This window comes from Rana temporaria, chromosome 5 (genome assembly GCF_905171775.1).
Source record: "Rana temporaria chromosome 5, aRanTem1.1, whole genome shotgun sequence".
NCBI lineage: Eukaryota > Metazoa > Chordata > Amphibia > Anura > Ranidae > Rana > Rana temporaria.
In genome coordinates this window covers 337,389,030-337,677,387 of record NC_053493.1, presented here as the reverse complement: position 1 = coordinate 337,677,387, position 288,358 = coordinate 337,389,030, and the positions used below count along the sequence as shown (strand labels likewise).

The 288,358-nt window shown below is 40.5% G+C and overlaps 1 protein-coding gene across 6 annotated transcripts; it reads left to right on the top strand.

Annotated features, from left to right (window-relative positions):
* The first annotated feature begins 146,060 nt into the window (after positions 1-146,060).
* EYA1 (EYA transcriptional coactivator and phosphatase 1) lies at positions 146,061-271,848 on the top strand. Of its 6 annotated transcripts, XM_040354397.1 has the most exons (19): positions 146,061-147,037; positions 152,499-152,556; positions 154,476-154,603; positions 158,710-158,796; positions 177,634-177,711; positions 180,980-181,046; positions 182,774-182,919; positions 185,025-185,162; positions 195,737-195,819; positions 196,327-196,510; positions 205,375-205,517; positions 205,863-205,946; positions 223,331-223,420; positions 257,103-257,161; positions 258,937-259,097; positions 262,587-262,701; positions 264,291-264,412; positions 267,761-267,861; positions 270,735-271,848. In XM_040354397.1, the coding sequence occupies exons 3-19, from the start codon at positions 154,480-154,482 to the stop codon at positions 270,813-270,815; spliced, it is 1,863 nt and encodes a 620-aa protein (XP_040210331.1). In that variant the 5' UTR covers positions 146,061-147,037; positions 152,499-152,556; positions 154,476-154,479; the 3' UTR covers positions 270,816-271,848. The 6 variants fall into 6 exon arrangements, with proteins under 6 accessions (XP_040210331.1, XP_040210332.1, XP_040210333.1 ...); XM_040354398.1 differs by lacking the exon at positions 146,061-147,037 and having other exon boundaries at positions 152,154-152,556; positions 182,777-182,919; XM_040354399.1 differs by lacking the exon at positions 146,061-147,037 and having other exon boundaries at positions 152,156-152,556; positions 185,040-185,162.
* Positions 271,849-288,358: the final 16,510 nt, after the last annotated feature.

The window sequence follows — 288,358 nt, the reverse complement described above, 5'->3', positions numbered from 1 at the left end:
CAAACCACACATGTGAGGTGTCGTCGCGTGCGTTAGAGCGTGTGGAACAATTCTAGCACTAGACCTCCTCTGTAACTCTAAACTGGTAACCTGAAAATGTTTTCAAAGTGTCGCCTATGGAGATTTTTAAAGCATGACATGTTGGGTATCTATTTACTCGGCGTAACATCATCTTTCATATTTTACAAAAAATTGGACTAACTTTACTATTTTGTTATTTTTTAATTCAAGAAACCTTTTTTTTTTTTTTTAAAAAGGCGTTTGAAAAATTATTGTAATAACTGCCATTTTATTCCCTAGGGTGTCTGCTAAAAAAAAAATACATAATATTTGTGGGTTCTGAGTAATTTTCTAGCAAAAGAATGATGATTTGTACATGTAGGAGAGAAGTGCCAGAATAGGCTCGGTATGGAGGTGGGTATAAAAGCCCTGTATTGAAGGGGTTAAATCACATTGCTATTTGCCTAGCTTACTTGTTTGTAGCTTAAATACTGAAATTTGCACCTAAAAATGTAATTTAGTCATTTTTGTGAAATGCCAGTAAAAACGTGACTGCACCAGTAAATTTCGGGTGTCGTGCCAGTAAATTTCAATCTGGTAGGTTGGCAACACTAGTGGGTGCCACAGCTGGCGTGACATCCAAATAAAGTAAGAACTTATGTGACTGCTAAAAAAATTTGGTCATTAGTGGCCCTACAGCTACACTTGACCTACTACAGACCATCCCATAATCATACTGACCCAGCGGAGGTCAAGTAGGAGGACCTATGATTGCCTTCAGAGAGCTGGAGGGAGAGTCTGGAGTCCAGAACCTGTAAAGTTGCCCTTGTGTTGCACTGAGTGAATAGCAGAAACATGCAGGGTTAATAAAAAGGAGCCTCCTGCCTCAAGTGACACAGAAGCCCTGTTAGAGAATCAAAGGCATGGTTTCTTGCGGAGACCTTGTTGCTTAAGAAGAGGAGGCAGGGACGCAAAAAGGTTAATAAGTGCCTCCTGCTGTACTAAAATCTGATCCCTCACACAGGTAGTGTGAGGAGCTGAGTAAAATGGTGGAGGGATAAGATTTGACAGTGTAATCAGTTCCTGCCCGTAGGACGCAGGGGGCTGTGTCTCACTGACAGAATTCGAGGAAGGAGATGCTGCAGGCATCCAAGGTCCAATCACATGTGATTGCAGTGCTCTCCGATTTCTAAAATGGGGCAGGCAGTGTCCATTAAAAGAGGCAGATGCTGTATTAGAGGCATGGCTGTGTTGGGAAGAGCTCAGGGAAAGCGAGTAGAGTGAGGGACCAGCAGAGAAGGAGTGAAGCTAGTGCACCCAGCACCAGTAACTCTAGAGGGGGTCCTGTGTCTGGCTGTAATAGTAGTGTCCCTGGAAGGGCTGGGGCTCAGTCTGAATGAAGGGTAAATGTGCATAATGGCTCCGGAAGAGAGTGACCTGGAATCAGGGGTTGGGTCAACAGGTGTAGAAGCAGAAAGGGCAGTCTCAATATTAAAGTGGATGTAAACCCTCACATATATCCAGTGAAGTGAACAGCCTCAAAAGATACACAGAGATGAAACAAATCTTTCTCCATACGTTTTAAATGTATATCTGTTGTCTTCAACGTGCTATATTCTTTACAAGGTGCACATCTAGTTAGAGATTTTCTCTTCCTGTTCCACACTGGGAGTGGATTCTGCGAATGCAGATGATTGGTGGAAAGGTACACACCCCCACTCCACATAGGAAAAGGAAGGAATGAATGTGCAGAGCTGTGCTGTGACAAGACAAGCTCTCTGCCAATCTATTTATAGCAACCTCCCATGACACAAATTTCAGGCTGATTTTATCTCAGTTGCCGGAGAACTTGTCAGAAGGTATCATGCTGATAACAGAAGAACGGAGCAGTAGAAACATACAAGACTTAGGGCCAGATTCACAGTGAGAGTACGCCGGCGTATCTACTGATACACCGGCGTACTTTCAAATTTGCCGCGTTGTATCTTTAGTTTGAATCCTCAAACCAAGATACGACGGCTTCTGGCTTCGATCCGACAGGCGTACGGCTTCGTACGCCTTCGGATCGTAGGTGCAATACTTCGGCGCCCGGTGGGTGGAGTTTGCGTCGTTTTCTGCGTCGGGTATGCTAATTAGCTTTTTACGTCGATTTACGAAGGTACGCGCGGCCGTCGCTAGTCGGCTTTTCCCAGCGTATAGTTAAAGCTGCTATTTCGTGGCGTATAGATAGACTTGCCATGTTAAAGTATGGCCGTCGTTCCCGCGTCGAATTTTGAATTTCTTTTTTTTGCGTAAGTCGTCCGTGAATAGGAAAGGACGTAACTGACGTCTAAGTTCAGAAAATGACGTCGGTGCGAAGTCATTTCGCGCAAAGCACGGCGGGAAATTTCGAAACGGAGCATGCGCATTTCAATCGGCACGGGGACGCGCTTCATTTAAATGAATCACGCCCCCTACCCGCCCAATTTGAAATACACTACACCGCCGTAACTTACGGCGCAAAATCTTCCTGGATTCGACTTAGAGCCAGGTAAGATACAGCGGCGTAGCGTATCTCTGATACGCTGCGCCAGGGCAATTCTTTGTGAATCTGGCCCTTAGTGCTTTGGAGAGAGATAAGAAAACACTAGAGAAAGATGTGCCCAGGTAAAATTTAATGAATCAGGTTTACATCCACTTTAAGAATAGGAAGGAGTCAGTGAGCCTGACCTCTGGATAAAAGATCTGTGTCCATGATGATAAATGAACGCTGGAGAAGGACAAATCTTGTGTTATCTAAATCTCCTTAGAGCAGTTTGACGTTCCCCAGTGTAGCCTTTTCCTAGAGTTCAGGCTCCACCCAGTCACCTCAGCCCTTTGTAGCCAATCCTAAATGGAACCACTTAACTTCCCCTTTAGGTTCACACCCACAGTGATGCCATGCTTCTGGCAGTCAAGGCTCTATTTCCCTAAAGGAGGTTTAAGGGGCCTTCATTCTATGTGCCCTAGCAGTAACTGGCTGTGACAAACTTCCAAAGAGCTTGAAGCCATGAAAAAGGACAGTGTCCATCCAAATCTAAGCTCTGAGCAACAACTAGCTTTGAAAGCGCTGAGAAACCTTCCAGATATCACCATTAAGGCTTCTGACAAAGGGGGAAATGTGGTTTTGATGAATAACAACAACTATGAGAGAATGTGTCTTAAAATCTTAAACAACAAACAGTGCTATCTCAAAATTTCGTCAGCCCAGGCTGATGGCTTTAACAAACAATTCTATGACCTCGTCGATGATTTTTTTCATCGAGGGGTCATAATCAAAGACCTATGGGACTTCGTAAGGGTACAACATCCCAGACAACCCACCTTTTATGCCCTGCCTAAGGTCCACAAGAGTCTTGTGGACCCTCCAGGGAGACCCATAATCTCGGGTAACGGCTCAATTTCTGAAGGTGTCAGTGAAGTCATCGACCAATATCTGAGACCACACGTTCTCAATCTACCATCCTACACAAAAGATACCATACATCTTCTACAGATGCTTGAAGATATGACGATACCGACGGACGCCCTTCTGGTCTCCGTCGATGTTGAGACCCTGTACAACAGCATTCCCCATCAACTTGGGTTGAGGGCTGTTGAACAGGTTCTCAAGCAGCGGCCAACCACCGACTGGAAGTTTAACACTTTCATCCTTACTATGTTGGAATTTATTTTGTATCATAACACCTTTCTCTTCCAGGGCTCCCACTACCTCCAGGTACAGGGTGTGGCTATGGGAACGTGCTGTGCACCTTCCTATGCCAACCTGTACCTGGGGGAGTGGGAGCGGGATTTCCTCCTGGGAGAGAATGCGTCGATGTGCGCTGCCCATATTTTGATTTGGCAGCGTTACATAGACGACATATTTATTATTTGGGATGGACCGGAAAGTGACCTTAAGGAACTCCTGAGACTTATGAATATCAACAGATTTAATTTGTTTTTCACAATGTCTCACGACCAATCGGAAATTAGTTTCTTGGACATCAATATCAAAAAAGACCTTGATGGTAAAATATACTCGACTCTCTTTAGGAAAGAGACTGCCGGTAATACCATATTACACGCTGGTAGCTTCCATCCCGAACCTCTCAAGAGGTCAATACCTTTTAGCCAATTCCTTAGAATCAGGAGAAACTGTTCTTTGGAGGGTGACTTCCATGAACAATGTAATGCACTCTCTCTCCGTTTATCCTCTAGGGGGTATACAAAAACTTGTCTCCGGAAGGCGTTTAACAGAGTCAAAGCCATAGATAGACGCGAGCTGATTTTTAAAACCAAATCACAGAATGTTAGGTCAGAAGAAAACAACTCAAGGATTGTCTTAGGGTTCTCAAATGAACACACGAGAATCAGAAGGATAATAACAACATTTTGGCCCATACTTACGGAGGATCCTATCCTCCAAAATCTACTCTTGGATAGACCTCAACTTACTTTCAGACGTGCGGACTCACTGGGGACCATGTTGGTCCGGAGTGAGTACAAGGGCAATTCTATCAAAGACCCTTGCAAGACACATGGGACTTTCCCGTGTGGACATTGCGCACAATGTAAAGTTATTGGTAGAAGGACCACACTGGCATTGCCTAATGGGGAGACTTTTGTGCTAAAACATTTTGCCAACTGTACCACACGTGGGGTAGTCTACCTCATGCAGTGCCAGTGTGGTTCCTTCTACGTTGGCAAGACCAAACAACCCTTCCATAAAAGAGTGGAGAAACACATGCATTCTATGAGAATCGGCAATCTGTACCTGCCTCTTGGGAGACACGTGGCTAAAAAACATGGGTATCATATGCCCAAAATCAACTTTACTGTCCTTGACAGAATACATATCCCCTTACGTGGGGGGGATTGGAATAAGGTACTACTCCTTTCTCTCTTTCCCTACCTCCTCTCTCCCCCCCCCCCCTGTACTATTTGGGGTATCAGGGATCTAAGTTGAGATTTGTAATAAGTAGGATTTTTTTTTTTAATTATTGTATGATTTGACTTTGTAACTGTATAGATCAAAATTTATTTTTTGACTTACACATGACATGTAATCTTTGATTGTAAACCTGTGATTAGATGTTGACGATGTGTTTGCAGCGTATAATGTGGTTTGCCATCTGGGAGATATGTGTGACAGGTACCACTTCCTGGCCGGTCTCTGCTGGGTGTCTTTCTTGGTGTCTGTGATGCTCCTACCCCTCCTAGTAAAGGAGGGCTCCTCCATCCACTGCCGGGGGAGAGCAGCACCTAGGTGCCTTGCCCCGAAGGCGTTTCACGCCCTGGGGGTACTCTCTTACCCGGCAGTGGTGACTTTAATTCATTTTTTAACTGGCAGGCTTTTTGTCTGCCAGTTCCTACACATTAGGGCATAGCAAACATCTCTGCCCCTTTTTCTAGGAGTTCCTGTAGGAACATGGGTTCTTTTTCCCCCTCCTTCCTTCGGTAAGGAATCATGTGGAAATATGCCGGCCCCTTTCCCACTCATCCCACATATGCAGCTGTTCCTTTATTTATTTACTTTGTTATTTTCCATTAATATAATTTGATTTTGACCTATTCAACCTCCTCTTCCCCCCTGTCATATGGCGTCCTGAACTGCAATTTTTTATTGTCCTCGTTGGGCATTTTTTAATCCCACAGGTTGCTCTGCCTCTCTTGGTGGGCGGCGGTATATATATATATATATATATATATATATTTTTTTTTTTCCTCCTGTGCGGATACTGTTATGGCTCCCTTTGTTGGTCGGGACTTGGCGACTGGGCGCCCATGGTCGCGTCGCTATGACGCGCCCAATGGGCGGTGCCAGCAAGTGCCGTTTGTTCAGTTGTAGTCGACTGGGCGCCCATGGTCGCGTCGCTATGACGCGCCCAATAGTCGGTGCCAGCAAGTGCCGTTTGTTCAGTTGTAGTCATGTGACATCCTGCGCACCCGATTGGTTGCGCTGCTGTCACATGATTCTTGGGATGTCTGATGGCATTGGACGACCCTGGTCACATGCTGTATGACGCGCCGGATGCGCGACATCAGCTGCCTGGCCATGGCGCTGCGCTCTTCAATTGGCTGCAGCTTAGTCACCTGACGCTGGTGTCAGCAGTGGACGTGCTGCTTGCACGCTTTACACAGCTGACTTGGGGATAGGAGATGCTTAGTTTTAGGGGGGGTTATTTGATATGCGTCCATCGCCCTTCCCACAAGCAATTACATTATTCAATCTAAGGACAGCTGCCTTATTGATGGAGTGAGTGGATTATTTACACCTGAGGCCTATCATCCTAAAAGTAAGTATAAAAGGGAGTCAGGGGGGTTCTGTCAGCAATCATTTCCCTCCCATCTCCTGCTGGAGTGGGAGGCTATTTTGATCTCAGGTCTTTTCTTATCTGTTATCCACGATTGGAGTGCCTGTTCATCTCTATTGAGCTTATCTATTAGGAGTGGTGAGTAAATTTCAAGGAGACTTTCATCTCACTCTTGGTTTTTATTCACTGAGTGTAGAATCTAATATCTTCCTTCTATACATCTATTTAAATTTCTCCCCAGCCGTGGCACCCTATATATATATTTTTTCCTGGCTGCTGACTTTCTTGTGGATTTTTATGTTATCCCACCCCCAATGGTTCTGGAGCCCTCTTTTGGAGTGGGGGATCGTCATGGGCATTGAATGCGTCACCTGGTCTGACCGCCCTGGTCTTGGTGCACACACAAGCTCCCTGGGGATGATCTAGGCGCTCCGTGTTTGGAAGAGGGTGAGTCCTTTTCCTTTTACATATTGAGCCTCCCATCTCTTCACCATATTGTCCACATGCTGCAATGTCAATGTCTGGCCACAGGTGTGTTTTTTCTCTCTTTATATGTATATTTTTTCATCTTTTCAGAAAAAATCTTTACTGCTTTCCCTGAAGAAGGATGTATTACTAAGACATTTGAAACGCGTCTGAGAAACGACCATCCATGCCCCTAGCTTTGTCCTGGGGTATGCGGTGATCCTTTAGCAGTACATTTTTCCAATCTAGAAAAAAAAAATTTTATCTTTTAAAAAATGTTGTCATTATGAAGTATTTATGTTTTGAATAATTGTATTAAAATTCTATATATTTGTATGACCTAGTTGTCACAATTATTTTTTGGTTGCCCTAAAAATCCCACCTCGTTTAGAGGTATTCATTTTTTTCACTGGCTGTGATTGTGGAAAACACAATTTCTCTAATGTAAACGGGTTCTTACAGATTATTAAACTGCAACAAATTACATTTTTGTTTTCGTGTTTGGATACACTTTCATTTCACGCTCATTATTCCTAATTTACCAAAATATCAACATTTTACCCAAATCTGCCAATTTTTGCTGAAATTTCAGGAAAATAAAGACTGCAACAGCTGTGTATAGCAATCAATTAGCTCCTAACTTTTATTTTCAAATCTTAACTGAACAAATTGAATATAGAAGCTAACTAGTTGCCATGAGCAACTGCTCTAGATTGTGTGTGCTCCAGTTTTTGGAACCCCCCATCCCCAAAGAAAAATCTGTAATCCCTGACCATGACAGTATTTTCAGAAATTTGCATACCTGATATCACATAACTAGAAATCTCAACTGGCTCTATAAAAACTGATTACCGAAAAAGGAGAAAAGGAGTCGCTCACCATAACTCCACATTACTAAACACGACACAAGGTTTAAAAAGAGTTTAGCAGGGAGATGTAAAGCGTGTCACTGGTTGGTTGCATCAGCTGAACTGTTGTAATACAGCAGTAGGACATTAATTCCCAATTTATCATAGAGTGTTGCTTAGCAGCTTAAACTTCTCAAATACTAAATGCTTTACTATTAAATCACATGTTGTTAAATAGCTATGTCTATATCCAAAAAGTCTAAATGCAACATGAGCTGGTGTTGCTGTGTATGTAAGACATCAAATACCCTAGCCGGAAAAGCTGTGGATTAGCTACAGATAAATTTAAAAGCACACCACTCCTAGTGTTAAGGCCCCATTGCTGTGTTATTTGGTTTAAGTTTGGCTACATGACCCATGTGTCAGACATCATGTATTAATGAGCATTTTTTATATTACTTTTACACTGTATGAACATCACAGCTGGATTTTGGTACATGTGCATTATTCTGTGACACAGCGATACTTGAGTAAAAGTTGGTCAGTGACACCCTAGTTTGGCAGCAGCACCAATAGGTCAAAATAGACTAAAATCACTGGGAGGTGCCTGTCTAAAAACACACACATATATATATATATATATATATATACTGTATATACCTGTATACAGTGGGGGAAATAATTTTTTGATCCCCTGCAAATTTTGTAAGTTTGCCCACTCACAAAGAAATGAAGGGTCTATCATTTTTATCATAGGTGTATTTTAAATGATAGAGATAGAAAAAAAAAAAAAACACATGATACAAATGTTATAAATTGAGTTGCAGTTCAGTGAGTAAAAAAATTATATGATCCCCAAGCAAAACACGACTTGGTACTTGGTGAAAAAACCCTTATTGGCAAGCACAGAGGTAAGACGTTTCTTGTAGTTAGTGATTAGGTTTGTACACAGTTCAGGAGCGAATTTGGACCCCCCCTTTTTTTTTTACAGATCTTGGCTATCGCTTGGCAACTCAACGTTTCAGCTCCCTTCATAAATTACCTATAGGATTAAGGTCTGGAGACTGGGTAAAGCACGCCATGACCTTAATGTGTTTCTTTTTGAGCCACTCCTTTGTTGCCTTGACGGTATGTTTTGGGTCATTGTCATGCTGAAAGACCCATTCGTGACCCATCTTCAATGTTCTGGCTGAGGGAAGAAGGTTCTCGCGCAAGATTTTACAATACATGGCCCTATCCATTGTCCTCTCAATGCAGCAAAGTTGGTCTGTACTTTAAGCAGAGAAACAAACCCACAGCATAATGTTTCCACCTGTGTGCTTGACTGTAGGGATGGTGTTCTTAGGGTCATAGTCAGCATTTTTCTTCCTCTAAACATGTCCCCCTCCTCAAGAAGGCACATGTACAGTCATGCCAGTGAACATCTAAATGATTCAGAGAAGGATTGAGAGAAAGTGCTGTGGTCAGATTAGACCAAAATTGAGCTCTTTGGCATAGACTCGACTCGCCATGTTTGGAGGAAGAAAAATATAGACTTTGACTCTAAGAACACCATCACTACAGTCAAACATGGAGGTGGAAACATGATGCTTTGGGGCTGTTTCTCTGCTAAAGGTACACTCCGACTTTGCCACACTGTGGGGCCAATGGACGTGGGCAATGTATTGTAAAATCTTGGATGAGAACCTTCTTCCTTCAGCCAGAGCACTGACGATGGGTTGTGAATGGATCTTCCAGCATGACAATGACCCAAAAAATACCGCCAAGGCAAAAAGGGAGTGGCTCAAGAAGAAGCACATTAAGATCATGGAGTGGCCCAGTCAGTCTCCAAACATATTCTTATAGAAAATGTATGAAGGGAGCTGAAACTTCGAGTTGCCAAGAGAAAGCTAAGAAACCTAAAGGATTTAGAAAAGACCTGTAAAGAAGAGTGGACCAAAATCCCTCCTAAAATGTCCAAACCTGGTCACCAACTACAAGAAACGTCTTACCTCTGTGATTGCCAACAAGGGTTTCTCTACCAAGTACTAAGTCATGTTTTGCTTGGGAGAGACTGCGGAGAGTTGTGTCAAATCATTGCAGAGCCATGAGGACGGGCAGGATTTGCAAGTCGGTCTTGCTGGAATCAGTAGTCCATCATCAAATATCCTTTTTAATTAATGTCCACAGCCACAAGAAGGGGTACTGCAGGCCCCCGGGCCTACCAAGGATCATCAGTTGAAACTACTACTAGGACTTATTCAGAGTGAGGCCTGGTCAGCTCAAGATGGTGGGACAGGAGTACTAATGCTGTTACAGGAAAGTGATGTGCAGGAGGAGAAGTGCCCTGGAGGTAAAAGTCTGCAGGGAGAGTGCAGAGGTGGGAAATGTTCTGAAGCTGTCAAGATTAGAGTCCGCGTTTTTTGTCCTAACTGAGGAAGTGTAAAGTAATAAGTCAACCGCTATAACATTTCCTAAAGTAATGAGTGAACCGCTATAACATTTTCAATGTAAAGCATGAACCGCTATAACATTTTCAATGTAAAGCATGAACCGCTATAACTTCTCAAATACTAATTCATTCTATGGGCATCCCATATCCCTTCCCCAACCAAGTTAATTCCCCAAATAACAAAACAGAGCAAAAGATTTTTTATCGTCTACGAGGTGTGACGTATGGATGTCTGGCAGCAGGGTGAATATGCGTGGATATAATAATTCGTAGCAACACATGGCTACATGTTTTTCTGTATTTTTGGTTTATATTCTGTCTCTATCATTTAAAATACACCTATGATAAAAATTGTAGACCCTTCATTTCTTTGTAAGTGGGCAAACTTACAAAATCTGCAGGGGGTCAAATAATAATTTTCCCCATGGTATATAAATATATGAGTGAGTGAGTGAGTGAGAAACTTATATAGCGCAACACATGCAAACTGAATCGCCTCTGGGCGCTTGGTATGCATTCCCTGAGCCCTCAGAAGAGATGGGTCTTGATCTTTCTCCTGAAGGCCAGGTGGTTTACCTCCAATCGGATGGTGGTTGGTAGAGCGTTCCATAGTCTGGGTCCTTGGACCGCAAATCTTCGTTCTCCTTTGGACTTGTATCTGGCTTTGGGTATCTGGAGTAGATTTTGGTTGGTGGATCGCAGAATGCGATTGGTGTTGTGAGCTTTTAGTTTCTCGCATTGATATTGGGGGGCATTTTCCAGAATACACTTATGCGTTAGACAGAGAGCTTTGAAAGTGATTCTGTCTTTTACGGGCAACCAATGAAGGGATCTCAACGAAGGTGAGATTGATTCCCATGTTTTTTTCCCAGTCACAAGTCGAGTGGCCGTATTTTGAATGACTTGCAGACGAGTGATTTGGTATTTTGGGAGTCCAAGATAGAGGGCATTTGCATAGTCAAGTCTGGAGTTGATAAGTGTCCCTACCACGACTGCTATGTTTTTTTTTTGGGATAAAGGGAGTGAGTCTGCGTAGAAGGCACAGCAGATGGTGTGATCCGCTGACTACTGACCCTATTTGTGCATCCATTGTCATGTAGGTTTCGAAGATGACTCAGAGACTTTTGACTTTGATGACTATATATATAGGCCCAGATTCTCGTACATCGGCGCATCCTTATGCGGTCGTAGCGCATCCAAGATGCGCTACGCCTTCCTAACTTAGAGAGGTAAGCTCCGTATTCCCGAAGCACCGGCGTTCAAATTTGCGCCGGCGTAGTGCAAATTCGTGGGCGTATGTGGGCGTAAGTGAAAGTAGGAAGGAAGTGGGCGTGATACATTTAAATGAACCGTGACCTTATGCAAATGATGGTCTGAACGGACGGCGCATGCGCCGTCATGTGACCGGGTGTCCCCCGCCCCTATGCGCATGCGCACAACGCGATTGGCGAGTTGCTCCAAACAAGTGCATAAATACGCCCAGACATGCGCCCATCATGTGCAAAAGTACACCTGTTAGTTTACTGTTGGTGGTGAGCTTACTTTTGCAGTGCTTTGCCATGTCTGCTGAGCGTACAAGGAGAAGGAAAAAGAATTTCTCTCATGATGAGAGGGCCATCATTCTCGCAGGCATGGAGAGGCACTATGACCGCCTCCATGGGTCCAGGAGTAAAACCACAAGCAAGGGGCGAAGGGATGAGATCATGCAGAGGATAACGGATCAAGTGAATGCTGTGGGCAATGAGGCGAGGAGGCCCCATCATATAGGCAAAAAAATTAATGATCTTAGGAGGAGGGTCAAGGACAAGATGGCCCTCATGGCGAGGCATGCCAGGGGCACTGGTGGGGGACCTGCCTCAAGGATCCGTCTGACACCAGATGAGGAGGTAGTTGCCCGGTGCCTTACCAGGGTTCAAGTTGAGGGAATGCCGGGCTATGATTCTGTTCATCCGCCCTTGAGGACAGGTAAGTGTTTATTTCAACTATCTGGTGTGTAGCATGTGTGTGGGGGGAGGTAGGGAATATGTGACAAGTTTGTGGGTCCACCAACATGTGAATGTTTTGTGTCATCCACAGGTGTCCAGGATGAAGCTGGCCCATCTCGTGCCCCTGCCCGTCCCACACCATCCCCTGATGATGATGTCCCTGCCCGTCCCACACCATCCCCTGATGCTGATGTCCCTGCCCGTCCCACACCATCTTCATCTGATGAAGATGCCCCTGACCCCCAGGGAAGGCAAGCGGCATTGGTGGAGGAGAGTGGTGGCCACGCCTCCATTGAGGAGGTTCTGCAGGATGTGGAGCATTTGGGGGAGGAGGTGTCACTGTCCCTTTTCATGGAGGATTTGGGAAGCTTGGCTGGTCCATCCCGGACCTCAAGCCCACGATCCTCCATATCCTCGGACTCCATCTCCAACCCAGCCACTCCCTCTGTCTCCATCCCCAACCCACCCCCTCCATCTAATCCCTCATCCTATGCCAGGCCTGAAGCCTCTCGTGGACCAAGGAGGTCAACGCCGAGAACCAGGGGGGTACCCGAGTTGCTGTCTGTGACCCTGACCACTGCGCAGGAAGACCAGACCCGTCTTATGGGTGCGATGGGCCAGGACTTCACTCGAGTGGCTGACAGCCTAGGGGAGAGGGGACATGTCACCGATGTGATTCAGGACATTGCAGGCAACACCACTGCAATTATCACATGTTTGCGGGATCTCGAAACCACCACAGCAAGCCTGGTGAAAGAGGTGCAGACCCTAAATGAGTCCGTCCAGGGGCACACAGCTGCCATTGTTGGTGTTCAAACCGAGACCAATAACCTCCTGAGGAGGATAGCGGTGGCATTAGAGGGCAGACCTCCAGCCCCGGTGGATGCTCCTCTGCCTGATGCAACCCCCCCCCCCCTCAACCAGGCAGTTGAGGAGCCGGGGCCGGGGCCGTGGCCGAAGGCAGGCCAATTAGTTTTTCGTGATGATTATTGCTCTGGTAAAGAGTTTTTTTATTTATTTTTCTAAGTATTGCTCGGGTAAAGAGTTTTTTTATTTATTTTTCTAAGTATTGCTCTGGTAAAGAGTTTTTTAAGTTAGTGTTGACAAATGCACACGGTGAGGCGTGCAGAATAGTGTGACTGGTGTGAGAATGGGGGGGGGGGTTGACACTCCTGCCAGCAAAGGGGTGTCACCCTCTGCCGTGTGAAAGGTGTATGAATGTACAGTAACATAATTGGAGCCTTGGCGCGGCGTTACTGCTCCCTAAAACAATGTGGTTTGATTGGGTCTAATCCAATTCGATGTGCATGTGGGGGGTGTGTGCTAGGGACCACAGTGGTGTGCACGTGTGCATTCACATTGTGCCATTTTTCATGTGTGTGTTTAACATTCAAAGAGACGTTCAACGAGGCATCTCCTGATTGCTGATCCCTCAGCAGACGGGGTACCCTCAGGCAGGGGGGGATTGTCGGGTTGGGGGCTCAGGTCATCACGTAGTTCAACCTCCAGGCCCTTTCTCACTGCGAAGTTGTGCAGAATGCAACATGCCCCGATGATCTGGCACACAAAGTCTGGGGAATACAACAGGGTCCCCCCAGACTTATCCAGGCATCTGAAACGGGACTTCATTTGGCCAAAGGTTCGTTCCACCACTGCACGGGTACTTATGTGTGCAGCATTGTAGTTTTCCTCTCCTGGGGTTTGTGGGTTCCGGAATGGGGTCATTAGATGAGGTCCAAGTGCATATGCCGAGTCACCTGGAAGAGAAAAGACAGGAGGAGGTTAGTCATGCATGTGTCCCTCGTAATGTCTGCGTCATGGGGGGGACAGTCATACCTGACACCCATGTCAATCACCAACCAGCCAGCTGTCCCCATACACGTTCTGGTCAAACTCCATTGGGATGTCGCTTTGGCGGTAGATGAAGCTGTCATGACAGGATCCGGGGTGTTTGGCACGGACGTGCCATATGAGGCCATGGGCATCCACGATAACCTGGACATTGATAGAATGCCAGTGCTTCCGATTGCGGAATAGGTGCTCTGTGTCACGGGGGGGCTGTAGTGCCACATGGGTGCAATCAATTGCCCCGATGGTGCGTGGGAATCCTGCAATTCTGACAAAATCTGCCCTTGCCTTATTCCGCTGGACCTCCTGGGTGGACATGTGTCTCAGGATTGCGGGTACAACCTGGTGCACACATCTGCTCATGCTGGTTTGTGACATCCCAGCCACACCTCCACTTGTGCGCTGAAAAGATCCAGTGGCCAGGAAGTGGAGTGTTGCCAGGACCTTGATCAGTGGCTGCACTGCATGTGAGCGGTGTGTTGGGCTTGTAAGGTCATCCTGCAGGATTGTGGTTATTTCCTGGATGGCTTGAGTATTAAATCTGAAGAGGCGATACACCTCTGCTTCCCCGATGGCCAAGACGTCTAATGGCGTTCGGTAAAAACGCTGCCGTGCCCTCCTCCTTCTCCTTCTCATTCGAAGCGCCTGGGCGCACACTAGTTGTGCTATGACCATGCCTGCCCCTGGCATGTTGGCATACAGAAGTCTTGTCCTGCAAGTGTGGTTGCTGAGCTCGTCCGTAAGGGTGCTGCTAAAGCTGCTCTCCAGCTGACCTGCACACGTCTGGTGCAAAGTTGCCCCTGCTTTTATGAGGGGCAAGTTTACACCGGACGAACAGCTTACGCGCACCGCTCGTAGCCTGCGTCGGGCGGTCGTACGTTCGGGAATCTCCGTATATCCCTCATTTGCATATTTGATTATGAAATCAATGGGAGCGCTGGGCGTTCTCGGCGTAAATGTGCGCCTACGCTACGCCGGCGCAAAAACGTTGCGCCGATCGAAACAAGACTAATTTCTGGCGTACCTGGTTCTGTGGGTACGGCGCACCGATACGACGGCGCATCTGTTCAATTGCGCCGCGCAGATCAAGGTGCCCCGGCGTAACGCCTTTGAGAATCTGGGCCTTTGTGTATATATATTTGTTTTTTATTTGTTTTAACATTAGAATAGGCATGTTGGAAAACATTTGTTGATCAGTGGCTGCAGGACCTGATCAGTGTATTCTGACAGCAAAGAGTCCCACTGTAAAAATACAATATCCCAACAGGGAGAATTCCTCCACCCACCTCCCTTGTGTGTGAATCTGTTCACTCTTTTTCCTTCAGGCCATTGGCCAAAAAGAAACAAAATGCATACCATCTATGGCTAGATTCAGTATCGACTAATATTACCAAACACCATAGACACACTATACTGGAAACAGAGAAACATAGATACTGAAAAAGAGAAAAAGACAGTCGGTAATTCATAAAGAATGTCCACAACATTGTGCCTCCACATAACTTTTCCGCTCTCCATATTACTTTTCCGCTCTCCACATTAATTTTCTGCTCTCCTTCCCCTATATATATCCACAGGAGCTTTTGCATGGTACCCTTCTGCCCTTTGAAAGAGTTGCCTTTGCTGAGAGACCCTGGAAGTAAAATTCAAGACCATTAATGGTAAGCCTGCACGCCTCTTTTATTTTGTCTCCTTTTGGACGATTTAGGCAATGCTTTCAAAGTTGTGTCTGGCCTGGACCATAGCTACAGACGCTCGCATGATCAGCTGGGGGACACACTGTGTCAGGTCTCAGTTAAAGGAAGATAGGCATTTCACGTAGTGGTAGTCATCTCAAATATGCTAGAATTTGAGCAGCATATCTAGCAGTGACAGCCTTAATGTCTCAAATCAACAACAAGCCAGTGCGTCTCTGTATGGACAGAGCTGCAGTATCATATAGCCAACGTGAGGAAGCAACACATAGCAGATCCTTGCTGGGAGAGGTGGAACCCATTTTGCTATCTGCAGAAAGAAAGGGCAGTCTAGATCTAAGGGCAGTCTACCCCAAAACACCGAAGTTGTTCGCCTGTTGCAGAATTTTTAAGACAGCAACTAATGGTCCCTGCATTCCAGGATATTCAATTGGATTGTGACTCTTCCAGAAATTGATCTTTCTGCTACAGCGGACAACTCCAAACTACCAAGGTCTATCTCACATCTGCCTCATCACTAGGTGGAGGGAGTAGATGCTCTTCTGTAGTCCAAGGATGTGCAACCTGGCTTATGACTCCCCCCCATCCCCCAGCCTCTTATTCTGGTTCCTCTCAAGATTCATTATGGAAACATTAAGAGCAGTAGTTGTCCTACCATATTAACTGTGCTGCCCATGGTTTTCTCTGGTAGTACATCTGAGTGTCCATACCCCAGTCAAGATTTCACTCATACCCTGTCTTTTATCCCAATGGAAGTTAGTTCATCTGAACCCTCACAGACTAAATCTTCACATATGGTGTTTGAGAGGCAGAGGTTCCAGTATCCAGGCTGTTCTTTGGAAGTTATCTCGACTTTTCTGGAAATCCTCAACTAATAAGGTGTACACTTGAAACAAGTCTGAAACAAGTTCAAGGAATTTGTGACTGGTAAGGACTTTAAACCTGCCCTAGCAACCCCCCCGCCCTTCTCATCTTATAAACATTCTTTAGGCAGATTTATATCTAGGCTTGGTCTAAGCTCCCTAGAGATATAAATTGTGGCAAATGCAGCTACAGCAAATAAACATTAGACCAAAGATTCTGCTGTGGCTCAATATTTCAAAGCTTTTATAGAAGATACATCTGCCTGGTAAACAAGCTTTTCCAGCCTGGGATCTATCTATTACTTTGGCATTATCAAATCAGCTGAGTATGCTTCTCTATGGAATCTAACCCAGAAGTTTGCTTTCCTGAAAATAGTGGGATTAGGCAGAAGAGCATCAGAATTGCAAGCCTTAGGGGTAGAAGATGAATACATCTCTTTCTACCTTCGTACAGTTCAGTGGTTCGTCCCCAGAGTTCATCCTCCAATCTTGCTGAACTTTGGACTATTCCAACCTTTTTGGACCCTGATTCAGACTCTCTCTATAAACTAGACATTGCCAATGTTCTAAGGTGCTATCCTCAGGCTTTAGCACCATTTAGAGGCTCACGAGAACAGTTGATCTGGAAGGTGTATAGGGCCAGGGGGTTGTTTCCCCTTCTTTGGTAAGGGTGCATTTCATCAGATTGGCTCCGCTTCAGAAACAGCTATAACATGGACTCTATTAAAACCATCTTCAAAGTGGCAACATGGACGTCCCAGCACACATTTACGAGACGCTACATTATGGATCCGGGAGCCACCTACTTCTGTTGAGTTCAGGAGAAAGACAATCAAGTTTGTTCTTGCTTTTCCAAATCAACCTTTTTTTCCCCCAGAAAACTTTTTTTTCTAAGCATAATCCCACCCGGTTCAGCTAGTTATTTGTCAGAGGTATCCTGCTATGGAGGCATCAGGAAAACAGAAAATTGTACCATACTCACGTCATTTTATTTTCCTGGTGCCTATCCATGGCAGAATACATTCCCGCCTTTGCTATTCTATATTATGGATATTATGGATATATCTATATTATGGAGCATGCTGGGGGTATCTTGAACCATTATTTTTATACTATTTACTGATCCAGAGGGAGGAGCTTAAGGCAGAGCTTGTCACAGGTATGCTGCCATGGATAGGCACCAGGAAAAGAAAATTACGGTAAGTATGGTACAATTTTCTGTTTTTTTGCCTTAATGCATTCTCTGAATAAAGGTAAAACAATGTCCGATACTAGTTTCCCCCCACCCCTAAACACTAAACACTTACTTAAAGTGGATGTAAACCCACTGTCATATATTTTAAATCATTAACATAAATTCAATCTATAAGGCTATTAATGCCTCCTGCATGTATCCTTATATGTAATAACTCACCCCCTCAGCTGCCGGGACCCCAGGAAAATCAACAAATCTGTGGGCGTTTTTTTATTCTGCACTTAGTGGGCGGAGTCATGACACCAGAGGACTCATCCACTCACCACTACACTGCCCTGGCCACCCAGCATTGCAAGGATGAGCCTCGTGCCTGGTGACACTACCTTGCATGTGCAGTAGTGACAGAGTGCATTCTGTGAAGAAGCAGAGCGCGCTCATGTTACTCCTGTACATGTGCAGAAGAAAGCTTACTCCTCCACCCCCTCCGTGTCTTCCACGTCCCCACTGTCTACTCTAACTAGATGCATTAGAGTGCCATTCAAATTGAGTGGAACCTCAACACACCACATTAGCATTGTCGCTATACAAATAGACCGTTAGGGTACAGTATGTATAGAACAGCATAACAAGAGGAAGTATTAAAATGTTTCATAAAAGTTTGCCTCTATTAATCTATCCATTGAATTCTGTGCTTCTATTTTTTGGAGTTCCATAACATGAACCTTTTGCCCTGTACACACGACCAGTTTTCCTGACATGCCAAAACCTGACGTTTTTCCCAACGTGATTCCTCTCAATCCTGCCTTGCATACACACGTTCAGTCAAAAAAACGCTCAACCAAAGCGCTGTGACGTCCAACACGTACAACGGCACTATAAAGGGGACGTTGCATTCAAATGGTGCCACCCTTTGGGCTGCTTTTGCTGATCCTCGTGTTAGTAAAAGTTTTGTGAGGGTCGATTCGCGCTTTTCAGTCTTTGTACAGTCCGTTACAGCGTGACGAATGTGATATCTCTATTACGAACGCTAGTTTTATCAGATCGAGCACTCCCGTCTCATACTTGATTCCTCGGAAAAGCATATACACGAGTGGTTTTCGCAATGAGAAAAAGACTGACTGGAAACACAACGGGAAAATGGAGCAGGTTCGATTTTTTTTGCGGGCAGTCTTCTCGTCAGGAAAACTGCTATGGAGCATACACACGACCGGTTTTGCAGACCAATCTAAAAAATGGCAGTCGGGGAAAACCAGTCGTGTGTACGAGGCATTTCCAAATGACTAAATAAATCAAACTGAAACAATTACTTCTTTGAAATGTATTTCCACTTTTGTCACCTTTGAGAAAACCCCACTATATGTTTGGTATGTGTTCCCATTCACACAGCATACCTAAATATAAATATATATATCTATATATATATATATATATATATATATATATCTATATATATATATATCTATATATATCTATATATATCTATATATATCTATATATATATATATATATATCTATATCTATATATATATATATATATATATATATATATATATATATATATATATATATATATATATATATATATATATCTCTTACCTTTTAGGCCTCGCACACATGACCGAACATGTCCGCTAAAACTGGTCCGCGGACCAGTTTCCGCGGACATGTTCGGTCGTGTGTATGGCCGACCGGACAATTTTCCGGCCTAGCGGACAGGTTTCCAGCGGACAAAAGTTTCTTAGCATGCTAAGAAACTTGTCCGCTGGAAGCCTGTCCGTCGGACATGTCCGATGGTCAGTACGACTCATCGGACATGTCCGCTGGCCCGAGAACCCGCGCATGGCGCCAAAGTAATTCGACGCATGCGTGGAAGCATTGAACTTCCGGGTTTGCGGACGTGGCAGCGTCAACGTCACCGCCACGTCACCGCGCTGTCTGTCCGCGGGAATTTTGGTTTGATGGTGTGTACAACCATCAGACCAAAATCTCTGAGCGGACATGTCCGATGAAAACGGTCCGCGGACCGTTTTCATCGGACATGTTCGCTCGTCTGTAAAAGGGCTCAGATGTTTCACAGAAGGCCTCGTGGCTTGACCTCAAGCATTTCTGAACAATGTTAGTCAGGCTGTTCCAATAGAAAAGCATAAAACAGGCTGAGTCGCATCTCATTAAAAAACAATGCAAAAAGGCCATCTTATAAAGCTTTAACCCTTTGTTAGGACAGACAATGTTCAAAGCTAGTTTACAAGTGATAATGAGACCTGCCAGGACAGTAAAGACAGGGTTAAATATGGCAAACACAGCTCTTTTGCAATGGGACACAGATGGCAAAAACAATTCTGACAGGGGTTATAACCCTCCCTAAAGCCTCGTACACACGATCAGTCCATCAGATGAGAACGGTCTGAAGGACCGCTGTCATCGGTTAACCGATGAACCTGACTGATGGTCCGTTGCGCCCACACACCATCGGTTAAATAACCGATCGTGTCAGAATGCGGTGACGTAAAACACGACGTGCTGAAAAAAATGAAGTTCAATGCTTCCAAGCATGTGTCGACTTGATTCTGAGCATGCGTGGATTTTTAACCGATGGTCGTGCCTACTAACGATCGGTTTTGACCTATCGGTTAGGAATCCATCAGTTACATTTAAGGCAAGTTGGCTTTTTTTTAACCGATGGTTAAATAACCTATGGGGCCCACACACGATCGGTTTTGACCGATGAAAACGGTCCATCAGACCGTTGTCCTCTGTTGAACCTATCGTGTGTACGAGGCCTTACTCTATCTAAAATGGAAAAATGAGGGCTATGTTGTAAAGGTTATTCATGATCCCACAGCATCCAGTCATATACATAGCATTCAGTAAGCATATACATACTTTAATGGTTACTCATGGAATATATAGAATGGAGTTAAATCTGACAAGTGTGAGAGCTTTCATATGAATAGGACTTTCAACACTCAGTAAAAATGAATGATTTAGAAAAAGCTTGAAGGCTGCAAGTTAATAGTATAGGCTATATTTGTAAAAATGTTAGTCCTACCTAAAGGTCATGCAGAGAAATAAATAGCTACTAATAATGGAATGGATGTTAAACCTAATGCTCTGCAATTATTCTAAATTAATGTATTGTACCCATAATTAACACAGATATCATGCAACACGTTTGGTGATGACTACCATGTTTCTCCTAGCAAATATGTATTTGTTTATTTTGTATTATAAATACTGAATAATTAATAATAACTTAATCACTTCCGGCCCAGCTCACGCCTATATACGACAGCACTTTGAAGAGGGATATCTTTGTTATTGCAGCTGCCATAACCCAGGTATCCTCTTCTTCAGTGAGTGGTCCGGTTTCAGATAAAAGTGGTCTCTGCGGCGGATTCGCCGCAAGATCACTTTTATCGGAGGCAATCGGGTCCTCTTCTGTGCTTGTTTTTTTTTTACCACGCCCCATCCCGACGAGCTCGCGTGCAGAAGCAAACGCATACGTGAGCAACGCCCGCATATAAAAACGGTATTCAAACCACACATGTGACGTATCGCCACAATTGTTAGAGCAACAGCAATACTTCTAGCCCTAGACCTTCTCTGTAACTCAAAGCATGCAACCTGTAGAATTTTTTAAACGTTGCCTATAGAGATTGAAGCATGACATTTTTGGTATCAATTTACTCGGTGTAACATTATCTTTCACAATATAAAAAAATTGGGCTAACTTTACTGTTATCTTATTTTTTCATCCAAAACGTGTATTTTTTCCCCAAAAAGTGCGCTTGTAAGGGAGCTGCACAAATACGGTGTGACAGAAAGTATTGCAACAAACGCCATTTTATTCTCTAGGGCAGGGATCCTCAAACTACGGCCCTCCAGCTATTGCGGAACTACACATCCCATGAGGCATTGTAAACCTCTAACATTCACAGATATGACTAGGCATGATGGAAATTGTAGTTCCTGAACAACTGGAGGGCTGTAGTTTGAAGATCCCTGCTCTAGGGTGTTAAAAAAAAATTATAATGTTAAGTAATTTTCCAGCAAAAAAAATGTTTTTAATTTGTAAACAAAAAATCTCAGAAAGAGGCTCAGTCCTTAAGTGGTTAAGTATCTATGTCATATAAAACTGAATATGCAAGTGTGCCAATAACGATATTGAAAATGTTTGTTACCATTACAGTAACCCTTTCACTTCTAGAGCTGTTTTTACTTTTTTTTCCCCACATGTTTAAAAAAGTATTTTAGGCCTGAAGATTAGTTAAAACACCCAAATATTATATATTTTTTGAAAGCGGTCATGCTCTAAAATAAAACAATTATAGTTCCAATTGTTTTATGTCACATGGTATTAGTGCAATAAAATGCAAACATTTTGTAAAATACACAATTTTTTTAACAACTTGCCTACTGGGCACTTAAACCCCCTTCCAGCCCAGACCAATTTTTAGCTTTTAGCGCTGTCGCACTTTGAATGACAATCTGCATGGTCATGCAAAGCTGTACCCAAATGAGTTTTTATCCTTTTTTTAATACAAATAGAGCTTTCTTTTGGTGGTATTTATTCACCACTGGGGTTTTTATTTTTGAATCTCTTTGGTGAGTGGCCTCTTTGGATCTCTAAACACCACTAAGCGCTACACTAATTCAAGGACAATTTTGAGAACCCTATTCAGCAAACCATCCAGTATAAGGGCTGTGCTGGCTCATGTGCTTCAGGGTATACTTATGGAGCTTTATAGCCCCTGTGTCTGCCCCACAGATGTTTGGTGCCTCCAATGTCTCGCCATGTGCCAAAAGTATGATACCTTACCTATGGGTCTTGAAAAAGCTATGCAATGCAGTGAAACACGTCAACCCTTGGAGGATTGAGCTATCTGCGAACCTCAACTTATTCTGTATAAGTATATTTAGGTGTTGGCATGTGTTGGCATGTTTATGTATCATACTTTGGCATCTTTTTGATGTTTTACTCTTTTGTGTGTATTTTTTACTATTCCCTGATATTTTAAACTGTAAAGAATAAAGGCATATTTTATACTATTATGGTCTCTGTCTCGCGTCATCCTATTAAAGTCCATCACTAGCAGGGCCCATCCCTGCAACCTCCCCTTTCTTTCTATTCAATGAGTATACAAGTGTAAACAGGGTAATTAGAAAGAATACGTTTCTGCGTAGTTAGCAGAATGGGGGTAAGGCTTGCCACACACATCCATGTTTGTTTGGCCAAAACTTTTGCGCCCTGCTCCTTCAATTTTCAGAATGCAGGTCGTTAAGTGGAAGGGGGCCAACAGGGCCACCAGTAGCTTGAATTTTGCCCAGTTCATCAGTAACTAGCTGAAATGTTTGCTTTGTGCATAGTCAGCATTAGCCAAGTTATATACCAAAGATTTTCGGCTACAGTAGTGGAAAAGAGGTCCAAAGGACACTTGGGTCACTCAGCCTACAGGCCCCCTCTGTATTTAAAATATTACTTTTAGGTGCCATAAAAATTACTGTTCTGTACAGCAGTACTGACCTTACACCAATAATGCCAGACAAGAAGAAAAAGGCCCATGACATCTTGTGACTGGGCAGATGATTGCTGAATTCAAGATATGTATAAAGTGTTTTTTTTATATATATAAATAAATATATGTGGGGGGATAGAAGGTGGGGGGCAATGGAAAACCTGGAGTTGGACTTTAAGACCTCATAACAACAAACTACAAATATGCAGCAACATCTACTACCCTTCAATTGTACAAAATCTGACAATTCTATCCCACATTGCCTTTAATAGCATTTCATTATCTATAGATTCACATGGAGATTAGTCTTTGTGTAATTATAGGAGATCTTGTTGAATATGTCATGTTTTCCCCAATATTAGGGTAAAACACATTGGTACAAAGCCATGAGTAGAGTATTTTATTCTCTTTTATTTGGCAAAGGAATCTGGTATTAACTTGCTGCAAAAATAAATGCAATCGACATACTATTTATAGAATACCACTTGAATGCCTACATCCAACTTGCTTTTATAAAAACTAATCAAATTCTGGAAAAGAAAAAAAAAAGAAAAAAACAATACAAGCTTGTGTTAGTGTTTAGTTCCTTTAAGTGATCACACATGATCTACTGGAAATTAACACTGTACCTTGCAATACGGATTCTTGGGTTCAGTATGACATTTTTCTTTATTCACCGCAGCAGTCACGATATGAGTTTCCAAATATTTAGACGCATTCCTAGGAAACCTCTCAATATTCTGCACTAACATGGTGTTTATATATCGAGGTTATTTTAAACCACATAATTCACTATGTTTAAAAATGCATCCAAAGTCAGTGCCTGTGGCTTCTAAAACAGAAAAAAACAAGCTTCTTAAATATTTGTGGAGATATTAAAGTAGCAACCTACACTATATATATATATATATTATATATATATATATATATATATATATATACACACACACTGCATATAGTAAATATTATATTTTGAGATTAGAAATTTTTGGTGAAAATCACAGAATTGTTGTGAAATTTTACCATTTTGGCCAAATTCATTGGAACCAATGGGGAAGGGCAAAATTAAGATGTTTTTTTTTATGCTTTTAAAGAGCGTGATTAATATTAAATTACCCCTGGGGGGGGGGGGTAACAGAAGCTGATTACCACTACCTTTTTTTAGTGCCCCTCAATAGTCTTATTATTTTAATATTTTTGTTCCATACAAAGAAAAAACAGGGTAAAAACATTTTAAAAATTGAGGCAGAATCCAAATAGTAAATAAACACACAATAAAAAAATAAAGAAATAAATACATAAATGAATCAGTTTTCGTGCCTATCAATAGTTTAATTTTTTTATTTTTCCCGCAGGTCACATTTTTTTAAGAAAATTAGACAAAAGTAAAAAACAATCATGTGCACACACATACAAAGAACACTAAATGACATAACTTAAATATATTACCTTATATATACCCCCCCCCCCCAAAAAAAAAAATCGAAATTGAAAAAGTGTAAGGGCCAGATTCACATAGAGATACGACGGTGTATCTCCTGATACACCGTCGTATCTCTGAGCTGTGCCGGTCGTATCTATGCGACTGATTCATATAATCAGTTACGCATAGATATCCCTAAGATCCGACAGGTGTAACTGTGTTACACCGTCGGATCTTAACTGCAATTTTAAAATGGCCACTGCGGGCGTTCTCATTGATTTACGCAGAGAATATGTAAATCAGCGAGATACGCCAATTCACAAACGTACGCGGGCCCGACGCAGTCACTTTACGCCGTTTACGTAAGGGTTTTCCCGGCGTATAGTTATCACTGCTTCTATGAGGTGCAGCCAATGTTAAGTATGGCCGTCGTTCCCGCGTCAATTTTTTTTTTTTTACGTTGTTTGCGTACGTCGATTCACAAAAGCGATGGATGTAAGTTACGCTCACGCCGAAACCAATGACGTCCTAGCGACGTCATTGGGAGCAATGCACACCGGGAAAATTCGCAGACGGCGCATGCACATTTAAATCGGTGCTGGGACGCGCCTGATTTAAATACTATACAAAACAGATTATAGCGCACACATGCAAAAATGACATTTATCCTGCAAGGCTAGTTAAAAACACCTGAACATATTCAAAAATACGGGGGTTTGGTCACACTATATAGTCATATAGTGCTAAGCCCACTTACTGCGACAAAGTACCCCAAATTAGTGGGTCCTACCCTAGTAATAGAATGAAAGAACCTGGGTCTCAACCATGGGAGATATACTCCTCTATGTGGGAGAACTGAAGGGTTTCTTCCTATACACTGGTGGCCACTAATGTGAGGTAATGAAGAGGGGGAGGGGTGCTCCAGCCAAGAGACCTGGTCAGGGTCTATACAAAATACAAAAAGATACTTGGTGGGCACACCCTAAAAATGCTATACATCTAAGCTGGTGCTGCTATAAGACCAAATACAGTACAAAACAGATTATAGCGCACACATGCAAAAATGACATTTATCCTGCAAGGCTAGTTAAAAACACCTGAACATATTCAAAAATACGGGGGTTTGGTCACACTATATAGTCATATAGTGCTAAGCCCACTTACTGCGACAAAGTACCCCGAATTAGTGGGTCCTACCCTAGTAATAGAATGAAAGAACCTGGGTCTCAACCATGGGAGATATACTCCTCTATGTGGGAGAACTGAAGGGTTTCTTCCTATACACTGGTGGCCACTAATGTGAGGTAATGAAGAGGGGGAGGGGTGCTCCAGCCAAGAGACCTGGTCAGGGTCTATACAAAATACAAAAAGATACTTGGTGGGCACACCCTAAAAATGCTATACATCTAAGCTGGTGCTGCTATAAGACCAAATACAGTACAAAACAGATTATAGCGCACACATGCAAAAATGACATTTATCCTGCAAGGCTAGTTAAAAACACCTGAACATATTCAAAAATACGGGGGTTTGGTCACACTATATAGTCATATAGTGCTAAGCCCACTTACTGCGACAAAGTACCCCAAATTAGTGGGTCCTACCCTAGTAATAGAATGAAAGAACCTGGGTCTCAACCATGGGAGATATACTCCTCTATGTGGGAGAACTGAAGGGTTTCTTCCTATACACTGGTGGCCACTAATGTGAGGTAATGAAGAGGGGGAGGGGTGCTCCAGCCAAGAGACCTGGTCAGGGTCTATACAAAATACAAAAAGATACTTGGTGGGCACACCCTAAAAATGCTATACATCTAAGCTGGTGCTGCTATAAGACCAAATACAGTACAAAACAGATTATAGCGCACACATGCAAAAATGACATTTATCCTGCAAGGCTAGTTAAAAACACCTGAACATATTCAAAAATACGGGGGTTTGGTCACACTATATAGTCATATAGTGCTAAGCCCACTTACTGCGACAAAGTACCCCAAATTAGTGGGTCCTACCCTAGTAATAGAATGAAAGAACCTGGGTCTCAACCATGGGAGATATACTCCTCTATGTGGGAGAACTGAAGGGTTTCTTCCTATACACTGGTGGCCACTAATGTGAGGTAATGAAGAGGGGGAGGGGTGCTCCAGCCAAGAGACCTGGTCAGGGTCTATACAAAATACAAAAAGATACTTGGTGGGCACACCCTAAAAATGCTATACATCTAAGCTGGTGCTGCTATAAGACCAAATACAGTACAAAACAGATTATAGCGCACACATGCAAAAATGACATTTATCCTGCAAGGCTAGTTAAAAACACCTGAACATATTCAAAAATACGGGGGTTTGGTCACACTATATAGTCATATAGTGCTAAGCCCACTTACTGCGACAAAGTACCCCAAATTAGTGGGTCCTACCCTAGTAATAGAATGAAAGAACCTGGGTCTCAACCATGGGAGATATACTCCTCTATGTGGGAGAACTGAAGGGTTTCTTCCTATACACTGGTGGCCACTAATGTGAGGTAATGAAGAGGGGGAGGGGTGCTCCAGCCAAGAGACCTGGTCAGGGTCTATACAAAATACAAAAAGATACTTGGTGGGCACACCCTAAAAATGCTATACATCTAAGCTGGTGCTGCTATAAGACCAAATACAGTACAAAACAGATTATAGCGCACACATGCAAAAATGACATTTATCCTGCAAGGCTAGTTAAAAACACCTGAACATATTCAAAAATACGGGGGTTTGGTCACTTTTTTGTCATTTTTGCATGTGTGCGCTATAATCTGTTTTGTACTGTATTTGGTCTTATAGCAGCACCAGCTTAGATGTATAGCATTTTTAGGGTGTGCCCACCAAGTATCTTTTTGTATTTTGTATAGACCCTGACCAGGTCTCTTGGCTGGAGCACCCCTCCCCCTCTTCATTACCTCACATTAGTGGCCACCAGTGTATAGGAAGAAACCCTTCAGTTCTCCCACATAGAGGAGTATATCTCCCATGGTTGAGACCCAGGTTCTTTCATTCTATTACTAGGGTAGGACCCACTAATTTGGGGTACTTTGTCGCAGTAAGTGGGCTGAGCACTATATGACTATATAGTGTGACCAAACCCCCGTATTTTTGAATATGTTCAGGTGTTTTTAACTAGCCTTGCAGGATAAATGTCATTTTTGCATGTGTGCGCTATAATCTGTTTTGTACTGTATTTGGTCTTATAGCAGCACCAGCTTAGATGTATAGCATTTTTAGGGTGTGCCCACCAAGTATCTTTTTGTATTTTGTATAGACCCTGACCAGGTCTCTTGGCTGGAGCACCCCTCCCCCTCTTCATTACCTCACATTAGTGGCCACCAGTGTATAGGAAGAAACCCTTCAGTTCTCCCACATAGAGGAGTATATCTCCCATGGTTGAGACCCAGGTTCTTTCATTCTATTACTAGGGTAGGACCCACTAATTTGGGGTACTTTGTCGCAGTAAGTGGGCTTAGCACTATATGACTATATAGTGTGACCAAACCCCCGTATTTTTGAATATGTTCAGGTGTTTTTAACTAGCCTTGCAGGATAAATGTCATTTTTGCATGTGTGCGCTATAATCTGTTTTGTACTGTATTTGGTCTTATAGCAGCACCAGCTTAGATGTATAGCATTTTTAGGGTGTGCCCACCAAGTATCTTTTTGTATTTTGATTTAAATACTACACTTCCCCTAGCCGCGGAATTTGAATTCCGCCTGGGGATTTACGATCCGCCGCCGCAAGTTTTGAGAATTACCCACTTGCCTCAAAAACTTGCGGTGGCGGATCTTAAATCACATAGGTTACGCGGATCTAAAGATCCGCTAACCTATGTGAATCTGGCCCCAAATCTTAGTTTTTTTTTTTTTTATGGAGCAGATTTAACCTAAGCAGGCAAATGAGCAAAATTGAGTTCCTACTTGAGCGAAATTTTGCAAACCATGGAATCATCGATTTTACCAATCCCTATACATATATCGTTTTTTATTTTAATTTCTTGCAATAGAGTATTTTAGGATTTTGGATTGTCTGTGGACCATTAAGTATAGTGATTGTATTATGCAGTGTTGTTCCTCCTTGCTACTGTGCAGCATGGCTTGTTGTGTAGAATTTAGCAGATAGCACTGGGATGTCTGTGTATTGAGGATTTGCCTTTAGCAGCACAAAGGGCAATGATCTCCTTCTCTTCCTCCACACCCCTCCTCTTCTGCCTCCAACATCTTGTACTGGTTATAGGTGGGGGGCTACAAGACCTTAACCCTGTTACAACTTGAACTTTTTTTTTTTTTTTAGTAGGTTTAACTTTACAACTTCATAAGGGATATACAAATTACCTTTCCAACATCTCTAAAAAAATATGTAATGTAAGACTGACTTGTACAGCACAAATCATGTAAAGTGTTACTATTTACCAACAGTTAATGCATACATACATTCTTCTCAGTGAATTGTTTCATTAAAGAGAGAGAGAAAACATCAACTGGAGACAAATTATTTTTGTTTTTAGTTTGAAAGAAATTGAAATCCTGATCGATTTTTTTTTTTAATCCAGTACCATTTATAAAGCTGTCAGACTTCCTCGTGCTATTTCCTTTCGATTCTGTATTAATGTAAAAATAACTTGCTACAGTGTATTTATACAAGAGAAATACAAAGAAACATGAAATACATTTAGTTACATTTTAGATGATTTAGAAATGTGAACATTTGTGTTCCCTTCATATTTCTGGAGAATAGAGGAACATATGTCCAGGGACAGGCTCTGAGCCCACCATCTGCTCCTGTCTAGGCTGTGCTCCTAGGTAGATCCTGGGGACATGAGCACACTCATTTTCCAATTAACGGCTATTACAAATCATTTCTATTGACACTTGTTTATTTGGGATCAATTGTATGTTATTCTAGAGCCTCAGCAATAGGACAGAGTACATTGTGGCACTACAAATCCCAGCATATCATGCTACATGTTAACAGTCCATGACTTTGTATATAAAGTTTGTAGCCTCCTAAGAACCTACCTGTGCTCTGACAGCTGAATACATAGCTGTGTGTTCCTAAACACCTACTGTACCTGTATCTTGGAGATAGGAGGATCTCTGCCTGCTTGTAAGCACATACCTACCTGTTCTTTGGCAGCTGATTATTCAAGCACTGCTATCTGCTTCTAAATACCTACTTACCTGTGCCTTGGCAAAAGGATTGCTGCCTACATGCTCCGGTCCTAAGTATCTGAGCCCGGCCATCTGATTATAAAAGGATCACTGTCTGTACCCACCGGTGAACCTACCTGTGCCCTGTTAGCTTATAATACAATGATCCAGTGGCATCACTAGGGTTGGTGTCACCCGGTGCGGTAAAACATGGTGTCACCCCCCCTCTGTTTAGGCTGCCCAGCACCAAGCAGGCAGCGCACAGGCTTGGGGCGCACCCCAAACCAGCCCCGGTAAATGATAGTATAGGGCAGTATAGTTGCAGGTTAGGGTAGTATAGAGTGGTATAGTGGCAGGTTGGTGTAGTGGGGTGGTATAGGACAGGTTAAGGTGGTATAGGGCATGTTGGGGTGATATAGGGTAGTTTGGGGTGGTATAGGGCAAGTTAGGGTTGCATAGGGCAGGTTGGGGTGGTATAGGCCAAGTTAGGGTGGTACAGGGCAGGTTGGGGTGGTATAGTGCAAATTAGGGTGGCATAGGGCAAGTTGGGATGGCATTGGAAAGGTTGAGGTGGTACAGGGCAAGTTAGCATTGGGCAGGTTAAGGGGGTATAGGGCAAGTTATGGTGGCATAGGGCAGATTGGGGTGGTACAGGGCAAGTTAGGGTGGCACAGGGCAAGTTGAGGTGGCATGGGAAAGTTTTGAGTGGTACAGGGCAGGCTGGGGTGGTACAGGGCAGGCTGTGGTGGTACAGGGCAGGCTAGGGTGGTAAAGGGCAGGCTGGGGTGGTACAAGGCTGTTTGGGGGGGTACAGGGCAGGCTGGGGTGGTATAGGGCTGTTTGGGGTGGTACAGGGCAGGCTGGGGTGGTACAGGGCAGGCTGGGGGGGTACAGGGCATGCTGGGGTGGTATAGGGCTGTTTAGGGTGGTACAGGGCAGGCTGGGGTGGTACAGGGCAGGCTGGGGTGATACAGGGCAGGCTGGGTGGTACAGGGCAGGCTGGGGTGGCACAGAGCAGGCTGGGGTGGTACAGGGCAGGCTGGGCTTATCCGCTAAAAAAAAAAAAACGGGATGGTTTAGCAACACCTCTGCAATGATCGCTGCTTACAGGCTCCCACCCACTTGCGACCTATTGGCTTATTATATAAATATCATTGTCTGTACCTACCTGCGCCCTGTTAGCTTATTATATAGGGATCACGTCCTGTACCCATTATTGCCTACCTGTGGCTTGCCAGCTGATAAAATAAGGATCACTGAGTACCTACCTACCCCCTATTAGCTTGTTAGAAAAGGTTTACTACCTGTGCCAATCTGAGTACCTAACTATGCCTTGTCAGTTGATTATATAAGGGTCACTGAGTACCTACCTATGCATATTTGCTTATTATATAAGGATCAATACCTTCACCTGAGTACCTAGTTTTGCTCTGTCAGGTGATTATATAAGGGTCGCTGCTTGCAGACTCCTACTTATCTGTGTCCTATCAGGTGATTATATAAGGATCACTACCTGTACCTACCTACCTGTGCTTTGTTAACTGATTATATAAGGATCGCTAAGAACCTACTTATGCCCTATTAGCTTATTATAAAAGGTTTATACCTGTTCCAATCTGAGTACCTAACTATGACTTGTCAGCTGATTATTTAAGGGTCACCGAGTACCTACCTATGCCCTGTTTGCTTATTATATGAGGATCAATACCTTCACCTATCGGAGTACCTATCTTTGCCCTGTCAGGTGATTATATAAGGATCGCTGCTTGCTGACTCCTGATTACCTGTTTCCTATCAGGTGATTATATAAGGATCAATACCTGTACCTACAAAACTGTGCTTTGTTAACTGATCACTGAGTACCTACCTATGCTCTATTAGCTTATTACATAAAGATCACTACCTGTACCTATCTGAGTACCTACCTGTGCCATATCAGCTGATTATATAAGGTTGCTTTCTGCAGACTACCTGTGTCCTGTCCGATGATTATATAAGGATCACTGCCTGTACCCACCTGAGTACCTAAGTTATGGAAGCTGTTTAAGGATTGCTGAGTGTGCCCATCTTAGTGCCTGTGCCCTGTCAATTGATTATGTAGGGGATCCCTGCCTCTTCCCAACTGAGCACCTACCTATGCCTTGTCAGCTGACCTGCCTGTATTTGCAGAGCTGAGTGATTGCTGCCCTTTGTTCCTAGAAAAATAGACAGATAGAAGTGCAGGGAGAAGAATTATGCCACGGCAATATCCAGTATGTGATGGTATCCAGTATGTGATGGTTTCCAGTATGATCCCTTTACTGGTGATCTGGTGGGTTATCCTGTGTCTGGCTTTCTCTGCTTCCTCCTGTGCTCTGATGGGCTCTGTTCTGTCCATGTGATTCCACCTCTAGGAGCTCAGTGAGATCACAGGGATCCTCTCCTATTCCTGACACCTGATCAGAGCCATTCAATGCTGCCTGTTTCTATGATCAGGTCGTGTTGTGTGCTCAGTGTAGCTGATACAGCCACTCAACTGCTAGGTCATCCAGAGAGCTGTCATTATACAATGAGGATATATCTTCCCTGGGGAGAAATATTGGGGATGGTTTCCTTCTGAAACTGCTATTTGCCTGGTTGTTATGCTGAACTTCTGGCTTCAAGACTGAAGCCTCGTAAACACGACTGAGGAACTCGACGGGTGAAACACATCGTTTTGCTCGTCGAGTTCCTTGTTGAGGCTGTTGAGGAACTCGGCAAGCCAATTTTCTCCATTCCCGTCGAGGAAAAAGAGAACATGCTCTCTTTTTGGCTCGTCGAGTTCCTTGACAGTTTCCTCATCGAAACATGTACACACGACCGGTTTCCTCGGCAAAAAAAAAAAAAAAACAGCAGGTTTCTTGATGGTTTTTGCTGAGAAACTCGGTCGTGTGTACGAGGCCTAAGGCTGGCCATACATTATACAATTTTCTTGTACAATTTTCCTTTAGGCTAACCAAAACCATATAATATGAGGTCATACCCAGGGCCGGATTCCAGACAAGGCCAACAAGGCCAGGCCTCGGGGCGGCAGTGGGTGCAGGGGCAGCACTACTTTGATATCGGGAGTTTCCCCCTGTCATGCGAATGGTGAGAGGAGAAAAAACAGAGGGAAGAGGAGGTGAGATAGTTCTTGTCAGCAGCAACCCCCCTCCCGGTTCTCAATGTCATTTTGTCATTTTCGGCAGCAGCACCCCCGCCACATACCCCCCCCCCGACCCCCCGTGTCCTGCCGAAAAAGTTCCCCGGCGGATAATGTCCCCCCTGTACTGTGCAGGCGGGGGCGGCATTGAAGGACCTGGCCTTGGGGCGGCAAAGGGAGTAAATCCGGGCCTGGTCATACCTAAACAATTTTAGTATGCAACACTAAATTTGTATGCAATCAGGCAGTCCCTTACACTACATAGTTGAATCCAAAAGAAATGTAATAAGAAAAATGTATGGCCAGCTTAAAGTGATTGTAAACCCTTACAAACCACTTTTTACTGCAGATAAGCCCATAATAATGCTTACCTGTAGCTACGGTAGATATCTCCTAAACCTGCACAGTTTAGGTGATGTCCCCTGTATCAACATGTGCTGACATCATCGACACATGCGCACTGAAGCAATGGCTTGTTTGTGTCGTTGCTTCAGCTGACGTGCCATTACCAGTGGCTCCTGCGCATGTGCATGGGAGTGACACCATCACGGCTCTGGCCAATCACAGCACCGAAGCCCTTGATACCCATAAATACATTTCCAGGAGACATGTCGCCGGGCAGAACAGTGCGGGGGCTTCGATCTGCTATGCATACTAGCTCATTATGCCTTTGTCTTGCAGGTTGTTTTTTTTTGGTGGGTTTACAAATACTTTAAAGCTGGCTATACACTGGTAGATTTTCAAATCAATGTTCATATGACTGAATAAAAATACTTTCCTTTGTCCAAGAATTTTTTTCCATGCTGTTCCTTTGTATTTTATCCTCACTGCAGTACAAAACAAATGTTGTTTTGACCCCCGCTAACAATTAGAAAATCAAACAAATGTTGTATAGTAAAATAGTTACATGGTTACTCTGGTTGAAAAAAGTCCTTCCATTGTTAAAGTTTGTAGTAGTGGTGGAACTATAAGGGTTACAAAGGTTGCACTTGTGACCAGTCCCTGCCGTTCTGCCACTGTTGGGGGTACCCAAAGGGATTGATCTGGCTCTGAGCTGAGAGCATCTCTCTCATACAGCTCAGAGCCTTCACTGACAGTTCCCCCTCCCTCATTCTCCTCACGCCCCTCTCCTCCTGTGTGCACCTGTAGGAAGTGTGAAAGACAGGAGTTGAATGGACAAATTCAGCTGCTTAGCTTCACAGTTCCCACAGGGTTCTGTGAGAATGTCCATGGACACCCTCCCAGAACTGGAAGCCCAGAGCTTGGATGGAAGAGGGGGGTCAGGGAAGGCCCCTTATGTTTTTTTTGCACCCGGCCCTGAAGGTTCTAGTTACACCTCTGGCTTGTAGGAGGAGTTTTCATTCTGCTATGACTGTCCTATGAGGTTGCAGTCTGTCTGAACAGTGCTGATTGGCCCGGTGCAGTTCATGTACCCTTCCCTAGGAAAAAAAATACAAGTTCTAGCAATACACACCAAACTGAGCATGTGCAGAGTGCCTTCTAGGGCTCTGTTTTATCAGCAGATGAATTGGGGACAGTACAATTAGGGGAGGTTTAGAGAAGACAGGATCAAACAGCTTTTTACACAATACAGAGGATTAACCCCTTAGGTTTCATGGTCAGTATAACAAGCATGTTTTACTGCATATACAGACTGTAGTCGCTGATCAAATGCAAAATTCTCAACATTCTTGTTCGAGATAAATCAATCAGGAACGACCATAGATGAATCAAAATTCAGCTGGTCCCTGTTAACATTATTGTCTTCCTATAAAAGCACTCATAGGGGTTGATTTACTAAAGGCAAATAGACTGTGCACTTTGCAAAGTCCAATTGCAATCTGGAAGTGCAGTTTCTCCAGAGCTTAGTAAATGAGGTAAAGCATCACTTTGCCCAGAGTACCCAATCACATGCAAAAATCCAAACCATTAAATACACACCTATGGTTGCATTTAAACTCTCAGAAAACCAAGGGCAAACATAGCGCTTATAATAATACATATAATAGTGATATGTGAAGTGTATATTTGTGACAAAAATTACTTCTCACTATTTATAAAGAACATATATCAGTTCATAGAAACATTCAGTGTTCCAATCTTTAAAATGTTGTTACTCTTGCAAGAAAGATGATGTAGCTGTAGCATACAGAGTGATTTAGCACACACGACACCCAGGAATGTGCATCGAACCCCAGGCGAAGGGGAATGGTTACTCTTAGGCCCCATACTCACGACCAAACATGTCTGCTGAAACTGGTCCGCGGACCAGTTTCAGCGGACATGTTCGTTCGTGTGTAGGCAGTAACGGACAGGATTCCAGCAAACATTCGTCGGCCAGACCGTTTTCCAACGAACAACTGTTTCCTGGTCTTGCTTTAAAACAGTCTGCTGGAATCGTGTCCGTCAGACATGTTCGGTCGTCTGTACACAAAAGCAGCGTACAAAAACCCCGCGCATGCTCAGTCCAAATGAGGAGACGGGAGCGCTCGTTCAGGTAAAACTCGCGTTTGTTTGGGATATGGCACATTCGTCATTAGAAACCTTTTATTCTAGCAAGAGAACAATGTCTTAAAAAGGCGCACTAAACCACAGTTTCTTGCCTCGTTTTATTAATTCTTCTCTTGCTATAATAACCCCGTTCTCTTGCTGATGCAATTTCAATAGAGTTGTCCCATACTGAAATGTCAATTTCTTGCTTGTGATGTAATCTTTTAATAATGTTTTCTATGCCAGACGTGTGTTTTGGTTGGTGGTCCTCCATAATTTATTGTAGTCATTTTTGTAAAGGAATGTGCATCTTTTTAATTTTTTATGTTGTTTCTAGTTATGTCACCATTTTTTTTTTTTTTTTTTACATGTTTTTTTTTGTTTATTTTTTTTGTTTTTTTTTTGTGTTTCATTTGAGAATATTGAACCATATTGGCACACCAAATGTCCCCCCCCCCCCCCAAGGAGTGTGTCCTTTGTAAATGACACATTGTATATTTATTAAAGGTTTGCTGCCTAATAATCCCCACAGTATAACAAACAATAGACATGTTTTCAAATGAAAGCAAAAAGCCTTTTATTTTGGCAAATGTCATCCCAAAAATTAAACAGAACGGCAGCACTAGAATCGATAGCAAACTATATGCAAACTGGCATTTCCAACATGGTGAAGGAGAAACTTCCAAGCCTCAGGAGCCAAACACAAAAATATGAAGCAGCAGCACAGAAACAAAGGAACCCAAACTGTGGTAGTCCAAACAAGATGTCCTTTATGTGGAAGGAAATGGAAGGCAGAAAATCAACGTTTCCTCCTCTTTCCAACCTTCCCTCCAGGCAGCCTTCCAGCGGATCTAACACGGGGTCTTGCAGGTGGGGTCGATGTGGCAGCAGGAGGATGGTGTTCCGCAAGCCGGGCCGGGTCACATAGCCCAGTGTCTGGGGTCAGCAGGCCCTTCTGCATCCACCAAAGGACCTGGTTCATCAGGGCCTTTGCCAGTCTTCTCTGGTCCTCCTCCCCTTCATTCAAATCATGTGCCAAGGAGGCACTGAAGGCCTCTGTGGGGTTGAGGGGGGCCCTCATGATGGCGCTTGCCTCCTGTATCATGCGGAGGCTTGCCTCCTCCACAGGCCTCAACTGCCTCCTTCGGCCTGATGGCCTCACCTGGGGGGGAGAAGACTGGCTGGTGGTGGTTCTCCTGGCCGGGGGGACCTGCTGCAGGCCACTGGGCCCAGCCTCCTCCTGGCTGCCACTGACCCCGGCCTCCTCCTGGCTGCCACTGACCCCGGCCTCCTCCTGGCTGCCACTGACCCCGGCCTCCTCCTGGCTGACAGACACCTGAGGATCTGCCACCTCCTGGCTGATCTCTTCTTCCTGTGTGGGAAAAAAATGACATTTTTTACAATTTCGCTAAATAAAACCACACTCATTTTCATGTTTTTCGTTTAGTATTTTCTGTTCATTATTACTTGAATACACTCTACTTCTGACCCCTGCAGTTGTCATCCCTGACACCTATTTGTCTGTACACCTTTTTTTTTGCTTTTTCCCAGCTTGGCTTTTCTTTTACAATATCAAATCATTAATCCACCAAGAATTATTTACGCCAGAAATATAGAGGAAACTACTATACCTCCTCATCGAAGGGTGGCAGATCTGCATCTCTGTCAGCCAGGCCCTCTTCCTCCGACTCTGCAGGGCTGTGGTCATCTGGGGAATGTCCGCTGGAAGGTAGCATGGAGGAAAGGTTGGAAGAAAGACTCGACATCGTTTTCCTGCCTTCCATTTCGTCCCGCAAAAAAGCCATCTGTTTGTAATACCACAGTTTGGGTTCCTTTGCTTGTGTTGCTGCTGCTCCCGATTTTTTGCTTTTATTAGCTTTGTATGCTCTCCTGTATGTGCTTCTGAGGTTGGCAAGTTTATCCTTCACCATGTTGGCAGTGCATCCTGGCACCCATGTTTGCATATAGTTTGCTAGCTCTTCTAGTGCTGCCGCTCGTACATCTTTATTACAATATAAAGAGTGCTTGGAATTCCACAGGATGGGCGTGTCCTGATATTTTTGGAGTAAGGCCTCTATAGCTTCCTTGGTTTGTAGTTGGTCCATTTCCCTTTTAGAAAAATGATATTTCTTTTTGAGTCTAGATTCGCAAAACATAAACCAAAGAAAAATAAATATTCAAAAGGATCAGCGTTGACCTTGATATAATATGTGTCTTCAAATTTATTACCTATATCTAATTACAAACACAGTCTCTCTTGTTGTAAAAATGATTGTCAGCTCGGCCGCATTGGTTGTACCAAACATTGATTTGCTAGATGCAGAGCCATTGTTAACATTGCAGTAAATATTTTTAATATAGAAAAATAAACAATGCTTACAAATGACAGTATTCATCTAGGCACTCTTTCATGTGTAAATCTCATGCCCCTGACAATGGATGAGATAAAAGACACTTCCTAATGACCTCTGTACAACCAACACTTGATCAATACTTTGCCTGATCTGAATACACCATTCAAAAACTTGTCAATGAGGTACAGCATTGTTCATATCTCTATTTTGTGAGTTGTCCAAAAGCATTTGGATACCAAAATAACATTGTGGTACCCCATAGACAGAATAGCTTAAAAAGGGTGCAACCAACAGCCCAAACCCCCATCCCATGTGTCTACATTTTCCAGGCCTCTGCTGATCCCATTTTTAATTTCCTTACCTTCCTGTCTCTCGCTCCTCGTTTCTCACGCTCGCCTAATTACCGCGTAAGATGCGTAATCACGGCGTGCACCTTTTAAACACTCCGCGTATTTATTAAACCCCGCCCTCGTCACCTTTGCTAGGCCCCTAATCAATGAGTTTAGGAAATATGGCGTTAACTGTGTATGTTCTGGATGCGCTCGAAGATTCTCCGCGTAACCTACGTAAACACGTTGTTTGCATTCTATACACTCCGCGTATGTATTAAACGCCGCCCTCTTCTCCGCCCATGGCGTAACAAATCATCTTTTCCCCGCCCATAATCTCTGTGGGAAAGGAAAGATGGCAATGTCACACGAGCGGGCACGATGCTCTCATGCCACAAGTGAAGGGACAGAGGCAGGGACGTCCCGATCAAGGCCAAGAAGATACAAAGCCACTAATATGCGGTTCCAGGAAATGGTGGAGTTAGTTTACATCATGCGAAAGAAGGACTATGATGGTGAATTAGGGCCATACAAGACCCCTAACCGCCGAAAGGCACATATTATGGACAAGGTGGCGAGGAGAATGCAGAGGATGTTTGGGATCACCAGGTCCAAGGAACAGCTGAGGAAACGCTGGTCAGACTTAAAATTGAGGGAGCCACATCAGATGAAGAAAATACTTAAAATTCTGCGTAAAAGTAAGTAAATATATATTGGGGTTGGGGGGGGGGGGTGGGTGATTGTCTGCAATAATGTGTTGCCATGTATATTTCACCATCTGCCTCCTTGGCCTGCTTGTAATTTTAAAAACATGTTGTCATTTATTTTTTAGGACATAAATAACTACATATTTACAAATAGTGTTCTTAGTAAACCACGTAACATCACATAGTTTCTCAGAAAGGCTCGGTTATTCCAGGAACAACACACCTGGACATGACTCACTGGCCAAAAACTTTGTTGGTAAACATTGTGTAAAAGCTAGTTCTAAAAAAATAAAATAGGAGAATGGGAAAGGCAAACAGGATTCATTCTAAAAACAGTGGTAATAAAGCAAATGTTTTCACAGCTGCAATGCAGAGCACCTGTGTCTCCCCAAAACAAAAATGTGTTTTGGTAGGGTCTCCCAGAAATACTGTTTAGGGGGGACATCCATGTGTGTCACTTTGCTAAAAAGGGGCAGGATCAGAGCTTGCCATAGAAGTAATTCCAAAATGTAGGTTTGGTGAAATATAAAAGTCACTAAATGAAAGCCTCTTCTAAGCAATGTGTGCGATTTATGCTCTCCAATATCTGTGTGCTGATGAGTCTACATTTTTTTGGGGTTATTTAAGGGGAAAGAAGTCGCCAGCATTTGGAGGAGGCAGAGAGGGCCAGACAAGGCCAAAATCTTCCATCTCAACATATGGAGGAGGAGGAGGATGTGGAAGGAGAAGAGGATGTGGAAGGAGAAGAGGATGTGGAAGGAGAAGAGGATGTGGAAGGAGAGGAGGAAGGAAGAAAGGAGGAAGGAAGAGAGGAGGAAGAAGTAATTTTGGACTTAGAATTTATAGCAGATGAAGGGCAAGTGGCGGAAGAACAATTTGGCGAATTGAAAGAAGGTGGATTGATGGATGAAGGAGGAGTCGAAGATGATGGGGAAGTGGTGGAAGAAGGAGGAGTGATAGAAGATGATGGGGAGGTGGTGGAAGAAGGAGGAGTGATAGAAGATGTCGAAGAGGTGGAAAGGAGAAGCCCATCAGGTCAGTGTCACCCTAGCTTGATTAAAAAAAACATATGTAGATAGGCCTCATCGAAAAATAATTTTCGAAATGACCATTTTTTTTATTTTTTTAGGGGAGGAGGATGGTGTGCCAATATTTTCACGTGCAAGTGCTGCTATAATTATTCAGCAGGTAATGGAGTGCAGCACTGAAATGCACAATATGCGTGAAAGGATGGTTGTCATGGAAGAGAATTTAACAAATGTCCTTTTGGAATGCTGCACGGAAATGGACAATATGCGGCAAAGAATGATGGTCATCGAATCTAATTTTAAAAATATTATTGACATGATGGGCCGTGTCAAAGACTGAAACACCCCCCGCCCATCCCCCGCCCCCACAAACATTTTTACTGTTTTAATAATGAATACGCCAAAATTTGAAGATACACACACAGTGTGCCAACATGTGCTATCTGCCATCACAGAATATCTAGTGTCTGTGCTTTGTGGGTCCAACCCCCTCCTCCATCCTCAAGTAGTTGAGAGGAAGGGTTTGCTCCCACAAAACACAGACATTGATCACCCATGATGTCAGATAGCACATGTGGCCATTTGTCTGTTGAACCAATGACATTTGGCGAGTTTGCACTGAATGTGTGTATCTTCAAATTTTGGCGTGTTCCAGTGTGAAAGCACACCATGACTGACTGCTGTTGTGAGTTTTTATATTTTTATAATTGTATTTTTTTACTTTTTGACCATGTTGAACATTTTTGGATACTATAAAGTTTAGACCATAAAGAATAAACACCTAAAAAATATTAAAAAGATATATATATAGAATTATAAATCTCTCTAATCACTGAATTTAGTGAAGTCGAGATTTGACTCCTAAATCTCCACAACAAATATTCGTATTGAAAAACACACCAAAAAAAAAAAAAATTTTAACAAAATTTTGGTTTTTGTGCATAAAAAATATGCCGAGAATAAAAAATACTAAGGCGGTAAACACCCCACCCAAAATATTCTATATATATATATATATATATATGTAAACAATAAATCTAACTATATTTGATAAACAAAAATGTGAACTTGTTAAAAAATGTATAATCTGCATAATATTTTTTGTTTAATTACCTGAAAAAAAAAAAAAAAAAATTGTAGACTCCTAAGTACAAAAGCAGGGAGTAATGAAAAAAATCTAAAATAATTTTTGGGGTCATGAACAAGCAAAAATTAAAAAACTTGACCTCCAAAATTTAAAATGGAGTTGCTTCTTATTTCTAGACTCAATACCCTGTTTGTAGATGAGTGAATACTGTGCAAAATGTGGTTATTTACTAAAAGTGGAGAAATCAATTATGCAGTAAAATTGCAGAAGTTACTTAGAGAACCAGGAAGACAGATAAAAAGAGAAAAAGCATTAATGACAAACAACTGTATAAAGTCCAATGGTCTAATTATTTATTATTTGTGAGAATATTCCTTTCTTTGGGGGCCGAATTAGAAAGAAATATGATCTGGCATAGCAATGGCCCCCAGACCCATGAAGTACTCAACATATTTGTCGCGTACCTCACGAGCTGATTGGGGGGCCAAGCCAGCGCGACCAGTGTCCAGCCCGGGAAGGGGATCTGAGGGTAGTCTTGCCTCAGAACCGATGTCGGGTAGGTACGTCTGGGAGTGCCTGCGTAAAAAGTTGTGCAAAATGCAGCAGGCAAATACAACGGTGTCCAATTTATATTCCGCCAGATGTATCGATGTCCTGAACAGGCGGAACCGGTTGGTGAGTATCCCAAAGGCATTCTCGACTACCCTCCGAGCCCTGGCCAACCGAAAATTAAACACACTCCTCTCTGAGGTGAGGGTCCTCTGGGGAAAAGGCCGCATGAGGTGAGGACCAAGCCCGAAAGCCTCGTCCGCTAGGAACACAAACGGAAGTCCTTCCACATTATCTTCATCTGGTGGCAATGCCAGACCACCAGCTTGGAGACGATCATAGAAATCAGTCCGTGCGAACACTCCCCCATCAGACATCCGGCCATTCTTCCCCACGTCCACATATAGAAACTCATACTGTGCCGACACCACCGCCATCAACACAATACTATGATAACCCTTGTAATTATAATAGTAGGACCCCGAGTGGGGTGGGGGCACAATGCGGACGTGTTTCCCATCTATTGCTCCACCGCAGTTTGGAAAATCCCACCGCTGGGCAAATTGGGAAGCCACAGACTGCCATTCCTGTGGTGTGGAGGGTAGCTGTGGGGACAAACAAAAAAAGAGATTTAGTACTTTGTAACAAAAACATCCTACAAGCATCCTTGTGACACTTCACAGTATTAAAATTGCATTACAAAAATGTGCATGGAGAATTTGGGAAATGAAATATATAGGGCCACTTCATTAAGAGACTCCACAGCCCTCTGATGGGGACAATAAAAGTTTGAAGGGGGGGGGGACACAAAAACCAAAAAGTCCTTTTTTTAAAAATGGCAAGGTGGGTTTGTCACTAGGATAGCATGCTGGACAGGTTAATATTGGGTAAGGGACAAATATGCAGGTAGGCCAAGAATAAAACATGTAAAGCTTATATCAACATGCATAGGGAGAAAAGGGAACGTTAGTTAAACACACAGCATATCTGGGAAATGAAAAATAAAGTTAGTTAGCAAAATTATTACAGCCATGAAACTTACCTTAATATACTCCTCATGCAGAACTTTGATGATGGCAGCACACGTGTCCGGTATGATGACCCCAAGCGCCTGCGGAGAGATGCCTGTCGAGAACTTGAGGTCCTGCAGGCTCCTCCCAGTCGCCAGGTACCGCAACGTGGCAATAAGCCTCTGCTCGGCCGTGATGGCTTGGCGCATCACAGTGTCCTGCCTCGTGATATAGGGGGACAGAAGATCCAGCAGACTGTTGAATACGGGGTCCGTCATGCGGAGAAAATTCCTAAAGTCATTAGGATTATTCTCCTGGATTTCCCTAAGCAGAGGCATATGTGAGAACTGGTCACGCTGGCGCAACCAATTCTTGGTCCAGAAACGCCTCCGCCCCCTGTTTCTGGCCAAAGTACTGGAATAATGAACATATCCAGCAGCCATCCCATAAACAGCACCAACTCGCGAAAATTGACGCTGCTGCTCCATCATGGCTTCAAACCGGCCGGCTGGTCAGTCAAGAACACACTCAAACAGAAAGCACTCGCAAATCCAGCACTACCTGCGACGAACGCGTGACAAACAGATACGAGCGCACAGGATGCAACTGCAAAAGCAGAAACAACCTGCTAGCCTATAGCCGAATGACAACTACGATCCCGCAAGCACACGCACTGAACCCGTGAATACACGCTGTCAAAGCCTGGAGACCGAGAAGCGCGAATCAGCTCTAACCAAACCTTCACTAACACGAGCAAACCCGTAACTAGCAAAAGAGGAACAGAGGGCGGCGCCATTAAGTTTGGTCTTCCCCTTTATAGTGACGTCGTACGTGGTTTACGTGCACGCGTTCCGGTACGACGGGAATTTGGTCCGCTGGTGTGTACAAGCCAGCGGAACAAAACAAAAATCAGCCTTGTACGCCGGAAACTGTCCGGCAGACAGTTTTCAGCGCACGGATCCGGTCGTGAGTACAAGGCCTTACACACCATCAAACCAAAATCCCCGCGTACAGTATACACGGTGACGTGGCCGCGCCGTCGCCGATGACGCGGCGACGTGCGCGACCCTGGAAGGTCAATGCTTCCACGCATGCGCCGAATCACTTTGACGCATGCGAGGGCTTTCGGCCGAGCGGACATGTCCGGTAAGTCATACAGACAACCGAACATGTCCGACGGACAGGCTTCCAGCGGACATGTTTCTTAGCATGCTAAGAAACATTTGTCCGCTGGAAACCTGTCCTATTGTCCGGTCGGACGAACAGACGACCGAACATGTCCGCTGAAACTGGTCTGCGGACCAGTTTCAGCAGACATGTTTGGTCGTGTGTACGAGGCCTAGCCCCGTATTGTGGACACACACGCCAACGGCGGTGGGTCAACCAGGCAAAAGACGGTCCTCACGGGCACAATCTCCAGACGAAACTCCTGTAGGGGGAATGCTGTACACCTGCGTCCATGTCAAAGAAGCTAGTGATGGTACGGGGTATAAACCATAATAGAGAGGGTCTCAGCAAGACAAGGTTGTTGGTATCCAGAAACCAGCATAGATCATGGAGAAAAACAAAAAAGACCTAAACATAGTGCAGATAAATCGGGTTTATAAATCGATAAAAAGGGTTTGGTTTAAAAAAAATATATATTTGAATAAAAAACAGTAAAAGGAACGTACAAGCACCATATAAGGTGCATGTATATAGTGATCACAAAAATCGAGCAAGGCGTAGCGTATAAAAAGCTTAGCAGGCTATGTACTCAACATGTTTCGTACATCGACTGGGGCAGTTGACTTATAGAAGTATGTACTGTTCAGTAGTGACTATACTGCTTCAAAACCAGGTCCTAACCACTGTTTCTTATAGAAGGTCTTCCACTAAAGCAGACATTCTTTATTTAAAAATATTGATGCATTAGCCTGTTTTAAGTGGGCATTATCTGTAAAAACAGATGTAATATAGTGTTTATTACATATTGTATTATATTACTATGGCCTTGCATATAAATACATTTTCTTGGCCCACCTCATGTTCAGCCCCTGAACCCACAGGTCCACCTTTTTCTTGAGCAATAAAAGAGTAGCATCTTCCCCAAGAACTGTTCCCTTTTTTTGGTCCTTGCTCCAGGCCACCTGTCCTTTGGTCATGAAAGCAATAAAACAAGGTTGCAGCATAGAATTTTGAGAGTATTCAAGGTCCAAGGTCAACGTGGAGGTGTCTTGGGCCGCTTGGTCAAGAGATCAAGAGTTTTTTTATAAAATACATATGAAGAGCTATATCACAACAAGATTGAAAAGGATTCTATTCTTTGATATTTTAGTCCCCAAAGCCTCAGGGGCTTTCAGGCTTATGTTGGACTTGAAAAAATGTAACGTCTTCATCGATGCAAATTTTTTTTTAAGATGGAGTCTCTAATAGCAATGATGGTAGTGGTCCAGTAGGGAGACTGGTTGACGTTGGTCACTTGGCTGATGCCTATCTGTGCATACTGATATGGCCAGGTCATCAAAAATATCTTCGGTTTGTGGTGGCAGGCCATCATTATCAGTTCAAATGTCTGCCCTTTCGAAATTGCATGACACCAAGGGTCTTTCCAAAAATCCTCCTTTCTGTAATAGCATGTATTCGCTCATCAGAAATAACAGTTTTTCATTATTTAGACGACAAATATCATAAGCCTTTCATATAGGGCAAATTTATGTGCCCAACCGCACGATAGCCAACATGGTTTGTTGTATTGTAAAGATCACAAAGACATCAACTATGTCTGCAAGGGATTGCATGGTCCTCTTAGGCCCCATACACACGATAGAATTTATCCGCGAATACGGTCCAGCGGACCGTTTCCACGGATAAATCCTCTCGAGGATTTCAGCAGATTTTAATGCGATGGAGTGTACTCACCATTGCATTGAAATCCGTGCCGAAATCCTCTGGCGATGACGTGTCGCGCCGTCGCCGCGATTATGACGCGGCGACGTGCGCGACGCTGTCATATAAGGAATTCCACGCATGCGTCGAATCATTACGACGCATGCGGGGGATCCCTTCAGACGGATGGATCCGGTGAGTCTGTACAGACCAGCGGATCCATCCGTTGGGATGGACTCCAGCAGATGGATATGTTGTGCATGTCAGCAAATATTCGATCTGCTGGAATTCATCCCAGGGGAGATATATCCGCGGAAAAAGATCCGCTGGCATGTACACACCATAGGATCTATCCGCTGAAACCCATTTGCTGGGATTTATCTGCGGATGGATTCTATGGTGTGTACGGGGCCTCAGGGATGTTCATGACAACCAACGCAATTGTGCCCTGGGCCAGATGGTACATGAGAGCTATTCAAGTAGTCTTTACGAATCAATGGGACGGAGTATTCTTGGAACAAATATTTGTCTGCCTTCACAAATTTTCCAGGATCTGCAATGGTGGACATTGCTAGCTAACCTCTCTCTGAGCATGTTACTCAGCACTGGGGACTGGATTATTCTTCTGTCAGATGCCAGTTTCCAGGGCTGGGGGACTTACTGCCTGGCACAACAAATGCAAGGCCGATAGGGTGCTCTGGAGAAAATTCTATTTTTTTGGAAATAAAGGCAATCTATCATGTGCTGTTAGCATTTCAGGACCTTATCCAAAGATATCATGTAAAAATACTCCTAAAAAATAAAGCAGCCTAAGCACAGCAAGGAGGCACCAGGAGACTTCCCTTCTTACAGTTTTCAACCAAGATATTCCAGTGGGCATCAATACACTTGAAAGTCTTAAAGTGGAAGTAAAGTCCACTTTTTAACTTGTACCTGCAGGTAAGCCTATAATAAAGCTTACCTGTAGGTACAGTAAATATCTCCTAAACTTGCACTGTTTAGGAGATATTCACACAGCATATAGTCGGTGACCTCACCGGGGCATGCGTTCTGAAGGCATGGGAAACCCATGCCATTCCATCAGAGCTTTGTGCCGGAGTTTGTGTGCACATGTGTGGGAGTGATGTCATTGCAGCCCCAGCTATTCATAGGGCCAGAGTTTGTGATCCCAAAAAGAAGAGTGAGTAAAGATGGAAGCCGGGAGCCGTGAAAGCTCTTTGCTGCAGGTCTCCGTTTCCAGGTAAGTCTGGCATAATGTGCTAGTATGCAGTAAATACTAGTACATTATGACTTAAACCTGCAGGGGGGCCCACATTTAGTATTTTTCTGTTTTTTTTGCTACTGCTTTAACAGAGATCTACTTGCCGGGGGAGCAAAACCTGTTTCCCAGCACCAATAAGTGGGCACTCAACAAGAAATATTTGAAACCAATTTTTGCCTAGTGGGGGCACCAACTATCAATCTAATGATGACTTGATTGAATACCCAACTACGGTACCTATGTTTGCAGCGAGATACAAGTTCCAGGAACCAGTGGTTCAGAATGCGTTCACAATTTCTTGAAGTTTAATGTTAATTTACATCTTTCCTCCTGTTCCATTGATTTTGAGATCTTCTGAAGATTCAAGCAGTATGCAGCAGTATAAGCCTTACTAGCCAATAGCAATGATTCCCACTTCTCATAGAGATGGCAATGGTACCTCTAATAGTACTTCCAGTCAAGCTGGATTTTCTACAAGGTCAGTGGCAACATCCAAACCCAACCAGGCTACGTTTGATGGCGTGACTATTAAATCAGCTAGCATAGAAGTTTACGGATTCTCGACAGCCGTGGTAAATACCTTGTTACCTTGGAAAACCTGCATTCGATCAGTGCATGCAGCCAATAGGCTGCAGCACTGATCAATGTATTTTGTTGGTCAGACACAGCGGGGGGGAATTTTCCCATCCACCTTGAATGTGTGGAAGGGTAAAATGGTTCGGCCATGTATGGTCAGCTTAAATCTGAGCCTATCATTTTCGGACTTTGCCATGGGATTGTGCCTTATGACACATGAGCATGAAATATGTATAAAATTATTTGTCTCAACATGCCAAATAATTTAAGATATGAGCCTAGTGTCTAGATGGTTTTTGAATTATCTTCTCGGGATATCTTTCATTCAACCTTACCATTTCCAACAGACAATGGGTGCTATACCTAGGTTGTAGCATGTGGTATGTTCAACCATGTGTTTTAGAATAAAACCGATGTGTTGAAAAACCCTATTGTTTTTTTGTTTTTTTTAATGGCTTTATAGAAATTCAGAGGGAAGATTTAAATGGTAACCTTCTGTGGAGAAGCAATTCAAAAAACAATTTGAAACAAACACAGTATGTTTTTTTAACACAAGGGTCACCCATATATTGCAGAAAAGAAGATTACACCTAGTAAAAAATATTATACATGGGGCTAACATATTTTTTTTTCCCATACAAAATATGTCTTTCCCAGAAGGTTCCAGATAATGATTTTACAACACACATCCTGTGTATTATAATAAAATATGTTATTAACACAACATTATTTACCCCAGTCATTTCCCAGTTGCCCATCATAATATACTGCTATGCTAACACATATATTCTTACCTCAAGAGGGCAAGTCTTAATCCCTTATATAATATGACCAACATTTCCACACTAAACATGATCATATATTAACTGTACTGTACAACACCCCCACAGCATTCCACAACAGGACATAATATATTGCTATTCTATCAAATACATAGTTCAAGTACATCCCAAAAGACTGGTCCGTGCTTCCCTTTCATAAAATATATCTCTTGAAGCTTATGTATGTCAGCATTTTGCTCCTGTAGATAACTCTATAAAATAGACAAAATGGAAGCATTTTATTGAAATAGCTACATATTTGTTTAATGAATATTTAACAGCATATCTTGTTAAAGCGATCACTAAAAATTTCTGTACGTTTCCAAACAGAAAATTATACAATTAGTATTGTTTAGACTTGCTGCCTAATCCAGGGTTTATCTGCATCTGTCAATCTTCTATGACACTCTGATTTCATTCACATGAAAGATAAATACCCCCCTCCTCTGATGCTTTCTTTTTAGTGCTGGAGGCATTAAGCAGTGATAGTCAAAAATGTGGTTTAGGTACACAAAGCCACAGGTTTTCATTGTGCACCATAACAACCTTCCAGCCTCCAGTATCCTAACAACCAATGATATCATCAGGAGGACGTGGGATGCCTGCACAGCATCCTTGTTTGCCCCTCTCGTTCAGCAGTGAAGGTCATATTAGCATAGTAAGGGAAAGAAACTAAAGCCCCGTACACACGACCGGTTTTCCTGCCAGGAGAACTGCCAAGAGAGCTTTTGGCCGTGAAAACCGGACATGTGTATGCTTCCTCACAGTTTTCCCGTCAGGAAAACTGCCAGGAATTCCGGCGGGAAACTAGAGAACCTGCTCTCTATTTTCCCGTCGGGATTCCCGTTTTTTTCCGCCAGATCTACTTGCCTATGGGAAAAACTGCGAGGCAGTGCCGATGGAGCATACACACAGCCGGGATTCCCAGCCAAAGCTCCATGGCAACTTTCCTGACGGGTTCTCGGCTTTCCCCCCCGGTTTACCGCCAAGAAAACCAAGCATGGGCTTTAGGGAGAAGGGAAACACTGGAATAAGAGACAGTACCAGTGTGCAAAGGTGTGTTTATTTTGGAAAAAGAAATCACCTCTAATGTTGGGTGTCCAACATGTGCAGATGTGGCTCCATTATGTAAGATTATTTTCTTAGTTTTTTACATTTTAGAACGGGGTGCCTTGAGATTGTGCAGGATTGTAAAGGGTGCCATGACTAAAAAAAGATTGAAAAACACTGCTCTACACTAATACGCACTTGCTAGGTTGGTGTAGCTAACCATAGAAGCTTATGGAGGGTTTTTCAGAACTCTGAGGACCTTCTTTATTGCAAATTGTTAGAAGGTGCCTAGACAATCTATCTTCCTTAGAACCAGCAGGTTAGGATTCAACAACACAGCAATCTACAACGTTGTAAATTGTACTAATTGTTAGCATGGGTGATATGTCACATTTCTAAAACAGTGTGTAAATAATCAATCTGCGCAATCCGATATTATCAATGAAATGTATTTTAAAAGTTGCTAACCAACACCCATAAGTGATTAAAACCTTAGTAAGCTAATATATATAAAACAGAATGATGTAGTGCAACTTACAAAAGATACCCCCATATAATAAAAGTAAAGAAAATGTGTAAAAAATATATATGTACTGAAAATAGTCCAATGAATATCTAAAAATATCAAAGGAAAAGAAAATTATATCCACTCCAATATCCACTGCCAATACTATAGCCATGAATTGCGTGTCTGTCATATACAATCACAGGATCCTTAGACGCAGAGATGATCATGGAATAATGCCATATACACAAAAACCTTGTTCTATACGTGCGTTACGTCCAAACCTCAGAAGAACCTGGAAGAAACGCCAGGGGAACATGTCAGCCCCCTCAGCAGTGAACAGGTGCTGCTGAGGGGGCTTTGTTCTAAGGTAAGTATTTCTCAGTAGGGGCTCCATCTCTGCATCTAAGGATTCTGTGATTGTATAGGACAGACACGCGATTCATGGTTAGCACTGCCTATAGTGTAATTTGTGTAAGTGCAATACTATACCTTTTTCAAAATAAATGTGAAGTTTTAACCACTTAAAGGGTCACTAAAGGAAAGGTTTTTTTTTGCTGAAATTACTGTTTACAGGGTATAGAGACATAAAAGTTAATTGATTCCTTTTAAAAATGATTAAAAATAGATAAAAATCAATCATATAATGTGCCTCTAGTTTCACTTTCGGTTTTAAACTGGTTTCATGTTTCTGTGAAGTAAAGAGACCCACAGAACAAAAACAAACAAATCCAGGGCAGTGTTTTGTTTTTAAAGTGAATCTGATTGGTTCTGTTAAGTTTTAGACACACAGTAATGACAGCTTAGACCACAGTGAAAAGCTCCCAGTACTGTGTTTATAAGGAGCCAGACAAGCAGGAAGTGTGGAGATCACAGCAGAATTACAGCTACTTCAAAGCAAAAATGAACAATGAGGACATGAAACCAGTACTGCAGTAAGGTAAAGGAAGCTATTTAGCTTAAAAAATGTTTTCCTTTAGTGATCCTTTAAGACCCGGACCAATATGCAGGTAAAGAACCAGGCCCCTTTTTGCGATTCGTCACTGTGTTGCTTTAACTGACAATTGCGCGGTCGTGCAACGTGGCTCCCAAACAAAATTGGCGTCCTTTTTTTCCCACAAATAGAGCTTTTTATTTTTTGCGCTATAAACAAAAATAGAGCGACAATTTTGAAAAAACTTTTTGCTATAATAAATATCCCCCAGAAATATATAAAAAAACTATTTTTTTCCTCAGTTTAGGCCGATACATATTGTTCTACCTATTTTTGGTAAAAAAAAATCGCAATAATCGTTTATCGATTGGTTTGCGAAAAATTTATAGCGTTTATAAAATAGGGGATAGTTTTATTGCAATTTTATTAATAATTTTTTTTTTACTACTAATGGCGGCGATAAGCAATTTTTTTCGTGGCTGCGACATTATGACGGACACATTTGACAATTTTGACACATTTTTGGGACCATTGTCATTTTCACAGCAAAAAGTGTTATAAAAAATGCATTGTTTACTGTGAAAATGACAATTGCAGTTTGGGAGTTAACCCTTAGGAGGCGCTGAAGGGGTTAAGTGGGACCTCATATGTGTTTCTAACTGTAGGGGGGCGGGCTGGACATGTGACGTCATTGATCGCCTTTCCACATATCAGGGAACAGACGATCAATGACAGCACCACTGTTTACACACACCTCTCCCCGTTCTTCAGCTCCTGTGACCGATCGCAGGACTCCGGCGGCGATCGGGTCCGTGGGTCCCACGGTCACGGAGATTCGGACTGGTTTGCGTGTGCGACCCACGGCTGGGCATTTAACAATCACGTACATGTACGTGATTGTGCCGAGCCGTGCCATTCTGCCGACGCATATCGGCATTAGGCGGTCCCTAAGTGGTTAAACGGAGAGCACTAGATCTGTGTGCTTTTTCTTCCTGCATGTATGCTGTGGGGATTGGAAATCTAATAATCCATCCATCCAAGTAAGAGGCATTTGACGCAGCAGCAGTTTGTCTTCATCCCCAGAGAAGGAAAAACATGTGGTGGGACCTACTGGTAATGCAGGGGTCATGACAGTGAGGTGAGAGGCTAATCTACAAGGTTGAAGGATTCACACTTTGCATTACATGTCACATTGGTGACTAGAGTGGATTCAAATTGGATAGCGTTTTATTTTTCTTGTTATTTTTGGATATACATTGGACTATTTTTTGTACATATATATTTTTTTCACAATTGTTTATCGTTTCCTTCTTTGATATTTTTCTCTATACATTGGATTATATATATACAATTTATTTATTTTTAGATTTTTTTTTACACAATCTTAACACAATTGTTTGCACTTTTATTATATTGTGGTAATTTTGTGTAAGTTGCGCTACATCATCATGTTGTATAGGATATGTCAAATTTAACACTCCTATTAGAATAAAATATTCTCTTTGCAAAGTTTATAATTATCTCCTCTGGTACTGTGATGGCACATTAAATCTAATATATAATGTGGCAATGGGCAATCCATTTCTTAAATCAATAAAATAGTTTCACAGTACCAGATTGAATGGCCATCATTCATGTCATTACCTATTAGACAACCACTACAGTTATCAACCATTTTCCATTAATGATGTCAGCTGAGTAGTTTGACTGATACATTTACTGCTATGCTTGGCATAAAGATTATTCTTCTCACATCCTAAAGGAAACTTGTCCCAAGAAAAATACAGAGACTGCAAATGCAGATTTAGACAATGTCTGTTTTACAGACATAATGACATCAATAGCTAAATCACTGGCCTGAACATGTAAATAAATATGTTTTGATTTTGCTGCCCCATGAACGCATTGAAGTCATGTGAAATCTCTGCAACAAGGACCAAGAAGGCTATGGACTTTCAAAACATCCCTATTTTATTGAAAACTAAACAAAGGTTTTTTTTTTGTTTTTAAAGTGAATAAAAAATTATATACACACTTGCGCCAACTGTGAAAAATTCCTCTAAGAATACTGTGATTTTTGCAGCTGCTGTTACAAACCTATTGGCTAACAATAATATATGATCCACTAGAGTAGTACTCTGTGAAAAAACAGCGCTTGCTTCGATAATCAGCAACAATACAGTACTTCTATAAATGACAACAATGTGATGTGTTCAAATAATCCAAATGTGCTTAATTGTACACACAGTTATTGATCAAAAAAGTGAACAAAGCTTATTCCATTTGAATCCAGACAGACTTAAAAGTAAAATTCCATTCCAGAATAGATACTATATTTATTGGCGTATAACCAGTGGCGGCTGGTGCTCAAAATTTTTTGGGGGGGGGCGCAAAAAAAAAATTGCAGCCTCACTGTGCCCATCAAATGCAGCCACTGTGCCATCAATTGTCACCACTGTGCCATGCCATCAAACACAGCCACTGTGGCATCAATTGTCACCACTGTGCCATGCCATCAAACGCAGCCACTGTGCCATGCCATCAAACGCAGCCACTGTGCCATCAATTGTCACCACTGTGCCATGCCATCAAACGCAACCACTGTGCCATCAATTGTCACCACTGTGCCATGCCATCAAACGCAGCCACTGTTCCATCAATTATCACCACTGTGCCATGCCATCAAATGCAGTCACTATGCCATCAATTCGCAACACTGTGCCATGTCATCAAAACGCAGTCACTGTGCCATGCCATCAAACGCAGCCACTGTGCCATGCCATCAAACACAATCACTGTGCCATGCCATTAAACAGCCACTGTGCCATCAATTGTCACCACTGTGCCATGACATCAAACACAGCCACTGTGCCCCTCAATTGTCGCCACTGTGCCAATTGTCACCACTGTGCCCTTTAATTGTCACCACTGTGCCCATTGTTGCCACTGTGCGTGTCACTGTGCCCTTTAATTGTTACCACTGTGCCCATTGTCACCACTGTGCCCTTTGTCACCACTGTGCTCATTGTTGCCACTGTTCATGTCACTGTGCCCTTTAATTGATGCCACTGTGCCCTTTGTTGCCACTGTGCCCTTTGTCACCACTGTACCCATTGATGCCATGCCACTGTGCCCTTTGTCGCCTCTGTGCCCATTGTCGCCGCTGTGCCCTGTAAAATGCACTTACCTTTCTGCTTGTCCTCTCCCGCCCTCGATGACGCTTCAGCCAATCAGGTTACCGATAACCAGAATCGGTGAACCTGATTGGCTGAGACGGCTGTCAGTCTTATCCAAGGAACGCACCCCCCGTATGTTCCGAGGATAAGACATCCGGGAGCCGAGGGCTGTACTCGGAAAGCCTATCAGAGCCGCTGGCTCTGATAGGCACTTTCGCACAGCCAACCAGCTGCCGTTATTCAGGTGGTCGGCGCTCAATGTTGGGCCACCTGAAAATTACTACAGAAGGGGGGGGCGGCGCCCTGGCGCCCCCTATGGACGGGCCGCCACTGCATATAACACTCACTTTTTTCACCCTGCATATCGTTTGCAAATGGTGTGTGCCTGTTATACACCGATACTGCAATTTGGGCTGCCTCCGAGAGAACGTGGGAGGGGGGCGGGACAAGCGCCATCAGATTACATACAGCGAGAATCTCCTGTTTACTCAGCAGCCTCTGTAATAGGAAGTCCCGTCGCCTGGGCCTGCATTGGACCACTGTTCTGTCTATCATAGAAGCCGGGCGGGACTTTGCATTAAAGAGGCCGCCGAGTAAACAGGAGTTGTATGTAATCTGATGGCGCTCATCCTGCCGCCCTCCATGAGATGGGCAATGATCAGGCTGCATTCATGCCAATGGGAATGCTGCAGATGGGCATTGATTAAGCTGCATTGATGGGCAATGGTGAGGCTGCAGCTGGGCACTGATCAAACTGCATTGATGGGCAATTGTGAAGCTGCAGATGGGCATTGATCAGGCTGCATTGATGGGAACTGACCTTTATTTTGCTTCAAAGTTCTTTATTACATTTTATTTTCCTGAAAGGAAGGTGCGTGTTATACACCTGTGTGTGTAATATGCCGATAAATACGGTATATCCAGGGATGGACTGGCCATTGGGAGTACAGGGAATTTCCCGGTGGGCCGATGGCTCAGTGGGCCGGCTTCAGTGACAGCGGACCGCTGCCCCTGTCCGCTCCTCTGTCTCTCCCTTCCCGCAGCGTTTACCTGGGGGAACAGAGAAGCATGGGGGAGGGGACAGATAGCTGACTCAACAGCTATGGCCTGGGAGTTTCTCACTTCTGCCTAATCTTGTCCCATAAAAGGGGGGGGGGGGCACCAAACTGATTCTTTGCCCCAGGTGAAATAATGTCTAGCTTCCCCACTGGTACTGCCTATAAGAGTACCAGTATCTAATAAAGTAGAACGGCTAGTGGCTAGTGAAGGGGGGGGGGTGCGGGACTTGTTCGGCCGCCATGGGAGAGACCTGTCAAAGTGGGCCAGTCTGGATGAAGTCCAGGGCCAAATTTTTGTCCCAGTCCAGCCCTGGGTATATCTATTCATACAACTGTGCCATAAAGCACAGACGGGAGAGTGACACCACATTCTCTTAGACTTAACCACTTGGCGTCCAAACTATAACCGAAACACGGCTACAGTGTGGGCTTAAAGGGTCACTAAAGGAATTTTTTTTTTTAGCTAAATAGCTTCCTTTACCTTGCTGCAGTCCTGGTTTCATGTCCTCATTGTTCGTTTTTGCTTTCATGTTGCTGTAAATCCTCTCTGTTCTGGACACTTCCTGGTTGCCTGTTTCCTGATAACCACAGTACTGGGAGATTTCTCACGGTGGTCACTAATCAAGGAGGTGTGAGTAAAACGAAACTGGATTGGTGCTGAGGAGTTTTAGACAAAGTATCACTGCTCTCTATTGGCTGACTTCCCTCTAGTGGCTCTCTGTACATCAGAGAACCAGCAAACAACAGCAAAAACGAAACTACACTGCAGGCACATTATATGATTGTTTTTTTATCTATTTTTAATCATTTTTAAAAGGAATCAGTTAACTATTATGTCTCTATGCCCTGTAAACAGTTATTTCAGCAAAATTTTTTTTTTCCTTTAGTGACCCTTTAAAATGCCAGGAGGGCGTACATGGAAGTCCTTGGGACTCGACTGATCACTAATCGAGGTAAAGGGCCAATCACAGCGGGCCCTTTATCACATGATCAGCTGTCAGCCAATGACAGCTAATCACGGATGTAAACAGAAGCCGGCTATCAGTTTTTTATCCCCTCGCGCTGAAGGTGTGAAAAAAAACGAAGAAGGCCTTTAATTGGCTTTTGTTAGAAGGACATTAGTCCCCTTAGTGCCCATCAGTGCTGCTAATATGTGCCCTCCAGTGCTGCTAATCAGTGCCCACCAGTGCCATCTATCAGTGTTTATTGGTACTGCTAATCAGTGCTGCCAATCGGTGCCCATCACTGCCTCATCATCAGTGTCACTTATCAGTGTTGCCTATCAGTGTCCTATCAGTGTCCATCAGTTCCTACCTATCAGTGCCCATCGGTGCCACATATTAGTGCCACCTCATGCAGCCTATCAGTGCCCATCAGTGCCACTTATCAGTGCCCTTCAATGCCACCTATCAGTGCCCATCAGTGCCACTCATCAGTGCAGCCTCATCAGTGCCTCCTGATCAATGCCCACCAGTGCCGTCTCATCAATGCCCATCAGTGCCACCTATCAGTGCTGCCTCTTTTATGCCCATCAGTGCAACCTATCAGTGCCCATCAGTGCAACCTATCAGTGCCCATCAGTGCCACCTCATTAGTGCCCATCAGTGTTTATTATAGCAAAAAGTATAAAATATGGGGCCAGATCCTCAAAAGGGATACGCAGGCGTAACTGCTGTTACGCCGTCGTATCCCTGTTTCTAACTATGGAACTGATCCACAGAATCAGTTTTCCATAGTTAGGCAGAAGATCCGGCATGTGTAAGGGACTTACACTGCCGGATCCTAGGATGCAGTACCGCATCCGCCGCTGGGGGCATTTTGTGTCGAAATGCCGCCTCGGGTATGCAAATTAGCACTTACGGAGATCCACGAAGCTTTTAGCTTCGTTTTTTCTCCGTAAGTTTTAGTTTGCAAACGCAAAATTAGGGCTGCTTTTACAAAGTGTAAACTGTTTACACCTTGTAAAAACAGACCTTTCTGTCCAGCGACGCGATTTTTTTTTTGTTTTGAATTTTTTTTCGCGCCGTATCTTTTTTTTTTCCCGACGCAACTTTATTGACCCGTCGCAATCCACAAAGCTCGGCGTAACGTAATTTTGCGCTATGCACGTCGGGAAAATGACGTCACGAGCATGCGCAGTACGGCCGGCGCGGGAGCGCGCCTAATTTAAATGGGAATCGCCCCCATGAAAAGAGGAACGCCTTGCGCCGGCGGAATTTAAGTTACACAGCCAAAAATTAATAGGTAAGTGCTTTGTGGATCGGGCACTTAGGTAGAAATTTTAAGGCAGTGTAACTTAAATGGGAAAAATTAAGTTACGCCGGATCTTTGTGGATTACCCCCATGGTGTTTTTTTTCTAAATTGCCACTTTTTTGTTTATAGCGCAAAAAAAAAAAAAAAAAAAGCAGAGTGATCAAATAGCACCAACAGAAAGCTCTATTTGTGGGGAAATCAATTTTGTTTGGGTACAACATTGCACGACCGCTCAATTGTCAGTTAAAGCGACGCAGTGTCGTATCCAAAAAAAAGGAAGGGGGCAAATCCTTCCGGGGCTGAATTGGTAAACAATACAGTGGTGTCACCCTCCTTCCTGCAGCTTGCTGATTGGATAATGAAGAAGAAGCAACACGTTTATAAGTCTTCAACTGTGCACGCTCTGTTCTTTTTCCCTGTCAGCATTCTGTAGACTTTGATTGCCCCCTGTTGTTGCCACTTCTCCCAGTCTGAGTGCCGCTCTGTAGAGGAAAACAGTGGCTAATATCAGGACAAACTTAGGTACTTATGCAAATTAAATGTAAAAAGAAGGCATGTAACTGTACAGCTGCATTTTCCGATGATTCGATGCACCTGATATGGAGAACTTTTCCTAAGCCCCCAAGCCGGCCATGAGGACAGGTAAGTGTGTTTTAACTCCTATCTGGTGTGTAGCATGTTTGGGGGGGCAAGGGAACATGTGACAAGTGTGTGGGTCCACCAACATGTGAATGTTTTGTGTCATCCACAGGTATGCAGGAGGGAGCGGGGCCATCCGATGGCTGGGGGAGGAGCCACGCATGATGGCGCCGGTTAGCAGCTGAGCGCTGAGACTCTCGCTCCCCGACTCCATCATCGAGCAGATGGAGCTGATTAATGACTGAATGAGACCCAGACTCAGACTCAGACCTTTATAGTATTTTTAAACCTGCAGAAAGGTTCAGGTTGGGAAGGGGACATCAATTTCAGATTGTTGAAATAGCAGATTTTTTTAATTTTTGCTTTGGCAATAATTTATTTCCGTTCCATCTTTGCACCATAATATGCCTATTTTTATTCATTCTCTAAAATTGGATAATAATGATGAATCTGATGATGATGATGATTCTGGTTAAAATTAGATGTGCTTTGGAGTTTTAGCATTAACCTGATAGGTATGATGTCTAAAGTTCATTATGATTTTCTACAAAAGCAGCAGGTGAGAAAGCACCAAATTTTACAGTCAGTTAGAAGGTAACTTGCCACTTATTCTATACAAGATCCAGTCCTGCAACCCCTCCATGTTCTGACCTGCAGGTTTCATCCAGGTTGAATGGTGCCCATCCAGGCAGCCCAACTCTTTTTTTTTTTTTGTGACCTAGGGTGTCATACTGGCTTGGGTACACGGGTACACAGGAGAATGCTTTAGAAAACTGACAATTTTCTGCAGCATAGAGGACTGGCCACCTCTAATGCAAGGATGAATAGAAGGAAAAGACTGCTTATAATGTGATTTACCATAAGATGACTAGAAGAAAGGTATGTATAAAAATGTAATGGGGGTTTGGCAAAAATGGTAGTCCTGGGCTGAAAAAATGTCTGTTGAACAAAGATTTGTTGCTATATTCTGCTTTGGCTGAAAATATAGAGAAAGAGAAGGGTAACATTTTGGGGGTAAATACAAGAAATTGCAGCACAGAAACAGAAATACTGGTAAGTATATAGGCCCAAATTTACAAAGCACTTACGCCGACGTATAACACGTTACGCCGACGTAAGTGCCAATGTGCGCCGGCAAATGTGTGCGGCAGACCAACGAACCAACATGCGTCTAAAAACAGGATACACCCCACCGACGTAGCTTGCACAGGCCGGCGTAGGGTGGGCGCATATATGGGCTGGGCGCATGGTGCTGCTCCCATTGATTAGCCATTCAAACATGCAAATGAGGGAAATACGCAGATTCACGCATGTGCGTGTGCCCGGCGCATGCTACGCGAGATGCGTGTAAGTTGTATGTCCGGCGTAAAGTTATTCCCCATAAATGAGGTGCAACCCGGCAACAGACATGCACAGGTCTTTACCAGGGAACACAAGCCGGCGTATTTTGCGTTGGTCGTGTGTCTGGCTGGGCGTACGTTATGTTCACGGCGTACGTGGTGACACGGCGTAGCTTAGGCATTTGTGCCGGCGTGGTTGTGAGCAGGCGCAGGGGGGTGCTGTGCATGCGTCCACGTCACGGCGCATGCGCAGTTCGTACTACGTACCTGTCTGGCGCTCGGCCCATCATTTGCATGGGGTCACGCCCACTTCCACCTACGCCGGCGTGCGCCTTCGAAACCCAAGCCGCGCTGGTGCAGCGTTAGGAGCACTGGCTTGCTGAATGCAATGCTTGCCTCTCCGCGCTACGTTGGCGTGCCGTACGGTGTGTGCTCTTTGTGAATCTGGGCCATAATTCATATCATATTTTTTCCTTCTTTGACTGATGTTCTCTATTTAATGTGGATTACCATCAGAATGCAGTGAAAACAACTGGTCATTTACAATAACCTTATAACAAGTCAATGTGCATGAAGCCCATAATATTCAAAATATTGCAATCCATGTGAGTGGTATAGCAAAACCAATAAAGCATTCACAAAAATTTAATCAGAGCCTTGTTATATTCATTTAGAAAATGTTCCAAAACAGCATGAAAAAATATTTTTCATTAGTCCAACTTTTTATTTTATTTCTTTGGCAATTCAGATTCCCCTTAAAGCTGTAATTTTGCTTTTTTTGACAGTAATTTGACCAACTCTTGTCACAAAATCTGGATCAAAACATGTAACTATTGCCAATCTGATTTCAAAATATAAAATAATTCATTGTACAACAAATAAAATATATTTCAGCATGGGCTGAAATGTCTGTTTGTAATTCACAACAATGTATGGTGATGATATTACAGCAAATGTTACCATATTTTTGATGATATTCTATACTGTAAATGTTTATAAGGATGCAATTTTGAACGAGGTAAATAAACATATGCATTATCTGGTATACATGCTGTAACATATTATCTACAATAGCATGTTTTGGATTTCCAAAAAAAGCATTGGATATCATTACTAAATACTAATATGTTATTTATTATTTATTGAATGGGGCTTAGCCTTGCCTTTCTGGATCCCTGTGTTCGATTTCCACTAATATCTTAACTAAACAGTATTTGAATAATCTCTCTGTGACAGTTTGGGGCAGATACATGTACCTCCGCGCATTTTTCCGTCCGGCGTAGCGCATCTCAGATACACTACGCCGCCGTAACTTTCAGCAAATTTTCCGTATCCTGAAAGAATTTGCGCCGTACGTTACGGCGGCGTAGTGTAAATGTGTCGGCGTAAGGGCGCGCAATTCAAATAGCTAAGTTGTGGGCGTGTTTTATGTTAATACGTCTTGATCCGACGTAAATGACGTTTTTTCTGAACGGCGCATGCGCCGTCCGTGGGGGTATCCCAGTGCGCATGCTCCAAATTAACCCGCAACAAGCCAATGCTTTCGACGTGAACGTCATTCTACGATAAGCCCTATTCACGAACGTTTTACGCAAACTACGCACACAATTCAACGCTGGCCCGACGTTTTTTTTTGTGACTGCGACATTATGCGACATTATGGCGGACACTTCGGACAATTTTAACACATTTTTGGGACCATTGTCATTTTCAAAGCAAAACATGCATTTAAAATGCATTGTTTACTGTGAAAATGACAATTGCAGTTTGGGAGTTAACCACAAGGGGGCGCTGATGGGGTTATGTGTGACCTCATGTGTGTTTAAAACTGTAGGGGGGTGTGGCTGTAGGTGTGATGTCATCGATTGTGTATCCCTATAAAAGGCCACCGCCACAGTGAAGAACAGGGAAGCTGTGTTTACACACAGCTCTCCCCGTTCTTCAGCTCCGGGGACCGATCGCGGGTCTCAAGCAGTGATCGGGTATACGGTTGCTGCGGTCCCGGTCGCCGAGCTTCGGACCGGGTCGCGGGTGCGCGCCCACGGCTGGGTACTAGTAGGGGACGTACCTGTACGTGCATGTGCCCAGCCATGCCATTCTGCCGACGTAAATGTGCAGGAGGCGGTCCTTAAGTGGTTAAGCTAGTGCATTGTTGGTTCACTTACCTTTTCCTTCCATTTCCCTTCTAAATGTTTTTTTTCTTTGTTTGAATTTCTCACTTCCTGTTTCTCCTCAGTAAGCTTTCCACCATCATCTGAGCGGTGGAAAGTCATTTAGAACAGCTCACTGAACAGCTTCCTGAGGAGGAACAGGAAGTGAGAAATTCAGGGAAAAAAACATTTAGAAGGGAAATCGAAGGAAAAGGTAAGTGAACCAACAATGCACTAGCTTAAAGTAACCCATTTAGAAAATAAAAAACGAACCTTTACAACCCCTTTAACCCCTTCAGCACCCCCTACAGGTTAACCCCTTCACTGCCAGTGTAATTTTTACAGTAAACAGTGCATTTTTATAGCACTGGTCGCTGTAAAAATGACAATGGTCCCAAAATGGTGTCAAAAGTGTTCGATGTGTCCGTCACAATAAAAATCGCTGAGCGCCGCCATTACTAGTAAAAAATATATAATAATAAAAATGCCATAAACCAATCCCCTATTTTGTAGATGCTACAACTTTTGCGCAAATCAATCAATAAACGCTTATTGCAATGTTCTACCAAAAATATATAGGTCTATATGTATAGACCTAAACTGAGGAAAACAATATTTTTTTTTATATTTTTGGGGGATATTTATTATAGCAAAAAGTTTAAAATATTGCATTTTTTTCAAAATTGGCGCTCTATTTTTGTTTATAGCGCAAAAAATAAAAACCCCAGAGGTGATCAAATACCACCAAAAGAAAGCTCTATTTGTGGGGAAAAAGGGACATCAATTTTGTTTGGGAGCCATGTTGCACAACCGCACAATTGTCAGTTAAAGTGACGCAGTGTCGAATTGCAAAAAGTGGCCTGGGCTTTGGCCAGCCTAATGGTCCGGTGCTTAAGTAGTTAAATATATATGGTTGCAGAGGGAAGTGTGCCCTGCTCCGATCACTGCAATATAAAACTAGTAAAGGTAACAGAAGATATAAATATTTCTAGTTCATGCAGGAGTTTGCTTCACTTCTGATGGCTGAGAGCTATCACATGGTCAAAGTAAAGGCTAATTTTATGATGTTGGTAACAGAGTACCGAAGGTTATCAGGTCTTGCTATTGCATTGCAACAAGTATATATTTATACTTCTGTATGGCAACTGTTTTGTGCCTCCTTTGCTCTACATCAATTGATTTTTCAGCTTAGGTATAACACTAAAACATTTATAACATCAGATTGTGTAGCAACATATGGATTACTAAGGTTAGGTGAGGCTAAAAGAGTAATTTTCTTCACTGTTACTCCAATCTGCAAGCAGCTCACTTGTAAGTGAATGGAGCCAGGGTGGGTGAACTGTAAGTACACATTATATGATTTCATCAACAAAAAAGCACAAGCTTTGTAGGGACAGCAACAATGTAGACCCAGCCAGATTGCACAGATAATGTGGAAGTCTAAAACATATTATACATAGAGATATGTTACTAACATTCAGTAATATTATGCAGAGGTTTCCATGTGTCCTCCTTGGCAGCCCTGCTATCCTAGGCCATGGATTATTTTGATCATACAGAAAATCAGTCCTGACTAGCAGTTAAGAATAGGGATTTAAAATTCAATTATGTCACCAGCGCTAGAAAAATACAGATAAAGCAGCTATATATCAGCACTTCTTAGGGTATACAAATATATGTTTTATATACTATACAGTGCTGATCTGTTAAACTAAGAATAAATAAAGTGAAAATAAAAAAAATCAATAAGTAAGCAATCCACAAACTTGTGCATACACATCTAAAAACACCAAATAAAGTGTCCACGTGCAAACAAAAAGTCTCTTAAATATTTCACAATGTTATGCACTGTGCCATAAAAGTGCTGCTTAAGCTGTGCTCTTCAAAAGTGCTGTTGTGATTTTTAATAAAGTGAGATGGCTTTGCACTATGGCGGATCTTCCTTGTACTGGGAAAATATACACAACATTTGTTGGAGAGTATGTAAGCAGCTTGAATAGGCTGCAATGTAAGAAGGAGAGACATGACTGGCTTTATCATGAAATAAATGTATTATTTTAGAGACATAATAGTGACAAATATTTTTGAGTGCAGCAACACAGGACTAGTCCTCAAAGTATGGGACACAGAGCTGGATTTACTCTGCAGAAAACATTACACATTTTACAGAAACATTGTGTGTGGTGCATTTACAGTGTTGGAGCACTAGAATAGGTCAGAAGAGGCCACATGAGCTGGTAATGGTGGCTGACACTGATAATGATGACAGAAGTAAGAAAAGTGGCAAGCATTGAAAATGTGGGGAGGCCAGGAGGTGTGGCAGAAGCTGGTAGTGGTGGCAGGCCAGGAGGCCAGGAGAATTGACAAGAACTGGTAATGGCAGCAGGAGCTTGTAATGATTGCAGTCCAACAGAGGTGTCAGGAGTTGGTAATGATGGCAGGCCAGGAGAGATGTCCAGAACTGATGTGGCAGTAGTTGGTAATGGTGGAAGGCCAGCAAAGGTAGCAGACATTGGTACTGATTGCAAGTCAGGAGAATTGGTGGGAGCTTGTTTAGTTGGCAGCATCAAGCCAGGAGTAGTGGCAGGAGCCGCTAATGGTGGCAATCAGAAGTGGCAGGAGTTTGGAATAGTGGCAGTCCGGAAATTGCGGCAGGAGATGGTAATGGTGGTACACCAGGAGAGGTGACAGGAAATGGTAATGATTGAAGTACAGCAGAGATGGTAGCAACAGGTAAAGTGCCTGCATCAGCATTGGCCCTAAGCAATTGCCAATAGCAGCCTGACCTGCCCACTGTGGTTGGAAAAATAACCTCAATTTGTCTGGCAGAGATGGTCTTCTGGACAAAAAGACAGCCATAAATCCATAAAAGTGGCTAACACCACCAGCTGGAATGGAAAAAGCTGTAAAGCCAGCAGTTTTTTTCCAAGCTGAAGATGCTGAATAGGGGGTGATTGAAGAATATGTTTTCCACTCTAGCAGCTGCAGAAGAGACACCCGACTTGACAAATTTCTCTCTTGCTGATACTGCTGGAGATTGTTGAGTGGGATAAAGAGACTTATGTCAAGGTTCAAGCAGTAGATGTTTGAAAAAAAGCCCAAGGCCCAGTCTGCAGAGCTACTTGAACCAGCCCTGCGAATAGCTGTGGGCTATTGGGCAGAGCCTTTCATTGGAATAGAGAAGTTGTTTCCTCCGGTCCTCTTTAAGATCTATTTTAATCACGGATAATAGGCCTAACTGGTGTGTGCCTAACTTTTATTTTATCTATGAAGATGAAGCAGCATGATGCAAAATAAAAAAAAAAAATTCTATATCAACAGATTGTCAGGAGCAAGTGAATGTTTTATGCTTTGTGCATATCAAAATGGAAAAAAAGCCTTATCAACATAAAATTTAAATCTAGAAAGTCCCAAAAGAAACAAGAAAAAAAAAAGAAACAAATACCCCAAACTAATAACCCTGAAGCAAAAGTCCTCTTTATTAAAGGGAAACTTCAGCAAAAAGGCAATTTAACTTAAAAAGGCCATATTAAGATAAAATAAAAACTTTTATTTTCCTTGTAAAAAAAAATCCCCGAAATAATAAACAAAACAAATGGAATGGAAAAAAGATATTTAGCCTAATATAAAGGTCTTAACAGCATAAAATAAAAACCATGAACCCCCAGAAGAAACAAAATCCCAAAATACTACCTCTGCAATAAAAACTCTATGTTTTTCTAAAGGGAAACCTTACAGCAAGAAGAAAAAAGACAAAGAACCCAAAGCTTATCCCTAGTAAAAAATGCCTTAACACTTTTTGTATTTAAAATGTATAAAATACTTTGCAGATTTTAGAATGCAATGTCATTTTTCTGAAATTACATAGATGTCATCTACTGGTTTCTTTGCTTAATAGTGTTGTATTTTTTTTTTATTTTCTTAGACTGTAACGTTAATTAGAGAATTTTCCCATTGTGCATTCTTTAGATCTGAGAGACATGTCGTGGTTACAATGAAATAATCAGCGTAAACCAATTCAGTAAATCTGGCTGTTATAATGCAGAACTAAATTCTTGAACTGACATATTCAGTTTCAAGCAGCCGTGAATAAAAGTAGTATCTGTGAAAAATCTATTTTTGGAATCACAGCAGTTTTGTAGCAAGGCCCTTAGCAGCTAAAAACAAACTGCTCCTGAAGTTTATTTTCTTTTACTTGGTTTTCAAGACCATTGTTCCGCTTGAGGTGCCATGTTTGTTGGTTTTGGATCCAAGTCTGATCTTCCTTAAGGCTAAGCTATTCTTTACCTCTAGTGAAACTATGCATTTAAAGACTGTGTAACAGTTTACTCTCTGCGTCAGCTTAGTGTGTGACTTCCTGGATTGAAGGGAAAATATCAGGGGAGTGACGCTAAACGCACTTCGTCACCTCACTATACACATAAAAAATGTTGGAAGGGGAGTCGGAACTAGCTTATGTCTGAAAGTAACTAAGTAAGCATGCATATACATTTCTGTTGCTACCAGAAGTGTATCCAAAAACAAAAGTGTAATATATTGCAGTTTATCAGTCCTTTGATATGCTAGCTGCATTTGTTTTCCTTTTTTATTTGTCTTCTTTTATTTTCACATTTTGTTCCTGTCAGGTACAATGCTCACTCATTATACTTCAAGATTTCTGAGCCTCACTTGTGAACATTTTTTATCCACGATGCCTATAGCTACAGAGAAGAATGAGAGTTTGTTTTAAAGTGCTTTTACTGCTTGTTCAAAATATATACATATTTTAATGTTCATAGTCTGGGCATAGGTTCACTTTAACGCCTGGTACACACTACTATTTTTTTTTCCGATGGGTGGAATGACAAAAAAACTGTCAGTTCTGGTCAGAGCCACTGTACTAATGAGCTGACATTAGTACATCGATCTCCCCTGCTGACGCCCCCCCCACGCGAAAAACACACGGCTGCTTTTCCAGCATGCTTGTCCCACAGAATCCGGCCAAGTGAATCTGTTGGACTGGCTTCCATGCATACGGGTCAAATGTCGCCCGACATGTATGGGGCTTTAGACAACAAAAGGTGTTCTTTAAAGGATAACTGGAATTTGAACAAAGCACATATATCTGCATGTTTTACTTACCTCTCTTTAAAGCTCTACATGCTATTTCTCTGTGGTCAGAATACAGCTCTGCATGTTCCTTAATTTCTCTGCCTATGTGGGGGGGGGGGGTCCCTTTCCTCCAATCAGCTCTCACACACTGTATTGCCACGTACACATGATCGGAATTTCCGACAGGAAAAGTTTGATGTGAGCTTTTGGTCAGAAATTCCGACCACGTGTAGACTCCATCTGACTTTTTCTGTCTGAATTTTCAACAGCAAAAATTTGAGAGCTGGTTTGTGTGACCATGTGTATGCAACACAAGTTTGAGCCAGCATTCCGTCAGAACAAAATTCAAGGTTTTCTTATTGGAATTTCCGATCGTGTGTACGTGGCATTAGTGCAGTCTCTTTGCCCCTTCTCTGTAATATAGACAGATGCAGAATGGTTTTTAAAAATTGTCTGCCCTTTTGCAGAAAGGTAGGGTAGAGAAGACTGCAGATAAACAAGTAAAACTAGGATGATTTGTTTAATCTCTGTGTATTACCTGATGCTGTTCACTTCACTGGGTATATGTGAGGGTTTACAATCACTTTAAATTAAGGCAAACAACAATCAAATTTTCAGCTACTATAGTATTAGGTTTAATCCAGTTATTAAATCCTGTAAATTTAGATAATAAAAACTAAAGGTTGTATTTTTCTCCGTATTTTGCCAGAAATCAGATGATTTCAGTAATATTTCAAATTTTTGGTCAGAAAGACGTGAATTATTAATGTTTCTGGCAAATATTGCATCCAAAACCAACATTAAGACATTGGTTAGCAGGTATTCTTTAGGTACCAAGCTGACTGGAAAGGAAAGAGTGTGGGGGGTAAAAAGGGGAAGAGTAAGGGGAGGGGTGAGTGTGTGAAATGGGAGGGCAGTCAAGGGATGAACAGGGGAGGAGATTAAGGGGAAGAAAAGGGGAAGAAAGTGATGGTAAGTAAAGGGCGAAAAATGGGATTGGGGAAATTAGTTAGTGGGAGAAGGGGCAGGGAAATCAAGGGCTGAAGAGGGAGGGGAGTAAGGGATATGGAGGAAGTGAGGGAAGGAGAATGAGGAGAAGTGGGGGGGTGGAAGTAAGGGGGTTTGTGCTTAACCACTTAAGCCCCGGACCAATATGCAGCTAAATGGCCAAAGGTGTTTTTACAATTTGGCACTGCGCTGTTTTAACTGGTAATTGCGCAGTTGTGCAACATGGCTCCCAAACAAAATTGGCATCCTTTTTTTCCCCACAAATAGAGCTTTCTTTTGGTGGTATTTGATCACCTCTCCGTGTTTATTTTTTGTGCTATAAACAAAAATAGAGCGACAGTTTTTAAAAAAATGCAATATTTCTATAATAAATATCCCCCAAAAATATATAAAAAAGCTTTTTTTTCCCTCAGTTTAGGCCGATACATATTCTTCTACATATTTTTGGTAAAAAAAATCGCAATAAGCGTTTATCGGTTGGTTTGCGCAAAATTGATATTACAAAATAGGGGATAGTTTTATTGCATTTTTATTAATTTTCTTTTTTTACTATTAATGGCGGCGATCAGCGATTTTTTTCGTGACTGCGACATTATGGCGGACTCTGCAGACAATTTTGACACATTTTTGGGACCATTGTCATTTTCACAGCAAAAAATGCATTTAAATTGCATTGTTTATTGTGAAAATGACAGTTGCAGTTTGGGAGTTAACCACAGGGGGCGCTGAAGGAGTTTACAACTGTAGGGGGGTGTGGCTGTAGGTCTGATGTCATTGATCGTGTCTCCCTATAAAAGGGATGACACGATCGATGCAGCCGCCACAGTGAAGCACGGGGAAGCCGTGTTTACATACGGCTCTCCCCGTTCTTCAGCTCCGGGGAGCGATCACGAGGGTGCGGCTAGAAACGAATAGCCGCCCCCTCATCTCGGATCGCTCCCCGACTATTTCTGACCGCTGCATGTACCGGGGGGGTCCCGATCGGACCCCCGACTCGCGGAAAGACAGTGACGTACATGTACGCCCATCTGCCTGTACGTGCCATTCTGTGGACGTATATGTACATGCGGAGGTCGTTAAGCAGTTAAAGGGTAACTTTTGTTGGGAAAAAATATCAAATAAAAAATATTAATATACAGTAGCGTATACAATTGCATCACAAGTTATAATGTAATTGAATGTTATTAAAAATGACCTTTCATTTTCAATCTGCAGCATTGTTACATACTGTAAAATGCAATATGGTAATGCATTCGGTACACAGGTGGCGTATAAAACGCCCCCAGATATGTAATTTCCTGCTTAGGTGATTGACTTACTGATTTTCCCAGAAGTCTACACTGAGGCACAAGTCATATTTTGGGCATCCCCTGCAGCAAAAAAATTAAGTTTTGGTCAGATTCTCTCAAAGGGAAATCACATCTAAATGGATACAGAACTTGCCACTTTCCTCATTAGAGCCCTGCAAGTGCAGCAGCTGATTAATAATTATATAACCACTCCCATACAGATTCACTATGCACATGGATACAGACAAACAGTGTTTTCTTTGGAATAACAATAAGTCGGAATCTGCAACAAAGTTTCTTAAAATCCCTGCCATGTTCTCAACAAAAGTGAAGTTGCTCTTTAAATTTACGCTGGAAACTGCATGTTGAGCTTTGTACAAAACAGGCTTTTCTAGCAAAACTATTATGGATACACAGTTTAATGGAGGATAAAGCTCCACATGCTGGCTGAAAATAAAAATACAAAAAATATTTCCTAAAAAGCATTATATATGAAGGAAGTATATACAAAATCAATATGCACTTTGTTTAAACAACCAGACAGCTGCAGTCAGACATCTATGGCCCCACGTCAAAACATGGAACATGGATTTATCACAATCTTGAGCAACACCTGTCCTGCTAAAGAAAACAACAAGCTGCAAATAAGCAGTTAGGAAAGATAGGTATTACCCATTTTTCTGTTTTTCAGACTATTTTGGAACAGTGGTATAGGAAAATACAGTAAAATGACTTTTTTCTTTATCTACCATCTTATCCAGCATACTAGCGTCAGCTACAGTATGCCTTTTTTTTTGCGCTGTACTTACCGTTTAATCGTCCAGTTTCGTTTCAGACTCCGGCGGGGAAATAGGCGTTCCTATGAAGAGGGGAACATGATTGACATCCGGCTATGGCGCGTCACGTGTTCCGAAAATAGCCGAAATAGGACTCGGATATATACGGCGCCTGCGCAGTCAGCTCCTAGCCTGTGCGCAGGCGCCGTATAGCACCGTGAAGAGCGGAGTCCTACTCCGGCTATTTTCGGAACGTTTGACGCGCCATAGCCGGACGTAAATCATGTTCCCCTCTTCATAGGAACGCCTACTCCCCGCGGGAGTCTGAAACAAAACTGAAGGATTGAACAGTAAGTACAGCGCAAAAAAAAAAAGGCATACTGTAGCTGACGCTAGTATGCTGGATAAGATGGTACATAGTTGTTTTTTAGGGTGAACCTCCGCTTTAAAATAGCCTTGTTTTAAGGACATTGGGCCAGATTCACAGAGAATTATGTTACTCCGCGGCGGCATAACGTATCCCATTTACGTTACACCGCCGCAGGTTTACAGCGTAAGTGCCCGATTCACAAAGCTCTTACCTGTAAACTTGCGGCGGTGTAACGTAAATGCGCTCGGCGCAAGCCCGCCTAATTCAAATGGGGCGGGCACCATTTAAATTAGGCGCGTTCCCGCGCCGAACGTTCTGCGCATGCTCCGTTAGGAAATTTCCCGACGTGCATTGCGTGAAATTACGGCGCCCTGACGTTTTTTTTAAATGCGACGTGCGTTACATCGTTTCGTATTCCCGGACGTCTTACGCAAAAAAAAAAATCGAAATTCGACGCGGGAACGACGGCCATACTTTAACATGGCTGATCTAAAGATAAGCCATGTTAAAGCAGGTGTAACTTTGCGAAGGGTAAAAACGACTAGCGACGACGTACGGGATTGCGAAGAACGTGCGGATCTTCGTGGTTTGCCGTAACTAGTCATTTGCATATTCTACGCCGACCGCAATGGCCTTGCCACCTAGTGGCCGGTATAGAATTGCATCCTTAAGATCCGACAGTGTAAGTCAATTACACCTGTCGGATCTTAGGGCTAGCTATGCGTAACTGATTCTATGAATCAGCCGCAAAGTTAGGACGGGCGGATCACAGAGATACGACGGTGTATCAGGAGATACGCCGTCGTATCTCTTCTGTGAATCTGGCCCATTATTCTTAGTCACATGGACACATATTTTTCCCATGCAAGTGGTATATTTTTTTAGATGCTTGGTCTAAATAATAAATTGTTAATTGCTTGTTTTGATATAGGCGTACTCATCTTTGTTGTCTTCGTGATTTTTAGTTGTTATAAGGTATTACGTTTTGACAAATGTAATGTAGAAAAAAAGAACCTTAGTAGCTAACCCTATTTATGGGGATTTATATATATATAACACTGAACTATTATAAAATATATATTGGTAAACAGCGGTGTATGAGTAGATCGTTGCTTTATTCTTGTATTCTTTGTATCTGATATACAGTGAAATAACTCAATGGCTTATTTGTTTTATATTAATTTAGTTTTTCAGTAGCTGCCTAAACATTCTTAAGCCCCGTACACACTGGCAGAATGTCTGGAGACATTTGCTGATTAAAAAAAAAATGGCCGACATTCTTCCCTTGTGTATGTCGGTCTGTCCGAACAGCCGACTTCTGTGAGACGTGCATGTTGGAAAACCAGCAGTCAACCGACTCCCGTTCAGCGTTCTCAGCCAATGGCAGAGCACACTGATCAGATTGTTCTGGCGGGGGGTGTCCCTTTGTCAGAGATCATCAGGTCAGCAGGGAGAGATCGCTGCACTAACCTTGCATGGTTAGTACAGTGGCTCTGACTGGAGCTGTCAGGTTTTGTAGTGTATACCCGGCTTTAGGACTTACACAATGAGCTGCATAAAACTATAGTTGTTTTTTTTGTTCTTTCCAAACAAAAAAGGTTATTCTACCACAAGCATTGGATTGTTACCAAATCTTCATCTTTATCAGGCAAGGAAGCAATTTTTGCTTTGGCAATCATAAAATATTGATGGTTTTTGACTTTTGTTTGGCATAAACATCAAATCCTTTAGATCTGGAGTTCTATTTGGTTTGAGTTGAAAATTTTTGTTTGCCAATAGGAATGAACTGCTGGTTTGAATTTTGGCTGTTTGGGAGATTTGGTTAATGGCCTAATTTAAAATGTGTTTGGCCGAGCCAAACCTACAGCTAAAGTGGGGAATGAAATATTTAGCAATGGTATTACCGTTGCTGGTAAATTTAACAGCTTCCTGCTTGGGGCTACTGGTTTTTAGGGAGTCGGCAGCTGCTGATGTCATAACAACAACTGACGCATCCCTACCCGACTATTCAGCTGTCAGCCAGTGATTCCCATCTGAAAGGTGAATGTAAACAAAAGGGCAAGGATAGTCTAAAATACCTGTAGTCTAAAAGAAACTAAAAGTAGGCAGGGGTTACCACCAAATTCCATGGGCCCTTAAGGTCTTGTATGGATTTTAAAGGAGACCCCATGCACATAAACAAAAATGGCACTGGACCCCCCAAATTCCATAGCAGACCCATGGGATAATATATCAATTTTAATAGGGAACAGTCAGACAAAAAAAAAGGAAGAAAGCATCCTCCATGCACATGCAGCCTGGCTGAACAATAAAGAGAGGGATACGTGTGCCCCCCTCCTGTACCATAACAGGCCACAAGTCCTCAACATGAGATGGTACCTTGCCAGGGGGTTACCAGAAGAACCATGACCGAATGCTGATGAGGTCAATGGCCTCCCCATAACCCTGACCTGGTGGTTGTGGGGATCTGCCTGTTGGGGGCCTATTGGATTCTGGAAACCCTCCTAAACATAAGGGGCCCCTTAGATACCGGCCTAGCCTACGTGAGTAAGAGGTACATAGTAAAATAATGTAAACATTAAATAAAAACACATACCTTTTAACAAGTCCTTTAAACAAAATTGCCCCATGCTATAAATCATCAATTACTTTATCCAGTTGTGGACATTTATCTCAACCATGATGAATGATGCCTACTGGCCTACGGAAATAAAAAATCCCACCAACCACCAACACAATCTGTTCCTGATCGCCATAAATGACAGCTCTCATTCCCTGCTGTAGAAAGAGATGTAGAAAAATCCATGACCATATTTGGTCAATGATGTCCTAAGAATCCTGTCATTGACGAAATATGGTCTTGTACATATTCAGTCAATTATGCTACCTGGATATCCCCCCCTTCTTTTTTTTACACTCAGTAGTAGGGATTAGAAGCTGTGATTTGTGGTTGGCGATTGGTGGGTTTTTTCTTTTTCGGCAGGTCAGCAGGCGATTCTCATAATTGATGTGGATCCACATCACTGAACACAGTGATTGATGATGTTTTTACATCATGGGACGATTTTGTGGTTTCTTAATTTTTAACCTCTTGCCAGCTAAGTGATGCATATACAAGATGGCTTGGGGGGTGGACCTTAACGCCAACACACTGAACATATGCATTTAAGATGAACAAAGTTTCTGTGCTGAACACGTGCTTACTTTGCACTCCAGGCATAGTATCCAAGAAATGAAAACAACTCCTAGTCTCTGTTTATGATCAGAAACTGGTGGGAGAGTCTCCTGAGCATATGACCACTGTGACAAACAATCACAGTGACCACATGATCAGGAAGACCATCCTGCCTACCTGTCTTAGAACCCACTTAAAGGGCCACCAGGAGGGGGCAGGAAGTGGTTCACCCCTAGGCGCTGACGGTACGCAAATGTGCGGCCTTTCGGCAGGTGGGCCTTGGCACTGTGACATATTTGCTTACCAATTAGCAGACATAGCTGTGCCAAGAGCATGCACCTTGTCATAATTTTTTTATATACTTTCACCAGTACAGTACAGCATCATCATATACCTGGTGGGGCAGTGATCAGGGTCACTGACTGGTGACAGTATGTAAAAAAATTGAAATTACAATTTTGTTGATACTGTGACCAGAGCAATACAGTGTTACTATAGTAATATTGTACTACGCTCGGGAGGTTCTCAAGTTGTTGTTTTTTACACACTATGATTGCTAATAACAGCTGAATTCAACAATTGTTTTCTGAATAAAATCTATTCATTCAGTGTTTGCTATTGTGGTTGGCTGTTATTGACTACAGCTAATCATATGATACAGATGTGCTGTGATTGGCCCTGTCTGTACCATGTGATCACTGTGACCAATCACAGAGATCAACAGAATAGTACACAATGAATTACATAAATTGAAGCCAATCATCGTGTACAATGGTCACATGATATGTTTGTCACAGCAAACACATGGTACCGGCAGAAAATTCTAAGGAGGACTTCATTTGACATCCACCCAGAATGGCTAATGTTCCGCTTGGCTGTCATTTTACTATAGGCCAGGTGGGAAGGTGTTAACACTCGGCCTCTACTGACTTTGATATGGTTTGGAGTCAGCACCTGAACTTTTGTTAAGTTCAAAAACTTACCCCAAATCTGAACCATGGGTGTTTGACTCAGCACTAGTTACCGATGCAGAGACATAGCAAGATAATTACGTCAGTGTACACGTCTGTGGTAGAAAAAAAGAGCTGCCCTGGCTTTAATTCATGCGATATGATTTCACTTACAGCTATTCCATCTCTGCATACCCTGTTTTCTTAAACAGGATAGCAATGGCCTAACAAAGAAAAAAAAGGAATACAATTATAAATAAAACACATCACAAATAAATGTTGCAGAATCAAAACATAAAAAATAGTAGTGGAGGGTAAAAAAATGGCTGAAGCTGGACCAGCGTTTGGCTCTTGACATTATCAAAGCTCATGTTTTTTGCCCTTTTTTAAAAAATAAATGCTACAAAAAATCCTACAACCACAATGTAGCAAATGAAAATATAAGGAGGACTATGACAATATAATCAGAGTCTATAGAGAGTCATTTAAATAGTCCATACAATATCCATTATTAAAAAAGGAATGGAGAAGCATGTACAGTATGTCGAGTAATATAATCCAGGATCACACAGCACACCAACTTTGGCATCATAATCAGGATCTTGGGAAAAAAGTCCAGCTGACATAGAAATGAAAGCACAGCTATTGGGAGGGAGAGTGTTAGCGATTTCAAAGTTTTAGTTCACAATAAAACACAAAACTGGCGCCAGCGTTTTTGAGAATTTTTTTTGCGTTTTTCGGTGTTTTGCGTCCTTTAGTGTTTTTTTCCGCCGAAAAACTGCAATTTAAACGCAAATTTCGGGCGTTCAGAAAAAAGCCAATAAACTCCAAAGCTCATTAACACAAAAAAACGCCCATGTGTGCATGGGCACATAGGCTAACATAGAGTTCAGTTTATGGGCTTTAAAAAAAAAAAAGCCAAAACGCCAATAAAATACAGTTTATCAGCTTCAGTGTGCATGGAGCGTTTTCATCGGACCTAACCGATCATGTGTAGGCCCTATCGGTTATTTATCCATAGGTTAAAAAAAAGCAATCTTGTTTTAAATTTAACCGATGGTTACCTAACCGATAGAAAAAAAACGATCGTTTGTAGGCACGTCCATTGGTTAAAAATCCACGCATGCTCAGATTCAAGTTGACGCATGCATTGAACTTCATTTTTTTCAGCACGTCGTTGTGTTTTACGTCACCGCGTTCTGACACGATCGTTTTTTTAACTGATGGTGTGTAGGCACGACTGACCATCAGTCAGCTTCATTAACCGATTAAAACGGTCCATCAGACCGTTTTCATCGGATGGACCGATTGTGTGTACAGGGCATTACACTTAAAATAAAGATAACAGCAGAATTTAAGTTCTTCCTCCAAGGCTCCAGGGTAAAGGCAGAGCGAAGCTGTGATCCAGGTCTTTAAACCGGCAAGATGTCAGGGAAAAGGCAAGAATGTAGTGAAGGAGTGGGCACTTACTCGAATGGGGAGCTACAGGAAGTCAGTCAGGGAACACACATGGGTGTCATGGTCTGGTCAGGCAGTGTCCCTTTCCCAAGCTTTGAAATAAGTTGCCTAAACAGCCCATTTCAGTTCCTTGACTGTCTTCCAGCAGCTCCCTTTGAGTAAGTGCTGACTCCAGTGTGCCACTACTGGCTTTAACTGTGACAGCTGTACTTCAATTTCTGACCTTTCTAACTTGTTTACATTGATACTAAAGTCTTTTTTTTTAAATAACAAACATGTCATACTTACCTGCTCTGTGTAATGGTTTTGCATAGAGCAAGCCAATGGCTCCCCATTGTTGTCTCATGCATTGAGGAGGGGAGTCCCGGGCAGTGGTTGTAATTTGTAAACCACCGATGTTCAAAACAAAAAACCTGCAAGGCAATGGCATAATGTGCTAGTATGCATCAAAATAGTCACCTTAGAACGAAGCCCTCCAGCACTGTAAAGTCACCACTGAGAGGACTGACATGTTCCCTCTGTCTGTCTTCCGCGTTTGTGAGCTCAGGCTAAGTGATTGGCCAGAGCCACGATGACATCACTCCCGTGCATGCGTGTGGGAGCCACCATTGTAAGCCATACCTTAAGAAGCGGAATTGAAAAATCTAGTTGAGTTGGCGCCAGCCTAATAAATTCTTATAGTGTGAGTGTGCTTACCAAATACATACTCTAAAATAACCATAAATATGGAAAAATTAATGAATATAAATAAAAAGTAATGAAAAATTAAATAAAATTAAACACAACAAGTGCACGTGAATTGTGCTATAAATAAAAACAGTCCACGTGCAACTGTGTTCTATTTAAAGAAGTGCTGGAGTTTGCATAGTAAAAAGTGCTTTGTGTCAAATTCAACGCTGTTGACGTGTTCCACACAATGACCCCTCCTGCTGTGCTCTTATGTGGCCCACACTCACCAGATCCTCCAGTCCCTCTTGGGGTGAAACACTTTCACAGTGTATCCCCTGTGCGGCACTCTGGCAATTTCTCGTCCCCCTGCGTTGCTGCTGAGGTTTCCAATGTTAGCTCATATACAAAAGAGAGGAATCCCAATAGTGTGATACCATTTAACAAACGTTTTGCCTTTATTGATAAAACTAGGTACTCACATTTTAGGCAGTTTAAACAAGCGATATAAACGATCATTTTGCGGAAGTGTGTAGTGACAGCCGTCTGTTTGCTCGACCGGTTTCGTCATCTGACGTCATCTGGAGCGCCCAGACCGTCACTTTCACTTCCTATTTATCCTAACATTGCGTCCTGAGCTCCGGCCGCCATTTTCCGTGTGATTTTGAGGACCGAAGCCCGATTACATGGATGCCTATGGACGGCGGCCATCTTTGGTAGGATTTTGCAGACCGAAGACTGGTATAGTCACCGCCGTCATTTTCTATGACATTTTGAAGACTGTGGCCACAGCCTTCTTGTGAATAAGTTTTATTATAGCCTTACGAGTGGGACGCAATGTGATTGCATACCTTCAGAGCGCTTGTGCCTATGATGTCACCAGCTGCATGCACTCTGAATATCTCCTAAAAAAAGTTTAGGAGATATTCACAGTACCTACAGGTAAGCCCTCATATAGGCTTACCTGTAGGTACAGGTGGCAGTTCAGAGTTTACTACCACTTCAAGATAAAAAACCTTCTGACTTTAGAACCTCTTTGAAAGAATGTTGGCCTCTCAGTTATTTTAATCTGTACCACAGACCAACAATAAAACAGATCTTCTACTTATGGTTCTATTAGTATGTGGTCTTTCTTTATTTCTGCAGCATGTTTTCTTCCATGACTGGAGGATATAAGTAAGCATTACCAGAACTCACCCGTTGTTTTATATAGCAGCTACAGAATAGAGATTCTCTCTGGCGTGTTCAAATGTTCTCCTGAACCCATATGGCCCAACCCCCCAGGAAGATGTCGCCTGTAATGACCTGTAATCTGTATCCCTCTGTGCAAGAAATGGCTTGTTTAACCCACTGGAGACACCCACTTTTTATTTGGTTCTTTGTTTTTGTTTTTTTGTTTTTTGCTTTTAGGTAATGGGCTATGGACAGTTTTATTGCATTCATAAGATTCTTCCATGTTGCTGCCTTTTGGCTATTTTCACCTCAGCTAACCTTTTAGTCCTTTTAGTTGTCTTCTTGACAGGCTGCCATTAAATCATACACATTTAAATTTTTATTGATCCCATGTACAAGATTATTTTAAAATTCAACACTGGATGAATTCTTTGATCTCTATAATATGTGCTAATTATTATTTCCTGTTCTCTTTCATTGGGTTCCTTGAGTGAGACGTTCAACTCCTTTGAAACTTTAGTGTCCACCATTTCTATTATGCTATCAATGCCCTTCACATTGTCAGAAGATCCCATGGGATGCAGCTGAGACCAAATCGAAAAGCTGTTTTACATCAAAGAACCACATGCAGATAACACCAAGAGCATTCCTTGTAGCCATAATTGCCTATGAGCAGCCAGAGTCTGAGATAGTGGCCGTTTCTTGCAAGGAACCCATTTTTTTTTTCATAGGGACAAAGTTGAATTTAGGCCTAGATTTTTTAAAGATATGTGGCTCTTGCTGCTGGTGGCAGATTAAAGAGGAAGTAAACCCTGGTGGGTTTTACTTCCTCTGTGTTTCCCTGCAAAGGTAAAGCATAATAGACTACTATGCATCAAATAGTAGCTAATTATGTGTCACTTACCTGAAACCGAAGCCTGCGATATCCCTAATTTCCTCGCTGGCAGCGAGCATCCATTCTTCACCCCTCTTCCTTTCGGGGCCATAAACTCGGGCTCTGTGACTGTCCGGAGTTGCGTGACGTCACTCCCGCACATGCGCGTGAGAGCCGCCAGTCACGGCATAACCCCAGCTTGAAACGGCACAGCGTTCCCTTTCAAGAATGCGCATGCATGGAAAACATTGGCGCATGCGCAGAAGATGGCATTGTTCAGGAACATTGCTTCCTAATCACGTTGTACATTCATCCCTGCCTGCACAGAGACAGAGCATAGGGAGACAGGCTAAACAGGAGGACTTAAAGAATCTTCATTCCTAGTAGCAAGCAAGGACAGATTCTGACTGGCTGCAGGCTGCGGCCTTGTTGAGAGCTGATCCCAGAGGAGGAGGAAAAGAGGAGAAGAATGAGGAAAAGGGTGCATTGGCAGGTCCAAAATAAACAGCTGCTATGTGCTCTTGAGTAGGAGAAGGAAAATGAGGAAATAGCACAATAACAGTCTCAAGATAAATGTGTCAGGGCCTGGACTTCAACCTGGGACCTCTACTGTGTATGCCAGTGACTCTGAGCTAAGCAACCTGAGATGCTGGACAGCACCCTGTCTGATCCATTGGACAACCCTGCCTTGTGCTTTGACTTCTGCTGAACCTTGAACTCTTTGCCCCCACATGAACTTTCCAATTTAGACCATGTCTCTGCACTTCCTGTTTGCATGATTATTGTGCTCACTTCAGCCAGTGTCTCATTATTATCGACTCATGGCTTATTCCTCGACTACGCTTCTGCCTGATACCAACCTGCAACTTCTTTGGCTTGTTTACTTACTACACTTCTGTTTGATCATTACCTGCTTATCTGCTACTGGACCCTGTCTTGCTCAACTTCTGGGGACAGTGACCTGGTACTAACACACAGAAAAATCCATCTCCACCATCAGGAGCTCTGGTGAACACCAGGTAGTACTTAAACTCTGCACCTCAGATAAGCCCACGCCAGGGTGACTGTCTGTGTACCTATCCTGCTGGTCGATGGTAGTCCCGCTACTGCTATAGTAACTGGTATTCAAGCCTGACCCCTGATTGTGACAAAATAGTTGCTGTGAGCCCTTGAGGAGGAAAAGGTTGCATTAGCAGGCCCAAAATACATGACGGTAATGCTCCCTTGAGGAGGAAGAGGAGAACAAAAGGGCCAGGACCTTTCCACCAGATTATATGGGAAGGGATGCAAAACAAAAAACGAATAAAAAGAACAAATTAAAATCGCTATTATGGTCCCATGAGTAGGAGGAAAAAGCAGTGGGTCCAGCAAAAATGGCTGCTATGGGCCATTGAGGAGGAGGATTGCATGCCTGTTGCTGCCAACCTGTCTCATGCAACAACACATTTTTTAGGGAATAATTGAAGGTATAGGGATGTTAGAAAGTTTGGGTAATATGGGGTTTTGGTTTTGAAGTGTTTTATTGATTATAAAATGTGGTACTGCAAAAAAACGAAACTCACAAAGCCTATTAACTGTTGTGCCACTGGCCATGTTATATGAAGTTGAGGGCTTAATTTTTTGTAAAGATAAACTTTAATTTTTATTTTAGATCCGTCATGATTGCTGCTTTCACGGGGCAATTCAGGTTTAATGTCGCTGGGTTAAAGGGGTTGTAAAGGATTTTTTTTCCCCTTAATAGCTTCCTTTACCTTAGTGCAGTCCTCATTCACGTACCTCATCCTTCGATTTTGCTTTTAAATGTCCTTATTTCTTCTGAGAAATCCTCACTTCCTGTTCTGTCTCTAACTACACATCGTAATGTGAGGCTTTCTCCCTGGTGTGGAGAAAGCCTCTTGAGGGGGGAGGGGGTGAGCAGGCAAGTCAGGACGCTCTCTACTTTGCAGATAGAGAAAGGAGCTGTGTGTTAGTGTGGGGGTCCTGACACTCCTGCTCGCACCCTCCCCCCTCAAGAGGCTTTCTCCATACCAGGGAGAAAGCCTTGCATTATGATGTGTAGTTACAGACAGAAGAAAATGAAGTGAGGATTTCTCAGAAGAAATAAGGACATTTAAAAGCAAAATGGAAGGATGAGGTAAGTGAAGGAGGACTGCACTAAGGAAAGGAAGCTGTTTAGGGGGAAAAAATCCTTTACAACCCCTTTAAAAAAGTCAGGTGTCACAGCCTTAACTTCTGCTGCTGTATTTAAGCCAAGCAGTGTAACATTTTTAAAAATATATTACACAAAATAGTCAATGCCAGAATATGGTGTTGCTGGAACTGTCTGTGAAAATTGTACTGTTACATAGCACCACATACAACTTAAAGAAATCTCACAAGCATTTAATTTAAAGGGTTGCTGTTTTTCCAATATTGTGAGAATAAAAAGGAGGACTCGTACAGTACTTTAAAACATTGTTTTGCATTGGTACATGTTACTGATGCCGGTACCCAGATACCCATGCCCTTCATTTGACAATCTCCTACAGATTAGCCTTGATAACTGCCAGAATTTGATTTTCAAGATTCACCCCTAGGCTTCAATGGGGTTCAGATTTAACAGGAAAGGGGAATTACCGCTCCAGGTGGGTATGCTGGACAATCAATAGCTTCTCAGGAAACCAGGAGTGCCGGCAATTCACAAGGCAAAACATAGAGGCTAGAAGAATGGACAGCCGCACTTCCAAAAAATGCTTAGGTTGTCTTTATTATAAAATGGGTGGAAAACGCACTACAAAATACAGAAAAAAAGAGGAGATAACAGCCTACGTGTATCACACTATAATCAGTGCTTAGTCATGGCCATGACTAAGCACTGATTATAGTGTGAAATGCGTAGGATTTTATCTTCTCTTTTTTGCTTCATTTTGTAGTGCATTTTCCACCAATTTTATAATAAAGACAACCTAAGGTTTTTTTTGGAAGTGCGGCTGTCCAATTTTCTAGCCTCTACGGATTCAGATTTAAGTTTCCAATTTTTAGCCATTACAGTGGGTTTGACGCATGCCCCTCAAACTGACCCCAGACATATTCACTTATCGATATACAATTCTTTATTGTACACAGAACCATTCACAGCAGTTCCCAACCCAAGGGATATTATGGACCCTGCCACATTCAAGAAAGTGCACAAATTGTGGCCAAATTTATTTACAAATATTTTTCAGATTTATAGATTTATTTTAAGCCAAACTCCAGCTTGGGTAAAGAAAAAAATATTTTCTTTCCCAGTGGGGGTTTAAAATAAAAATAAATAGCTTTGGCTGCTATACCTGATCTCTAGCACTCTAGCATTCTTCATGGACCAACAGCTCTGTCTTCCAGTTACTGATAGTATTTCAGATTGAACGACCCCCAGAATTATCTAAACCCCTTTCTGTAAGCCCAGGGTGTCAAGTGTCCACACTTTACCCTGGACCCACAAGAGAAATTCTGCATAGAATACCTTTGCTCTCTGCAGTATTTAGGATCTGCCGCTACAAAAGGAAGAAGAGGATCTAGATAAACTTAACAGGGAACAAGGTATCTCTTTCTTTCTTTCTTCCTTTCTTTCTTTCTTTCTTTCTTTCTTTCTTTCTTTCTTTCTTTCTTTCTTTCTTTCTTTCTTTCTTTCTTTCTTTCTTTCTTTCTTTCTTTCTTTCTTTCTTTCTTTCTTTCTTTCTTTGTCAAGGAGGTGCAGGAGTGATTCTCTTGGGGGGGTAGACAGGGGAGAGAAGAACATGATCCCTCAACTGACCTTCAAAGTTAGATAGAAGAACTAGAGCACTCAGGGTAAACATGGGGAGAACCAACAACCATACAATGAGCCCCCAAGTAGACAATCTACGTATAAGGCCAACTTCTATGATTTTACGGCATGCACATTTTTAATGGTTTGCCTTAATGCCTCACACGTAAATGCGCAACATAACGTGTAATATAGTGCATGTTTTAATGTATGGTATCAAACCTCACAGATCTGAATGGGACCTAAATCAGCAAAGGCCAAAATATTAAGAAAATATGACAAATAAAGCAGGTAATATAGCATATAGATACTGCTGCACACTGTATTCAATCCAATGTAAGGTGAATGAAAAACTGGCTTCAGCTCAGATCTCCACTCATTGTTCATACCCCTCTGACATGTTTCACCCACATTTTTACTTCTATGATTAAGCCCAATGTGGGTGAAACATGCCAGAGGGGCATAATCAGTGGGCTGCGGGTCTGAGCTGAAGCCAAGTTTTCATTCACCTTACATTGGAGTTGAATACAGTGTGCGGCATCTGCATGCTCTATTACATTTTGCAGTGAGATGTGCTCTATTTCTGTCAGCACCTGAATTACTAAAGGCAAATAAACTGTGTGCTTTGCAAAGTGCAGTTGCACGCTGCAAGAGCAGTTGCTCCAGAGCTTAGTAAATGAGCAGAAGCTCTGCTGACTTTAATCACCCAATCATGTGCAAGCAAAAATTATTTTTTATTTTTTTTGCAGGTGATTGGGTATTCTTTACAAATAGAATCTTTACCTCATTTACTAAGCTCAGGAGCAACTGCACTTGACAAAGTGCACAGTGTATTTACCTTTAGTAAATCAACCTCATTGTGTCTTAAAACTCAACTTCTAAAACTCTTAAAACTAAAGTTTTATTTTGTTATTGATATAATGGTGAAGGGTTAGAGCCTCTGCCAATATTTTTATTTTTGTGGCTATACTAGAGATATTTTCCCATCACAAATCTCTTTAGCAAAGATGAAAAAAACATTGTTAGCAGAGTGTGGAAGGGTTAGAACTTCTGACAAGGTTCCAATTGATGCCCATGCCTTCCTGTCCTGATGACAACCGTAACCTAATTTCTTGTCCTGGTGGGGTCATAGATGAAATAAAAAAACCTGACAGAATATGTGAACTCGTCCCTACTCTATCCACAACTTAAAAAATGTCTTAAATTAGGCTTCAAAGTCTTTTTCAGTGGGGGGCCTGTAGGCTCCTTGAAGCCCACCTCATCTCAACTTTGTTGTTTTGCATGTTTGCTACTGCAAATCACTTTTCCTTTTTGCTTCTTTGATGTAGCTACATTTGTTCTCAGATATTTCTTTTTTGGCAGATGTCAACTGACAAAGGCACAAAAAGTAAAACATTGGGGTTGTGTACTTGAAATAAATGCTTTAAAGTGTTGACCTTTATCAAAAGGCTATGGTTTAGTAATTATTACAAATGAGGTCCATCACTGTGCAGCAAAAATTAGCAGGCATGTTTACACTGAGCACGTCTCAACGTTTTTGAACTCAGCCATTGGTATTGTAAGCTCATTAACATTTTTGGAGTTTGTCCTTTGTTTAGCATTTGCTTACTATGTAACACAGATGACTAGGCTTTTCTTGTTTCTCTTCATATAATTGAATATGCAAAAAAAATGTGTAACCGGTAGAACTAATCTGAAGGCAGACACCAGCGTCTTTCAAAAGCCGGCAGGCTCCACAAATTAATTTATCCAAATAACCAATCCCTTACAGACCAACCATGGAGGGACACCCAAATGGTGTAACCAGGCAAAACTTCCTTTTGAAGTCTGGAATGTTTTGACTGACTTAAAACAGGCAGCTGGAATGAAAGGATAATATTCAGTGACCCATGGGATTCTGTTTTGCCATTTTCAAATATGAACTGAAACACAGATAAATTGCATGTTATAATTATAAATACCTTTGCAATCAGGAAAGACACCAGACACAAAAAGGCACAAAACAGAAGTTATGTTTATTTGTTTGACATAAACTGAAGCATTCATCTGTGTTTTATATGTGGGCAAAAGAAACACAGTATGTTTTATTCTCGAAAGTTAAAAAGTATTTAAGCCATAAGTGGCTAAATGCACAATCTGGATTCACAATGTGATATGTGTTGCCCCTATTAGTTTATTATCAGTTTTAAAGATAATGTGAGGCCATATAGGTGTATAGGCTAAAGAGAACATTAAACAAAGCAGGCATTTATTTTTAAATCTGTTCTGCATTTGCAGAATTATCACCATCAAGGGCAATTTTTGTACTGGTCTAAAAAAAAATCCTAGTTGGTTGGCTGTAATAAAGAGCCAATGACTTCAGTACTTTTGAGTCACTGGCCTGAAATAAATTTGCAGTCACAGCCAGAAAATTAATATTCTTAGGAGGAGGTCAGCAATGGCAGCCCCCATATTTTTGTCAGTACTGACCTTTAAGGCCACGTACACACGGTCATTCCAAACCGATGAGAATGGTCCGACGGGCCATTTCCATCGGTTCACCGCTGATGTGCGTACACACCATCGTTCCAAAAACCGATTGGGTCAGAACGCGGTGACGTCAAACACACAACGTGCTGAATAAAACGAAGTTCAATGATTCCAAGCATGCGTCAAATTGATTCTGAGCATGCGCAGGTTTTGAACCGATGCTTTCTGTACTAAACATCGGTTTGGACCGATCGGGCAGCGGTCCATCGGTTCGATTTTGAAGCATGTTTTAACATTTTGGACCGAAGGAAAACAGACCGATGGGCTATACACGCGGTCGGTTTGGACCGATGAAACTGAACCTCGGTCCATTCTCATCGGTTTTGTCCGACCATGTGTACGCGGCCTGACTCTTTTGCTGCGTACACATGATAGGTTAGTCTGATGAAAACGGTCTGATGGACCGTTTTCATCAAACTTAACCGATTGCATGTGGGCCCCATCGGTTATTTATTCATAGGTTAAAAAAATAGGAACTTGTTTTAAAATTATCTGATGGATAAAAAACCTATAGAAAAAAAACGATCGTACCGTCCATCGGTTAAAAATCCACGCATGCTCAGAATCAAGTCAACGCATGCTCGGAAGCATTTTAACTTCATTTTTTTCTGCACGTCGTTGTGTTTTACTTCACCGCGTTCTGACACGATCGTTTTTTTAACTGATGGTGTGTAGGCACGACTGGTCATCAGTCAGCTTCATCGGATAACTGATGGAAAAATCCATCAGACCGTTTTCATCAGACTAACCTATCGTGTGTACAGGGCATAAGACAATCCTTAAAATTGTGGTAATTAAAAGGTTAACACAAGCACATAGACATGAAACCCAGGGTGGTTTCCAGGATCCTTTTGCCTGAACTTTAGGAGCAGCAAAATTACCCACAGGATACTTTATCAAATAAATATACCTGGACAGTACGGATAAGCTTGTATAACACTGTAAATTTGCTGTGAAAATTTCCAAATTGGGACCAATTAGCCATTTTCCCTCCCTGTTGTCATGTGACTCGTAAGGATCCTCTCCTATTCCTGACACCTGATCAGAGCCATTCAATGCTGCCTGTTTCTATGATCAGGTTGGGTTGTGTGCTCAGTGTAGCTGATACAGCCGCTCTACTTCTAGGTCATCCAGAGAGCTGTCATTATACAATCCAGATATATCTTTCCTGGGAGAAATATTGGGGATGGCCTCCTTCTGAAGCTGCTAGTTGCTTGATTGTTATGCTGATCTTCTGGCTTCAAGACTGACCATAGGTCAAACCTAAACACTTTTAGTATGCAACACTAAATTTGTATGCAATCAGGCAGTCCCTTGCACTACATAGTTGAAGGGACAGTATCTTACAAAAGTGAGTACACCCTGCGGCGACTTCTTGGCTTTCACTGCCGCCCCCCGCACTGTAATGTACTAATTTTCGCCGTCCGCCGCCGCCACTGGAGGTCCGCGGCCGGCGGAGCAAATGTCTCCGCCGGCAGCCATTTTCTAGAAGACCTCAGACTAGTCATAAACGAGAAGGGAGCCTGCCGAGTGGCTACAATAGAAATTGAGCTGCGGCACCGCCCACCCCCTGCCCCTGGTCTGTCTGTCATGTTGTGGAAAGGGGTGGCGGGTGGGCGGTACCGCCGCTCAATTTCTATTGTAGCCACTCGGCAGACAAAGACAGAGTCATGTACTATACTGTATGTTACTAATGATTTACATACAGCTGCCTATAAACACGCACATATCCTTTCTTAGGGTGACATGTCTTCAGGATGTTGTGGATTCAGTTCAAACACATTTTTCCAGCAGGTATTACATGATCTACAGTGCTGAGTAAGTGCAGGGAAGGTATCTGTAATTTCTACTATGGACGATGTTCTTTATAGTTGAAGATGGTGAGTGGTGACAATTTGAAATTAATCAGATAAAGACATATTCAGGGCTATATTGGCTGGAAAAAAAGATTATATGGTATAAAAAAAAAAAAGAAAACAGCCAGCCTAGAAAAAAAAAGAATATTTATCTATTTAACACTATTCTACATAAAGGGTTCATTCACATATAGTGTGATAATTGCCATTTCTCTGCACTGGATGGATACACGGTAGTCACTGCTAGGCAGGGCTGGATTTCCCACAAGGACAGTGCCCCCCGCACTGTAATGTAATGTTATGTTGTGGAAAGGGGTGGAGCGTGGGCGGTACCGCCGCTTAATTTCTATTGTAGCCACTCGGCAGTCTTCCTTCTTGTTTATAACTCATCTGTGGTCTTTGGAAAATGGTTGCCTCGAATTTGTTCCCCCTCAGCCTTCAGTAATGGACACTGCTGCTGGAATATAGAAGGGCTCTAATGGGGGGTGTGACACCTGAGATGTAAGGAAGCACTCCGCTGGCTGGGGACAGTGACACCTTTGATGTAAGGAAGCACTCCGCTGGGGACAGTGACACCTGAGATGTAAGGAAGCACTCCGCTGGCTGGGGACAGTGACACCTGAGATGTAAGAAAGCACTCCGCTGGCTGGGGACAGTGACACCTGAGATGTAAGGAAGCACTCCGTTGGCTGGGGATATTGACACCTGAGATGTAAGGAAGCACTCTGCTGGCTGGGGACAGTGACACCTGAGATGTAAAGAAGCACTCCGCTGGCTGGGGACATTGACACCTGAGATGTAAGGAAGCACTCCGCTGGCTGGGGACAGTGACACCTGAGATGTAAGGATGCACTCCGCTGGCTAGGGACATTGACACCTGAGATGTAAGGAAGCACTCCGCTGGGGACATTGACACCTAAGATTTAAGAAAACACTCCGCTGTGGACAGACACCTGAGATGTAAGAAAATGTAAGGAAACACTCCGCTGGGGACAGTGACATGTAAGGAGAAGAGACCCTCTGTGAGCGGCCGGCATCTCCCCAAGGCCAGGAGCGGGGGTCTGAGACTGTGACGTCACCACCACCACCAGAAAAAGAAGAAGCAGCCAGCAGGGATTACACACTAGCAGGTATGATTGATGACCATGATTGATCATCATGTTGTGCATGTGTGTGTGCCACTGTGCCACGCCCAAGCAGAAGCAAGCAGCCAGTTAAATGTTATAGTGCTAAAAATGAATGTGAGCTCTCTCGCATATGGGTTAGTTCTTGTGGGCGCGCTCCCGTGATACAGTCGGTGGCTATAGCCGCGGACTGTATTACTTGGCCCCTGTGTGTGTGTGTGTGTGTGTGTGTGGGAGGGGGGGCGGCATTGAAGGACCCGGCCTTGGGGCGGCACAGGGAGTAAATCCAGGCCTGGCAACCAGGTGAGTGGCCTACCGTCAAGCATGGTGGTGGAAGTGTCATGGTTTAGGGTTGCACGAGTGCTGCCGGCACTGGGGAGCTACAGTTTATTGAGGGAACCACGGATGCCAACTGTGACATACTGAAGCAGAACGTGACCCCCTCCCTTCAGAGACTGGGCCGCAGGGCAGGATTCCAACATAATAATGACCCCAAACACACCTCCAAGACGACCACTGCCTTGCTAAAGAAGCTAAGGATAAAGGCAATGGACTGGCCAAGCATGTCTCTAGACCTAAACCCTATTGAGCATCTGTGGGGCATCCTCAAATGGAAGGTGGCGGAGCACAAAGTCTCTAACATCCACCAGCTCCCTGATGTCATCATGGAGGAAGACTCCATTGGCAACCTGTGAAGCTTTGATGAACTCCATGTCCAAGAGGGTTTAGGCAGTGCTGGAAAATAATGTGGCCACACAAAATATTGACACTTTGGGCCCAATTTGGACATTTTCACTTACAGGTGTACTCATTTTTGTTGCCAGCGGTTTAGACATTAATGGCTGTGTGTTGAGTTATTTTGAGGGGACAGCAAATTTACACTGTTATACAAGCTGTACACTCACTACTTTACATTGTAGCAAAGTGTCATGTGTTCAGTGTTGTCACATGAAAAGATATAATAAAATATAACAAAAATGTGAAGGGTGTACTCACTTTTGTGAGATACTGTATATACATACCTATTTTCAGGCCACTACGGCCCAGTCATATGATTTATGGATGTCAGCGAGCAGCAACTGCAGGAGAAAGAAGAGAGAGCTTGACATGGGCTGGTAATGCCTGGGAGCGGTGACATCATCCATAGGCCCATCCGTTGTCAGCGCTCCCTCTTCTACCCTGCAGTAGGGATGAGCTTCGAGTCGAACTCATGTTCGACTCGAACATTGCCTGTTCGCCTGTTCGGCGAACAACGAACAATTTGGGGTGTTTGCGGCAAATTGGAAAAGCCGCGGAACACCCTGTTAAAGTCTATGGGAGAAATCTAAAGTGCTAATATGCAAGTTATTGTCCTAAAAAGTGTTTGGGGACCTGGGTCCTGCCCCAGGGGACATGTATCAATGCAAAAAAAAGTTTTAAAAATGGCAGTTTTTCGGGAGCAGTGAATTTAATAATGCTTAAAGGGAAACAATAAAAGTGAAACATTCCTTTAAATTTCGTACCTGGGGGGGGGGGTGTAAAGTAAGCATGTGAAATAGAGCACGTTTCCAGTACTTAGAACTGTCACTGCACAAAGTGTAATTTCTGAAGGAAAAAAAGTCATTTAAAACCGGACTTGCGGCTATAATGAATTGTCGGCTCCCAGCAATTCAGAGAGAACTCATTCATAAAAAATAAAAAAAAGCGTGGGGGTCCCCCCAAATTCAATTACCAGGCCCTTCAGGTCTGGTATAGATATTAAGGGGAACCTCGCCATCAATTTAAAAAAAATGACATGGGGTTCCCCCCAAATATCCATTCCAGACCCTTCACGTCTGGTGTGGATTTTAAGGGGAACTCCACCCCAAATTAAAAAAAATGCCATGGAGTTCCCCCAAAAATCCACACCAGACCCCCTATCCAAGCACGTAACCTGGCCGGCCGCAGAAAAGAGGGGGGGACAGAGAGTGCCCCCCCCATCCTGAACCGTACCAGGCCACTTGCCCTCAACATGGGGAGGATGTCCCCATGTTGATGGGGACAAGGGCCTCATCCCCACAAACCTTGCCCGGTGGTTGTGGGGTCTGTGGGCGGGGGGGCTTAGCAGAATCTGGAAGACCCCTTTAACAAAGGGGACCCCCAGATCCTGCCCCCCCCCCTATGTCCCCCCTCTTTTCTGCAGGTGGCCAGGTTACGTGCTGGGATAAGGGGTCTGGTGTGGATTTTGGGGGGAACTCCACGCCATTTTTTTTTTATTTGGGGTGGAGTTTCCCTTAAAATCCACACCAGACCTGAAGGGTCTGGAATGGATATTTGGGGGGAACCCCATGTAATTTTTTTTTAATTGACGGCAGGGTTCCCCTTAATATCCATACCAGACCTGAAGGGCCTGGTAATTGAATTTGGGGGGACCCCACGCTTTATTTATTTATTTTTTTATGAATGAATTCTCTCTGAATTGCCGGGAGCCGACAATTCATTATAGCCGCAAGTCAGTTTTAAATGACTTTTTTTCTTTCAGAAATGACACTTTATGCGGAGACAATTCTAAGTATGGGAAACATGCGCTATTTCACATGCTTACTTTACACCCCCCCCCAGGTACGAAGTTTTAAGGAATATTTCACTTTTATTGGTTCACTTTAAGCATTATTAAATTCACTGCTCCCGAAAAAACAACATTTTTTTAAAAAAAAAAATTGCATTGATACATGTCCCCTGGGGCAGGACCCAGGTCCCCAAACACTTTTTAGGACAATAACTTGCATATTAGCCTTTAAAATTAGCACTTTGGATTTCAAATGTTCGAGTCCCATAGACTTTAACGGGGTTCTAAAGTTCACACGAACATTTGGTGTGTTCGCAGGTTCTGGTGCGAACCAACAGGGGCGTGTTCGGCTCATCCCTACCCTGCAGCTATCGCTGGCTGACATAGGGGAGCTGGATTATGTGACTGAATCAGAGGGGGCTGAAAATAGGTAAGAATATACTGTATATCTTTTTTTACATGGGTTAGTCAGCATTGGTGTGGAGGGAGTATTTTTGAGATTAGTTAGGTATAGCCTAGACATAAGGGACCAGATTCAGAAAGACTGGCGTATTTTTAGGCGGGCGTAGCGCATCTCATATACGCTACGCCGCCGTAACTTAGAGAGGCGAGTACCGTATTCAGAAAGAACTTGCGCCCTAAGTTACGGCGGCGTAGCGTAAATGGGCAGGCGTAAGCCCGCCTAATTTAAATTATCAAGGCAGTGGGCGTGTTGTATTACAATGAGCCGTGACCCCATGTAAATGAGGGGCCGAACGAACGGCGCATGCACGCGCATGCTCAGAATCACGTCGCAAATACTCCCTAAGATACGTTGGCTCAATGCTTTGTCGACGTGAATGTAACCTACGCCCATCCCCATTCACGTACGACTTACGCAAACAACGTAAAATACGACGCTGTTCCGACGTTTCCGACATCCATACCTTAACATGACTTACCCCTGCTTTATGAGGGGTAAACTTACGCCGGACATACGCCTTACGTAAATGGCGTAGCTAAATACGACAGGCGCAAGTACGTTTCTGAATCAGCGTATCTTGCTCATTTGCATATTCGACCCGTAAATCAACGGAAGCGCCCCTAGCGGCCAGCGTAAATATGCACCTAAGATACAACGGCGTAAGAGACTTACGTCAGTCGTATCTTGGACAAATTCTGGCGTATCTGATTCTTTAAATCAGGCGCATAGATACGACGCCTCACATTCGGACTTACAACAATCTGGAGATATGCCATCGTAAGTCCTTTCTGAATCTGGCCCTAGATGGTGTATACCTACACAAATTAAAAAAATGTTCTGTACCTCACTGCAATACATGCACATTTCCCTATGTTTTATCAATTAAAAAATGCTGAAATTACAGAAAAATACCAAGTTTTCTTTGTACTCCAGAATAACCCACCATGTTTTGGAGATGAGGAAATGGCAAGTTGTACATGAGTCTATATCAGAAGCAAGCCTCCTAGGATAACAATTATGCTTCAAATTTACAGTACAGTGAGAGAGCGGTGTCACCTTAAGAGAGGAAGTGTGTTACTGGCAGGATCGCCATGTCAAAATAAATGAAAAAAAAGCTTGGGAAAACTAAAAATTAATGCAGCCACCACCTCTATAGCCTCGTACACCAGTTTTCTCGGCAAAAACCAGCAAGAAAACTACTTCTTGCCGAGATTCCTGTTCGTGTGTACGAGGCTTTCAGGTTTCTCGTCAGAAAATCTGGCCAGTTCTCTTTTTACTTGTTGAGATTCTTGTCGGCCTGTTTCCCGACGAGAACCCAGAGAGTGTGTAAACCCACGCATGCTCGAAATGACTTTGATGCATGCGCGGTAGCTTCCACGGCATAGGTAGGGTGAAGCAAGATGGCGGCGACGGCATCGAATGTGACGAGCGCATGCTCGTCGTACATGATGACGTCACCCCGTTCTTTCCTTTCAAGAGAACCGTGGTTCTTTTCAAACGAAAGTCTGTACACTCGGGCGACAAAGGGTTTCTTGCCAAGAATCTTGACAGGGAAAACAACGGGCTTTTCCTGATGAGATTCTCGGTCGTGTGTACGAGGCCATAGACTGGTAAGCTGTAATATATTCATTTTGTGTTCTTTGGGTTTGGAAAATAGTTATCCAGACACAACAGATTTTTTGTGAATGTCCATGGCGACCTTTCATGTATATGCAGAGTACAATGGGATTTGTTACTCTATGGCAATCTTGGGGAATTCAGCAGGAAACTGTTGTACACAATAAACCGAAAAAAGCTTTAATCAAATAAATAATTATCCTTCTTCACATGGGGTAATTGTTTTCCTTTGAATTGCATCACTGCAGCCCTAATGTATATTATAGCCTGTTATCTGTAAAGATTTACCTTTGTTTAAGGCGTCATTAGTAATGTCTTCTAATATAATTAGCACAATCTAATCAGAGAGTCCCTGAGAACTCATCTGGAGCTTGGACGTTGTTTTATGCTAAGTGTCTTCTATTGCATTACACAACAGTAGCGAGTCGCAAGCTGCTACAGATGTTTATGTGAAATGTAATTAACATGCTGCCAGTTTGGGTACTATATAGATACAATCAATGATTATTTGATTACAAACAAAAATGCTTTTTTTGATGGCATGCACTCTTACTACAGAGCCTGCGTCAAGCTTAATTGACTCTGCACTTGTGCTTACTAAATGATGTGTTTATATGGCCTCATTTTAAATGAACTAAGTACATCTTACATTATAGAGTTGTTAAAGGACAATGATTAAAAAAAAAAAAAAAAAAGGTTAGTGATTAGTGGTGCTATCACAGAAAAACAAACATCAGGACAGAAACAAAGCATTCTTGGGCAAAGAAGGAAAAAAATCACATCATTCAAGAAAAACCCACCAAAAGTAGGTAACTTAACCACTTAAGCCCCGGGCCATTATGCAGCTTAAAGAACAGGCCACTTTTTGCGATTCGGGACTGCGTCTGCCTGGGACGTGGCTCCCAAACAAAATTGGCGTCCTTTTTTTCCCACAAATAGGGCTTTCTTTTGGTGGTATTTGATCACATCTGCGGTTTTTATTTTTTGCGCTATAAACAAAAATAGAGTGACAATTTTTAAAAAAAATTCAATATTTTTTATTTTGCTATAATAAATATCCCCAAAAAATATAAAAAACATTTTTTTCCCTCAGTTTAGGCCGATACATATTCTTCTACATATTTTTGGTAAACAAAATCGCAATAAGCGTTTATTGATTGGTTCGCGTAAAATTTTTAAGAATCTACCAACTAGGGGACACTTTAATTGCATTTTTATTAATAATAAAAAATTTTCTAGTAATGGCGGCAATCAGCAAGTGTTATCGTGACTGCGACATTATGGCGGACACATCGGACACTTTTGACGATATTTTGAGACCATTGTCATTTTGACAGCGAACAGTGCTATAAAAATGCACTTGTCACTTTAAAAATGACACTGGCAGTGAAAGGATTAACCAGGAGGGGGCGCTGTAGGGGTTATGTGTGCCCTAATGTGTGATTCTTACTGTGGGGGGGCGTGGCTGGATGTGTGACGTCACTGATCGTAGTTCCCTATGAGAGGGAACAGACGATCAGTGACAGGCTCACTAGGAAGCATGAGGAGAGGTTTGTTTACCTTTCCCCGTTCTTCCTCTCTGTGACCTGATCGCGGGACACCAGCGGCGATCGGGTCCACTGTCCACTGTCCACAAACCTCTCCTCATGTAGACCCATACAGCCTACCTGACAGCCCCCCCCCCCCCTCACGTGGCTCCCTACAGCCTACCTGACAGACCCCCCTCATGTGGCCCAATACAGACTACCTGACAGACCCCCCTCCCTGAATTACAAACATTTTAAATGTTTTAATTATTTTTCCAATTTAAAAAATAAAAGTTTAACAATTAAAAAAAAAATGTAATGATTTTTACAAAAAAAATTACAACGCTGTTGGGGAGGGCTTGGATGAAATATCAGGGGTCTAAACAGACCCCTGACATCTCATCTTTTAGAAAGATAAAATAATTTGGTGAGAAATTCTTTAGTTACCTTCTCTGTAGTCTCAGCTGCACTGAAGATGAATGAACAGGAGACAAAGGCTCCGGTTCATTCATAAACGGAAGCATAGTAAACAGATTTACTATGCTCAGTTATCAATGGACAAAGGAGCGATAGGAGTGAGAGGGGGAGAAACCGGCTTTTAGCTGCTGCAAGGAAAGACCCAGACAGAGTGCATTGTTCTGTAATTATTCTCCCGTCGCACCGCACCAATCCTCCTGCTGTCCACGCCCCCTGTGTGCCCGAGTCTTGCCATCTATTATAGAATAAGGTCAATGTCAGTTTATCTATGTGTTCTCAAAATGTTAAAGTTAAATAATTGAGCTAAATGGCTGTAAAAAAAAGTATGCTGATTGCTGAACTTCAATTTGACATTTAAATGGTAAATCCACCCAAATGTGAAACAGTAGCATTAGGGTGCATCTACATAATATAAAATATTTGCAAAATTCTAATAGGGGAATAGTATTCTCTTTGTAATGGCATTGGCATGCCTGTAAAATCAAGACACTAGCAGACTTTTCATTGATCCCTTAATGATAACAAGTTATTTTGGCTCTGTGGTAGAAAAATAGCACCACATGTTCATGCTCATTCCAGAATACTTCACGTTCTGTATAAGGTTTTAGTGCTGACACATATTTTTCTTTCCAAAACATAGAGTACATTTACCAATAAGTTATATTTTTGTCTCATCCATCCACAGAAAATTGTTCCATTAGTTCTGTGAAATACCAAAGTACTAACCACTAAGGCTCATGTCAATGGATGTTGTTTTCCTTCATTTGACGTGAGTTTGGAATACACTTCAAACACAGGTCAGCAAAATCCCCCAACATTTCATATTCCTGATATGTGCCTGCTGTACCATGTACTTGTATGAGAAAGTCTCATATTCTCTTCGTATTGCTTCCTTTGTGTGAAATCCCTGGTGTTCTTGCTAGTCCCTTTGCTTTCCTATTAAAAACTGATCACACTAAGCAGGAGAGCACACCATGGTCAGTTCTCTAGTTATGCAGGGAGCTCTCCTCCAATAATCAGACTTGTCCTGACCCCCTCCACTGCTGCACAGCCATTTACTGAATAGCTCAGTGTACTGCTACTTCTTCTCCCCCAGCTCTAATGCAGCTGAGAGGGTATGTGATCACTAATAGAAAAGGGAAAACTTTTTAGTGATTTTTTATATATCTATAGAAATTGTTTTGCCTTTCGTTGCTATTTTAAACTGAATAGTTTGTTTTACAAGGTGATTGTTTACAACTAGAGTTGAGCGGACACCTGGATGTTCGGGTTCGACGGGTTCGGCCGAACTTTGGAAAAAAATCCAGGTTCGGGACCCGAACTTGACCCGAACTTAACCGTGAACCCGAACCCCATTGAAGTCAATGGGGACCCGGACTTTTGACTACTAAAATGTCTCTAAAAAACGAATGGAAAGGTCTATAGGGCTGCAAATAGCAGCAACATTTCGGGAAGAGCATGGCAAGTACTCTGCAAATAAATGTGGATCGGGAAATAACTTAAAATAACATAAAAAATAAAATCTTGACCTAGGAGGATGAGGTCCATATGGAGTAGGTGGTTGAGGGTTAGGGTTAGGAGGTTAGGGTGGGGGTTAGGGTTAGGGTTAGGGTTGGCTAGAGGGCTGCAAATGGCAGCAAAATGTCGGGAAGAGCATGGCAAGTATTCTGCAAATAAATGTGGATCGGGAAATAACTTAAAATAACATAAAACATTTAAATAAAAATAACATAAAAAAAATAAATAAAATAATCTTGACCTAGGAGGACGAGGTCCATATGGAGTAGGAGGTTGAGGTGGCGGTGGATGTGGCGGTGTAGGTGGAAGCGGCAGTGGAGGAGGACGTGGTAGCCAACACAGCAGGTTTTGGTTTTTAATTGATTTATTTTTTTAAATTGTGTACACCCCAAAAGAGTGAGAAAGATCTCACAGGAACCTACTCAGTGCTGCTGTAATATGCAGAGTATCTCACAGGAACCTACTCAGTGCTGCTGTAATATGCAGAGTATCTCACAGGAACCTATGCAGTGCTGCTGTAATATGCAGAGTATCTCACAGGAACCTACTCAGTGCTGCTGTAATATGCAGAGTATTTCACAGGAACCTACTCAGTGCTGCTGTAATATGCAGAGTATCTCACAGGAACCTACTCAGTACTGCTGTAATATGCAGAGTATCTCACAGGAACCTATGCAGTGCTGGTGCAATATGCAGAGTATCTCCTATATAATTCTCTCCCTATCAGAACAAGCAGGAACCTTGCCCTAAACGGTCTAATGCAGAGTATCTCACAGGAACAGATGCAGTGCTGGTGCAATATGCAGAGTATCTCCTATATAATTCTCTCCCTATCAGAACAAGCAGGAACCTTGCCCTAAACTGTCTAATGCAGAGTATCTCACAGGAACAGATGCAGTGCTGGTGCAATATGCAGAGTATCTCCTATATAATTCTCTCCCTATCAGAACAAGCAGGAACCTTGCCCTAAACTGCCTAATGCAGAGTATCTCACAGGAACAGATGCAGTGCTGGTGCAATATGCAGAGTATCTCCTATATAATTCTCTCCCTATCAGACCAAGCAGGAACCTTGCCCTAAACTGTCTAATGCAGACTAGCTCACAGGGACAGATGCAGTGCTGGTGTAGATTTCTGAAGCAGGATAGTCCTATCTCAATCTCTCCCTCAGATCAGCAGCAGCCTTTCCCCAGCCTAGCTAAAGCAGAGTGACAAGCTGTGCTGTGTGCCTCTAGCTTATATAGAGGCTGGGTCACATGCTGGGTCACATGCTGCACTGGCCAATCACAGCCATGCCATTAGTAGGCATGGCTGTGATGGCTTCTTAGTCACAGTGGTAAAACAAATGGAGATTGGCTGCCCTGCAGTCCGCTGTAACATTCCCGAACACCGGACCCAAACCCGAACTTTCAGCAAAATGTCCAGGTTCGGGTCCGGGTACAAAAAAAATAAAGTCCGTACCGAACCCGAACTTTACAGTTCGGGTACGCTCAACCCTATTTACAACCACTTTAACATAGCAGTGCACATGGCAGTTTATAAGCTGCCTTTGAACTCCTTTGCTTTGTGTTGTACTTCTCAGGTGCAGTTTGTCCTATTAAGGTGCATTTGAACTGCAGGCAAAGCAAGTAAAATGCATCCATTCCTTCTTGAATGCTGCTTCTTCCATTTAAAGGCAGTTTTATGCATTTTAATAGAAAATTAAGTATTTGACTAGAATGCCTTTCGACATTGGATCCTTCAGCAAACTTGGCTTTTTTTATATTTTTTCTTTGGACACCAAAGGTTACCATTGTATTCAAATACAGACCATACCTGTTTTCTTGTGGTAAGACATAGCTTCAAATTCTTAGCTGTCATCCTAGGGCTTTGGTCCTATGAGGCTGGAGGGCGAACGTCTGCTTATCTGGTTATCAACGTATATTGATTGGTTTGCGCAAAAGTTATAGCGTCTACAAAATAGGGGATAGATTTGTGGCATTTTTATTATTATTATTATTATTATTATTATTATTAGATTATTACTAGTAATGGCAGTAATCTGCGATTTTTATTGGGACTGCGATATTGCGGTGGACAAATTGGACACTTTTGACCCATTTGGGACCATTGACATTTATACAGCGTCAGTGCTATAAAAATGCACTGATTACTGTATACATGTCACTGTCAGGGAAGGGGTTAACACTAGGGGGCGATCAAGGGGTTAAATGTGTTCCCTAGGTGTGTTCTAACTGTAGGGGGGGTGAGACTGTCTAGGAGGAGAGATAGATCGGTGTTCAAACTTTGTATGAACACACGATCTGTCTCTACTCCCCTGAAAGAATCAGGATTTGTGTGTTTACACTCACAGATCCCAGTTCTCGCTCTATCACAAACGATCGCGGGTGCTTGGCGGTCATGGCGGGCACTCGCATCGGCTCAGGGATTATGCAACGTCGAGTTGCCCAGCCGAGCCAACCTGCCGCAGTAAAACTGTGGCGGCTGGTCGGCAAGTGGTTAATCTCTATTTTGTTATTGATGATTATTATGATTATTATGATTATTATTATTATTGATGTTATTGGTGATGGGTTAGAGCTTCTGACAATTTTTGTTTGTTGAGTTTTGTGGCTCTACTAGAGACATTTTCCCATAATTTCTTGCTAGCTTAAAGTGGAGCTTCACCCTATAACACATTTCTAACACTGCATCCAGCCCAGTTGTGCATATAAAATAACACTGACCTTTTTTTTTTTTTTTTCGTAGATATCGTGTAGCCGTGGAATTCACCGCGGCTTCCGGGTAGGTTATCCCGTGGGAGTGGGCGTTCCTAAAGACATGCCAATTGATTGACATGCTAAACGACGGCGCACACGGCGCATCACGACCTCCCGAGGGAAGCTCAGGTCGGCTCTATTCGCACAGGATAACCTATTCGCGGGATAACCTACCCGGAAGCCGCAGTGAATTCCACGGCTACACGCTATCTACGAAAAAAAGGTCAGTGTTATTTTATATGCACAACTGGGCTGGATGCAGTGTTTGAAATTTTTTATAGGGTGAACCTCCACTTTAATTAACGAGGTAAAGACTCACTTTGCAAAGAATACCCAATCACATACAAGGAAAATAAAAAAATGTTTTTGCTTGCACATGATTGGATGATGGAAGTCAGTAGAGCTCTCACTCATTTTCTAAGATCTGGAGCAACTGCTCTTGCACAGTGCAACTGCACTTTGCAAAGTGCACAGTATATTTGCCTTTAGTAAATCAACCCCATATGCTCCATCAAAAGTACTTTTAGGGAGTCATGAAAACTGCATTGCTGGTGCAATGGAATTACAGCTTTACCACATTGATTCTGCTAAGCAGAACACTGAATTTTGAATAACCAAATACCATACAGTTTTAGTAAATCTGAGGTAAAAATAAAATGTAAATAAAAAATGTAACTGATGTTCTAAAAAAAAATCACATATTTGTATTGGCAGTCAGTAACTTCACAACCCTACAGCTAAAATATGTCTATTCACTATTCATAAAAATATGATACATTTACAGAAACACATTGTAACTATCTGAAGTCATGTAAATGTCACTTTGACTTCTGGTTTTTAAAATATTTTTAGAAAGATTCAAAATATCTTTACAGTAGACAATTTAAATAAAAAGCTTGCCTTCCAATAAATGATACCCTGTTCTACCTGTTCCTTTGAGCATATTGCTCACCAGGTATTTAATCCTATGTCTCCAGACGCAATTTAGGACGCTGAACAAGCAGCACCACATAGCGCTAACAAGGAGGTACATACAAAGTACTTTTTTTTTAGAAATGTCTATCCTAAGGCACTGAAGCAAATATGAAAATTATGTATAAATGACTACAATGTTAATGAATCAAAATTGCACCTATCCTATAAAAAAAAAAAAAAAATGTAAAGGAAAACTCTAGTCAGTAAATTTCTAATATATACGTTACAGTCTTCAAAGTTTGAAAAACGATCCCACCAGCCATAGATTTTTTTTAAATAAGTACAGCATTCTCTGGCAGTCCATATTTGAAAGATGGGGTGCTGATCATGTGATCGCTGTGATTGACTGTTGCAGTGGTAACATATCACGAGCCCCACCCACTGTCTCCCAAACATATACGGTGACCAGGAGATGCCAGAGATAGCTGGATTTCTGTGCTGAGGACACACAGTGAGTACACTCTCAGTGCAGAACAGTGAAGCCATTGAACGCTTATTTGCATACAGCCATCGTTAGAGCCCACCTGCAGTGCAGATGCTTAATGTATGTTACTCTGGTTGGAAGAGGTTTAAAAAAGGCTTTCCCATAAGGCCTGCAGGGGTTAGCGGCAGGAAGGCTGTATGGGTTGACACCAGTGGCGTCCCATCCATATGGAGCGCAGGAGCTTGACCCCCCCCTGATCCATACATCTGGCCCCCTAAACTACATGTGGTGTGCCGGACCCATGGATTCCAATGTTTTTTTTTTTCATAAGCACGAAATTACCGCCAGAGGCTCTAATAGGCTGCAAAAAAAGGCTCAGGGCGCAGAGTCCACCCAGTTGTGTGACAATAGTGAATTAATATTTGCTATTGTCTTCATGATTTTCCTCCTGGCCAATCAGGAAGCGATTCCTGAGACCCGTCCCCCGATTGGCAGAGAGGAGATGCAATCCTATTAGCCACTGAGGAGGAGAGGGGAGGAGACGCAGGGGAAGCCACCCTAAAGCACCAGGAGTAAAAGACGCCTCCCAGAGGAAGCGCTGCCCGTGACCTAGATGGGGTAAGTGTGTGGCTGGTGACCGATCGACCAGGTGGCGGCAGGTGGATTGTTTGCCCCCCCAAAAAATATACCACCAGCTGTCACTAGTTGACACTATCCCCTAATATCAACGAATATGCGATCAATGTATTAAAATAAATGCCATCCTTGCCTGTCCACATAGTAAACTAGACTGTTGGCTCTCAAGATCACAGGTGTTTTCACGTGGGAGGGACATCAGCTACCCACTGCCTCACAATGCCTCCTAAACCAATGGGTACACAGGCTGTCCATCACTGAAACAAATTGTCCCAGGCTTCCTGTGTTGGTGGGGGATGGATTGGCTCTGCAAAGAAGCCCCTGTGAGCAGAGGCGTATCTAGGGTATGGTAGCCATGGCAAGTGCCATGGGCACCATGGGGAGGGGGGCAGCAAAAAGCCACCTCCCTGCATTAAAAAAACCCACCCGTCCTCCAGCGGCCGCCTCCGCAGTAATGTAGCTCCCGACGCCGTGCCCGCCCTGCTGAAGCAGGGCACCGGCACAGCAATTGCTAATATTTCTTCTTCTGCCTGGAGGGGGGAGTGACAGGGGCAACCAAGATGGCCGATGACTGGCCAGACCGGATTCACGTAGGGTAGTCTAACAGTGGTGGAGCCGGAGCCTAATGCTTCGCCTACCCTCCTCTGCGCGGCATTATCTTATCCCCAGAGCGGGGATTGGGACGTGATATAGTGCTCAATATGGATTAAATAAATTATAAATATGCATAGCCATAGATATCATTAATAAAGTGTAATAAAAAGTGATTTGTGCAATAAGCTCATTAAACAGTCCACATTAGCCTGTGCACCCCCACCATCCCTTTAATATAAACCACTGTAATGTCACCCATTTTGCAGTCCTTTTAATGGGGTGAAAGTAACCTGTGCAGCATAGGTATCAGTTTACTGTCACCATGTTTAAAGGACAGCAATATGGGTGGCATTGCATTGGCTGTTATTAGTCTAGGTTCACACTACCCAATGCACTGAAAAGCAATCTGCAGGTGGGTCGATTTTTTATAGTGTCAGACATTTTGGAGGCGATCCTGCAATATCCTCAATGCCTGCGTGTTTTTTTATTTTTTGGAAAATGCCAGTTTATAATGGGGATAATGCACCACCATTGCAAGCCAAGAGTTTTTTGCTCACAGTTGCAGTGTATCCCTATTGACTTGAATGGCCGATTCTGACAGGCAATGCCGCCTGTCAACTCAACATGCTGCAATAAATTTGCTGCAGCATGTGATAATCCTCCTCCAGTTGTATTTTGGGTTTTAGGTGGGAGGCCAGGGGTGAGATGAAACTTCAGCTCTGCCTGTGTGAATAAGGCTTAGGGGCTTGTTCACACCATGAATCGCACAGGATTCTTTCATTTGAATGGGCTGAAATTGCCCTGTACCACAGCAAAAGTAGTGCATGCTAGTTTATAAGACGCAACGCAACCAAGTCCCATGATACCAATGCGCCATGCGATCTGGTGCAGGCTAGCTTACCGCGTTTTTGATCTGCATTTGAGGTGTCATTGAAGTGGAACTTTGGGTAGTAGTAGTACATAAAAAATGGGTGAACAGGCAGGATTTTTAATGTAGAAGAGACATGCTATGGGGTTGGTTTATTAAAGGCAAATGGACTGTGCACTCTGCTAGTGCAGTTGCTCCATAGCTTAGTATATGAGGTAAAGCTTCACTTTTCAAAGAATACCCAATCACGTGTAAGGAAAATAAAAAACATAATTTTTGTTTGCACATGATTGAATGATGAAAGTCAGAAGAGCTTCTGATCATTTACTAAGCTCTAGCAACTTCTCTTGCAGAGTACAACTGCACTTTTTTAAAGTGCAGTCTATTTGCCTTTATTATTATTATTATTATACAGGATATATATATCGCAAACAGTTTGCGCAGCGCTTAAGTAAATCAACCCCTTTGTCTCTTCTGCATTAAAATTAAAGTGTTACTAAACCTAAAAACTTTTTTCACCTTAATGTATTGTGTGCATTAAGGTAAAAAAAAATAGTTTAGTTTCTCTGGCCCCCCCCCCCCCATTTCTGTGTAAAGGGGAAGAAAGGGGTGATGGCTGCATCTTTTCTCCCCTCTTTTCTTCTTTACACAGCACTTGAGCAGCAGCAGGGAGGAGCCATTGGCTATTGCTGCTGTCAATCAGATGCAGTGAGGAGAAAGTTGGGGCAGGCCTTAGTCCCGCTGTGTAAGTCTATGGAGCGCGGCTCCATAGCCACACAAGTCGGGAGCACGCAGACTACGCTCCCCTCATAGCCAGCGGCTGGCTATGGTAGTCTCTAAGAAGAAGAGGAGCCAAGATCGCCGCCGGGGCCCCCAAAAGAGGGGATCTGTGCCACTTGTTTTAGTTTAGTAACACTTACTTAACACTTAGACAGACAGAATATTGTAATGATTCTGTTTAAAAACAAGTAAATACCTATTAAATTCCTTCATCTAGTTCTAGTTTCTGTTTTCTCATTCACTTCCTGGTTTGCATTGCTCGTTCATGTAAGAACTACATTTCCCAGTATGCATTGCGGTACGCCCAGTAATTCACACCTCCTTGAAGTCTCTAACACGTAGAGAGCCACACAGATGTAGTTCCCAGGAGGGGGCGAGCACGTTACTGGCCACCGCAGTAAAGCCTCCCTTCACGGTGGTCAGTAAAATCAGACAAGCAGGAAGTGAACAAAACAGAGAAGAAATAGAGCAACTTCTGAGCAAAAACGAACAATGAGGAAGTGAAAAGAGGAATGTCTGCAGGTAAAGGATGCTTATTATGAAAAAAATTATTTTCCTTTACAACCCCTTTAAGTTACCTGAACAGTAAGCCATGCGCACACAGCTCACTGTAGGAATTTGACAATACAGAAGCCAACTGCTGGAATGACTTCATCCCCGCCCAGCCAATGAAAGCATTTGATACTCATAAGCTGCTCAAAGATGTCAGCAGTTGGCAAGGAGATCAAGGGCGTCACATCACTGGAACCGAGGTAAGTATAGGTCTACTTTAAGTTTGCATTGACATCCGCTCTGCAGATCACAATAGGAGTGTGTTTTGAATGCGGTGCAGGAAACACACATGGAATGTAGGTTTCCCTCACCAAGTTCTGGTGTGAACTGGCCCTTAAAGAGGCCCTTCGAAGACAAGTAGATAACTATGCATTTTGTGCTTTGCAAACTCCTGACCCCTGCGTTCTGTAGTGTACATATTCCTAACCTCTGCACACTTATGAGCCCTACGCCTCTATACAGGTAATATTGAATTATGCTTCCAGCTCAACTTTCAGGAAGAAACAAGGACATTTGTTGGCAAGATCAGCAGGTATTTTCTGTACTTGCTGAACATACATACTTCTTACACTTTCACTGTGTACATGAAATACTTCTGATCCCTGCACCCTGTGTTTAGGCTGAAATGTTATGTCCCTTACACTGTTTTACTACAATTCTGCATAAAGGTATATGTGATGGAAACTTTTACATATTTTAAAAATGATTCTTGGTTCTGAGTTTTTCCTATACACTGACCTTCCATCCTCTACCCCCTGCCATTTTTACTGCACCCCCACATCAGACAGGCTAGATCCAGCCCTGTGTAGCAGCCACAACAGGTCTAAAAGTCATAGGAAGGTGTCTTCTTAAAAAAATACAGCTAAAGAAGGTAGAGCTTGAATGGACCAGAGGCACAACAGTTTGTTGTCTGTGAGCACTTTATTGCACTTCAATGTCTTAAATGTTTTTGTTTTTTTAAATGGTTTTCATTATAGGCAAGTCTGTTAGTGTAGGTGAATGTGTAGTGTTTTGGTGCACAATAGTTGCCGCACAGCAATGTGGCAGCATGGTGCAAACAAAAGGCAGCCCTGAGAACAGATGGTGAGCAACAAGTGAATGGTGCACTTTGAGCCCTATCAACATAAAATAAAAACCAATATACCATTAAAAGAAATGAAAACCCAAATACTCCAATGCTTAACCTCCACAACAAAAGGTCACTTAAATTAAAAAAAAATAAGACTTTTCAGTAAAATAAATACATAAATGCAGTTTGCCATAAATGGGATATAAGTTAAAAGAGACCACTGCCCTCAAATCAACCACAAATGAAAATTAACCACTTTAGCCCGGAAGAATTTACCCCCTTCCTGACCAGAGCACTTTTTGCGATACGGCACTGCATTGCTTTAACTGACAATTGCACAACGTGGCACCCAAACAAACTTGACGTCCTTTTTGTTCCCACAAATAGAGATTTCTTTTGGTGGTATTTGATCAACTCTGCAGTTTTTATTCTTTTTAAAAGAGCAATTTTGAAAAAAAAGCAATATTTTTACCACCATTTATTCTTTTTTTAATTCCTTAGTTTAGGCCGTTGTGTATTCCTCTACATATTTTTGGTAAAAAAAAATCACAATACGCGTATATTGATTGGTTTGCGCAAAAGTTATAGCATCTACAAAATAGGGGATAGATTTATGTCAGTTTTTAATTTTTTATTAGTAATGGCGGCGATCTGTGTTTTTTTTATCATGACTGGGACATTATGGCGGGCACATCGGACACTTTTGACACTATTTTGGGACCATTGTCATTTATACAGTGATCAGTGCAATAAAAATGCACTGATTACTGTGTAAATGGCACTGGCAGGGAAGGGGTTAAATACTAGGGGGTGATGAAGGGGTTAAGTGTGTCCTAGGGAGTGATTCTAACTGTGGGGGGATGGGCTACAAGTGACATGATAGAGATCACTGCTCCCGATGACAGAGAGCAGTAGATCCCTGTCATTTCACTAGGCAGAACAGGGAAATGCCTTGTTTATAAAGGCATCTACCTGTTCTGCAGCTCCATGATATAATCGCAGGACACCAGCAGACACTGGTGCACACGCCCACTAAGCCGCGATTTAAAGGGGACGTACTTGTACGGCCATTTGCGCAGCCGTGCCATTGTGCCAACGTATATCGTCGAGCGCTGGTCGGCAAGCGGTTAAAGACAAGAGAGCTCTCAATAATAATAGTACAAAATGTTGAAAAGTCAGCAAAAGGGGATCATTGACCAAAGAGCTATCAACCAGAGGTAAAGCACACTGGGGTTGATTTACTATAACAGGAAAATCTTATGCGGCTGTGCATGGTAGCCAATCAGCTTCTAACTTCAGCTTGTTCAGTTAAGCTTTGACCAAAAAACTGGAAGCTAATTGGTTTTTATGCAGATTTGCATAAAATCGCACTGCTGTTGGTCATTCCTTTCTAACCTCTCCATACAGCAGCTTCCAGAACATTGACACTACAGCTGTTCTGTGTCCCCCTTTTATAGTGAGGAAATGGCAAATCTAAAAGCCCCCTTATTTCCCCTTTTAAGTCTGCTGGCCACGGGTCACATGCCAAGCAGTGGATTAAGGTTTTTTAAAACATTTGTTGGGGAATTTCAAAAATGTAGGATTTACCATGAATCCATGGCAGCAAATACAAATTTCATTCCTACCCTGCACGACCACAGTCCTTTTAACCTTGCTGCTTTATGAGCCTCTATATTGTTTACAGGGACAGAATGGCAGCTGGGAAGCTATGATCATAAAAACAACTATAAGGATATATTGGTTGCAGAATTTGATTGAAAAATGTCTCAGATGGGCTTTTGGTCCTCCTGGACTTCTGACTGAAGCTAAGCAAGTTTCCCGAAAGGCATTGTGGCATAATTTAACATTGGAATTGCAGTGATTTAAATAATCATTTAAAGTAGATGATAGGATGTCAACTAAACAGTACATGAGAACTTTACTTCCTCACGTACTAGATGCAGCAAAGAGTCTGATTCCCAAACAATGGAAGGACCCTATGAGCCCGACAGAGAAGAGCTGGTTTTGCAGAATCAATGATATATATTATGCTGAACAGCTCAGGTATATGGGAGAGGAAGGAGAAGGCGGATTTAAATGAAAATGGCAGGACTGGGCTAATTTTAAACTTGCACCAAGGTATATAGACAGGATGATAGTATGATATGATAAAGTGTAGGAAGATTAATGGGCAAAGAGCGATTCAATAGGAGACAGATTTCCGGAGATAGGGGAGGGTGGGAAGGAGGGGATAAGGGTTGGGGGTGGCTTGAGGGTGGGACGAGGGTTTGTTCGGCTAGGGGAAACTAATGTATCTATTTATGTATTTAAGTATTTTTTTCCTTTCTCTTCTTTTGTATATTTACTGACATATATTTAATAAAAGGAAAAAAAAAAAAAAAAAAAGGGGAAGAAAATGAAATGGATAGATAAATACATTTTCCAACCATGATGCGAACTAAGGAGACTGCGAAATGAACGCAAATTGATTGAATATCCTGATAGTTCTCTGAGGCGGAAAAAAAAAAAAAAAAAAAAAAAAACATTTGTTGGGGAATTTCAAAAATGTAGGATTTACCATGAATCCATGGCAGCAAATACAAATTTCATTCCTACCCTGCACGACCACAGTCCTTTTAACCTTGCTGCTTTATGAGCCTCTATATTGTTTACAGGGACAGAATGGCAGCTGGGAAGCTATGATCATAAAAACAACTATAAGGATATATTGGTTGCAGAATTTGATTGAAAAATGTCTCAGATGGGCTTTTGGTCCTCCTGGACTTCTGACTGAAGCTAAGCAAGTTTCCCGAAAGGCATTGTGGCATAATTTAACATTGGAATTGCAGTGATTTAAATAATCATTTAAAGTAGATGATAGGAGCTATGTTGCTATTAACCACCGTGAGAGTCACTGTTATTTTTTAATATATCTAGTGATGAGTTCAGAGTCATTTAATAAACTAGACAAGAAGATCCTTTGCACCAAGCCCTGCAATACACGTGGCCCACCATGAGACTTCCAAGCAATATAAGCTGAAATGTTGAACATTTAAGGAAGGTCATATCTCATCCCCCTGGGAGTCAATAAAGTCAACTGACCCCTGGTCTTGAAGGGAAGAGTTTCTTTTCAAAGTCAATATAACCATTGCAGGCAAAACATAAAATTTAAAAGGATGAGACTTTAAAATGTAGTCCAATACACAACACTTACCGCTTCAGAACAGTTATGAGCTTCAATATATACAGGTAACCAAGTCCAAAAATGTTATCCATCATACTGTAATTATTTTTGTGAACATAGAGGGTTTTCTATTTTTAGATTCATACCTCTTTTTCTAAAAAAAATTAAAATATGTATGTTATGCATCATGCTTCAAGTAACCATATTATTTATCCACTACAGCTCTCAAGCCTCGTACACACAACCGAGGAACTCGACGGGCGAAACACATCGTTTTCCTCGTCGAGTTCCTTGTTTGGCTGTCGAGGAACTCGACAAGCCAATTTTCTCCATTCCCATCAAGGAAATAGAGAACATGCTCTCTTTTTGGCTCGTCGAGTTTCTCGACAGTTTCCTCGACGAAAATGTACACACGACCGGTTTCCTCGGCAAAAAAATATCTCCCAGCAAGTTTCTTGCTGGTTTTTGCCGAGAAACTCGGTCGTGTGTACGAGGCCTCACACTTGCTAACCCCATATGGACTGAAACTATTTTTACATTTCAGCCATAGAGTTATTCATTTGCCAAAAACATTGCCATTACCTAGCAAAGTGTTGACTAGTCTTGTGATTATGTGCATACACCTCAATCATTGTAGTCGTATTACCCATAAGGCAACAAAAGTAATATAGGGTGGTGGGGTGGAGAAAAAAAAATTCTGATATTGTGTTCCAATCAACAAAGCAATAGCCTGAGTTGGCTTTTAAATGCTGACTTTTTTTCCATAATAACTGTGATTCTTGATTTGCAAATACTGCAATACATGGTCAAGAGGGCCAACTATGTCAATGTGATCCCTCCAAGAGTGATATATGCAAACCAAGAATCCCTGTCTTATGCAAAAGTTTAGAAGACATATGTAAGGGTGTAGTGCAGTGTGCAGTGTAAGTAGTGTAAAGTAGTAACGTAGTAATAAAACCTTTAGCTTAACACATTGAACACAATAAAATAAATAGCCCCAGTAAGCTATTTGTTAAAATTCATACCAAAGCACTGTCAATGCTGCTGGCTTCTCCTCTCTTAGTGCTGATTGCCTGTACTTATGGTCTTCACACGACAGAACTAACGGTGCACAGTGCAGTCGCAGTCTGTTAACCTGGAGAAAGGAAGAGCAGAGGGGGTGGGTTGTATCTTCCTGGAGCTGAAATTTTGCTGTTAAATAGACAGACACCAATTATTCCAGCTATTTATTGTTTAGAAAGTTCCGTAGATGTTTTTACACAGCAGAGGCATGACTACCTGAATGTGTCTTGATAACATTATCTTATATTCCCATGTAAATCAACACTAGGAACAAGGAGAGAAGAGTTTGTGCAGTGCTTTCTGTGAAACTTCTAATGGTAGCTTTTTTCGGCCACGAAAAAGTGCAAAAGTGTGGAATACACCGATTCTCAACTTTTACAAAGTGAAAAATCGGGGGCACGGTGCCCTGGTGAATGAGGAATTGACTGCGATACTAACCGACACACATGATAAGTTCTTACGTACCTGGCAGTCCTGACCAGATTACTTCCCATCATCACAACCGCCTACGCACTTCCTGGAACTGTAATCTAATACAATGTATTGACATACCTATAGTGAGCCTCCAGAACAGAGACGGTCTCCTCCTTCCCTCCAAACCCCCTCTTTCCTTTTCCCCTCTTTTTTTCCCCTCTCTTCTTTCCCTCTTCTTTTCCTTTTCTCTTACCTTTCCATCTGTCTCTTCCAGGGACGGACTGACAACTCGTGGAGCCCCCGTGCAATAGGTGATTATGGGGGCCCTGGGCAATAGGAGATTATGGGGCCCCCAGCAATTGGAGATTATGGGGCCACACAGTATATACACAGACACACAATATACACACACAGTATAGACACACAGTACACACACACTGAAAAGGTACTGGAGAGGTGGGGCAGCTATAATCTTGGGATTTTTTTTAAAAAGACACAGATTTTTACATACTGTCCCTGGTTTTACAGAGGCTGGCAACCCTGATGGGGCCCCCTAGTGGCATGGGGCCCTTCGGGCAGTGCCTGAGTTCCCAAATGGTCAGTCCGCCCCTGGTCTCTTCTGAACCTCTCCGCTGTCTTTATGCCCATAAGTAAGAGTGGTACCTCTTTTTGGTCCCACAGTGGACTGCACTGTTTTCTCTAGATCTAGGTCCCCCACTTGAAGGCATTTTTCAGAAACAATGGCAATCGCAAATCCAATGTTGCTTGGATTGACTGTCTTTCATCCCTACATCATTGTTTAATGATGTTAATCATGTTCATTGATTAATATCTGTGGAGAGAAACTTCTCTTGATTTTGTTCACATTCTCGCATAGTATTTTTGGCTTTGTAATTGTCAATTTTTCTTAACATTTCTAACATTTCTAATAGTGAAATAAACTTCTAATGGTGGCACAGATTACAGAGATGTCTGCTGCTCCTCTTCCATTATGCAATCATATGCTGCAGTAACATAATCTTTTTTCTTATAGTCACCTTTCAGATGAATTAGAGAAGCTGGGTTGGAAAAATCTATTAAGTCTATTAATCTGTGCATATAGACTCTAGAGCACAGGTGTCAAACACAAGGCCCGTGGGCCGAATCCGGCCCTCCAGACCATTTCATGTGGCCCTCACACTTCTCCTGCAGCTGCAGGAGAGCTCCAGCCCTCCTCTAGTCCTTCTCCAGACCCTTACTTTCTCTTTTCAAGCAATGTATCCAGCTTCTTCCCAGCAGCAGCATAAGTATAGGGGGTGCACTGTGGTGTAAGGGAGGGTGGGGGACTCAACTTCTGATGGTGGGGTGGGTCTTGACATCTAATGTAAGGGGAGGGGATGTGCTGGACATCTAATCTTACAGATACAACCGGCCCTTTTGAGGACAATCATAATGCTCATGCGGTCCACGATGAAATTGAGTTTGAAACCACTGCTCTAGAGCAGGGCCGTTTGAAGGAAATTGGGGCCCCAAGCAAAATGGGGGCCCCCAAGCACCCCCCCCCCCCCGCATGCAAAGCCTACGTTAGCGCTACACAATTTTTTTACACCCATGTCCCCCCCCCCCCCCAGTCCCTATGTTTTTCTATTCTCACCTCCCCTTCTTCCCTGTAGGCTGCCGCTGTAGTATGGCCAAGCTCCTCTTCCTCCTATCAGTCCGGTGTTCTATAATTATGGGTTCCCAGTCCCCTATCAGATAGTGCCCAGGCCGGGCCGGGTACCGCGCACTGCAGGAGATTCAATTTCCTGTGTTCCCGGCCGGACTGAAAGGAAGTGAGCACTCAGTGTGCACTTCCTGTCAGTCCGGCCGGGAACAGGAAACAAAATCTCCTGTACCACGCGCGGTACCCGGCCGGACTGACAGGACTCCAGGAAGAAGGAAGAGGAGCTTGGCCACGCTACAGCCTGGGAAGGGGAAGTTGGGGGCCCCAGGCCAGCTCGGGCCCCAAGCAATTGTTTGTTTTGCCTGTCCTGTAGCAATGGGCCTGCTCTAGAGGATGCTTAGAAGCTATAAATATATATGCAGTATATGGAGCATAGAACTAAGATTGTGAGATTATGATTTCTGCCTATAATTCTGCTTCAGAGGGAACATACAGTGTCGTGGAAGAAATACCTGATCAAGCTTTTCTGGAACTGCTAGTTGCTTAACTTCCATGTTTATTTTTATAGCATCTAGAGTGAATATCCCATAATAAAAATGTAACACAGGAGTTTCAACTTACTTACTAAATAGTGGAGCTAGAGGATAAGAATGACAATCTGGTGGCTAGCCTTTTTAGAAGTTAGTCATTATTGGCAGCACATGCATTTCTCCCACTATGGATAAAACCGATAACTAATGGTTAGAGATCTCCATACAGTATATGTCATCTAAATATTCATTTTTTTAAATAAATGAAAGCATGCTAATACTAACATATACATTAGATTGCCAGAAAAATATATAACTTCTACCATCAATACTTTCAGTACCTAGTCTGAGCTAAGTGCCTGTGTACACACCAAACTAGACTGATTCTAAAGGTTTATTAATGGGTCCCACGTGACACAGCTATCAATATTATAGTATCACATATACAATACATTGTGCTTCCATTAAAAAATCCAGTTTCAAAATCCTGACCTACACAAATATATTCATTCTTTTCACTATGAGCAAGTCTGTAAACAATAATTTGCCTATAATAGAATGCTGTAATATATCCAAACTGCAATTCTTATTTCTAGATATTCCAGTTAGCTAAAACGTGCTTGGTAAGCTGCATGAGTGAAGCACAAGTCTTCATTGATCTGTTAGGTCTTTTATCTCCTAGGAATTCATTAAATAATGCATACACCCTTGTGAATTAACCTTCTTCAGGATGGTGTGTTCAAACCATTAGCCAAATATAGAAACAGCAGTATCTTTCAACCGCTCAAAACCCATTGTCTTTCATTTAATTAAATTATCCCATTATGAAACATCTATAATGAGATTAAAATTAATTATTTATTAGGCACTTATTTGCACTATGGGGCTTATTAATTATTCATAGAGGTGCTAAACATTTTAATCCATCACCTTTCCTTTTAAAAAGTGCAATTTATTAAATGCATTACACTAAGTATGGGTCTACATACAGTATACCTCCAATGAAAAGGTCAATGCAAAGGATTCTTATTCACCAGTTTATCAGCCTGAAGTGCACTAGTAAATGTTAGCATGGATTTAAAATGTACACGCAGATAGATACAATTAAAGACACACTCCAGTATAGATTAAAAACTGGAATTTGAGAGGCATACAAGGAGTATATCTTACCTGTTTAGTGCTTCAGATTTTCACCAGGCATAAATGTAGTGTGCAACTGCACTGCACCTCCTTGTGTCACTAATCTGATGATTCTACAATGTGCCTGCTTTTGATAATGAAACGCCCACCTCAGGCTTCTTCCTGTCTCTTACATACAGAAGGTCTAATGTGAAAATAATATCAGTACAATAAAGTGTCTTACATCCACCAATCCAATACAAGCCTTGCCTTTCAAATGTGATGACACACACCACTGGTTTCAGGGTGCACATTTTTATTGCCATTCTAGAGATCCTGTGAGGTGCGCTCTAAAATCTGGATATACACAAAACACAGATTAGGATTATCTATGAAGTGAAACATATGGGATCTAAAACTATTCTCTAAACATTTCCCCCAAAGACGTCTATGTGGACGAAATGCGTAGGGGTGGAGCTATGGTACTGACGTCATTATGCATGGGTGCAAGGATGGGAAGCATGCTGTATTGTACTAACGATTGAAAACATTCCCTTTGTGAGTACATATTGATTTAATAAATAAGCAGTTTTTAGCAGAGCTATTTATGTGGTAGCTTGACCTACTGACTATTGTGTTGAACCCTATTTCAAGTGCGTTTAGACCTCTTCATTTTTTTTCTAAAATTCTGGTAAGCGGATAGGTTTGTATTTGGTGGCAGAGGATGAGCAACACAAAGATTACCAACACTTGTAGTCCATGTTTTACCTTAGTTCAGTCCTCCTTCACTTACCTCATTCTTTGATTTTGCTTTTAAATGTCCTTATTTCTTCTGAGAAATCCTCACTTCCTGTTCTTCTGTCTGTAACTCAACACAGTACATGCTAGGCTTTCTCCCTGGTGTGGAGTGTAGTGCTCACCCCCTCCCTTGGACTACAGGAGATTACCTAAGCTAATTTTATTTTCTCTAACTTTTAGTCTTTAGCAAATCAACAACTATGAAACATTTTGCACTCTAGGTTGTGTTTACTATGATAACTCAGCCATAAGCAAAGGACATTTAAAACACAGCTACAATGCATCTGAGCACCACAGACCAAAAATGCTATGTAATTCATTTTTATTTTTCAAAGCAAACTCACCCATCTATCCATGTCTCCATGCTTTTATTTGCTGAGAAATAACTATGAAAAAACAGATCCTAACCTTTCTGGCCATGTCAATTATAAAGCGATATTAAAGCCTTGTTCTTTTGTTTGTTTTTTAAATAATAAACATGTTATACTTACCAATGGTTTTGCACAGAGCAGCTTAGATCCTCCTCTTCTCGGGTCCCATGCTGGTGCTCCTGGCTTGCTGTGGGGGCACCCAAGCAAGCGTGCTCATGAGATGTGGCTCTGTGTGTTCATTCACACACAGAGCTGCTGCTTGGCCCCGCCCCCTCCATCTCCTGATTGGATCATTGACTGTGATTCACAGCATTGGCAGCTGCTGCCAAAAGACAATCGGAAGTGCTTGTATCTGGAGAGGCAAGCCTCTCATGGACATCGCTTGATCGAGAGGGGGTTTAGGTGCGTATTAGGGGAGGCTGGGGGAGCTGCTGCACACAGAAGGTTTTTTTACCTTCATGCATAGTAGGGATGAAAGTAAAAAAAATTGTGCCTTTACAACCACTTTAACCACTTAACCCCCGGACCATATTGCTGCCCAAAGACCAGAGCACTTTTTGCGATTCGGGACTGCGTCTCTTTAACTGACAATTGCGCGGTCGTGCGACATGGCTCCCAAACAAAATTGGCGTCCTTTTTTTCCCACAAATAGAGCTTTCTTTTGGTGGTATTTGATCACCTCTGCGTTTTTTATTTTTTGCGCTATAAACAAAAATAGAGCGACAATTTTGAAAAAAAAAATATTTTTTACTTTTTGCTGTAATAAATATCCCCCAAAAATATATAAAAACAATGTTTTTTTTCCTCCGTTTAGGCCGATACGTATTCTTCTACATATTTTTCGTAAAAAAAATCGCAATAAGCGTTTATTGATTGGTTTGCGCAAAAGTTATAGCGTTTACAAAATAGGGGGGTATTTTTATGTCATTTTTATTAATATTTTTTTTTACTAGTAATGGCGGCGATCAGCGATTTTTTTTTCGGTACTGCAAAATTATGGCAGACACATCGGACACTTTTGACACATTTTTGGGACCATTGGCATTTTTATAGCTATCAGTGCTATAAAAATGCATTGGATTACTATAAAAATGTCATTGGCAGTGAAGGGGTTAACACTAGGGGGCGGGGAAGGGGTTAAGTATGTTCCCTGGGTGTGTTCTTACTGTGGGGTGGGGGTGGCCTCACTAGGGGAAATCACTGATCTTCTGTTCATACGTTGTATGAACAGAGGATCAGCATTTCCCCCCCTGACAGGACCGGGAGCTGTGTGTTTACACGCGCCCCTAGTATCCTGCGCGAGAGCCGACGTAGAGCTACGGGCTCTCGCGCAGGGGAGCCAACCTGCTGCCGTAAAACGACGGCGGCAGGTCGGCAAGTAGTTAAGTAAGGGCAGATGATTCATGTAGCATTTATTTCCTGGATTCCGTCTGCCCTTAGCTAAGGCTCATGGGAAAAAATGTAAAACAAAAAAAAGTTTAAAACCAGTAAATAATATATATTTTACTAGCTATTTATTAATGCTAGCAGCATAAGAATTACAAATTGTCAATGTTGATTAAGAGAGTAATGTTTGTACTTCGTGACTAACATAGTTTGGCAGGTTGAGAAAAGGTCCATCAAACATGTTTTTTCTTGAACATAACTGAATGATTGACACAAGCACACATTCTACTTATCCTTTAAGTTTCTGTACTCCTTTAGTAAATCAACCTAGTAACATACAAGGTGAACCAAACCTATGGGAACAATGTATACTAGTAACCTTAACTGCTCCCTGAGGACACACTGTCCTCCACCATGGAAAAGGTCTGATCACTCTCTAGGTTCGTCAGGGCACGATGTTATCATATAAGCTAATTTAGACTTCTACAAAAACTGCAAGGGACTTGGAAGTAATTGCTGTATTTCTGTTGCTAAAAACACAAATTAAGGGCATTTTCATAAATGTGATAGAAAACATGCCAAATTAAAGTGAACATTGAGGCAAGGTCACCGGGTTGTAGTACAGACTAAGCAAAAACAAAGATCACTTTAACTTTTAACTTTTAAACTCTGTCTGCCATTGCTGCCTACCAAGTAACTGACAGAAAAATGTAAGCCATGTTTCCAATTTTTACTTTAATCTCTAACCATCTTGCAATAGAACAGCTTTTCAGCTACACAGAAAATACATAGAGTTGAACCTGTCAACAGACTTGCCTGAGCATTACAGAGAATTATTCAGCTTTGCTGTATGCAAAGTGTGAATAATATAATAGGTTAGGAACTAAGGGCCAGATTCACAGAGATCTGCGGCGGCGTAACGTATCGTCTTTACGTTACACCAACGCAAGTTTTCAGCGCAAGTGCCTGATTCACCAAGCACTTGCGTGTAAACTTACGGCGGTGTAACGTAAAGCCGTCCGGCGCAAGCCCGCCTAATTCAAATGGGGCGTGTACCATTTAAATTAGGCCCGTTCCCGCGCCGAACGTTCTGCGCATGCTCCGTTTGGAAATATTCCGCCGTGCTTTGCGTGAAATTACGGCGCCCCAACGTGTTTTTTGAACAGCGACGTGCGTAACGTACTTTCGTATTAAAAAAATTAAAATTCGACGCGGGAACGACGGCCATACTTTAACATGGCTGTTCTAAATCTAAGCCATGAAATAGCAGGCCTAAGTTTGCGATGGGAAAAGCCGACTAGCGACGACGTAAGAGAATGCGACGAACGCGCGTACCTTCGTGGATCGCCGTAAACAGCTAATTTGCATACCCGACACTGGAAAACGACGCAAACTCCACCCAGCAGCCGCCGGAGAATTACACCTACGATCCGAAGGCATACGAAGCCGTACGCCTGTCGGATCTATGCCAAAAGCCGTTGTATCTTGGTTTGAGGATTCCAAATCAAGATACGACGCGGCAAATTTGAAAATACGCCGGCGTATCAGTAGATACGCCGGCGTATTTCTGCTGTGAATCTGGCCCTGTCACACTATGGTAAAATATGCTACTGTGTCCCATTTGGAAACTTTGGTTTTTGGTAAGTAATTCTTCCAGTGCCCATTTCTATTTTTTCTACCCATTAGACGCCATTAAAAAACGCTGGAGTCAATTCACTAACATTTACCGCATGCGATAACACATGTCACAAAGTCATGTGACTCATTTGCATAAATTATTACATGCGGTAAATAAAATCCAATTTACAGAAAAAAATTAACTATTATAAAAAAAATTGCCGGTAAATATCGTTCAAAAACCATATGGTAAGCTCCTAAGTCCAATTCACAAATAGAACAGAGTAAAAAAACATGCAAAATGTAGGGTTTTGCTGGCGGTATCAGATATGGTATTTGTCTGAAACAGCATGGGCCCCCCAATAGCTGGTTGCTAAGAAGCGGGCCGGGATGCCGTCCTTACCAACGGATGACTCAGCAGCTGTCAGCAGGTTGCCGTTGACAGCTAAATGTAAAAAAAAAAAATACCGGCATTGTGGTTGTGGGGGTCTGTAGGCTTATCAGAATCTGGAAGCCCTCTTTAACAAGGACACAAAATCCCGTCCCCCATATGTGAATGGGTATGGGGTACATTGTACCCCTACCCATTCACCAATAAAGTGTAAATGTGAATAATGACAGTACAAAGTTTTTGACAATTCCTTTATTAAAAAATAAAAATAAAAATGTCCTCCGCTGTAGATCCATCCTTAATCATGCCTCCTGCCACCACCACCGGACCCAGAAAAAAAAACTCTGCTTGTCACGAACGCTCCTGTGGTCTGCCTGCCTATGACGTCGCTGGGTAACCCCATAGCTATTTAACCTCCCTGGCGGTATGATTCTTTCAGAAAAAAGGTGCTGAAAGCGGTACCATTATTTGCAAGGAAATTTGGCGTTTTATATTGTAGGTCTGTAATTTTTAGGAATAACTCACTTAAATCTGACCAAACCAGAGTCTAGGCATCCCGGGTATGACATTTTTAAAAAAAACGAAATTATAAATTCTAATATAATAAATAATTAGAAATAATTATAACAAGTAATAATATAATTATAATAAAAATTATTCAATAACGTAATCAACTCAAAATCACTGAAATTTGCTCAGTTGCAGAATTATTGCTGTCATTATTTTTATTTTTTATGACGAATTTCCCCACAAAGCGCTATTGCACAATTCTGCAAGTGATTATAATTTATTATCGCTGTTTTCTAGCTGATCTAAAACTATTTTTGACATAAAAGGTCACTTTTGGTTGCTATGGACAATCTACAGTTTGCAGGCAGAGAGAAAGGTTTTTATTATATAAAAGTACATGTAGGACACTGGGCAGACCACTAGGGACAAGGGGGTGTGTATTTTTTACATACAGTACTGTAATCTATAAGATTACAGTATACTGTATGTAATGTGTTTGTTTACTTTTTTGAATTTGGCGCCGTTCTCCGCTCCCGTGCGTCGTAACGTCGCAGGGAACGGAGATCGGCGGCACAGGAGGACACTGTGTGAATCGAGCGTGGACCCGCTCGCTCACACAGCGCGGTGGCATCGCTGGATCCAGGGACAAGGTAAGTAACTTTGTCTGCTGCTGCAGCGAGGCAAGCCCAAGTCTGACTCGGGGTTACCGCTTTTGGTATAAAAATCTCACCCCGAGTCAGACTCGGGAATACCGCCAGGGGGGTTAAGGTGGGACAGGCAGACCACAGGAGCGTTTGTGACAAGCTGACCTTTTTTTTCGGGACTGGCGGTGGCAGCGGTGGGGGCGGTAGCGTGATTGATGATGAAGCCATAGCTGGAGGACATTGTTTTTTCTATGATTTAGTTTTTATTTTCTAATAAATTAATTGTGAAAAACTCTTGTACTGTCTTTTTTTACTTTTACTTTTTGGTGAATGGTGTATTATGTACCCAATACTCATTAACATGAGAGGGCTGGATCCAGGGACAAGGTAAGTAACTTTGTCTGCTGCTGCAGCGAGGCAAGCCCGAGTCTGACTCGGGGTTACCGCTTTTGGTATAAAAATCTCACCCCGAGTCAGACTCGGGAATACCGCCAGGGGGGTTAAGGTGGGACAGGCAGACCACAGGAGCGTTTGTGACAAGCTGACATTTTTTTTCGGGACTGGCGGTGGCAGCGGTGGGGGCGGTAGCGTGATTGATGATGAAGCCATAGCTGGAGGACATTGTTTTTTCTATGATTTAGTTTTTATTTTCTAATAAATGAATTGTGAAAAACTCTTGTACTGTCTTTTTTTACTTTTACTTTTTGGTGAATGGTGTATTATGTACCCAATACTCATTAACATGAGAGGGCTGGGATCTGGGGGCCCCTTGTTAAAGGTGGCTTCCAGATTCCAATAAACCCCCCACCCACAGACCCTCCCAACCACAGCTAATGAGTTGTTAAGGACGCTGCGGCCAGCTTCCCAGCCCTCTCTTTAGCAACCAGCTTAATGTGATAAATTACTGCATAAAACAATTGGTAATTACCACTTAAACAAACAAATACCGCATTCAATATTTAACACAAAGTTCTTAGTGAATTGCACTTTCAAAACTGATTTACCCCAAGCGCTATTTTACCACATTTTATTGGCTGTTGTTTGCCTCTTAGTGAATTTACCCCATTTACTGAGTCTACAGAGTTGAGTATCTATATAGATACAGCAGCCCTCAAAATTTGCACTCGCCTGTTCGCATTTTGCAAGTAAATTTTGAGGGCTGGCGAGTGTGGGGCAGGCTGCCTGGGAGCAGTGGGGGCGAGCAAGGAGAGGAGCCGCCGCCGCCGACTGGTTGTTCAAAGCGCGGGAAACATGACAGCTTTCAATTCAATAGCTGTGTTCCCCGCCATATACAACCCCTCCCTCTTGTCCAGGCACTTTGATAAACAGATCACCCATCCCAGGATAGGACAAGTGATCTGTCTATCAAAGTTTCCCGTATAAGGAGGAGGGACTGTATATGGCGGCTTGTGGCGGGGAACACAGCTATTGAATTGAAAGCTGTCATGTTCCCTGCGCTTTGAACAACCAGGCTGCGGCGGCTCCAGCTCCGGCTTTGGCTCCTCTTCTCCTCTCACTCAGCACAGGTATACTGCTATGGGGACACTGTCTGCTATGGGGACACTGGCTGCAATAGGGATAATGTCTGCTATGGGGACACTGGCTGCAATGGGGACACTGGCTGCAATGGGGACACTGGCTGCTATGGGGACACTGGCTGCAATGGGGACACTGGCTGCTATGGGGACACTGACTGCTATGGGAACACTGGCTGCTATGGGGACACTGGCTGCAATGGGGACACTGGCTGCTATGGAGACACTGGCCTCTATGGGGACACTGGCTGCAATGGGGACACTGGCTGCTATGGGTACACTGGCTGAAATAGGGACACTGGCTGCACTGGGGACAATGGCTGCTATGGGGACACTGGCAGCTATAGGGACACTGTCTGAAATGGGGACACTGGCTGCACTGGGGACACTGGCTGCACTGGGGACACTGGCTGCATTGGGGACAGGTGGCTGCACTGGGGACACATGCTGCATTGGTAGACATGGGCAGGCTGCATTTTTGGGCACAGATAAAGTTGTTGTTAATATTTATTTTTATAACTTAATTCTGCATAAAACATTTAAGTGTCATTTCATGAGATAATTTATGAGGGCGTGTCTGGGGGTGGGACATGGTAGGGGTTGGGCGGGGCAACTGGTGGCGAGTACGCCTTGAGGCCTGGCTAGTAGCTCAGGATTTGAAATTTTGAGCCCTGGATACAGTACAATATATATATATATATATATATATATATATATATATATATATATATATATATATATATATATATATATTTCTAACATATATTTATCATATACAATTTATGCACAAACTACTTTTGAAACTACATTCTTACCTGTGCAACTGACATTGGCCTGTTTTAGGTAATAAGCTGACCATTATTCGAAAATATGGAGAATTTTTATTATGTTGGATTTTAAGGGGATAGGAAGGATTTTAAAGCTTTGTGCCCCTTTATGTTGTTGATATTTTAGACACTTCACAGTACTTTGATTTGTTTTTTTACTTATCCGGGCATTTGATGTTTTCCCTGGACATTCTTTTCTGTTCTCTTAATCCAGAAGGATATTCTGATTTGTTTTTACTGCACTCCATAAGTATGCCCCTTATCTCTGTAATATGCAAAAATAGAACTAAAGGCTGGAAAAAAAAAAGAAACAGAAAAAGCATATAATACTGATTCAATAACATTACTTAACACTTTGCCACCATTCTCTATTTTTGAGAATATTGTGATTTATTAACAATTTATAATCAGCCTTTTAGTTATTAGTGAAATTATTTGGATAAATTACCAAAATTAGGTTAACAAAAATAACTAATGTACAACAAAATGCATCTTACATGTTTTTTAGTCTCAGGGCTTGAATTTAGCTATGTCTTATTTTTTCCAGGAGTGACTTCAGTGCAAAAGTAGATTTATCACAGAAAAAAATTGAAGTATCATATGAAAAACAAAATATATCACATCTGAAAACTGACTTCTTGTGGTTCCATTACCTCAGAGTTCTTGTGGTTTCTTTACCTCAAACAGTCCCCTAAACATAGCATTAAAAAGTAACTCCACTTTTGTTCAGATAATAAACAATCCCCTCTGGGTAATCAATGTACATTGCAAGTTTTTTAACAATGTGTGTTGCAGATTCCTACCTGTCTCCGCTGTGAATAAGTAGCACTGATTCCGAATGGGAGTGACTAATTCAATAAAATCGACTGATGCATGCACTGTCAGTGTTCTGATGAGAGACGTGGCATTGTCTACGTCCCTTTAGAAGTAATTAACCTTTGGGGAGTATCTCACTGCACATTAAATATTTGTTGCCCAAAGTCTGACCTGTAATTTTTAATAACATTAAACTAATAAGGTTTGTGTAAAAATTGTATATGCTATATCAAATTATTTTTGGTATATGGATACCACATTTTTGAACTTTTTTGCAGCCAAGCTCCATAGAGGGGCCCAAAAATCCAAGGAGCACCTTGAAAGGGTTTTCAAGGGACAGGCATAAATTAGGCATCTCATTTCCTGACTACACTTTACATGTTTGGAGGCCCTGAATTGCCAGGACAGTAGAAACACCAACAAACTGAGCACATTTTAGAAAACAGACACCCAAATGTAGTCTATAAGAGTAATAGTTCGGCTTTTCCAGAATTTATAAGATATTTCTAGCGTACAGCATGGGCATATTCAGAATTCCACCCCAAAATATATTCTTCTACTTCTACTCCTGTGTATGGGAATAACACATATGTGAGATGTTTTTGCAGCCTATCAACATAAAGGGGCCCAAAATTCACCTTCAGACTTTAAAGGGGCATAAAGTAGGAATCTAATTTTCTGACTACCTATCCCATGTTTGGAGGCTCTGGAGTGCTAGGACACTAGAAATATCCCAAAAATTACCACATTTTGGAGGGTAAACACCCAGCCTTTTTTTCTAAGGCCCCTTTCACATGTGCATCCGCTTTTTCATCCATCCATTTGCGGATGAAAAAGGGACATACATTGGTCCCTATGTGATTGCGGGTGTCAGCGGATAAACATCCGCTGACACCAGTAATTACCCACCTCTGCAAAGATCCGATTTTGCGGACGGAAGAAAACACTATTTTTTCTTCCGTCTGTGGATTGGATCGGATGAACACGGACACACGGTCCGTGTTCATCCGATCCCCCATTGGGGAGAGCGGAGAAAAGACAGGGCAGTCCCTGCACAGTGTGCAGGGACAGCCCTGTCAGCCGCCGGCTCAGCGGGGATATACGGAGCGATCCCTGCTGAGCTTACGGACACACGGAGGCGGATCATTACTGATCCGCCCTGTGTGAAAGGGCCCTTAGAGGCATGGTGAGTCCTCTCACAATTAAATTTTTTTGGAAAATGTAGAAAGAAAATGAAAATATTTTTTTTCCACAAACATATTTTTTTGGGCATACTTAGAATTAAATACCAAAATAAATTTGGCTATTTGTCCTGAGTATGGGGCTACCACATGTGTGAGATTTTCAATTGATTTGTACCAAACCTTGTATTTTGTGTACCATAGAAACCAACCAACTAACAATGTATTGAAAACAGTACAGTGGAACCTCGGACTACGAGCATAATCTGTCTCAGGAGAATGCTCGTAATCCAAAGTACTTGCATATCAAAGCGAGTTTCCCCAATGAAGTCAATAGAAACAAAAATCATTTGTTCTGCATTGACTTCAATGGCATGAAAACCGCATACGGCCATAGGTGGGGGGCACTGGAGAGCCTCGGAAACGGACGGAAAGGCCCAAGGACACCTCGGCTGACCTTGGCAAACCTCAGAAAGACTCATTCGCGAAGCTGTCCTTGGGCCTTTACGTGCATTTCTGAACGGCGCTGATTGGCTGCAATTGGCGCTGTTCGGCTCCACTTGACTCCGGCGCCCCCGACCTCAGGCCAAAAGCGGTACTGCACACCGCTTTGGCCTGAATCCTGCTCGTTTTGCGAGAGTTTTTTTAAATACAGTATTGCGAAACGCTTGTTAACCACGTTACTCGCAAACCGAGGTTCCACTGTATACTGTAATTCTTGCCTCTATATAAGTGGTCAGAGATATGGCTTAAAGTAACAACACCTATAGAAATCCCTATTTCTATAAGCCAAACAAGCCTAGCCTATTGGTACGTGGTTGCCCCAGGAATGCATGTTCATTCGCCATGGAGTACCGAATAAATAGTAAACAAAAGAATTCTTTGATTCCAGTTCAGTTGTCCACAGGTGATGTCTGGGACTATTGACTCACAGGAATGTAGTCAGTGGGATGTGCAGATGTTCAGGTGGCAAGCAGAGATGTGGTCAATAAATAGACCAGGGTGAGCACAGGTAACACTACACTAGTGTAGTGGTGTTGTTGGCTGCACTGGTTGCTGGCTGCACTAGTCTGGTAACACTGAGACTGGTGTGACTAAACTGGCTCTGGGACACCAGTGGCAATGATCAGGAACACTGTTGCATGCAGAACTGGTCTGGTGACACTGGGACTGCTATGGTAGTGATGAGGAACATTGTTGCTGGCTTACACTGGTCTGGTGACACTGGGACTGGTGTGGCAGCAATCAGAAACACTATTACTGGCCTACACTGGTATGGTGGTACTTTGGACTCATGTGGCAGTGATCAGGAATACTGTTGCTGCCTTACACTGGTCTGGTCACATTGAGACTGGTGCGGCGGCAGTCGTCAGGAACAATTTTTACTGATTGTGCTTTTCTGGCAACATTATACAAGTGTGGCATCAATATGAGACACTGTTACTGGCTGCACTAGTCTGGCAACACTGTACTAGTGTGGCAGTTATCAGGGGCACTGGCTGGCTGTACTGGGATGGTGACATTGTACTGATATGGATAATGATCAGGGACATTGGCTGGCTATGCTGGCTTACAATCCCTACACTGCAGCCAGCCAGTGTCCCTAATCTCTAGACAACCCAGCCCAGTGACACTGCATTAGGGTGATCAAGGACACTGGCTGACTGCTCTGTACTAAGTAAAAGTAAATAAATAAATACACAAATAAATAATTAAACTCTGCTGATAAGTGTGGAAAAAGTTTTTTGCTTTGGTACATGTTTCCCAGGGCAGAGTCCAGTCCCCTGTGTCATTTGCCTATTATCCTAGGAAATAGCCATTACTTTTTTTCACTTCAATGGGGCTTGGATTTAGCTCCTGAACATTAGTAATACTGGTACGTTCAGCTCATCACTACTCAAAACCTTAAGGCTCCATTCACACCTAGGCGATTTAAATCTGCCCGCAATTCCAAATCGTGGCAAATCGCGGGACACGTTTGCGTCACCATTACTTCTTAACGGAACCCCAATCGCACTGTGATTTAGCCGCGATTGACGCTTGATAAATCACGTGGCAAATCGAAGCATGTGACGCTGTCAACCAAATGAAGCTCCTATTTGAGTGAAAAGCTTTGTGCGTTGCAATTTTGCTGTGATTGCAGCGCAATTTATCATGCCACAATTTCTACGAAATGGCACTACGATTGGGGTGCCATTAAGAAGCAATGGCATTGCAAACGCGTCCTGCTATTTGGAATCGCAGGCAGAATCGCTGAGATTTCGCCCACGATTCAAATCATATTTATTCACACAAGTCAGAATACAGATTAGTGATCCCTTATCAGAAGGCTTCATCTGAGTATTCGGTCAGACAAAGCTACCTCAGTACAGCAGCTGTGATGTCTATATAGCGAACCAAGAATGCGCTGGAAATTCTTCGTCATATGTTAAATGTGTGTTTATAAAACATTTTATACATTCAATAAAAAAGATATAAAACAGTTTATGAACTTAGAAACTTTATTTTTTTTAAAGCAAAACAAAAATGACCCAAAGCCATTGCAGCTTTTTACAACTTGAATAGGAAACATAAATAAATGGAAGGACAATGGAACAATCAGGATTTTTCCTTAAAGTGGAGGTTCACCCGGAAATGTTAATTTTTAACATTAGATTCATGCTCATTTTGTCAAGGGAAATCGGGTAGTTTTTTTAAAATCAAAGCCGTACTTACCGTTTTAGAGATACATCTTCTCCGCCGATTCCGGGTATGGGCTGCGGGACTGGGCATTCCTATTTGATTGACAGTCTTCCGACAGGCTTCCGACGGTCGCATCAATCGCGTCACGATTTTCCGAAAGTTTTAAAAAAACTACCCGATTCCCCTTGACAAAATGGGCATGAATCTAATGTTAAAAAAAAAATTTCGGGTGAACTCCCGCTTTAACACACTGGCCCAGACTATAAATATATTTATTTCATCCATTAAATAATTGAAAAAATTACTTGAACTTTATTCTGTAGAGAGAGCCAATTCACCTTATTGAGGTTTGACACTACAGTATATCAGTGTTAACAGGTACAAGGGACAGTAATGTGTGAAGAAATCTAGACATCTGCAAGATCTACCCATTGTCAAAGAATTTGCCAATTACTAAGTATATCAAGAATATGCAATATCATATGCAGATTACCCAGCTATAGCAAAAAAGCAGTTCCCTCCTTCTCGCGAACAAAGGACATAATTAATTTTCTGATTGTCTCAAGCAGTGCTCAAATTGGCCACATTGCTTGTAAAAATAACATTATGTAAGGTTTACTTAGCAGATTTTCTCATCTCCAGGACATTATTGCTGTGCTCTTCCACCTAATTGTGGGAAAATGTGCTAGGATTAGTTTATCTGTTCAATGGATTCATATTCTCCTTTGGCTGAAAAAGACAAAACCTAATTTTCTGAAAGTTACATCCCCAGGCTTAAGGGAGGTATTTAGCATGTAACTCTATGCTCACAACTGTGCTACATATAACATATTACAGCACAAACACAAGACCGATTATTGTCCCGGCACAGTATTGTCTCATATGTGCTCCACCTTTATAGGATGCTTTAATTACCTAATGCTCTAGGCAAAACACAGCTTTGGTTTCTAGTATACAAAACAGAGTATTACTATGGTATCTGTTGTCTGAAGCAGCACAAAGATTTCCCCCCAAAGAGTGGAACGATTTGTCAAACTTGGTGTTGTCTGATAAATGGTTTGCATTGCTGGACAATTTCATGTTTGACTATATAATAAGGGCAATCCCCATTTAGCACACCTTACACTTCATTGCAACCCTTTATTTTGCAGATAGATAGACACAGGCAAGCTCTCAATACTGTGTTGGAACAAGCATATTAGAGCACCCCAGAATGTTGGGCTTCTGGGGTATTAAAATATGAATAAAGGTATACGTAATCATGCCTAACTACTTGCATTGTATCTCTACAGTTAGATTCTATGGCCTCGTACACACGACCGTTTTCCTCGACAGAATCCATCAAAAAACTTGGTGGCAGAGCTTTTTTTGCAGAGGAAAACGGTCGTGTGTATGTTTTTCATCGAGAAAACTGTCGAGGAACTCGATGAGAAAAAAAGAGAACAAGTTCTCTTTTTCCTCGCCGGGAGTCTCAATTTCCTCGTCGTGTTCCTCGTCGGGCTGGTTTTCGACGAGAAACACGTTCTTGTGTATGCTTAGAAACCCGCGCATGCTCAGAATAAAGTATGAGACGGGAGCGCACCTTCTGTAAAAGTAGCGTTTGTAATGGAGATAGCACATTTGTCACGCTGTAACAGACTGAAAAGTGAAAATTGTCTCTTACCAAATTTTTACTTAATACACAGTAACATGAGATTAGCAAAAGCAGCCCCAAGGGTTGTGCCAGTGGAATCGAACTTCCCCTGCCGTCGTACGTGTTGAACGTCACCGCGTTTGAGAACGACAAAATTTGGTCTTGACAGTGTGTACGCAAAGAAAGCTTTTCAAGATTCTCGACAAGCCTAACAAGGAACTCGTCGAGGAAAACAATGTTTCATTTAGGACGAGTTCCTCGGTCGTGTGTACGAGGCCTACTGCTTATTTTTGCTGGTAGATTTGACCCATAAGCAGTCAAAGGAGATATGATGACAGAAGCCCATTCTTAGCTGCATTGGTCCACATCATCACAACTCATGTCAATCTCATGCCTGTGGTGGTAGACAAACACAATCAAGAAATATACGCTAGATTAGAACTGTGGAGTTACTATGGACATTCAAAGATTTGTGCATTTAAGACTCTGTTGCCAAGTTAAACAATGTCAATAAGCAGAAGCTACAAAGGAAGAAGGTTTATACCCACGTGTCTAGGTATTAGTTCCTCTGATCCTCTCTCTGAACTATGTTGGTATCAGACCACTTCTTTGCAGCTCACGTTTTTTGACAATTTACTTCAACAGCAGAGCCCCTTTAACAAGCAGTGCATAAGCTTAAAAACAAACCTATACTGGCCTCTGTAGCTGCAGACACGATCAAGTTAATTCATCCTCAAAATTTACACCAAAATACTTTCAGTTTCATTTCAGCAGCTCATAACACTCTGCTTCCCCCTCCCAGTAGTGATTTGGCAGCCTGACAGACTTTTACCATATATACCCGAGTATAAGCCGACCCGAATATGAGTCGAGGCACCTAATTTTACCACAAAAAACCTGGGAAACGTATTCACTCAAGTATAAGCCTAGGGTATCCATCTGCATGCTTCACTGTGTGTCACTTTGCCTCACTGTGTCCATGCCTCACTGTGTCCATGCCTCACTGTGCCCATGCCTCAATGTGTCCATGCCTCACTGTGCCCATGCCTCACTGTGCCCATGCCTCACTGTGTCCTTGTCTCACTGTGTCCATGCCTCACTATGCCCATGCCTCACTGTGTCCATGACTAAACTGACATTTAACACGGGAGTCTATGAAAGGGGTGCCCGGGTTTGAAAAATCGGTGCTCCCCAGCCATAGGTCCCCCAGACAATAAACTTTGCACACTTGTAGAGGAGAAATGGGGCCCAGGGGACCTATGGCCGGCCGGTACCGGGTCCCCAAAATCCCCGTAAAAATTACTGTTTAACATGGGAGTCTATGAAAGGGGTACCCGACTTTGAAAAATCGGTGCTCCCTGGCCGTAGGTTCCCACGGACAACAAACTTTGCACACTTGTCCCCAGAATCCGGGAGATCAGGTGCAAAAAAAGTGACTCGAGTATAACCCGAGGGGGGCATTTTCAGCACACAAAAAATGTGCTGAAAAATTTGGCTTATACTCGAGTATATACGGTAATCCATAATACAGTTGTGCTCATTAGTTTACATACCCTGGCAGAATTTATGATTTTGTGGCCAAATTACCCTGATCAAAAGTTTACATACCCTGGAATGTTTGGCCTTGGTACAGACACATAAGGTGACACACACAGGTTAAAATGGCAATTAAAGGTTTGTAGCTTTTTACATTACAATTATTGTCTGTGTATAAATAGCCAATGAATTAGCTCTCACATGGGTGCACTAAGCAGGCTAGACACTGGGCCATGAGGAGGTAGAAAAGAAAAGTGAAAAGACCTGTGTAACAAGGTAATGAAACTTTACAAAGATGGAAAAGGATATAAAAAGATATCCAAAGCCTTGAATATGCCAGTCAGTACTGTTTAATCACTTATTAAGAAGTGGAAAGTTGGGGGCTCTTTTGATACCAAGCCATAGTCAGGTAGACCAAGAAAGATTGCAGCCACAACTGGCGGAAGAATTGCTCAGGATACAAAGAAAAACCCACAGGTAACCACAGGAGAAATACAGACTGCTCTCCAAAAAGATGATGTGGTCGTTTTTAAAGTGGAGGTCCACACAAAAAGTGAACCACCGCTTTTCAGAACCCTCCCTCCACACTCCGGTGTCACATTTGGCACCTTTCAGGGGGAAGGAGGTGCAGATACCTGTATAATACAGGTATTTGCACCCACTTCTGGACAAAGACTCCTGCGGGAGTCGCGCCCCTTCCCGTATCCCCCGACCCCCCCCCTGCTGTCTTCAGGGAAACACTCTGGTCCCAGGAGACATGTGCAGTAAGGAACCGGGAAGTGAAGCCGCAACGCTTCACTTCCTGATTCCCTCACCGAGGATGGCGGCGGAGGCAGCCGAGAGCCGAGCGATTGCTCGGCTTCGGCTGCTGACATCACGGACACCCTTGACAGGTAAGTGTCCATTTATTAAAAGTCAGCAGCTGCATTATTTAAGGAGCACAATTCAATGATACTTAAACAAAAAATAGCTGCATGGTTGAGCTGACAGAAGGAAGCCTTTACTGCACCAATGCCACAAAAAAATCCAATGAAGCATGTCAAGGTTTTGTTGGGCATATTGTAACCAGGCTTTTTTGTGGAATTTGTACAGTAAAGGCTTCTTTCTGGCAACTTGACCATGCAGCTTTTTTTTGTTCAAGTATCATTGTATTGTGCTTCTTAAAAACAACCACACATCTTTTTCCAGAGCAGCTTGTATTTCACCTGAGGTTACCTGTGGGTTTGTCTTTGTATCCCAAACTATTCCTATACCAGTTGTGGCTGAAATCTTTCTTGATCTACCTGACCATGGCTTGGTATTAAGAGATCCCCAAATTCTCCATTTGTTATTAAGTGATTGAACAGTCATGACTGGCATATTCAAGGCTTTGGATATCTTTTTATATCCTTTTTCATCTTTGTAAAGTTTTGCAGGGTTTGTGACTGTTCTTTTCTACCTCCTCATGGCTCAGTGTCTAGCCTGCTTAGTGCATCCATGTGAAAGCTAACAAACTCATTGACTATTTATGCACAAACACTAATTGTGATTTAAAAATCCATACATTTGGAAAATTAACCTTTAATTGATTTAAAAAGAGTGAACATAGTTGATTGATAATAAATGGCTTCAGCCAAACACTAACCATGAGTGAAATAAATGTTTTTGGGATATCATTCATATTCTCTGAAAAATAGCCAATAAATCATAAACTCTGCCAGGAGGGTATGTAAACTTATGAGCACAACTGTATAAACACAACTCAGCAGCACTGGGAGGTTGGAGAGTGGAACACTGTGGGGTTGATTTACTAAAGGCAAATAGACTGTGCACTTTTGCAAGTGCAATTGTACTCTCAGGCCCCGTACACACGGCCGAGGAACTCGACGTGCCAAACACGTCGAGTTCCTCGGCCAGTTCAGCCCTGAAGCCGCCGAGGACCTCGGCGGGCCGAGAGCTCCCATAGAACAACGAGGAAATAGAGAACATGTTCTCTATTTCCTCGTCGAGCTCCTCGTCGGCTTCCTCGGCCGAAAGTGTACACACGACCAGTTTCCTCGGCAGAATTCAGCCAGAAACTCGGTCAGAAGCTGAATTCTGCCGAGGAAACTGGTCGTGTGTACGGGGCCTGAAAGTGCAGTTGCTCCAGAACTTAGTAAATGAGGGAGAGCTCTGCTGACTTCCATCATCCAATCATGTGCAAGCAAAAATGCTGTTTTTTTACCCTTGCATGTGTTCTTTGTAAAGTGAAGCTAAACTCTGGAGCAACTGAACTTGCAAATTTTGCACAGTCCACTTACCTTTAGTCAATCAACCCCTGTGTCCCCTTTTGAACAACTTTATAGCTTTATTTCAGGATGAATCACTCCACAGTGTCTGCAGCTTTGGAGGTCAGTAAAGGCTTATTTTAAAGCTTATTTACTACTTAGGAATGTGTGCATATTTAAACGCCCAAAGCCTGGCTACAGTTCCTGTTTAAAACATATATAATCCTCTTTTCAGGAAATCACTTTTTTCAATCTATCAAAGGGTTGATTTGCAACTAACATATATGAAATATTGTTCTTTATACGTTTGGCTAACGTGTCGCAATGGGGTATCAGTTTCTCAAGTATGTTAAAGAAAGCTAACGTCTCTCAAAAATGCTGCATGCTCCTATTACAAACATGACAATAATCCCAGTTTACAATGGTGTCTGTCTGATACAGCTGATTAAATGCTAAACAAAATAGGTAATCGTCTGAATGATCAGACAAGGAGTAACTAGAACTTGCAGTTTACCAAACAAGAGACAGAACCAATAATGCAAAATAGGTCCAAGATGGCAAAGAACAAGTCTACACTGCAGTACAAAACAGATTATGAAAGCTCCACAAGCATGGGCTTTTTACAATAATATCTCTGTGGCTGAATCAGTGTAACAAGAGGCTGCATGGCAACAGAGACAATCTGAGAATCACTACTTTAGTAAAACAATTCAGAACACAGGTACATGTGATTATCCTGACAAAAAGCATCCCTCTCTGTGAAGTCGAGGGTATCTTCTCTAATTCAGGCAAGCAGCCAATGGCGGCTGGTGGGGGTGGCAAACAAACCTGGCCCCCTCACTCCCCCACCAATCAGTCGCTCAATTGATCGCCCACTCGATCATTGCTTCGCTCACCGGTCTGCCCTGCCAGGCCACCCACCAACCCCGCACTTACCCCATCCAGGTCGCGACTTCAGCGGCTTCACCCCTGTATCCCCTCCCAAGTCCTGGCAGTCACTTCTCCTCCCGGCCAATCAGGTCTTCAGGACTTCCAGCCAATTGGGTCTTAGGCCTCCTGGCCAATCAGGTTCTCAGGATTGGCCTTGATGAGAAACAGCAAGACATTAGCAAGTTGGTGGGCTCAGGGTGCAGTGCTCTGTGCCCAAGCCCACTCCTTTTGAAGCCAATTAGCGCCTCAGGGTCTAATCATGTGCTTTAAAAAAAAAACATTGAAATCCATGGGCCCGGCGCCCCCGCATTGGGAATAGGGGCCGGGCGCATAGATTAGGGAGGCAGTGCCCCTGCACCCCTTTTGAGAGCTGGGGCAAGAATTGGCCTTGCTGTCAAAAATTGCAATGATATGCACTTGTCAAAGAGGTACAGAAAAATTGATCTTTGGGTGTCAGTGGCGCCTTCACACCATAACCTTATAGAGGAACTCTTGATGAAAGCAAGAGTTGGCCTTGCTGTGAAAAATTGCAATTATATGTACTTGTCAAACAGGTGCAAAAAATGATCTTTTTTGGGTGTTAATTGTGCCCATGAAACCTACACCAAAAATAAATCTTCCAGATGAAATCAACACCAACAAAGCTAGGCAGCCTAGAATCCTGATGAGATTCCACATCCCAAAAACACTTAATCAGCGACATTGGCATCAGGGGCTTCAGAGCTGCTGGTAATCCAGGTCTGATTCATTTTGATAAATGTCAGACCGTCCACCGAGTCTGTGGACAGATGTGTTCTATTATCAGCAACAAAACCTCCAGCAGCACTGAATGTCCATTCGGAAAGCATGCTGGATGCAGGGAAGCCCAGCAGTTCAATTGCATACTGGGCAAGTTCTGGACAGTGGTCTATTCTCATGAGCCAGTAAGCCAGTGGATCGTTGACAGGAAAGCTCTTTTTCTCTGTTTTGGCTCATAGATAATCATCCACCATGTGATGCAGACGCTGCCAATGGGATGTGGAAGTGGACAGCCTTGGGCAGCGAGGACTAAAAAAATTATGAAAAGCATCACTTAGACGGCCACCTTCTCCACCGCTACTCTCTTATACAACAGAAGCCTCAAAACTACATTTTCCAGGACACTGTAACCTACTTGAGTCGGGAAAAGCATTAGATAAACTCATCTTTAAGGTGTCCTCGAGAAATTTATTTTTCTGCATTCTCTGTGGGGACAGGATGAGTTCTGAGACTTTACCCTTGTAACGGTGGTCAGGGAAGGTTGCCAACCAATAGTGATCCTTCTCCTTTACGGCACATAATCTTGGGTCCTTGGGTACTTTTGCAGGCTTTGAAGCATGAGGGAGCCTTTGCACTGCAAATTTGCAGAGGCACGAGAAGCAGACACTTCAGGGTCACTGAGGATTATAGTATCTGGAACTGCCTCCTTCCAGCCATGTACTACTCCCAAGGGTTCTGCAGATCGAAGACCATCTCTTACTGTTTAACATATGTCTTCCTCTGCTTTAATGCCTCCAAAACTGCACATCTTCATGTGTGTTCTGTGGCATAGGAACAATGGTGACTGCATAAAGTGGGCCTTGAGGGCCTCTTCCTCCCACTGCTCTGCTTTGAGTGCCCTTGAGTGAGTGTAGCCGCTGCAGCATTGCCAAAGTTGAGTTTCACCTGGTGGGCATGTTACAAATCAGGCAGTTTACAGGCAGGTGGAATTCCTGCTGAATTTCAGCCAACTAAGCATACACACTGGCTGTGTATGACTGCCTAAAATGACTGCAGACTCTTCTGGTGTTAAGCGTGCACTAATGCACAGAAATATACTGCATTAAACGGCACGTAACACACTAAAAATATATACGCCATTAAACTTGCAGTAACGCACTGAACCGTACTGCGTTAAATGAAAGATAACGCACTAAAATATATAGCGTTAAACTTGCAATAACGCACTGAACTTTACAGCGTCAAACTTGCAGTAACGCAGTGATATACACTGCATTAATCTTACAGAAATGTACTGCGTTAAACGGTAAGTAAGGCACTGAAATATACGACGTTAAACTTGTAGTAACGCACTGAACTGTACGGTATTAAACTTGCAGTAATGCACTAAACTATACTGCGTTAAAAGTGCAGTAACGCACAGAGATGTACTGTGTTAAATGGCACATGACGCACTGAAATATCCAGCGTTAAACTTGCAGTAATGCACTGAACTGTACGGCGTCAAACTTGCAGTAATGCACTGAAATATACTGCGTTAAGCATGCACTAATGTACTGCGTTAAATGGCACGTAACACACTTAAATTTATGACGTTAAACTTGCAGTAAGAAAATTAAATATACTGTGTTAAACGGCCTCGTACACACGACCGAGGAACTCGTCGTAAATGAAACATCGTTTTCCTCGACGAGTTCCTTGTCAGGCTTGTGGAGAAACTTGACAAGCTTTCTTTGCGTACACACTGTCAAGACCAAATCTCCTCGTTCTCAAACGCGGTGACGTACAACACATACGACGGCAGGGGAAGTTCGATCCCACTGGCACAACCCTTGGGGCTGCTTTTGCTAATCTCATGTTACTGCGTGTTAAGTAAAAGTTTGGTAAGAGACGATTTGCACTTTTCAGTCTGTTACAGCGTGACAAATGTGTTATCTCCATTACAAACGCTACTTTTACCGAAGGTGTGCTCCCGTCTCATACTTTATTCTGAGCATGCACGGGTTTCATATACACGCTCGAGTTTCTCGTCGAAAACCAGCCCGACGAGGAACACGCCAAGAAAATTGAGACTCCCGTCAAGGAAATAGAGAACTTGTTCTCTTTTTTGCTCGTCGAGTTCCTCGACAGTTTCCTTGATGAAAAACGTACACACGACCGGTTTCCTCTGCAAAAAAGCTCTCCCACCAAGTTTCTTGATGGATTCTGTCGAGTTACTCGGTCGTGGGTACGAGGCCTCACACTGACTGAACTATCCTTACATTCACACTAATGTAAAGATGAATGGTCACATTACACTCACACTGAACTATCCCTAAATTTACACTAAACTGATATTCTACACTGACAATAACTGTAGAATCAGAATAGCACACTATAGCGCACTAACTGTCTAATAGCACTGAACAGATCCCTGTTCTATCTCTCTACGCCGATATTACACTGAAAATGGCCACTACTGAAAGAATTATTTTATAGTGAGGGGCAGAACTAACAGCACTGAGCCATGATTGGATAGTCACCATGACAATGTCCAATCATGGCTCTGACAGTGCCCTGATTGGGCAAAGCTATCATTGCTTCAGCCAATCATTGCATTGGCTTAACGCCCCGATAATTTGTTTGTTCGGCAAACGTGTGAACAGCCAGTGGAGGAGGTCCTCCAACCGCACCAGGAGATGTCCAGCCCGCCACCCGAATGGGAGCAATCTGTGGCAGAACTCAACATCCCCCCAGTACCATGCCCTTCCCCCAGCTCCAGGACTGCAAAAAGCTGGCCGTGGGACCCGCCTGATCTGCCACAGTATCAGGCTTCTTGGAAAGGAGATCCGGTAAGATGATTTTGGGAACAGGGTTGCTAATATCATCTCGGTATCCCAGCCAGTTCATAACCTGCTCCTCTTGAGGGGTGCCGTTTGTGCATTACCTTTTTTTATCTTCATGATGGCTTAAAGTGGTGTTACACTTAAAGGGGCAGCTACACATTTTGCATATAAGGGGCACAATTTAAGCCTTAATTAAGAGGTTTGAGCACCCTCTAATAGGAAAGTTCTGATATTACAATTTTGTTATTGCGTTTGGATACACATTAAACAGAGGGGGAAAGGCATACCTGTAAATAAACTACTGCTACTAATGACTTATTTCAATGTCCATACCACTGAACTCTGCCACATTGGAGCTCTTCAGCATTAGGCACACTTCCTAGTGTGTTGGATGCCTGGTCACTGGTCCCTCAATGCATTCCGTCTACTGTTCCTACTGCCAGCCCCTACATTACTAATGTGTGCTGCAGTGACCTAAGGTGCTGGTGAAGGAAACCACATAGCACATCGGGGGATGGGGTGTGCCAGCATCCAACATTCCTGGAAGCGTTAAATGCCGAATGCCATAGGCTAGGAAAGTATTATTTTTGCTTTCTATACAGGTATGTTTTTGTTTTTTGTTTTTAATTCTCTTTAGCACAAAGACATCACTATGGCCCTTGAATCTGTCCTAATATCTGCCTGCAGTAATTCTCTGTACAGCAGTACTCGTGGTATGATTACACCAAAATGAACACATTAGCACATATGTGTTGGCATGTGATGGTGATGTGTGCTGGGGTTTGTTTTTTACATGAGTGGTGCACAGCTTCTTCTTTTTTTTTTATTGCCTTTTTTTAACCAATGTGCTGCAGTGCAATACAATGCGGTCTACCCCATTTTTTAAATACCCCATTTATTAAATACAAGACAAGAAGTTTTTAGGTTGCTCATGCATTGGCAAATGCAAGCCCAAAGCATATGATGTGAAAAAGCCATTTGAGAGAGAAAATTTGTAATGGGAGGCTCCAATTAAAATACTTATGGTGCCATAGTCTGTGAGAAAAAAAAGCAGGTTGAAGGGAATTTTAAATTAAGAAGTAATGACTGAATTAAATAATGGCCAGAAAAGAGACATAGAAAATAAAGATTTTAGGTAACCGCATGAGAAATACAGGCTGCTCTCCAAAAAGATGATGTGGTTGATTTTAAAGTGGAGGTCCACACAAAAAGTGAACCTCCACTTTTCGGAACCCTCCCTCCCCCCTCTGGTGCCACTTTTGGCACCTTTCAGGGGGGTGCAGATACCTGTATAATTGGTAGTCAGCGTAGGCAAAAGATCAATCTGAAACTGCTGTCTCCTCCAGGAATCCATAGCAACATGTATAGTACCTTTCTTAACCAGAGTCCTGAGGAAGACTAATGGTTCCTCCAGAGGTTGCTGGAGGTTCCTTAAGCAATCAGCAATTTTGTACTTTCTTTTTAGCTATATGTTATAGGGGCATTTGTTCATTTCATTTTTCCTCTTTCTTCTACTGACTACCAAAGTAATGGGGTCCTTCTCCCATTCACCGCCAATGTTATGATGTCCTTCTCATACTGACAAACAGGGAAGGGGTTCTTCTGTCTGATGGACCGTTTTCATCGGTTAACCGATGAAGCTGACTGATGGTCAGTCGTGCCTACACATCATCGGTTAAAAAAACGATTGTGTCAGAACACGGTGACGCAAAACACAACGACGTGCTGAAAAAAACGAAGTTCAATGCTTCCAAGCATGCATCTACTTGATTCTGAGCATGCGTGGATTTTTAACCGATGGTTGTGCCTACTAACGATCGGTTTTTAAGTATTAGTTAGAAATCCATCGGTTAAATTTAAAACAAGTTGGCTTTTTTTTAACCGATGGATAAATAACCAATGGCGCCCACACACAATCGGTTTGGACCGATGAAAATGGTCTATCAGACCGTTCTCATCGGTTTAACCGATTGCGTGTACGCGGCCTGACTGTTTGCATGAAGGTACCATGAGCTGTGGATTCAATTAGCAGGCGTTCCCAAGACCTGAAAGTCATTTTAAGGTATCTTCCCTGAAAAGGTTCAGAAAGGCTGCTCTAGAAGAACCTTATGGCTCCACGGAACCGTGGTTGAGCAAGGCTTCTCAATAAGAACTGAGGAAATAAAGCTTCCCCCATGTACACATACAATCAAACACTATAAATAGAAATATATATTTTAAACATCGATAGATGATGATAAAGGCATTTACAGTAATCTGATCACATTGCCATGTAGTTGCACAAATACTGAGTCCATGTAAGGATGTTCATTTGCCTTTTAATGGGCACACAATCCTAAAAGAAATATTACTTTTAAAGATCTGGCAGTACATTACAAAGTGAGTTTGGTCTTGTCTTTACACTGTGTTCTTTCTTACCTAAGTGTAGAATGGGCAGGCTAGTGACTTTACACATCCCTCACTGGTTTCTACTCTCTATGGAGGTGGATAAGCTAAAACACATCAGTAAATATTAGAAGCCTCCTATGGGAGCAGAGAGGAAAGAGCAGCCAATCTTTGAATCATCTGTTGACCCTTTCACTGCCTGGAACACTTTACTGAGCATTCATTCTAATGCAAGATAAAATGTTACGTGTCAGTTTTGTAGCCCTGTAAAGCATTTTATTAAATATGTTAATGAGGAAGAGAGTTGTTTATATTTATTTAAATAAATTTAAGTAATAAAAATAATGGGCCAGATTTAGATACAAATGTGTATCTTTAGGCAGGCGTAACGTATCTCCTATACGCTACGCCGCCGTAACTTTGTGAGGCGAGTATGGTATTCAGAAAGATTATGCGCCCGAAGTTACGGCGGCGTAGCGTATAAGGGTCGGCTTAAGCTCGCCTAATTCAAAATTGGAAGATGTGGGCGTGTTTTATGCTAATTAAGTGTGACCCCACGTAAATGATGTTTCTAACGAACGGCGCATGCGCCGTCCGTGAACGTATCCCAGTGCGCATGCTCCTAATTACGCCACAAATAGTCAATGCTATCGACGTGAACATAACTTACGCAAAGCCCTATTCGCGAACGACTTACGCAAACGACGTAAACGACGCAAAATTCGACGCTGGCCCGACGTCCATACTTAACATTGGCTACGCCTCATAGAGCAGGGGTAACTTTACGCTGGAAAAAGCCTTATGTAAACGACGTAAAAAAATGCGCCGGGCAGACGTACGTTTCTGAATCGGCGTATCTACCTAATTTGCATATTCAACGCGAAAGTCTTGGGAAGCGCCCCTAGCGGTCAGCGTAAATATTGCACCCTAAGATACGACGGCGTAGGAGACTTACGCGGCTCGTATCTAGGCAACATTCTATGAATCAGACGCCGCATTCGGAGTTACGACGGCATATCTGGAGATACGCCGATGTAACTCCTTTCTGAATCCGGGCCAGTATGTCAGAATAAGTAATTAAATACATTTTTCTCCGGAGTCTGTGAGTGTGCAGACTATTTTTCTGTTTAATGTTAAACTCATTCAATGCCATGCCTTGTTCAATTATTATGTTTCTATTTTGTATGAATTATTTGCAGTGTCCAGGCACAGAATGGTAATGTGTAACCGTTTGCTGCTAAGAGATTTCAACAGAAGGTGCCATGACTGCTGATTTCCCATGGTCAATTGCGCAACAATGGTTGCCAGGATTTAAAGTAGAACTAAATCCCCCCCCCCCCCCAAAAAAATATATATATTTATTGCAGTTTACCAGTCCTTAAAGCACAACTGAAGGCATCATACACACCTCCTCACCAGTGATCTGAAGTCCAAGAGGGGTCCCTCGCTCATGCCTGCATCTTCTGGGTGCTGATCTTCAGCCATCTTAATAAGCATGTGCAGGGGTCAGTTACTCCTTCACACAGGGACTATTTTGGCCACAGAAGACCGCGGGCCGGCAAGTAGTTTTATTTTATTGCAGAAGAGACATTATGGGGGTTATTTATGAAAGGCAAATCCACATTGTGCTACAAGTGAAACTACTGTACAAGTGCAAAGTGCACTTGAAATTGCACTGAAGGTGCACTTGGAAGCGCAGTCGCTGTAGATCCGAGGGGGACATGCGAGCAAAATAAAAAACAGCATTTTAGCTTGCATATGATTGGATAATAAAATCAGCAGAGCTTCCACTAATTTCAGATTGACCCCCTCAGATCTACAGCGACTGCACTTCCAAGGGCACTTTCAGTGCAGTTTGCACTTGTAGCTTGCACTTGTAGTGCAAAGTGGATTTGCCTTTAGTAAATAACCTCCATATATGTCTCTTCTGGGAAAAATAGCCTGCCTGTTCATACGTTTTTTTTTTTTTATTGTTGCCATTAGTTCTGCTATAAATTTAGAGGCTGCACTAATTTTTTTTTTCAGGCTTCGTATGACAACACTCACTCGCTATGGAGTAGTGTTGTCAACAAAAGACATAAATTATGCTAGGGATAGGGAACATTTCCCCCTCTCCTCTTCTCATAACACCAGGAAGGGGGGGGGGGGATGTCATCCACAATAGTAAACTGTGCAGTGCTGATAACAGTGATAGAAATGTTTGTGCAGTATAATTCGCAATAGGTTACAAGCTCACTGGATTTTTGGCAGGATCAACAACAAGACAAAACATGGGGAAATGTGTATATGTAGTAAAGATGTTCTATTTTTTATTTATTTTTTGCCCATTAATTCACGTTAGAGCTTGAAATAAACTTGTATATGTATCTTTCTCTTTGAGGTACATCTAAAGTCTCTTTCTTGTATTCATAAATTATACCAGACTTGCAATTTAGCTAAATATGCTGAAATTTCAGTTTAGCTAAATACATTGCCATTTCACTTTATATTTCTAACAAATCATGCATGCCCCTTTCCACTCCCAGAGAATGCAGGTAATATGGTTTTAGCAGTGCTTGCACATAATTTTCCTGTAGTGTGCAATCTGGGGCAGACACTACAGCTTTCCCAGCCACTCTGACTGGTGTGTATAGCAAGTGCTGGCAAAATCACTGGCCAGGGGTAGGCATAGCCAGCCACTGACTGACAAGCTAGATGTTTGTGAATCAGGGATGACAGCCATGCCCCCTAATATGTCACTGTATTATGTTGTAGTTCATAGGTGTCCAGCAGCCCTCCAAATGTTGCAGAACTACAAGTCCCATCATGCCCCTGCCTTTTTCATGCTTGCAAATGTCAGCCTTGCACTGCCTCATGGGACTTTCCTTGCAATGCTTCATGGGTCCTGTAGTTCCGCAACAACTGGGGGGCCGCAAGTTGGTCACCCATGCTGTAGTTGAAGCAGGTATGGTACAGCGTTGTCACCTTATTAAAGGAAGAGGCAAGAAAATCAACTTGCTGGCAAGTAATAGGTAATTTGTTGGAGGGACTGTGGGTGCACAAATAGAACACAATTTAAAAGCTTGGCAGGCTCTGTGACATATTTTTTTCTGCTTCGACTTAAATACACTGTACAGTAGTACCTTGGATTACGAGCATAATCCGTTCCAGAAGCATTCTTGTAATCCAAAGCACTCGTATATCGAAGCAAATTTCCCCATAGGAATCAATGGAAACTCATATTATTTGTTCCACAGTGACTACTGGTGTATGCAGTACTGCATGTGGCCAGAGGTGCGGGGGTGCCAGAGACTCTTGGAGATACTCGGAGACACTCGGGAACTGAATGTCTCAGAGTGTCTCTGAGTGTCTCCGTGCACCTCCGAGTGTCTCCGAGCGTAACCAGCGCCCCCGCATCTCTGGCCAAATGCAGATCTGCACACTCCAGCAGCTTGAATCCTGTTTGTCTTGCGAGACAACGCTTGCAAATCGAGTCAGGATTTTTTTTACATTATATTATTGCAAAACGCTCGTAAAGTGCGTTTCTCGCAGTCCAACGTTTCACTGTAGTTAATAGTAATTTTACATGTTAAAAATATAACTTAGTTGTATTTATGGTATTTCTTTTGTATATTTAAGCAGATTGGGGTAGTCATTCACTGCCATACCTTTTTTTATCTACATGTACAGTATTAAAATTTGAGACTGCTTGAGGGTTAGAAGACCTTACATGAGAATAATAAGGAAACTGCCATTGCTGATCTCCTTCCAACAATGCAACCTGGCTCTTTATGGCGTTGATACTGTGTCAGTCTCCAATTAAAAAAAAAAGCATGCAGCAAGTGAATTCAGAACTCCTTACCTCCATACTTGTTCTAGATTTTGTATCCAATAGGGATGGAGGTGTGTGTTTTTCATACGCCTCATTTAAAGTCCCAACCCCAGTTTTCTTTGTACCATATAGGGATGGAGATGCGTTTTGCTGATACCCTTATACTATTATGCGTTTTTTTCCAGTGCTCTTCACCACAATACCAAGCATAGGTGGAGGCGGGGGACACACCCCTAGTCACCTGTCCTCTATCTACCCATCAGTCATTATATGCCTCCATTGAGGAGACTTCAAAAGTTTAGTTAGGACTGCAGATCGCAGAGAGCCTTGTCGCTGGCTCTGCAGCTTACTCATGTACTTGCAAATGCGTACAACCAATCTCTGCTTTTAACATATACAGTTAGACAGTTGAATTTGGCCTGCTGTTTGGGTGGTAAGTATGAGCCTGGTTATAAACGTTTACTATTTTACTTATACTACTGTTTGTTTAAAAACACATCTCATTTAAAGTCCCAAAAACCCCTTTTTTTGTTCTAGATGAGTGACTTAGAAAAGGCTGAAATCAGAGAATAAAGATATACACACAAAGTGTAACTATCATCAGGGACTGGATCAAATTTGAGCCATGTGTGGCCCTGTTGGCACCATCCCACCCAACATTCTTCGATCGAAAATGTAAAGTAGATGGGGTGAAAAATTATCAGCCGAACAGCAGCTGCATCCAATCAGATGTAGTCACTGTTTGGGTATTCTAACAACCGTGGGTTCCGGCTGTCATAAAACAATAACCAGCAGGAAAGATCCCCCTATTCATGTTGTTATTCATCCCATAGGGCTGAGCAACAGAAATCTTACAGTGTATGGCCAGCTTTAGTATGAGCAAAACAGATACCATTTTCTAGAAGAACGGGACCAAAGAAAACCTTCATTCTGTATTTCTCTTGAATATGAATACTATTTTATGATCTGGCTACTTAAAGTGCCACTTTCGTCAAAAAATCCAGTCCTACTAGATCACTTCAAACTGACCCCTTTTGCAGGTATAGCTATGAAAAATATCAAAACTAATAACGTAAAATAACGTCAAATATCAATATTAATAATAATAATAATGTACTGTTTAAAATCCGGTAATGTCTCGCCGTGTTCTGCACATGCTCAGTTGCTCTCTATTTTTAGGCTGAATTTGTAGAAGCTGATTTGCTGACAGCCAAAAGATTTACTGCTGTTCAGGAGCTCTGTTCTTTAGCAAAATGGCAGCCTCCAGGAAGACGAAACAGGAACAATGCTGGAGGCAATTTACAGCACACACTGATTTTGATAGCATAATTATTGTGAAACATATATTTCTTGCTAAAGAACATTATCTTTATCAAGTTGTTATGGGTAAAGTTCCACTATAAAGTTCCTCCATCCCCACCGTTTAGTGTGGTTGGGGGAATCAGTGGATTTCCCTCATTTAGGACATGGGGCTGGACAGTTGTATAGTAAAAAAATAAATAAAACAATTTGGTGCCACCTGTAAGGCAAAAGGCAGAATGAGGTAGTATGCACCGCATACTAGCTCATATTGAAATACTTACCTTAGAACGAGGCATCGGTATCTCTGCTGGTCCACGATGTCGTGGCTGGAGCCACGATGTCGTCACTCCCGCGCATGCGCGGGGGAGACTTTTTTCCGGCCAAGTCCGGCATCTGCCGGGCCTTCAGCCAAGAATCCCCAATGTACATGCTCCACTGCAGTCAGCGGCTCATTGCGAGGGGAATATCTTCTAGACCGTAAAGGTTTAGGGGATATTTTTTTTTACCTGCAGGTAATCCTTATTATAGGTTTACCTGTAGGTAAAAGTCAAAAATGTTACTATACAATCGCTTTAAGATATCACAGTTTATGGTCTGCTTTAGTATGTGCTGAGTAGATGGCATTTTTTAGAAGAAAGCCACCAATGAAAATCTACATATTTATCTTGAATATGAATACTATGGGGTTAATTTACTAAAACTGGAGCACTCAGAATCTGGTGCATGATAGCCAATCAGCTTCTAACTTCAGCTTGTTCAATTAAGCTTTGACCATAAGGCTGGCTTCACACAGACATTGCATGCGATTCGGACCGCATTGCTGTGCAGATCCCATGTGATGTCTTTGCAATGCAAATTCAGCTATGCAGTTTGTATGGATGTATTCGCATCACATTCGTAATGAATTGGTACAGGAAACTTTTTTGGTCCGCACTGGAATCTGGTGCAGTTCTGCATTGAAATCAATCAACTTCCAGGTTTTAGGCTGGGTTCACGATGGTGCGATGCGGCAAACCCTACAAATACTGTGCATGTTCCCGCATCACACCTGAATCACAGACAGTTCACAATGACATCTGCGAACCACTGCGGGTGTCAATGTAAAGTTAATGACACCCCCAGAACACCTATTAAAACCTGCTTTCTGTACCATTTCACAGTTTGCGAACCTGGGGGTGTCATCAACTTTACATTGACACCCGAAGCTGTTTGCAGGTGTCAGTGTGAACTGTCTGATTCAGGTGCGATCCGGGATCCTGCACAGGATTTGCTGGGTTTCCTGCATTATATCAGTGTGAACCCAGCCTAAAAGCTGGAAGTTAAAGTGGTTGTAAACCCTTACAGACCACGTTATGCTACAGGTAAGCCTATAATAAGGCTTACCTGTAGCTACCCAGGAATACTTCTAAACATGCACGGTTTAGGAGATTTCCCCTATCCCCTGCATGTGCCGATGTCATCGGCACATGTGCACTGCGGAAAACTGAAGCAATGGCACATATATGCCATTGCTTCAGTAACCATGCTGTTAACGGTAGCTCTCGCGCATGCGCGGGAGTGACCTCATCCTGGCTCCGGCCAATCACAGCACCGGAGCTGCGATACCCGGAAGTAACCCCCGGGAGAGATGTCGCCGCCAGAGGGGGGGACGAGGACTGCTGCGGGGGCTTTGATCCAAGGTAAGTCATTCATAATGAGCTAGTGGGTATGGAGTTGGGTGTATGGGATTGCATTGTGTTTTTTTATTTTGTTTATTTATTTTGTTTTTTTATTTTTTTTGTGGTTGAACTGGATGGACTTGTGTCTTTTTTCAACCTGACTAACTACCGTATGTAACTATGTAAGTATGTTATGCAGGGTTTGTCTTGCAGGAGTTTTTTTTTTTTTTTTCAGAGGGTTTACAAACACTTTAATTGATTTATATTCCGAACTGCACCAGATTTTGCATGCTACAGTTTTAGTAAATAATTCCCTGGCTAATGATCTGGCTAAATTTGGTCAAGCAATATCCAGAATTTGCTAGTGGGGTGCAGTCGTACACTGTTACATTTCCTAAACAGAGTGACAAAAGATAGATAGGTATAAACAGATAGATAGATAGATAGATAGATAGATAGATAGATAGATAGATAGATAGATAGATAGATAGATAGATAGATAGATAGATAGATAGATAGATAGATAACAGAAAGATTAATAGATAGCTAGATAGATAAGATAGATAGATAAGATAGATAGATAGATAGATAGATAGATAGATAGATAGATAGATAGATAGATAGATAGATAGATAGATAGATAGATAGATAGATAACAGAAAGATTAATAGATAGCTAGATAGATTAGATAGATAGATAGATAGATAGATAGATTGATAGATAGATAGATAGATAGATAGATAGATAGATAGATAGATAGATAGATAGATAGATAGATCGATAGATAGATAGATAGATAGATAGATAGATAGATAGATAGATAGATAGATAGATAGATAGATAACAGAAAGATTAATAAATAGCTAGATAGATAAGATAGATAGATAAGATAGATAGATAAGATAGATAGATAAGATAGATAGATAGATAGATAGATAGATAGATAGATAGATAGATAGATAGATAGATAGATAGATAGATAGATAGATAGATAACAGAAAGATTAATAAATAGCTAGATAGATAAGATAGATAGATAAGATAGATAGATAGATAGATAGATAGATAGATAGATAGATAGATAGATAGATAGATAGATAAGATAGATAGATAGATAGATAGATAGATAGATAGATAGATAGATAGATAGATAGATAGATAGATAACAGAAAGATTAATAAATAGCTAGATAGATTAGATAGATAGATAGATAGATAGATAGATTGATAGATAGATAGATAGATAGATAGATAGATAGATAGATAGATAGATAGATAGATAGATAGATAGATAACAGAAAGATTAATAAATAGCTAGATAGATAAGATAGATAGATAAGATAGATAGATAGATAGATAGATAGATAGATAGATAGATAGATAGATAGATAGATAAGATAGATAGATAGATAGATAGATAGATAGATAGATAGATAGATAGATAGATAGATAGATAGATAACAGACAGATAGATAGATAACAGATAGATTGGATAGATATATAGATAGATCGGATAGATAGATAGATAGATAGATAGATAGATAGATAGATAGATAGATAGATAGATAGATAGATAGATAGATTGGATAGATCAGATAGATAGATAGATAGATAGATAGATAGATAGATAGATAGATAGATAGATAGATAGATAGATAGATAGATAGATAGATAGCCTTCCATAATTCACATTACAAAGCACAGGCCTCTTGAACTTTCATTGCCACAAAAAAAGTCAAATAACAAAAGAAAACCTCTAGATTCAGCCAAGGCCAGTGTTCTATTTCACTATCACATCTGTCATACATTCTCACATCATTCCTTCTTGCAAATGTTATCGCTCTAATGTATTTATAACCTGCCAACACATCACACAGCTCAGATCAATTGTTTTCGTGTATCATCAGCTCTCAACATCACCATAGATTTACACCTAACCTGGGGAGAACCCCTGGCACCTATATGGGAAGAATGCTGTGTAGGTCAGTGCTACATTTATTTTCAGGTCATTTTGGGGCAGATTCTCTGAAGCTTCTGCATGCTACCCTGATCATTGGATGAAATAACCTCCTGGATTGTCTCCTATGAACCGGTTTTGTTTAGTAGAGATGAATTTAGTAAATGCAACCTTAAAATGCAACCCTAGGCTATGATTTGGGAGCCCATAGCATGTTGACACAAGGCTTGGGCTAGGCTTTATTTTACACACAGCTGTATACTGAGCCCCAGCCATGCCTTCATTTACATAATACAATTTTCTGAAGCTCCAAGCTTGACTCACAGACAGTCCCAGCAGCACTGCAGCCCTCTGAGCAATTGTTCTACATAAACCAATAAGGTTTGGATGAGGGGTCTGCTGTGGTTTGCTTTCCCAAAACAACAAAAAAAAGGAGAGAGAGGAAAATAGACTACAAGGGCAGATCTAGCAGAGACAGCAAACACACAGGAGGAAGAGCATTCTTTGTCTGGGGATCTGAGATTTTTATCTTATCCACATAGGAAGCAAAGAACTTCTCTCCAGTGCTGCATGAAGCGGCCAGGGAGTCGGAGCTGCACTACAGCCTGGAAGCGGCACCACCCCCTCTTCGTGCCGGAGGAGAACGAGCTGTGTGTGTGCGGGACCAATCATCCCAGCTTCTGATCATCCCAGCTTCTGATCAGGGACCACTCATCCCAGCTTCTGATCTTCCCAGCTTCTGATCAGGGACCACTCATCCCAGCCTCTGATCAGGGACCACTCATCCCAGCTTCTGATCAGGGACCACTCATCCCAGCTTCTGATCAGGGACCACTCATCCCAGCTTCTGATCAGGGACCACTCATCCCAGCTTCTGATCAGGGACCACTCATCCCAGCTTCTGATCAGGGACCACTCATCCCAGCTTCTGATCAGGGACTACTTATCCCAGCTTCTGATCAGGGACCACTCATCCCAGCTTCTGATCAGGGACTACTTATCCCAGCTTATGATCAGGGACCACTGACCAGGGACCATTCATCCTAGCTTCTGATCAGGGACTACACATCCCAGCCTGTGATCCGGGACTACACATCCCAGCCTCTGATCGGGGACTACGCATCCCAGCCTGTGATCCGGGACTACTGCTGCCAGCCTCTGATCGGGGACTACTGCTCCTAGCCTCTAACCGGGTACTACTGCTCCCAGTCGGCGATCCGGGACTGCTGCTCTCATGTCCATTGCGGGACACTACTGCTCTCCTCTAGAAGGAGATCTGCCTTTATAGACATGATTGTGTGGGAGGCAGGAGAGTCACCATCCCGTGTCTGGATTACTGTGAGTATATATATATATTTCTATGGAAACATAGACTTTAACTACATGTAGTAGCTGGAAGAAGGGAGTCACTGCAGGCTGAGAATTACTTCTTCTGTACTTTATAATACTTTGTTATTCCTAATCCTAAAACATAACCTTTTATCTTCTCTGCTGCACATCACTCTAATGAATGTAGTTCACATATATACTATTTGTTGTATGCTGCATGCTTACCGAATAATGAATGAATCAGGGAAAGTGGACATTCTGCCGATCCTGGTTACTGGTCCCGTCCAAGTTACAACATTGTTTTCAGCAGGATAACATCTTCTATTAAAATAATATTTATATATAGAGAGAGGAAGAGAGAGAGAGAGAGAAATATTATCTGTAAGAGATAGATAGATAGATAGATAGATAGATAGATAGATAGATAGATAGATAGATAGATAGATAGATAGATAGATTAATATGCAATTGTTTATGTTATTATTATCACAATTTTTGTAATAATTATACAGAATCATATTCATATATATATATATATATATATATATATATATATATATATATATATATATATATATATATATATATATATATATATATATATTTATATATATATATATATATTTATATATATATATATATATATATATATATATATATATAAAAAATATAAATAACTATTATATGATTTTACATATATATATATATATATATATATATATATATATATATATATATATATATATATATATATATATATATATATATATATATATATACATATATATATATATATATATATATATATATATATATATATATATATATCTTTTATAATAAATAAAATCATATAATATATATATACATATATATATATATATATATATATATATATACACACACATATATATGTTTTATATATATTTATATTTACTATATATATATATATATATATATATATATATATATATATATATATATAAATATATAATATAGAGGATACATAGATATATATAAATAGATAGATAGGTAGGTAGATAGATACACATTATCTCTCTCTCTCTCTCTATATATATATATATATATATATATATATATATATATATATAGAGAGAGAGAGAGAGAGAGAGAGAGAGAGAGAAATATATATATATAGAGATATAAATAGATAGATAGATAGATAGATAGATAGATAGATAGATAGATAGATAGATGATAGATGGATAGATAGATAGATAGATAGATAGATAGATAGATAGATATACACACACAGTATATTTATAAATAAGTAATTATAGATATTCTATCTCTCTGTTTTATATTAAGGATTGATTTATATGTCCATAATATACCACACATAAACATTTTTAAGTCAGGCCCAGGCACGTACTATTTATAAATGCTAAAACAAAAACTAAAAATAGTGAATTAAAGAATATTTGAATGCATGCATTCAAATTTATTTAAATATGATTGTATTTATAATATGCATATAGAGGTATAATAAGTAGAATTTTAGAACATTTGAGACTTTATTTTAATTTTAGGCAAAAATATAAAAATAATCTCATGAATAATTTGAAATATATATGTTTCAAGATATTGTTGTAAGCTTATTCTGAAAAAAACATAGATAAACAACAGGTAGATAGATAGATAAACCAATATATATACAAATAGGTAGATAGATAGACCAATAGATAGATAGATAGATAGATAGATAGATAGATAGATAGATAGATAGATAGATAGATAGATAAAAAGAGAGAGAGACGATAGATAGATAGATAGATAGATAGATAGATAGACATACAATAGATATAGAACTAGGCCAATAAATGGGGGTAAAAGACAAATAAATAGATTGATAGATAAATAGATAGATAGATAGATTGATAGATAGACATATTAATATGATTTTTTTTAATAGATAGATAGATAGATAGATAGATAGATAGATAGATAGATAGATTGAGAAAAAAAAGGAAGAGAAATACGTGAGTAGTTAGACCAATAGATAGATAAGTAGATATAAGTAGATAGACAGATAAACCAACAGATATTGTTAAATCCTCCGATTTTTTGTTCAGTTTTTCCTAATTTCAAACCCATTTTCATATCATCACCATATCAGCGTTTTTCCTCCTCCGTTGCTATTTCTAATCAAAGTCTGCACCGACATATTTTTCCTTTACATGATCTTCTTATGAATTCAATTTAAATAGTAGAAAATTGTTCTGGCCCTGTTTTCTTTGGAAAGATTAAAAATAAGACTCAACAAAATCTCAGTTGCTCGTCAGTGGCATTTATTTTGATAAGGCCGGTGCTTCCATTCTGAAAACATCCCTGCCTTTGGAAAGTAAAAATATTTCAAATTATAGTCATTTTACAAAAATTGCTTCAAGTAAGCAAAAACTACAAGGCTTGAAACCCCATAATTTGTGTAGATTTTGCCGTTGCTTTGAAATTTCAAATCCTTTCCCATTTACAGTTTACGTTTCACAGAACATTATTACGTTTTTGGCTTGATCCAGGAGCTGCTGTCAGGCACTTTTGATTTTGTAATTTTACAAAGTATAATAAACACTGAAAAAGTCATGAAATCTCCTCCGCATCCTGAGCTCTGTGGTAGGGAAAATGTGAGAAAATGTGAGCCTAAAGTCTTGTTTGATGATCTTGCATAGCAAGTCCGCCTTCTGGAAATAATTTTTGGAGGTTGAAGTGCATGGTATTAACAGATTTAATGTGGCTATTCAATGGATTGGTGGGATACCGGACAAAGTTTAACCCTTTCAGTCCTGTTGGGCCCTGGAACCCTCCCTCTAATTCCTCTCAACCATTTAGAGGTTAACGACAATGAGCCTGTTTAACCAATCAGCGAAATTTCCATCTGTGAAGAATTATATGTTTAATTAGTAAAAACAGGCATCTTAAAGGACCTCATTAACTAATCAGAACTCGAATTGGCAAGTCTTAAATTTACATCAGAGGAATCTGTACTTGTTTTTATTGAAAACTGTTTCACTGTGCCAGAGGTTACAGGCAGGCACTGCTCCGAAGGCTGTCACCAAACTACAGGACACTTTTTTTTTTTTACTTTTATTAAAATAATACAAAAAATATATATATAATACTAATTAAACCTTTTATATTATTCATAGCATAGGCTTTTTAAGGTCAAAGGTTTTCCTCAGAATATGGAAATGGTCCATGCATCTATCACTTATCAAGAAATAAGTGTGGGATCGTTTTAGAATAACACATACAGTGGTGAAAAAATACATGTCAGCACTAAGCAGAGATGTATTTTCCCTGTCTATTTTTCTTTGCCTCTCTTCGACATCATAATTTTTTTACCACGGACTGAGAGAAGGCAAATGGGGGGAAGAAAAGCATGTGAAGTGTAGCATTTTGTAAACTGTAACTAATTTTGCTCACATCTGTGTCTAATTGTTGTCTGACTTCACATTCTTACGAGTCCATTTATTTTCTCTGGGCCACTCTGTGGATTCAGCTGACCAGCCTAAGTGAGGATTAGTTGTCTTAAAGTTATTTTGATTAAGGAGTCATTTTTTCTTAATCTGGTAACACATAACACATGGTTTAAATACACTTTAAATACACTTGGGTACCTCCCTTTATTTTACAAAATATATCTAAGTAGTATTTTTCCTTGCCAAATTAAAGAACCTGTGCCCATACCTTGTTAACATAAAATGTCTTTAAGACATGACATAAATATAGAAATTTATATTTGTACTTTTATACTTAGGTTTTACATTATGTAAGAGCACGAAACGTTATTCAAATTAATTAGCAACAATTTTGATAATGCATGAAACACAATATGTTGTACAATTTCAGTTTCAGTTTCTCATGCAGCTTTTCTTTGGTTATCATTCTATAACAATTAGAGAATAATAGATGTATGAGGTGATAGATAAATAGATGGCTAGATAGACAGATTAATTGAGATTGGTAGGGAGAATAACAATATATAAAACATACATAAGGTATAAGAATGTTATAAAATACATTAATATTGTTTTATTACAAAATAATTTAAATTATTATTATTATTATTATTATTATTATTATTATTATTATTATTATTAATATTACTACAGTTTGGAATATTCAGGCACGTTAGTCTTGATAAACTTCTTTTTATCCCCATTTTAACAGAAATAAGAGAATTGTGAGTAAAGAGGGACATATCAACCTAATACTGCTTTACCTAGATGATCAACATTATTGGGACTTAATAGCAATGGTTGAAAGGCTGAGAAGTGAAATTTTGCCCGGCTTGCTATATTGCACTTAAAATGCCTCATTTCTATCTTTTGTGCTGAGATCATCAAAGAGACGTCAGTTCAGGTTGAATGGAAGCACACATCAAAGTTTCTGGATGTAGAATTTCAGACAATACGTTCCGGTTGCCAGTGAAGAGTTTGTTTGTGCTTTCTAAGCCAAAAACCTTTCTTCACCTTGGGCCTTATCACCTGTTTGCAGTATACACTGCCTGCAGTAATGCATATCATCAACAAACCTTCCCAGCAAATCCTGCTATAGATCCCATCTTTCAATCAACAGGATAGGAGAAATCCGCACCAATCCACATGAGAAGGAAAAAAGCAGGCCACATAGCTCTGTCATATAATACACAACTAATTTGCAAACATGCTTATATAAATATACAAATAAAATTGACTCATCCCCTGTATGAAAGGAAAGTTCATTTATGGCTCCTCTGCTGTCCTGATTAAACGGCATTCAAATTGTGAGTTGTTTACATTGACCTGCAATGTTTATTCCATGTGCGGTTTTCAGGTTTTGTCCAATTAGGATGAGAAAAATAGAGGTACTGTACGTATGCATGGGGCTAATTTGTAAGGCTATTCCTCCATTTCCCTAGCAATTCCAGAAATTGGGCTTCTGGACTTTAAAATGCCATTTAACAAATGAAATAGGAGTGAGCTGATAAGATTAGGATGCTGTTAAGAGTTAAAGTGTCAGAAAGGAAGGGGGGTATTCCAGACAGTGATAACAAGAGAGGAAAGTCTTTGAGGATGCTTCTGTGGGTTTAATGCTTGAGCTACTTCTGTTTAGCAAGACCATTCAGCTAATAGCTACCTTTCCCAAGCACCTTGTCCCAACTACCTTACAAAAAACGACTTTGCATGTTGATTGGGGGAGGGGTAATCCATTTTGCAGCTGTCATAGACCAATGATGAATCACTATCCTTGCCATTTGGCTGCCTTCCCCCTGACGGGGAGAAAGAGGAGGGGATCTGCAGGGAGAATCCACAGTTCAGACTCACTAACATGAAGACAAAATGACTTTACTACCACAGTGTCTTCTTCTGCTCACAGTTAGCCTAGTAACAGTCTAGCAAGACAGTCCTACAATTACCAACCTAGACTCAACCCGGATATTAAAATAACACCACTTGTATCTTGTGACTTCTAGGTGTAAAATAAAACAACTTCTATGCCTGATCAGATGTTGCGGTTTCCCCCTATCAAAGGTAAGGGCTATTTTTTTTTCTTTCATAAGACTTTTATATATTTTTTTGTGGTGCTGCTCTTTCTATGAAGTCTGTATTCGTTGCTTTGCTTCTATTTTATTGAGAGACAGAAATATACTTTTTTTGCTACAGTGAGCATAAATTTTACTATAATTTTTAAATAATACCTTGCCTGTGTGATTAAAAGAATCTGGTTAAATTTACAACATAATAAGGCTTATGACTTATGGAAATCGAAATTGTTGTTGAATTTTGTGCATTTTGCATCATTGTACATCATGGTCTATATACAGTAACGTGATTTATATTATAATTGAAGCACCACATTTGTTTAAATTAGTAATTAGTCATTAGCATCTATCAGCATTTCATTTTATATATGGCAGTAATAATGAAGTATTATAAGCAAAAGACATGTATGCTATAAATCAACTGTTCAGTTAGGCCTAAATGTTATAATTAGGCTGTCATATCCTTTCTAAATTTAGACTGACAGTAATGATAATACCCCTTTTGCAAAACATTTATAAACTGTACAACCATTTATAAAGATTAGCAAAGGTGGTGTAAAATGATTAGGAAGCCAGTGGTTAATAGTTTAATTTTATTTATTTTTGTATATATTTTTTTATTCAAAATTCATTAAGGAAAATGTGTCATGAACATACATATTTGTTAAATCCCCAATAAATATTCCTTGTATTTTTTGTAAAATGCCATCTGTAATTCCTACAGCATATTTTTAATATGAATCCTCAAATGCTTTGTTTTATTAGTAGCTGATGTTTTCTTGTTGGTAGTCTATGCAGTAGGCATTAAACACTTTGGCTGGAAGTTATTGTTGTGCTCAAGCTGTGCCTGAACGGCAGATGAGTTGTCCTACTGTACTAAAGCAGTTTAAAGTCTGTATGGATTCCTTGTATGCTGGCCTTATCCCTTTTCAATTGGGCACGCTTTATGTAATCCACAAAGCAAACAACTGAGCAAACATAATAATGTTTTAATGCTGCATTTGTTTCAACGGAAACACAGGAACAATTAACTAGTTTGCCAGAGTAAACACGTGCATCATGAATACCCCTTTTTGCTGTCACAGGGCTGTAGGCTACATCAATTGCTTCAAGTGTTTGCAGACCCTTTAAAACACAATTGGATGATAAATCATGGCAGCTTGTGAGTGCTGAGTGCTAATTCAATGACAGTAGGCTGTTTGCACTAATAGGCTGATAATGCAGATAATTATCTATATTAGAAAGCACAGGCAGGGCTAATACAATGCCATATTGAATGAGCTGTGTAGCATTGGTCACGCGTAAATCTCATCAGTAAGGCCTCTGACTATTAAAATAGCTTTTATTAGACATAAAACTCAGTAGAAATAGTTTTATAAAGATATATTCAGAATAAAATGCTTAATAGATCCTCAATGATTAGGTGGTTATTTACTAAGGGAGTCATTTTTACTATGGCTTCAGAAAACCCATGTTTGCTTAGGTGGAAAAAAAATTATATTTGATTTTTTTTTTATTAATATTATTTAAAACAAATATGGGTTTATTGGGATAGCTTACTACTTTAATAGTAAACCGTGTCTTTATTTATTTTTTTAAAAGATCTAAAACACTATTGTAGAATCCAACTTAAATATAAAAGCTGAGCTAAAATAGTAAACAAAGAACTTAATGGTACTTTTATAATTCACGGGACTCACACAATTAAGCATAGGAGAAAATCTTAGCAAAGAGTCAAATTCTGTTGAGAGACAATTGACATGCTGTGTTTTCCTATGCTCTGGGGCCTGGAGCATATGGTGCAGCAATGCTCTAATAGATTGTTTCTGTGGTGGAGTGGGGGGGGGGGGGGAGACAGAGCATGATAGCTATCCATTGTATTCATGGCTGAATCTGGCTTCGTTTCAGGTCTATGGAAATGCAGGATCTAGCTAGTCCACATAGTCGACTTAGTGGCAGTAGTGATTCTCCCAGTGGGACAAGTCTTGATAACTCACACATAAACAACAATTCCATGACACCAAATGGCACAGAAGGTAAGTGGCATGAAACAGCTGGATTTGATTTTTTGTCTGTCTAATTACATATGCACTGGCATCTTTAGCAGATCTTTCTGTTGTGTAAATAGATACATCATTTATAATAAGACAGTTATTATTCTATAATACTGTATTTTAGGGATTTTGATGAAACTGAGGTTTGAAGTGAGTCGGGTAACTTTGTAAGGAGCTGCATTAATTTTGTTGAGGGATATACTTACAAAATTGCAAAAAGTGCTAACGATTTTTTGAAATGAACTTACCAATTAATAAAATATATTAAACATATCTGTTTAGCAGTTATGTATTGGATCACTGTAACGTGCAAATTATATACCCTAACAAAAGTATCCAGGAAACTACAATATTTCAAAATGCTCAACCTTAATTATTTTACAATAATCTGGGGTTTATTTTCTATATATACTCATGACAATAAGAAAGAACTATAGGAGATGCATGTATGTCAAAAAGTTTAGACATACATTCTGTATACTGTGTTACTAAAAGTTCATATTTACTTTTAATCAGTTTATTTATTCTCATAGGCAGATAAAATCAATATATCCACAGTGGTTAAAAAGCTTATTGGAGGAACATACCAAAAAGTCTAGTAGAAAGACACATTTATCTTTTTAATTAGTATTCTCCTGATTTTCATAGTAATCATTGGTCTCTTCATTTATTAGAGGTAATTGCACATTGTACAGTAACGTATAACAAATGTATTGTCATAATAGCCACTAGTCTAATGTATATCGAAGGCACAGGAAGATGGTGTGATAGTAACATCATTGTCATGCTGACCATAGCTGTGTTATGGCTTGCTTTGGTGATCTTCTGTTGAACCTGGTGCTAGATAAGTTGAGGTGGTGGACAAGTTTAGAGATTTACTGAAAATTACATGGAGCATTTCTTTGCAAGAAATTCAGAGAAGGTAAACCATCTCTCATGTCACATGTGAATATGATATGGATAGTTATTTGTGAAGATATCTTGTATTTATTATTGGTTGGGTTGAAGCCATTAATACATTGAGCCCACTATATTCATTCCTGTTTCTATTTTGTCTGTTTAAATATTTAATTTATAAAGTATGTCAGCTACATTTGTGCATGTGACCAAATTTTGCTGAGGCCGATTCAACAGCAGTAAAGACAAACCAGTATCATTGTCAAATCAGTAAAATATTGGAGAAATATTGGATGTGTATTTATACACATCCATAAACTTCTCTGTTTTATTCCAAGAAGATGTACTGAAACACACACTGGCTCTAGTAGGCCCACAAATACTTGATATCAGATAAACCAAGTCCTTTGGCAGTTGACATAGTGGCAGGCCACAGTGGTATGTATGCACATAGCATTGTTTTTTAAAAGAAAATAGTTTTTTCACTTTGCAAGGGAATTTTCCCTTAGCTTAGTGAATGTAGAGGGGTGGGGGGTTCACTTTAAAAAATAATACTTAATCACAAAGAAACTTAAAAGTCTTTATTTTGCTTACACGTGATTGGATAATGGAAGTCACTTCATCTCATTCACTTAACTAAGGGAAAATTTCCTTGCAAAGTGAACAGTTTAATTGCCTTTAGGAAATCAATCTTACAGTGTCTTAAGCAACTGTGAAAAGATTTTTATTGTGATCACTGTGTTTATTTAAGGTAAAAACAACTATACGTTGTAATATGTAAAAGGATAAAAATTGAAAAAGTTTATAAAAGAGCATGAATGGTAAATGGCAAGGTAATATGTTTGTGTCTCCATGTAATATACATTGTTCATAATTATATTTAGGAATCAAAAGTTATGAGACTGACGAACGTGCATAAATGTACTTATTCTTTTATGTACTAGATTACATAATCGGCTGATTCTCAAAGAGATTGACTCAATACACATATTACAGTTTGACTTTGTTTTTACATCATATTACTACTGACGTTGGTCATACACAAGTAGAATTTCCTTTTTAAATGTTCATTTCAGGAATGTTCATTCAATTTTCTAATTGTTGATGGGGTCAAAGGGATGCTCATTTTTGAACACTGTGTCAAGAAAATTCGAAGGAGCAGGATGGACATTTTTTCTTGAATGAAGGGATTTCTTACAACGAACATGGTTTTCATTTAGAAAAGTACATTCACTCCAAAATTGAATGTTAAAAACATGTTTTTTCAAGTTGACAATTGTCAAGCCATTGAATGTACAAATGAGAATTTTCGTATGAAAGTTTGTAAAAGTATTAGTACAAATGTTTGTTTGAAAATCTACTAGTCTATGGCCAGCTTTGTCCCTAATATATTTCCAAACATTTAAGGATCTTCACTGATACCTAAATATGTTAAAACAATTTATGATCTTTAATTATTTACTATCCTCACTGCTGGGTACATATCGATCATTAAATTCAGAGTAGTTATTACAAGCATTAGGCGCTGCAAGTTAGGGTAACTTGTTCATACATAACATATACTGTATAAGTATTCTAAACTACTCACTGGCCTTACATACAGTACTTGAGCTAGTATTTTTGTAATATTATAAATTATACATCTGTGCCAACCAATGAAACAAAATCACAAGTTCTTATTTTCACACACTTTTGGTATTGTACAAAAATAGTAGCTATATATTTGAGTGCAGATATATGTAGATCTCAGTCTTCTCTGCTCTTCCCTGTTTATGGATAGAGCAAGGAGGTACTTGAATAACTCAATTTAGGTCCAGTGTCCTTGGATATGTCCCTCAATGGAGGCCAACATTAGAGAGAAAACGTTTACACCTATCTCAAGCAAACATTAAAAACATGGTGGGTATGCCAACACATGCAGTCTTGTTTAACAAGATGCTGCAAAGCACAAAGTAGACACACAGGGAACTTTTAATAATTTAATAAAGGCAAATGGGCTGTTAACATTGCAGGGGAATTTTCCCTTAGCTCAGTGAATATGGTGAAAATTTACTTTGCTAAGAATAACCAATCACGTGCATAGAAAATTGAAAATTTATTTTTGGTTACACATGACTGGATAATGTATGTCAGCAGAGACTCGCATCTGATTGCTATGGGTTACTGTAATTTGCTCTTTGCATTGAGTGGGTCTATTTGAACTTCAATATATTCTCTACAAAAATAATTTAGAATTTAAAAACTCTGGTTGGTTTTTCATGTTTTTAAGGGCAAAGGGATAGAGTTGTCTCGGGTCCTCTTGATTTCCATGTATAAGATTCTCATTATCACTATAAATTTAACTTCAAACAAATGGTCAGCTATAATGACCTTTTAACATCAGTTGTTTTTCACATGTAGTTGTCTCTCCTGCACAAGCAGGGACCATCACTTGAACATGCCACTGTTATTATGGTCACCTCTGTATAGGAATTTCATAGTAAGTGATACTATTCTATGAAAAGCCTTATCACTGGAAAGATGATATTCTGGGCCAATAAGAACAAACATTTACACCAGAAACTGATTTCTGTCAAAAAGCTGTATGCATCATACAATTCCTATCATACTTGGGTTTATTTACAAAAACTGTAGCATGAAAAATCTGGTGAAGCTCTGCATAGAAACCAATCACCTTCCTGGTTTATTTGTCAAAGCTTAACTGAACAAGCTGAAGTTGATTGGCTGCCATGCACAGCTGAACCAGATTTTGCACTCTCCGGTTTTAGTAAATAAACCACACTGTGCTGGATTTACACAGCACGTTGAATTCTTTCAGGTTTTGCATTAATCTAAAAGCTTTCTTTCACTCAGTGGACAGTTTACTGTGTGCTATCTTGTAGAAGGGTATGGGGAAAATGTCATTAATATGTTCATCTTCTGACAATACTTAAATTCCCAATTACTTCTAGTGAAACTCTAGAAAACAGTTTAGAAATTCCATGAAATGTTATCAAACTTAGACGAGTCAAAAAACAAACAAAATTCACGTTGATCGTCAAATTGTTCATTTTTCACATCATTAGTGTGCCAGCTGCGACATGCGATTTTCATGCCGCATTTAAAAGCGCCTAATCCAACATGCTGTTTTTTTTTTAGAAAATCAATTGATAGCACACATGTATGAGCTTTTTTCTTTTTTCGATCAACAGAACTTTCGTTTTTCGACTCGTCTATGGCCTACTTTAGTAATATTTCCTCTAAGATGGATTCATCCATGTCTGACAAATATGGCACAGGTGAGGAAATGACACAGTGTTGTAAAATGTAGAAAATCACTTTTATTTTATATTCACATGGGTTTTAGAAAGTGTATGAAATATTTTTATTTTTATTTAAACATTCAATGCATAGCAAAAAGCCACCATGGAGATACAACTCTTTAACGCTGCTGTATGCCTAGACCCTACAGAAAAGTTTTCAGCATGATCACATTTGTATTGCATTGTCATATTACTCCAAGCATTGACACATTTAGTGAATATAGTTAGTTAAATGCTGTGCAAGTACTCCTTTCAGGGGGGTCTAGGTGACTAGGCTGACAAAGGGGCCTTGTGACTTGAAAACTTGCTCTGGTTTTCAGTACAGTTAGCTACTAAAGTTTTTTCCTGAGTTACTTTGTCCTACAAAAGTAAGCTTTTATGTGTTTGATGACCAAACTATTTGTGTCCACTTCAGTTCCCCTATCAGCTTTTGCATTCCCCTTCTTCTGGTTTGATTGTGTGTCCACACTTAAAATAGAATGATTTTTAGAAGCTGTGCTAACAGTGCCTATTGTTGCTCTGACTGTTGGTCAGATTTTTTGTTTTTGTAGAACAATGAATTATTGATAATAATCTTTGTCCCGTATTCAATTCATTATCATGTACACGGGAACATGCGCAAGGCCTTTTTGGGTGTAAGCCAGTTAATCTATCATTATGTTTTTGATTTTAAGAATTTGGTGGGAATTCCATCCAGGACTATAGTACTGGCTTATTTTTTACAGTATGCTGTTTTTTTTTAATTGTTTTTGAGATTGGGTTGTTTGTTTTATAGACCTTTTGGAGAGGCCCCAAAACGGACACCTTTCACTAAGTAATCCCCTAAACAGTACATGACTGCTTAATAGAGACAATTTGGAGGTTGAATGGTCTGGGAAACCTTCAATAAACCCCCTTACAGCAATCCATGTTTAGGTATACAGTTAGAAGACTATGTACGCTCACTTACTGTTGCCATGTTATTTTTTTAGTAAACCTGTGAATGTTGAAATGGTATAAATGAATCTTTGGATCAGGTGGTGAACAATAAATGTTTGACCACCTTCGGCTAATCGTTTTGTGGGAACAAACTGAGTGCCTGAGTTTGATTTTTCAATCCAACCACTATTGTTCCACGAAGAGCAGTATAGTGGCAGGGTGTCTGCTTAGACATGAGCCTATCATTTGCTATCACATCACACACGCAAATTCTGAAAATCACCTTATGTCTTTTGCCAGTTTTACAGTTTATGACGAACAGCCTTGAGTATTTTAAAGCAATTTTTGATAAATGTTTTTTTTTATATAATTTCATTTTAATTTGCTATTTAAATTATTACTGTATATGTTATAATAATATAACAATTTAAGTAAAATAAACCTGATTAGATCAATTACCATATTTATCGGTGTATAACATGCACAGGCGTATAACACGCACCCAAACTTTAAGAGGGAAGTTTCAGGAAAAAAAACTTTCCACAGCCCCCTGCGTATAACACGCAGGCACAGTTTACCCTCTATTTTCAGGGTAAAAAAGTGAGTGTTATACGCCAATAAATACAGTATTTAACAGTTTACCCTTAAATTAAATGAAGAAGAGCTTAGCTTTAATATCATTATTTTTCTTGACCTGATCTAGCCTTATAAAGCCTTTTTTTAATGAGCATGAGGTTACTGTGACATCTCCAAATGACTGGGACATGGAGAAAATGTCTCATCTTACATTTATTGTACCACATAAAAAGATCTCATGTAAATAGATGTAAATCAGCCATTCAAGTGAAATGACCTCCATTGTAAAATGTTTGATTCTTACAGCCAGTTTTTATATAGAGCCTTCATATAAAAATTCCACTACTTTAGATTGTATCTTAGTCATGCTGTACGCTGCTAGCACTGGAAGTCTTTGCCAGCACATAACTGTTCTTCATTGTTTCAAGTAGAGATAGAAAAACACCACGGTTCAGTCAAAGTTGAATTTTTATTGTATTGCTTATTTTTCACAGTTAACTGCTCCTTTGCTAGAAATTATTTTTTCCTGGCCTTTCACTTTCATTGCAGTAAATTACAGAAAATATGTATACCATTCATAAATTTATGAATTAGTTCACATATGAACTATTTATAAATTGTGTTTTGTAGCTCACCCATACAAAATATTTAAAGTATATGTAAATCCTAATTTAAAAACTTCTCTTTTTAGCCCCCTTTTGGCCCGTAGTGCTATTGAAAGCATTTTGTTATATCTGTTCGATAAGTGAAAAAAAGTTCTGTTATAGAACAAAAAAACAGTGAGCTTCCTATGCACTATGCTTCTATGTTCTACTGCAGACTATCAATGGCCCACCTGACTGCTATGGGACCTAGGCATAAAAGGGGGCCCTATTGGAGTGGTGGGCTATTGAGGTAATTTAAACTTAGAAAATCTGTATGTATGCAAAGAAAATTCATATTCAATATTGTATTATTAAAGATTGCAGGAGCCAGTGCTGTTGACAATGACCCTTTACCCCCTGCGACAGTTTCAGTCAAGTATAGCTGACATCAGACATTATTGCCATTTGTCACAGATCCAGTTTTCAGGCTGTGTAGTAAGGATAATTTGTTTACTAGTCTAAGCAGTGTAGATGTAGGGTCCTGATTACTTCTGGTCATTCTGGCCAGTGTAAAAAATAACCCTGTATGTTTAATGCAGTATTCCTCAGATAAGAAGTGAAAGCTTTTTTTAGTACTGCAAACTCCACACAGTTTACAACTGTTTATATTATATGGTTATGGAATAAATGTGCATAGCAGCACTGACAATTATCTCATAATATCAAAGATTGTGATGGTCATCATTAATGCTACTACAACTCTTGCTTTTTGCAACTGTCTTATGATAGGGAAAGGGGTGGAAAGACTTAAAGTTTATTCTAAAGCTTACCATAGATGGATCAAAATTTGGCTGGTTCAGCAGGGACTGGCCGAATTTTGATACATCTATGGCTGTTCCTATTAAATTGCTGTTAATCTAAGAACCAACTGTTCTCAAACTGTTGTTTGTTGTAAAATGTTGTTGCAAAATGTTGTTGTTTGCTGGAAAATGTTGCTCCAAATGGCACTGCAGCCAATTGGCTGTAGCTTTGATCAGTGTATCCTGATGGCACAGGAGTCCCGTTGTCAGGATATAATGACACAGCGGGACAGATTTTCCCATCCGATTGTGTGGATGAGGCAATCGTTTAGATCTTTTGATTAGCCGGCTGGCTGATTTTAAAAACTGATATGCACATGGCCAGCTTTAAAGAGAAGTATGGGAATAATTTTTTTAAATCATACTTACCTAAGTGGATGATGCATCTGTCCTCCGCACCGCTGATTGCTCGGATCTCATAGCTCCCTGAGCAGAGAGCTGGTGACTGTCAGCAGCACTCTGCTCCCCCCGGAGTGGCCAACTCAGCCTCTCAGTGGTTAGCTGAGAGGCTGAGCCGGGTTCCAGTCCAGGTAGGTAGGCAGGTCCCGACCAAGCCTGGACCAGCTCTTTGACCACAGCTGTCTGCTAAAAATGAGTTACAGGAGTGCAGAACAAACGACACTACTGTGATCCACAGAAGTACAGTCAAACAAGCTTTGGCTGTACTTGTCCTTTAAGGTTCTCTGGGATCTGAGATGTTGAAAAAAACTGATGAGCTACTGAGAATTAAGCTGTTACTTGGCCCCTAGTAATGTACTGACTATGCTGACAGCACTCTTGCTACCTGTCCTTACTTAAGAACTACTTTAGAAATACTGCATGTGAAGATCAAGAACACTCAGAACACCATCAAATTTTTTCTATGCGGCCCCATGATCAGTAGTTATCACATAGCATTGTTTCCAGATCTCTCTATGAACTATGGAAACCCCCCCCCCCAACATGTTGACAATGCGGCTGCTTCATATATACAGTGAGCATTGCCACCCCAGGACAGGAAGTGGGTACTGACAGGATCACCAGGTAAAATTAAAGTTTGGAGAATCCTGAAAAAATTAACTAAAGCAGTTGCCACATCTAACATTTTATTGTTGGGAGACAGAAAATACAGTGGCACTATTTTGTCTTGCTTAGATGGCATATGGAATAAGGGTGCAAATACATGATGGGGTTGATTTACTAAAACTAGCGAGCACAAAATCTGGTGCAGCTCTGCAAAGAAACCAATCAGGTTCCAGGTGCTTTTGTCAAAGCTTAATGGAACAAGCTGAAGTTAGAAGCTGATTGGCTATAATGCACAGCTGTATCAGATTTTGCACACTCCAGTCTTAGCAGGGCCGGCGCTAGTGTAAGGCAACATGGGCACTTGCCTTACGGCGCCAGCGCCGCCCAGGGTGGAAAATTGACCAGGACAGTCGCCTGCCCAACACAGGCGTTGCTAGGTGGGTGCGGGGGGTACGGACCACACCCGGGTGACACCCGCCAGAGGGGTGACACCCATGGATAATGGCACCGCTATCACTGCCCGCTGCCCTGTTGATCTGACCTCGCTCTGTTTCGGTGGAGCAGACTGAAGCCGCCAGCGCCTCCTCCTCGCTCTTTACATACAATGAGGAGGAGCAGAGGGACACACCGCTGTGTGTATATGTCTGCTGCCGCGCTGTTCTGAGGTCTGTACTGTACACTTTATTACTCTATTATAAGTAGATGGACATGTGGGGGGGGGCTATGGGAGGGGAGAGAGGTGCCTATGCTGATGGTGGGTCTGAACTAAGAGGGGAGTCTATACTATGGGGGTCTGTACTAAGGGGATGTCTATATTGATGGGTGTGTCTATACTGATGGGGGTGTCTATATTGATGGGGGGAGTCTGCACTATGGGGGGGTGTCTATACTGTGGGGGTCTGCACTAAGGGGAATTCTACACTGATGGGGTGTCTGTACTGAGGGAGGGGTCTATACTAACGGAGGGTGGTTTGTACTTACTGTGGGGTCTATACTGATGGAGGGTGGTCTGTACTGAAGAAGGGGGGTCTGTTCTTAGTGAGGGGATCCATACTGTGGGAGGGGGGTCTGTAGTTAGTGGAGGGGGGTCTGATATATATACATATATAATGTAAGTTGTGTGTGTGTGCGCGTGTGCATGCCGGGGGGGGGCGGCAAAATGCACTTCCTCTTGAGTTGGCAAAAATCCTTGCACCGGCCCTGAGTCTTAGTAAATCAACCCCAGTGTGTTCATAAACCAGCTCAGCAGATAATAGTCAGGTTGGAAAACAATCCTTTAACTGTGGCTGTCAGTGAGACCTGCAGGAACCTGGGGATGACCAGTCTCAGGGAAGAAGCTATCCTAAAAGATTGATTTTTCTACCAAATGGCTGACCAAGATAAGACCGGTACCTGAAGTGTCTGTTTAGTGCATAAAGGTGCAAAATAAGCATGTACATTTATGTAAAATGAGCATGTATGTGTACCCTTTTCTCCAAATAGTTGTACAGAACGCTTTTATGATGTTTGGATTTTCCAATGACAATTTAATGTGCATGTCAAGAGTGAAAAATATTCCCCTGGCCTTTTAAAAAATGTATTATATCATACAGTACAAATAGCACTGACTTGCTATAATGAACTGTTTTGATTAATTCCATGGAGTGCTCATTTAGCGCCCATGTTGCCAGCAGTGCAAGGCCAAAATATTAACCAAAAAACATCATGCAGCCAATAGAGAATGATCAGAAGCATCATATTTAAAGGGATTGTAAAGGATTTTTTTCCCTCTAAATAGCTTCCTTTACCTTAGTGCAGTCCTCCTTCACTTACCTCATCCTTCAAATTTGGTTTTAAATGTCCTTTTTTTCTTCTGAGAAATCCTCACTTCCTGTTCTTCTGTCTGTAACTTACCACCGTAATTGCGAGGCTTTCTTCCTGGTATGGAGAAAGCCTCTTGAGGGGGGAGGGGGCGAGCAGGCAACTCAGGACACTCTCTACTTTGCAGATAGAGAAAGGAGCTGTGTGTTAGTGGGCGTCCTGACACTCCTGCTCGCCCCCTCAAGAGGCTTTCTCCACACCAGGAAGAAAGCCTCTCATTACGGTGGTGAGTTACGGACAGAAGAACAGAAAGTGAGCATTTTCCAGAAGAAATAAGAACATTTAAAAGAAAAATTGAAGGATGAGGTAAGTGAAGGAGGACTGCACTAAGGTAAAGGAAGCTATTTAGGGGGAAAAAAACTTCCTTTACAACCCCTTTAATATGCCCATAGAAAAGAAGATATCATAACAACCGTAGGAGACAAATTACACACCAGCCTTCTGAGGTTGTCAGGCAGATTTCCTACTATGGCTTCTTATTTATATATGACATTCTTTTTTTTTTTATTCCTGAAAACGGATTGTGCGCACCAAGATAGGGAAAAGGAATGATGTATAATTGTTTGCAGAGATTCTCCGTCATTCTGGAAAATGTTTATGGCTAGTGCAGAAGGTTTTTGTTGTGCACAGAAACTCACGCTTGCTAATTTGTTAATCTTTTATGCTGCTCAGGTTTCATTAGCTATTTGCACTGGTAGCAAGAAGAAAAATGCCACACATATGGCCAGCTTTAGTTTGCATAGGTATGTTTAAACCTGTTTACTTTTTTCCCAACCATTTATTTTTTGGCTCTCCTATCAGACAGTTTCACTTGTGTTATACTTTAAAAGTTCTGCATATATTCTCAAGGCAGCCATTCTAGTGTGTGTATGCAGCAAGATAAACCAGTAGGACTGCCAGCTGCCACCAAGTCCAATTAATTAATAATTTACACAAAACGTAGTATTTAAGGAAGATATGTCTGAAATGATGCCCGACGGGTTTTTCTGTTTACTTTTGGCCCTAGGGGGACAAGATGATTCTGAGCACTGCAGGCAGGTTGCTAAGTGCTGGTACACAAACTACTGTAGCTTTGTGTCATTTTTATATACAAGCTTAATAATTTTAAGCTGTTTCGTATGATACAACTGTAATCAGAGAGGCCTTTGAAAATTGTGTCTGCACGTGATAAGGAATGCGAGGACTTCTAATAGCATGTGTTCTAGGAATTATCCTCCTGCGTGGGCTGCAGACTGCAGTGCACTATGTGTCATACCCAGTGGTAATTTGTAAGAATTAACTATATATATATATATATATATATATATATATATATATATATATATATATATATGACATTGATTAACTTTTTCTACCTCTTTGCACACCAGATCTTCTTCTTTGGGTAAAGTAGACATGTGCTAAGAAAAATATGAAGGCTGACATGACCATTGTTGGGGTGGCGATGGCTGGAGTGTGCTGTCAGTCAGCATGACGTCTCTATGGCATTTGCATGACAAGCGTTTGTTTGCTAAGCCAGCCTCGACATGGGATATTGCACAAGAGTGGTGACAGGCACAGGGATGGGTGAAGGCAAAGTTGCAATATTGCAGTTCAGTGGCGCCAGAAAAGGGTCTGAAAGCAACTTTTGACTTGCAGCAAAGTCAAACCTGTATTTAGCACTTTACTTGCCAGCCTGCAAGTATTGCAAGCGATTGATTGTAAAAGGATATACATGTAATGTAAAGACAGCCTGGAATCTATCCCCCTATATTATTAGTTACGCGTTTACTTTAAATGTACTGATTTCTATAACCTTGACACTGATCTTGCTTTACCAAGAACATAGACCCATTCTCATCAGTCCCTAACCCCAAATGAGCTTAGAATCTTATGTATCTAGCACAGACTTATACAGTATTCTAAAGCTGGCCATAGATGATTCAGATCTCAGCCGGTTCAGCAGGGACTGTCCGAAATTCGATTCATCTATGGGCAGGCTGATTGTACCCAAGTCGATCCATCTATCGACTTGAATACAACCAGCATGTCTAATTTTGGCATATGATTATTGCTAGTGGCTACAGCTGCTAGCAGTAACCACTGTGGTCGCTCTCCCCTCTCGCCAGACAAAAAAAAAAAGCTCCACAGGAGGGATTCTTCAATCATCACTGACTGTGTTGATGGGGGAATTGAGTGATTTTCTTTCCTGCAACCCAAGGAAAGAAAATCATATAATTTATGGCCTGCTTTGCTCTAGGGTCCTTTTGGGGGGAAGCAAATTGAGCTACCAATATTTCTTTGTATTGTGGGAAGAGAACAGCTACTTTAGGTAACCAAACTATAAACTGGCTATATACCTTAAGATTTTCATTTGTGATGTCATAGGTAATTTTTTTTAGTTTTTTGTTTTTATACCAATAATCTTTTTATTAAATTTGAAGGTGCATAAACAAGTATTGCCAATATGATTTAGTTACAGATCAGCAAAGAACATATATTTCAAATAGTAACAATTACAAGAATTTGTATCCAATCTTAGACATATGGTAATTTTTTACATTTTGACATTGAAAGAAAAAGAGAACGAAGATAATGACCCAAACATTCTGTAGGGTGTAGTTCTTTTAGGCTGGTAATAGTGTTTTCGTATAATTATAGAGTGCATGCATTTAAAAATATTCTGAGTACACTGCAAAATCTCTGTAACTGGGCTTCTAATATTAAAGGACAACTGTCACCGGAAAAAGTATGCCTGTACATGCCATCCATCATGCACTAATTAGATCAAGTAGCATATGTTCAATGAGTCTGTCAGGGTTTGGAAGAATTATATGACACAGTACAAAATTCACTCTGGGTATGAGTATTTAATGTATGTGTCTAGACACAAAGAAGAGTAGATGTTTTTTACTTTATGCACAGTGGGAAATTTAAAAAGATGGTTTTGTATTGATGATTTGCTACACTTTTTTACTGGACAAGGGTAGCTTAAAGTATATGTGAACCCTCACTTTGTAAAACAGTCCATTCAGTTTAAAATAGAAATGAAGGGCAAAACATTTGTGTAAAAAAAACTATACATTTTTTTTTCCTTTTTTATAAGTGATCACATACCTTTTGTTCTCAGCTGCATGGGATGCAAAGAGAGCTGGGGGAGGAGAAACTGCAGTACACTAATCCTCTCAGTGAATGGCTGTGCAAGGGGGGTGCGTCAACAAAAATGTGACCATTGTAGAAGAGAAGGTTGAGTTCCCAGCATAGCCAGAAAACTGACAATGCTGTGCTCTTACATCTAGCCTGGTCAGTTTTTAATAGGAAAGCAGAAGGACTGTCAGGAACACCAATTATTTCACAAAGGAAGCAATACAAAGAGAACAGGATATTTTTTCATACAAGTACATGGTACAGCAGGCACATGGCAGGAATATGAAATGTTGGGGTAACATATACTTTAACCACTTGCTTACCTGGCACTTAAACCCCCTTCCTGCCCAGGCCAATTTTCAGCTTTCAGCACTGTCACGCTTTGAATGACAATTGTGCGATCATGCAAAATTGACGTCCCTTTTTACCCACAAATAGAGCTTTCTTTTGGTGGTATTTGATCATTTATTTTTAGAGCGACAATTTAAAAAAAAAAGCAATATTTTTTACTTTTTGCTATAATAAATATCCCTCAAAAATATATAAAAAAAATGTTTTTCCCTCATTTTAGACCGATACATATTCTTCTACATATTTTTGGTAAAACAACGCAATAAGCGTTTATTGATTGGTTTGCGCAAAAGTTAAAGCGTCTACAAAATAGGGGATAGATTTATGACATTTTTTTTTTTACTAGTAATGGCGGTTATCTGCAATTTTTGTCAGGACTGCGATTTTGTATCGGACACTTTTGACACATTTTTGGGACCATTCACATTTATACAGCGAACAGTGCTATAAATATGCACTGATTACTGTATAAATGTGACTGGCAGAGAAGGGGTTAACCTGTAGGGGGCGATCAAGGGGTTAATGTGTTCCCTGGGAGTGATTCTTACTATGGGGGAGGGGACTGACTAGGGGAGGTGACCGATGGTGTGTCCCTATGTACAAGGGACACACCATCAGTCTCCTCTCCCTGACAGGACGTGGATCTCTGTGTTTACACACAGAGATCCATGTCCCTGGCTCTGTGACTGCTGATCGCGGGTACCTGGCGGACATCGTGGCCGCCAGGGACGCGCATCGGCACCCGCATGACACGGCGGGCACAGCTCTTCCACAATGTGCGCAAGCGGTGGCGCACATTGTGGAAGTAAACAAGAGGATGTCCATGGACGTCCACCCAGCAATTGAGCGCCGCGCTGTAGACGTCTTTTGTCTATAGCACGGGTGCGAAAAGATTAAATAAAAAGGAAAAGGGGATTTGTGTGTTATTTCAACCTACTCCTGAAAATCTTACTTCGTGTTTCTCAGATTCACTGTAATGGGTCTATTATTTCAGGATATGTAAGGGTGAGTTCACTGCATGAGAACAAAGGGTACAGTTGATCATTAGGTGGAAAAAATCTTGCAGATTTGGTTGTTCACCGCCTGTGTCTCTCTGATCATTTAATCTGATTCCAGCTGTCATAATTTTGCGAGGTCAATTTAGCCATGCATAGTTTGATGTTTGCAAATAATGCGACCAATTTAAGCCTAATTATTGAAAAATTATTTGTATAAGCCTTTGGACAAGTTGGAAAATCTGGTTGATCAACAGCCAAATTCTTTTCTCTGAAATGGGAAGGATACCAACCCTGCGCAGTACATTTTTTGGACAAGATAATGAGAAAACTTGAGTAGGAGTGTACAGATCTTTTCAAGTAACCTCAAGTTGGTTACTTTTGGTAACTCTTCTATATTCTCATTTAGAATGTCTAGGTAAGCAATGGCCATTAAGCAGAACCTTTTTTAGAATTTATTTGCTGTAATTGTTCTCATACACATATGTAATAAAAAGACACATCTTTCTGTCAATATATAATACTTAAGCATCCTGCATAAACTTGTATTTCTGGTATAGTGCTTCTAGGGAACTAACAAAGAGTAATACATAGCACTGCCCACTGTACATCGCTGAGAAGGTTATTGTGTATAATGCCTGAAGGGCTATGGCAGCTTTACGTCCTCTCAACAAAACCTGTCATTTTGCAAAATGTTTGGAAGGCAAAGTGCCAACCAATCAGTTTTAGCCTTGTGTTATCCACCTATTGAGAAATTAAGTAAAGTTAAGTAATTTTAGGTATTGATGAAGACATGTATAAAACTAGGACGGAGCATGTACTTTGTAAATCAATTACATTTTGCTAATTATTTATCATGCACAAATTTTGCTAATTTTTTAACACACACAGAAGTAAAACTGTTTATTTTAATATAAATAGTAAACTTAAATTTGCAGATGATCAGCCTGGCCGAATGTATATAATGCCCCCTTAAAACAGAATTCTATCTGTATGATCCCTAGCAACCATTCACATTTTACTTATCTATGCAGAAAAGAAGATAGTGATAATCTGATTGGTTAATGTCAACAACAAGACTGTGAAGATGTTCTCAGACACAAATGAGTCCTCTTATAGTATTTGCAGGTTATTGACATCCATCTGTTGTCCTTAAGGAAAGCACTGAACAAGTTAGACACGCATGTGGAGCTTTTACTTTGAATAGCACTAACATAAAGCATAGCTTATACATGAACATTTATAGGACATGGGAAAAAGGAACATCCACTTTACATTAAAGTGACACTAAACAATATCCTTTTTTTTCAAATATAATCCATATACATCCTTTACTTAATGCCCCTTAATAAAATTGTTTCTTTCTGTGTTTTTTTACCTTCTTGTAACGTCCTTCGTGAGCTACTTAAGGTCTACATTTCCCTCTCAATTCAGGTGCTTGGAATGAGCAGGGCACATTAGTTGCAATCATGGTCAGTGCTCTACACTCACTACAAATTCCATAGTACATCTCAGGAAGGAGCAGGAGAGGTGGTTGAATTCCTACATACAGGGGGATCTTGATGAAGGAATTTAGCCACCCTCTAACAGAAGGCCAGATCACAAGCAACAAAATAAAAGGAATTTGTAGATTTGGACAAGGCAGGGAGGTCTGAATATATAAATCAATATAATTTTTATAAAGCAGAGTTTAGTGTCACTTTCAGTTTTGCTCTTTGTGTTATTGTCATTACTCCCAATAAACATGCCTAGATGTCATGGGGACAGTAATTTTGTAGTAAATTACATCCCTAAAAAGCAAGTCATACTAATGGCCCATTGACATCACTTGTACCTACAAATTTATTATGTGTTTTTGTTTTATAAATTCTTTATTTAAATTTTTCATGGAGAAATTTACAGCAAAGAAAGACATAAACAGATTGTCTGGCCAATAGCATAAGTGTAAAATATGGCAGAACAGTTAGAGTCGGTTCACACGACTTCCAGCACAACTTTGGGAGGCAACTTGGACACGACTTGAGTATGAATCATCAGGCAACTTACAAGGCAACTTCAAGTTACCTCCTGGACAGTACAAGGCAACTTCAAGTCGCCTCTAGGACAGGAGGCTTTTGCAGTGGCCAATCAAACAACAATCAGCTCTGTGTGAGAGGGGGGGAGGGGGGGGGTTTGCCTGAGAAATGTTTGTTATCTTCCTGGAAAGTTGCTTCAGTTAAGACAGTGATCAGACTTCTGAGGCAACTTCCATTGAAATCAATGGGTACAAGTTGCCTACAAGTCGGATTAAGGTAGTACAGGAACCTTTTCTGAAGTCGGAGCGACTTCAGTAGTGTACATTAAGACGGCTCCATTCACTTCCATTGATTTTCTCAACCGCACAACTTGGGACGACTTGGGGAGATTTCAAGTCGGATCCCAGGTCGCCCCTGTGTGAACCGGCTCTTACAATAATTTTGCCAGTGTCAAATAAATAATCTTGTGGGTCTAACAAAATGCCCGGGGCCAACTATCTAAAGGAGAGATAGACAACAAAAGTGTATTTATTGAAAGGTGTTGTGCCTTGAGTAACAAGGACCTGTCTCTGTTTGGTTTGGGTTATAGGAGTCAAGGAGAGGATGCTCCTTATTCCAAGTGACCAGAGAGGCAACAAAGTAGGAAAGTAGGAAAGATGTAACGTTTTTTTTGAGAGTGGAGAGAAATGCAATAGGAAAGCTAGAGGAAGAAAGCAAGAGGAAAGCTGCAAGGTCATTACCTAGTTGTATGGCTGTTAATTTAAAGTATAGCTAAAGGCAAAACTTTTTGGATAAAGTGGAGAGGGATTATAACGCTTGTAATTTATTATTACTGTCTGTGCCCCTGTTAAGGAGATTCATTCTATCTATTTGTCTCTGTAAGTGGTTACCTTATTATTGAAAGTGAAAGTAAAATAAAATCCCAGATTTTGGGTTATCTCCAGAAAAGTAATAGAGGGGAAATCATCCAATGGTGACATTAGTTCTGGTGACCTGGGGGTCCCCAAGAAATTCCCTTCATTTTCATGGCTTTCCTCTCACTTCCTGTTTGGCTATGGGACGGGACATGAAGGGAAATCTCTGCAATGGGACACAGATGGCGAACAAAATTCTGACAGAGGTTTTAACCCTCAATTGCCCTGTCCAAAATGAAAACAAAATGCCTATACTTCTACTTTAAGGATATGTCTCCCATCTGTTTTCAGAAGGTGTGAAGCAATGGACAACTCCAAAACATATATGGCATACATCCCTCCTTTTATTGATAACACCAAAAAAATTGGGGACAAATGTGGGAAGAGCTTGTATAGGGTTCAGTGGTCTCAATACCAGCAGAATGTAATTGTATCTTGTTTTTCAAAGAGGAAATATATAGTTTATAACTGTGAAGTAGTGATAATGATCATGGTCCTAGAGAACCCAGGGTGCTATCTGAGGCGGCATAGTAAGGGGTCTAGAGCATGGGACATGTCCAGGCTGCCCACCTACAACCTTTATATTCCTGCAGTAAAACAGTGGGATAACACATTTGGCCATAGCTGTCAAGAGGGGATGTGGCGATTATAGTTTTCCTTATTATAAATCTTTAAATATGTCTGTCACTTCACAAGGGAGTTTACACTTGTAAGCAGCTGGTATCTGATGGGGCGGGCAGGCAATCTACAACCAGTGCAAGTTAAGTGACTTCTGTATTACAATCTGTATCAATGTATAAAGGGAGCAAAGCTGCTTCCTTGCCTAGGGTCCCTTTCTGCTCTAATCTATTTCTGGATGTTATCCTCAATGTACTAAATGGTGCTCCCTCTTTCTCTCTCACACACACACTTTCTCTAACTTAAATTTAAATTCAAATAAGCCTAATTGGCAGGAACAAATACATGTTACATTGCCAAAGCAATTTTGGAGTTATTACTAACATTCAAGTCTACAATCTGTTCAAGGAATAATTTTTAGACTTATTTTAGAAATACGTGTTACACTTTCTTCCATTCTCAGTAAAACGCATTAAAGCCTCATCATTATGGGTTTAAAAGCTGGAAGTGTTTACTACTGCAGGTGTTATCAATAATGTGAAGATGTCATGAGGCTCTGCTTTACATCTTGATTTATGACCCAGAAAGGTTGACTGCAATACATGCAAACATTACATACAAGGAGTTTTTCCAGTGCTTCTGTCTACCTTTCTTTTTTTGTATTTGACAATCAAAATCTTTAGTTAGAAATATATTTCCTTAAAATAATATGTTTCTGTCTTCTGAAATAAAAGGTCAGTTGGCGTAGACTGTACTATTATATCACTTTTCCTTCAAAACTATAAAGACATGCTTGATAAAAAGCAAACCTTAAAATAGATATCAACCCTAACAAAGAACTCCTCTTTTGGTCTGTATCGAATATACAATTGAAAGTTTGTTATATCTGACCAATATGTGCAAAAAACACGTGTTGATCCTGTAACAAATCTAGTGATCAAATGATTTCCTGTGCTCTTTGATTGTAATGGTTGTTCATGTTATCAATTTGCGTTGTTCTGATTTTTCTCTAGAGAACTATAGAATGCCACCACCTATGTTACATAGATGAGGAGATGGGAAGGTAGTTTGTAATCCTAAAACAACTCCTGCCCTAGACTGGTGATTCTGATCCTCTAGATACAATATTTTGAGTGAATAGTGTTATCCTAGAACAAGAACTGTGTTATTGGCATAATCACCGTAGAAGTCCATTAGCGACGAAACGATCGTAGGGTGCCGTGACGTCATCGCGTTCCGTCCTGAACGCCGGCTGTGTTTTCCTGACCGAGTAGCGAGAAGCATCGGAACAAGAGATCGGAGACGTTTTGCTATCCATGCTGTATTTATATTGCCTAATTATTGTATGCTGAGCTATACCGTGGTTATCTTGACGGCTAAGGTATTGGGAGACCAGACTTCCCACAGGCCCTATTAGACTGATGCAAAACAGTCTTTTCATCTGGTAAGCAGGCAATCTTATCCTTCCTCACGGGTGTATTGGTGACAGCTTACCTCACATCAATCAAGAGTCTTTCACATTGTCTGCACAATCCACTTCTCTTTCACAAGGAAAATTACTGGATAGAGTCATATGAACTTTGTTTCGTGGCTTTTTAAGACTTTTTCTTCATATATCCATCTGCATTTTTATGTTTTTTCCTATTCTGGCTAAATTTTCAGTTTATTCCAGAATGACTTTTTTTGTTTATTATTAATTTATATGAGCACAATATCATTCACTAGCGCTGCACTGTTTTTTTCTTCTTTTTTATGTTACCAAGTTGTTGTACACAATTTAGTGCTAGCAGCTATTTACATTTATAATTCAATATTTAATTTAGCGCAGCGTCAACCTTTTGGTTTTTGTTTATTTAAAAATAAAGGAGGAAATATTTAAAAGAGTTTTTTTTGGGGGGGGGGGGGGTCATACTTACCTAGGTGGATGCAGCATTGGTCCAATGCTACATTGACTAAGCACCAAACCACGGTGTGAAACGCATAAGCTGTTTGCCCCTTCTTCTGTAAAGCATGGACCATGATTGGATTTAAAATTACGAATAAAGGTGTTGTATCAGTGTGCGGCCATCCAGGACTGCTTTTTTGCTCTTACATTTGTCCCCCGCCGGCTCTAAGAGTGAGAATCGAGTGATCAAACAGCGGATTACTTGTTTCTGAGCTCCCTGAGCAGAGAGACGGTAAAGTCACGACTCTCTGTTCTGGCCCCTCCCCCTTGGGCTCATTGGAGCACTGTGCTCTGGAGGGGTTGGGAGTGGCCAGCACAAGCTCTCAGCAGATTGCTGCGAGGCTGAGCTGATTGTCGGTCCAGGCATGTGGGTGAATCGCGACCATATGGTCGCAATCTTTCCCGAGCCTGGACTGGCTCTGTGACATCAGCTTCAGCCCATTGTCTGCTGAAAACGGGCCACAGGAGTGCAGAACGAACTGAATTCTTGTGATCCATAGGAGAAGTACAGCCAATCAAGCTTTGGCTGTACTTCTCCTTTAAAAAAAAAAGAAAAGAAAACAAATGCAGCCACAACATCTATGGTAATCTGCAACATAAACCATTTTTGTTGTTGGCTTTAGATACACTTTAAGTAATGCTAAATTGTGTTCATATGATGATTGGTTATCTTTTTGTCAATCCATTTTGAAACATTCACTATTTTAAAATCATGCAGTTGAGTTAAATGGCATGTAACTGCTGCCATATTTGGAATATTTTAAAAAATTTTTTGTTTAATAAATAGTTTTGTAAACCAAGAACTAAAGTCAAAATGTGTGCTTACTATAACACTAAATGATATTCCAGTGGTACATTTTCTGTTGTTAGTACAGATTTTCCGCTGTGGGCAAAACATACTTAATTTGTAATTCTGTCCTGATTACCTGTGCTAAGAATGATAATAAGTGGGAGAGAAGTATATTCAGTTCAGTTGTGACTTAAAAGAGCACTATCATTATGTATTTGTTTTGTTTTTTCACATACCTTGGTGTTCTCTGGCTTAACCATATGCAGCATTAAATGTGTTATTTTCATAATTGTCAGTCTCATTTTCCATCATTTACTGTACTGATCTAAATCTTTATGCACCGGCTGCCTTTTTTAGTTAGAAATAAAACAGTTAATTGGGATTTGCATGTAAGGTGTACTTCAGTCAAACATAAAACTTTGCATTTAGTCTGTACAACATATTTCCCTCTTAATGACTGGTGCTGTTTGGGTTGCCTTGCAAACTTAATCCCTTTTATTTATGCGTTCCCTATCATTTCTATGGCCTGAATACTGACCTCATAAAAATACAGATCAGTATGAGATAGGAGGTTGAGAGGGATGTTGCCCAGAGTAATGGGACAAGAGACTGCAGTGCCACCCAAGAACTGTATTGTACTGTATATAAAAAGATTGTGTGCCTAGACCCAAAAATAAAGGTATAATGCTCTATATCAGGGGTACTGAATTAAAATTCACAGAGGTCCCCTTAGTAAAATCTTTTTCCAGCAGAGGTCTGAATCACATTTGTGATATGACTCAGATCCTTTACATCACAGCACTCTCTCCTCCTAGGTTTTCTCATCTCTGCATCTGGGGAACAAAATTTTAGTTTTTACCGACATGCAGAAGAACGGGCCACACTTTAGCACATGCGTGCGCCAAACTGCATGGTCGTGCAGCACCATGCAGCTTGGTGCTGTGCAATTTAAAAAAAGGGCCAGGGACTTGTTTTCCCCGCATGAAAATTAATGAATGGGCTGACCTACCTGTGACATGTGCAAGCAAATGCGCATTCACAGATCTGAACTGAGCCCCAAATCACAATCCCATCCTAACATCAGTTCCACAGTGTCCATTGCACATCACAGTTCCCTTCCCTTCACATCAAGATCCCCCACCCTTCACAGTAGTGTTTTCATACCCCCTTGACCTCAACACCCTCCAACAGTACTGTCCTCAGCCCCCCATTACAGTACTCATATCTCCCACATTGTATTCAGCCCCCCACATTATTGTCCTTATACCCCCATTACAGTACTCAGTTTCCCATTACAGTCTTCAGCCCCCCACACTACTGCATTACTGTCCTCTGACCCCCCCAATTACAGTACTTAGTTTCCCTCATTACTGTCTTCAGCCCCCCTCTTACATTACTCAGACCTCCTCCCGACATTATAGTACTCAGCCTTAACTCCCCCCCACATTACAGTACTCAGCCCCCACACACATTAGTGTACTCAGTGCCCACACACATTACAGTACTCACCCTTTTCATTGCAGTACTCAGCGCCTCTCCCCCATCCCATATTACATCTCCCCTACCTTACACAGACGGGAGGACGGGAGGCACAGCCAATCTGAACGTAGGGCGGAAGCTGCAAGCTGGTGATTGGTTGCTTGAACCGTCCTTCATTTTTGCCACCATTCACTGGCTTGTTTCCCTTGATCTTGCCAGAAATGCTGTGCCCTTGTCACTCCCTGTGAGCTGAAAATAAAAGACAGACATGTTTGAAGTCCAGCTCGTGTGACACCCATGACTCCCTCTATGGATACAGTTGAGAAATGAGTGTAGACACAAAGGGACAGGAAGTGGGCTATTTTCCAGGTGAAAATAAAGGAAAAAAAACTTGAATAAAAGAAAGTAATGCAGTCATCATGACTACCAAAGCTGCAATATATAACATTTTTGTTCCAGGGTTTAGATACGCTTTAAAAAGTGATTGAGCTTTTTTGTTTTACTAGTATTTTCTGGATAGGATTAGCAGATCCTTGGCTTTTTGTGTGCAGAGTCATTTGAAATAAAAACCAAAAATACAGCAGAGCAAGTATACAGATAATTAAGTAGTACATTTTACACTTTTCCCTATTCACATGATGGTGTCTCCATAGTTTTTATATGTATATTTGCTGTCTGTATATGAAAAATCCTCAAATCTGTGTATCTGCACTAAACATACATTACTCATTTCTATGCAGGGATATGGCACTTGTGTAACTCTTGCTGTGTTTTCAGTTAAAACAGAGCCAATGAGCGGCAGTGACATTGCTGCAACAACTGCTGACGGATCTTTAGACAACTACTCCGGATCAGGTAAGAGAGACGTTATGACAAAGTGCTGATGTTTCTTCTTGTACTGGTGCGCAGCTTATAATGACAGCTATTTATTTTGCTCTGTAGAAATGTTACTTCACGGTTTATGCCGATCTGTCTAACTGAATCATGGTCTTGAAATGACACCATATCCCGCATTTTCCATTTTGTGTTTAAATGTCCTTACTTTTATTAGCCCTGAACTGTATTGTGAAAAAAAAGTTATATAAATTATGTTTCTTTTAATAAATTCATGTCACTGGAGTTGAGAAATTTGGCCTGCTTGAACATGGCAGTTTGTTTTTAATTGCACTACCAGTGTAGAATTGTAATATGTAGAATAGTAGACTTCATTGCAATGAAGCCTTGTGTTCCACACCGTATATTATTTGGTGTAAATGCTAAATGTTACTTACGTTTTCTTTTGCTTGTATCAGTCCAGCCAGAGGAGCTGAGAAACCACTAAAGAGATTTATATCTCTAGAAAATGTTTGATTAGTTGCTAGGAGTATAACTGACAACTAAAGTCCATAGTTTGATGAAAATTATTTATTGTGGTATTATTGATAATGATTTTGATGCTAATAACAATGTTGAGGAAATTGATGATGATGACGACAAGTTTTTTTTTTAAATGTATGATTAGGTACTTAGGTAGTCTATAATTAGTCCTGTAAGCCTAGAAGGCTCTTATATTGTTATGGAAATCTTGGATAGCAAAGGTTTGGGTAAATGCAAATTCTCCATGACCCTGAATTGGGACAGCTTACAATTACTCATATGGATCTTGAGATAAATCCTGATATACTAGTATAGTCTGTTGACTTTCTTTTTAATGGGCTGCAAGTGGAGCGGATTTAGCAAGCAAGAGGCCCTCGAAGTGTTTCTTAGGTATAAAGCACTTATGGTTGTTAAGCTGTCTTGTAGCTTTAAAAGGGGGTCCTGTCATGTCACTTATGTTTTTAAAAATAAGAGGCAATGAAGTCTCTTTGGGCATTTTCCATAGACTATACAGTGAAGCTTGTGGTATACCTTGACTCTCACTCTAGTTAGAAATTAATGTAATGTTTGAATACAGTAGCTAGCTACTAATAAGGAAAAGACCACTGATACTTATAGTAAATGTGAACGTGTCACAAGTTGTTTTAAGGTTACTTTGAGAGTCTAATTTTAAAGTGTAACTCCAAGGAAACCTTTCTTCCTTAGGTTTTAGAAAAGTAGGAAAGGGTTAACACCACTGTCAGGGTTTTATTGTTCTCTGTTGCTTCTGCTGTGGAGATTTCTTCAATGCCATCAGTCAGCACAGAAAATGAAGGAACATCTTCGAAGGGTGCACAGACAGAAGGGAGAGCTGATGGGTGTTTTATCTCTGTCCTACTCTTGCTATTCGATAACAAATTTACAAAAACGGAAAGTGAGGGAAACCCCCTCAACGAGGCCACGGTCAGCATTAAAATTTGACAAAGGTGCTAGCTCTTTTTTATTCTGTCCAAAATTAAATAAAACTTTTGGCAGAAGATACATTTTAAATCTTCAATCTCTTTGCAGAAAATAACATAGAAGCCTTAGTAGTACTAGTACTTGATACTGAAGAAAGACACATCTTTCAAAAGACAAAAAGAAAGAGTTAGATGGGTTGAGGTAGTGTCTCAGTCCCAATTAGTATGCATACATCCACATTTGACTCAAGGGACTTTTAATGAGTCACACCTCAAACATGTATATAAAAAAATATTGTCATATATTTATAAAATATTGACATGCATTTAAAATCAACACATAATGCAAAAAATTATAAACATCAATACATATGTAATACTCAATATTGATTCAATAGTTTTTATTCAAAAGTTTAAATAATATTAGTTGGGATACAAATGATATTTCAATACAGAAAAAATGTATACATCCCAAAAAAGAAAATAGATCACAGAAAAAATAATCAAAATAATCAAGTAGAGGAGGAGAAAGGAAAGAGGATATAAATGAGAGTAATACTCAATATTGATCAACAGGAAAACCTTTCCATACAACCTATGCACTCCATATAGGTATCCACCATCAATCTGGAAAAACAATGCTATTAATCTCAACGCATTTCGCCAGGGAAATCTCACTTCTTCAGGAGGGGCATAGGAGTGTATAATTTGTTGAAAAGGCCAACTTCCACCTCGATCGTCGTTTGGCTCATAGATAAATTAGTATGAAATGTGTTCCAAGTATTTATAGTCGCGGGGGCCAGAATAAGTTGGTCAGAAGGTCCACTATTCTTTCACCAAGAGCTGTGGAAGCCAGGGGGATGAGAGAAGGGTGGTCTATCTGCTTGGGGATCTGATTGCCAGATACATTTTTTGTCTCTCACTAAGGCCTCTTTCACACAAGCAGACCGTTCAGGTCCGCCTGCCAGTTTTTTAGGCGGACCTGAACGGGCGCTCCGTGCTCCTCTTTGGAGCCACGGATGTCAGTGGTGACATGCCCGATGACTTCCGACCCGCCAAAGTGTGATGGAGGCAGACCCTTTTTTTTCCATTCGTCTGGTGGATTGGATCGGGTGACAACGGACTCTACGGTCCGTCGTCATCCGATCCCCCATAGGGGAGAGCGGCGCTCTGAAAGGTCGGTCCCTGCACAGTGTGCAGAGACGGACCTGTCATCTGCCGGCTCAGCGGGGATCGACGGAGCGATCCCCGCTGAGCAAAGCGGAGCCCACACACGGACACGGACCATGTGGAAGAGGCCTTAGGGTTTTTTTTCCACACCAGACTCTATACCCACCTTCGGGTTTTTGCTGAGAGTGGAGTCATCCTTCTCTCACCCCCCCTCCCTCCCTTAGCTCCTGGTGAGAGAATTGGACCTTCTGACCATTTATTCCGGCCCCCAAGACTATATATGCTTGAGTTGAGACACAAACTACTGTATTATAGGAAACTGTCCAACTGAAGTATAACATCAAACAAAAGTGATTCGTTTTGTGTGGAGCTGGCTTTCAAATAGGTGCAAAGTTAAATCCATGAATGTTGTATAGTAATTTACCTTTTTACTGTAGTACAAACTATATTATATCATTATACATTATATCATTACATGTTAATGACTTATCTACAGTTGTCATATCATTATGTGAACTGGTCTATGGTCATACTAAAATAAAAATATGTACACTAAATCTAGTGCAGGATTTTAGATGCAATGCATGGTTAGAGTTTCCTATAATGCCAGGATGGGTATTTGATTTGCTGTCCTCTCTTTTTCCCCTCTCTATGTGGAGTTATTGGAAGCAGTGGATTCAGCCCCAGACAAACACACCAGTTTTCCCCACAGATCTACCCATCCAAGTAAGATTCCAGTCTTTGTAGTCTAATGAAATGAACACATGACACACGTAAACCTGTCATTTTATGTTTTGAGCACGTCTGCCACTTAATTGTTAAATTCTATGGTACTGCTGTGCTATGGAAGACAGCTAAGGCATTAGGTTTCAACTTTCTCTCAATCTGAACTCCCTTACTTTATACAGCCTGTCTGTGTCTCTTGACATTTTCCTTCTCCCCTGTATGTCTTTCTGTGTCCACCTTTCTATATTCCAATTACTCATTTTCTCTGTTCATTCCAATACATATTCCATCCCCTTTTAAATCGCTTTCTATTTTTCTGACTCTTATGGTGGTAATGTTTCCATTAGGCTTTTACTCTCTTCTCGCTCAATATGCCTGCAGCCTCTGTAGCCTTCTCCTTCTTTTTTCCAATCTAGGTTCTGCTTAACGCTGTTTATTTGCCCAATTTTCTTCAAATTTGTCTATTTTTCCTATAGTCCCTATACATTTTTCTTTCTTCCTCCATTCGGTGTTACATTTTTCCTTCCTCCTTCAGAATCTATATACTTCCAGTTTCTATAATCCTCTTCTTCCTTCTCCAGTCTGTATACTCCTCTTCTTTCTCCTCCAGGCCCTATACTCATCTTTTTCCTCCTCCGATCTCTATACTTCTCTTTTTCTTTCTTAAACCTTTTCTTCATCATATAGTCTCTATATAATTCTTCTTTCACCTCCAGTCTCTATACTCTTCTACCTACTCCAGGCCCTGTATGCCTGTATGCCTCTTTTTCATCCCTTTAGTCTCTATATGCCTCTTCTTTCTCCTACAGTCTCTATACTCTTTTTCTTCCATCTCCAGTCTCTATACATCTCTTTTTCATCGTATTGTCTCTATACACCTCTTCTTCCTCCTAAACCATGGGTGCTCAATTTGTGGCCCTCCAGCTGTTGCAGAACTACAAGTCCCATTAAGGCATTGCAAGCCACTGACTGTTACAAGCATGACTCCCAAAGGCAGAGGCATGATGGGACTTGTAGTTTCATAACAGCTAGAGGGCAACAGGTTGAGCACTCATGTCCTACAGTCTCTATACTCCTATTTTTCCTCCTCTGATTTCCATTCGTATTTTTTTTTCCTCTCAATGCTCTATTCTCCTCTTCTTCACTCTACAGTCTCTATACACTCTTCTTTCTCTTAGAAAATGTTCACTTAGCAAAGAGATTTCATCAATCATGTGCAAGGCAAAATCCTGTGGGCTGAATAAAAAAAACTGAAGAGCTCAGGAGGAACAGATGTACTAACTATACAATGTTAGTACAGCAGCCTCTACTGTTGAGCCATTGGCTGACAGTGCCATTTGGTAGACCTTTTTCAGTCATGCACCTTCTGTCAGACTGGCTGCCTTACACACAGTCTGAATGTTGGCCGGTTTCTATTGAACCAGTCTATGCTGCCCAATATTCGGCCCCTGTGAATGGTTCTCTAAGAAAATTTTGCTCACTGATTATTCTCAACTCTTTTAGTTAGCTACCCCAGTGTATTTTGAACCAATAGAATTGTTTATCGCTCACACATTGTTGTTTATTGCATTACATAAAAAATAGTTTAGATATCTAAAAGTAAATGTAATTGTTAGAATAATAATATATCACTAATAATTGAGTGGAGGAGGTATACTAAGGAGAATCTTAATATCTTGCTAATTTTTTTACTGAAGTCTTGTCCCTTTTTTGTTGTATTTTTATAGCAGAGCTTACCCACATATTCTGCCCACCCCGTCTTCACAAACAATGGCAGCGTATGGGCAAGCCTCATTTCCCACAGGAATGCAACAAGCCACAACCTATGCAACGTACCCCCAACCAGGACAGCCCTATGGAATTCCTTCTTACGGTAGGTCACCTATCTTAGGCAAAACTCTTATTCATTCTGTTTTATTATTTCTCTGCTTCCATTTGTTTTTTCTTGATAGACAAGCAAATATCTTTCATCATTTAACATATAATAGCATTCTCCATTCTATAACAAAATATCATATATACTAATATATACTTTTCCCCATTTGTTGTAAAAATTAAGATACAATAATAGATCTGAATAAGAGCATGGCATACTACACTGTAGTTATGGGACACAGAACCCTTCAGCTGTTGTTCAGCTGCAACTCCCAGAGATCTCATGGGCTCTGGTAGTTGATAGAGTAAATGGTCTTTTAATAGGGTGTGGAGTCTTGAGAAGTTCAGGCATTCTATTCATAATGAGCAGCTGAAATAGAAAAGGCTTCATGTACTATTTACAGCATCTTGTAAATTCTTTATTATTTGGACGGAACTGTTATTAAAAATGGGCAGTGCTAAGATGTGGAGGGTGAATGCTCTGGAAATTAGTTAGGCATAAGAGGCAAGGTGAGACATTTATATTTTTGCCCCAGCAAGGTTCTAGATAAAAAGGGATTCACACCCTGCACGGTGGCAGGAGGCCACAGTGTAAAGTTTCAAATCTAAAAGTAATTTTAAATGTATTAAATCCATAGCTTTTATTGTAATATTACCTGCCAATCCTGCCATTGGGGTCCTTGTTTAGACACTTCCTAAACCCTTTGTTTCCCATTTGCTCTACTATGTTGTTACTGTTTGACATGCGCTCCTGGCAAAGACTATAAATAGCGATGCTCACAATCAATGCACAGGCTGGTTCTGCTGTTGTCACCATCAGGAAGCCAGCCAAGAGCAATGGCTTACAGCTGATGCTAGAGCCACTACTTGTAGATATGAAGTAGTAGCAGAAAGGCTGAAGGAGATCAGCAGCACTGAGATGCAAAAAAAGCAGGAATGAATCGTGAAAACTGCATTTTCTAAAAGAAGAATATATATATTCTTATATATTTAAGATACACATCATGTTAGTTTTTTTTTTTTATTCTGTAGTCGGAAAGGTTTTGTTAGGATTTCAAATCGTGGCAATGACCTAAAGAATTTTGCTTCCATCTGCTGAATCATATACATTTGTAAAATGTGTAATTTCTTGTTGATTCTGCAAGTAGCAGGAGGAAAAAAAGACAAACATTTTAAATGACCAAAGTACAGCCAAAGAGCAGAACAGTGGAAAAAGTCAATGGGCATTGCCATTTTGGCCATTCAGAGGCATCATCCTATAGAGCAGGGGTCTCCAAACTTTCTAAGAAAAGGACCAGTATACTGTCCTTTAGGCTTTAGGGTAACTCAGTGTGAGTTAACTATGCCCCATTGTTGGTGTCAGTTAGAAGAACAGTGCCCCATTGTTGGTATCAGTGGGAGGAATAATGTCCCATGTGTGGTGTCAGTAGAAGGAATGGAGGCCCGTCATTGGAGTAATTTAGAGGAATAGTGCCCCGAGGGCCAGATATAGGCAAGCAATGAGCCCATGGCCCGCAGTTTGGTGACCACTGCTCTAGAGTAAGCTCTTAGACAGAAACGTACCCATGATAGACTCCTGCAGCATGGAGGCAACACAGGGGCATAGGAAGGGAAGTAAAACAGGAAAAAATCCTGTTAGCCAGCAAAATTAACAGAATTAAACCTTATTTCTAATATTATAATATAACCAGTGGTTATTTAAACTGGGTAACAAGGAAGGTTTTGTCTAGAGGACCTTTTGTATTTAGTATAACACTAACATGTAGAAGAAGGGCAGCTAATATCTATAAACACCCATATACTATGTAATGTAAATCAGTAAATAAAGAACTATGGCTACATAAGACACATTATTATATCCTAAAAGGCAAATATCCATCAAGAATCTAAACAATCTAAGAGCAGCTGGTAATTTTATTTATTTCCATTTAAAATGTTCTGATTGTTTATACAATATTTGCTTACTTTCAGTACCTAGTAAAGATAGATCCACTATAGTAGAGCAATATGTTGGTTTTGTTCTTTTTCTGAATTTAGCAACACTTTGAAATTACCATTTGCCTAAGTTTGGACATGCGTATCTGATGTCACTAACTGATTTAGGTGCATTGTGGGCAGGCATCAAGACGGAAGGAGGACTGCCACAATCACAGTCACCAAGCCAAGTTGGATTTCAGAGTTATGGCTCAAGCTTTAGTGCTCCCCAGCCCGGACAGGCCCCATATAGTTACCAAATGCAAGGTAAGTGAATACTTTTGATATGGCTGTACCTGTAGATACATATGTAGTTACATATGATGTTTGGTGTGTGTTGCCTCTACATCTGCTTACATTGCCAGCTACAAGGGGCAGGGTTATGGTTTAGGGCTTCATCAGCTAATTGGTTACAAAAAAAAGAAAATTATATTGATGTGGAACTGCAGACAAATATGAAAAAACTTTATTTATGTAAAAATAATGACTTTTTTTTAAATACTACTGCTATAATTGTCTAATGTCTATCTTCTTCTGTAAACTTCCCACAATTCAGCAGATGTCAGACTGGGCATGAATTGTAAGCCCTGTGAACCAATTGGGTTATATTGCTCAGCACTGTTAGCCTAAGCAAAACTACAAATATTGTGGCAGGTGAAAAAGTTAAAATGGTTGTAAAGGTAGAAGGTTTTTTACTTTATTGCATTCTCTGCATTAAGGTAAAAAAAACCTTCTCTGAATAGGATCCCCCCAGCCCCCCTGAATACTTACCTGAGCCCAATCTTGATCCACCACTGTGCCCTCCGCTCTCTATCTCTCTCCTTACTGACCATGGAGGCACTAGCGGGAGCCATTGACTCATGTTGCTGTCAACCACAGCCTGTGAGGAGAGGGCAGGGGACAGGGCCAAGATGCACGGATCAAGATCAAGATTACATGAGTAGCCCCAGTGGGAACATTTATGAATACAATTGCAGTTTGTTTAGAGAGTGGTCTACATCACCTTTAGTTCATAAGACTTTTAACAAATTTAGGAAAACAGGTATACCTTCACAGATTGGTTGCAGACATTCACTAAACAGAAAGTGTAGCCACACTTACAAACATTCAGCCTCAAGTAGTAGAACAATAGTAGAACACATTTGCATAGTGAACAATTTGGAAATACGTGTCCCCCAGAAAATAAACATTACCTGTTTTTTGTTGTTGTCGATTGCGGTTGAGGAAATGTATAGGACAATGGCATTATAATAAAAGTAATAAGCATTCTTTCTGATAAGGGAAATTTGGCAGTCCGAATATATTGTGTTGTCCCAGTTAACTAACCAGCTTCTTCCTTCTGTCCACATGGGAAAAGCTGAAGTTCTTCTTTATGATATATTAAATCTGTGTTTGTTATTATTAAATACTTTAAATCTGTATTTGTTTAATTTTATTTTTTGGTACTATGTTGTCCATTCTGATTTTGCTTTTCAAAATTTTCTATCAGATATGTGTGTTCTTAGAAAATAGGGACTTTGCTTAATTTGCCTCTAGCAACCAATCTGTTTCTCTTTTTTTTGTTTGCAATTTTCTCTAAGAACATAAAAAGAAGTCTAACAGATTGCTATGGGTAATACACAAAGCTGTTGTGTCAGTTTCAGCCATGAGGCCCACTGCTTGGCAGGTCTTAGCGGCGGACTTGCTGGGATTAGTAAACCACATTTCACTATGAGAAATATTGCCAGCTGCTGTTGCTAGCTTTTTTTTTTTACTCTGGAATATCCTATTTTTTTATGTTTACATTGCTGCTTTCTCTGTAAGTTCAGTTTTTGATGTCCTGTTGAGTAGAAGAAATATCACTTCTGTGTTGTCAGTCTTAATGCATATTGATCCTGGGTTTGTCAGGCTCTGGTGAGGCCTCTGTACCTTTGAACTGTTAGCTGAGCAATCACAGAGCTGCTGGGCTGACCATCTGATACAGACACACTGCTTGATGTACTTTACAGATAATAGAAGTGAAAACAATTGATGCCCTTTCAAAAGTTGCTCTTTTTTTAAATGGCTAGAGAGATAGGGTTGTAGTAAGTGCCCGAAGCATGGGAATACTGAACGAGGAACTTTTCGATCAGTAAACATAGGTTCACTGCCATCTTTATTTCCATTTTATTAAATTTTTTAATTTGTTGAAAACGTTGGACTTATTATGTTTAACTGTCTAGTAGATATTTAGTGTCTATATTACACATACATATTAGACTTTATCGGAAACAGTGATGGGTATACACTAAAAGTCAGCTGTCAGTTTTGCTATGGCATTTTATTTTAAAAACCAGCATATTATTGCTAAAATTAGGCAGTTATTTTCCTATTTTTCACACATGGGTGCACAGTGTTTTATAAAACAACTGCTCTATTTTGCTTATTTGAATTGGGATTATTGGTATAAAAAAAATTTAAATATAATTCAATTATAGTGATTCAAAAATGTGATAAAAGTAGTTTTAGTCCTAAAATATTTTCATTAAGCCAGTGGTGTAAATTGTATGCAATACTGTACTCAATACTCGTAAGAACAATTTTCAATTCATTTACTTCGAGGTTTAAGGTAAAATTATGCTATTAGGGATGCTTACTATTGCAAAGAAGTGCAATATATTACAGCTTTGCACGCTGATGTTAATTCTATTCTGGAAATTATATTTTCTTCCTTCTCCAAGAAAAATGATCTGCTTTGTTTGCTTTAAGAGACCTTTGAATCCTTGCTCTGCTTTGAGGTCCCTGTACAATTTAAGGGATTGCTGTAGCTGCTTATGTGGATATAAGGCTTAAGGATTGTCGCCAAGACGTAATGTGGTTGTAATTGAAAATTATACTTTTTTTTATAGGTTTCTGTTGCTTATTGTTTTATTTTTCTGCCTAAGCATATTTTAATTCTAAATATGCATAGTTTTCTAAATACCCGGTACTCAGTTTGCCTAAAGTTTATTGTAATTAAGAACTAGCCTGTATTCAGAAAGCCTTCAGAATCTGTAGACTGTCATTCAGAAAGGCCAACTGTTCCCCTACAAAGTCTACAATGAAAACAGATTTTCTGGAAAGTACTTTATGTTTGTGTCTAATGGCCAGGAACCGAGAGAGACATTTTAAAAACAGTGCAAATGATGTCTGAACAGCAGCAAATGTGAAAAGGGAAAAGATCTGGGATTAAAGAGCCCATCTGGCCTTCATAGACCTTTCCCAAGAGGACGGCACTAACTTCTGCCTCATATATTGTACGCTGATGATAGACATAGCCCATGGCAAGGGGGCTGATTATAGGAAGCAAATGAACTTCTGTTCGAAATCTCAGAGTGAGACCCGTAATGTGGCTATCCGATTAGATGTCCTAAAAAAAAAAAAACAGGCATTCCCAGAAGCCAAATTGTATTGTTGTGTGGCTCCTTTTTCTGTATTAGAAACAGTATACGAGTGTTGTTGGAAACTCAGGCATAGTTTCGCTGTATGTCACTCATGCCCTGAGAGTTCTGTTGTAGTTCTATTACAGTATGTGTTTATGTGTTAGTTTTATGTTATTCTTAAAATATGTATCTGTGCTATTTTCTTTAGCTTTTCTTTATATTAACAAGGCCACACCTCATCGTGATATGCATTCTAATTAGTTTTAAGTGCCTCTTCAATTAGGATTCTTGATTTGAAATTCAGCTGCTAAATTTATTTCACTGTTAAATTGTGAAACATATATTTTGCAACACAGTACAAATTCCATAGCTTCAAAGAAAAGGGACGCTAAATTAACAGTAATATAATTAAAGGTTAATATATATGTGTGTGTTCCTACATAAGTAATGATAGTACATTTAAATACAATAATACATTTCTCATGTATTGTACATATGTTACAACCCTTGCATACATGTTTGTAAATTTGTCAACATATGCAGTATTAGTTTAATTCTAGCTGAAGTGATAAGATTATTGTCGCTGTAAAAGTATTGTCTTCATGACACCAAAAAGTTGTAGGGCATAAAATATATGGTACTCAATAACGTTGTAAATCAGGTTGTTTGCAAAAGAGTAATTTTCATTGTAAGTTTTATTAACTTCAAATACCAATAAGGATCAGCAGGAAAAAGAGTTAATGCCCCTAAATCTGATTGGGTATTTTGAGTAAGCAATAAAGTGAAAAGATGTTGCTTTAGTAAATCAACCTCAGTGCCAAGCAATTTTGTTTGGTGATGATTTATTGGGTAATATTTAGCAATTCCACTAAAATGGATTTGTCTTAGAAGTAATTAAAATATGATTGAGTTTACAGAGTAACCTAAGGCACTGTTAAGCTAACCAAAGTGGTCTTAGGAGATGTTTGTACACATAAGAAAGATCAGAGAGACTATTCATACTAAAGATCTTTATGTAGATGGATGTTGCCAGAAATAGTAGTTTGTAGTTTGTAGAGCTGTCTGTTTTCATTTGGATGAGTGGTCTTTTTACAGGTCGTTTTATCCATCTTGAGGTGATTTAAAAATCATATATAATTCACATGCACTATTCCTGTGCTTGGACGCATCCGCTAAATAGAGCAACATTGCATGTGTGTTCTTTGAGCATGATTTTTTTTCAGCAAAGATAAGAGTTATTATTTATAAAGAAATCTTTTATATGAAAGGTTGTAAAAAATATCATACACATTTGACAAGCAATTGTATGTGTATGAGTAGCCTATATGTAATTAAAACAATGACAATGATCTTATGTTTCAGAAGGACCAACCCAGCCAAACAGCCAGTAGGACAAGTTTAAAAAACTTTCCCCAATCTCTTATTTTTGTCCTTACAAGCTTGCACAGGATTCACTTCCCTGCCTGTGGATCTTCTCACCTCTCTCCGGTCATATGGCCTGCTTCAGTCAGCAAAACCTTATTTTATGGTGTGCTCTGAAGAGCATAAACTAAAGTTATTCATATCATAGATAAACAAACAACTACTCTCCCTAGTTTATGATCATCTTTATTTAGTGTAATGGGACAATTTTAAATGTATTGATAATTAATATAAACATATTTAATTCCATGAAATGGAAGCCATTGGCATAAGATAACATTTAGATGATCTTAACTTCGATTTGTTTATGTAAACAATCAGTACACAAACATGCATGCTTGCATTTGGCAATCATGCATGTATAAGAACGTAGGCTACTTTCGCACTGGGGTTAGGGTGCGTTGTCGGTAAAGCGTCACTAGTTTTGGCGGCACTTTACGTTGTTTTAGCAGAGCTTTTTGGTCGATAGCGGGGGACTTTTAACCCTGCTAGCAGCCAAATAAAGGGTTAAATAGGCTTTGCAGGCCCTGCCCATTAATTATAATGGGCAGGGCATTTTGGTAGCGTAGTATACAATGCTCCTTCACTGCCCCAAAGATGCTGCTTGCAGGACTTTTTTTCTTGTCCTGCATGCACACCGCCCCAGTGTGAAAGCACTCAGGCTTTCACACTGGGGAGGCATGGGAGGCGCTTTTCAGGCGCTTTGCTGGCGCTATTTTAAGCACTAAAATGTCTGAAAAGCGCCCCAGTGTGAAATGGGTCTTATGCATACTCCCCTGGCACTGACACTATAGCAATTGAGCTGATGCTTTTTCAGCTGACATCTGCATAGTAGACATTGTTGTAGGCTGGATAGAAGACAACATGATATTAAGCATCTAAGCAATTTTTTATATTTACTAAATGATGGTTTGGAGAAATAGTAGTTAAACCTTTATGTAATTACCTAATGCAGCCACAAGTCAATACGAATATAGTTTCATCATAAGTAGGTGGACTTTGATGTTTAGAACACTTATTTCTGTGTGGATGCTATGGGTGGCTGCACAAGCCTGTTCTTGTGTTTTGAAATATTTTCATGTGTACTGACAGAACTACCACCAATGCAACCCACACTGTGACTACTGGGCCTAGGTCAGGAAGAGTGGGGGGTCAAGGACCCTGAAATGAGAATTGTTGGGCTGCAGGAAGCTCCCCTTGTGTGTCCTAAGTTTTAGTACACTCTGCAGAGTGACAGCGGCTGCCTGATGTTGGAATGCTGAACACTGCTCCACCAAGCATCATGGGAAGTCATTATAGATCAATGCCTCCTTCGATGCCAAACAGGTACAGACACCTGGCTGACTAGTGAAATCCTATTTTTACTCCTTCAATCATGTGGCCTATTAAACCAATGGAGAGAAGACAAAGGGGAGGTTTTACTTCCATTTCCCAAGGGGGTGCCCATACTGACAGCAGTGGGTGGGTGGGTAGGGAGTGGTAGAGAGGTGAGTGATCTCTATTCAAACTGTTCCCTGAAAGTTCCATTGTCTCTACATCCTCCAGCTCCCAGCCCCTCTTCTCCCCCAATGACCCTTGCTAGCCACAGCAGCCCCATCCCCCCATTGTGCCTTCACGCTAAGTCTATCAGCCCCACAGAGCCCCTGTAGCTTTCTGCAGTACCCTCACCCCCCCCTCCCCATAGTGCCCCCAACCCCAGGTCTCCCCTCCATTTACAAAGTCCCACAGTCTCCTACTGTGTTCTTTACCCTGCTGCAGAGCCCCTTATATTGTACTCTAAAAGAAGATACTTCAAGGGCAGAATACCGTTCCCTTTATATTTATTTATTTAAGTGCCTGGGAGTAACTTCTTTGGAAGCACGTTTGAAGACAAGGACTGGAATAAGTGAACATCCAGACCCACTCAGCATTTTCCTGAGAATAAAATCCCCTGGGACAAGCTATTTTAGCACTAATCTGTGTCTCCTTTGAAAGAAACAATGATGAGTGCTGCCTTTCTTTTGTCTTTCAAAGCTCCACATAGCCCCCCAGAGAGTCCCCCAGTCCCCCTTAGGAGTCCCTAATATTTTATCTCTTACATCAGAGTTGGTGTTTTTCCTCCTACATTTTTTTCGCCCACTGACCAAGGACGAGGGTCATTTTTACTGACCACAGATGTTAGGACATTTTTCATTCTACTGACCATTGAGAAGACATTTTTTCCTGCACCAGTAAGACCAATGACAAGGCATTCTTCTACTGACCACTGATACTAGGGCATTTTCTGCTTCTACTACACACTGATAAGACATTTTTCACTAACACCAGCAAATTTTTCTCACACCACTGGTCACTTACACCAGGATATTTCATCCTCTCACTAACCACTAATACCGGGGTATTTTTGTTCCCTTTAAATGCTGATACCAAGGCATTTTTGTTGTCCTACCGACCACTCATGTGATGGCAGTTTATTTTTTTCCACTGACTAACAGGCTTTTTCTCTACTATTGACCACTGACACTGCAGTATTTTTTCCACCTGTTGTTTTTATTCCCCTCCTGACCACTGACACTAGAGCATTTTTTCCACCATTTTTAAACAATGACCACAGGGCCTTGCACCGTGGACACATGCTGTTGGGGAGCCCATAATTTTTTTTGCAATAGGGCAGTATGGGTTTCTATTTATTATGGCCCTGCTCACGTGAATGATGTTGCTCAATATAGTTATTTCTGGTTTGTGGCACAGGTGCTGCATTTGGTAGTTTGCTTATCGCTAAGTGTTCTTTCTTACACTTAACAGTACTTAAATCTAAACAAAAATCAGCAGATTAGCTTTGCGCTTTCCACAAAGTATCAGAATAAACTCAGTGATGCGCATGACATTTTTTAAAACAACAAAAAAGTAATATACTTAGGTTTGTTTAAGAAAACTAGTACAAATGAAGCACAGTGCTTCTGCCCACAGCAACCAAGTTCATTTTAGAATTTTCACACAAAAAAATTAAGCTAGATGCTGGTTGGCTGTTATCTTCAGCTGCACCACCTCGCTCAACATGTGATAGAGAAGCTTTTCTGTATTTTACTAAGCAAATGACCAAAGGCTATTTGTGACCATGTGAGATTCCAGGCATTCTAATATAAAGCCAAAGGTTTCTGCAGTTGTACAGCCAGGTAATTCAACAGAGAATGAGAAAACTGCATTCCCTGTTTTTCCTATCGGATTATAATTCTTTAAAAATACTTTTTTTTTTTAAATAAACTTTATTAGGTTTTCCAACAAATAAAGTCAAAAGCTAAAAGTCAATAACGAATACAAATCTGTGTAAAGTAAATCAAAAGCATTATCATGCAGCATGGGGGGTATTTTTTTTTTATCACAATTACATCAATCGCATCTTTTAAGAAGTGCAAAAATAAAAGTTGCTCTTAGGGCCATGTCACGCTAGTGATCCTGTCACTGGCAACAAATAGCCCACTCACCTCTTTTCTATGGCATTGCTATTTAGCTAAATGGAACAAAAACATTTTTCAACTTTCAAAATTACTAATTGACATTAATTCTTGTCTGGCCATGTATTTGCACATGTTGTTCAAAATGGTCACATCACTTGCATTGTTATGGCCATAGTTCTATCCTTATAATAATTTGGTCAGTGTAAACATGTATGATATTTTCAACCACATACAACTGTGTTTGCTAAATATTAAAACCCTGATAACTGTAAACTTTTTCTGAATCCATGCAATGATAGAATTGTATAGTGGAAAATGTTCTATTTCATTTAGTATCGGCTAATAATAATAATAGTAATAATAATTATAAAAATAATAGGAGTATTGTCATAAAAAGGGTATATATTTTTCTAGTGGAAACATCCTCAAAGCTTTCCTTTAGCTTTTCCATTACAGCTGTTAAGTAAAGCGTACAAGAAAACCGAGGTCACGTTTCACAAGGTACCATGGGAACAAATCCTTGCAGAGGCCAAATGTTTCCCTAGAAATCCTGTACTTATTCTAGGTCAATACACTGTGAAAAATAAACACAATCCAGTTTTACTCTCTATAGCAGTCCAGACCTTCCAAAAGGTGAGACATTTGTCGCAAGAAGGTTACCTATACTCGCAACTTTGAAATACTTTCTTCTTTTTATGTGATAACCATAAGCCAAGAAAATAGGTGTGATGGAGACGTGCTTCCTATACTTTTTATTTTCTGCTTGTAATGCCTTTGATTACATTTATCATCCTTCTGCCTTTGTCTGTGTCTTTCTGCCTCTTTCCTATACATATCATGCTAGTTTCCATGGGTGATCTGTACACACATAGTACCTCTATTCGTACAAACAAAATGGCTGTTAAAATCACCCTATGCTAATTACTACTGCTATTCATGGAAAATACAGCACCATAAATGACACCAACCTCAGAAGAGAAGTACTTTGAAAATATGGAATGTCTTTATCAAATAATAACATGTATTAATAGTTACAACTATGTAATGAAATGTATCAGAACACTATGGGGTTGATTTACTAGGCAAATACTCTGTGTACTTTGCAAAGTGCAGTTTCACTTTGCAAGAGCAATTGCAAGAGCAAGAGCAATTGCTCCAGAGCGTAGTAAATGAGAAGAAGCTCTGCTGACTTCCATCATCCTATCATGTGCAAGCAAAAATGCATGTTTCTTTTGCTTGCTCATGATTCTTTGCAAAGTGAAGCTTTACCTCATTTACTAAGCTCTGGAGTACTTTCCAAAGTCTTCTTGCCTTTAGTAACCCTGTGGGTTGAGTAGATTACAGTACTGTATGTAAAAAATACACACCCCCCTTGTCCCTAGTGGTCTGCCCAGCGCCCTATATGTTCTTTTATATAATAAAAACTGTTCTTTCTGCCTAAAAACTGTAGATTGTCCATAGCAACCAAAGGTGTCCCTTTATGTCAAAAATGGTTTTAGAGCAGCTAGAAAACAGCGATAATAAATTATAATCACTTGCAGAATTGTGCGATAGCGATTTGTGGGGAAATTTGTCATAAAAAAATAAAAGTAATGACAGCGACAATTCTGAAACTGAGCAAATTTCAGTGTTTTGATTTGATTACATTATTGAATAATTTTTATTATAATTATATTATTATTTGTTATAATTATTTATAATTATTTATTATATTATAATTTTGTTTTTAAAAAAAATTCATACCCGGGATGCCTACTAGACTCTTGTTTGGTCAGATTTAAGTGAGTTATTCCTAAAAATTACAGGCCTACAATATAAAACGCCAAATTTCCTTGCAAATAATGGTACCGCTTTCAGCACCTAAAATCTGAAATAATCATACCGTTAGGGAGGTTAATGAAAGTACAATATTTAGCAACTTATTGCTACACTTAGAGGTGCCTCTCTTCTCTTTTATACCCTGTAAATAAAATGCTTTGAAGTGCTTTGGATTACAAGCATGTTTCTGGAACAAATTATGCTCGCAAAGAAGGTTTAACTGTATAACAAAACACTTTCAGTGGTATTATTAGCAGACCAAAAAGGAACATATAAGAGAAGTTCATTGTTATGAAAAGAGATAGTCAGCATCCCCTTGCTGCTTTTTAAAATCTTCAGAATTTATTGGTTCTCCATAAAAGACAGTGTCAGGCAGAAAATTTTAAAGTGTTTCAGCCTTATGGGCCTTAACACATTTTCACCTGCGCACCCATCAGCTCTGTAAAATTCCCTCATCTTATTGGGTTGTAGCACTTTACGTCTGCTTTATTTTAAGACCATTGTTAACATGCATTGGTAACTATGTAGTCAACTGACTACTGTATCTAAATGAAAGGGATTTGACATGAGATCAGAGTCTAGTCAAACATCCATCAAGAGGCATAAGTGTAAGCGGGTGCCATTTCCACATGGATTCAGTCATCAGGGTTTGTCCCTTCCTTGTACATGTCAGAAGCCACACTTTTTTTCTGCGAGACACATGGAGCCTATTGATGTTTCAGTCTGGGAGGTCTGTGTGTACACACATTTCAGTAATTTGAAGCATTTTCTCCTTTCATTTCAGGGAGCAGTTTCACCACAGCATCAGTAATCTATGCAGGAAGCAATTCACTCACAAATTCAACTGGATTTAATAGCTCCCAGCAGGTAAATTTTGGGGAAAAGAGGGATATTTCAGTTTTGCACAAGAAGCCCTTTTTTCTGTCTTCTCCTTTCTTTTTTTTTTTCTTGCTGTGATATTTACATTAATGATTCTATGGTCGTGACGTTGTCCTTGCAACCTCAGAGAGTTTTTGCATGCTGAGTTATAAATCCTGTCTTAATTCCGTCGCTGACAGATGTGCTTGCAGTAAATGTTTTCTGTAATGCGACAGAGAGGTACCATGTGTTTGGCCTAGCAGCATACATTTGTATTGCATCTGCATATCAGATCATGTTTAATAGATACATTTGTGGCACATTTAAGGCTTCAAGTCTAGGACAGTTATCTATTTATATGCACCAACAAGCCAGCCAATGTATTCCATGTGGGAAGTTATGTCAACATATGCTTGTAGTTATATTTTGGAATGTTCACTCTGAAGTAGCAACATGTTTAACAAAAACTGCTTTTGTTGCTGTTTCTTTTTTTTTTTTTTTCCGTGTGTGTTCCAGGAATATCCATCTTATCCCAACTTTAGCCAGGGTCAGTATGCACAGTATTATAACAGCTCTCCATACCCATCACATTATATGACAAGCAGCAACACAAGCCCCACAATTCCTTCCACTACGGCCACATACCAGTTGCAAGAGCCACCATCTGGTGTCACCAGTCAAGCAGTAACAGATCCCTCAGGTAATTGTCCTGTTATTTATCCGTGTTTTATGGACATTTTTAGCTGGGTTAGTTAATGACCTTCTGCTGTCTGTCAATGTGTCTGACAATATGCACATATCATTTATAAGTGCTCACAGGCACAACGATAGCCAATTCCCAACTCTTGTTTCTGTTAGCATTCTTTTCTAACACAGTTTATTTCATGATATATTTACACCATTTCTAATTGCTTGAAAGAGTTGTTGAGAGAGTTAAACGGTATATTCAATTCACATTTTCAGAAATGTATTTTTTACTTTCTCTTTACTTTACTGTAGTCTGTTTGCCATCAATTTGGCTGAAGTTGATATTTATGCAAGTCAGGTCTATATTTACCATATTGGTAGTTGTAGGCCAATGCCTAGGGCAGTAGGGAAAATTCTTTAAGAGAGAAGGCAACGCTCTAATGTTGGACACTGTCACAAAAGCAGTTGGTGCAGATGAGCCAAAAGAAACAATTCTGCTACTTGATAACCAGCATGGCAGCTGAATAGTTCTGTGGAGACATTAAGATGAGGTTTGATCCAGAAAACATGGGGAACAAATCGTTGCTAGCCAGGTCATGCCTGAATTTGGTCAGGTTACCTCACCTATCCTCGATCATAGCATTACAAAAGACAAAAACATGTTATATTATGAACATTTTATGTGAATGATATGTGTGTAGTGAGGCATCTGGAGGGCAGTAAAGACTGATTATGGGTAGTAAATGAAAACATTGCCAAATATAAACGAATAGTGAATTTGCATGTTGAGAGAAGGGAGAATCGTGCAAGGGTCTGATCATTCATTTCTCAATGGTCAGAGCTTTTCTACATCTAGCCTTAACAGAGTCTGTGGTGGAGGGGAAACATTATATATACCTGCAGAATCCTCCAAACTTCCAGTCATAGTAGATTCTTGGGTCATTCTGACAGACAAAGTTTGGGCTCTTCTTTATAGTGCCAAACTTTGCCTTCCCCTTCCTACCTCCTGCACATTCCTTTTGGCCAGTGAAGCTACCCATCAAAGTGATGGGCCAGTATGAATTTTTGCGGCCCAGGGCTTAGCAACAAGCTCCAACACTACCCAGAAGCATTAGAGCTTTGCCTCTCAGATTGGCTTTGAAGTCAGCCACTATGGTGGGCGATATTGGAGACAGCTTGCAATTATGTTTCATGACCGCCCCCACCTCAGACATAGTCTCTTTTAGACTTACGTAAGCAACAATGCATGATTAATAACAGTGTATTCTATGATAGATGTTAGCTCAGGTGATCTTGTGTTTATCAGGTCCAGTTTTAGGTAATCTACGTGCATTATAGCTTGGTAAACTATATTGGTTAGTGATTAAATAAAGCACTTTTTAAAGTCATCATGCTTATTTATTATTGTGTAGAGTAAACATTTCCTATTAAGCAATCGGAAATGATATCTTAACTGATTTTGTTACATTAAATAGAAATGTTAATGGCTATTTTGGCTTACTATTTTTTCAGCATCCTCACTGTTCTTTACACCGGTTTGAGCTATAGTGAGCTATAAGTATTATGTTCTTTTCTTGGGCTTTTGCCATTTTTAGCTTTGTGTTTCTTTTCTAGTACAGGTTTTTGGTGACCCAAACAGCCTACATGCTAGCTATTGGCTACCATCCATAACACTTACATAGTCAATTTCACTCAGTGTTGCCTGTAGAAAAATACTTATTGGAATTCTAGTCTCCTACAAGACAGTTGTTCCTCATGTTTCAAGGTTGAGTGGAAAAGTTCCTCTGTGATACAACTGTTGAATTGCAGGGGTATAAATAATATGTGTTGGTACACAGCAGGCAAGCATGTTCAGTCCACTTGTAAATGAGAGCACAGCTGCAGATCTGCTATTAAGACACAGGCGCAGTGGGTTTTGGTGCCCAGATTGGAAGTTTTTTTTCAGGAAATAGAGCTTGTAAAATAGGTTAACACCCGACTTCAAGTCATGAGGAACAGCTGACTTGGACCTGGTTTTAAGTTCCCGACACCACACTGGCTGCCACTTGTAAGGCTGCTATTCCTTATAGCAGGAGGCCTTGAAAGATAGTATAGCTGTTTATTACGAGTCAGTGGTAAGTATATTATCCTCTGTTTGATTCCAAGCACAGCAGGGAGAGAAGCAGTATCTGTGTATGCTTTAAACTTGCTTCCAATAGACGCTGCTTATAAAGGTGATGAGAAATGTCTGAGAGCTCTCATTCCTAATAAAAATGACCATATGTCTAGGGTAGGTATTTGCTATTTTGCTGTCTGAAGCTAATTTGCAAGGGACACAATACATTTGTATGCCATTACTGCAAAAGACATGCTTCCTTGGTGTTATATGAGTGGTTTACCTTCTGGTTAGAAAAGTTTGTTATATCCTTTAGTTGTTCATGCTCTACACCTACATTTACAAAAACATTTCAAACATTTTGAGGAAAATATCTTTCATTTCCCGCAGCCTTAGGTAAATGTATTTATTTTATGCCAAGGCTGCAAAACTTTTTACCATCTTTAAAAATAGATATAAAACTAGGTCTATGTTTAATTTATGGCACAGACATGAATACTTCTTCTACTGTTTACCTATCTTCTATTTAAAATACAACTGCCCAAGAGAATTATGTAGGCTGTCATTGATAAATTATACTTTTGAGAATATTAGTTTTTATTCCATGATGCTTTGGTGTCATTTGTTTCTGACTTACTGGCCTGGAACAAATATAAAGATAAGAAATTTTGACACTTTGCCAACACTCATTTACAGCATGCTTGTTCTTGGTATGTAACTCCAAACCTCCAGTCAATTAACATTTTCAGAAGGGGGCCTCCATACTTCTCTCATGACAGGCATACTTTAAAGCAAAACTTGCTCTGACTTATATGGCATGGGTGCATTTGTATATACATATATTTTGTATCTCTCTTTTCATGCACTTAAGAAGATCTCAAAAGTCATCAAAGAGGGCAAAAGTGTTTTTTAAGGTTTACTGTGTGCTTTGGCATCAAGAGCAAAGGAGATTCCCAATGCTTTTATGTATGGAGGAAAATGTTACTCACCCATGTGACAGGCTTAAAGGGGTTGTAAAGGTTTGTTTTTTTATTTTCTAAATAGGTTCCTTTAAGCTAGTGCATTGTTGGTTCACTTACCTTTTCCTTCGATTTCCCTTCTAAATGGTTTTTTTCTTTGTCTGAATTTCTCACTTTGGCCTCGTACACACAATAGATTATCCAGAGTACAACAGTCTGAAGGACCGTTTTCATCGGTCAAAACCGATCGTGTGTGGGCCCCATAGGTTATTTAAACCCGTACATGCTCAGAATCAAGTCGACGCATGCTTTGAAGCATTGAACTTCATTTTTTTCAGCACGTCGTTGTGTTTTACGTCACCGCGTTCTGACACGATCGGTTATTTAACCTATGGTGTGTAGGTGTGACGGACCATCAGTCAGCTTCATCGATTAACCTAGGACAACGGTCCTTCAGACCGTTGTCCTCTGGTTAACCTATCGTGTGTACGAGGCCTTCCTGTTCCTCCTTAATAAGTAAGCTGTTCTGGCTGACTAACCCCCAGCCAGAATAGATCGGATGATGGGGGCAAGCTTACTGAGGAGAAACAGGAAGTGAGAAATTCAGACAAAAAAAAAGATTTAGAAGGGAAATCGAAGGAAAGGGTAAGTGAACCAACAATGCACTAGCTTAAAGGAACATATTTAAAAAATAAAAAACAAACCTTTACAACCCATTTAACCAATCACCATTGTCACAGGGTAGTAAAGTGTAAGTTACAATTTCAGGGAAGCTAAGCAGAAGTGGTGCCTGCACTGTTCTGTGTTATAGTGAATTTGATGCTTTGCTTTTGCATGACCAAAAGATAGATAAAATTAACAGTACAAGAGTAAAAATTCCCACAATAATGAAATGTCTGCTTATATTACGGTTTGGATTGTGAAGTTGCTAATGGGGCTGATTATGGGGTAAAAGGGAACACAAAAAACATTGATGGTGGTTTCAGTGGTTTGAAAAGTGTGACTACGAGTAATAGGTTATTCTTAAAAATGCACTTGTTTTTTGAAGATTTAAAGATATTTTGTTTTCATATGTACCTTCATGAAAGTATAATCATTTTATTGGAACCTGTGATAAGAACTCGTAGTTCTGTTTTGTGGTATGAACCGATTGCAGTGCTGTAGCAAAAGTGGACGCATTGAATGTCTGTGGTGCAGTTGGCTGTGAAAGAAATACATTCCATAATAAGCAGTCAGGAGGTTGTCTGCGAAACAAGACCCTTGTGGGATGATGCTTTTTCATTCTGTTTTGCAAGAGCTTAAAGTAAAACGTATGTTCTGCTGAGGAGGCTGCTTTGTATGTGTATAGTGAAATCCTCACCAAGAGCTTATTTTTTTTTTCTAACATTTGAGCCACAGGTGGATTTACTGGAGAATAACTGTCAGACATGAATGACACATTTGTATATTCTTCCTCTAATGAGATGGGTATATTCTGTTTCAGAATAATCTCAGTTTCAAAGGAAACCTGCACTGATCTGTACCAAGAGTAGATGGAAGCTTCCATAGTTGACCTTTTCTCCTGAAAATGCTATGTACCTGACTGTCATACTAATCTAATGACTCCAGCCAAGTGCTTAGCTATAGCAAAAGGGAACAGAGATATAGGAGGCTGCAATTTTAGATTATCTATTCTAATTCTTAGCCTCCTCTGGATTTGTGTAAACATTTGAAACATGTCATATGTGTGGTAGTTTTAACTTATGTAAAAATATTTCATTACTAACCAGATCTCGGAGGCAGGTTCCATGTTAGCTGTGGGCATCTGAAGCCCCCCGTCTTCATTTCCAGGATTTCTGAGCGTGGCTCTACCTCTTCCTGATAGGTTGCTATAGCAATGTCAGCTTCAGTGGAAGTTCCCACTCCCTTGCTTTAGCAACCTGTCAATCAGAGGACAGGTGAGGTGCAGGACAGAAAGGTAATGGAAGTTCTCCCATTTGCATCATTTCCAGTCTGCAAATAGCACAAGATTTCTTAAGTAGGCGATTTGCAAGGACTCCTGACATACATGACGCTGCTATTCCAGGAGCCCTTGCGAATTGCCTAGTGACTTAATCGCCTAGGTGGCTGCTGCCAGAAATGCGGCTGAAATAAGAATAAAAAAGGTATTTACATACAAAAAAATTATAAAAAATGTCCACTGGGAAAAGCATGCTCAAAGGGGGTAACATAGATAGCAAGTATATAAAATGGGTGGAACTCCGCTTTAAGTTTTCCTATACTTTTTTAGTTCTATCCTGTCGGAGATTTGCCTTCATCTATCTGATGAAACCATTGTAACTGTGGCAAAAAATCTCTCTAGTGGAGATCCGTTAAGCAGTAAAACCCAATGGAGGTTCCAATCCTCCCGCACTTACCAAAATTAAAACGGAACATTTTGGCTGGGTATACAATTTAAAGTTGTTGCAAAAGATTTTTTTTTACCTTAATGCATTCCATGCAGTTCCATCCCCCTACACACATATAAATACTTACCTGAGCCCCAATTTGATCAAGCACTGTGCATGTCTACAGCAGCTCTTCTCCTCTGTCTCACAGGCTTGGCTCGGAGCAGCAGGAGCCATTAGCTCCAGCTGCTGTCAGTCAAAAGCCTTAGCCTTATTCAATTAAAGGTATATTTGTCATTTATTTTAAAGCCTAGTACTCACGGGTCGAACGTCGGCCAGCACTGGCCAATTCAATAGAAACCTGCTGACATTTGGCCCGTGTGTATGGCAGCCGGTCTGACAGAAGGCGGCTGACTTCAGTCGAAGGCTCATGACCAAAAAGGGTCAAAGGCTCGACCAAAAAGGGTCTGTCGACCGTCTCCCGATCAGCTCTCTCAGCCACATTGACCGGTGTGTTCTGGAGAGGGGGTGTCCCCCTGTCAGAACACAATAGCACAGCAGGGGAGATTGATTTACTAAGATCGAATTGTTAGTACAGTAGCTCTGACCTAAGCTGTCAGGTTTTTATTTCATTCCACCTGCTGGGTTGAACAAAAAATCTAGTGGTGTGTACTAGGTTTAATGGACTCATGCTCATCCATTCTTTGGCATTCTGCAGTGTTTTGTTATCACTCTCCAAATCACTAAGTCCCGTGGCTTGCCCCTGCACCGTTCTTCTGTTATCAGTATGATAACTTCTGACAAGTTCTCTGACACATGTGATAAAACCAGCCTGAATTTTGTGTCAGGGTGGGTGCTAAAAATAGATTTGCAGAAAGCTGCTTTACTCACAGGACAGCTCTGAAAGTCTCTGCCCATGTGGAGGGGGGTGTGTGCCTTTCCTCCAATCAGCTGTCTTCCAGTGTGATCCAACACTACACTGCTACTGCTGAATGAGGAAGTGAAACTTCTAACACGCTGTGCACTTTCTAAACAGTATATAAAGCTAAAGACAGCAGATATACATGTAAAATTTATGTAGAAGGGTTTGTTTCATCTCTGTGTATCAACTGAGGCTGTTCACTTCAAGGATATATGTGAGGGTTTACATCCATTTCAACATACATCTACATCCTTTTTTGACAAAGCAGCATTTAACATTTGTTTTGTGGTGTCTTTTAGTATATGTATATGGTTACTGTATATGTATATGGTTACTGTATATGTATATGCATTGGGATGCCATTCAGAAATAATTCCCCTGCACCAAAAAATACATATGCCTGTGCATTAATGTGTGTAAATGGACAAGTGTGAAAGGATGCCTCAAACTTTCCTATAGCACCTGGAAGACCAACTCACCATGCATAATACCATTTTTTTTCTAAATTGTGATATATATATATATATATATATATATATATACTCTTTTTATATTTGGAAGACTATTTACCATTTTATGTCAACCAATTCTGCTGTCACCTGGCAACCTTTGTGTTACTGAAAGATTTTGGCAAGATTCTGTGCTGCTCTCATGTAATTCGATCATCTGAACTTTGCAGTGAGGGGAAAGAACTTACTACACATTTCATGAATATTCAAGAGCAATCAACTGATGAAAACAGGAAGCCTGGCATTCTCAATTCTCTGCATAAATGTCTATAATATTAATAGTGACAAAATGCATATCATTTGGGAATCATATAGATTATTCAAGCAGTCTGGAACAGCATGCCACAAAAATTACTAGCCAACAGCAAAATTGTACTTCTTATTAACTACAGTAAGGAAAAAGTGAGAGGATGGTCAAACAAATGGTTTGCATTACAAAAAAAATCACTGAATAAATTTGTTTTAAATTGTCTCACATTTGTGAAGCTTTGCATGCTAAATCTGCTTGGATCACCCAACACTGTTGCAACAGCTCCACGATACTGTCCTCCAACTGATAGCGATATTAAGCATAAATGTGGTGTTTGTTATGACTGCATATTTGACTCATATTCATTTTATACCTAAGCATGTGGCAGCCTTAGACATCAAAGGCCACCCATACACAGACTGATTATCACCTAAAATCGACTTTCTTAGCTGATGATCAGTATATATCTGGAAAAAAAACTCTGGTCAGGCTATAGACATTCAAATAATTACAAATTCCTAACATAAAGTACATACATTTTAAAACAAGTAGCGGAGCAAGGGGCAATTTATCCTCAAAATTTGCAGCGGGAAAGCTGAAGTTCTTTAAATCATACTCTCAGCAGCTTTGTTCACCCTGCCTCTCTCTCTCCCAGAAGTAATTCAACGGCCTTAAATTTTTCTAACCTTTGATGTAAACATAGAACAGGAGGTCTGGAAGGGGGGAGAAAGATGATCTGAGCTAAAGGACTTCAGTGTTTTTGCTGTAAATTTTTAGAAAGAATTGCTCCACTGTGTCTGCAGCTTCAAATATTAGTGAGGTCATTTACTGCTTGTTAAGGATATATAAATATTTAAATGCCATAACCTGGCCATTGGTTCCCTTTAAGTGCAGATTTTAGACTGTTTTTGGCTTTATTAATAAATAGAGCCATGAGCATGGTGCTATATATTATGGGCAGTAACTCTGAAAATCAAAATTCACTCTGCTTTCGAGTGAAGTCAAGTGAATTCTGACTGGTTGCTTTAATTTGATTAATTTAAAAGTTAGCTGGTGTTATGTATTGCATAACGTTGTTTGAACCATTCTTTATATTTTACCTTCTCTGTACTGGAAATCTTCCTAATATGGATGTGGTAAAGACGTTTCTGTCATTCATATGTGGAAAAAAGAAATGCACCACAACAATTCTATGTATAAGAAAGTAAAGGAAGATGTCATAATGAGCTGAAATTCTTATGAAGAACACAAGGCAAAATATGGCTGTTTTTTTTGTTCAAGAAATTTGATTTCTCATTCCGGGACTGTGTGATAGAATGCTTTTAATTCTTAGTTGGTGTAAAAGCTTGAATCAAATATGAGTCATTAAAATCCACCATCATGGACAGACACAGGTACATCAATCTTTAGATCTAACAAGCTCAGTGAACATCTTACACACCTGTACATCTAAAAATGTCAGTTTATCTAAGTAAGTGCATTCAGATTTTTCTCTTTTGTGGAGTATAATGTAACCAGGTTAATTTATTACAGAACTCACCACAGTCTGGAAATATATTTTAATTTTAGTTGCACTTAAACTTGAGATGAAATTTGCCAAAGGTATTAGTTTCATCCAATTCTTGAATCATTCACCTATTATATGTACTCATGAGTTTAGGAAAGGAGAGTGAATACAATAATTTTAATACAGTTTAGATTTTTAGGGAATAACATTTTGTAGAGAAAGGGAATTTACAAATCATGGTCAATAAATGTATTCTATTTTTTAAACAGAATACAGCACCATAGTCCATAGTCCATCAACACCTATTAAAGATTCAGATTCTGATCGATTGCGGCGTGTTTCAGATGGAAAATCACGGGGAAGAGGAAGGAGAAACAATAACCCCTCCCCACCTCCAGACTCTGACCTTGAGGTATGTCATGCAGAAACCTGAATCCAATACTAATAAGTATTTTCCCAAAAGATTTAACAAATGCTTTTCACTTTAGACTTTCTATAGAGAGTTTCAATTATTAGTATTTTGTTTTTTTTCCTTTGTGCTTGGCATTAGCATAAAAAAATGTATTATTTACAATTTTGGAAAAACATATTGTCCTGCAATTACATATTAACGCGAAACCCTAGTTTTATTTTAAAAAAATTATTTTGTTTTTGTATCACTAAACAGAAAAAAAAAACATGTTTCTTGTGCTCAAAATGAGGAATAATAATAGTTGTTTCATTCCTAATATTTTTATGTGCTATTCTAAATTGGCAGAGAGTCTTCATTTGGGACTTGGATGAAACCATCATCGTTTTTCATTCTTTATTGACAGGATCTTATGCAAACAGATATGGAAGGGTGAGTATTAGCAATGTGGATTTTATAAAAAGATAAATACAGTTGAAGAATTGGGAGATATTGTGGAATGTGATATTTTTTGTTTAGGCCTCATGCATATGATTTTAATGGGAACCTGTACAATAGAAAGGGGGAGGGGTGGCTGCATTGTCATTTCTGAGCACTTTCCAAGAATCCTAGGTTCCTGGAAGTCAGAAATCTTTATCTGCATGCCTATTTCAGGTTAGTGACTGTGAGAGTTTGGAAATGTTTGCAACAGCATGACAACACAGTAAAAAAAAAAGTTGGGAAAAGGATATTCGACCATTGAGGTTTTTTAAATATATATTTTTTTACTATTACTTATTATTTATGCTGTTCTTCAAGGTGTATACAAAAACAACACACAAAAACATGCAATATGCTATATTTGTAACCAGGGCTGATGTTGAAGGGGAGCAAACCTGGCAATTTCCCATTGCCCAGAGCTTCCACATTCTAAAAGGCCCCCTGCCCTCAATCTCCCCTGAATATGAAAAGCTGCTCCATTACAGCAGCAATATCATATTCCCCAGCATGGTCCACTCCATAGTGTTTCAATTACTCAACTTCTGAACTTCTCTTAGTGAACACTAGCAAGAAGCCTGTTTAACTTTTCAGGGAAAAAAAGAAAGAAAAATGTATGGAAGCAGTGCATTCTATGTTTTTTGGACAGTGCGAACACATGCAGTATTTTAGCCAAAGAAGGGGTCCAGTTTAACCCAGAGCCCCAATTTGTTTAAAACCAGCCCTGCATACAACTTTGCATAATTTCTTATGACTAAATACGGTACAGACAATGTTGGCGCTGTCCTTTGTCTATACCAGCTACCCGGCAACTGTGCATTTCACTGACATGATGTTTACATAAAGGCTCACAAAAAAAAACGTTGCAGATAAAAGTAATGGTTGGTTCATGTTAATGTGTGTAAATATATCTAACTGCTTGTTGCTGTTTGACATGTATAATTGCATCTAATTGGAAAGTCAATATTCAAGCATCCTCCTTTTTGTGTACATTTTATGTACACCAGCTACAAGAGGTCTTAACATTTCATGGATATGTGATCAGCCTGTAATTTCCTTTGTTGTGACATGTTATGTTGTGCTATTCTCTACTTCAGGTTCCATCAGGCTAACAGTTTCCCTATATATGTTAGGGTCTATACAATATGATACTTACTTTAGATGCTGCTACTTCATTATCCAATGAGTTGGCACAATTTATAGCCAAGGCTGATATGAAATTTAGAGCCAAATCATTAGCCTCACATGGTAATTTAGTATTGATCTGATAGTTCAAGTAATAGATTTAAAAAATAGTTAAAAATAGGGCTACATTTATTAAAACTGCTGTAAAAGAAGAGAGCATGTGTTAAGCATTCCAGTGCCCACACCACCAAACAGCTCTCTGTTTAGTATAAATGGTCTCCCAAAGTCGATCCTCTGGGTCACCTGCAGCTCTTACTGGTTCTCCCTGCTGACCTACACTTCACTAGCAATAGAGGGTTATTGACAGTTGAGAGTAAAAAAACAATTTTTTTTATAAATTTATAGGTAGTTGTTTTACTGGAATAGGTCAAAATTCTACAGTTTCTGCATCTTCACGACTGTTAAGGCCTTCTAAAATTTGTAGATTGCATGGAGCACACAATGATATGTTCTCAGGTGCCTCTGTGGTTGCCAAATGCAAAAGGTTGTAGGAATTGTAGCGGTAGCTCTATGCATCCTTTTCTTTCAAACATAAGTGTGCTATGCTCATAAAACAATATTACTTTTCATCATTAGTTTTTCACTAAGATAATTCAAGACCACTTTTCAAAAAGAAAAAAGAAAAGTTGATTTCCTCCACACATATAGCATGTTACTGTATAAGCTTGGACCTCTTTGAATATGTACAGTATGTATACAATATTGGGGGAGAATTAAAAAAAACGAAGAAAACTGAATCTGGTGCAACTGTGCATAGGGACCAATCACCTTCTAACTTTAGCTTGTTCAATTAGACTTTGACAAATAAACCTAGAAGCTGATTAGTTACTATGCACAGTTGCACCAGATTCTGTGTACACAGTTTTAGTAAATATCCCCAAATGTTTACAAGTAAAGCCATTCATATCTGCAGATTTTCTACCCATGGGCAGAGAGTTTGCCCTTTGCAATGGAAGTAGCTTGGCTTTCAAAGCATGATTATTATTATACAGGATTTATTAATGCTATTTCTTTATATCAGATCTTTTTATCAGATTCTAAAGATTCTTAGATTCTTCTTAAATACATGGACAATTTGTAAAAAAAAAAAACATGTCAGTAAAAACACTGGGCCAGGAGATGGATGGTCCATCCATCTTACACAAGCCCAGACGTTTTTTTCCCACCCATTGCCAAAGTGCCACCTCCCACCCACTGCTGCCACTGCCACTTTTGTAGTTGGTTGCTAGGACCACCCAGCAACCAACCACATGCTTGCTTCTTCTTCCAAAATCTAGGGTATGGGCATGCTACCAATGCCCCGCCTACAATTTTCACATGTAGATGAGGAGGGCTGCACTAAGCCCGTCCTTAGAACTTTATAGCCTGGCCAGCCCTCAGTGCTCTATAGAGAGCCCTCAGAACCCTAAAGCCTGCTTGGGTCAGCCCTCAGTACAGTACTATAATCTGCATGGAGATGTAAGAGGAGAATGGAATGCAACTGGGGACCCTAAGATAAGGGGGGGGTGAGGAGGAATATGGTGTAAAGAGGAACTCTGATGTAAGGGAATCTCTGGTCATCAGTCATCTGATGTAAGTGGAAACACTGGGAACTCTGTTGTAAAGGGGAACTCTGGGGACACTGATTTAAAGAGGGTATCTAGGCACCCTAATATATAGGGCAGTGATTTGGAGTCTGATGAGAAGAGGAGCTCTGGAAACTCTGGTATGGGTGAGAAATCTGGGGACTTTGATGTGAAAATAGGGTTCATCCTGACCCCTGAACTCTATACATTATGTTATACATTTTGTAGTGCTGACCAAGGTGTTTGTTGCCCCAACAGTTGTTGGTTTTAACGAAGTTCCTCTTTTAGGTCTGCTCAGTCAGACAAAATTATATATATTTTTGTGTATCAAAGCATATGTAATGGAAATGTTTAATTTAAAAATATATATATCTTTTAAAGTTTATTTGTGTCTGTGAGGCTGTCAGTTGTGGTACAGTAATTAGAAGTATTTTGTGGGTACATGGATACGTGGGTACATGGAGTGGTATATGTTTGTAGAGTATACAGCGACTAGGCTTAGATTTTGTTTAACAGTCCTCCTTTAGGCCCTTTACTGTTAGGGCCCTTTCACACGGGGCAGATCAGTAATGATCCGCCTCCGTGTGTCCGTAAGCTCAGCGGGGATCGCGCCGTATCCCCGCTAAGCCGGCGGCTGACAGGGCGGTCCCCGCACACTGTGCAGGGACCGCCCTGTCTTTTCTCTGCTCTCCCCAATGGGGGATCGGATGAACACGGACCTTGTGTCCGTGTTCATCCGATCCGCAGACGGAAGAAAAAATAGGATTTTCTTCCATCCCGCAAAATCAGATCTTTGCGGAGGTGGGTGGGGTGGGTTACGGGTGTCAGCAGATGTTTATCCGCTGACACCCACAATCACATAGGGACCAATGTATGTCCCTTTTTCATCTGCAAACGGATGGATGAAAAAGCGGACAAACGCTCCGCACATGTGAAAGGGGCCTTAGGCAAAATCTGACCATACAATGCTGTTCACTGCGACGTGCCACACACGTCACATAACTTATTTTTCTGTGTTATCCCGGAGTGACTCATGTCTTTCATAATCCTAGTCATGCTGACATTTTGTCGCTCAAAACAGAGGGGTTTATTTACTAAAACAGGAGAGGACAAAATCAGGCTCTCTTATGCATAGAAACCTTCCAGGTTTTAATACCAAAACTTAATTGAACAAGCTGAGGTTGGAAGCTGATTGGTTTCTATGCAGAAGTGAGCCTGATTTTGCACTCTCCAGCTTTAGTAAATAAACCCCTCTGTTTTGAGTTTGTATTTGTAAAGCTGGCAGATAAATTGTTAGGAGTATTGTTAAGGTTTACATTGTTTATACCGTTTAAATAATGACTGTCTTGGATTATAACATTTCAGGATGTCAGTAAAATGTGCTTTGCCAGTAAATTTTCTGTGTTTTGTCAATATAAAAGGCATGGGAGGTTGGCAACACTGTCTGTGATTAATTGCTAAGAGTAGTAATTGATAGCTAACAAATGGAGCAAATGGTTCAGTATAGTTGATGCTACATAGTAGCCCAATACTGTCAGTAAAGATAGAAACATAGAAGAGTGATGACAGAAAAAATAACAAATGTTCTACAGTATGTTTTTATTTTTAATCACAATATTACGCTACTGTTAAGTATTAACCCCCCTGGCGGTATTCCTGAGTCTGGCTCAGAGTAAAAATCGTGTACCATTAGCGCAAAACATAAAAAACCCCAGATGTGACCAAATTCCACCAAAAGAATGCTCCATTTGTGGGGGAAAAGGGACATACATTTTATTTAGGTACAGTGTCACATGACCGCACAATTGTCAGTTAAAGCAACGCAGTGCAAAAAATGACCTGGTCATGAAGGTGTAATGGGGTAAATCCTTCCTGGGGGGAAGTGGTTAATGACCGACTTCTGTTGAGCAGACAGGGCAACACACAGATTGCAATTCAGCCAATTCCTGTTGAACCGAACAAAATGTTGATATGTGGATACCAATCTTAAGTCTTCTTTGAGCCACAACTCAGTAACAAAATTGTTCATACCGGATTCGAACATAAGGTGTGTCCAAAACTGACTGTTTTCCTGAGGTAATAAATATCTCTCAAATGCTGGCAACAATTCTTTGGTGGTGGATGCATGAGGCAGCAATCAGCCTCCATTCATCTCTTATGGTGGATTACCTTCATGTAAGTATTATGTTATACAAAGAAAAACATTTAATTTAGTAAAGAAAGGCTTCACTGTAAGCAAGTAGCTCAGTTTTTTTTTTTTTGGGGGGGGAGGGGGGGGATGGCTGAACATGGGGATTGCAGACTTTTTCCTATTAGTTATCCTGAGGTTGAGAAGCTGATATCCCCGTCACACATCCAATTTAAAGGTGAGGTACACAAGTACTCTTTCAGGTTGCTAAATAAATTGGTTCACTAGGTTAAGTTTTAGTTGTGAAATATTTCGTTGTGATATAATACATACTAAAATACACACTTGTTTTTGTTAGACTAGTTATCACTGCTGTGAAACTGTAGTAGACCTATTACCAAGAATGGAGAGTGTATCATTGTATGTGTGTATGTATGGGGACACTAGGGATATGGCCTAGGAGGCCAGGGGACGGTAGCCTAAAAATGTTTATGAACCTCTGGTCTAAACCAAACCATCTGCTGCTCCAGTGATCCCTCGTTGTGGTCCTCCAACTACTCCTTCCTGTTCTGCCAAACCACTGAAATTCTAGGCTATAGGGGTAATGGGGAAATACATTCCTGGATGAACGGATATAATACCCGTTCCTCCAAGCACGGGTCAGTGCAAAAGGAGCTTTATTAGTAAATTAGCATCAAGGCAATTTTCAGCCATGGCAACACATGCAATACTATAGACCAGTCTAAAATAAAATATAAAGCTCTGTCAAATCTGACTGTGTCCCATTTGTGCATTCCTATTGTTTATTAGCTGATATATGTTATAATGGTGAGTTTTGTATTAGATCAAGGGAGAGTAGTTAAAATAAACGGATGACTGCTAATTACTTTTGCAGTTCCATTTGCTAGATCCACCATATTAATGCCATTCAGCCCTCACACCTGCAAACTGGCTAGTGATGTAAACAAATTAGCTAACCATTTGGCCTCCAGAAGATTTACCCCCCTTCATTACCAGGCCATTTTTTTTTGCGATATGGCACTGCATTATTTAAACTGACAATTGCACGGTAATGCAACACTGTACCCAAATCAAATGTTGTTTTTTTTCCCCCACAAATAGAGCTTTCTTATGGCATTTGATCACCACTGGGTTTTTTAGTTTTTTGTGCTATAAACAAAAAAGGCCGAAAATTTGGGGGGGAGGGGAAAGCTATATTTTTTTACTTTTTGTTTTAAAACATATCCAATAAAAAATACATTTTAAAATCGAGTTTCTTCATTAATTTAGGCCAATATATATTCTGCTATATATTTTTGTTAAAACAAAATCAAAATAAGCAAATATTGATTGGTTTGCACAAAAGTTATAGTGTCTACAAACTATGATATATTTACTGGAATTTGTATTTATTTATATTTTTATACTAGTAATGACGGCGGTCAGCAACTTAAAGCGGGTCTGCGACATTGTGGCGGCCAATCTGACATTAACTGACACTTTTGACACTTTGTGGGAACCAGTGATACTAATATAGTGATAAATATATGCACTGTCACTGTACTGACACTTGCTGGCAAGGGGTTAAACATCTAAGGGTTCAATGTGTGTCTAGCCAGTGTTTTTGTGTACTATGTGTGGTGCTTTTACTTAGGGATTTCATGGATTTTCTTTGCCTGCAAAGCAAAATGTTGCACTTCCATGTAGGGGCCCACACCGCCAGCGTGCCGCTTGTGCTATAATTAGTCACAGCAGAAGCCGACCAATAGATGCCAGCCGGCACCTGCTGATCGCTGATCAGAGAGGCTAAACGGAGCTCTGTCCGGACAGCCGAGATGCGATGGATTTTCTTTCCCTGCAAAGCACATTGGTGTGAAGAGTTCCACAGAATTTAAAGGGATACATTTTTCATGGATTTTTGTTCTGCTTTTTTAAAACCAAAAGTATATCACAAACTGATCAGTTTAGAAGGGCCCTGAATTTCATTTGCACTTCAACTGTGTATTTATCTTTTTGCCTGAAATTCCCATTTAAGCCTGAGATCCATTAAGCATGCACTGTAATACATCAAATGTACTTTTTGATGTATTGACCTAATATACTTTTTATTTCTCTGTTTTGTTTTAGACCAGCTTAAAGAATTGTATTACCACGTTCTTTGTACACATGAATTATAAATGTAAAGCGTGTATAGTATATTAGAAATAATAATGTGGTGCCCATACATGTCTTGGGTTCTATGCGTAACAGCTGTTCTTTTTATTTGTTGTTATAAAATAATGTAGCACTTTTCTTTCCTCCACCTAGTAGACACTTTAGTCAAAGAGGAAAATAAGAAATTATATTACAGGTTGTATCAGATATAAAAAGCCATTCTTTAGGTCAGAGGTCGGCAACATATGGCCCGTGGATCTCATCCAGCCCGCTGCCGCTAAATGTCCAGCCCATCAGTGCACGTGATAAATTCACGTGCACCCAGCCCACGGTCATTTTTTTGTTGAGCCGACGGTTGGCTTTCTTAACAACTCATGCGACTAAGTAGCCGCTTGCCTGTTATCCCAAGGAGCGGGAAAGGAGGTTACCCCTGTCCTGTCATCTTCCGTGGCTCGCCCGGGCTTTCCCGTCCCTCCGGGAGGCACAAGCGACTATACGGCACACCTGCCAGATGGCCAGGGACCCGAACGAAGCTGAAAACGGCTTTGATTGGGTCTTGGATCTAGTAATCCGGAAGCGATGTCATGACTCCGAGAGGCAGAGGCATGATGGAATTTGTAGTTTAACCACAGCTGGAGTGCTGAGGTTGCCTACCCCTGCTGTAGCTCATCTACCTTATCAACCTTTCAGTATCCCCCACCCCTCTCTTCCAATCCCTCCACTGGCTTTCCATTGCCCAATGAATAAAATGCAAAACACTAACAATAATATACAAAGCCATATACAACTCTGCCGAGCAACATCACCAATCTTGTCTCCAAATATCACCCAAAACTCCCTTTCTGCTCCTCTAAAGACCTCCTGCTCTCTAGTTTCCTTGTCTCCTCCTCCCATGCTCATCTCCAGGATTTCTCCAGAGCCTCTTCCATCCTCTGGAACTTACTACCACAATCTATTCAGTTATTTTCCACTCTGTGTCACTTTTAGACGATCCCTAAAAACTCATCTCTTCAGGGAGACCTATACTTCCTTCAGCCAACAACCATGTCTTCTACTTCCCTCATCAGTTCATCCCTCACAGTTATTACCTTTTGTTTCACCAGCCCATCCCTTGTATATTGTAACCTCACAGGAGCAGGGCCTTCCTCCCCTCTTGTATTGAATTGATTTTTTTTGCTGTATTGTCTCCCTTTATATTGTAAAACGCTGGGCAAATGGTTGGTACTATATAAATCCTGTACACTAATAATAATAATAGGATGGCCCTCTAGGACCATAATAAATTCTTTCAGCCATTGCAAGTACTTTTTAGTTTTTTTGAGATGATAACCACATGTGTTCTCTCCATCAGGTCAGTTGTTAGAGAAAGGCTGGCAGGCACTAGCACCACAGCAGTCCGGTTTGCCCCAGTCTGTCATGCTTAGATAGATATCTACTATATAGAGCCAAACAAGACCTTTTGTAATGTATATATATATATATATATATATATATATATATATATATATATATATATATATATATATATATATATATTTTTATATAAACAAGTCAGTTTTAAATTTGTCTACTGGTAATTGTATAGTAGGTTCAAAAAGAACCCAAGAGAAGAAAGATTGTCAGATTTGAACCTGAAATAGTCTGTTCTAATAGGCAGGACTTACACATTTAAGAGTTTATATAATTAAAGACAGGGTGGCTTAAATAAAGACTTCAGTTTTGATGTTGGAGTTGATTTGTAATGGGCAATGTTTGCACATTATTTCAGACAGGACATGACTCTCTATTCTTTCTTTGTGAACAATTGCCTGGGGCCGTGGAATGAACAGGACAAAAGGTCAATTAGCCTGGCTATAATAATGTGTGCTTTTACTGAAAGGAGGGCGGAGATGGAAGGTGATTCTCTTCTTATCTCATTAGACAGTACTTATTTTACCTAATGCTTCTGCAATCTTCACATTAGAGGTAATTGCTACTGCTGTGAAGCGGCACTAGATGGAAGATATCAATTTTTAGGCTTTAGCTGTGTTTGTAGCTGCTTGGCTGGGTCACATTGCACAGTAGGCATGGGATAGCTGAGGCTGTTTTGTACTATTTGAACTCCATATTTAAGGGCCAATAAGTGTTACATTTTCTAGAAATCCACTTGTGGTTGCAAATTCACAAACATCTAGCTTCTGTTAAGCCAGCTATACATGGATCAAAATTCAGCTAGTTCAGCAGGGACTGGCCACATTTTGATCCATGCATGGGCAGGCTGTTTATACACAAGTATAAGTACAATTTCCTTAGTAGGTTGGGAACATAGAAGTGTGGTGCATAAAGTAGCCAAATAAAAGATTAGATTGGGGACATGGGTTGTGAAAGTCATTCGTCTGTGAAGATAATTGAAAAACAAAAGACAAACTAATTGAATGTCATTTATTTTATCAAAGCACTGTATATAATAAACCATTTACATTTCTTCACCATTTTTTGCATGATGTAAATGTACAATATGTACATTGATGCGCAAAATGGTCATCACTATATAGTACCTTTTTATAATTAAATGCATAAATAAATATTAGTGCTTCTGATATCCTGTAGTCACTTCCTGTATACATGCATGCACTCCAGCAATGACTGCATAGCATTTCTCAGTGCAGGTTTCTGGTTGGTGGCAACAGTGGACCATGCCTGCATAATCTGTGTTAAAGGAGAAGTCCAGCTTGAGCTTTTTAGGCTGGGCTTCTCCTAAGGGCCACAGGAGTGCAATTCGTTTTGCACTCCTGTGACTAGTTTTCAGCAAAGTGCGGTCTAAAGTCCACTCTCTGCTGATGTCACCAAAATCAGTCCAGGCACCGCGTCATCCCGACTCTGGATCTGCCAGCTGCCTGGACTGATGGCTGTCTCAGCCTCTCAGCGAGCCGCTGAGATGGCCGCTCCCCGCCCCTCCACAGCTCAGAGCTCCAGTGAGTGTGGAGGAGCAGAGCAGGAGAGCTGCTGATTGACAGTGAGCAGCCCTCCACTCTGGGACCTGAGAGAACCGAGCCGTCGTCAAGGTTTAATGGCTCGGTTCTCAGTGCAGAGACGCCGGGGGACAGATGTGATGCTGCATCCACCTAGGTAAGTATGATGGGGGAAAAAACCCAAACCAATACTTCTCTTTTAAAATGGACATTTGTAGTCTCCATTGGAAGCTCATGCCTCAGGGTGACAATGTAGGAACACATTTGCGAGATCAGAACATTGCCACTCTATAACAGGAAGCTCCTACAGGAAAATCTTCATGGCAGGATTACCAGGTATTATTAAAATGAAAACTGCTGATTTAAAAATATTGTAAATGACAGTTAATATTCGGAACACCTAACAAATGCCTCACACAGTATTCTTTTGACAATAGAAGCTTCTACTTTATGAAGACAGGCATAACTGCCTGAGTTTTGATGAATAAGGATCTGAACAAAGTTCTCCAAGAACCATTGGCACAATTGAGGCTGTCATCTGTTCCATACTTGTTTCAGTGCCACTGCATAAGCATTCTTATAGGATGGTTATAAGAGCACGGTGATGCAAACATTAAGAACCAAAAGAACCAATAAGAACCAAAAGAATATAAACCAAAGAAAATGCCAACCCGACATACTTTATTTTAAGGCTGCATCAAGATTATTGTTTCCAGTCCTTTTGAGAATACTGATAAGGCATACCAGGGATAATCTATGGCTTAAGTTTGTTAGACGAAATATGACAAGGAACTCGACGAGGAACTCGATGTGTTTCGCCCGTCGAGTTTCTCGGTCATGTGTACGGGGCCTCAGAGTTGCTGTTTAAGGCAATGGATTGTTTAAAAAAAGCATTGCAAGTTTACAATTGTATTCCGGCATTTACTACACAAGTGATAGACCCATTTACCACTATATGGTGGAGAAGCCTCAAAGCAGCTAGCCTCTTCTTTTTCTTCATAGAGCCCCTAAAAGTAGATAGTAAATGGCTAATGTTAAAGCACTCCTTTTCTTTTACACAGTAAAAGCGGCGTGTACATAAATGATATTTTCTAAATACACTTCATATTTTGTTAAATATAATTTGACATTCAAATGTTGCAGTTTCTTTTCTGAACATTATCTGAAGTTACTGTGTTTTAAAGTGTTTATTTGAACACTTTATTTAAAAAGGTATTTAAATTTAAGTGTTTATTAAATGCCGGTTATACCTGATTTCAGAGTGCCACTCGACGCTCACGTGACCGGCCGTCTCTCTTCTCCTCTCATCCTGACTGACTTCAGTGGGGGAATCTCAGCCCCACCCGCTGCACCTGTATCAGACGGCGAGAGGAGAGAGCTGGGTAGTTACGTGAACGCCATCCGGCGCTCTGAAAACAAGTATAGTCTGCATTTTTTTTTGTAAAACACAGTGACAGGAGCATCTATTATTAGGAAACACAGAGAAGTTAACAACCACTTTAAAGTCAACTTAATGTTGCAGTGTTTGTTTGTTTTTTTGCTATGTGTAAAGCTTAGAGATTGTACTTAATTTTATGTTTTGGTTGTTTGCATTTGTTTTTATCTATACACTTTTATTTTGATGGACACCAATTATCTTTTTTTAAGTTTGTTTAGATAATGTTAAAAGAAAAATTAGCCAATAACGTTATGCATTATGCTGTTTTTTTCTACCCATGAAGACTTTTATGCTGTATTGTGTTTATGATTTCTATTCTATGAAATCTGAGCTTTCCTAACTTTTCCACCTCTCATACTGATGCTGATGCATGCAGCCAGCTGCTGTTAGCTGGGTCTTGGAAGGTGGAAATATGCTGACATCCCATTCACAGTATTGATAGCTTGAGACAGGTGGACAAACATTATAGCTATATATATATATATATATATATATATATATATATATATATATATATATATATATATATATATATATATATATATATATATATATATCACATAGCCATTTTCCTTAATTTATACCTTGAAAGTATTTTGATGTTTTGAACACAAGGCTCTGAATATTACAGCAATATCTTTTATTAGCAATACAAATTGCTTTCCTTTTAGTTGCAGAAAGGCTAAAAGACAATCTGTGACTATGATAAAATTCACACAGTTGAGAAAGGAGTTTGCCAAAACTGTAATAATAACGTGATAGTTTTTTGCTGGCCATTGTGTGTCAATTAGCTTAGTTCTGTTAAATGTATTCTTGGCAACTGCGCTTTAAAAAGGAATCAGTGATTGCTAAAACTAAACATGGATATTCTATACTTCTATACAAATTACATCCAGGCTCTACTTTGTCTACAGCTAGCTATGCTATTCAAGCAGATTGCTTGACCTGGATTACTGAAGATTTACAAAATAGAACAATCAGTGGTTTAGAAATTAAGGTCAAATTGGGCACAAGTGGTGCAATAAAATGGGGACAATTTGGGCAGTAGTCTAGGACTCAAAGAAGGCCAACGTCTGTTGGCTAAAATCACCTATATAAATATGCTATAAAGAAAATAAGGGTGCAATTAATGGTTTAGTGCATTATCCAGCTATGAAACCCTGTTTGTTTGTTACATTCACATGGGTAAATCTGGAATATTAATAAATATGAATAAATATACAATTGAGGAGTAAATAAATAAATTATGAACATTTCAATGTTGCCAGGGGAAATGTGAAATGGATCATTTACCCCCTTAATGACCAGGCCATTTTTTGCAATATGGCACTGCGTCACTTTAACTGACAGTTGCACGGTCGTGCGATGTTGCACCCAAACAAAATGTTCATTTTTTTCACCATAAATAGAGCTTTCTTTTGGTGATATTTGATCACCTCTGCTTTTTTTTGCGCTATAAACAGAAAAAAGCCTGACAATTTTGGGGACCAGTGCCATTAATATTTTTACAAATGACACTTTTTGGGGACCAGTGACCTTATTACAGTGATCACTGCTAAAATGCACCGATCAATGTATAAATGACACTGGCAGGGAAGGACTTAAAACTAGGAGGCGATCAAGGGGTTAAATGTGTTCCCTGGGTGTATTCTAATTGTGTAGGGCAGTGTTTCCCAACTCCAGTCCTCAAGGCACACCAACAGGTCATGTTTTCAGGCTTTCCATTATTTTGCACAGGTGATTTGATCAGTTTCACTGCCTTAGTAATTACCACAGCCGTTTCATCTGAGGGAAATCCTGAAAACATGACCTGTTGGTGTGCCTTGAGGACTGGAGTTGGGAAACACTGGTGTAGGGGATGGGATCACTAGCACAACACAGAGATCGTTGTTCCTGATCACTAGGAACAGCAAATCTCCATGTTGTCCCCTGTCAGAATGGGGATCTGCCTTGTTTACATAGGCAGATCCCTATTCTGCCTCTCTGGGGAGCACAGGCTGCTGCGGCACGCATCAGGCGTGCGTGCCCAAAATATTATTTTGCATGGAACAACGTACAGGTACGTCGTATTGCACAATAGAGCCGACCTGCAGCAGTTCATGTACTGTGGCTGGTTGGCAAGTGGATTAAAAAGTGTTAGCTGGAGTTCAGCTCCAGTTTGTTAGTCCAATCCATCTAAATCTGCTAGTACATTTAACACTACCCCCTGCCCGGACTTACAATACTGCTGTCCAAAGGTGTCTCTTTTGTTCCTTCATCCAGAGTGTGGGCACTCTAATACAAGAGGTATGTTACTGGCCAGATCACCAGGTGAAAACAGAGGGAAAAAAGGCCTAAAAGAAAAATCACATCTAATGATTAGTAAGTTGCAATATAATATGTTTTTGTTTGTGGGTACTGCTTTAACATCAGTTGCATTTAAAGGATAAGTTCACCTTTTTTTTTTAAACGGGTGCAATCTAAGGCTCCTGCAGACTGTCAGTATATCTGTCTGTTCGTACCTAGTACAAGCAGGCAGTTACACAATGACAGGAAGACTCTACCTACAGGGCTCACTTGCACCCTGGTAGTTCATTGAGACTACAAGCAGTCAGATGCAACAGGCTGTTGGTACTTGTAGTTTGGACGGTCTGCCAGAAATACTGACAAGTGGACCTGATTGGCTTGCCCGTATGAAAGAACCCTTAAGCTTCAAATAGACTTTTTAAAAATATTAATTTGCAAAAGTGCAAAAATAGACCTTCTGATTTAGGTCAGATAAAGGGACTCCGTGTTTTTGCTTACATCAGCTTCTAACTTCAATTTGTTCAATTAAGCTTTGACAATTAGACCTCAAAGCTGATTGGTTTCTTTGCAGAGCTGCACCAGATTTTGCACTCTCCAAGTATAGTAAATCAACCTATATATATCATTTTAACATAGTTATTGTATGTAGCCTATTTTATTGTCATTATTTGCAGTTTACTACTTTTTTTTTCCTGCAGGTAACATTAATTGATTGGTTGCAATGACTTTAAAGACCAATTTTAAAAATTTGAAAACACTTGCTGGTGTGTCAATCTGAGATCCTCTAACTAATATTTATTACCTCAAGAGTTGGCCTGCCCTTACAAATCTTTATTTTAGAAAAAATGTTGCATTTTTTTTATTTTATATCTTAAGAAATACAGAACAGAAGGCATGTAAATCAAAACTAAAAATGCTGCAAATTCACATGCCCTAAGATATGTTTTCCCATGTACAAAAACTTGAGATATTCTAAACAAATTTGTAGACTTTTGCTTTCTTTCTCAACAACTGCCAAATACATAATCCAACAAATATATGTAACGATCAGTGCATGTGTTCTATGTATAAAAATCATGAAAATGTTATACAAATGAAAACAAGCCAGACATCTGCATTGTATTTAGAAACCACGGCTTTGGACACTGTTTTTTATTTTATTAGCTCAGTAAGGAGCCAGCTGATATGGCAATTTCTGCAGAGAACATAAAGTGTGTTATACGTTAATCTCAAACAAAAGACTTTAAGTCTATGTGGGTGGCCTGCGTCACAGAATCCCAGTGATTCTCTACAGATATCTTTGATTAACTTGGAATATCACTAACCTGTAAAGTAAATTTGATTACCAGTGTCAGTATGAATGCATTCATTCTTCAAATTATCAAGATTTTTATTTAATGACAACATTTCTTATCTAAGCTCATGATGAAAAATATACTTTACCACTACTGCTTAAACATCATTGTTTTTGGTTTATTCCTAATCAAAGTACTGGTGAGATAGAGAATGCAGCATAATTCATTGAATATACAGTATATTGAACACGTGTGTATCCATATTTCTCTTTAAGTTTGTTTCAGTCTATTCACACTTCTGCACGCATACCAACATATGTTAAAGTGATGTCAAAGGCTAATTTTTTAAATCGAAATAAAAAAAGATATACTTATCTGCTTAGTGCAACAATATTGGTCCCTTACCTTCTCTTAGGCAGATCCTCGCTGGCACTATCCACTCCTTCTTTCCAATGACCCCTTAGCAAGCCATGGGCTATGGGGGCACCCATGTGGGCATGCTACAGAACCATACTGTGTGAATCCATAGACACACACAGTAACGGTAAGCCACTCTCCTACTCCCTCCTCCAGGAGTTTAACTGACAGCAGCAGAAGCCTATGGCTCTTGAGGCTGCCTCTGTTCCCTGTGGGACCAGGAAGTGGAGGAGCCATGCTGCAAAAAAGGACAGCACTGGGTTGGTGAGAGGAGCCAGGTAAGTGTTTAGGGATGGGGGAAGGAACAGTTAGTGGGGTGATTTGAACCGTCTATTGCCAGCCTTACACAATGGGAATCTGTATTATTTAAACATAGTAAAACATCCTGCATTCATATTCAATCCCCCGCCCCTCCCATAAGGTAGATTTCTGCCTTAGTATTAAAAATAATACAACTTTGAGTAAATATGTATCTTATATTAAATGGCATAGCGCTAAGACCAATACAACAATGTTCCTGATAATACCCATAAATCACAGTACAGGCATACCCCACTTTTAAGTACATAATAGGGTTTATTTACTAAAGCTGGAAAATGCAAAATCAGGCTCACTTCTGCATAGAAACCAATGAGCTTCTTACCCCAGCTTGTTCAATTAAGCTTTGGTTATAAAACCTGGAAGCTCATTGGTTTCTATGCAGAAGTGAGCCTGATTTTGCACTTTCCAGCTTTAGTAAATAAACCCCATTGTGTACTTAAAAGTGGGGTATGCCTGTATATGATTTTGGAATACATTATGCCATAAGACTGTAACCCTTATATTTGTCTGCCTCAATATGCAAAAAGTCATTTGAGAAGGGACAATGCAAGTCCAATATCCACCTGTTTTCCGAAGGTAGAACCTGTTTGGCAATCACCCAACATCTCATCAATTCTACTTTTATGTTCACAATTAAATTGTCTGACAATAGTTGATCTCACGTTAAAGTCCACATTTCATATATATGGTCATATAGAAGTCTTCTGATCATTGTAAAATATTTCTTCACATAGACAGCTCAAAATGTGAAGGAAATCTCATATACACCACCCTTTCTGTAAAACAATCGATGCAGCCCTTTCACCTGAGGAGCCTTCTATTGGCAAGACATAAATCAGATTTCTCAAACATATAGTGGTAGTACTCACATTTACCAAACCTGAAAACACCATTCTTCTCTCTGCTGGTCCCTAAAGTGTCACCTTTTCTCCAGAAACAATCACTATGGACCAAAATAGCACTCATTGATTGAGCTTTATTGAATATGTACATTGGGCATCCATCATTTGTTAGAAGATGCCAAATCTTGACACAGATGTCCTGAATTCTGTAAGAGGTGCCAGTATATTTCAGGCTTAATCTGGTAGTCTCGCTAGATTTATCTCACTTTTGCTCATGTAGAGGTTCTTCTCTATTGTATACCCTAGCTCTCTGATAAGCCTAACTTAACCACTTGCCCTTATCACCTCTTCTCTTCTCGAAAATCCACAAATCATTTACTTCAATCTCAAAATCTTGTAGCCATAAGCAATTCCTGCAGGCCTGTATACAGGTATATTTGTGATGGGTGCCCATGAATGAAAACTATTTGAATGAAGTAGACTATTGGATGCAGTGAGTTTCCTACATAAATAGGTTTACAACTCTCTATTTTCATCTATCACAATCATTAGGGGAAAAAAATCACTTCCTTGGTATCACATGTGCCGGTGTGCTAAAATGCATAGGTGTAACTGGCAACCATAGGCCCCACTGTAAAATAGTCAAATGGTCTGTTCTATTTAAACCTTAAAATAACTAATAATTTGAACCATTTGTTTGGTTCTTGAATTTGCTTCTTCTTTTTTTTTCATCTTTTTTTTTTCTGCTTGTCTCTAGGATCCACCGACCTCAGTATCACTTGGGCTTCGAATGGAAGAAATGATTTTCAACTTGGCCGATACACACTTATTTTTCAATGATTTGGAAGTGAGTACAGTTTCTTTTTGGTTAGAAAGCTGGTTAGAAAGCTGATTCTTCAGCTTTATGATTAATATATTTAGTCCTTGTTCAAAATGTAATTAGGTTTATTCAGCATGGCAATGCAAAGAGAGGTGCAAAGAGCAGTAAGTCATCATAGCTCTGTGCACTTCCTTTTTGAATAAGTCTGTATGTGTTTCCTTTGGTAAATCTAGTTTCTGTCCTACAATAATGACTAACTCACTTTTTTTAATACAAGGAAAATCGTATTTACCCGTGTAATTTTCATACTAATATTCATAGATTAAGGCAAGGCATATGCCATTGTTATTTAATGCATGTTATCATAAAAGGTATGCACTATGGATGTATGTAAAAATGTGTTCCCCACTGGTCATGCTTATTCTATTCCTTCCCTAAACTCAGTACACTAAAAAGAACCTATAATTTCTTTAAAACATTAAATCTGGTAGATAATGTTAAAAGTAGGCCCCATTCTTTGCCATTCAGAGCTACCCATGAGCCCACCAACCAAAATGTTCAGTGTAGCACTAAAGACAGGTCTCTGACATATCCCAGCCTCCTGTATCCCTTTTAGTAATGTTCCATACCCTTCTAACCAACTGAGAAGCAGGTGTGGCATGGAAGGGGGAATGGTCATGTCAGAGTTCTGACTTTGGAGCTGAACACCCTATATTTAGGGGGAGCTAGGAGGTAGCAACAATTGAAATAAGTTCATGTGCTGACTATTAGATTCAATTTTTTTGTTCAGAAATGTGCAGTTTATAAATCCTTAGATGAGGTGGTTGCATTGTTTTCCTTCTTCAGGATTTTTTTATTATTATTTTCACTTGGTGATCCTGCCAGTAACACACTATCTGCCCTGGGGTAACACCACTCACTCACTGTTGTCACCCTATACTGCTCTCCAGATGTGGGCTACAAACAACTCCCCCTCTCTTTATCACCATAACATAAGGGGGAGGTGATTTGCAGTTCATGTACAATAGCTGGGAAAGCTGATGAAATTATTTGAGATATTGTGTGCACAAGAAGTTGCAAGGGCATTATAAATCTGGCAAGATTAACAGGTGTTTTTCTGTACTTGCAGAAAATGTACTTAGCCTGAAAAAAGAAAACAAATGCAGCCAGCACATCTTAGGACTGGTAAGCTGCAAAATATTAAATGCTTGCTCTTTGAGGTTGTTCTTTGGGTTTAGATATTTTATATAGTTATATAAATATAATATATATAATATATATATATAATTGAAATGCCTTGGGTTAGGTACGTGTAATGTGAATTTTACACTTACCTTCATAGGGCATAGCGCATTATATATTCTGCTATGTTCACTGTGCTCCTGCTGTCCATACACTTCCAGTCCCAACGCTCTGCTTTGTAGAATGATGGGAAGCCAGAAAATCTCCATAAACTACTATGAAGCCTATTACTTAAGCTCAAAGGCTTACCTCCTTAAAACTTTAAAATCAGTCTTGCTGGAGTTCTTCTTTAAAGTTATAAAGGTTGTTTTTTCCTAAAATAAAAAGAGGTTTATACCTACCTGCTCTGTACAATGCTATTGCACAGAGTGGACCCTTACCTCTTCTTTAGCAGCCCTGGGTTGGCACTGTCCTTTCCTCCTCCTCTCTGAGTTCCCCCATAGCAAGTTGTGTGCTGTGGGGGTACCCATCGGGATGCCCCCACAGCACACAGCTTGCTATGTGTGCTGTGGGGGCACCCATTGGGGTGCGCTCCCAAGCCGGGCTGTGAGCGTCCATAGACACATACACCATGGTTCGGCCACATCCCCGCTCCCTTCTTACAGACTTTGACTGACATCAGCAGGAACCAATGGCTCCCCCTGCTCTCAGTCTGCCCTGTGAGAGCAAGAAGAGAGACCAGCACTTCTGCAGCCGAGAACAACCCTGAATCAAGAGAGGACTCAGGCAAGTGTTTGGAGAGGCTTGAGGAAACCAGTATCGGGACATTTTTTACCTTAATGCAGGGATTAAGGTAAAAAATTATTTATCTTTAGAATCACTTTAAGTTAGCCATTTTTTTTTATTTACATAGCTAAAATTTCAGCTATAAAGTACAGTATTTCTGAAGCAGTGCAAGGCTGTGATCATATATTTGTTGTAGTGTTGGAATTATGACCTTTATTCATCTGCTAACTCAACAGAGCTCATATTGTAAGTGTAGCCATTACAGGAATAATGATTCAGCAACATTGTGTAAGAACTGAATTCTAGTTTTCAATGTTAACAAATGTCATGCTAAGGGCCATAAATGGGTACATGTTTCACTAAGGAAAAACACAAGACTTCTATCCTAAAAATTACGATACCAGAACCCATTGCAGTCTTGTTCATTCCCCTAGTATTTTTCTGTGCTGATAGGGCAAAGGAGGATTATGTCAGGAAAAAAACACACAATGGGCCAAATTCTCAAAAACTGTGCGTAACTTAAATTTCAGCAGTTAAGTTACACTGACTTAAAATTTCTACCTAAGTACCTGATCGTCAAAGCACTTAGGTAGAAATTACACGCAGTGTAACTTAAGTGCCGCCGTCGTAAGGCGGTCCTCCTCTCCTGGGGGCGTTTAAAATTTAAATGAGGCGCGCTCCCGCGCCGGCCGTACTGCGCATGCGTGTGACGTCATTTTCCCGACGTGCAGCGCGCGAACGTAATTAACGCCGGTCGGCTTTGAGAATTTCGACGGGACACTAAAGTTGCGACGGGTGAAAAAAAAAGACGCGCCGGGAAAACAAATAATTTTAAAAAAAAATGACAGCGTCGCTCAGCATGCATTCCTGAGGGTGAACTCCATGCCAATTTTCAAAGAAAAAAACGGCATGGGTTCACCCCCCAGGAGCATACCAGGCCCTTAGGTCTGTTATGGGTTGTAAGGAGACCCCCCCCACGCCGAAAAATTGACGTAGGGGGTCCCCCTACAATCCATACCAGACCCGTATCCAAAGCACGCTACCCGGCCGGCCAGGAATGGGAGTGGGGACGAGCGAGCGCCCCCCCCCCTCCTGAGCCGTGCCAGGCCGCATGCCCTCAACATGGGGGGGTTGGGTGCTCTGGGGCAGGGGGGCGCACTGCGGGCCCCCCCACCCCAGAGCACCCTGTCCCCATGTTGATGAGGACAGGACCTCTTCCCGACAACCCTTGCCATTGGTTGTCGGGGTCTGCGGGCGGAGGCTTATCGGAATCTGGGAGTCCCCTCAAATAAGGGGGCCCCCAGATACCGGCCCCCCACCCTAAGTGAATGGATATGGGGTACATCGTACCCCTATCCATTCACCTGGAGGCAAAAAGTAAAATGTAGTAAACACACAACACAAGGCTTTTTAAAATAGTTTATTATTCTGCTCCGGATGCCCCCCCTGTCTTCGTTATTAGCTCTATTTCCAGGGGGGGCTTCTTCTTCCGCTCTCCGGGGGTCTTCTCCGCTCTCCGGGGGTCTTCTCCGCTCTCCGGGGGGGCTTCTCCGCTCTCCGGGGGGGGCTTCTCCGGACTCCAGGGGGCTTCTTCCATCTTCTCCCCTCTTCCGCTCTTGACTCGGCGAACCCCGGTTCTTCTGCAGCTCTCCGGTGCCTTCTTCTTCAGCGCTGGCTGCCTGCTATGTTTGTGTGTTAGCTCGATTTCAAACAGGCAGCCGGCGCGGTCTTCTGTGACGTCAGGGTCTTCTGGTCTTCTGTTCTTCCGATGTTGCCTCGTCGCCTCTTGTCGCTGTAATGATGGAAGCGCGCCTTGCATCCCATTTATATAGGCATCGCCGTCCCATCATGCTCCGGTAGGTACCCACGTGGTGGGTGCACGTGGGTAGGCACCCACCACGTGGGTACCTACCGGAGCATGATGGGACGGTGATGCCTATATAAATGTGATGCAAGGCGCGCTTCCATCATTACAGCGACAAGAGGCGACGAGGCAACATCGGAAGAACAGAAGACCAGAAGACCCTGACGTCATAGAAGACCGCGCCGGCTGCCTGTTTGAAATCGAGCTAACACACAAACATAGCAGGCAGCCAGCGCTGAAGAAGAAGGCACCGGAGAGCTGCAGAAGAACCGGGGTTCGCCGAGTCAAGAGCGGAAGAGGGGAGAAGATGGAAGAAGCCCCCTGGAGTCCGGAGAAGCCCCCCCCGGAGAGCGGAGAAGCCCCCCCGGAGAGCGGAGAAGACCCCCGGAGAGCGGAGAAGACCCCCGGAGAGCGGAAGAAGAAGCCCCCCCTGGAAATAGAGCTAATAACGAAGACAGGGGGGGCATCCGGAGCAGAATAATAAAATATTTTAAAAAGCCTTGTGTTGTGTGTTTACTACATTTTACTTTTTGCCTCCAGGTGAATGGATAGGGGTACGATGTACCCCATATCCATTCACTTAGGGTGGGGGGCCGGTATCTGGGGGCCCCCTTATTTGAGGGGACTCCCAGATTCCGATAAGCCTCCGCCCGCAGACCCCGACAACCAATGGCAAGGGTTGTCGGGAAGAGGTCCTGTCCTCATCAACATGGGGACAGGGTGCTCTGGGGTGGGGGGGCCCGCAGTGCGCCCCCCTGCCCCAGAGCACCCAACCCCCCCATGTTGAGGGCATGCGGCCTGGCACGGCTCAGGAGGGGGGGGGGACGCTCGCTCGTCCCCACTCCCATTCCTGGCCGGCCGGGTAGCGTGCTTTGGATACGGGTCTGGTATGGATTGTAGGGGGACCCCCTACGTCAATTTTTCGGCGTGGGGGGGTCTCCTTACAACCCATACCAGACCTAAGGGCCTGGTATGCTCCTGGGGGGGAACCCATGCCGGTTTTGAATTTAAAAATTGCCGTGGAGTTCTCCCTCAGGAATGCATACCAAATGCCGTCGCTGAAATGGGCCTTTACAAGGTTTGGCTAACTTTCCACATTGTAAACCCAGCCCTAATTTTGCGCCGGCAAATTCGGAACTTAGGCAGAAATCAAAGTGCTGAAATGCTTTGAAAATCTACTTAAGTCCTCATTTGCATACGCAAAGCTGGATTTCAATGAGAAATGCCCCCAGTGGCGGATGCGGTACTGCATCCTAAAATCTGACCGTGTAAGTGTTTTACACATGTCAGATTTTCTGCCTAACTTTGGAAAAAGCCTTTTGAGAATCGTTTCCAAAGTTAGGCACAGGGATACGCAGGCTGAACAGCAGTTAAGTCTGCGTATCTCTTTTGAGAATTTGGCCCAATGTGCTTTAGCCATGATCCAACTAAAGCAACATATTCCTCTAGTCCTGGTACAGGGTTTGACCACAAAGCACACTTTCTTGCACTATAGACATGTGTGTAGCTCTATGCCCATAAGGAGATGAAGAACAAGATTAGTGGGATAGGTGACTATTATTGCTGGGAGGATAAATATGTTTGTTGTGGGATTGAAATGCTGCTGAGGGTGAATTTGCATTAGAAGAGGGGCGTATATTCTGGGGAGAGAGATATATGTACTGCTGGTGGTGGCGGTGGTGGCAGTGATGAGGGTGTGTGTGTATATAATGCTGTAATATATACAGCAACCTAGAGCTGCTCTTTCAATGCTTTGTTTGGAGAATCAGATGCTAGTGTGATGCATCCTTTGTTGCTGATATGGAAGGGCTTGCCATCCTATTTTGATTGTGCAGAGTGAGATGCAGGGAGCTGTCATTATTTATACCATTCTAATGGCAAATAACAAGGGTCATAGTTTAGTGTATTGAGACTATTGTGTGTTAAAGGTGCTTAAGAATTGAGCTTTATCCATAATAAAAGCAACAATTAAATCCTGCTGAAAGATGTTGAACTGTCTTTATGTGTGATAATTAGCACTACCAAAAGTCAAGACTACAAGTTGTTATAGAGATGTGGCAGATAGGGCACAATAGGCAGCTGCCTGAGGACCCCCAAACTCTAAGAGGGGTTGATCCAAAGGGTTAGCGATGCATCCATTTAAGACACACCATATTGGGAAGGTGGAATGCAGAGAGGGGCGGTGCTATTGGAGAGGTGGAATGCAGAGATGGGCAGTGCTTTTGGGAAGGTGGAATGCAGAGAGGGGCGATGCTATTGGGAAGTTGGAATGCAAAAATAGGAGTGGTGCTATTGGGAAGGTGGAATGGAGGGATGGGCAGTACTAATCAGAATGGCAAAATGCAGAGGAGATGTGCGGTTGGGATTAGGAAAATGCAGAGGAGTGGTGCGATTGGCAATAGAGAATAGGGAATACAGAGGAGTGGTGCTATAGAGATGCAGAGGAACGCAGATTTAAGGGAGAACTTTGTGGACTGTGATGTAAAGGAGAACTCTATGGACTGTAATGTAAAGGGGAGCTCTGTGGACACTTGTAAGAGGGGAGGGAGGGCTTGGGTGACCAGAAACCCACTTACGTCAGAGTTTTAACTTTACACCAGAGTCTGCAGCATTCCCCTTACATCAGAGTCCTCAGAGTTCTCCTTCACATAAGAGTCCACAGTGTTCTCTTTTACATCTTGCACTGTAAAAGGGAAACCCTGAAGACTCTGTATTGGGTTATTTTAACCTGGCCCTTATGTAAATGGAGAAATATGTTTTTGGCCTTTTGTTATACCTTAACCACCTTGCTAATATCACTAGCTGCATGTTTGTAGCTTAAATATTGATATTTGCACTGTTTTGCAAAAAACAATCCATTTGTGTACTTTTTGGAATGTCAGTAAAAAAATTGGCTTTGTCAAATTTGGTTGCAAGCTATAAATATGTATAAATATAAATTTTGCCTTTTACTGGTATAATTTTTCTAAAGTTTATAAACTTTTGTTACCTCTACTTCAATGTTTCTTGTACAAACATCCGTCTGATACATCAAGCAGTCATAGTTTGCATGGCATGCTAAAACATGCCTCTCAGTTGATGTTATCACATGTCATAATATTGGCTATAGGGCTATTTGCTTTAGGCACCTTGTAACGCACCTAAAACTGCACCTTTAGTGCTGAGAAAGTTCTTTGCCATTGTTTTCAATGTTAAGTTTTCATCCATGCATTTCGTATTGCATGTCTTTAAAAACATTGCATGCTGCAGTTTACCTACACTTTTAAGAAGTAGTATTTTTTTAATGGGAATGAATGATAGCACATAGCAATGGAGCTGCACAGGAATGTTAACTTAAAAAAAATAATACATCTTGTAATTTTATCACCTATCTGTAACTTTCGTATCTGTAATTGTACCTTTCTAGCTATGTAGATGAACATTTAAAATTTGAGTAGTATGCCAGATGCAGATAAAAAAAAGCTAGTTACTGCACAGTCCAAACATATAGTATATTAACATTTGGAAGCAGTGTTGAGCTTTTAACCACTTAAAGCGGAGTTCCATCCAAAAGTGAAACTTCTGCTCATTGGATCCCCCCCTCCGGTGCCACAATTGACACCTTTGGGGGAGGGGGACAGGATACCTGTCTTGGACAGGTATACTTTCCCATTTCCAGGAGTCTGGGCCACGGGCCGTAACATCAGTGCGGGGCTCCCTCCTCCTCCCTCCTCCTCCCTCCCCCGGGCCGCCGGACCAGGAGGAGAGAGGAGTGGCCCTCGCACATGCGCAGTAGAGTTTCTGATGTAAACATCCTTTGAAATCGAAAAAAAGCCTGACAGGACCTCTAACATATGAGATTTGGGGTCAAAAAGACCTCAGATCTCATATTTACACTAAAATCCAATAAAAATACCAAAAAATTCCCTTTTAAGTCAAACGTCACTTCCGTCCTCCAATGCTAAGGAGCCGAGTTGGGGTCATCTTTCCCTCACTCAGCATCCAGGCAGTAAGGGGAAAGGACCGGATCATCTCTGACACTACCGACGGCTCCAGTAAGAGGCAGAGATGACCGCAGTGTGGCAGGAGGAGGGCCCTGATAAAAGTGATCTTGTGATGAATCTGCCGCAGAGACCACTTTTATCTAAAAGCCACCACCTGCTGTAGAGAAAAATGCCAGGGTTATGGCAGCTATCTATCTATTTAACGTCAAATACCAATGTATATCCAAGGTGGGCGGTCCGGAAATGGTATATAGAAGTAAAAATACATATTTTTGGATTCAATCGCATAGTGTTTAAAGGGTTAGTAAAGGTTTCGTTTTTTTTAAATAACAAAAATGTCATACTTACCTCCACTTACCTCTACTTACCTCCAAAGTTCGTTTTTCACAGAGTGGCCCCAATCCATGTCTACTGGGGTCCCTCGGCGGCTGTCTCTGCTCCTCCCCGCAAGAGCTAACCCCCTTCTGGGAAGTGCTCTTCCAAGGGGGTTAGCTTGTGGGCGCGCTCCCTTGGTATAGCCACCAAGTATATCACTCGGCCCCGTCCCCCGGCGCGTTGCGTCATTGATTTGATTGACAGCAGCGGGAGCCAATGGCTGCGCTGCTATCAATCATCCAATGAAGAGCTTTGATCATAGGGTGCATTTAGGTGAAAAACTGGGAAGCTTTACAACCCCTTTAAATGTGTAATTATTAATTATAATTCTGGTGAGGCCCAGCCTCCACAAGCTATCCCAAAAAGAAGTAAATCCCCATCATTGAGTTCTCCAAATCTCCAAGCATGGTTGTCACTGTAACTGTAATGAGTTATTAGTCAGCATTCATAGAAAGATTCTTGCTCTTAGAAACCAGCTCTATAATACTTAAGTAGGAAAAGCTCTTAGGGCACATTCAATAACACAGTCCATTTAAGAGTATGTGTAACCAAGTCCATTGCCCATGAGACATGCTGTTAAAAAATGTAAATCCACAGGGAAAGAATGCAGAAATGGTACAATGACAACAGGAATAGGTTGAAACTGCAACAAAAGGTAGCATGGTGTACAGGACCACCTTCAGAATCCAGACAGATGTTTAAAAAAAGAACTCTATGGTGACCTGTACTGATAAAGTACAATAATTTTTTATAGTTTCACGAGCAACAGTCCATCCAGTAGAATGAAGAGTCCCTTAGACAATGCACTATGGGCAATATCTTCAATTCTCCAATATCTAGAATTGAGGTCTGCTGTATCCACTCCACTTTTTTCTGCTCAGGAAAGTCATTTATTTTGTATTTTTCCCCCACATCCCACTAGAGAGAGGGTTCTTTGGGGAAGTCTAACTCACAGAAGGGATCCTGATGGGGAACAGTTTTGACAGCACAAGGGACTTTGTAGTGGTGACTTCTTATATCACTTTGAGGAATACTATGTTTGGGATACTGCTTACTATGGTGAATGATGTCCACATTAGGTATCTCGCACAGCCACATCCTTGCTATATGTCATACTGCACCTTAAAGGGGAGTTCCACCCACAATTTCACTTTTTAAATATAAATACCCCTGTAATACACAAGCTTAATGTAGTCTAGTAAAGTTAGTCTGTAAACTAAGGTCCGTTTTGTTAGGTTGTTAGAGCATTTAGTTAGTTTATAATCTAGAAATAGACCGTGGCCATCTTAAGTGTGGGCATCATGAAGCCAGACTGTATGACTTCCTGGATTTCAGCCTTGCAGATCTCGCACATGCTCAGTGCTGCACAAGCGATGTAATAGGTTTCAGTCAGGTTTCCATAGCAACGGGAGTGTTAGAGGAAGTTGCCGCCCCTTCTCTATGCAAATAGGCTATTTCCAAGGACTACTGGGATACATGATGCCTATCCCAGAAACCCTTGCGAATAGCCTTGTGACTTAATAGTCTAGGCTAATAAGGAGGAGGAAGTAATGAAGGATTACAAAATAAAGGTATTTACAAGCAACAAAATAAATAAAAATTGTCCATTCTGAACACTATGAGATTAGGGCATGCAGCATAGACACACATGAAAAAATGGGTGGAACTCCACTTTAAGATTGAGGTAGGATCAGGCTGTTTATGGACAGCTTTACATTCAATTTGTTAGCTTATGTAGCTGTTTAAACTAAACTAAAGATGACTTATAATACTGTAAAACAAACCCACTACTGCCTGGTTGTAAATACTTATTGCATAATAATACGTGTGCCTTTGTCGTGCTGCCATGATGAATAACAAGCTGTCCTCATATGCATACTGTAGACTCTAGTGGTGAGAAATCCCCATTAGTATTATTTGTTCCACCCAAATACCCCAGTCACTGCAAAGTCAAATTATGATGTCTGGTGGATTGCTTATAATGTGGAATAAACCAGTAATTAGGAAGTCCAGATGTAAGAGAATGGGGCACCTTTATTATGGTCATGTGGGTGGGGACACAAGCTACTTTAAAGAAATCTCACCACTTAAGTCTTCAGGTGAAATACAATGCAAAGTGAGGATTAAGCCCAGCAGTGTAGAACACTGCTACTTACATTCACAGAAACTCATGAAGTTTTCACAGTTAAAGGCACACTACAATTTTATTTATTTTTTATGTTATTATTTGAAAATTAATTATGGTTTAATGTCAGTTGATGTATAAATATAGTCTATTATAAACTGATTAATATACTGTAAAGTAAGTTAGTATTTGTTCTCTAACCCTCATAGCCACAGAATGATAGGCATATAACCCTAACAAACTCTTTTCATTATGAAAGCCACCCTTTCCTGTACTATTACAGTAACACAAAAAACAAGCCACATTCAGTTTCGCTTGGGTATAGACAGCTGTTTATTTAAAACCCCGTCGTTAAGCAAGCTTGTGGCAGGGCTGCCAACAGGCATTAATCATCGGCTTGCTGTTTTGCTGGATTTTGAAAATGTATGTTATTTCAGACAGGAGAAGGAATCCGAAAGGTTTGAATACATCTTCTCCTGATCAAAGTTAATTGGCGGCAATTGGCCTTTAAATATTCCCTGATGTTTCCTCTTTCAAAATCAAGCAAAATGCGCCTTATTTAATGGATGAGCCAAAATCATTAGAAAATGCCAGTATGTGACAGGCTTGCAGTGTGGTTTCTTCAACATCTGTCCTATATTTTGATTTCTTTTCATCTGCCGCGAGAGCAGCTCGGCACAGATGAATTGGCAACTTATATTGCAATCAAATAATTTACATGTGCTTTATTTTTCTAACATTCCATGGAATAGTTATCCCTTGACTGAAATTCTGGAATTATTAGGAATTATTTCAATGTCACAAGCATTTCAGAATTTTTTTTCCACGTTATTTGTCTTGGAAGATACAAACTGCTAACTGCTCTCCTGTTACGTGGGCCTGTGTTTTTGTTAATAAGGGTATCTTTGATTAAGTCATTTTATTTTCTGTTTAGCTTCCAATTATTGCACTTAGAGGAATGACCCTAATGTAAATGGCAATTTAAGTAAATGAATAGTCATATGTCAAGTTAAATTTGTTTTAATGTGGTGAACATGTCACAAATTATTTAGCAACAAAAGAAGTAAGTCAAGTACAGTACTTGAAAGCAGCTCTGAAAACATTAGCAATTTATCAAATTGCTGCTTCCATTCATCCAGCACATAAAAAATCGAATCATTGTTTGATTCATTTCTGTTATATTGTGTTGAATTTAAGGTGTATGCCAAAGTCTGCGATTGACATTTAAAACTGAAAACACAGAATTGCTTACAGTGCTAAACTTGACCAAATGTAAATTCTAACTTTTCAGCAATTATCAGGCAGATATGTAGGATATTAATCAACTGTAAAAGTGTTTTTTTAATAATTGCCATAAGTTTGATTGGATGATGCCAGGCTAATGTGAAATGCCTGTTTTAGAAGGTCAATCACCATTGGTTTCCTAAAGCGTTATTTAAAATGTAGATAGTTGATGATAGAAATAAACTGGATTTTCCTTCTAGACTGTGTAACATCTCTGCCCATTTAGAAATATTAATCAGGGAGATAAAACAGATATAGATATACAGAAAAATGTATTAATAATAATTACTAAGAATTTGAAACAGGAATGTTAAAATATTTAATTGCTGTAACCTTAAAATGTCTCTAAATAATATAAAAACAGAACTTTTATAGTTTGCAGCTTACCAGTCTTTAGATGAGGTAGCTGTATTGCTTTTTAGGCTTTTTTCCTTTAATCTCAAGTGGTAATCGGGCCAGTATCACACCCTCACTCCTTCACTGTATCTATGGAGGAACAATGGACTTTACATAAGTGACTGATACATTAAAGCCTAACTACGGCTATATTTTTTAAACATTTGCAGCAACAGTTTTTTCCCTTTTGGGATAAATGTTTTAACTATATTAATTAAAGCAGACTATTGCAAACACCCTTGTTAGTGTTAATCGGTTTGTCCCAACCTTCTTAGTGCCACTTTTTCTGGACAGCTTGGCCTATTAAAGGAAGAAATACAATTACAGACTCACAGGAATGATCGAAAAGTAATAAAACTATGTTAAATGGAGACTGATGCGTTAATGCTTTTAACAGATGCAACTTTTTAACCTACCACAAATACATTGTCTATGGCTGCCAACTCCTATGGCACCATAGACATAAAATGTCTGTCATCTGGTTCATATGATTTCAGGCAGATCAGACAACAAGCACTGTGTCTATAAGTAGTATATACCCCCACCCTTTGCCCATTTTCCCAACTGATGGCTCACTATTTGTAAAAAAACAAACGTATTTCAGCAGACAGATTGTGCTTATACTACCTTATGTCTGACTTGAGTAAGTGGGCTGATGGTCTGCTGAATTCCATATTTATTTGGATGATCCTGCCTTAGAGACTAGTAAGAAACTAGACAAATATTAAAAAAGAAAAGAATGGAAAGAGAACGGCAAGAGCTAGAGCGTACCAAAAAATGTGAAACTCGGGATCAGTTTATTGTAGGAGACAGCCAGCTATACCTTCTTGGCTAATATTCAAAGCTGACTTCAATGCCTGTGTTCACTGAAAGCCTCATACCCTGCAGGGTTCGTGGAATCCCCTGATTAGCAGGAGCAGTTAGGTCTGATATGCAAACAGATGACCCCTCTATGTGGTGAAAAAAAGCTCTTTTAGCCAGTTAGTGTCTGTTATATTGAATGGACAGGAAGGAAAATAAAGCTGAATGATAATAATATTGTTCATTGTACACACTTACCATATATATGTGTCTGTTGACTCAGCATGGGCCCTGAACATTTGGATCTGGAGTTGAGATTAGCCACCTGATTTAAAGTGATACTAAATACGCACTGTTTAATTTACACTACCCTCTCTCTTTAAGTTTATGAATGATGTCACTGTATTCATTTTAATGAAAAAAAATAAAAATAATAAGCACTTTTCTTAATCAATATACAGCTGTCACATGACTCAGCTCTTTCCCAGCCTGTCTGCAGGGAAACATCAGCAGGAGGAGGTTTAAGTCCTTTATTTACGGTCACATGCTCAAAAACGGCTTTGAAATACAACGAAAAAATATGCAAATACTACCAAATAAATGTTCTAAATCATCATATAAACATGTACTTGAACTCAAATCTTTATTATTTTTGTTCAAAAACATGGTGCTGGCTATCTAGGGGGAGGTTCTGCCAATCACAGCCTGCTCTACACCCCTCCAGCCAGTGTCTATATGTATGTGCTTAGAATTACAGGGAGGTAGAGCTTCCATCAGTCAACATGCAATATCCTGCCCCCCATTGTGTTTAGCTGTTCAGTGGGCATGAAGGAGGAGGGAGTAGGCTTTAATTTATCTCTATGTATATGCCCACATGTGTGACTCTATGGTTACATGGGCTGCACAAATAGGAAAAAGGTGGAAGTGAACAGCTTAGAAGGGAACTAAAACTGGAACATGCTCAGTTGATGTGGCAATGGCTGGTCTACCCAATCTCAGGCTGCGTTGGAGACACAGACAAGAAGTGAGGGACAGTGAACAGCAGGATCAACCAGGTTTTTTTCAGAATACAGAAAACAAATCCAATAGCGACTGAATAAGTATGAACAGCTTATAATAAAGCATGTACTGACAGTTTTTAATGATGTGGTTTTGATAACTATTCTTTCACTGACATCACTAAATAAGAAGGTGTGACACTGTCTTTCAGTGCTGATCTTGCATATCCTTCACTGGAACTAAGGGGCCAAGCCCAACCCCTGATAAACAACCCCTCCACCATAATCCCCCCTTCACTAAATGATTTGGACCAGCGGACAAAAATAATTTTTGCAACTGATAGTTTATTGATCATTTTTGATGTTGACCTCACCCTGATCTCAATTCAGAAAGCTCAAATCTGAATTCCAGCTATGAATATTTTAGATAGTTACATTGGTCCAGCTTGGGCCAATATAACTATGCATGAGTCATACCTGGCCAATATAAGTGGAAGCTGGAAACCACTGTAGTAATCACTGCTGCTATCTTTCCGGTCCTGTGCTCATTTGGCACAGATGCTATTCAATAAACATTTTTTTTCAGAAAACAATTTTTTACATGCAAAGTATTCCATGATTGGATGGTGTGGACAGACGGGGCTGTGACATCACACCCATAGTTACATTAGTTCAAGCTAAGCCAATGTAACTGTTCAAAAATAGCTATACCTAGAATTCAGCTTTAGCACATGGATAAGGATCTATAAGCCTTGTGTGTTGTGTTGTTCTAATAGCAGGTAAGAATATTTGTTAAAGCGGAGAGTTCCACCCAAAAGTGGAACTTCTGCATAGGTGATTTCTCCCCCCTCCAGTGCCACATTTGGCACCTTTCGAGGGGGAGGGGCTAACGAATACTTATTTGTTACAGGTACCCTGTCCCAACTTCCGGGAGACCGGGCCACTTATTACGTCAGCAGTGTTCGGTCCCCCTCCCCCTTCCTCCTTTTCAGCCGAGCCAGTGAGAGAGCACAGCGCGCTACGCACATGTGCAGTAGGGACCTAGTCGTGAATCCAAAAGGCTACACTGCCAGGTTTACTTACCCAATGGACAAGCAGATGTAAACATCAGCTGCAGTGCCAACATCGCTGGACTCCAGGACAGGTAAGTGCCCTAATGTTAAAGGTTAGCAGCTACAGTATGTGTAGCTGCTGACTTTTAATTTTTAAAAGGGCGGGTGAAACTCTGCTTTAACGAAATCATGGCTCGATGCATTGGATGTGGCTTCTCTGAGGATAGACTTTTGTCTCACCACCCATCATTCTCAATGAGACATCCGGTAATGGTTGGCCATCTTAAGGGTGCAATTCTTTTTTTATTCCTTTTATTTTCCGTTTGTCATTATTTTACAGTGTATTTATTAAACCGCATGCTATGGACAATGCTATTAGAGAGAGTACAGAAAATTACAATCTTGTGTAATAATAGTACATATAAAGAAGCAATTCTCTAGTTATATCCACCAGATTAGTATTGTACATGCCTGAATTCATCTTACTAGAGTAGGCTGATATATAACAAATGGCCTCCTTATTGGACTCACCTACTGCTTTGGCAAACAAGAACTGACGTAAACATAGCCCTTGTTTTTTTTTTCTAACTTGCTGCCATGCCACATCAAAGTACAGTAATACAGATGTGCATAAAGCTGACTTAAAGCTGAGTTCCTTTTATTCCCTCATAAACCTAGACCAGCAACCCAATAACTTCAGCCAAAATCACTCTTCTCACGGCAACACATGTAGAATAGGCCACATTTCACACATTTAGCTGGCCTTTCATACACATTTCTGCTTGTACTAACCTGTGATTTTGTTATTACTTTGTTGTAATAGGACAATTTGTGCTGCTTCTTTTACCAAGCAGATAAGCTGTGTTGGGACTGGGACATATGTTTATAAGTAATTGCAACGTTAAAAAGCACTTGCAGAAATCAGTTCCAATATATAGTCTACAAAGTATGTATATTATAAATTGCTCTGAGAAAGGACATTTTAGTCCACATGGGTATTCAACTCTTTCAAAGAATTGACTGAGCAGACCCTCATACTTTGGTATAATTATAAATGTTTGATAATGCATTGTCTGGCATTTCTCTGTAGTAGGCCTCATGGAATACTTCTGCAAAATGTCACACACATTATACATGCTCAGATACAGAGTTTTTATCCTATGTCCTGATAGTAATAGTCTGTAAAAGCATGTATAACAGAGAAGTTTCTTTTTTTGAAATAGAGGAGAGGTAGAAATATATCATGTAAAGCTATTGGTAATGCTTCACTGTTTTCTGAGGGCAAATATAAGCCAATGGCATAAGTTCACATAGACAGTGAATAATAAAAGTACTGTTTATACCCGATAAACTGCATTGGTTCAGTTAAGAAGTTAACTTTTCTCTAATATACCTCTCTATACACACATTTAGCAATTTTTGAAGTAGATTAGTTGCTCTATGTTTTTTGTGGCAAAAGGGAGCGAAACACATTCATTTCTATGCTAACCTAATTTAGTCCAGCAGATCTCACTCACAGGCTGGTACTTCTGTAAATTAGGAAGCCTTAGCACAGGACTGGAGTCAAAAATATATAATAGCCTCTTTTAAGATAAAACTAGACGGCTTAATCCCCATGATGTCCTTGGTATACTCCTGACCAAAAAGACCTAGTTATAAGCTCTCCAGCTAAGACATCCCTATATGTTTAAATACGGGTTCAAAATTAAAAAAATAAAATAAATAGAAAACACCTTGATGAGACAGTGTTGTACCATTTTGCATGATCATTCAGAAAATAAAAAAAAGTAGCGGTAGTTTGAAATAAATTCCATCAAAGGATCATCAAAGCGGAGTTCCACCCAAAAGTGGAACTTCCACTTTAAGCACTCCTAGCCCCCTTACACGCCACATTTGGCATGTCATTTTTTTTTGGGGGGGGGAGTGGGTACCTAGTTTTGAGAGGTATTTCCTGTCCCACTTTCTGCCCCATTCTCCTCACCGCCTAGGCGTCTCCTCCTCTGCCCCTCCCTATCTGCAATCTTCTGGGACATGTCTCAGGTCCCAGAAGATTGCCTGGCCACTAAGAGAGTGCAGCGCGACTCGCACATGCACAGTGCGCGCCCCGCTGTGAACTTGCAAGCTGTCACAGTCGGGTGCCCACACTTTCAATGACGGCACCGCGGAGAGGAGGGGGAGGAGCAAGGCTTCGGGCTGCTGCATCTCTTGGCCTGTGGGACAGGTGCTTGTCTGTTTATTAAAAGTCAGATGCTACGCTTTTTGTAGCTGCTGACTTTTAATACACTTACAAACTAGTGGAACTCTGCTTTAAGTGTAAAATCTCTTTGTTTAGATTTGGATAGAGTGGTAAGAGGTTAGGTCAGCTTTCAAGTTTTTGTAGCTGTCTATGTCCTCTATTCAGACTTGAAAAAAAGTTTGGACTTTAGATAAATTTACATAAATCCCTTGTTGAAAATTAACTATGGCAGTGGATTTCATTTTCATACTTACAGGTGATTAAAATGCATCCGTAGCTAAGTATTAAATTTATTTATTGCAGCACTTTATATATATTGTATACTCACATCAGTCCCTTCCCTCAAGGAGCTTACAATCTAAGGTCCCTAACTCACATTCATACAGACATGGGCCAATTTTGATAGGAGCCAATTAACCAGCATGTCTTTGGAGAGTGGGAGGAAACCAGAGTACCCGGTGAAAACCCATGCAGGCACAGGCAGAACATGCAAACTCCAAGCAGGTAGTTCGGTGATTAGGATTCGAACTTATGACCCTAGTGCTAACCACTGTGCTGCCCCAATTGCTTCCACATTTTTCCTGCTTCTTTCTTTTATCTTTGTTTTATCCCATTATTTTCTCTGCATGATTTTTAGTCTTTGTTTTTTTAGAGCATACATAACACCGTGATACAAACACATGGCAAGTTTGGGATCTAAAATAGGAATTTTCTATTAAGTAGCCAAATAATGTAACAAATGACCCAATGACAGAAGGTTACCTGATGAGATAAGATAAAGAAAGATTAGTAGAGATGAGGTGCTGACATAACAATTAGCCACCGCACCCTCTGCTTAAAGTTGTTGAAATTAAGGTTTAATTAGTCTTGAAGAATGCTTTGTTGTTATTTTTTTTAGAGAGCAGATATGAAGTCCAAATGAAAAATTAGTGGTGCCCATATAAATATTGTGCTATTTTGGAATGACTTAAAAAAGTTACCCACTGAGCTTTAACCAATTAGGTTGAATCAATGTTGTTATTTTGTTTCAACATTTACAGGCACGTAGTGTGTATTTTCCTTGTAGTATTTTTATTGCAGCAATACCTCCTTTCATAATTGTATTTATCTATTTATTTTAATTTTGTACTGCTAGATCTTACTACTAGGCTAATTTGATTTAGCTTCTACCTGTCTTTTAAAAAACACACTTGACTTTACCTATTTATCCGATATCTGTTTTATGTTAGATTTTGAGTGCAGACTTCAGTATTGAACTTTTCTGTGAATTTCACATTTAAAACTTAGTACAGTTTAAATAAATATGTGATATGATAACATTTCCCATGATTATTTCTAAAGCACATGTGTAAAGCTAAATTATATATACCGTATATACTCGAGTATAAACCGAGTTTTTCAGCACATTTTTCGTGTGCTGAAAATGCCCCCCTCGGCTTATACTTGAGTCACCTTTTTGCACCTAAATTCCCAGATTTTAGGGACCCGATTCCGGCCGGCCGTATGACAATAAACTTGGCACACATGTAGCCCCACTCTTCCTCTATAAGTGTGCAACGTTTGTTGTCCGGGGTACCTATGGCCGGGGAGCACCGATTTTTCAAAGCCGGGCACCCCTTCCATAGACTCCCATGTTAAATGGTCATTTCTCCAGTGATTTTGGGGACCCGGTACCGGCCGGTCGTAGGTCCCCTGGACCTGGAGCTTGGCACACATATAGCCCCATTTCTACATGTGTGCAAAGTTTGTTGTCTGGGGGACCTACGGCTGCGGAGCATCGATTTTTCAAATTTGGGCACCCCTTGTATAGACTCCCATGTTAAACGTCAGTCTAGTCATGGACACAGTGAGGCATGGGCAAAGTGAGGCATGGGCACAGTGAGGCAAAGTGAGGCACAGTGAGACTTACAGTATACTCGAGTCAGTAAGTCAGTAAGTTTTCACAGTTTTAAAATTAGGTGCCTCGGCTTATATTCGAATCGGCTTATTTTTGAGTATATACGGTACATTGCCTACAAAAAAAAGTGACATGGCAAACCAGTGAGTTGTAACCCACATGTCATCCTGCTTACATACTAATTAATCATTTGTTTACCGATATATGTTCTATGGATTTGTTTCCTTTTTATATATATATATATATATATTTTTTTTTTATATATATATAATCGAAAGGCTTCAAAAAGTATATTTTCTGTTATTTATTTACTGCAAATATATGCAAAATCACACTTTTTTTTATAAAATATTTATTGTTTCTATGAATTATGTGCAAATTCAAATATCCTAAACATAAAAATTTTTAACATTTATATAACATTTTTCTAACAGTATATGTTTGAATGGAACTTATGGAACTTACTTTTAAATTGATACATATTTTTAAATTTAAAATTCAAGAATCTAATTGTAATATTATTTCCAAGCATTTTAGCACCTGAATATGATGTAAAGTGTTCTTTAGGGCAACAGATTGAGTTATCAGAAAAGTAAGTTACCAGAATTAAAAAAAAAATCTCCAACATGGTTAGCATATTAAAATATTTAAAATGGCAATACAGGCAGTGGCCAGCAATAAACAAATTATTTAGATTCCCTTTTATCCGTAGCCATTCTTGTGATTTTATGCTCATACAGCTCAGTCCCTCTACAAACTATGTTCGTTCTCTGTCTGTTCTTCCTCAGATTGTCAAACAAAATGTTGGCTATTTGAAAACCCCTTTGTTCTCTACATCCTGTGTTGAACCCACAGGTAATCTGCACCTTTTTCCCGTCTGCTCCCAGTAATTGTGGTGGGAAAGTAGAGAAAATGAAGGGGTCACAAAGTGCACTCTGGGCAAGGTGTGACAGGCTCTGCCAACTGCTAGCATTAAAATCCTGTGAACTCGGGACACCTATCATTCACAGGGAATCATTCTCAATGCAGGGCAATACATAGAATGTCTAAATACATGATACTAAAGGGTTTAATTGACTGAAAACTACAACCCAGCACAATAATACATTTTACAAATCAGTTCAGGTGTTTTTTATTTTTTTATTTTATTTTTTTAATAATTTTTAAAATGTTATTTCTGTTTGTTTTTTTTCTCTCATTATTAAACTTTTCTAGCATTAAACACATCTTTAAAAAAAATAATAATTGAAGAGCATGTGACACTTTTTTTTAGCAGATGTGCCTTTATACAAATATATATATTTTTTTGCAAAGTTTCAAGGTGAGAAAAAAATAAAACTAGCCAAACAGATAAAGTTAAAACAACAAAAAAAAATAGTGTGTCGTTTTTGGCTTTCTGCGGTGAACCAGAGTTCGGAGAACAGAAGTCTGAACATTTTAATGTGATGCAGGTTCTCACAAACATAGCCAGGACTCTTTATTATTCAACATGGACAAGGAAGGAGTTGAAGTAATTGCCTAATGACAGATATGGAGAGAACAGAGAATGCACTGATCATTTCCTGTACGTTGGCCTGATTCCAGCCAGTCTCAATGGGCTCGCTGATGTAAAAAGAAAACGCAAATTGCAGCTTCTAGAGGGAATTTTCATTCTGCTATACTCTTCAGAATAAGGCATTGAAACAATTAAGCCAGAGAACGGTGTTAGTTTTCTCACGATAAACTGAGAATTTTGAGTATATGTGGAAGTGTGTTATTTTTGCCATAATAATCATACTTAAAGGATTGTAACGCTGTTAAGCTCTTTTCATAGCAGTTGTTTTTACATGCTGAATGGTGTTATATGTTCACCTTAGCACACAATGCAGCTTGGAATTTGTGCCTGGTTCAGCTTTCATAAATTCACTTTAAAAAACATCTAAGAAAAAAAACTCTTTTGCAAATACTAATTGTTGTGCTGCCACAAAAGTGTACCTAAAATATGTTTAAACATTGACTAAAATAAATAATTAATGAAAACCTCAATGGGTTCTGACTGAACACATTCAGTGTCCAAACATTTTCCCAGTGATTTGCCATTCTGAACTTCTCAAGTATTATACAATTTTGAAAGTTTACCTAAATTCTCAGAGCCTTTACAGCAGCATCCATGCCCATAATATATACTTTGAGCTATATTCTCCATAATAGTGGGTAAGTGGTTTTGCAGTACTATAATAATAATAAACTTTATTTTATGTAGTGCCTTAAAAGGTAGCTTGTCAAAGTGCTTTACTAGGAAAACACAAGAAATACACAGAATAACAAAAAGGAAAAAAGGGACAATTATGCAAAAGTTTTAAGATTTGATTTGAATGGGTTTAGAGAATGAGGGCCAGATTCACAAAAGACTTACGACGGCATATCTCCAGATACGCCGTTGTAAGTCCGAATGTGAGGCGTCGTATCTCGGCGCCTGATTCAAAGAATCAGATATTCCAGAATTTGTCCAAGATACGTCTGACGTAAGTCTCTTACGCCGTCGTATCTTAGGTGCATATTTACGCTGGCCGCTAGGGGCGTTTCCGTATATTTCCTGCGTCGAATATGCAAATGAACTAGATACGCCGATTCACGAACGTACTTGCGCCCGGCGTATTAATATACGCTGTTTACGTAAGGCGTACGACCGGCGTAACTTTACCCCTCATAAAGCAGGGGTAAGTCATGTTAAGGTATGGACATCGGAAACGTCGGAACAGCGTTGTATTTTACGTCGTTTGCGTAAGTCGTACGTGAATGGGGATGGGCATAGGTTATGTTCACGTCGACTAAGCATTAAGCCGGCGTAATTTAGGGAAAAAATTTGAAATGATACTGAGCATGCGCGCGCATGAGCCGTTGATTTACGTGGGGTCACGATCATTTCCATACAACACGCCCCCTACCAGCCTACTTTGAATTACGCGGGCTTACGCCGGCCCATTTACGCTACGCCGCCGCAACTTACAGAGCAAGTGCTTTGTGAATACTGCACTTGCCTGTCTAAGTTGGGGCGGCGTAGCGTAAATAGGATACACTACGCCCACACAAAGATGCGCCCAGATACTTGAATCTGGCCCTATGAGAATATCTCTAAAGTTCTTTGAAAGTGAATTCCAGAGTTTTTGAGCATAGAGGTGAAGATTCTGTCTCCCATTGAGTGTAGGCAAGTAGGAGGACACACAGACCAGAATTTGGGGAGCTGAGATAACAAGGGGAGGGGGGTAAGTTGATACTATGGTCCAAAGTTTGATTTCCAGGAGCTACCTACATTGATGTTGTACAATCCCCTGTGTTTGTATAGATTTCCTACAAGGTTATTGGTTGCTGTCCATATTGACCATTTATTTATTATGTGTGTATATATCTATAGATGCAAATGGCCCACTGTTTTTTGTAAAGCACTGTAAAAATGTCTTTGAATTTTATCTGAATACAAACTAGTTCAGCAATATGTATAGGACAAGTAGTAGTAGTAAAGACAAGCATCTGTAACTGACAATGTCATTGTGACTAATGAAGCATCTTTATCTCAGAAACAGTAGCTATTGGATGAAGTTTATTCATTCCTCCCTAGACATCTGTCACCCAGGGAGTATATGCATTGGGGTCATATAATACCTATAGACATTCATAATCAAACTAAAATAATTTTATGCCCAGGCATCTTGGGGGTGGGGGGGGCTTTAAAAGGGGATGCCTAAAAGGGGAATCGGCTTTTTTTTTTTAAAGGGGTTGTGTGCCCTGACCAAAACAAAAACAAACCTGTAAGGTAAAGACATACTAGCTCATTATGAAAATACGTACCTTAAAACGAAGCGTCCGCACCACCTCCCGATCACCACAGAGGGAGCTGACATGTTCCCACAATGTTTCTTCTGGGTTTGCAGCTCCAGCGCCGTGATGACGTCACTCCCGTGCATGCGTGGAAGTCCTCTGTTCTGGCAATGAGCTCTGATTTTCAAGCAGCATCCGCCAGACCTTCAGAGCGCATTCGCCGCTGACGTCAGAGGCTGCATGCAAGGTGAATATCTCCTAAACTGTACAGGTTTAGGAGATATTCATTTTACCTACAAGTAAGCCTTATTATAGGCTTCCCTGTAGGCTTTAAGCCCAGTATGCATTGAGCCAAAATGATGTGCGCCTGCATTGAGCACTCTTGGAGGCATGGGGGTTGATTTATTTAAGGCAAATAGGCTGTTCACTTTGCAAGAGAATGTTTGCTTTCCTGGCAACATTTTCTTTAGCTTAGCGAATGAGCTAGAGCTCTGCTAACATTCCATCAGGTGCAAGCAAAAATCTATATTTTTTTGTGATTGGGCATTCTTTGCAACATGAATTTTCACCACATTCACTAACATAAGAAAAAATTCCCTTGCAAAGTGAACAGCCTATTGGCTATAACCTAACTTTGTTTATAGAGACCACAAACAGTCACATAAGCTGGCATTGCTTTGGTCACATTATTGCGGTTACTTGAGCTTGGAATGACAGGCATTATCATCCTGTGAAGATTAAACTTCTGCCCTTACTTCCCTAAACATTTAATAAAATCAGTGAGCTGTAACCTCTAATTGAAGACTGCACACAGCAGACAATCAGCAGCATTTAAGTGTATCTCTCTATCTTGCTGTGAATAAACACAAAGGGCAGGCCCTTCACAACAGAAACAAATAAGGAAATTTGCATGATAGGCTCATTATCAGCTGAAAGATAAGTAAGTCATGGTGCTTAAAAGCAAATATTCAACACATTATCTACAATTACAATGCAGGTATGTTAGCTGGCTGAGTGATGCCATGTCACACCTTGTCTGCCAGAGAAGACTTAACTGTTCTTAGCTCATCTTAGCAGCAGTCACATGGTTAATGATTTTCAGACAATGCTGCTGGAAACAAATGGCAGCGCATTATTCTAATAGCTCTTTGTATCCTTACTCAAATCAACTTTTACCCAATCTTGTGTTTCCTGTTTCTCAGTAGATATTTCCTTATTTTATTAGCATTTAATGTCACCTAAATAAAGCAAAAAAAAAAGCTGATACAGAGAAAAAGGCCTATCTTTTGTGGACAGCCACAATTTTATGACGGGCAAAAGAATCAGTATTTTTTTTAGTTTGCTTCCTAAAGACTTTGGGCCAGATTCAGAAAGAAGTTACGCTGGCGTATCTATTGATACGCCGCGTAACTTCTAGGATGCGCCGGCGTATCTTTTTTCTGTATTCAGAAAACAAGATACGCCCGAATTTTGCTAAGAACCGACTGGTGTAAGCCTCTTACGCCGTCGTATCTTAGTTGTATATTTACGCTGGCCGCTAGGTGGCGCTTCCGTAGATTCCGTAGGAAGATACGCCGATTCACAAACGTACATACGCCTGGCGCATTTTTTTACGTCGTTTACGTAAGGCTTTTTCCAGTGTAAAGTTACCCCTGCTATATGAGGCGTACGCAATGTTAAGTATGGACATCGGGCCAGCGTAAAATTTTACGTCGATTACGTCTTTAACGTAAGTCGTTCGCGAATAGGGCTGTGCGTAACTTACATTCACGAAAGCATTGACAGTTTGCGGCATAATTTGGAGCATGCGCACTTGGAAACGTTCACAGACTGAGTTACGTTCACAGACTGAGTTACGGTGGCGAAGCGCTTCGCCCGCAGAAAGATATGCTAATCCTTCTGAATCTGCCCATTCTGTTTATTAAACAGCTTACAATCTCTACCACTGGCGGTTGCTCATAAGGGGGGCAGTGGCACCACTTCCCTAATCCATGCGCTCGGCCCCTAATCTCCATGCAGGGCACTTGACGCATGTTTTTTTTTTTTTTTTTTTTTAAGCACATGATTAGAGCCTGAGGCCTCGTACACACGACTGAGAAACTCGTCGTAAAAGAAACATTGTTTTCCTCGACGAGTTCCTTGTCAGGCTTGTCGAGAATCTTGTCAAGCTTTCTTTGCGTACACACTATTAAGACAAAATCTCGTCGTTCTCAAACACGGTGACGTACAACACGTACGACGGCACTATAAAGGAGAAGTTCTATTCCACTGGCGACACCCTTGGGGATGCTTTTGCTAATCTCATGTTACTGCGTGTTAGTAAAAGTTTGGTGAGAGACGATTTGCGCTTTTCAGTCTGTTACAGCGTGACAAATGTGCTATCTCCATTACGAACGAAGGAGTGCTCCCATCTCATACTTTATTCTGAGCATGCGCGGGTCTCTAAGCATACACACGAACGTGTTTCTCGTCATAACCCAGCCCGACGAGAAACACGACGAGGAAATTGAGACTCCCGACGAGAAAAAAGAGAACATCTCGTCGAGATCCACGACAGTTTTCTTGATGAAAAACATACACACGACCGTTTTCATCGGCAAAAAAGCTCTGCCACCAAGTTTCTTGATAGATTTTGTCAAGGAAAATGGTCGTGTGTACGGGGCCTCAGGATCCAATTGGCTTCAAAAAGTGTGGGCTCTGTGACCCAAGCCTACCCACTTGTGTGACATTAGAAAATGTATATATTCGCTAATGTCTTCCTGATCCAAACGGGTCTCAGGACCCGCTTTTTGTTTGTTCGGAGTCCTAAGACCCGATCGGACAGAAATTGGGTGGAGATGCAGGGGGAAGGCGCCGAAGCGGGCAACGGGTGAGCGAAGCGGCGATCAATTGAGCGACTGAGGGGAGTGAAAATAGGCAAGTATAAGCATCTTCCTTCTACAGGGTAGTTAGTATAGGAGTTAGAAGGAGGGTAGGAGCTATTATAAGCTTAGTCAGTTCTAGCCTGGAATTACACTTAGACCCCTTTCACACTGAGGTGCTTTGCAGGCGCTATAACGCTAACAATAACGCCTGCAAAGCACCCTGAAAGAGCCGCCGCTGTCTCTCCAGTGTGAAAGCAGGACTGTAAAAAAAGTCCTGCTCGCAGTATCTTTGCAGCGCATTAGGAGCGGTGTCTTCACTGCTCCTAAAGCACCCCTGCCTATTGAAATCAATGGGCAGCGCGGCCGGACAGGTGGTTTTAACCCTTTCTCAGCCACTAGCGGGGGAGTTAAAAGCGACGGTAAAAATAGCGGCGCTCTACCACCGACGCACCCACCCTCCTAGTGTGAAAGGGGCCTTTAAAACGGAGGTCCAGCTGGGATTTTTTTTTAAAGTCAGCAGCTACAAACACTGTAACTACTGACTTTTTATAAGCACACTTACCTGTCCAGCGTGCCCGTGATGTCGGCCCCCCAAGGCCGATCAATCCTAGGGATTGTGTGCCAGCGCCGTTTCCTACTGCTCATGTGCGAGTCACGCGGCGACGGTTTGTGAATGGGCGGCTGTCCTCTGGGAAACACACAGTTCCCAGAAGACATTGTGCCCCATTTCCCAGGAGGCAATGCAAGGAGGAGAAGAGAGAAGATCACGTGGACGAGGAAGTGGCAAATTAGGACAATCTGCCTAGCAACAGCCATTTCTGGTAAGTATAAAAAAAAATTGGAGCCTTTTTGGCATTTTTTTTTTTTTTAGGGTGGACCTCCGCTTTAAGTACTAGGTTTCCAGGCAACAGTTGAAACCAATCACTGATCTGCCAATACCTTCCTCTAAAGACTGTAACTGTGTCAGAGAATTCACTCCGTTTATCTTAGCATATGTTCTATGTAATCTGCTAAAATCTGATTCCAGAGAGCCCATTACATGATTAATGGGAGGAGCTGCTACCAGAAGTGTCATGTAACTTCTCTCTTCTCCTAATTATATTGTACCAAGGATGGTTTGTATTTATTGTTGCTTCTGACAAACCTTCAAGGACTAATACTACAATACATCAGGCTATCTGTATGCCATATGCAGGAAATAGCTTACAGTGGGTTTGCTTGAGAACATATTTCCTGCAATAAATAGGCACACATATCACCAGATTACAGACAAAACAAGTGGGGTAGACAGTAACAATAACTTTCCACCACGCTAAATGAAAAACTGAAGCCCTGAACACTAAAGCCCCGTAGTAGTTATTTTTTGTTCAACCCAGCAGTGCTGAATGAAAAGCTATCATTTTAAAAAATATATTTGATGACGCAAAATTGATTAAAGAGCTTCATTAACTTGTGTGTTTTACATCTAGCTGTTCCACACAGAAGAGGAAGCTCCACTTGTTCGGTCCCCCCCCCCCCACATTTGGCGCTTTTCTGGGTTTTGGTTTTTCCAGGTACCTACTCTCACTTCTGGCTAAGCACGCCACAGCGAGTTCGCTCTCGTCCTCCTTCCCCATGCCGCCAGGCTATTCTTAAAGCCTAGTGTGCTTCGCTCATGCACAGTAGGGAACCCGCTGTGAAACCACAAGGCTTCATTGTCGGTTTACCATAGCCTAGATAGTGACGGCAGCACCCCAGAGCTGATTAAAAAATCAGCTCAAGTGAAAACACTGCTGGATTCATGGACAGGTAAGTGTCCTAATATTAAAAGTCAGCAGCTACATTATTTGTTATTTTTTTTATTTTTTCTGAAGTAGCCCGGGGCTCCTCTTTAAAGTAAATCAGTCACATTTTGTGTTTTATTCCCCCTGGAGCTAAGTACCATTCAGTAGGGCTGTAGCAAAGTATGATATGGGTGGTTTTGTAGACAGATAGAGATAATGGAATTCAAGCTAGGTAGTCATTGTATTTCCAAAGGGTAATCTAATGACAGTAGCAGCTTGGGCATTAATCTAACTTTGGACCTTCAGTACATCAAGGTGTTATAAGGAGACCCATTTCTAAGTTTTTTATTACTTGAACTTTCCACTGTTCATTGTACTTTATTGCATTTAACTCTAAACACATCATATGATTCCAGCATACAAATTTCAAAGGTGATTGTAGCTATATTAGTGCACTTAGAGTAGCACAGTTGAGTACTTACTGTTCATGATGCATTTTTATTTGCATTAACGGTTCATTTTTATTTTTCTGGTTAAGCTTTTGGGGGTGGAGCCCTAAAAGCTTGCCTTAAAAAAAAAATCTCTTTGTTCAAATAAAAAAATGTATCTTGAACAGTACTTAAAGGCTTTGTTCCTCTTCAGGTATGTGTTATATGTTACCCAGATATTTAGGGTGTAGCATGTAACATGTTCCTAATGACCTGCTCCCCCTTCCCAGTGGCTGTCACATTGCAGCTCTATGGACCTCTGTGATCTGTGGATTAATAAATTACAAGTCCCAACTGCCACCGCAGCAGATGGACTTTTAGTTCTCAATGGGCAAGGGTGCATCGATCAGTGCACTTTTTATCCATTGACATTGACACAGGTAGAAAGCTGGATGAAGAGGCAGAAAGTTGCAGGAAGAGTTTGCAGGAGGCTGACATTGCACATGTGATCCAATGATCGTGGTTGCAATGCTTTGCATATTTCTGAACAATATGTGCATTTATTATATTTTTCTTAAAGGTGAACTTCGACTTTAAAGTAGACACAAACCCATTTGGTATCCTTGTACCTACAGGCAAGCCTACAATAAGGCTTACCTGTAGGTACTATCAATCTCTCCTAAACCTAAAGCTTCATGCAGCCGGTGATGTCACTGATGTGTGCACTCTGAAGGGATGGTATACCTGTGCCATCCCTTCAGATCTCTGTGCCGTGGTCCATGACTCTCATGTGCATGCACAGGGGTGACGTCATCAGGGCGCGGCCTATCAGGACACAAACCGGGAAACCCTGTCAGTGCTCACAGCCCGGCAGTGCAGGGTTTCGTTCTAAGGTAAGTATTTCATAATGTGCTAGTATACGATGAATATTAGCACATTATACTTTTTCTTTGCAGGGTTTTAAAAAATAAACGTTGGCGCGGTTAACTTCCTCTTTAAAGGGGTTGTAAGGGTTCGTCTTTTATTTTCTAAATAGGTTCCTTTAAGCTAGTGCATTGTTGGTTCACTTACCCTTTCTTTCAATTTCCCTTCTAAATGTTTTTTTTTTGTTTGTTTGAATTTCTCACTTCCTGTTTGTTCTCAGTAAGCTTTCCACCATAATCCAAGCGGTGGAAAGTCATTTAGAACAGCTTACTGAACACCTTACTGAGAAGGAACAGGAAGTGAGAAATTCAGACAAAAGAAAACAAAGAAAAAAACATTTAGAAGGGAAATCGAAGGAAAAGGTAAGTGAACCAACAATGCACTAGCTTAAAGGAACTATTTAGAAAATAAAAAACGCACCTTTACAACCCCTTTAACAATGTGATTATATGTAATACCTTTTGCATCTACTATGAATTTTGCCATGCCTTCCAAAAGGGTGATGTTGCATGAGTGGATGTGGTTTGTTTTATGACTACATAGGAATTAGGCATGCATAATGGATGGTCTTTACTTAAGTAGAATAATTTAAAACTTTCATAAAATATGCCTGCTGTTTAAAACACATCAAGTCAAAGCGATCAAGCCAAAGTTTTATTTACATTATATTTTAAAATGTGAGGCCTCATGTCCCTTTCTCTGGCTTATCTAGTGCAGTTGACCTCAAGAGAGGAGTAAAAGGTTAGAGGGTCAAAGTCTTTTCCTCCTTGGGTCTTGCTGCTTGCTGAGAGAAGGGTGGCTGGAAAATGGATGGTTGAGGGTCACTGTTTAATTCTGTTACAGAACAGATGGTTTGAGTTTTCTTTTACTCTGGGTTTCCTCCCCCTATCTGAAGTCTTCTGAAGAAAAAGAAAAAAGCAAAATATGCAGAAGGCGTCAGTAATGCAAAATATCTGCTTGTAACATCTATTAAGCCATATTTAAATGGTCTGTTTTGCATGTATTCTGTGATCCACGACTTGTACACATTTTATGCTACTTTCGGAAACTCCCAGTTGTGAACTCATACTGTTTCTCTGGAAAGAATTCAAACTCCAGGTCATGGAGCAATGGTTATTGTACACAGAAGGCAAATCAACTACATGTTAAATATTTATTTTGCACTGATAGGTAAGAGGGAATGAACGCTTCCAAAACATTTTGGAAACTACTGAGGGTTGTTAATACAGATGAATGTTCAACATGAAAAATGTCTAGTAAAAGGTTTGGCAATAAATCATGTGCCCAGTATTTAGTGTAGGCTTTGTTTATGGAGCACAGGTACCTGACACCATGGAATATGCTGGCACTGCATGGGGCTGCAAAATATATTGGCCTTCTAAGTCGTCTTTTAATAACTGCGCAAGTAGGTTTTTATCCCTGTGATTTATTACGTTGGACTGTTATCATAATTTATAAGACACTTCATAAAATCTGCAGCCAAATCCAATTTAATATTTTTTTTTCTCTGACTAAATAATGGTTGAGGAAGGATCAAATCTCGTATAAAGTGTAAACATTCAGATTATGCTATTGAGGATAAATAATAATAAAAACAATGCCTCATGCACACTGAGCTTAAAAAAACACTGCTTTTACAGGCGTTTGACTTTTTTAAACTTGTAAAAATACCTCTATGCTAGCCTATGTATCCATGCACACATAGGGGGTTATTTGCTAAAGGCAAATCCACTTTGCACTACAAGTGCAAACTACAAGTGCAAAGTGCACTTGGAAGTGCAGTCGCTGTAGATCTGAGGGGGACGTGCAAGGGAAAAAAAACAGCATTTTAGCTTGCACATGATTGGATAATAAAATCAGAAAAGCTTCCACTCATTTCAGATCTACCCCTCAGATTTACAGTGACTTTACTTCCAAGTGCACTTTGCACTTGTAGTTTGCACCTGTAGTGCAAAGTGGATTTGCCTTTCGTAAATAACTCCCAAACTGTAGATTTTAACAGGCCTATTTGACGAGAAGTGTTACTGTAACAGGCTAAAAAAAAAAACCCATCAAAAACACATGCAGGAGAGTAGCTAAAGAGCAGAAAAAATGCTGAACATCCCTAAAAGAATGTAAAAACATTTAAATGCATCTAAATGCTAAATGCTAAACACATTTAGGCACATTAGTGTTAATGCACTCCAATGGCCAGAATAAATTAATATTCTGTTCAATGGAATCCATTAACCCTCAAAAGCTTGACACGACTAAATGCATCTACAACAAATGTGCCTAAATGTATGTGCACTACCTGGTTTGAGGAATAATTTTTAAGCAGCTTTTCTCTTGCCAGGAGTTCTGTAGTTCAGAGCAGAAAAGCAAAAGCCCAATGTGAATGAGGCCTAATAATAGCAGCTTTACAGTGGTTATTTATACTTAAAATGCAACTGAGAAAGATGACAAGGATACATTTGAAAATGTTAATTATACTTATAATTATAATCTATTAAGGAATATGTTACCCCAACATTTCATATTCCTGATGTGTGTCTGTTGTACCATGTACGTATGGTAAAAATCATCCTGTTCTCTTTGTAATGATTCTTTTGTGTGAAATACCTGGTGATCCTGCCAGTTTCCCTGTTTTCCTGTTTCAAACTGACCACGCTAAGCATGAGAGCACATCCATTCTAGCATGGTCAAGTTTCTGGCTGTGCTGGGACAACAGCCTGCCTATCCCCCAATGATCAGACTTCTGCTGACACTCCTACCTTGCACAGTCAATCTGGGGAGATCATTAAGTGTACTGCTGATTCTCCACCCCCACCACCTCTCCAAGCCCCTTATGCAGCTGACATCAGAGATCATGTGATCATGTATAAAAAAGGTATTTAAACATGTATATCTACCAATACCGTACGATATTCAGACTGTGTGTACAGGGCTTTGAATTATACCTGGACAATAGGGGACACCCAAAAGGGGAAGATTATTTGCTTATTCCCCCTCCCTCCGCTGCCACATTTGGCACCTTTGGAGGGAGCGGGTACCTGGTTTTGACAGGTACCTGCTCCTACTTTCAGGTGAGTTCGCCACAGTGAACTCATCTGGAAGTTCAGCCCCCTTGTTCTTCCCTCGCCGCCGGGCCATTAACAAAGTGCAGCGCAGTAAGGAACAGGCTGTGAAGCTGCAGCAAGGCTTCACAGTCGGTTCTCCTTACCCGAGATGGTGGTGGCAGCACCCGAAAGCCAATTGAAAAATCGGCTCCAGTGAAGACACCACTGGATTCATGGACATATAAGTGTCCTAATATTAATAGTCAATAACTACAGTATTTTTAACTGCTGACTTTTCATATTTTCTGAAGGAACCTGGAGTTCCGCTTTAACCACAAATCACTCAGAATCCTTGCCATACTAGTAAATACCAGTAACTGGTCTATCAGAATCCCTGCCATTATAGGTAAAGGTAATAGACCCATGGGGCTCAAGCCAAGTAACATAAAATATGTTGTTGGTATCCCTACATAGCAGTAGCACATAAAATCCAGCAACCTAAATGTGGGGGGTGTTGGGAGATTGTCATCAGCTACCCATGGTAGGCTTGCTGCTGTAGTCTTGGAAGTAGCATTCCGCAAGAAAGTGCGAAGTGTGAAGAAATTAAGCTTTAGCGCTTTTAATAATGTTCTGATATTCACTTTGATTCATGAAGTATAATCTAATGTATCTACGGCATGTGTCTTATTTGCCCTCATTACATGCCTGACGAAGGGGCCCTGCGCGGCTCCGAAACGTTGCACTCTCTTTGTGTTGTGATCATGCAATAAAACATCCGTTTGGACGGTACTTATGTCGTTCCATGGTGTGCTGGCAAATATCTCTATTGTTACGTGTACCAGTATCCAGCTGGTTGTTGCTACGAGCACCCAAACCCAAGAGCGGATCCAGGAAAGTGCGCAATGGGAATATGAAGTATAATTTGCCCTCTTGGCTCTCATTCTAGCTTTGATCTTGAACATTCCATGGTTTCCTGAATGGAGAATGTTGGCATAAGGTGTTGTGGTCCATCTTTCCACAATAGAACTTGACCACATGGTCAATGTAGTGTCAAAGTGCACAGTACATCTAGTGTTTGCTTTAGCACTGTAAATAAACTTTCTAATGATCTTGCACAGCTTGCTTCTACCGAATTATGTGTACCTTGGTAATCAACAAGTACAAATTAATGAGAATTCCTTACAGTAAATTGCTCTAATTTCATTCATCCATTCTGCAAAATTTTAAACAGAAAAATATCAGTAACAAGGCTCCTTTGTGTAGGGAGTGCGAGCACCAAATAACTTTAAACCCACTTATTTAACAAAAAGGGGAAAAAAATGAAAGTGTGTCTGATCTGGTCTGAGCTTTTCGTATTTCCAGAATCTGAGCATTTTTTTTTCTATCCAGCCAAGGCAAAATAAATAAAACTCACATGTCTTAAATAAATGGAAAACGAGTAACAGATTTTTTGGTGTACTCTCTTCAGAAACATTGGCCTCAGGCTGTGTTAGTGTGTGGCTCAACAGCAATCAGAGGTCATAATTTCATTGGCGGTTTGCATCGGGTTTAATTTTTGTAGCATGTTACATTACTGAAAAACTAAGTACTGACTGTGTCTGCTTTAAACAGTAAGATATTTTAAGGTACCTAAAAGAGCAAAGAGGCCCTTATAAAGCGCATAGGCTAATTGCTTATAGCAGCTTAGTAAATACTGAAAATGGGCTCTAAATAAGAATGCGTAGGCCAGTAAAATGTAATGACAGCTGGATTTTTTTTAAGGCACTTAAAACGTAAAGTGGATATTTTACAAGGCTGCCACCTACTGCTTTAAAAGGCATGTAATAACATTTCAAGATGGAGATTTTATTTGCCTGCTCATTTGCACTATGTGGTAAAAGTGAGTTATTTTAAATCCTGTCCTTTTCTTTTCTAGGAATGTGACCAGGTTCATATTGATGATGTATCTTCAGATGATAATGGACAAGACTTGAGGTTTGTTCATGTTTTTTTAAATGTCATTTTAGTTCTTACATGGACACTGAGCCAAATAAAACAAGTGATACAATACTAAAAAATATTCCTTGTATTTTGTATCTGCATAATGCCTGTCAGAATGTATTTTGCGCAGTTCAGAATATATCATTAAGCTTACTAAGCTCAAGTATGTAGAGTTCTATCCAGAGGATAAAGTGGGTTCAACCTTTGAAAGTATACATGTCAAACTCAAATGACATTTTGTGGACAGCAGAGCAAAGAAATTCTGTAAGCGTTCTGCTAAGGCTTGAACATATCCAACTGTACTAATATTTGAGTTAGGATGACACTTAAAAAATATAAATGATTGTAATTTGTTATTATACCCTTTCAATGTTTAGAATTCTAGGACTTTTGGAAGGCCTCCCCATTGCGTGAGATGGCCCTGTGTTGTTGCAGCAAACCAGTCTCACAAGCTGGTTTTTAAGGAAACCTGTACTGAGAGGCTGCAATTAAAGACCTCTTGTTCACTGACCACCGTGCTGAGTCAATGATTCTGTACTTTCTGAGTTACTAACCTGAAACAAGTATGCAGATCTAACTCCTGATTTGCAAGCTGGTTCTAGGCCATTGACTCAAAACATTTTCAGAGTGAGATCATTAATAGTGGCCTTTTGTATAACTTGCAGTACAGGTGTCCTTTAAATCTTTTACATAAGAGGGTTCGGAAATGGTTACCGTATATTTATGCATTTAAATCTATTATATCCTGAGCTACTCAATTCTCTCTTGTTTTAATAACAAATGTAGGGGTTGATTTACTAAAACTGGAGAGTGCAAAATCTGGTGCAGCTGTGCACAGAAACCAATCAGCTTCCAGGTTTTTTTTTTGTCAAAGCTTAATTGAAAATGCTGGAGTCAGACGCTTAATACACAGCTGCACCAGATTTTGCACTCTCCAGTTAGTAAATCAACACTGTAGTGGGCAGTCTTACATTCATTATAGGATAATGTGAAAAGAGGGTGCTCAGAACATTCTCCTGAAGAGGTGCCTTGGGCACAATAGTTTCCCAATGCAGCTCAATAACATGCACTTAAAAGGTAATTTGTGCACGTGACAATTTTCAGTTCCCGATTATTTGTTCTGCATTCCCAAACAAGCTCCCCTGACTAGAAAATAGCTGGAAGCTCATATGGGCATGGTGATGTTCCCAGAATAAAAATCACAATCACGTATCTGTGTATAAAATATTGAAAATGCCTGAGCTACAGCAAAAGGGCACCTAGACTGGCTACACAATGGAGATTCAGAAATTTTACTTTTTGATCTAATCCTGCGACATCTAGGGGTTGTTTACTAAAGTCAAATAGACTGTGCACTCTCCAAGTGTAGTTGCTCCAGAGATTAGTAAATGAGGGAAAGCTTCACTTTGCAAAGAATACCCAATCACGTGCAAGGAAAATAAACAAAACAGCATTTTTGCTTGCACATGATTGGATGATGGAAGTCAGCAGAGCTTCTGCTGATTTACTAAGCTTAGAAGCAACTGCTCTTGCAGTGTGCAATTGCACTTTGCAAAGTCCACAGTCATGTGACTTTAGTAAATCAACCCCCTAGTGTTCAGTGATTGCTGGATAAGCTTCTCATAACCAGCACTGCATAGAGGGATCTAGTCCCTGCCTGACTGATAGAGGATAATCAGGTCTAGACCAAAACAGATGTTACAGATAAATCAAAAATATCATAACTCCTTATTTTAAATATGATTTTTTTTTTTTATCTATTCTTTCAGCACGTATAACTTTGGGACAGACGGCTTCCCAGCTGCAGCAACCAGTGCAAACCTATGTTTAGCAACTGGAGTTCGTGGAGGTGTAGACTGGATGAGAAAATTGGCTTTTCGTTATAGAAGAGTAAAAGAAATCTACAACACTTATAAAAATAATGTTGGAGGTAAGAAACCATACAAAATATTAAGTATTGAGTGTTCACATGAAAATAGAAACCTGCAACTCAAAAGATATCAATGTTAATATAAGCAGATTACTTTAATACACAGCATTCTGTATTTGAGTCCATATCAGATTTGCTTTTCACTCGCACAGCTGTAGGCAGCACATGATGTCAAAGTCTTACCCTGCCATAAACATTAATTTTTTGCTAGAAGAGTTTGGACACACCTTTGCAAAGCCATACTGGGATAGAACATGAAACTTTGCACTAGACATAGATAGTATAAGAGGAGCGAGCGACACCATGACTTTCATTGTGTCACTGAACTAGCCTGCAGGTTTAAGCACTGATTGAAGGAAAATCAGAACCCAGATAAAAAACAAACATGGTACAACATAAGGTACCCGTAGTGTGCCTGGTTAGTACAATTTCATAAATTATATAGTGAAATTACACTTTTTTTTTTAACAATCAAAGGTGCTTTATTGTCATAAGAAGACATACAGAATACAACTTGAGTCAGGCAAAATATAAAAATAACAGTGCAGCACTCATGAGAACAAGGTAGAGGGTGAGTCCACCAACAGTTGTACCTTCACCACAGCCCCCTGGTGACCACAGAAAGCATCAGGGATATTAGGAGGAGATCTAGGGAGCCCACACCTTCTCATATTTCCACGGACAACCCCGATTCATGTATGTGATCTTATACATAGGTAAGGCCGCTTCGACCTGTGCCTCCCAGGAGGAGAGGGACGGAGGGGAAGGGACGATCCATTTCAGGAGAATCTCTTTTTTAGCATAGAATAAAAGATAGAAGATCAGTAATTTCAAGTGGTGAGAGCGTTGTGCATCCTCGTGAACCCCCAGCAGGGCCAGTTCAGGTAGAGCTTAAAGGGAGTGAAATTACACTTTAAGTGCGATGGTCTATTCACTTAAAGGAAACCTGACAATAAATAAATATGAAGACTATGTGGTTGATTTACTAAAGGCAAATGCACAGTCTTTTGCCTTTAGTAAATCAACCCCTATGACTGGTGATCTCTTCTTTTCCAGAAGATGCTTTGTTTTCAATACTATGACACAATGATCTATCTAAAACAAGTATAGCTACAAACATTTCTGACTTCTCACCAAAAATTATATAATATATATTATAATAAATATAAATCACGTATGCCCTAAACAAATAACTTATAAAAAAGAGTAAACCAAACACTTACAGAAAGCTGCCAACACTAAACTGTGTCCCCATATTAAGAATAAAAAATGTGTGGCGCCACCTTCAAAATGAGTAAATCGTAGTACAAGCACATTCAAGTAACCTAATACTATGGATATGAATGCATGAGCTCCAGCCCAAGTAATAAAACTGTAAATTGCAATACTACCAATACCGAATATAAATTAATATGCAAATATAAAAAATAATTTGTGAATACACACTTGGGAAGAGTGTTTTTGGATATTTGTAGCACTGTCACACATGGTTCACAACCCTATTAGGGTATAGCAGGAATATTATCATTTTTTGTATTCACAATTTTTTTTATATTCAGAGTTGGTAGTACTTTAATTTACAGGTTTATTACTTGGACAGGAGCTCATATTTTATAATATAATATATATTGGTCTCTGACTCTGAAATACAGCCAGCCAACTAGCATTTTTTAGAATTACACATGCTACACCAACTACTACATTATTCTCATGACAGACAGGTATACTTTGTCTATTACTGCATTTATCTATTTTATTTCCCAAACATATATAATTACAATGAAGGTATCAGTTAAGTCAGCAGATACATAAAGATAATGCTATCCTTACATCCCAGGGCCCATTCACACTGCCTGCATGTTAAAACACTCCATTTTTAGCATGCAGGTTGCTGTCAGTTTTTCCAGGCAGTAAGGAAGCAGTGTGTTGCTGTGTGACCAGGACACATAGAAGAAGTTGTTTCTATGTGCGCATGCAGAGACCTGCAATTAACAGGTATATAAAAACACGGATGTGAAGGAGCCCTAAATGTGGAATGTTCTTCTCTATATGACATATAGTCTTATTCAATATAGAACTCTTATTTTTAAAGTGGATGTAAACTCTCACTTATACCCAGTGAAGTGAACAGCCTCAGATGAGATACAGGGATGAAACAAATCTCCCTACATAAGTTTTACATACATATCTGCTGTCTTCAGCTTTCTAGACTCTTTAGAAAGTGCACATCAAGTTAGAAATGTTCTTCCTGTTTCAGCAGTGGGAGTAGAGTCTGGGCATACATTGTGCGAGAGCTGATTGGAGAAAAGGCACACAATCCCACTCCACATAGGCAGAGGAATGAAGAAACCTGTAGAGCTGTGCTGTGAATAGACAAGCTCTCTGCTTATGTCTCTAAGTTCCCTCCCCAACACAAATTTCCAGCTGCTTTTATCTCCCGTGTCAGAAAACTTGTCAGACGTTATGCTGATAACAGGGAAACCAAGCAGCAGAAAGACACAGGAGTTACAGCATGGGTGCTCAACCTGTGGCCCTCCAGCTATTGCAGAAATACAACCCCCATCATGCATCTGCCTTTGGGAGTCATGCTTGTGCCTGTCAGCCTTGCAGTGCCTCATGGGACTTGTAGTTCTGCAACAGCTGGAAGAACACAGGTTGAGCACCCATGAGTTAGAGCTTTGGAGAGAGAAACATAAACACTACAGATATATTTGCCCAGGTCAGATTTCATGAATGGGAGTTACATCCAATTTAAGTACTATTTTCTAAGCACATAGAGACCAATCAAAATCTATCTTGTTTAGGTGTGTGGTCAACAAAGTGAATTCTCATGGGTTAGTGAATTTCAGGGGGGAAAAAAACACTTCAAAATAAGAATTGTTTTTTTCAAAATAAAGATCCCATAGCAAAAAAAACACTACCTCAGCTGCCATAGGGTGACACAACTCTAGATGTGGGTTGAACTGTTTAGTAAAAGTTTGCCTCCATCTAGTTTCATGGTATTATTGTTACTGTTATACAAAATCATATCATTAAGTTTATTTTTCAAATAGGGCAGAGCATAATATTCTGTAGCCAACGTGTCTTCTTTCTTCCTTGTTAAATCATTCAGGCTATCACAAACTTTACTAAGAAAGTTTCTGAAATAAGAACTGTCTGTGTTGTCCTATATAGATTAATAGTTTATTGTTTCATTCTTTAGCTGTTTTATTTTCTAATGCAAATTTCAAATTATATAGATTGCTGTGGGATAACACAAATGACTCACATTTCAAACATCAAAGTGCAGCCCCCCATATTCAATGTAATGGTATTTTATTTTATTCATGAGCTCCACTTTTGAGTTAGGAAAACAAACTATAATGTTTTAAGGAAGTGGGTGTTATTTTTCTTTAGATCTTGTTTTTTTTTGCGTAAACCTAAAAATTTTCCTAGAAAGAACTGAAGAATTAGCAATTTTTCTTATCCAATATTTTTTGTCTATTACAGGTCTGCTTGGCCCAGCAAAGAGGGAAGCTTGGCTACAGTTGAGGGCCGAGATTGAAGCCCTGACAGATTCTTGGTTAACACTTGCACTGAAAGCACTCACTTTAATTCATTCTAGGTAATTTTCCTTTTCATTTACTATACAAGCTTGAAGGATGGAATTTTACTTATATAGTGCCTTAAAGTATTCATACCCCTTGACATTTTCCACATTTTGTCATGTTACAACCAAAAACGTAAATGTATTTTAGTGGGATTTTATATGATAGACCAACACAAAGTGACACATAATTGTGAAGTGGAAGGAAAATGATGAATGGTTTTCAATTTTTTATACAAATAAATATGTGAAAAGTGTTATGTACATTTGTATTCAGTCCCCTTTACTCTGATGTCCCTAACTAAAATCTAGTAGAACCAATTGCCTTCAGAAGTCACCATATTCGTAAATAGAGTCCACCTGTGTGTAATATAATCTCAGTGTCAATAAAGCTGTTCTGTGAAGCCCTCAGAGGTATTTTAGAGAATATTAGTGAACAAACAGCATTATGAAGGCCAAGGAACACACCAGACAGATCAGGGATAACATTGTGCAGAAGTTTAAAGCAAGGTTAACTATATAAAAATATCCCAAGCTTTGAACATCATACAGACTCCATCATCTGAAAATGAAAAGAGTATGGCACAACTGCAAACCTACCAAGACATGGCTGTAACCTAAACTCACAGGCTGGACAATGAGAGCATTAATCAGAGAAGCAGCCAAGAGGCCCATGGTAACTCTGGAGGAGCTGCAGAGATCCACAACTCATGTGGGAGAATCTGTCCACAGGACAACTATTAGTCGTGCACTCCACAAATCTGGCCTTTATGGAAGAGTGGCAAGAAGAGACCCATTGTTTAAAAAAGCTATAAGAAGTCCCATTTGCAGTTTGCGAGAAAACATGTGGGAGACACAGCAAACATGTGGAAGAAGGTGCTCTGGTCAGATGAGATTACAATTGAACGTTTTGGCCTAAAAGCAAAGCGATATGTGTGATCAGAGTTGATAGGAAGATGGATAGAGCCAAATACAGGGCCATATTAGAAGAAAACCTGTTAGTCTGCAAAATACTTGAGATTGGGGTGGAGGTTCACCTTCCAGCAGGACAATGACCTTAAACATCCAGAGCTACAATGCAATGGTTTAGATAAAAGTATATTCATATGTTAGAATGGCCCAGTCAAAGTCCAGACCTATATCCAATTCAGAATCTGTGGCAAGACTTGAAAATTGCTGTTCACACACGCTCTCCATCCAATCTGACAGAGCTTGAGCTATTTTGCAAAGACGAATGAGCAAAAACTTCACTCTCTAGATGTGCAAAGCTGGTAGAGACATACCCAAAAAGACTTGCAGCTGTAATTGTAGTGAAAGGTGGTTCTACAAAGTTTAAACAAATGCACGCCACAATTTTCAGATATTAATTTGTAAAAAACATTTAAAACCTTTTATCATTCTCCTTCTAATTCACATATATGTGCCATTTTGTGTTGGTCTATCACATAAAATCCCAATAAAATACATTTACATTTTTGGCTGTAACATGACAAAATGTGGAAAATTTCAAGGGGTATGAATACTTTTTCAAGGCACTGTAAATATATTATTTTATAATTGCCTGCTTTTCCACTCAAAATAATAACAATATTTTTTTTCTGCAACAGGACAAATTGTGTAAATATACTTGTTACAACTACCCAACTTATACCAGCATTGGCAAAGGTCCTGTTGTATGGATTAGGAGTTGCGTTTCCCATTGAAAACATTTATAGTGCAACTAAAATAGGTAGGTATAGGAAATAAGATAATATCAGTTACCAGTACTTACAACACATGAATAATGTTTTGCGATCTAATGTATTGTTTCTCAAATGCAATAATGTATGAACCATTTTCCTCTTTATACGAGCCAATGTTTGCCAGGTACCCCCAAAGTTCTTAATCTTAAAGCTAAACTCCTACATTTAATAAAAAAACACACTTGCAGTGGGTTCTGCTGTTATGCAAAGGTTAAATAGTTGATCAGTCTAGGGGTAGAGGAATATTCTTACCTTACTCCATCAGGCTTCAGTTCATCTCTTCTATACTCTAATGCTCAAGGTTGTGGGCAGGCCTTTGCCATCCTCACATTTATTGCAGGGCTACTGGCCCTACATTATACTTAATTCCATCAGTATGCGACTGCCAGCCAGAGCACCTAAGGGAAGGAGTAAGGTAAGTATTACCCTTATACTTAATGCACATTTTAAGTAATTCCTGGAGTTCAGCTTTAAAGATACTAAAGTCTCAGTTTTTCTTGTTTAAAAATAATAAACATGTCATACTTACTTGTTCTGTGCAGTGGTTTTGCACAGAGCAGCCCAGATCCCCCTCTTCTTGATTCCCTCGCTGGCACACCCTCCCTCCTGCAGAGTGCCCCTAAAGCAAGCAGCTTGCTGGGGGACACCTGAGCTGGGCCGCTGCTCTGTATGACCATTCAGACATGAAGCTGTGGTTTGGCTCCGCCCCTCTCTCTCCTCATTGGTTCACTGACATTGATTGGCAGCAGCAAGAGCTAATGGTGCCATGCTGCCGCCTAAGTCAGTGCGGAGAGACAGAGTTCTAGGCAGCCGAGACTCTCCTGCAACATCGCTGGATCGAGATGGGGCTCAGGAAAGTATTAGGGGGGGGTTGAGGGGGGCTGCTGCACACAGAAGGTTTTTTATCTTGATGCATAGAATGCATTAGGATAAAAAACCTTCTGACTTTACAGCCACTTTAAGTACACTTTGGTATGGGCCCATTGGTCATTGGTACCCCGTAAATGTGTAACCATTTTCTATGTAAAAAAAAGTCTAACTCCAGCCAAAGCTTTGTTTTCTTAGTTTAAAATAGATTATGGAGAGTTAGAAATTGTCGGTGTTTTATTGTTGTCTCTGACTGTTAGAATAATCCCCTCTCAGTTTCCATGAAATAAGGGAAACAGATTATTAAAAACCCAAATGTGCTAACCTTTCCCCACTGTACTGAAAATAAAAAATGTTGTTGATTTCTGGGTTCCAAAAGGAGAAATGCATTCTCACTAACCCCCTGAGAGAAATTAGGAAAAATCACCTCTTTGAGAAAGCAGACAACAATAAAAAAAAATCCTAAGCTTTGTCCGCTCTATAAAAAATGCTGGCTAAAGTTTATCTTTTATAACATTTATTTAATTTTTTTATATTACTTGATAACATTATATATAATTCTAGGGGATTTACATTAGAGGCTGATGTGCACATATACTATTGGAAGTATCCCTGAGTTATATGTAACATTAGTATATAACCAGGCAGTAAGGGAGCTGTTAGAATCAGCAGAAAGGAACCCACTGGGGAAAGTCATAGGTTAGTTAGCTTAGAGATGGGTTTTTGTGTCCCACAACTTATTTCATGGTTCCCTCTATGGAAGTTCCAGAATTAACAAGGATGTCTGGATGATTACCAGATGTGACATGGTACCTGATGTAGTGGTGCTGGTAGTATTTCAAGAAGTGCTGATGATGCCAGTGATGAAGTAGCTCAATGGAATAGTGTAGTGCAGTGATTTTCAACCAGGTTTCCATGTGACCTTAGGGTTCCTCTAGAAGTTACTAGGGGTTCCTTCAGCACTGGGAAATTTTTGCCTCTCAGATAAGTTCCCACTGACACCATTTGATCTTTTTAGCTATCTATACATAGGTAATTTTTCCCAATGACCATAACTGTAAGGACCATTCTTCCCACTGACCATCACACTAGTGTATCATGATTTGTAGATTTTTAATTTTTAGCAGGGGTTCCCTGAGACCGGAAAGGTTGAGAAAGGCTGGTGTAGTGAATTGAAAGTTATTGGTAGAAAGCATAAGCAAAATGGAAGCTGGTCTTAAAGTCACAGTATATTATAGAAAGGGGCGGACTGACAACTCATGGGGCCCCCGGGCAATAGAAGATTTTTGGAGCCCCCGGGCTTACAGATGGCCACCACGCCAGGAGGCAGTGCAGAGGCGGGGGAGCTAAAATATCTGGATTTTCACATCAAAAGCATGTCAGTTTCGGACATATCAGGGACAGATGTAAAAAAAACACAGATTTTTACATACTGTCCCTGGTTTTACTGAGCCTGGCAACCCTGATGGGGCCCCCTAGTGGCATGGGGCCCTCGGGCAATGGTCAGTCCGCCCCTGATTATAGATGCCCTGTGAGAGACTTAACCATGGGGTCATCATGCACACATAACATGAACTCACATGGGGGTATAATTAAACATAAAGTATTGCTAATGTGTCAGTGTAATAGTCCCATAAGATAAATAAGCAAAATACAGTGATACTATCTGGGGTCCTATTATTTACCTTGCCCGTTGTATTTAGAGAGCCAACTACCTGTATATCTGTATGCAAAGTCTGTGCAAAATAGTACAAACACTTGCAAAGTACATGTTTTCTCCTTAATTAGGAAGAGAAGTTGCACATTGTTATTGTTTTAATTTGTAGCCGCTGCATTGGCAGGCACATTTTACAATCCCGAGCAGCTTATTGCACTGTACAGGTTTGAGGCTATGCATTTTACAACAATAAAACATTTTCAACAATCAAATTTTTTGATGCAACGCATTTTGAAGTGTAGCTCCAGTTACCTCCAAATCTCATACCATAATGCAGAACTGGAAAACAATTATCTTTTAATATGTTATAACTAATAAAAAATATTTAGTGTCAGTATGCATTTTAAAAACTGCCAATCGTGTTCACTGCAAAATGTTGTTTGCTGCCATGTATTATTATATCTATAGCTGACTATATTCATATACACAAAGGTTGCCTAGACACAACATTCAGTAATTTCTATCAATTCTTCCATGCAACAAGCTAAATTAAACATTCCCTACTAGGAATAATGGATGCCTAAAGTGGCTGTATTGGGAATGAGATTAGGTTGTAATATTTACCATTATATATTTACCCTGATTTACAACGCAGAATGTGTCTGAAAGGTGGTGTTAGACTTTAAACATTTTATACTCTCATAATATGTTATATCCTACAAAAGATGGGACCACAAAACCTGGATTGATTTGCAAAAGGTGTATGATTTAAGATGCTTTTTAATGTATTGCATTACTTTCATGTTCACAGGTAAAGAAAGCTGCTTTGAGAGGATAGTCCAAAGGTTTGGAAGGAAAGTGGTCTATGTAGTAGTAGGGGATGGAGTAGAAGAAGAGCAAGGAGCCAAAAAGGTAAGTACATTATTGCACTAGGTATAAATAGATATATTACCAAGCAAGAATAAGTACATTGATAAGGACATTCATGCAAATGCATTGTTATCAAACTGCTGATATTATTAACTGAATACATGAGCATAGGGCAGTAAAATGGGTTAAGCTGGCAATACATGAACCCCCCAAAAAATTAACCAATTCACCCATCCATATTTTTGACGTGGATGCGAGAAACCTCCCCACTGTGTCATTATATTCTGAGGGACTCCCCCTCCATCAAAATACACTGATCAGCGCTGTAGCTAATTGGCTGCTTGCACTGATCAAATGGAAATTTTCCAGCAGGATCATTTGTGAGAAGTTGATAAATTGATCAACTTCTCATGAACACGATCAACTGTGGATGGATCTAAATTCAGCCGGTTTCTGTTAAATCAGCCAAATTTTGATCCATGTATGGCCAGCTGTAGTTAGCATTTCTGCTTTACAGCATTGGGGTCTTCGGTATGAATTCTGGTCAGGATACTGACTCTGCATGAAGTTTGCAGTTCTCCTTGTGCTGGTGTGAGTTTCCTACCACGCTCCAAGACATACTGGTAAGCTAATTGCTTCCCGCCTAAATTGGCTCTAGCATGGGTGTGTGTGCATACATGCATTTGATATTGAGACCTTAGATTGGAAGATCTGTGAAGAACTGATGTGAACGTACAGTATGTAAAGTGCTATATAAATTGTCTGCACTATATAAATGCCTGTAATAAAAACATATGCATGGAGAATTCTAATGTTGAGGTAATTGTAGCTGTATTCGTGAATTTGCAGCAACATTTGAGTTGCAGTAGTAGTTAAATGGCAGTAAACTCAACTTTTTAAATTGTACCTACAGGTAAGCTTACAATAAGGCTTATTTGTAGGTACAATAAATATCTCCTAAACATGTGCTGTTTACGATATATTCACAATTTCAGCCGGCAGTGATCTCACCGGCGCCTGTGAACTGCACTCTATATTAAGGACACACCGAGTGTGCTGTCAATTTGGAGCGGTGTGCTGCAATCATGACTCCCGTGCACATGTGTGAGAATGACATCATCACACCTTGGCCATTCAAACAGTCAGAGCGCACAACCCAATAGGAAGACCAAGTGTAGATGGAAGCCCTGGCAGTGATGACAACACGCCACTAGAGGGCTTTGTTTGACAGCTAAGTCTGCCATAATGTGCCCGTTTGCCGTGCATACGGGCACATTATGGCATTAACCTGCAGGGAATCCTTTTTTTTGCATTGACTACTGCTGATTTAAAATTTCAGGACAAGCTTTCAGAAATGTACTTCCTTTTTCTCAGCCCAAGCAGAAATGATACACAAAGGTTCAGCAACATTTTTTTTAATCTGCAAGGTAATAAAAGTGAGAGAGTTAGAAAAGAAGTGAGCAATAGAAAAGGATAGGATGAGTTACAGAGGTGAGAAGCATCATACAACTATTTGATAGTTATTTACAAAATTGAGAACCACATTCAGCCTGTTATCTGATGTGTTAATAAGAATTAACCAAGTTCAAAGGTTTTCCAAAAGGATTCCATAGAAAGGTCTGCTTTTGAGAAAATGATGCCCCACCAGTATGCAGTAATTTTGTTCTTTATGTTCTTTTATGTTTTATCAGTAGATTTATTATTTTGTGTAATTTCTCTCCTGCTTCCCCATTGTAATATCCATGGTACTCCTCGTTACTGGAGGTGCAACTGTATTATACAGTAATATAGGAGGTTCATTTTGTATGTGAACATTTTTATTAGACTGATGTGGCTGCAGAGTGTGCAGTGTTAATTGTTGCAAGGTTGTGTTCCCTTGTTTATGTCCTGTAGTCAGAATGACATTTCCTGTTGATTTATTTATGTCTGACTTTGGGTGATTGTCTGACATGTGTACAGGAAACCCACTGACCAATGCCACTATCTCCACAGTTTCACAGTCTGCAAATATTCAGTGTGTAAATATACAGGCAAATCAAACATTTGTAAATTGATGACAATCTGATTTATTCATTTCTTCAGATAGTTTTTCACCTTTTTTTGTCCTTCACACACTTCCTCTGCATTTCTTTTTTTGGCCTTTGCGTTTTTAAGTGTATCGCAGGGTGCTGACTAACTAGATCATTCACATAAGGAAAAACACATATGTCTACTAAAGTTCATGTTGAAGTTGATGCATTAACAAATGAACAGATGACCAATATACAATTAATTTACATTGGTCATTTGCACATATATACTGTATGTCCAGCCTATAAACTTAGTATTTGATACGTTTTTTTTAAAAAGAAAATGTATAAAGTCATATCTTCTAATGGCAAGTGATCAACGCAATTACAGTAATCAGAGGGTAGTTGGGCTTTGTATGACCCCCTCTACTACCCATATTTAGGGTGTAACATTTAACAAGTTTAGTATCCTGTTCTGATTCCCCTGATCCTCCCCTTTACAGCGGGTGGGGGATCTGTTCCCCACACCCACTGCACAATTTGAAATCTGAAAACAGTGCCACCTACATGGCCACATCATTCATTCACAGAGTTCTGTAAATTAATGAACTTCATCTACTGTCTGCCATTGCATCAGACGGTTTGTAGTTCTCGAGGGCTATGATGAGCACTGTCATAGTTCATTGATCTTTATGCAATCCAGTAACTGTCTGCCCCTATGGGAGGTTTTGGCAGACAGCTGTACTGAGAGTCCGCAGGAGCCTGGCCTTTCACCCACAACCTACAAAAAAAGTGCATTTATTATGTTTTTATAAAAAGTTAACTTATCATTTAAATTGTGATTGTATTTATTAAGGTCCTGGGATAGTCTTTAATTATTTGTTTCTTTGTTTCTTATTATTGCAGCATTCAATGCCATTTTGGAGAATATCAAGCCACTCAGATTTAATGGCACTGCACCATGCCCTGGAACTTGATTACTTGTAGAAAGAAAACAGCACTTTGATTCCAAAAGGAAATCCATCTTCGTGACCGGCTACATAGACCAGATGTGTTGGCGTCCCTATGCAATATACAGATATGGAAGTCCTACCAGAAGTGTTTATCTTCTGTCTGCTATATTGCTAGAAAATGAAGCAACAGGACTTAGGAAGATATAAAATGAGCCTAATCAATATCAGAACACTTGCTTTTCTTAGAGTTCTAGAGACATGTTAAATTGTTCCATGGAATGAATGGTTCATACCTGTGAAGGGAAGACAAAGAGAGCTTGAGACTTTGTAGGCTCCACAATTTCCAATCTGGGGAGTTGGTTGATGGAATGGCAGGTTTTACTGCAAATCAAACAGCTATGCTAAATCACTTAGTATAGTGCCCTATAATCGAAGTTTACTGACTACAACTAATTTATAAATGGACATTGCAGCTTGACACGGATATGAAAACAAGGTACTACAGGCTGGAGACTTGGAAATGTCTATGTCTAAAGTATGTATACTGTAATTTAAAACAAAATGATGTACATCACTGAGACAATCATGTACAGAAAGATTTTTGTGTAAATTTGTAATAATAGTTTCTTTTACATATGGTTTAGGTAATATTATTGAGGTAGCAATGCCTTGTTAGATCAGGTATGCAGGGCGGTGTGTGTACAAACTGTTGTGCAGTGCCTTAACAAAGTGTTAGTTATAAATATGTAGATATATATATTTCTTTTGTTACATGTAGGTAAATTTGTTAAGACCAAACGCATGGATGTCAAGTGTCAAGAACATTTTTCATTTACTGTTTGCCATTTTCATACTGTACAGGACTAATTTTCCATCTATACCACCAACAGCTTATAATATTACAGACATGACTTGAGCCCTGTCCTGACTACCCCTGTCCCAAATCTATCAGTCAAAAACTTCAGCTCACTAAAACAAATAGCATATAGGTTTGATATTTGTATTTTTTCACATGAAAGCTAACTATTGACCATCTTTATTTCTCATAAATCAGTGTCTGTATTTTATCTATGTGTCAAATGGCTCCATGTTTTGAACTTCTCCATACAAAAACATACTTGGGGGGCACACCCCCAAAAATTCTATACATCTAAGATGGTGCTGCTATAAGACCAAAGACAGTACAAAACAGATTATAGCGCACACATGCAAAAATGACATTTATCCTGCAAGGCTAGTTAAAAACACCTGAACATATTCAAAAATACGGGGGTTTGGTCACACTATATGGTCATATAGTGCTAAGCCCACTTACTGCGACAAAGTACCCCGAATTAGTGGGTCCTAACCTGTTAATAGAATGGAAGAACCTAGTGTCTCAACCTTGGGAGATAAACTCTATATGGGAGAACTGAAGGGATCCTTCCTATACACTGGTGGCCACTAATGTGAGGTAATGAAGAGGGGGAGGGGTGCTCCAAGAGACCTATACAAAATACAAAAACATACTTGGGGGCACACCCAAAAAAATGCTATACATCTAAGATGGTGCTGCTATAAGAACAAAGACAGTACAAAACAGATATATTTAACCACTTCAGCCTTTGAAGGTTTCACCCCCTTCATTGCCAATATTTGTGAACCTGTGGCCAGGCTAAAGGCGTCCAGGTTCTTACATATTCTTAAAGCAGGCCTTGTAGTAAAAGCAATATCCACTTAGTATATCAGGATTCACATACTAAATAGCAAGAATGTAAAAAAAAAAAAAAAGGGGGTAAAAATGATACTTTCCTTACCCTGGCCATCTTCCTTGCAGTGAGCTAATTATGGGGACCACCAACCACCCCAAATCCTCTGAGATTTGAGATAACTAGCATTACCCCACCAGTAGGATGATTACATCCTATCATCTAAACACCACAGGTGGAAGCAGGGTTGAAGGTAAGTATATTTAATAACTGTTATCCCCACCGTTTATTTTACTTGTATGCTGCTGTTTAGTATGGGGGAGAAAAGTGCATACATATTAAGCTTATCTTGCTTTTTTATGTAAGGTCTGCTTTACATAACAGTAAATGAGCTTTAAAACAAGCTTTCACTGACCCTTGTAGCTGCAGGTACTGTGGAACAATTAATCCTCAAAGTTCACTACAGACTTCCAGCCTTCTAATCTTTAATGTAAACAGGAGATCTTGGAGGGGGTATAGAATGAATTACACTGCTGAGAGAATAACTGCTGTTTCTGCTTTTAATTTAGAAGATGAACTGTCCCAAAGTGCCTGCAGCTACAGAGGTCACAGAGGGCTTGTTTTAAAACTCCACTCCAGATTTATTTTTTGTTTTTTTATAGGGCAAGGAAGGGTTATAGCCAATGTCAGAATTTTATTGTTGTTTGCATCTCTTTTGAGAGATTTTTTGCACTTTCTGCCAGGACAGGAAGTGATGAAAAATCTCTCCAATCGGGACATAAACAAAACACATTTCTAGTACAGGTACTAGAAATGTTGGATTAGCAAATTATAACTTATACAAATGTTTTTATTGCTGTCCATGCTTTCCTGTCCTGATGACCACAAGACCCCTAATTTCTTTCACAGGCATCACTGGGACAGGAAGTGAAGAGAAATCTTTCCATGGGCAGAAAAACAGAAATAAAATCCTTTTGTATCCTAAGCAACAAAATATATTGATCTTGAATTGGATTTTAAGAATATGTAAATATATTCATAGTCTGACAAAAGGTTTGTTCTAAACTGGCTCATTAAGCTGAAATCAATCAGGGTGCATACAAGCACATGGCCATCAGCACAAACTATTTGTTTTATTAGACTATTATATTTTACTTTTTGTATTTTGAATAAGACCAGATCATAAATAATTCCCAAGTGAAATTTAAAAAGTGATTGTACACACATGAAATAAAAAAAATTACTACTGAAGTTGAACTTGCAGGTCATCACACTATTTGTAATGGTATTTTTTAGCATTACAGTGCACGAAGGAATGAAGGTGACCAATCAGAATGTAGATATCAGAAGATTGTTGAAACCTTCTATTTAGTTTATTGATATGGTAAACAACAATTCACTGCTTTTTGCTTTATGTGATAAATCCAAAACCCAGCAAGAAACTGTACAACAAATTATATAAAGAAAACAGTTAAGAAAGTTATGCCAACAAAGCTTTAAAAAAAGATCCTAAATAATGCAAAATTGTAAGTATTCCAAATTAATTTGTATTGCACATGGTTAAGATACTGAACCTGTAAGGATTTACCTGTAGTGTGTTTTAACTGGATGCTTAATTATAATGATGCTGTCACAAGAAATTTTAAACCCCACAGTAATCTTTTCTGTTTATTTATTTCTCCATATGCTTAGATGGTCTTTGTATGTATGCAGATGATCCCCATGACAGATTTAGTTACAAATTGCTCTCTTAAGTAAGCACATATATAGCCAAAACCTTTTTTTAATAGAGTAAGGGTTAATACCCCTGCTTGGTTTTGGATTTATTTATGTCTGTATACCCTCTTAATTTTTTCCTTGTGACCAGTGTCACCAAGACTGAAAGTGAGGGAAATTCCAAAATTTTGAGTTGGCACCATAACATGAAAAAAGGTGGCGACAACTAGAAGATGATTTACCTCACTTTTTGCTAAATCTATGGGTCGGCAAGTAAAGAGACAAAAACAAAAAAAAGACTTAAGCCTTTTCTTGCTTCCTTGAGATTTGAGCTTAACATCACCAACCCTCCTCACTACCTTGTACAATCAGAGAATGTTTGCCATTTATGCAGAAAATGCAAAGCATTCTCTGAATGGCACCCATACCGAGTGGCCAACCTCCAGTGTCCAGAAGGCAGTGGGGAAGCCACTTGGCACATGTACATGCATAGTTACCTTGGCCCATGCCCAACCAATGTATAAAATATACATATCTGGATATATTTTTTAAATATATTTTAATGTACTGGTAGGCTGCTGTGAAGACTTGAGGCTAGTACACAAAGGCATCTTTCCTAGATATCTGCTCCACATTATTCTTTCTTCTGATATACAGAGGAGATTATTTATCCACATGCAATAACTGAACCCTTTCCCTATGACAGCCATTGAAGCCGGACATCCAATGCTTTCAGCTTTAAAGGGAAACTCCACTTTTGCAAATATATATATATATATATATATATATATATATATATATATATATATATATATATATATATATATATATATATATATATATATATATATAAAAAACTGCTGCTTTAGCCATTTTACAATTTAAAGTTATTAAAAAATATTTTTTCATTTCAATCTGCAACAGCTATAATTTTCTAAAACTGACAAAAATGTCAATTATGATGTCTTGTAATCATGACAACTGGCAGCTGAGCTGCATGTATACAAAACATCTACAAAAATGTACCGTAATTTATTGTTGTGATTGGCTCACTGCTTTTTCCAACAGTTTCTCTTATTACAACACTGGGACTGACCATGAAACTATAGCAGGAAGAACTTATTTGGTACACATTAATTAAGAAGTGACTAGAATGCATGTGGGACCTATTTTTTTCTCAACATTCCCCTCTGGGTGATCTATGTACAATGCAGGGATTTTGAACAAAAAAAGTTTTAGATTCCTACATTTTGTTATTCTGAAAAAAAATAGTTGTTTGTGTCCACAAATTAATCTGTATGGGAGTGCTTTTATAATTATCAGGCACCTGCTGCACCTGCAGGGCTCTAATGAGGAAATTTGCAGGATCTGCATCCCTTTAGACGTGATTTTCCTATGAGAGCATCTCACCAAAAATATTTTTTTTATGGCAGAGGATGCTCAAAAATTGATTTGTATCTTAGTACAGACTTCTGGGAAACTCTGTGAGCCAATCACACAGGTATGAAAATGACACTGAGAGAGGGGGGGGGGACATTCTGTACACCATCTATGTATAGAAAGCCCCCAGTTAACCATATTGCATTGCATTTTACAGAAAATTGCAGTGCTGCAGATTGAAAAAGAAAGGTAATTTTTAAATACAATAAATTTAAATTCTAATATGACTTCTGTCACAATTGTATATGCTATATATATTTTTTTGTTGTTGTTGTTGTTGTTTGGTAAAAAAAAAATCCCTGCGGAAGTGGAGTTATCCTTTAATTGGTGGCTATACGAACAGTAGTCCTTTACTTGCATGGAGATCATTGGTCTTTAGAAAAACTTTATTCGTCTCACTTTCTATTTAGTCATAAAAATTTAAATAAATCTTTTGAGAAAAAAACATGGAGGTTGACATTTCTGATTTTTTATTCTCTAAATGCCAGTTGCTTGGCTGTCACACTGATCCCTTGGGTTCTATTACTTTTAGTCGATAATCCAGGAAAAGGAATACAGATAAGGATCTCTGCTTTTACTCTGCCTTTCCTTATCTGCATATTTGACTTTTTGTACAGTAAATCAGAAAGTACTGAATCCAGAGGTTCTGCAAAATAGCTAGGTAACCGAAATTTTCCAACGTGTAGAAAAATATACGATCCTCAACAGTTTCAACCACCCTGAACAGCTTTTTATGTGAAATTTAATATCTGCAAATTATACATTTCTTTTCTATTTTTGGTCAGTTTTAAATGGATAATTTTCAAAATCACTTACTTTAAAAACTTTTTTTAATATCCTACTTGAAATGTATTTCAAAATAAAATGATATTAAACTGCTCAAATCCTCCACATTCAGGACACATAATGCTGCTAGAATAGGGACTTATGGATCTAGAAAACGCTTTTGTTTTGGGGGGGGGGGGGGAGTACACAATTAAGCAGGGATTCTGTTCCTGACATTGCAAATTTCAGCCGTGTTGTACAATCATGTATCATCAGTTATGTACAGTTTTCTTTCTTCTCTCAATTTTGTGTTAAATTAATAAATTTAATTTGTGGAATATGAATTAAATTGTGCTCTATTTTATTTGTACATGTACCTATTGTAATTATTATTGTATGCATTTTGTTATTTTTAAAGTTTCTGTAAAAGAAAAAAAAATAGAGACTTTGGGAAAAGAGTGAATCATTTTAAATAAAAGAACAATTCAATAAAGAATTTAAACATTTTATTCATTACGTGCTTCAGCAAATGCCACTTGATATGGAGAAACTTTGGTGTATAACTGAAGCTGTTTTACTGGTTTTATTCCAGAACTTTTTTATTACAAAACTGATTAAGGATTTAATGTATATGTAATACTCAATCACTAAAATCTTATGTGATATAAGCTTTAGAATGTGTGTATATATATATATATATATATATATATATATATATATATATATATATATATCCTCTTGACCACCGCCCCATGTCAAAAAGACGTCCTCTTTTTAAAGTTGAATATCTCGATAACGGCAGCAGCTGCTGCCACAACCGAGATATTCATCTTTTCAGGGGGCGGTGGTGTACACGATAACGGCGGTCTCCGCGGCGGATTCACCGCAAGATCGCCGTTATCGGTGGCGGGAGAGGGCCCCTCCCGCCGCTCTCCCGCGCCCTCCGCCGCTTACCGGAGCCGTCGGTAGCGGCGGAGGGGATCGGATGTGTCCGGCAGCTGAGCGGGGACGGGACTGAAGGAGAAATCTCCTTCACCCGTCCTCATAGCTCTGCTGGGCGGAAGTGACGTCAAAACGTCAGTCCCGCCCAGCCTCTTAAAGAAACATTTTTTTTTTGTCATTTGAAAAAATTACATTTTTTTTTTTTTATTAATTTTTTTGCATTTAAGTCTAATTATGAGATCTGAGGTCTTTTTGACCCCAGATCTCATATTTAAGAGGACCTGTCATGCTTTTTTCTATTACAAGGGATGTTTACATTCCTTGTAATAGGAATAAAAGTGATCAATTTTTTTTTTTTTTTTCAGTGTAAAAAATTATAAAACTAAATAAAAATAAATAAGAAAACCCCAAAAAAAATTTTTAAAGCGCCCCGTCCCGACGAGCTCGCGCGCAGAAGCAAACGCATACGCGAGTAGCGCCCGCATATGAAAACGGTATTCAAACCACACAAGTGAGGTATCGCCGCGATCGTTAGAGTGAGAGCAATAATTCTAGCCCTAGACCTACTCTGCAACTCAAAAAATGCAACCTGTAGAATTTTTTAAACGTCGCCTATCGAGATTTTTAAGGGTAAAAGTTTGACGCCATGCCACGAGCGGGCGCAATTTTTAAGCGTGACATGTTGAGTATCATTTTTACTCGGCGTAACATTATCTTTCACAATATATAAAAAAATTGGGCAAAATGTATTGTTGTCTTTTCTTTTAATTCAAAAAAGTGATTTTTATCCAAAAAAAGTGCGCTTGTAAGACCTCTGCGCAAATACGGTGTTACAAAAAGTATTGCAATGACTGCCATTTTATTCCCTAGGATGTCTGCTAAAAAAAAATATATAATGTTTGGGGGTTCTGATTAATTTTCTAGCAAAAAAATTGTGATTTTCACATGAAGGAGAGAAGTGCCAGAATTCACCTGGTGGGCAAGTGGATATATATATATATATATATATATATATATATATATATATATATATATATATATATATATATATATATATATATATATATATGTATGTGTGTGTGTGTGTGTGTGTGTGTGTGTATGTTCAAACGTCATGTCTAACATTTTAAAATTTGCAGCTTAAATTAAAATAAAACCTGGGGATACTGCCATGATGGTCATGATATAGGGTGACAATGCTCTGTTACTGTTTCCGAGTTGTTCTCCTGCATTGTCATGCTGTTGCATGGGCTTATGGAAACTACAAGAAGATAATTCAGTACACATTAAACAGGCATAGTCAACTCACCATTAAAAAAATGCAGTGCAGCCATCACTGGAGAGCATTTGGCGGATACCATTAATTTGACTGATTGAACTTCTTAAGCAAAATGTCTATCATAATCTCCATCTGGTAAATCACAGAATTTCTTGTATTCTAGACTTTTAAAGTGTAACTAAAGGCAAAACTTTTTTTTTCTATAGAGCGTTATAACCTATATCGTTTTTTGTTTTGTTTTTTACATCTGTATCCTAATGGGGACTTTTTCAGGAACTGAGAGAAAATCCCTCTAAAGTCAAGGAAAGTCAAGGAATCCCAACGTATCACCAGACCCATTGGAAGTTTTCCCTTCTATTAGGCCCTGTACACACGATCAGTCCAAACTGATGAAAACAGACTGAAGTTCAGTTTCATCGGTTAACCGATGAAGCTGACTGATGGTCTGATGTGCCTACACACCATCAGTTCAAAAACCGATCGAGTCCAACGCGGTGACGTAAAACACAACGACATACTGAGAAAAATGAAGTTCTATGCTTCCAAGCATGCGTCGACTTGATTCTGAGCATGCCCGGGTTTGGAACCGATGCTTTTGCGTACCATCATTGGTTTTGACCAATCGGTTAGGCGTCCATCGGTTGAATTTTAAAGCAAGTTCAAAATTTTGCGGCCGAAGGATAATGGACCGATGGGGCCCACACACGGTCGGTTTGGACAGATGAAACTGAACTTCAGTCCGTTTTCATCGGTTTTGTCCGACCGTGTGTACAGGGCCTAAGTGTTCTGAAGTCCTTTGATAATAATGGTGAACAGAACAAATAAATAGGGTGAATCTTCCTAACATGGGCACAGACAGCAATAAAAACGGACATGTGCTCTAATCTCTCTTCACTATCCAAAACAAAACAAAAAAATAGTTTTGCATTTAATTACACTTAAAGAATGAACAAGTTGAAGAGTGGGTAACTCACTATCATCACAGTATGCGCCAGAAGATCAGAAATCCAAAATGATCACAACAAAAATTTTAGCCTCCCACACAGCCCACCGGATTTAGTATACCAAGTATTATGCCGCGTACACATGACCGTTTTTCATGTCATGGAAAAAATATAAAGTTTTTCTCGACGTGATTCTTGTCAAGCCTGCCTTGCATACTCACGATCGTGAAAAAAAATGCTCGAGCAAAGCGTGGTGACGTACAACACTTACAACGGCACTATAAAGGGGAAATTCCATTTGAATGGCGCCACCCTTTGGGCTGATTATGCAAATTTCCCTTCTCATAACTTGCTTCTGAGCATGCGCATTTTTTTCCCCGTCGTTAAAGCCTACACACGACCATTTTTCACAACGAGAAAAACGACAACGTGAAAAATTACGAGAAAAAATAGAGCAGGTTCTACATTTTTAATGCACATTTTTCTCGCCGAGAAAAATGCTCTGGAGCCTACACACGAATGAGCAATTCAAAAATTTTTATTTTTCTCGTCATGAAAAACTTCATCGTGTGTATGCGGCATTAGAGGTAACTAAGATAGACCCAGCAAACATAAAAAATCATTGTCTTCCACTTTAATAATTATTGGTGTACTGTCATTGTATGGTTTATATTTTACTTTATGCTTTCTTTTTTACTGTGAACAAAACGTAAAATATTGAGGATAGCAAGGGAATCATTTTGGCACAAGAACAGGTCCAACATAGTTGAAATGAGCTCCCATAACCCTCAGGAAACATTACAAAGTATGTTACACCCTTAAAACCACCTTAGTTTCATCTTGCTCATTGATTCTAATGCATTTAGCCAAAAATGGCAAAATTTTGTTGGAATCTCTTTATTTTCACCAAAATTTCCAGGGCAAAGAAAATTCTCTATTTCACTCATCCCTAGAGAACATGCTGATATATGATAGTTATTTATGATACACAACTGATTCAGCAATATAACTGTATTTCAGTTTACATTGACTTTACCATACCTGTTATGGCACCTTTACAAGTTAGGAAACATGCATTTTTGGACACATAAGTTAATGAGTTCTTAAAAATATTTGCCAAACTTCAAAAAAGTTTACAGGGAAACTTTAGGAAAATGTCTAATAAACACCATTTATCAGTTATGCATTCAATAAAATTCCTAAATGTACATATCTATATCTGTCTTGAGACCAGCATCCCGTACGTCCCTGTATAGCAGCACTTACTAAGGGAGAGGGAGGAGCCAATCTGGGCTTTCCTGTTTTGCACAGTGCTTGTCAGTCTAATACTGAACATGCTTACAGAAAGAGATAACACAAGGATGACCTAATTTATCAATGTGGTGCTTTTCCTGTATTACCCAATGATAGCCTGGGGGAGGAGAGGTAAATGTTACGTTTATGGTTGGTGTTTTTATGCAAAGTAACCTAGATCCTGTGCCTTGAAAGGACTAGATACTTACAACAGTTATGCCGTGTACACCCGATCAGAATTTCTGACAACAAATGTTCGATGTGAGCTTTTGGTCGGATATCCTGACCATGTGTATGCTCCATCGGACATTTGCTGTCGGAATTTCCAACAACAAATGTTTGAGAGCTGGTTCTCAATTTTTCCGACAACAAAAGTTCTTGTAGGAAATTCTGATCGTGTGTATGCAATTTCGACGCACAAAAAACATGCAGCTGTGCCACCAGTGCTTTGCTTCCTGCTCACAGAGGTTAATACATAGCCTTATGTTTATTTTATGCATGACTCTTTTACTACATAATTCTATAATTTAAATTGGTTGTTAACCCACTTCTCTCAAATCCTCCCATTCCCTCTGTACCATAATAAGAAGTGTCCCTGTTAATTGTAAAAAAAATATGCCGGATTCTACCTATATAAGCTTGGCTCCTGGTGCTCAGCTGACTTGTCAGCTCTCTTCTCTCTCGGCTCACAGTTCCAGTGGGCGGGGCCGAGCCCTCCCGGAGACGTCAGCCAGGAAGGTGGAGAGAGGAGAGAGAGGGCCGACAGTCAGCTGAGCTTCAGGAGCTGCGGTCATATAGGTACAGATCAGCAGATATTTTACATTACACAGGCACAGGGACACTTATTACTATAGTACAGAGAGGATGGGAGGATTTAGCTGCAGATATGAGAGCACCAGGAGTGGGGGGGCGGGCACTGGTATGAGCAGACAGGGAGCGGAGAGGGGATGAGGACAGAGGAGACACAGGATAGCAGGGCAGCGTATGACGGAGGCATATACACCGACAATGGTATCATGGCTCAGCAGCCCTGATATATCAGAGTCAGTGTACAGGGGAAAGCCAGGCAGTATCATTCAGGTGTTACAGGGGAGAAAATTACACAATACACGCACTGTGCTGTATAACATGCTTTAAGGCAGTGTTTCTCAATTCCAGTCCTCAGGCCCCCCCAACAGGTCATGTTTTCAGGATTTCCCTCAGATGAAAAGGCTGTGGTGATTACTAAGGCAGTGAGACTGATCAAATCACCTGTGCAAAATAATGGAAATCCTGAAAACCTGACCTGTTGGGGGGGCCTGAGGACTGGAATTGAGAAACACTGCTTTAAGGGAACAGGATCATTTTTTGGGGGGTTAACAAACGTCTTAACTACACGCGACTCATTACTCACTTATTTTCCATAATTACTTTTGTTATCTTCCAAATAATTGATACTGTGCTGTGTTGTATACTGTTATTAAAGCTTCCTATAGGAGCTAATATAAAAGCTAATCTTAAGGGCCATACACATGGGCCAAATATTGGGTGGTAATGGATAGTTCAATAGAAACAATGGTCGAGAGTGCTGACCAGAGTGTTCTGCTGGGGGGGGGGGGGGGGTCAGAACACAATAGCTCAGCAGGGGAGATCACTGTACTAACATTGGATTGTTGGTACAATGGCTCCTCCTGAGCTCTTTAGGTTTTTTCGTCCAGCCTACTGATCAGTTTACCACTGTGCTATAATGAGTGCTTGGGTACATGAACATTCTCCAGTCAAAACCAGAAAGGGTACCAGTGTCCTGAAAAATAGTTTAAGATTAGTGGTTGGTCATTGTATTCCATTGAAGAGGTCACGGTTCTTTAACTGCACAGGAGAAAAAATGTTTTTGGTTTCAGAAAGTGATCAGCCTGTCTGCATAAATCCAACCTTATAAGAAATCTGTCATGACTGCCATTTGGGAACCATCGTCTGATGGTCAAGATGTTAGCTGCGTAAGAGTGGACTTTTAACATAGCCCGGTGCATTAATGATAATCCACACCAGTAGAGACCCCCCCACCCCCCAAAGATCCACCAAATCTTAAATCTAAAATGTCATACACCAAAAAGTTAGATAGCCATCTATTTTATTCTACCTTGTCATTTTGATTATTTAGCAGTTTTTATTGCAACCTCAAAACCTAACATATTGGACACCATTTCAGTAATTCCATTAACTATTGCTTTATGAACTGTCTCCAATTTTGATATGTTTATGACATAGTGACATATATTTCTGGAAATAGGTCACAGCATTTTTTCATGAACTACTTTTAAGTTTGAGAAAAAAATAATTACATACTATAATATTACCAAGCTTTTAAACTGTTTGAAAAAAAATATTAATTTAGACTTCAGTGGTTTTATTAAATATATTTCTTATCTTTTGTCCTTTGAATGCCCTTTAACATTATAATGAAGTTCCTGAGCTAAAAAATATATGTTGTATTCATTACTCAGCCTTGCCCTTGTTTCCCAATTAGGTAACTAGATAGGCCCTGCAATTGCCCAGAACTAACACTAATATAAACAAGCCATGTGTTTGTATTTCCCAGTGTTTAATATATAGAGTGATGCGTAGTATGCTATATACTGTCCAGGAGCAGTTCTCCCGAACAATATGACCGTATGCATTATTCTGCCTGAATGCAGAGAAACACCAGGGGTATATTAATTGCCATACATAGGAACTCATTCTTATAGAAAACATAACAGAATCCTTTTGCCAGGAAATATAAGAATTATGTAAATAGAAACATAATATTCATTTGTATGGTTTAAGTGGCGATCGTAGTTCGAAAGGGTCTATATTTTTGAAACATTGAGCTACCACAATATATAAGAATGTCTGGCTCATGGAATTTGGGTTAAGAAAAAAATGTCCAATGCTATCTTCCTTGCCTGTTTTTTTTTTTGTATCTTCTTATTAGGGATGAGCTTCGAGTTAGAGTCGAACTCATGTTCGGGTCGAACTCATGTTCGACTGGAACATTGCCTGTTCGCCTGTTCGGCGAACAACGAACAATTTGGGGTGTTCACGGCAAATTCGAATAGCCGTGGAACACCCTGTTAAAGTCTATGGGAGAAATCTAAAGTACTAATTTTAAAGGCTAATATGCAAGTTATTGTCCTAAAAAGTGTTTGGGGACCTGGGTCCTGCCCCAAGGGACATGTATCAATGCAAAAAAAAGTTTAAATAAATTCAGTTTTTTCGGGAGCAGTGAATTTAATAATTGGTAAACTTAGGCAGTGCCTGCGCTTAGGAGAAATTATGGTATAATTGATCTAGACTGCAGCCTCCCCTAATAGATTCCCCCTATGGGGGATACTAAGAGAAGAAAATGAAATGGGGTGTGGGGGTTGTGGCGCTGTCTATGCTCTCACCTATGAGAAGGAGGGGAAGAGGGAGAAAGGGGAGGAGAGGAGCACCTCACCCTATTCCCAGTGTGTTAAAAGATATAAGTATAGTGAGCTGGCTTCTGTCCCACACCAAATAAATGCAATGTATATGTGTAATGAACACTAAAAAAACTGTGAAAACAGTGTCTAGACCTCTATCTTGTCCATTGACCACTAATATCAATGGCAGGTGTACAGTCTATAGACACCGTGAAAATCTTATGTGCTCTATAATTACATATATGTCAAATAACATAAAACCTTAAACCAGCATAAAATGGTCTAACAAAAAACATCAATCCTTATTAGTCCAGTGATAAGAACCTAAGACAAAAAGATATTTGTCTAGTGTGTATATGCACATATGTATGCGCCTAAAAAAACTCTGTGATACCAAAAAACAATAAATCAATAGAAAAAACACCAAAAATAACCAAAAATAAATAGTAATATTGAGTGAAAAATCAATAACATTAATGTCTCATCCACAATAGGATCTTGGTTTATCTGTAACTTATACAGTGCAGCAATCCGTGATGAATAGGTGATCCTATATGTACTGTAGGTGACTGCGATATTGTGTCAATCTCGCTCCCTCTCGCTCCCGTTTCGTCATTACGCCTCTTTTCTGCTTTTTTAAAAAAATTTGGGGTGGAGTTCCCCTTAAAATCCATACCAGACCTGAAGGGCCTGGTAATTGAATTTGGGGGGACCCCCACGCTTTTTTTTTTTTTTTATGAATGAATTCGCTCTAAATTGCCAGGAGCCGACAATTCATTTTTAAATGACTTTTTTTTCCTTCAGAAATGACACTTTGTGCAGAGACAGTTCTAAGTACGGGAAACATGCGCTATTTCACATGCATACTTTACACCCCCCCCCCTAGGTACGAAATTGAAAGGAATATTTCACTTTTATTGTTTCACTTTAAGCATTATTAAATTCACTGCTCCCGAAAAAACTGCAGTTTTTAAAACTTCTTTTGCATTGATACATGTACCCTGGGGCAAAGACCTAGGTCCCCAAACACTTTTTAGGGCAATAACTTGCATATTAGCCTTTAAAATTAGCACTTTAGATTTCAAACGTTCGAGACTTTAATGGGGTTCTAAAGTTCACACGAACATTTGGTGTGTTCGCAGGTTCTGGTGCGAACAGAACAGGGGGGTGTTCGGCTCATCCCTACTTCTTATATGTCTCTTATATATCTCTCAGAAGGATCAGGCACACATTTGTGAATACATAAATAAATAATTGCATGCTTATAAAACTCTTTTGTTACAAATGTTAACATCTCTGCTGCTGCTGCTGTGTGCTCTCAGAGACAATGTGGTGAGATGCCTACTAACAACACTGTTACATTCCTTTCTTATGTTTTTTATATACCGTATCAGCTTCAGAACATATTTTTGTTGGTGACTGTCTATATGGGGTGGTTGGTGACTGTTTATATGGGGTGTTTGCATTAAAATTCTAGTATAGCTAAAATGGGTGAAGGAGAGGAGCTAAGACGTTTGGATGTGCACACCAGATCTGGTGCGGATTTCAGTCACACAGGTGGAGCAAATCAAGATCAAATCTGGAGACAGGTGCAGGGTCAGAAGCAGGGCCGGGGTCAATTTCAGGCAGTCAATAGAGGTACCAAATCAACATGCAGAAGACGAAGTCAGGACACAGGGTAGCCATCAGAAATTGTGGGGCCCCTCACACAGCTTCAGGCATGGGCACCCTGGAGCAGAGAACTGGGGGGTGCTGCCGCAAATTGAGAACCGTGGGGGGTGCTGCCGCGAAATGAGAACTGGGAGGGTGCTCCTGCGAATTGAGAACCGGGGTGGGTGCTGCCATAAATTGAGAATTGGGGGGACTGCTGGCCGCAAATTGAGAACTGGGGGCTGCCAAAACCCTGTGTATTGGAGCATGGTTTGTAATATGCGCACATGCAGATCTTTGGGTATAGCTATACACGTGATCAGATTGACATGAGCTGCAAATTCCACTCAGGTTGTTAAAAGGAACCAAAACTTAAAATGATTGGAGACATACTCATGTGTACTCAATGCTGGAACCATGGACACAAAGGGCTCATGCACACTGCAGCTAAAAAAAAGATGCTTTTACAAGCATTTGAGCTTTTATTTCAGCTTGAAGAAGCTTATGCTTTTTTGTGTTCTTGTGCATGTTTTTATTGAGCTTCTTTGACCTTTTTTTCACAACCCTCCTTAAAGTCTATGGGCACAAGTCGGATAGAAGTCATCTTGAAGTAGTACAGGAAACTTTTCTAAAGTCGATGCGACTTCAGTAGTGCTAATTAGGACAGCTCTCATTGACTAAAATGAAATTTCAAACATCACACGACTTGGAGTCTCACAAGCTACACATATTGCAAGACCTCATTAGCTTATCAAGTAAAAATTAAAAAAAAAATTTTGCTCGTCTTGTAAAACACTCGCAGACCAAGTTACTCGCAATCCAAAGTTTTACTGTACTTACCTTACTCCTCACTCCAACAGGCTTCCTTCACACTGTGTGACCAGTCCCCTGAAGCCTCTCTACTTAGTGCTTAAGGCTGGTACACACAGTCAGGCTCAAAAGAAACCAGCCGACATTCAGCCCATGTGTACAGCAGCCTGTCCAACAGAGGCCGTCCTAACATTCAGCTTCTGTCGGACGGTCATGCTGCAAAAAAAAAAAGCAGATGATCAGCATCCGACATACAGTAGTTAGTACAGCAAACTTCTCAGTTTTTTTCCGTTCAGCCTGCTGGTTTGAACGAAATAAAAATGGACTGTGTGTGCCAGACATGACACTTTATTCCTCTATCTCTAGACTTAAAGCGGTAGTAAACCCGCTGCTGTTTTTTTTTTTTGTTCATACCTGAAAAGCAAAAGCCATAATGAGCTAGTATGCACTGCATACTAGCTCATTATGAAATACTTACCTTGGAACGAGGTGTGGGGAACTTACCTGGTCTACGCAGAGGGAGATGTCATCTTGCCTTGGCGTGTCTTCCGGGGATCGCCGTTCCAGCGCTGTGAGTGGCTGGAGCGGCGATGTCGTCACTCACGCGCATGCGCGCGGGAGACTTCTTTCTGGCAAGGTCCGGAGGCTGCCGGGCCTTTAGCCGAGGATCACGGCTGCGCATGCGCTGCTGCAGTCAGTAGCGCATTGCGAGGGGAATATCTCCTAAACCGAACAGGTTTAGGAGATATTCTTTATACCTACAGGTAAGCCTTATTATAGGCTTACCTGTAGGTAAAAGTGGTAGTACAGAGTTTACTACCACTTTAATGAGCATTCACCATTGCAGTGCAAGAGTCCCCACTGCAAGGGTAGTTTTTTTTTAACAATCCTGAAGTTCAGCTTTATTACAAAGCTTATATAAAATGTCCATTGTAGGAAAAATCAGGGAAATAACAGCCATCACATAATTTAGTAAAAAAAAAAAAAATTCAAAGTTCATGCTGTAAAATCTTTTAGTTATAAAAAAAAAAAAAAAGAATTTCCTAATGCGATTGTTTCTTTCAAACACATGATTTGAGGGTTAATATGGAAAAACAGAACATAAATACTGTGTTTCCCCAAAAATAAGCACGGGTCTTATATTAATTATGCCAACAAAAGACACAGTAGGGCTTATTTTCGGGGTAGGTCTTACAATGTAATGTGATGTCTTCTCTCCCCCTCTACCTCCCTGCCTGTCAGGAATCCCCAGTGTGAACTGAGGTAAAATGCTTGTAAAATCCTATAATCCACTCTATTACTGTATTATATAATGTACAATGTGTGTGTTTCTGTAATATAATTGTGCCAAATTCCTTCATTATAGAGCCGCTCTGTGCTTCTGTTACCCACCGGAGCTCTCTTCCCCCGCAATTATATTACAGAAACACACACATTGTACATTATATACTACTATAATAGAGTGGATTATAGGATTTTACAAGCATTTTTAACTAGGGCTTATTTTCAGGGTAGGGCTTATATTGCAGCCCTCCTGAAATATAACGCTAGGTCTTATTTTCAGGGTAGGTCTTATTTTTGGGGAAACAGGGTAGTACTAGCTCTAATCATTTTGTATGGCTATATTA

Excerpts from the sequence above, each read along its gene's own strand:
- EYA1 (XM_040354397.1), top strand. The coding sequence starts at position 154,480 with ATGGAAATGCAGGATCTAGCTAGTCCACATAGTCGACTTAGTGGCAGT. Across the intron at positions 158,797-177,633 it reads GTCTGACAAATATGGCACAG|TTAAAACAGAGCCAATGAGC; the intron begins GTGAGGAAATGA and ends CTGTGTTTTCAG. Across the intron at positions 259,098-262,586 it reads TTATAAAAATAATGTTGGAG|GTCTGCTTGGCCCAGCAAAG; the intron begins GTAAGAAACCAT and ends TGTCTATTACAG.